The following is a 202,228-nucleotide window of genomic DNA, read 5'->3' as shown; positions in this document are numbered from 1 at the left end:
CGTTTTTTACTGATAATTTCTTTTTAATTAAAAACCTTTTAGTTATTTCTCTATTTTAATGACACTTTCTAATATTTTTTTTTTAAAATAAATAAATATACAAAAATACTCATATATTGGTAAAAAAAAAACTCGTTTCATAGTGACGTATTTTAGAGCAATATTAGGTTTCGCAGACATTTTTTTCACACAGAATAATGTTAACTTTCTGGTGTTTCTCCTGCCCGCCTAAACATTAAGTGATGCAATCCACTCATTTTCGGGGTGTGACGCGTGGCGGCGCGTGCAGTCACGTGGCGTTAGCGGGTTTGTGGCGTTTTTTCAGCGTTTTTTATTGAGGTAATTTTGGGATTAGCTTGCTTTGAATAGAAATGTTGTGGGCTTGTTAGGGCAATGATGGATGTGATCGTCGATGACTATATTTAAATAGAATCAACGAATTAATCAGAACTTTTTACAATTAATTTAATAGACTTTAATTACCACCGTGTTTAAGACATGCTATATATCTAAATCATTTGGTCATTAAACACTTGCTTTAAACTGAATGTTAAAAAATATAGTATAAAGAAACCTTATTTTTTAATCTGTTTAAAATTTCAACCACGTCACAAGTCGCCATACCTCCTCAAAAAACACAATAATATTTATTCGTACTCACGTTCCATTCGATTTTCAAAACAGGCCGCGTAAAATCAAATTACCTCTATTTTCATTGGCCAGTGCTTCGCTTCGCGCGCTTTCCGAGTGTTTTGATTTGACGGTGCGACAATGGCGCCAGTTGCCGAAGTGTTTTAGCAAACCGACGCTACCAAGAAAACAATAGACTGCAAGTCATTGTGAACTGTAGGCGAACCACTTAAGGTTGCTATTCGAATGGTGTGGCGATGTAATAGCGTTGAGAGCGGGTGCAATTTGGAGTGTAAAAATAATACCGCCAAATGTGATGCATTTGTTGAAATAATATGAAATCGTGTTATGTTTTTGTTGTAAGGATTTTTTTGTTTTACTATTGAGGTTTGTTACAAGTATATGATCTAATCGATTACTTGAAAACTACATAGCTTTACTTACATAGACTTGTGTATAGACCGCGGTACGTAAGTACTTGTAATTTTTCTAAATACCATTCATCCAAAAAGAAAATAAAAAAACCTTTATTTTTTATTTTACGCCGGATATTCTGTCGGTAGCGAATATACACATAATATTCATTTTATAAACATTAGATGCATTAAAACCTATTCTAAATTATCTTATAGTCTTCAAACTATCAAATTCTATGAAATATCATCATGATATTACACTAATCTCTGCTAACGACTTCTCTCGCACATGGCACCAAATATGACACAGGAATTATGCAAAGCCACCAGATAGGCCACTCGCCACGATCCCCAATAACTGTCATATTAGATTTATACTTGTTATAGTTTAACTATTAACCCTTTTGTAATACGACACAAGTCGGATAATAACCGCACCCGATTATATTGTCGTTAAAAGGAATTATTTAAGAATTTTATTTGATTTTTTGTATTTACTTTTTGATATTAAAATTCCAATTAAAAAAATGTCTCTTGTGATTTTGTTGGAATATGTACTGTCAAAATAATTTTATGTAATGTTAGATTCGGAGGTTCTTAATTCGTCCGTTTTTATTAATGTTTGTTATCTCAGAAATTCATAATAAATGGACCAATTTTGTTGATTCTTGATCCAATGCCATTTGGTCCCATAAAAAAATCATCAATGTTATCTCAGTAGTTTTCTATTAGTATTCGTTGTTTCTGATATTAAAACAATCACCTAACCTCTCTATTAACGTGAAACAGTTGTCATTTGATCAATTTTCATGAAGTTTAGCTCAGTAGTTTACTATCTGATGTCAGTTTGGTTGCATGTTTTTGTTCATATTTATCGGGTTCAATAAAACACAACAAGCTCCTAACCTCTAAGTCTTTACTTCATCAATAAAACACAGCGACCATCCACAATTGATCGTCAATGGAACAAATGAACAATATCGAAGCATGTCAAGACTCGTTCTTACATTACGTAATACGGCAGAACGATGCCCAACCCTAGCCATTCTATTGCATTTGAGTACCAATTTATTATGTGTCATTTTCTTCATTGGATTTTATGTCACGGGGTGGTTTATGGAGAAAATTGTTAGCGAGCTGATTGGTTTCATTTGTGCTAGTATTAAAGGGAAATATGAAGAGTATGACTAAAATATAGTGAAACTTTAAGTAAGTATTCAAGATCTTTTTTTAATTTTTCACATCAAGCCCGTCTCTCCTTCTATTCGAGCTATAGAACTTCCAAATTTAAATCACAGTTTAGTTTATACAGCTTATGTCGTTTGATTCTCTCACAACACTGTTCTAATAGGTGATTTTTACATACATTAGACATTCATTAAAAGACTCTTGGTTGGTGCGTTGAGACGAGAGTCGCAGCTTTGAGTCCTGTCTGAGGTTTAAATTTTTCATACTTTTATTTGTACTGTAACTGTTTTATGTGTAGTATAGTCCAACTAGTTTCGGATCAACCGATAGTCCTAACTCATGAGCTGACCATAGGCCCGCAAGACGCGTCATGTAATCCCAAAAAAAAAGAAGTCATTCTTGATTATTTTTTGTTTTTTGAATATAGTATATTAGGTTCTGTAATTTTTTTTTCGACTTAACCCTCAAACGCGTACGTCACACAAAAGTCACATACTTACCAATTAGATCAGTTATTGTCAACACGAGCCACTTAACTCGAGTGCGCTTGAATCACTCGAAACCCTCTCCGCGTTGTCGCAATTAAATAAATATTTGTATTGTGTGGACCTGCTGTTGAAAAATTGTAACTGATTCGATTAAGTTTTTGGAGAGGATACTCTTAGATACATATGTATATGAAAAATTATCGTTATTGTTTTTTCTTGACTTATGTTGTTGATTCAGGCACCATCTACACATTTATAACATGTCAGTGAATAGATTTTTATGACGTGAAGTCAATATTTTTAGTCTTCTTCTAAAATTAGTCTGTATACGAAAGATAAAAAGAGAACCTTGTTAACAAGACTCCACTGTCAGTCTATTCGTTCGTCTGCCACCTGGCTGTATCTCATGAATTGTGACAGCTAGATGGTAAATAGTCAAAATTTTCTCATTTGTTAGCACAATTGTTCTAGAAAATCGGTTTGAGATAGAACGGATTTGAAAAGAAAATATAATAGAAGAAAGAAGTTTTAACTTCGGTTTTCAGAAGATATATATAAAACGTAAACGTCCAAGCAAGAACCTCATACAATGTATCCAACAAATAGACAATGTAAAAAAAAATTCTGCTTCGTAAATAAAGTTCCGTAAGTCCAAACTCCTGATGGACACGCTTGGATTGAATATGGACGCAGAGTCACAGAACAAAGGCGGGGTGGAGCCGAAACTGCGAACATCAATTGTCACCGAGCAATAAGCGCGGTGACTCTCGCATTCTTGACGGTACGGCTCGACAATAGTTGGAGGACAGGGAAAGCTATGGAGATGACCTTTGTTAAGATTTTTCGGATTGCTTGTGTGAATTTTGGTTTTGAAGTTTGTTTCTTGTAACGAAGAAAGGGATACACAGTCAAGGGATGTTTTGCCATAGGCCTAATGGAAAAAAAATGTAATTCTATTTAGTCTGAAGCCAAATTTTATGTTTGTTAAAACACAAAAAAAGGTCATTTTATTATTATTATATCATGTTCACTTTAGCCATTGGCCATTTCGATAAATATGTGCATCAGCAGTTCTGCCCCTATAACTAAAATTTCTCCAATACTCTCCACAAACGAGATCTCTCTCAAACCGTCAATCTAGGGCTGTCCCCCCAAAAATCCAAAATTCCTTCGCCTGACACGGCGCAATAAAAGTAGTGACAGTGGCATTCCGGCTGATTCCGGCAATCTGCCGCATTCCGGTCCGACTGACCGACATAGTGGAGGACTAGTGATCTGTTTTCTTATGAGCTTCGCTTTTGTTTACGATTTTCTGTGTCGTCCGTATCCGTCAATTCTGCTAGAATATTTTTTGTTCGAGCGTTTTATGTACTTAGCCGGGTTACCTTCCGGATAGGGGCTTTTAGTATGTAGACACACTACATTGGAACGATAACTGTTGGTTTTTCAGCTTAAAAATAGTTTGAATTATTTTGTACCTGAAAAACCAACATTGAATCGCAAGTCGAGCCGTAAGTTTCACTCAGTCAATTGAATCTATAGTTTGACGTTTCTTATCCATTCTATAAAAGATAATTTGTAGAGCTCATTATAGAGCTAAAAAATTGTCTTAAACTTAATTAATTGATCTCTTTTTATCAATTTGTTAAAACCTAAAATTTCTGTCCCAAAAATTAACCATGACGAAAACCTCATATTGTTTCAGAAACGAACAAAACTGAGCAAAACATTCTATATTTTCCCAAGTGTACCAGCCGAGGGGTGGAATTAACGAATTTGTCAACTGTCAGCGTAGACCTTATGAGTTTTTCTAAGGGGTCATGCCCATGATGATTTTCACCGTGGCATGTCAATTATGTTCGCTTAACTTATTTTATTAGAGGTGATTAAAACAGACCATTTGTCTTTTGAGCATTTCAGAAAATTGGGTTGGGTGTTAAGGGTTATATTGTGGAGGTATTTTGAGATTTTAATGAGAGAGACAAGTGAAAAACGTTTAGGTAGGCCTTTGCCCAACAGTGGGACATTCCAGGCTAGAAATAATAATAATTTACTAACACTTAACAGACTCTACAAATTATCTGCTTTTATGAACGAGGGATTTAAAATTGACGTAACTGTAATTCTAACTTAAAATGCAGACAAAGTCTACCTCTAAAACGTAAAAGACAACTAACCAATAATATTCAAAGAACATTTTAAAAATATTACATAAATATAAAAAAACAATCCACGTTTCAAACGTAAAAACTTGGTTATGTAAGCAAACAGCCCGCGGTAGCCACTACAATAAATCTTTCGTCTAAGTGGCATTTACACAACACATATATCCCGAGTAAGAGGCAAATCGTAAACGTCTGGTACGTGAAGAGCTTAGACTCGTTATGTGACCCAACTTGCGTTTGTTTAAAATAAACTCTAATGGAGGGTACTTTGAAATTGTTGAGACAATGTATGCGAACCGTTTGGGGGCTAAGTTTGCTTCTCAGATTGATATTGAGTAGTTTATTGTTGGGTGGGACTGAATTTTTCGACATCCCATAGGTACATATTTTATTTGGGCATTTTACAAGGAAAGTTTATTCTGTTAATTATAACTTTCCTGTAAAAAAGTTTGCTTACAAAAATGAGGAACTGCATACATGGGAATTTTATTTTGTATATATTCCTTTTCCGAGGCAAAAGTCCCCTTTTAAAAGGTAAGGTACCCAGAAAGCATGGATCAAGCTTTGCTTTTTCACGGGGTAGCGATTGGAGACTGTAATATTTGTAGTCCGGGTTTCGTCGCAACTTTCCTTAGTGATTTACAAAACGAGGAAAATAAGTATCAAATTTAATTTGTATTTTAATAAGATTTTCTAAAGCTTTTCTAATAGAATGGTGACACATTGTAATGGCGAAAACAATTGTAGTGTGGTGCCTTGTTTAGAATGATGACTTGCATTTAATACATAGATTAGAACATAATATTAACTGGATTAAAACACATTGCAAGATTATACAGCCAGAGTAACATGGCTGCAAATACATAAGTAAGATAAATAGTGTTCAGTTCCACATGTAAGTCAACGAAAAAACCATACTTGTTTCGTTATCAATAGATTTTGGGCCCCACAAGTTTATCTATAGCAATAAAAACAATGTGACACACACATCTCTAAGAAGTGAGGCACCCAATAACATTAATGCTACTAAACACTAAATGTATATGCATCAATACTTAGTGGACATGAATATGTTTTTTAAGCATTCCCAACATTTGTTTACCTTACTAAATGTTTCAGAATATTAATAATGACAAAGCAAAAAGTCACTAAGTTCTTATTCACCCAATTTTGGGATTTTTAACCGACAACACACACTGAGCAGACTAGGTGCCCTGACAAAAAGCATCTCTTAGGGGAAGCAGTTAGAAGCCAACGTTAGATAGCTCATTAACCATCATGTTACCATCTGTGTCAACAAAGCAGTAACCGGGATCCTATTTTGATCTTCACCCTTATTAATTAGGAAACATTAATAGAAAGTTTAGAGAATGGAGCTAGCTTCAAAACCCTAAATTTCCACAAATCAGCATTGACTCTAAAGATGGGAGAGGAATTAGGTATGGATAACAAAGGATTTCTGAGAGGCTTACTCAGATTGAGATTTGCCTGTATTACAGAAAGCCAGGACCCATATTTTGTATTGAACCAGCTAACTCATCTGCTAGCTGCCTCAAAACACAATATTATAAACATATTGCTTATCGGTTAAGAAAGTATAGATGGTTATTAAATAGAACTTGCAACAACTGGTTACAAGCAACATGATGACAAAATAGGCAAAACATAATTATATGGCACAGGAATAACTCTGTTGACAATAGACACAAACATACATATATTATGTTAATGAAACATACAATACACCTGTATCTGAAGACACAGAATTATTTAGTTATTTATTTGAACCAAGACACAAAAATCTTCTAACTCCTAGCTTGGATAGCTGCTCAATGGGTACTAGCCGCCCTCTCATACATTAAACTAAATAACATAGCCCATGCCACACCCTGACAATTAATAAGATGAGAATTGTGATAACCAACCTTAATCTCAGTAAAAAAGGAAAGGAACCATAATGTACTTTTTACTTTTAAGATCATAAATTATGGCTAACTTCTAAGATTTAAAGATCCTTGTAGCCTTAACCAATACCTGAAATAAGTTAACTTTACCATATTAAAAGTTTTACCCTTGGCCTTCAAAACAGTTAATCAGGTATCAAATTTATACCTGCTGACAGCTGTATCCCACACTCCAGCAGTACATCTGCAAGAGCAGCAGGAATGCTCTTGAGTTTAATCAGGGAAAAAGGTGGTTTGGTTGTAGGTTCTACTACCTTTGCAAGGCCTTATAGCTCATGTCTTAGGAACCGACAACTGCAGTGACAAAAATTTTAATTTAATTTTAATCTAATTGAGTGACTTACAAACTGCAACTGACAGTAAATGGAATATCTCATTATCATCTTGTTATTTCTTATTAATAGCTTATAAATAAGAAATATTTGCAGTACCTTAAATACTCTTATTATTACTGCGCCAAAAAAGAGAAAAAATTAGTAACTAATTATCTAATTTTATGGCAAAATTAAAACAATATGAAGAAAATCTGTATTACTAAAAAAATCATAATTACATTGTAAATAATTAAAAATAATTATCAAATTGTTTGACACAATTAACACAATGTGTAGAAAATTTGTTACTAAAAATTTATTGTTACATTGTTAATAATGAATAATTAATTATCAAACTGTACACAATATCACTATGTATTGGAAATGTGTCTTACTCAAAATCCATAGTTACATTGTTAAAAGCTAATGGTTAAGTATCAAATTGCACAAGGTGCAGGAAATTTGTATGACTTAAAAAAGTCATAGTTACATTGATGTCAAAAAGAGCACAAATTGGTAATTAATAGTCAATCATGAAATTGGTGGACACAGTCTCCACAATATGTGGAACAATTGATAAAGATATATTTATTTGCATAAACATGTGTAACATAACATAAAATTTGTTCATTGTTCCACTTAAAAACTCATATTACATTAATCTCAGTAATAGAACAAAGCTAAAGAAGTATTTATTTGCCTAAAACATGTATTAAACATTTTTTGATGTGGTGAAAATATAAGGACAATATATGCATCAACATGTTCTGCCCTTTTGGCTTACAAATTTGGCATTTAGAAAAAATTGTTAATTACTACAGACTAATTTTATAAAAAATGAAAATTAATAGTTGATCAATAATCAATGTGTATGACAGAATATATGTATTAAACATTTTTTGATGTGGTGAAAATATAAGGACAATATATGCATCAACATGTTCTGCCCTTTTGGCTTACAAATTTGGCATTTAGAAAAATTTGTTAATTACTACAGACTAATTTTATAAAAAATTAAAATTAATAGTTGATAAATAATCAATGTGTATGACAGAATATATGGATAAAAACAAATATAGATACTAATATTAGGATAATATGCCACTATAAATATATATCTTAATAATTATAAAGCCTTAACCGTTATTCATCATATCCAGGCTTATAAGATGTACCCATTATGCCTCAATCTCTGAACAACTACTCTGTTAATCAATTATATTTCAGATCAACATGAAATAAAATTGAGGATTGGATTAACTTACCTAAGTGACATCCAATCGTAATTTTATGAAGGTTGATCTGAAATATAATCACCCACCCCAACCCCAGCATCAATAGCTGAACCCTGGCATAATGGGACCCACAAAATCATGGTTAGCTCTAAATCAGTGACGTTTAGTTGTGAGTTGCCATAGACTAAAAAACTTTTTTTTTTATTCTCTGAAAAAATTCGCGATGCCACACAGTAGCGAATGGGAATACTACTCTGTTAATCAATTATATTTCAGATCAACCTTCATAAAATTACGATTGGATGTCACTTAGGTAAGTTAATCCAATCCTCAATTATATTTGCGCACTGAACTCTGAAGCCGAACGCCATCTCTCAAGCCGCATGAACATCGCACGAACCGTGTTGTGGTATTGACATATCAAAGCTTGGCTACAGCGCCATCTACAATTTCGGAGCGTAAATTGAGATTACCAACAGAGAGGTACCAGAAAGACAGATGGCGCTGAGCCCAGCATCTGCGAAGCTATTTATTTCGCTGTCGTCAACTAGATGGCGCTAGTAGGATAAAATCAAACTATATTAAAGTTTGTAACAAGTTTTCTCGTTATATTTGGTGATTTTCTTTCAGTATGATGTCGTTAATGGCCTTAAAAATAATAACTTTCATATTTTTAAATTAGTATGAAGCACAGCTTTTGTATGTTTTTAGGCTTGTTTAGAAGGATAATACACTTCATGGATGAGAGTGATAGCAAACATGCGAAGATCAGGGGAGAAAAAAGAGGATTGATTGTCACGGAGGATTCCGTAAGAAGGGCTAAAGAACCTCAAATTTGCAAAAGATTAAGTCACCAAACAAGCTCATGACCGTTGCTTATCCTTCATATTAAATTAATTAATTTGTTGTTATAGGGGCAATCAAAATACATCATCTGTGAAAATTTCGACTGTCTAGCTAGACAGCAGAGAATCAGTAAGGTTCTTAAAGATGATAGAGTACTTAGTTAAGAAGAAGCATGCGGAAGGCAGCAGTAGGATCTATGATCGACACGACGACGTATCACCGACCTCCTTAAATAAACGCGACCAGTAATATTACATGTGATTGTCATACTTACATTTTATATAAACAAGTGAGCAGCGACGATATATGTAACTAACTTGTTACCGCGACAACGTATGCGGCAAGTCCATATAAATATAGTTATTATAACAACTACTTTATTCATTATTAATTATCCAAGTATCTCTAGTATTAGTATCTGCGGTATTTTTCAGGACCACAGCGAAGTATGGGGTACATAATGGAGTACGTCCTGCCATCTCGTTTGAGACCTTTATGCGATAGGTAAAAGAATCAAGACTCACTGTGTAACAGCCGATTAGCAGAAAAGAGGCTTTACTATCTATTTTTTATTTTAAACGCTCCTCTCGCACAAGATCGTTGCTTTTGGTACCTAATGAGTTAAATTTATAACGATTAGCTTTAAAAGATTACAAACTGCTATTACTCCATCGGCAACTCTTTCTGCTAGGTACTATTTACAATAGCAATGGTAGATTTTAAAAACAATTTAAAGACAACTTTTACTATATTTGGTGTTGCCCTCATGATCATTAGTGCCTATTCCCCCAACATGGATTGTGAAATTAAGAGAGACAGTATTATAAAATGAGTCCGTAATTTGACTCCAACTCAGCATGTTTTGTCATTCGTTTAAGCTAAGCAAAGTTTTCTAGATTAGTATCTGCCTGTCTCGAAGTAGAATGGTACAGATACCTACATAATTATTTGATCGAAAAATAAACTTAAAACTAAAAATAATTAACGAATGACAAAGATCAACATAAGACATGACGGGAACAACAATAAGAGAACTATCCATTACCGAAACTATCGATTATTCTAATGAAGAGTTTCGAATGATTTCGGATAAGGCCGTTAATTAAATAGAACACTTCATAACAAGTTCTATTCGGATGTAATGTCATTCAAAATGCTCGTCCTTTGAATTTAAAATTTCAGTTCTACAATTCTTTTAAAATAACAGTAACCGAAACCGATCAATATTTTTGTATCCGTTACCGAATCCGAAGTCTCTGGTATAGAAATTAGTGCCGTGCTCTTTTGATTGGAATTCAATCAGAAAAACAAAACACTATTTATGGCCCAACCCGAGTTCATTATCCAAACGTCAAGTCAGCTGTAGACTAGACCAGCTAAGTATAATATATCTTTCATCCCCTTTGATTCGGTAGGTTCTCAAAACGACTACTTCTAAAGTGCCTTCTAAGGACCCAGATGCACAAAGTGTGAAAAGAATTAGTACCTAGTATACGTATAAGTACCGGGTAGTTCGGACTTTCCGTACGTAAAACCAAAACAGGAATAGCAAAGGAAAACGCCGTCAACAATAAATAAACGCCAATAAATTATTTAATCACGAAGCAACAAAATATTTAACATAAAAGTAATATTTTTAACAGGGACAATAAATCTAGGCGTGGCTTCGATTCCAGCATTATTCGCGACAAAATACATTTTCACCAACTACATTGTTCGGAATCATAATGGAATATAGTCTGAATTGTTTTTTACGCGTTGTAATAACCGCGGCAATGATGTTTTTGTTTGGAATATCCACTTTTGTGTAGGCATAATGGGTGTATTCATTCAGACGGGAGCAACTGAAAAGTGTCTCTTTTATCAGTCGCACAATAGGCGGGAATCAAAGAAATTACGAATTCCACGGACCGATGTTCTACGGTGTAAAATAAAGACGGGATTGTAGCTGTATTGTTGGTGTATTATATTTTCATTGTTGAATAGATCGGTAGATACAGTTTCTGATTTATGTAATTTATATAATAGATATGCATCTCGAGGGTTTTACGTGACTGGTATGAATTGATCCCGATTGGAAGTGATTTTCAGTAATAGGTCTATTCATACCTAGACAGAAAAATTACAACCGAGTCATATATGAAACTTATTGAGATGCTAATAAGAGAATTAACATCTGACCAGTCCTTTACACTTCTCTTCTATAAAAAAAGGTTCTTCTTATATTAATGTCTTTTTAAGCACCGCTCTATCTACTTTTTAGGAAAACAATCTCATCTAAACTGATTAAATGTTAAACCATAAAATTCTCAGCAACAAAAGCAGGAAACCATGATTTGTCTACAATAGATCCTAAACGTCTTATCCTATCAAACTTTTCCTGGTAATAATATAATACTCTAAGGTCCAAACACTCCTTGCAAGTGTATATGCCGTCTTATAGACCTTCCATAGTCACCCAAGCCCACAATGTACATAAATCCACTTTATGTAGAGACAAACTTTTCACAGGGATGCTATGCATGCAACGCATAAAGAAGCTCTCGACAAAATAAAAATAAGTAGAAATACTTCAAAAATGCTATCACACGATGCGCACTGTGAGAAAATTAGTTGCTTATTGTTGTTGTGATGAGATATTTAGTTAAAATCGAAGAAGTGAAAGTTTATCTGTGGCATATTTGCGTCGTATAGGACGCTTCGGTAGGCCCCTGTTGTGCGCCACTTCGCTTTCACAACTGCAACCATCTTAGTTAAGGGATGGAGCCTGGCCTTTAACATTTTGCACGAAGCCTTTTCTCCCCACAAGCGTTAACGAAGCGAAGCTAACCTTCTGTTAAGTTGGCCTTTGAGTGATAGGGTCTTAAGTACTAACAATCCGTTACAACCTTTAACTACAGCGTGGCGTAACCACGTGGTCAAAACTTCAGCGTGGTCAAATTAGTATCTCCATGCTTTAAATCAATAGATCATTTGATTATGGGCAATATTGCACAAGTGCATGTAATCTGAATGTTTGCGAAACAAGGATTTAAAATCCTTATTACGGGAGTCGTTTTTTATGAAGAAATCGATAACATGCCTTTATAAATACACAAATAAACGCCTGATTGTAAAGTTAGCATCGTTAAGCACGTAAAATCATAATGTATTGGAGAACGAAAAAAAGGAGAGACGAAACCTAATTGCATTAAAATTTATAAAATAATAAGTAATAAATACGTCAGAATGTTAACCATTTATCAACGGTAAAATCTCACGTTTTCCAAATTCGCAAACAAAAAAATCTAATTGAATTCCATTGCAGGTACTTTTAGGTAATTTTAGAGCTTAAATGAGTAGTTACTAAGTTAACATAAACTACTTAATACATGTACCTAAGTACGTAAACTAACTAGGAACTCAAATAACTTCTATTCAATACTTAAATCTTCCACCTAAGAACAACTCGCTAAATTTCTCCTACTTCCCTGTCCTATATTGAATTAAACATACTAAACCAAAATCAAGTAAGCAAAATATCTGAATAGAGTGAAATTGTAAGCGGCGTGCTCTCTGATTGCCAGTCATACACCGTTCCAAGGTATTGACATTCATGAGCATGCTTATTTTATAACGCACTCATCAGCGATATATTGGACACAAAAATACTGAATCAATGTCCAATCAGAGTCGTCGGGAATTTTAATTAGAGACACGTGTTTAAGTTATTTATCTGTTGAAGTTGTTATAATTATGAGATTGTGATATTTGGCACGCAAATAAGCAATTTAATGTTATTTTTTTGTATAAATTTAAACTTGAACATCAGCGAAATTAAATGAAATAATATTAAAAAGTTAAAGACCCATTACGTGCTTTACAATGATTGAAAAACACAAGTAAAACTCGCAAACATAAATAAATTAATATAATTTAAATATCAGTATAAAAAACAACAAATTATCTAACGCCACAACATCACAACGGCAAGAAAAAAAAACAAAACTATATATTATATATCGGTATGATCCTTTTCGGTTCGTCGTCAGGCGTTGGGTTTTTCCAGAAAAACAGAAGAAATAATGTAATTTGAACTAGTAAGATGACTATGAAGGATATTGCTTTGACACAGCATTTTAAATCGACTCCTTTTCTCTCTCTTGGTGTCAGAACACTAGTTGCGGCACTACTAGGCGGCTTTCTCAACGTAAATGGCATGGTCAAAAAATACAGAGATTTTCCCACCAATATAATCAAGTTTCGTTAGTTCCTTCTTGGTAAAACATTCTTTACAAAGCTCAATTGACGAATTCTCTATACAAAATATCGATACTGTACAAATTATATATTACAATTTTAATTTACAATTTATTGTATTGATTTTAATACGTTTTAAAAATGACAGTTACTTTTTAATTAAAAGCACAGATACGATAAATGTGGCGGAATAATAGTGACCATAGATCATAAAAAGAATAAAACCTATTTATTGAAAATAATCGCTTTAAAACTAGTTGTTCATTTGACGTTTCTCGTATAATTATTAATGTATAAAAACCAGATGTACTTACAAGATAACTATTTATAAAAAAAATAAACTCGTAACTTTAGTCTTTGACATTCAAGTACTAGCCAAGTTTATTTCTTTCCAAGCCAGACTATTGTTCGAAATTTCTTTTCAAGGTAAGTAAGACTTCACTTTGAAATAGAACAAAACCGAGTTTCTTCGCAAGTGAAGATGTTTAAAAGTTTCCTATTGCTTTTTTACGTGAAAGTACCTGTTTGTATAAAGAGTCTCTTGTATATTTGAATAGGAATCAGAAAATAGGTATCGCTCAATGAGTAACGTTAAACAGTGGTCCATTGAAACGGCTGAAGCCTTTACAAAATCACCCTCGTTTCGAGTCGCTTTTGGCAGCCTCTATTTATGTTTTCCACATTTTCCATATAGAATTTCGTGCCTGTGATGTCGACCGAATCTTCCATTGAAATCTCACACTCGGGAGTTGGCAATTCAGCAGTAAATTAACACCATTCAGTCGAGGTCTGGAAGATGCTGAAAGGTCTGTTTGTGACTTTTATTATTATATGTATAGGACGGGTTCAAAGTTTTTATACGATTTACTTTAGTTTATTGAATGAGCTTTTTAGGTCTCCACATTTTAAGACCTTAGAGTTTATTTATGAGCTGATAATAAAGAATAAGTGTAATGAAAAAAATGGTAATTTGCACGAATAGCTGAGGTTGATTCCGAACATACTGGGTGCACGCTGCGTGTTGCGGGTTCGACACGTGTGTGAGATGCACGAATACTTGTTCTGAGTGTGGCAGTCTTTGTACATGTGACTTAAATGTTTGTGAAACCCTCGACATAAGGATCAAATTCGGAGTCGTTTTAGGATAGAGCTTTATTTAGTAACGTTGTTAAACATATAGACTTGAACAATATGCACAATTGTGTCACGTACATAAGTCATCATTGTGCTTGACTTATAAAATACAATACCTTTGATCAGTACAACATTTCATCGACCATTACTTAATAAATATAGTTTCGTATTTATGTAAATTCAAATTAAACCGCTTTGGCACACATTATTGAACGACTCCCTTTAAACAAGTTTCGAAAGAATTTCCCATTCAACTGATTTTCCTATTTGGTGGGACACAAAAAGCGGGTAGCTGGTAACACAATTGGGCCAGCTTTTGTTCGACGCCGCTCCGGCGAGCATTCTTTCAGCAACGCCTGGAACAACTGTTTCTAGTACGATAGCCTCACAATGCGAACTATTGTCGCCACCGTAATTGTTCCTTGCCTCATCTACTCGAGGGTTAGCTAATAGCACCGTAATTTAACACGTAATTACGAAATTACTCAAAACACGGATCGTAATGACAAACGAAATTGAATGTTCGAAGCGAATACATTCAAGTTAAATATAAAACGTTTCATAAAGCCATTCATCGAGCTAGCTAAGGAGTGAATCTTTATGAATGCGACCAAATTGTATGAGAGTAGTCCTCTTTCAAAAGTTCCCATGAATAGTGTTAATTCGCTATAGCGAGTTTGCTCGGAGCTCGTCAATGGACTATTTGGAGACTTGAGAAGCGCGCCGCCTCACAAAGTCGCAATATTGTGTATGGAAAACGCGGAAAATATGAATGGTGTTTCGAGGCGACACACGAGTGTAGGCGATTTTCTAAAGAACTCACAATGTTAGAGAATATTTCAACGGTGTCTATTCATACACGCCAGTGTTCTTAACGTTCGCCCACCAAATCGGAAATGGATTTACAGAAAGTATTATGTTTTATGGTATGCGGGGACGTGTCATGGTAGTCTTAATGGCGTAAGCAGAGAAAGTAATGAAAAGATTGATACCTAAGTAAAAGTGGCTGTCTTCTCAAAATGAAAACAAATGGTTTAAGGAGAAAAACAATATAGAATCTTGCCTATCGAAAAAAAAAAAAACTTAAAGAAGAGGAAAGAGAAACTTAAAGAAGTGGAAGTAATCTTCCACTTGAACCTACAAATCCAGTTCTTTGTCATGAAATAGTATTATCAGCAACGCTAAAACCAGTCTGAAAAGCACCTTTATAAAGTTACAAAATGAAAATTCTTAATTTAAGACAAAAAGCTCATTAAGTATACACAGAGTTACACCTCAACCCTTGTAAGGTTGGCCCTTAGTTTTTCAGCGCCGTTTCGTGAGGCGAAAAGGAAAAAACGGATCGTGCCTGAACAAAGCGACTTGCACAATGGGCCCGCGAACAATGCTAACTAGAGGAGCTGAGCTTGTAGCGTTTGTAGATAAACACGAATATCGATATGATCAATAACCATGCTATTGATAAACACGACTGAATCTGTCTGATAAGATTACGGAAATGTCAGATTGTGTGTTAATTAGGTAATTACAATTACCATGGGATTGGTATTTGTATTCATGCTATTGCCTAAAGCATGTACGAGTATACATATATGTACATCTAATATTGGGAAGTATTGGTATATGAAGCACTTGATCCTGAATTTTCGATGTGTATTATAAATTTGACTGCGTTAATAATTTTGAATAGTTTTTTGTACTAAGCTGTCATTGACTATTGAAGTGGATGATGATTTTAATAATTTGGTTTTTACTCAATATCCAATCATCTCTAAATTAGTTGCACAAGGGTGGTTGTTTTTGTGTGCCTGCCACAAAACCTGTGTGCCTGCAGATCTGAGTTTTACAGCTTGGTTTGCACTCTTAATATTCACAATTCAGGAAGTATTGTAAGAAATAACAATGTTTTCGGAAAACAAAATAATATTTGTTCATTGCTACTCGCTCGCAACTCTTGCAGTTCTCATGAATGGGAGCACCAAGTCAATGAACGAAACAACACACCCTGTCACAAAGCGTGCTACCACCTACCACACTTTCTGTCGTATTAAAATTCAAACGACACTTAGAACATTGCACATCCGCAAGCTCAGCACTAACGACGAAGTCCACAACAATGTGCCCTCTGAAGAGGCCCGAACAATCGAATGAAGACAATAAGCAGCGATACTCCGAGACAAAAAGAGGCGAAATAAAGGCTCACTTGTTTCCTGGCCGCATTGTGAGGAACGGGAGAGGGCAGAGACAAAAGCGTAATGTGCCACGGGCCCAAACAATGGGGACCGAGCCATTATTGTTACTGTAGCGCCGCTTTACGCTATGCGAGGTGGCACCGAACTTGACATGCCTGGCCTTGTCGGGCTGACTTGCATACGTCAAGTGTATACTCTCGCGATATTAATAAGCTGCCGCGAACGAGATGCGTGACGACCTTACTGATTAGCGAAGGAGTTCGATATGATCCATTAGCGTAGCGAGTTATCTACTCATTTGTGCTATATTAAAAAAAAGGAAACCAAAATACCACCCATTAAAGTGTTCGTTGATACAGACACATTTTGTTTCTAGCAAAAATGTTTTCGCAATAAGAAAATAACAGAAACAACATATTTTTGAAGCAAAACCCATATTTCTTTTAAGTATTTTTTTTCTTTTATCCAAGACCTTCGATATCAACCAATTTGTAGGTTACGTAACTTCAATAAGTTGTAACCTTAACTGCGAATCAATTCAGACAATACTCGCTAATTCAGTCGGGGTCCTTGAGTCCGCCGTGCGGTAGAGTGTATCATTTCGTTATCGGGGTCAAAAAGACCGGCCGCTGTTTGATCTCTCGCCTTTATGATTTCTGCAAAGCCGGTGGCGAATCGCTCGGTGGCCCGCTCAATATGAGTAGATAAATCTTTTAAGTAGGCTTTTTCATAACTAAGGTATTGATGGTTTTTTTTCTGATATTATATTATATTATATTTAACAGGTCTAATGGGAACGCGATGGGACGCAATGTTTCAAGTTACAATTAAGTACGTAATTTCCTAAAATAAAAAAAATACTAGTTAGTAATAAATGTTATTCTTAAACTTAAATAAAAGTGCTGAGGTGAATCAAATGCTTTGGTCCTACATAATCAATTTCAAGTAAAATTAAAGGAAGAATTTAACAAATCAACGAAAGCTCTCCTTAAACGAAAAGTATGGAACCCCAGTCTCTATTGAATAACAAAAATTACTATAAAATATTTTGTTCAGTGTATGGTCGTCGTTGCAATATGTAATACGCTTGGGCGGCGTTGAATGCCGCAGCCGCAGGGGCGAATCTCTGGGACGCACGAGACGTATCAAAATTCAATCTCTCACTAGATACGGTGCAATATTAAAATTGAATTTTACTGGTCATGTTCCCAACTTGGGTTTGAATATGTGCATGAGTTGCTGCCGAGTTTCGTTCTACGGTGAATGGAATTGAATTAATAGATAGTATGGGCTGTTGTTGTCTTGGAATTCAATATCTTAAGAGTAAATTGAGTATTGCATAATAAAAGTTGAAAATTGAAATTTTTGAAATATTTTTTTTGTTCTTAAGTTATGGTTTTGGATTGACCGACAAGAATTTAATGTTCACTAAAAATATTACATTAAGTGGAATGACTCAATAGCGTTAAGACTTTGAAATGTATAATTACGAAACGTAATAAGTAGAAAAACTAAAATTATCGATAACCGAAATTTTATCCACGCGCTCTATACAAAAATTAAACACACTCAGCGCAGCCCTATCAGAGCACAATTAATAAAATTTCGCTATGGACAGAAGGGGTCTTTTGTCCACTTTATTCATATGCTAACTCCAGCCGACTCCTATTTTATCTGAGTACTTCATTGTACTTCAAAAACAATAGAAATTGCGACGCGACGCGACAATCGTTGTGACATATCTGTAGATTGTGGACCATGGTAAAAGTTTTGTATTTTGGTTCTAGAATTATAATACACTTTGCCTTAGATTAGGAATGGAGTTGTAGCATTGTAACAGGTTTTGTCTGCGAATATAAAGGGAACTCATTTCTATGTTGCTTTTCAAGAAAGTTTTACAACCACCTAACAAGTCCAATTAAATAAAAATAGCCGGACTAGTTTCGGACCCAACCGGAGTCCTTAATCATGAGCAACTACCTATCTTCCGCGTCGAAACTAGTCAGGCTACCCCGATAAATACGCGTTAGTAAACCGTTACATCATTTAATACTGATTTAAGATTGTTTTTTTAATGGGTTACCAAAGGTTTATGTATGAACCGTAAAAAATGGAGATGTATAAATAATAAGGCTCCGAATTACACGCTTTTCGCGAATCAGTAGAAACGATCGGACGACAGTAAAACGAATATAGAGATAAATTGTAATTTATAACACAAGACTAACTGTAGTCAACACATTCCCCTTTCCTTAACCCATCTACAACGATTATCATGAAAATCAACTACAATTATCCATCCGTCCTTTATCTCGTTCGGGCACTATAAGGTCATCCTGCTGAATCACTATCGGTCAAACAATGGATAGTGGTCCGAAACTCAGGTTCTATTGTAATGAATTAATTAATAAAATCAGTGGGACGGGCGGGGGTGGCCATTGTCCAGTAAGGATGGATCTGATCTCATTAACCAGTCATTGTGGTGGTCGAACAATGGTGGTCAGCTCGCCTGGTGTGGAGTCATCGCCACGCTTTGTAATGACGTTATTGTTTAACCTATAGGGTTCAAGTTTTTGAAGCGGACCCCTTCGATGGACACTATTGATCACTCGATATGGATAAGTTATATTCGCACATGCATTGACACGAATCGTATAGTCTAAATGTATTGGACTGATACGTCTGAGTAGCATGCCATAAAGATAAGAAATGACATTAATATTATTGTTATTTCTACGATGCCCGCATTAAGGAGTTTAATACCTGCGGGGGTTTGAGAAACATTCAAGTGACAAGCACGAAGGCACCCAGACTCAGAGCAATCACAAAAACGCTTGTCCTACGCGGGGATCTAACCCATCCCGTAGTGACTTCAACCTCTCGGCTACCCGAGCAGTCAATGTCTGAAGTGCTACGCTCATACGAAACTCTTCCGTGAACCAGACCCTGACACTAGATTGAAGAATCCTGTGTTTCCTTTGTTCAATTTTCCATAAAATTATGGCGCTTCGTTCCTAATACAAGGTCTGTGTTAAAACCAGTCGATTTTCCTCAGTTGGTAAGGTAAACCCCTCACGTAATGTGTCTGCAGAATTTCTACTCTCATATTTTTTTCATATTACCATGAGTGAAAATAGGGCTATAATTGCTTTAGATTGTTGTTTTCATAAACAAAAAGCCTAAATTTTATTTTCCATGCAAATGCCACTTTCTTTTACAAAGTTATTTGGGTTTTCGAAGTCATCAAAATTCTCGTAAAAACTGCAAAATATAAAGAAATAAATAAATAAGAATAAAAAAAAACCTTAACCGTACATCGATGCTTTGCATTATTCAAATACCACTTGCAAAACTTTCGTAGCAATGCGTAGGCGCTTGCTACAGTTTGCTACGAGCGGTCGTATTTTCTTTCACATTGATGAAAGGAAAATGTAAACAAGAAGCATATAGTTTATTACGAACTTATTGTAGATTGTTTTAACTAGACTAGAGTTTCCTCGTATTTTTCATTCAGAATGAAAATGTGACTTTTACAATGTTTAAAATTACTTTTTCCTGATTTATTTATGTATGGGAAACTGTTTCACGATTTTTAACTATCTTCAACGAATAAAACTAAATGTAAACTTTTTACTTGCGTAGAAACCTTAATCAATTCTGCAACAATAAAGACTCAACCCTTCCTTGCATGATCGAATCACTTAGTTCTACCAAGCAAATGCATCGAATTTGTATACCAAAGTAAACACGTCTTCAATTAAAAGAGGGGACAACTCAAGGTCAATAAACCTTAACAAAACTATCCGACCCCCGCAAACGCTGAAAAGGAAAGAAAATTCTTACACAAAAGTCTCCACGTCGGACAATAGATGGCGCTTGATCTAGATAACGATATGTTAACATTGTCACAATGGCAGCGGTAATGGCGCGATTGTACTGCTTGGCACAATGCTTTTAGATGTCACCTCCAACAATGGACTCGTTCGATATCTACTGGTGTTGTGCCCGCTCACTCAAACGGCCAAATCGAATGAAAATCGTTTTCGTTAAGTTTGAACTGGTTATGAGAAGGTTGCATTACATGACAGCTCGCAGAACGAGTGGTCGTGACCTGCTTGGTGGCTTTGAGGTTATTGAACTTACTTCTCAATATCTTATCCTAAATACCTATGGTTTTAGCACTCACACACACCTAACAGCGGTCTCAATAGTCCAACCTTTGGAGACCACACGTGCATACACACAACGGTTGTCAAAATGGTCAACAGTGCATAAATGTATGGAAATACCATTTTCCTTCGAAAACTTATGTGACGTGATCTGTTCACTTAACCTTGAATGCACAAATAACTGATTTGCATTAAACTTATCAACAAAGTACTTTTATTAAGTTTAATCATAAGAACTCAAAAGGGATTTATATAAAATTCTTGATCTAAAATTATTTTTTCTAATACTTTACAGCGGACCAATGTTGTTACGTTTTTAACAATATATCCCTAAATAACTTAAAAATAAATATATATTTAACCAGGATCGTAAAGTATCATCACCAAATGTATAAATATGAGTCTTGCCACAAAATCATCACAGTCGGATAATATCAAGAGCTCTCGACGATCTCAAACAATCACCGAAGCGTGAACGCGGTTCATTAAAAATAAAAATTGGAATCAAATAAATCAATAACTGAACCATAATAACAGATATCCATAAAATTGGAGTGTTTGTTTGCTATCTTAAAATTACAAAATTCAATTTTTTTCATCCCTCATGTGTGATGTTGTACTAAGTATAATAATTAGCAATTGATGTATTTTATTGCAAATAATATATATTTTTTTAAAGAAGCAGGCAAACTAAATCTCTATAAACTTTATGGCTCTCTCAGGGTCTAAGGATGTAATAGGAGGAATGAGAAAAGGCTAGGAAGAGACCGAGTTAAAAGATGCTAGCACTTACCAAATGGATGGAGAAGGATAGCCAGAGACAGACAGAGAGATAAATCCAATGTCAGATGGTTGCGACGTTATTGTCAGTTGTTAAAAAAAGAAAGAAGAATAAGGTTTTAATGTATGAGGGTCAGTGAAAAAAGGTTTTTTTATTCCATTCTAAAAACTATATAACTCTAGTATGCAATGATTGTTGACCTTTAGTCTACTAAATGCTTTCAACATAGTTTTAACCCAAAACCCTTTCAGCCGTTGATGCATGAATGCACAACAAATAAGCACACATCCTCATAAACTTTCAAATGTAAATGTAGTGCGATCGGATTTTACTTTGCATACATTGACACCCTCAGTGTATCCACAAATGAGTCATCATCCATTTGTTAGAAGTTGAATAATAAGCGATTGATAAAATCGACCGACTGCCTGTGACAATTCGCACTCGAATCCGACGTCACAACAATGGTTTAGCATCACCAAACTTTCTTGATCCCCCTCCCCCTTTCGCCTTTAACATTATAGGGAATTAAAGGGGTGTGGAAGGGTGTTTTGAGAGGTCTGTGTACGCTGGCCGCGGTTCATAAGCCACCCACCAACTATTCAGCGTGATGTTATTCAACCCATGATGGATCACAATTTCAGACAACATTGTATGAAAACAAATGAAGTGGTACAATAGAATGGACGTGATTTGTTCTAGTTTGTTGTTTTTTAACTGTGTTATCGGCCGAAAATTGTGTTTTAACAAGCTGTTAACATCATTTTAGATTGATGGCCGACAGTGTTTAAAAACACATTCAATATTTTTAGAGACAATCCAGTTTTTTGGAGAACTTACTATGAGAGCGACTTCGCTCCCGTGTTAAAGTTACTTTAGGCATTCTTTTTTAGACTCTAACGAAGATAACAAATCTTAAATAAATATTTTTCCATATGATTCAAGACAAGACATATTAAATGTTAAGTGAAGCTTAAAGTGTGTGAAGTGACAATTAAAGAAATCGCAGATTTTTGCGGATAAGCCGGTGTTGATTTTATTCCACACAAACCCTATGACAAACACACAAATGATTGAGGATTCAGGACTTTTGTATGATTAACAGTAAAAGCTAACTAAGCAATAAGGCAATAAGTTGAAACGCCATAAGAAAAAATGTTTGTCAAAATAATTGATAACTAGCGAAATCACTAATTTCTGGGACGTATTAAAAATATCTCAAAATATTTTTTTTTCAGCAAGCAACCTCCTGGTAACACGAACTTATTGTCAAAGTACATCACCAGTCAAGTGTTACCAACCTCTACATATACAAACAACATATAGGAAGTGTAGATTAATGGATACCGGAAACAAATATAGGTTGTGTTGGGTTGTCTGTCGATTGCCCGTGAAGGATGATACGTTCCGGAGATATAGATTATCGTTGACCCAACCGAATTGATATCCGACATTAGTAATGAATGAGAATTAACCGGCTATAAAAATTTGATCTTTCAAATTTGTCCTTTTTTATAACCTGGTATAAACCAGGTTTGTAAAATCGAGTATTTATGAGAATAATATAAATTTTAATTTCATAGTTGACGCATGCGCTTTTGTATTTGAGCTTTTGTTTTTGTATTGCAAATGTATCTTTATACATTTGCAATTGTCGAAACAAGAGAGTACTTTGCAAAAAAAACAAATTCTGTAATTAAAACTTATATCCGTTAAAAAGAGAACTTCATTTATGTGTGGGCTTAAATGAAGGTAAACAATCTTGGTCCGTCTTTTTGTCTGCAAACTACGATTAAAAATAAAAAGTAACTAAAACCATCGTAAACGAACATTAAAGATGATCCAATTTAATATACCAGTTAATAGTCATTAACGTCTTGAATATGTGTTTGTACAAAAGTTAGACCAAGAAAGTTTTTTTTTTTTAAATACCTTGAAAAACGGAACATACCTAGATAACACGACAGCAAAAAAAAAAATCAAAACATCACATAACCGAACAAAAAGCCTCAACATAAATTAACTCATGAATTACAGGAGACAAGATAATATGTTACCCGCCACAATATCCTCGGTTGCTATATTTCAATTATTCGTGTACTACAAGTGGGTACATTGTCATGTTGATAATAGGAAAATCTGTCAACACGGGAACAATACAGGAAGTTACATGGATCAGGAATTAGCAGACATTGTCCCTAGCACAATGGAGCGCGGACGACGTAGACGGCGCAACATAATTAGATAACATTACTACATAATTCATACTAGCTTTTGAGGACGGCTTCGCTTGATAGTTAGGTCTGGTAGAATAAGTGCTTGGGAAATAATTACTTGATGCAGGTACCTAATTTTTTTGATAACTTATTTATGTATTTTATTGAATTAATGAGAATGGGTGGCCTATGTATTTCAGAGCTGGAGAAATAAAGATTTTAAAGTTTGGCTGGAAAAGACCACCACATTACCTCATTTGCATTTTGTTTGTTCAATTCAAACATGCAATTTTGGTATCGAAACTTTTAGATAATTGTTCTGCGCCAGTGCTACTGTGAATTTGACATGAAATGTTGATTTTTTTTCTAATAAAAAATGAGTTCTATTTTGTAAGACACAAACCGTTTATCGTAAAATAATATTAGAGCAACTTTTGATTGCGAATCTTTAAGTAAGAAATAGGGATTTTGTTAAAATTCAGTACTTAGCATTAAAAATAATACAATGTAACAAAGAGAAAAATGTAATGTTATATTTTATTCCCCTCGGAATATATATGAACGCAAATTGAGTGTTTGCTGTGCACTTCATTTTGAAAGCTTCCTGTCGCGCTCGGTGCAATCCTCTGTTATTTGAAGATATGTGTCATACACCGTCTGTAACTCGATAATATTGTGAGGGTGACAATCTCAATTATACCAAGGATGTATATTCCTTTTATAGTTACCACCCTGTTAATGTATTTCAAGTGTATTTGTACTTCTGTGCTTAGCAACGCGCCTAACGTAGGTACATCAAAAGCTTGCTTTGTCTTATATTTTCTCATGAATATGTCTATATAGAAAGCATTAAATCGTTAATCATTGATCTAAATAGAAGAAAATATGTAGTATTTTTTTTTTATCTCCTGGACCATAATTCATTATCCTCATCATCACCAGCCCATATTTGTCCGCGGCTGGACATGAGCCTCTCCAATTGCTTGCCGCCGAGAGCTTTGCTAGCAAAATCTTCGGCTGCTCATATAATTAATTAGGTAGAAACATCTTCATACGTCTTCATTACCCACGGTAAAATGAATAACTGAGTCCAAATTAACTTGAAGATATAATTATAACCAAACTTATTTCCACAGACTTTATAGTCGTAGTACGTCAAGTCATGTAGCGTTATGAAATTAGTAAACAAGTCTATTGAGATCTTAACAATACTGTAACCGGCTGGCTTGACGTGAATATAAATTGTATAATCGGCGGCTTACCGACCGTGCTTTTGTCGTAGCCTGCGACGCGGTGACGTCACAAGACGTGGCGTACGCTAATTCTATTCACGGCTAATGGAGAAGTGATCAAGAACGTGACGTCATTGTTGTATGGGTTTATTTATGACATTACAATAGACGTTATGTATGTACAATAGAATGTGTGACGAGACACGATTAGGCATTGTCTGTTCATAATATTCGGTGATGTATTTTGTAGTTGACATATGTGTAGGTGTTTTCTTAATCTATGGCAAATTTTTGCTTTCTTGGATAGGGCTCTCGGATACAGATTTTTTTTATTAGCGCTGCCGATCCAAACCGCACGGACTCAAAACTACGCAACTGAAAAGAGTAATGAAATATTAAAACAGAATCGGCTGAGTACATACTGGGTTCGCGACGCTAAAGAGGTTTGGTGCAAATAGGCTCAACAAATCATTTTTTTAAAAGAAAATGGTCACCTATTAAGTTTCTGCTGTACCATGTTGACTGCTTCTGCAACTTTAATTATGATTTCTGTTATTTGCTATTTTAAAAGTACATCAAAACATAACTTGAATTAGCTTTATTACTATGAAGATAAAGCCTAGCGACAGAGAGAAGGACATAGAGCAGAATCTTAGTAATGGAAATCAATCAATTTCGCTTATCCTATTATCCTATCTTTAAAAACGACACTTGGCTGAGTGGCCTCTTGCATACGGCTATAAACGCAACGAGGAACTCAGTCTCCACTACTTAAAAGAAAATAAATACCACATCTATTTAAATATTTTGGAACTTCGTACAATGTTTGATCTTCAGCCTCGACAATGGTGCAGCCCTGTCGCTGTCAGCACTCATCCGCGATCACTTTAACTATTATTCACTAATGTGCGGGCGCCATTCATATATAAAAGGGCTCTATGTTTGAAGGCTACAACTTTGTGCTGGCTCTACTGATATACAATGCTGATAACACTGGGAATAGTGAACGTTTGAGAATTTTGTTATTCGAACTTTGATTAGTGAGGTTGTTAGTAACGCGTTACTGCGAATGATGCTTACGTATGTATATGAAACACTGGCCGTCGATAACGGGCCTTTAGTAGTTACTTATGGGTCTAGCAGTGCGGCAATTAAACTTTGAACAACTTTGTTTTTTTTATTTAATAATGCAACTGTTTACTCACGCGTATTTATCGAGAGTGCCTGACTTATTTCGGACTCACCCGGAGTCCTTAATCATGAGGTGACGCGACCCGATAAATACGCGTAAGTAAACCGTTGCATCATTTAATAATGAATCAGTCTCACGATAGTTACTATAAAAATTTTGATTTTGTTGAACCCCAATTTTGAATAACTATTTCAAATAGAAAGATTGTATTGTGCATTAAATTGTACTTAAAATTACCAATGAGCTATAGTTTACTTAAGCAATCACATCACTCCAGCTTACGCAGTTACGCCATCAAATGCCAACATAATAAGCGACAACAAATATATACAGCTTTGTGTAGATAACTTATCCGTTCGCAGACGATATGAATAGAGCGTGGAGCCGTATGCGTCGGCGGCGACAATCGCAATAGAATATAGGTAGAGTCCGCACAAAGTTCTTTTGTCACGATTATCGTGGAAAATCCGATCGGGGGAAGTGTGGCGGTTGCTTTCAACATCGGCAAACTGCATTATGAGCTATCTGAGCCATTGTTGAGCGGCGCAACTCTATAATCTAGTGTTCTGGGTGGGACGGCGAGCGGCGTAACTTTGTGGTGTCCGAGCCTGCTCGATTGAGAATCGATTCCACGATTATCGTGCTTTAAGTTCCCTATGGTTTATGAAGTTTCGTTTTAGGACTAGCCTAGTAACTGCAGTAAATCTGATTATGAACTTTAAGGTAATGTGATTCCTTTGAAAGATTTTGTCTTCAAAACGTGTAGCTCAATGAAACACTTTAATGGACATTAAATACTGGGCCTCTTTCAGCTACATATTAAAGTATACGGACCTTTTCAGACTTTATTACAGACGTTACCACATTGTTGGACAGCATGTAAAGAAAATCTACTTTCCAAAAAGCCATAAGCGATAATGGGCAAGAGTTCGCAACTTCATTCACCAGATTATAGCCGATCCATTGAAAATATCCATAAAAGTCGAACATTACCCGAAACAATGGAGGGGTGGGCTGGGTATTAGGTGCTTGCGCTATTGAACAACTTTTGTCCCATTGTGTTGTCCACTAGAGGAGGCCGGGGTGGGCCGAACAAAGACACCGCGCAGACATAGACCGAAATTCATCAGCAACACGATTGTTTGCTACATAAAGGACGCCATTGTCGACAAATATGATATCGTAACACAATGTGGATGTAATAATTAGAGCACTAAGACGACGCTTTTAACGCGTTGTCCTCCAAACACATAGGTATTACCCCTTTTGATATTGTTTTTATATATTTATAAGAGAGAATTCTTTTTCCAGTAGTGAACCAGTTTATTTTATTACGGTTCTTTGTACCTACTACATGATTAGGAATGTATTCATAATTAACATTTTTTTTTTTTACTAAAACTCTACCATCTGTTCCTAGCACAGCAGAGAACACAAAGACACCAAAGTACTGTTTACATATAATAAGAACGCAAAAGTTAAGAAACACGGAATATAGTGAGCACAAACAATGCATCTGTCATGTTGCATCAACACCACATTTGCCTACAGACGTAGCCCCGCCCCCAGCGGTACGCATCAATTTATACTGCCAATGATATAGCTGCGAACTGGATTGGCTCACTGAAATACTTGTACACTCGCCGATAAGTTTCAATAGAAAACTGTTGTCTTACGTCGGCTCAGAGACGACTCGTTCGATCATATTTACTGTATTAATAACACTGTGCTATATTAATAAATTCACTCATGCTATTAAATATGACATCAATGAAAAAAAAACGTGTAAAATAATACGGATGTTTTTTATTTCAAATCAAATCATTTATTGGAACAAAAACCAGTGTTTAAAGAATATTTGTAATTTAAAAAAAATATACTGCCATAAACTTCGTCCTGATGATATAACATAAAATTAGAAGAACGAAAGAAATGCACAAAGCATCATCGCACTCAATTTAAATTGAACCAAAAAGTAGAGTCAAACTAGCATTCCAATTACACCAACCCAGATGGCTTTTCCAGTGGAATACCTCCCCGGGCGTGTGCCAAAGTGATTCCCCGCGACAATAGACAGCCACCACTTTCCCTTTTTTCATATTTGAACTCACTTAAACCTCGCGATTTGCGGTCTGCTACTTTTGTTTGTCTGTTTACTTTCGGATTTCCTTGCGTTTTTGTACATGCTAAGTGTTGTGGTTGTATCATATTACTGTCGTAAATGTGGTTTGTGGTAGGAAGGACTTTTTGGTTGTGCCCTGGGAATGTTTATTTGTTTTTGGTCGTTTTTTTATCACTTTTTTAGATATTCATGCGTAGAGTTATACTTTTCAGAGTTTATACGCAACATGACCTTGTCAAATACCTAAGTTTACAACCAAAGTTGAAGAATCTTAAGAAATTTGTGAGAAATCGGCCTAAAAAGCGTATTTAGCTTGGCAGATAACATCCGAGCTTCGGCATAATCCGTCAAGAGCGGGCCCCTGCCTAATCTACATCGCTTGCCATTCACAACTATTGTGTGACGGGCCGGCCATTGTTTAGTGCAATCGATAAAAATGACACTTTGGCCCTTTTCCAACTGTGGACACTGATGTTTAATAACTGCAGCTAAGCTATTTTCTTTGTGGAAAGTATCGGTTTCTTATGTGGGCATAATTAACGCCAATCCTGTTGGAAGCTTAGAGTTTAAAGCGCTCTGAGCTCTTGTAGATAGGTACTAACAAAAATAATTGGTTTCGTTACTGTTCAATAAATATTTATTTACCTTAATGTTTAAAGTCGATACAATCGAATAGTTCAGTTTCACTCATTGCCTTTTTAGACTAATCGTAAGGCTTACTTTTTCACTAAAATAGCCTTACCAACAGTTAGTAGCACACAATGGCCGTCACATTAAATAGAAAATGATTTTCCATTGAGCTACTTTATCAATTTCCTATATCGAAATACGAACAAAAGTATAATATAAAGCAATGTGGTCCGTCACTGTGGCACCCCACATGGCGTGAATAGCTATTATTGAATCGCATTAAGTTAATACAACCATGAATAATAGGAACGCTTTATTACAATTGTTGTCTCCTGATTTAACCGCGGTTTTCATTCAGAGGGTCGAATTAGGGGTAAAAAGTGATAGACTTTTTTATTTACTTATACAACACGACATCGGACAATTTAGAGTTACGAATAATTCATGATGTTAGTTTGGTTATATTGTTAGCTGTAGTGTTGTCGGGCTTTTTCAATGTCACCTGGATGGGAAAGGAGGTTTTCCAATTATTTTTTTGAGCGACTATAATCATTTTTACTGTATTTCGAGGTAGTCGTGTATCAATCAGTTTGACTAGGTTAGAAAATGACAAAATTTTATTTCCTGAAAACAGTAAGGTGTAAGTAAGGTCTTATATTATAACATGCTAATGTAGTGTGTTGTAGTTCAACTTTACAAGTTTTAAGTAAATAAGTTAACAAGTTTTACTACTAATAATAATTTGAAGCATCGTATTTTTCAACATTTCTCAAAAAAGAAAATCTTTCTTGTCTGTTCCTACTCTTACACTTGTTTAGAAGCTAATCAGGTTATTTGCTATTCAATATTCGTAAATAGAGATAGATGAGCATTTATTATGTTATTCAATACAATATAATATCAAGATTATCCAATGGCGTCCTTATGTTGTAAATAATTTCAAAGGCTCTAGTGGCTTCAGACCTTCAATTATAAATTATGTTCAAAGCAGTTGAATAGCGAGTAATTTTGTTACTTTCAGGGAAATTTTGCGTTTGGTCCAAGTGAGAAACGATTGGTTTAGTATATGCAGCCTGTGAGGCTCATCATAGTTCGCTTATAAGCCAATAGCTTAAAAGAGCTACCAGTATTGATCGATGGATATATAATTTTAGGAAAGTGAAAATCACTCTATACTTAATTGGTATCGGCAAAAAGGTTGTGGAATGCTGTCTAATTTCGTGGCCCTTTGGCTCTATGTACCAATTTATATGCTCGAAGTTGCTGGTTCTATCGCAACGCCGGTATATACCTCCCTAATTTTTATAAGATACTTTTAGCAAACATTGAAGGAAAACTGAATTTCAAATATCGGAACCTTGATCGCCAACCTCCAGAGAGTTAGCGTCGTGATCAATGCTCTACCTTAGTTATATGCGAAGGGTTAGAAGAGACCAGTGCTTCTGGACCACTTAATAATGATAATACCAGCTTAATTACGTCCCACTGTTAGGCACACGCCTCTTCCCGTCCTTGTGGGCCATTTTTAGGTTATATTAAAAAATCGCTCTTGCTGAAAAATTGTACCAAAGTACACATTTAAGGATGGCTCATTGTGACCAATACAGAAAGTGAAGGCGACCCCGCTTTTAGTCGCCTTCGAGGAAATCTTACTTATGACTTCACCTGAAAAGCTTTCACATTTTCATAGTGTTGTTAGCTGTGCTCTAATATAAACTTTATATACAGTTACAGAATTTATTGAATATCGTTACGATTTATCTAAGTAGGTATAATGAAAATTGTAGAGAAATCTTGTGACAAAAACAGTATTTGTAAAAAATATTAATGATTATGCAATGAAGATATGAAAATACACATCGCTTTTATGTTAGCTTTATCATATGCGACATAAATAAAATCCCTGATAAATATCTGATGTAAATGTTAATCGCAGAGGCTTAGGACTCCTTACATCTTTTACAGGAAAATAACTTTAACTCGAACCGCGTGTAGCGCTAAGCGTGTGTTGCTAAGCAGTGGTGTTTTATACTAATACAGCTTTTATGTGTGTTATGGTCAAAAAATTTAACGCTTCAATAAAAAACAATCACACGCCGTTGACACGCACACATAGCCCCGCGCAGAACTGAGTTTATCCTCACCTTACTAACAAATTTTTATATTTATAATTTACAATTATATCTTTTTTATTAACAAGTACTTACAACCGTCTTCAAATAAAAACTGATGAGCTAAACTTGTTTTTTTTATGGTCTCAAATCTATATCTATACTAATATATAAAGCTGAAGAGTTTGTTTGTTTGTTTGAACGCGCTAATCTCAGGAACTACTGGTCCAAATTGAAAAATTATTTTTGTGTTGAATAGACCGTTCATCAAGGAACGCTTTAGGCTATAAACCATCACGCTGCGCCTAATAGGAGCGAAGATACAATGGAAAATGTGAAAAAAACAGGGCAGGTATAAATCATACCTTATATCTTCTACCCACGGGGACGAAGTCCCGGGCAACAGCTAGTGACAGATATTTCACAAGAAATAAAAAATAACCTATTAATGGCCGATTCCAATAACGTATCCTCAGTAACCGATATCTTGTTATGAACGATAAATAGTAGACTTCTATCTATCCTTATTTTGCGTTCCACAAGTGACGATAACGTCTATCGAGACATCGACATCTGTAGATAAGCTCAACTATCCAGCCCTCCCAAACGTTTTGTTACTACAAAAGCTACAAAAAAAAGCAACGTCGAAACAAATATTATTTCATATAACTTTTCTATAAAACAATACAAATTGATCGAATTTAAGCATTGGATATATCTTTATGCTAAAATAATTTTTTCTTCATAGTTATGTTTCATTGTCATTATTTTATCAAACAAATATTTGGCGCATAAAACGGAAGTACGAAACGTAGTCAAGTGTCAATTTAACTATTCAAGTTTAAAGTTTCAAATTTTCAACCGTCAACGCTACCGCTCCTATTGTTGTGATATCAAGTTTTTTTTACATTATAATGAGCACTGTAAGTATTACCAGACATTATTATATACGTGCCTATACAAGTGACGGAGGCTTTTTAGTAAATTACCCACGAAATTATCTTGCAAACTAAATAAACCTCGGAACAATTTTTTTTTGTCTTTCTTTACATATAATTAGGATCAACACTGTATTTAATATTTGTTTGGTTTTCAGACAAAAGGTGTACCTTTAGCTAAAGATGAGGTGGCCTAGCTAATTGACCTTATTGAAGCTAATAAGGTGATTACAAGCAAGGCTACAAACGCTGCCAATAATCAGCTTAAAGAAGCTGCCTGGACTAAAATTACAGGAGCATTCAATGCATCTGTATCAAGTTACCCGCGAAGAACAGAGCAACTTAAATTGAAATGGGAGAATTTAAAAAAACTGCTCGTAAAAGATCTACCAAAATTAGGATGAACCAAATTAAGGTAGTCATTTCGTCCTTACTCTTGTGTATTTTTATATACATAGATGACATCTAGGTATATAAAAATGAATCAACACATTGTGTTAATAATATAATGTATCTACACTTGCAGACAGGTGGTGGCAAGCCAGAATACATTCCACCAGATGATGCACTGGACAGAGTGGCATCCATTTTAGGTGCAACATGTGAGGGTTACACTGTATCATTTGGAGGAGATGCTGAGGTGACGGTAGATTCCGAGGTGACGGTAGATTCCGAGGTTTTGAATGATGGTGGTGTCGAAAATGAGATTGAATCATCAGGGAATATCCAACAGCTGGTTGTGACAAGTCCGAAACCAAAGAAATTCTTTTTTAAATCTCCCAGTGGCAACAATATTAGTATGTATCTACTGTCAGCAATTGTTCGCAATTGTATATGATAAAACACAAACATATTTAACTGCTAAGTACTCATAGATTAATATATCGACAAAATATAGTTATTAATAATTATTTAAAATAAGTGTTTGCATGCTATGTATAGGTCAGATGTTTGTTACTAATATTTTATATAAGACCTTAAATACCCAACTATTTGATGCAATATTGCATTTGGGTAATTCACATTTATATGGATGTGTAATCTAAACAGTTTTTAGTACATTTGGGATGGTCTGGAAAAACTAATTTACATTATTGCAATAAAACCAATTTTTTAAGTAATAATTATATTTATTTTCAGATAAAGAAAAACGTAGGCTACTGGATGATGACATAAGGACTCGAGCTGCACGAAATCAAGCTATTGCTGATTATTATATTACTAAAAAGAAGAAATTAGAATTAGAAATAGAACACATGGAATTAACAAATAAAAAGTTAAAATTAGACTTAGAGCAAAATAAAGAAGTATTAAAATAAAGTTTTGTTTTTCTTTATTGAATGAACTTACAATTACACTTCAATTCACAGTTATTCACTCAAATCAAATCTGGAACAAATAAAATATACCTAACATTAATCATGTATGTGTCATCATGCATGCAGTTATTGAAATGAAAGACATGGGATCACAAATAACTTACTCTCCAAAGTAATTGTTTATCATGTCTTGTCGCTCATCAATATTATTGTCACTAAGTTCATGTAACACCATATTAACAAAGGATATATTTCTGAAAAAATAAATTACTAACAGCAGTTTTGTTTAAGCGAAATCTATACGTGAATTCGCTACTGTTTAATTCGTTCATATGGTTTACGCGGGTCTTGTTATTTTTATGGGATTCTTCTTCAAAATCACTGTCCCAATCAGATAATTCCATTAACATGGATAAATCACTTTCACTAGACTCGGACATACTAGAAACACTGCACTTCTACGAATGTATTTGAAAGATAGTTTACGATATATTTGCATATCCCTGCAATTCGACGGATTGACAAATTTGGTTATCTCTTGTATTGACATCACTGACAGATAGCTATCAAAAGGATATTGGGACGCATAATGTTGCAATTTCATAGAAATATCTATCTGCGTTAAGAGATAGACCCTCCCAACGATAGATAGCGTATGGCGGTTAGTTGTCATACCCATCAGTATTATATTGGAACATCAAAACCGATGATAGATAGAATTTTCTATCTTTAGTAGGCCAAAACTGGTGATAGATAAGTTATTGGAATCGGCCGTAAATCAGTTCATCCAAAGAGTTGAGGTAACAAAAAACTAAAAAGACGAATTGAGAACCACCTCTTTTTTGAAGTCAGATGAAAACTAGGTAAAAGTAAAAACTTAAAAGCACTAAAGAGCCCCCAACGTCCCCAGAATAATTATATGAGAAGCAAAGCATGGCCTCCGTGATTTCTATGGATGTTTATGTGAATAGTAAGATTTGTAAAGCTTGTAGGAGTAGGTTACCCATTTTTCTACCCCCTTTGTGTGCCGCCCTCATTCTCTGGCGCTTTGCGGAGATGTATTCCGATGTAAAGTGTCGCTGTACGGAACTTCTGTATCTAATGCCGCTGTGATTATCCTTTACACGTAGTGCGAAGGCTTGGAGCGTTTTGTGTTGCCGACTTGATGTGAATGACTGTGATTTTCAATTGTTTCACAGCTATCCCGTAAGGTAGAGTCGATGGTAGAAAATTGACGGCAACAAGTTCAATACTTATAAAATATCTCGAGTTTTCTTAATAGAATTTAGGTATGAATATTGTATTAGCGAATAGGCAACAGCTATTATTGATATGATTCAATGTGTGTCTGTAACAACTAACAGTAAAACAATCTGTATAAAAGTAATAAAACTCGGTCACGATTTATTGAATTCATGAAGCTCCGTGGGTGTCTTACCATAAAAACTTCTCAATACATAAAAACATCTACTGAATAACAAAAGTTTTAACACATGCAGCTGATTAATAATACAACCGACTGACACTAAGATTGCATGTGTTATAGATGAATAACAGAAGCTGCAAAGCGTCATCAGAGTTGGTACTTCAGTAGTTGGATCGAGTTTAATTATATTGCCTAGCACTGTAAATCTTTTATATACCCGCACTATGAAATTTAATCCTTGAGTTGCGGGGCTTGACTTTCACAAACATTCAAATCACATGCAAAAAACACCCAAACTCAGGACAAGCATTCGTCGATCACACAAACGCTTGTCCTACGCGGGATTCGAGCCCGCGATATGTCGCGCACCCATTTCAAAGTAATATTGTTGTAATTGTGGAAGAGAGATGGCGCTCTACATCTTGTAGTGCGCTATCTCGTTTTATACCTGCAACGGCCGTCTATACTGAATTAATGATGCGATTTAATATATTACTATGAGATCAATGCTTCTGTGTAATGTAGATCTACATTCAATACAGAGACATAAATGACCAACATTTATTCTAAAACAGGATCTAATGAAGAATACTATTGCGCTGCTTTTTAGGTTTCTGTGACCAAGGGGTAAAAAGAAACCCTTACTTAAGGCTACATTGTCTGTCCATCCGTCCGTTCCGTAACCGTGGTAGATTTTAGATTAAGGTAACATTAATCTCAATAGTTCACACATCATATATTTCTGTTGTCGTTATTAACAGGTTGGTAATTATTTGATTCATAAACTTGTTGGGTGACCAATGTTTTCTGCATATTGGTTCTCTCAAACCTCTTTGTACGGAATCTTCAGTTGCCGTGTGGCAAATCCAATTCTTTAGTGGTTTTTACAGTTTACCTGATATTAATCTGTGATTTACATTTATTTTACTTCAAGGATAAGGTATTTCGCAAGACACATTGGAACTCTACTTATATCGGACTGCAACCAAACATGAATAGATACAAGTCAGTTCACTATGAGCATATTAATAAAATCAGCTTTAAATTAGCTTTTACACAATGCAGCTTATTAATCAAAAATTCAAATGAAAAATAGAAAACATTTTTAAATCTTAAAAACAAGTTAATATGTCTCATAAGAAAATAGAGTAAATATAAATAAATCTAGCTGCAAACACCATTAAGAAACGAACAATCGGCGGCTGATGAATTTCGGTTTATGTTCCACGCCGTAGAGTCTTTGTGGCTCTACTTTCAGCAACACAATAGGGACAAAAGTTATTCAACGACAATGCGAGCACCAAATACCGATCGCCCAACCCCCTACACCCTCTGCTACCCTGGTACCTAACCATTGTTTACTTTAATACTCTACTTTGTATATTATCGATAGACACTGTAATTGCGAATTGTATCTTATCAAAAAGTGTGAATTAAATCTATGATTAAGGATCGCATGACTCTACAATTCAACTCTGCACTAATTATGATATCGCAAGATCCTTTCTCTGTCAGTCTATGAGGCTTTCACAGAATAAGTGCATTAAATGATTTAGATTAATTGGGCATACTTCAAACTCCATGAAGTGACTTTTCTTGATACTTGACATCCACGTGTATGAACATAGTACGCAGGGCATAGACAACAGCATGCACAAAATGAAGGATATAAATTTTGAAATTACTTACAAAACAATTGTTATTTTTGAATTGTTACGATGAATTTACATCGTTCATTCGTTGTGTGAATGGGTCATGAAAATGAGTTGCGCATATTCTTTTTAAAAAATGACGTAATCATAGCCTCAAAATAATCTCTACCGCAAAAAGAGAATTATAAATTCGCGTTACAAATTTGCAAAAAATCTAACAATGTCACACAGTTACTTCACAATCGACACACTGTTTGCAATCGACATTGGCTTTCTCTGTCATTAACGCAGCCATCGTTTGCAAGATGACATCATGCTTAACAATATTTCGACAGTTACTATTCACGTCGCCAGCATTGTTACAAAAAGCCTGAGCGTTCCTACAAAAGCTGTAAAGAATGAATGGGAGTGGGCGGGGGGGGGGGAGTCAATTCAATAGGAGAAAGGAGGGATGTGTAGTTATGTAAGTATGTTTTGTGGTGCGTGCCGGGATCCGACTTAAGGAAACTGATTTTTAAATTTCGACTGACAATATTGTATTGCAAGATTTTTGACAGCTGTGGCAATCTCATAGGAGCTTGTATCTCACATACTTGTATATGAAGTGGTCACTTGTAATAGGGATGATGACTGGGTCTAAAAAGAAAAAATCTCATTAGTTCCTCAGTTAGATAATTGAAAAGTATGAGACACGTATTTTTTCCCTTTTCAGAAAAACTAGAATTGACAAAGATTAACTGCTTTAAAATTTAGGAGACGGGGCTTGTGACGTAACGATAGAGTAAAATTTATACACAATCGTGTCGTCACGCGTACGTTTCATTCACTGCATTTGGTCAATTTATGTTTGCGGGACAAATTAAAAGATACGTATCCTTTATTATACAAAAAAACTACAAGACGGACACTGCAAAAAAAAATTGTCTTCATCCCTATTGTCTTTAATTTATGATGCTATTTCATAAACAGAACTCTACTACTCTATATTAGGTATTTAAGAAAGGTAGACAAAAAAACGACTAATTTATTTCAGTGGTGTATTAATTTGGTGATCTTTCTTGTTGTTTTGGTTAGGACAGTTTTTTAGGTTTACGCGAATGTTAGACATTGAAATGAAACTACTTTTACGGATTTTATCGCGGTTTAATTTTAGATTTTAGTTCCCGACGTTTCGAAACGTTTGCAGGTATCATGGTCTGCCCGTGACCATGATCGTGAGTTTCATTTCAATAGGACAGTTTTATTTTAAAATTGACTGTAATAGTGATAAGTTTACTTTAATATAGTTTTGAAATGTAAATATTAGTTAGCCCTAAGGTTTAATTGCCCAGCCTGGACAAATAAGTAACAAGTAATTTGAAGAGTTCGGCCTAGGTTCGGGTTCACATACACACGGAACATAAAATCGGTTAACAAACTATCCTATGTATGTGTTAATCCTGGTTTTAAAGTATCGGATGCAAATTTTTGTAATATAAGTAGGATTTCAAAGAAATTTCAATTACTTTTTTTTTTTGCTTTTAACGTTAGTTTAATATGTTACAACAGATCGCTCCCCCTTCTTATGGTAAGTAGAACGTATCAATAGAATGTGATCTCTGAATGAAACAAGAAACAAAAATACCTTCAAAAAAACTTGCATTTGTATCGTTACCTTTTTAATACGTTAATCTTTTTTAACGTTTAAATACGCGTGACTAAACCGTTGCATCATTTAAATAAGAATAATTCTAACGAAAGTTACTAAAACAAATCTTTTAAGATGTTACTATCAACTATTAAGAACGGCTATGTAATTAATTCTTTTCTAGCTTTGAACAATTTTATTTTCACACCGAGATTAATTGGTAACTCTGAAGCAAAAATCCAGTCAATACGTACCCCCTTTCGACAGACATTCGTCAATATGTGACGGTCTAATGCCGGGACCACGTAAACAAGAAATTACATTAATTATCGCGGTACATCAAAAAATTAACGCAATAATAGGGATGATGACTGGGTATAAAAAGAAATCTCATTAGTCCCTCAGTTAGATAGTTGAAAAGTATGAGACATGTATTTTTTCCTTTTTCAGAAAAACTAGAATTGACAAAGATTAACTGCTTTAAAGTTTAGGAGAGCGGGTTGTGACGTAACAATATGGTAAAATTTATAATCTATCGTGCCGTCACGCGTAAGTTTCATTCACTGTAATTTTTGTTTGCGGGACAAATTAAAAAATACTTATCCATTATTATACAAAAAACTACAAGACGGACACTGCAAAATAAAATTGTCATCATCGATATTATTGCGCTAATGGGCATTGACATTAGCCACTAGTGTGGCCCCAGCATTAAAAATAGTTCGAATTATATTTAAGACATTCATAAAATTAAACTTGGATAGCCACCGTACTAGGTTTTCCGTCCTAAGAAAAGTAGACGTGAAGAGGTTTAGTTCAGGGTAAAAATGTGTGTTGCAATAAGTGTATATTTTATATCTATTACCACTTCACCCTTAAACAGCTGTCTAATATTTTATAACATTTATTGAGACGGCTAGATTAAAAAAAAAAGAAATAGTTTCTAAGTATATGTCCAAAGTACAAATCTTATATTATAATTATCATGTGCTATGGCGAAACACGTGATACACTCCGGTCTTTTTTATTCCGTTGCAGGATTACCGCAACACAGATTTATGAGATAGTGGATATCTGTAAGTGTTCCTAGAGAAACCGTTCTATTATATGTCATTCATAAGACATTATTAAGGCTTTAACTGTTAAAAATTACTTGAATGACACTTCTTATGGACATAAATGTCATTATCCTTGAACATTGAATAACCCTCTCGTGAGTCTTTCAGATATGCTTAACGAGAAAGCAATGCACACATAGCAGCATCAATGGACCAGCCTAAAAAGCCTGCACTGTACATGTTGACATCCACCTACATGTTTCTATTACATTTTCAAATAAGCATGACTAATGATTTCTTAACAAGCAGGTTCTTTTAGTAGCCCCTCAGTGAACGCTAAACAAAAGTCGTAGACTCACTGGCGGTTTCACGAACAACTTTAGTGTGACCCCACAAAGCTGTGGAACGTCATTTAAATGCACACGTTTCATTGGCTCTGAATGCTTCAGGGAAGTAGAAAAAGAACGGGCCAATTACGACGCTTTTGTGACGCATACTCTTTGGGTCTCGAGTGTAACTTTATGTGTGGGGATTTGTGGGTTTTTTATTCGGTTTCGGCGTCTGTCGAGTTTCACCCATAACGGAACCTTTTATGGGTGAAAATTTGGAGGAATGTTTGCCGTTTTGATTTGATTTTAACCGCCAACTGTACGAACTGAACATAGCTATATTTCTAAGCGGAAGAATTATATTATTGTGTAAAAAGAAATAGGATTATAACAACGACATTCTTTTTTTTATTTCCTCACTTATAATATATTCACTATTTTTAAAAACTATTTATCAAATACTAAACGGGGACCAGCGTTTCCTAGGATTATATCAAAAACTGTTGTAGTTTGAATAAAAAAGACCAAAGAACTACATCTACACTAAGAAGCCAAGATAGGAATCCGCTAATGGCCGGCAGCTACCACTCGCCCAAGGCAGTAACCCCACCGCAAAAGCTTCTGTCGACCACCTAGTTTCCTTCCTTTGCCTTAATAAAGTCCAATATAAAAAATGTATAAGTTTTACATTCTTAAAGTAGAAAAATAATGCATTAATTTATGAAGTAACAGATAGTGTTTATAGAGTAAATTGTTTAAATAATTATTTGTTTTAATTTTGACGCAGAGGTACAATATGGCTTAAAATATATGGTAAATTGTTCTTACTTTATGTCCCGCTGTCCCAATATGTTTTCAAGTTATGAACATAGCAATGGCATCTTTACTGCAAAGTCATATCCAGATTAATCGGCAACATATTTGCCGATGCACCGCGGTGTCCCGTCTAGATCAGAGCGCACATAATCTGTGTTCCGATCAAAATGCATTTATGGTGTTGGTCGTTCGTTAGCCGGCCGTCAATACGGCTCTCAGTCCACCGGCTATAAATTTAGTATTGAGCGGACACAACAACAAAGCGGGTTTTGTCTTGCAAATGAAAACGCGCACATTTCGCGGTATTGTGCGCGGCTGTTTCGGTGCCCGCCATTATTAACGGCGAACATGAAAGACAAAAGGTTCGTCTGCAGCACTGAGGCTGGCCTAGATAGCGGATTATTGTACTAACACAATAGGAGCGTTAATTCCGCGACTCGTACCATTATTTTGTTGTTTGCAACTTTATCGCGTTTATCGATGTGCCGCGCGATTGGTTTTTGATGGTTCATTTGGTGTGCTATTATTGTGATGTAATATTAAAGCGGAGTTATTTTTGCATGATAAATAGGTGCTGACGGAGAATTGGGTTGGAATCTGTTTGCGGAATATCTGCTTAGTTACCTGCGGATCAATCTGATGCAAACGTTGTGGCATTACTGTCTCTCCTCCTTGTCTGGTTCTTCCGGTAAAGGCTAAGCTGTCTGTATCATTATCACATGCACTATATTATCAAATTCTAAATATGCTTACGGTCAAAAAGGCCCGTGTGACATATCTTCCCTATTTTTCAGCAAACTATTTTTTCTCTGCCTTTATATTAAAGTACAGTATGTTACCATACCGTTAATACCTTGCCTTGTTTTTTAATAATCAGTTAGAAGTAACCAACAAAACTGTTCCAATATGAATCTATCTGCATCCTGTTTTTCTTCTGATAAGTGTCCTTTCAGGAGAAAACTATCTACTAAAAGAAAATTATTCTAATATACTGTAACCGCTAGTTGGATTCTCATAGCTAGGCAACATGAAAATCAAATAAGCATCCAATAAACCTTAAAACTAACACTTACCGAAGAAATAAACAGCGAATCAGTTATTCCAATAAATTCCCATACAGCACAACACATCCACATCCACAAAAATTCACACAAAAATATTTTGGCTCACAATATTTCACAATCACTTCATAAAAAGTAAAAGAAAAATCAAAATGAAGGGTGGCGGGAAAATAAGTTGGCGGAAAAGTTCGTGAGGGGCGATGACGGGTGTTGCGTCGATACGAGCGCTTGTGTTGGACGCCGGGCACAGACTGAGCGCCGGCCGGCGAGATTGCTTGGGTGCCGGCCTGTGGTTTTGCCGCGCATGGCCGTCGCGCATCCATCGTGGTCAACATTTACCCTTTCGCATACCCTTGCATAATGCACTTATAATGAAATTATAATACGATGAGAGCTATTTTCGATTGCGAATGTAAGTTAAGGCAGATTTTCTCACGAAAACCCTAAATAGTTTTTGAAAATCATACATAAATGTAATTATCAAAAAGTAATGAGGTTTTTTCTAAATTACATGTTAAATAAGTTTATCAATTCCAATATGACTTTGGACAAAAATGAATAGATAAAATCATATGTCTCTAACATCAAGAATCTGTACTCTTACTGGACAAAAACCGACCGAACACAAGCAATTGTTTTCTTATAAGAATCGTTCTTTACAAAAACACGAATAGTAACTCTGTAACACAATAGTGCGTACGACAAATAAGATATGTTCCATCAAAGGAAGAAGCCAGAGATAGCAGGAGCAGATACAATGTGGAAACGTTGGGTAATATGTCCGACTACAATGGCGCGAACGCGAGACACAAAGCCGCGCCGCGTATTGTGTGGACGTGCACAATACACCTTGCATACACACATATAACCACTAATCATACATCCCGTACGCTAATTGCCAAATCATTATCCACCTTATTACAAACCAAAAAGGCTTCGCAACTTAAATCCTGCCCGCACTTATAAAGTTGCCGCCGTGTATTGCGTGTCAAAATAACTGATATTAATGGAAACAGTAGTTTTCTGTTTGAATTGATCTTTCATTTTGTGCACATGGCCTTGTTGATTGTTAAAAAGATAATTTGAGCGTGTTTTTGTTAGATTTCTGTGCTGCTACCGGATTTGTTGACCACTTAGCCCGTGCCGCATTTATGCCATTCCATTATTAGAAAACAAAATTCATAAAAGAAAATACCATGGATTACTAAAATTAAATTAACAAAGAACACAAAAACGAATAAATATTTTTTTGTCTTGATGATAGCTAATAGCGAATAAAACAACAAGATCAGTGTCGTAGGCATTCGCGTAGCATTTCGTAGCGTGCGGTTTGAACGTCTACAACCGACAATCTTCTAAATAGACAGAACTTGTTACATTCATATGTAATTATTTAGTTTTTACTATCACGCCTTTACTTATTTTATTACATTTAGTAGATTTATACGCCTGCTTATTATAAATACGCAGATATAAATACCGACGAGATATTAACGCCAACAGTTATGTTCTAAGTCCTATATAGACTTTCATTGTTTGTGAAAGTGTTTTGTCATTACTGTCAATCATTAAATATCATAGTAAGATATGCATCAATAATAAAGAATCCTAAGAAAACTAACTGCTAACATCCACCCACCCTTTCAAAACATGGCGTGGGTGGCATACAAAGTAAATTGAATATTGCATTGATTTTTGACTTCAATTTCACATAAAATGTAAGTAAATCCAAATCGAAACAAAATTACACATTAAAAGTCTATTTTCACAACAATAGACCGCAAGAATTGTAAGTATTCACGTGTAAAATTTAAAAGTAGATAGGTACAAAAAATAAATAAGTGTGGAGGAATAAAATAAGTTTCGCGGTGGACCATTGTGCGGAGGGCGGGCCGCCTCCTAGTCCAAACAGTATTTCCATTGTGTCTGCCATTACCTAGCCCTCTTTTCGTCTTTTGTATTCGCCTCTCCTATTGAAGTGAGACCTTCCCAATGACGCTTTATGGCCGCTTTGAAGTATGCAAGATATGGCCGGTACTCGTATTTCTACATGATTCTAAAATATTAGGCGGCCACATTGTTATGTTATCCTTATTTAAGTCGTACCTTGAATAGAGATTATACTTCCATTTTTGTTGTTTTGAGATTTATCATTATTAGTTATTTAGGGCTAATAAATGTTTGAGGTAATTTAAATCGATGTATAAAAACGTCGTTTATAAGATTCCGTATCCTAAGGTACGAACCCTAATTCTACGGCGTCTGTCACCAGGCTGTATCTCATGAGTCGTAATATTGAGATCGTTTGAATTCTCAGATGATATGTTTCTAAATTGATGATGATTCAATTTTCTCCAATTATCCTTGTTTCAGTCTTTTTATACGGACCCCTAGCGTCACGAATCCGACTCGCAGTTAACCGGTATTTTTTTTCATTGAAAAAAAAATATGATTTGACATAAACAGTAGATATTTGCTAAAATAATGATCTGCAAATACTAAGTTTGAATTTCCCTAATTATGAAGACCTCTTTTTAATACCTACGCAACAACTACCCTTTGCCCTACTGCTATGATTTCGCATTTAATACTCAGCCACCCTTAGATACTAATATTATAAAGAGAGTATGTTTGTTACTATTTCAACCTCAAACGGCTACCGCCTACGGCGACTAATGTTAGTGTAATTTGGCATGGAATTAGCTAAAAACTTATATTATATTATGATTAATACACATTTATTTTTGCAACATATCACCGCGGAGCGCAGCTAGGTACTCATTTGCGCGGAACATCAGTTAATGAAGACATAATTTGGTAAGTTCCTAATATACCTACATAAATGATTTCGTTGATGATTAAATTAAATTTTGTTTCAACTTACTTTTATGTCTGGCTTTGAAGGCTATTATAGTCATTTACCGCTAATGCATCAACAATAAATCTAATTCTTCGTTTATGTAAAAAATATATTGTTATTCCTTAGTGTCCCTAAAACTCGAGAACGGCTGAACCGATTTGGCTAATCGTCTTCTGCAAATTGGCTCCTGAAATCAATACTGTGCTCTACCTCATATTTGTGCACTTTGTAAATATTAGTTACAACCGTAGGTAAATCAGATCAATCAAATCAGCCAACTGTAAGAAGCCAAAAAAAAAGACTTTTATTTGCTGATAAAAACGAAAATAGTCTTTATCGTATACTATAATAAGTAACTAACCCTTATTTTCTGGTTGTCCTTTTGAAAATGAATACCTGTAGCCAGTACCACTACTAGCATTTTAACGAAATATCACAACCCCTAATGACGAAAAACATCCCGCCGTTTTGGCTCTAGGACCGTGGACATGAGCAAGAAACTTACAAACATAGACTTGAAAATATTACCCTCTCTCTGAGGCAATCAGGTAATACAGGAGAAGCATTCTCTTCTAAGGATGGGATTTTATACAGATTATTATTAAAATTGCAGTAATTTTGTTATTCAATCGTCATTTCGTGTAAGGGATGGTCAGGTAGCAGTACGTACTTTTATTGGATGTTAAATAAGGAACATCTAAACATTTAATAAATATTAAATCTGTTTTTAAGTTTATTTAATTTATATTTTATATTGCACGGATAGTAGGGTCGTTGAGGTCACAACGCTAAACCCACTATGCGCGATGTGTTGATTCACGAATTGTTGTCCTAAGTTTTTGTGTATTTATAGATTTGACCTAAATGTTTATGAAACCCCCCGCGAAACAAGTATTAAAATCCGTGATGAATAACAAATCAAGCCAAACTGGCCGACATTGCCGACCCAACACTGAGGAGCATGACACCACAATGCATTAAAAAAATTGTGAGCTGAATCTAACAAAACGTATTGCGTGCAAATACACATAACACAAATACTAGGTCAGTGAAGCAAATATCCTTACATAACTCTTTAATTAACAGAGTATTTCACATGTCTAAAAAGGCACAAACCTAAAAATCTTAAACAAATGAAAAAAAATCAAATGCTTTGAAATTGACTTTTGACGGCTGGCTGACGGATGAAGTCAAATGCTTTTATCAGGGGATGTTTAATTATTAATGAAATACTCTAAACTGTGTTTATTTTAATTTTATCTGCTTGATTGTTCGTTTACATCATGAAATTTTTTTAAATATATGGATACGCAGTTAAACAGGTATAGGTATAACTGAAGTGGGGCTTAACGAACGGTTGTATTTTTTGCAATCCATGACGGCGTTTGTTTGTCCGAAAATTAATTGATTCCATACTAAATATGTAATTACTGATTTTTTATTGTTTGTTGTAGAATTGCATGATGGATCCAACTCTTGACGCGTCCTTAGTGACGCAATCAATAAACTATCATGGCCAGCAACTACAAAAGACGTGGGAATTGGAAAGAGGAGAAGAAGATTTATCTAAAATAGGCGTATTGAATTCCCTAGACTTCGCTGTATACCAATCTAGGCATAAGCAGCTGACGTTTCAGGATCGCGGCAAGCGTCTGAAGCTTCACCAGTTTATAGCAAAGGAGGCTGGTGCATTGTTTGACACCTATGTAGCGGAAGAGAAACCATCGCCGTCCAGTCTCGTTACTGAACAGGTTGTGCCTGAAGACAGTAAGTCTTGCAACTTTTTTCTAATATTGAGTCGCTGTTGCTGCGAGCGATTTAAATAATAACAACAAATGTTCTTTAATTCATAGTTCTATGATAACTAAGGTGTGTTTCCATATAAAATTTTGTTCCAGATCTATTTGCATTGATGCCACCATTTGAAACATTCTTAAATGTTGACAAAACGGCAAGGTTAAGACATTTCTTTGATGTAAGTATATAATGACCTGAATGTACATAAGTTTTTTTATTTATTTATTTAGTTCACCAACTTAAAACGTTAAAAAGTTAGTAAGAGTATATGCTTTATTATGACAAAAGACACTATTGGTTTTGGTTGGCTACTAAATTCCATCCACATCAACCCAATCCTTCCTCTAATACATCTTGTTATCTAAAATACCCGTCACTACCTTTATGTTAACAATTTCAATGTCTTGTGAGACAAGTATACAAATGTCTGTCATCCTCCATAGTGCATATGTTTTTTCAAAGAAGTTTGATTATTTCTACAACTTTTTCTAGAATCTGGAAACGGGTCAATTGATCATAGGAGCAGTTATCAATAAATCTGCATCTGGTATGATGCTGAAGGTTCTATGCACAGTAGGACCTACTTCGCGATATGTAGCTGATCTCAATGTGAAGGTACACTAAATATAATGTGATGAATACTTAATAAAAACTTGCAGAACTGAGGTATATACAAAAGCTAGTATGTAATGAAATTCAAGTGTTTAAGTTATCATCTCCCGTTAAATTTCTATACAAGGCAAAGCTACACCACAAAGCTAGTCCACAAATGCTTGATCTGAGTTTGGGTATCTTTGTGCATGTGACTTAAATGCTTGTGAACCCCCTGCGATACAAGGATTGTTGCCAACAATGGATAATATTTTCAGGCATTTTTACCAGTTGCAAATATCATACCAGCTGTTGACAAGAAAACTGGCTTAAGAAACTACCTCGTGAATGACACTGTATGCTGTGAAGTGTTAAAAGTTATCCCTGATACTGACAAAATGGTGTTCGGCATGAAGGGAGTTATGCAGAAACCAGATGACCCTCCACCTAATCCACCTCTCGGACTACTCAGCAGTGATGAATTTCCTCTCCTCTACAAGTATGTGCAAATAAAATAATTGTCAGCAACAATGTTACCATATTTATTCAAAGTTTACTGTTTGATAACCTCCAATCAGTGAACCAATGAATAAGCCACGAAAGTAGGAATAATTAAACAAAGAAATTGTACTTTATGATTTGATAGACCCTATGCAGAGATGACAGCTCAAACTGCAGCAAAAAAACAACAATTCCTATTATTTGATGTCATCTAGCTATAAATTACTTGGCATAATAATTTGTGTATAGAATAATATTTTTTTTTTTTCAAATATTCTACTGAAGACTCCAAAACTACATCATATACTCCATATTTATTTATTTATCAGATCATATTTATTTCATGTGACAATATATCACTTCTTTATACAGAATCACACTGTTCAGCGCCTTATATAATTTTTAATAAGAATGGTATTCTACAAAGTTAGATATGTGACCAAACATTTGGATTGTCAAGGATGTTTCTGTAATGTATAAATGTACGACGAGAATCCCGCACATTATCTTGAGTTGAGGATATTATCAAATGTACAAAATTATTTACACATCTTTTGTTTTTTTACACAAAATGGAAAAGGTTAGTACAAACTTTATACTCGGGTCACTTCAATCTTAAAATGCATAGCATATTATTTTGTGTTTAAGCTAATGTTTAACATTCCAGCATTATCTGAGACGTATTGATTGGACTTTTATAATGAGCATTTATTGGATGTTGGAGTTATTTATTATTCTAATAAAATGGACTTGCTCCCGGCGATTATCAATTTAGCTGATGTGCAGCTCTCCGAGATGACTCAATAGTTCACAAGATAGCGCGGCCGTTCGCATCGTTGTATCAGACGTAGCGTCCACAACCGGTGGGCATACGCTGCTCCCTCTATTATTTTAGGGTGTTCTTTTCTAGGTATAGCGAGGATTTTCAAGAGCCGTGTGTCACACCTGCCTTAAGTTGTGACTGTAGCAAATGTCCCGGTAATATTAATGTCACATTGTCGAGGCAGCATCACCTAATCTATGATGTTATATTTATGTGTGAAAGAGATAAAATTCAAGTAACATAACATTTTTTGAACAGCTTCATTGGCACAGGTGAGGATAAATGTATGTGTGACACTAAGCAAACCCTAGGAATAAAATGATTGAAACCACTCATGCAATAACTTATTTTACAACGAAGAAATGTAATTTCAATCTGTGTATCCAATACAACCTCAATGGAATCTGTTAATAACTATGTAACTTTTCGCAGAAAAACGGTGGATATGAAAGGAGAGAATTATGAAGCCATTTTGGAGAAGAGTCCAGGCTTCAATAACCCCAACTGCATTCAATATCTTTCCGAACAACTCGGCATCGCCAACATACACTGCACCAATTTTTCAACTTTAAGGTGTGATTTATAAGTTCGATGACCAATTACATGTCTATTTAGGAAATCGAAAACTAACTGGTAAATATATTGGTTGCAGAGGAGGATTTCCGCCTTCAGAATACGCGGACGAACTCCGTCAAGCACAAGCCAGCAAGTGGGCTTTCCGCTCTGTTGCTGAGGGAATTGAACACTTCAAAGCAGGAAGACATTCAGAAGCGTTCCAGTGCCTAAATAAAGCTCTGAGCATTGACCCCAGGAACCTTGAAGGGCTAGTAGCGAGAGGAGCTCTCTATGCTAATAGCGGGACATTTAAAAAAGCTATAGAAGATTTTGAAACATCATTGAAAATCAATCCCAATCATGCCAATGCCAGAAAGTACCTCGGAGAGACTTTGGTCGCGTTAGGTCGCAGTTATGAAGATGAAAATAAAATTACCGAAGCACAAAAAGCATATGAAGATTGTCTGGCAGTAATTCCATTCCATGAAGAAGCGCAAAACTCTCTCGACTTTTTGAAGAGTAAGACATTGACTGTCAAACCTTTAATTGAACCAGCTGAATTGCTGCTACCCGGATTGACGGGAGCGAAGTCTTATGAGATGAAAGAAACCTTGAAACAGTTGTTGAATCTTACTGAAAAGAAGGACAAGAAGAAAAAGAAGAAGCGCGGCAAGGGTAAGAAGAAACGGTCCAGCAGCTCCTCATCGTCATCTAGTGACTTTTCAACATCCAGCTCATCATCTGAATCTTCATCCTCATCGACTGACTCCAGTGGTAATTAGTAACTTATCCATATTGATACAACAAAATTTTAAAATGTGACAAAAGTTTATGAGCTTTGGAATATAATGTTCATTGATTTTGTTACGTTCGTTACGTTGTAATCAAAATTCAGACAATGTTTTTATTGCCACAGGTTCCGAAGGCCCGAACCGCAAAAAGAAGAGACGTTCACGTTCGAGTAACAAGCGGCAACGATCATTGTCTCCGCTCAGCAAGCGAATGGAGATGATGGCGGCACCTGAAGCCGGCACAAGGACACACAACTCGCAATTCAATCACCCTTACGGATACCAAGCCCCGCCACCGCCAGTAGAACATATCAACCCTGAACCGCAGCGATCGCAAGCAGATATCGATTACGAAATGAAGGTACGTATTTTTCTGCTTCAACAAAAGTACAAAAATTTCAGTCCTAAAACAAATATAAAATTCGTCAGGTACGGAAATTCCTAGAGATGACCAAAGAAGATTCTGATTACGAAGAGAAAGTGCGCAATTATCTGGAGGAAACTGCGCAGTACAAACGCAATCGTAAGATGCAGGAGTTGGGCCAGCAGCCACAGCCGGGCGCTGATAGGGATAAGAAGAAAAAGAAGAAGAAAGACAAGTCAGTACCTTCTAAATTTTACTCGCAATTTTGTGTCATTTATTTACATGGACTTCACACAGTTTGTAATGGCAAAGTCATGTATCAGGTAAGAAACGTTCGTTTTATATTTTAGAAAAAAGAAAAAAGACTCGAAAAAGAAGCGTAAGGAACTGGAAAAAGAAGAGAAGAGGAAAGCTAAACTCGCGCGCTCCGCCGCGAACGAGTATAATTTACGCGACTTGGATGCCATCGGAGAAAAGAAACTTAGAGAAGCCATCAGGTATGTGTACTTATAATAGGTATATTTGACTATTTGACGAGAATTTTGAAAATGTCATCTGTATTATGAGAATGACATGATATAAATAACTTTGCAAATTAATCTAAATTTTGTCTTTTATCTACCGTACGGTGGTGAAAGCACGCACACCCCGTTACACACATACATGCCATCAATATAATCAATTCTGATATATTACACCATCCAAGTCATATGTGAAGAATTTTCATTTAACATAAAATGTTTTTATTGTAGGAGAGAGTTAAAAAGCAAAAAGAGAGATCACAGTACTGACGGTGAATATGAAAAAAAACAGGATAAGAGGTAACAATTTATGAATTTTAGCCCTATTGTAAAAGTTAAATGAAAATAGTCTTGGTGTTTCACTTTTTATATTGAAAAATATTTAAAAACTGACTTCTAAAAACTGAACTCTGTGTTGTGCCGAGCATGCATGTATAATAATGTGTGGGTGTTCATCAGGATGCTAGACGATATGCACGGGCTCGAGGAGCTGGAGTCCAAGCTGAGCGCGTACCACGTAATGGTCGAGAAGGAGGTCCTGCACAAGCGCGACGGGCGCGGCTCGCTCAGCCCCGGCGACCAGGCGCCGCCGCCGCCGCTCGAGAAGCCCAAGTGGAAGATGTCCATGAGCGCCGTCAAGGATGCGTTAGTGCCCGCCCTCGCCCGTAGCCCGTAGCCGCCGTTACCGCCAATACCGCCAATACCGCCATTACCGCTGACACCATCACTTTACTTTGTCTCTCGATGCCTAACTTTTCTTCGTATTTTATGTCCTGTAGGATATATCAAATTAGCCAATAATTTCTCGTCTCCACTATTCCTAATTTATTATTTTATTGTGTGCAGAGAAAATACGTTTCGAAAATTGAGCTCTTATAAATTAAACCCTAATTGCATTCAGAAATCACCATCACTATAAATTTAGGAATGTACACTGCGCAAGGCTGGGGATGATCAGAATAATATGTTGACATTTAACCAATTACAGAGTTAAGAAAAAGGAGACATCTGTGCCAAAAGGTTACAAAGAACATTATGCATTTGAAGACAGTTCCGATGAATCGCATAGCAATTCAAAAGTAAGTATAAGTTGAAACTTAAATTTATTCAAGCATTCGCCCGCGGCTTTGCGCTTTTCGATATTGATTTTGAAAGTATCATTAACTATAACGATATATTTTATGTTTAGCCATCACCATCCAACGGTGACAAGAATGTATCAGTGCGTCGTGCGATGGCCATGAAGGAGCCGCCGCCGCTGCCGAGCGCGCCGCCGCCCAACAAGCGCGAGCCCGACCCGCCCGGGACCGAGCCCTCGCACCCCGTGAGTCCGCGACAGGTTACCTGCTACCCACCTTTCTGAGACTGCAATCGGTCCTCAGAAACGCCTTGACTTGGATGAAAATAATATATTGCGGTAATCGTGTTGAACGTATACCCAACAGATTACTTTTACCGAACTAATGCTCTGTTCATAATCTAATGTGTCAGGTTCGTAAAGGAAACATAGTTTTGGACAAGTTTGGCTCGTTCCGCTTGGCGCAGGAAGGCGAGACACCGGTGTCGGTGGGCGACGGGCGGCCTGAGCAGTTCGTGACCCGCATCAAGCCCCCTTCACCTTCGGGACGACGACCTCGCTCGCCGCCTTCTCCGAGAAGGCGATCTTCCAACTCTTCTGAAGATGATAGAAGAGCCAAACGCTCCAGGAGCAGGTGAAGTAAATTTGCTAATGGAGCCCAAACTTTCTACATAGTTTGGATCTATATTAATTAAGCAATTTTGTAAATGCGTAAAACCAGGTCCCGACCACGCAAGTACCGATCTCGATCCCGCTCCCGCTCTCGCTCGGCGTCCAGCGCCAGCGGCTCGGTAGCCTCCCGTCGCCGACGCTCGGGCTCGCCTCGCTCCCGCTCCCGCTCTGACGCCAGTCGCTCCTACTACTCGCGCAGCAGGTCCCGTTCGCGCTCGGGCTCCAGGTACAGTACCAGCTCAAGACAATTCCACTTCCTAAAGGTGGTCCTCTTAAACCTACTTACCACCTGGCGTCTGCTGCAGGTTCCGTCGCTTCGTCCGGCGCGGCAACTGGCGCGGGCGCGGCGGCTTCGAGCGCGGCACGTACTACCGGCCGCGCTTCCACACGTACAGCGGCGGGAGAGGCCGCGGCCGCGGCGGGGGCGACTTCCGCCGCGACGACGGGCGCCGCTTCCAGCAGGAGTGGCGCGACAACCGCTCTCGCGGCGGCCGCCCCTTCAGGCCTCGCCGCGGTGGCGGTGGCCGTGGACGACCCTTCCGGTTAGAGCGCACTCAGAAATATTACGCAGACGTCATCATCAGACAGACGCATAAGCTCGATACACGCACTACATACAAATGCTTTTGTTTTCAGGGGAGGTTACCGCGAATTCAAAGATCGCAGAGGCGGTCGGTTCTCCAGATCGCGAAGCCCTGAAAGACCACGACGATCCAGATCACACAGTCCTGATAAACGTGAAAAAGACAGGGATAGGTTCGTACATTAAGGGCTTATAATATATGAATCGATAAAAAAATATTTCTCGAACGTAAAAAACATGATTGGTTCGTGTTAGACTATGAAATAAGGATTAAATTAGGTTTATATTTATTTTTTAACTTTTTTTATCACTTTTGTTCATTTTTTTGTTATTTTAATTTTACCCATTTTTTAAAGTCAGGTTTTAGTTACCGTTTTTTTTATTTGTAGCTACTCTCGTTACTCTGAACGTGATGGTCATCGTAGTGAGGGAGAATTTGAAGAAAGATTTGTGGATAGAAAAGAGTATGACGGGAAGTGGGCAGACGGAAATGAGCCTGAGAGAAATTCCCATGCTGAGGGAAAACCCGTTGAAGATGTTCCCACAGAGTAGTTACGTTTTTTAATTAACTACCTACTTAGTTAATAAAAAAAACAGACTCTGTTTACGTTCTTTGGGTGCATACAATGTAGTCATAATTATATAAGTCAATAATTCTGTCTGTACATAGTCTTAAACATTGATCGATGTTAGGAAATTCGTAATATTTCGTCATGTTTTAATTTTACAGACGTAGTAATGATATGAATAAATGAATTAACCATATTTGTTCTACACTAAAAGTATATTTTGAGAAATAAATGTATTTTGTAAATATATGTGTGAAGTACACTTGTTTGTTTCATTATTTTTTTTCACCCCTACCCTTAGAAGGCGAAGTCTTTACTACGCATGTCTGTCTGTTGCTCCGTAAACCAATTCTAGTGCGAGTTTTTGCCATATGAAAATACAAGTTACTAACAAAAATATGTGAGTCGGATGTCGTGAGAAGAACTTATAAGTGTTCTCAAATTATTATTAATTTTTTATACAATTAGCTTATAGTAAATTACATCAGTCTAACTACTCCAAAGAGAACCTCGATTTTAACGGGCTGGTGAAGAAATGCAAAATATATACGACTAACAAGGCTTCTGGCATAGCCGCGCAGGAAATAGCAAAATATACTATAGAAAAAGCGCAACGCACCAATGAGACAACAGCCGAATGTACCGCAAAATTTATCTTCCATCCTCTTCTTACCTATTTATAAAAATGAATTGCTGTTAGTTAGTCGCGGTAAAACTCGAGAACCGCTGAACCGATTTGGCTTATTTTATTCTTGAAATATTCGTAACAGTCCAGGGAAGGTTTAAACCGCGAGAAAATATGGAAAAATTGCGGTAAAGAAAATATACTTCGCGGGTGAAACCACGGGAAACAGCTAATAAATAATAAATTTCACTCACAAAAAATGTTGTTTACAACATTGCATAGAACATTTAACATTTAAGTCGATCCATTAGTGTTTCTTTGAAGATATTGGAATCAGTGTAAGGAAGACTAAGGATAATCATGAAGTATAGCCAAGAGGGGTATTAGAACACACTGATTCAGGGTGGTACTAGACTAGAAAGAGCTGCTAACAGTCTGTCAGCGAATTCAGGCTTGACATTACTCCACTTAATAGATTACTTAAAAACAAGAGAAGATCAGAAACCTCCATGGCACAAGCACTTTCTCTTTCTGCCCTTCAGCTGTCCGTGCTGTCAAGCAGTAACGCAGTGAACCACGATCTTCTCAGCCGCTCATTGTGTGTCACTGCAATAACGACTTTTAGGTCTTTATAATTTAACTGGATCGCCATTTTTGGGTAGTGTAACAACGGATGATTCAAAAAGTTTCAATTATTAAAGTCCTTGACCACCCAACTTTGAAGGACCATGATTCAGAATGGTGTTATGTATACCACAATATACCCATCCCTTTTAGTCTAAACTCCAGCTTTTGGAACATATTTGCGATAATAGCATTTTATTTCTAATATAAAAACATATCGTGTTGTTGCACTGCTATTCATCCTTTCATTACCTACTTACCTACCTCGGAACGCATCTCAGACGCCAACCAAAGGATTCGTTACTTGCCGTTTAAGCCAAGCCAGACGTCCTACCCACACTCTTGAACTTACATAGGCTTGGTATAAGCGTGTAGATAGGCAATTACAGCATTTTAGATCAAGCTCTAAAGATTTGATTGGCCTACTGGTCTAGTGGTTAGTGGCCCAGACCGCTTTATCTTAGGTCGTGGGCCGATTCCCATCCAGGACAATTGTTATGTGATGAGGACGATCATTTCTTCTGGGTGTCATTTATTTATATTTAGTGTAATTATAAATAATTATGTTTATAATTTGTCCTGAACTTATAATATGTAGCTTATATTATGTCTTATGTATGTATAATATAAAGCTTAAATTATGTAAACGTAACTCGGTCAGTGGGTCATCTTAGGGGCGGAGTGTAGGAGTTGGAGTATATGCTTAGGGGCACTATGAGCGGCAAAGAAAACAAAAAAAAAAAAAATGTTAAAAAAAAATTTTTTGGACTTAGAAAATTTCGAGATTTTTTTTTCATTTCTTTTTTTTTGCATTTTCATTTTCGCCATGGCTTTAGGAACCAATTAACCTCTGAGAACCATGGGTCTACGATGCACCGTTTTCGAGATATGAGCCTTCGAATTTTTTAATGTTTTCATAAAATGGGCTATAACTCGAAAAAGGTAGCTCGGATGAAAAACTTTTCGGGAAAGAAACTGTTGCTAGGATCGTCAAGCATGCGTTGATACCAAAAAACTAGCAAAAAAACGGGGGAAAAAAAACCACCTAAAAATTTTCTAAGTGGTCGACAATCTTCAGTTTGCGTATCGTTGGGGGCGCTGGACATAGAAAATTTTCGATCAAAAAAAAAAATTACGTAAATCCCTCGATTTCTTTGCAGTATACGATTAATCATGTCCATAGAAACCAATTAACCTCAGAGAACCATGGGTCTACGATGCACCGTTTTCGAGATATGGGCCTTCGAATTTTTTATATGTTTTCATAAAATGATCTATAACTCGAAAAAGGTAGCTCGGATGAAAAACTTCTCTGAGGTTAATTGGTTTCTATGGACATGATTAATCGTATACTGCAAAGAAATCGAGGGATTTACGTAATTTTTTTTTTTGATCGAAAATTTTCTATGTCCAGCGCCCCCAACGATACGCAAACTGAAGATTGTCGACCACTTAGAAAATTTTTAGGTGGTTTTTTTTCCCCCGTTTTTTTGCTAGTTTTTTGGTATCAACGCATGCTTGACGATCCTAGCAACAGTTTCTTTCCCGAAAAGTTTTTCATCCGAGCTACCTTTTTCGAGTTATAGCCCATTTTATGAAAACATTAAAAAATTCGAAGGCTCATATCTCGAAAACGGTGCATCGTAGACCCATGGTTCTCAGAGGTTAATTGGTTCCTAAAGCCATGGCGAAAATGAAAATGCAAAGAAAAACTCAATTTTGCGAAAAAAAAAAACAATTGAAAATTTTCTAAGTCCTCGCTCCATAGTGCCCCTAAGGCTACACTCCAACCCGTAACTCAGTTTAGTTTGAGACTAGATTTCACTGTATAAAAGATAGGGTTTTTTATTAGCTTCTTGTAGTGTGCTTAGCACTGTATTTTAAAACAATTGTAACCTTTCAGATTTTATCTATACTAATATATAAAGCTGAAGAGTTTGTTTGTTTGAACGCGCAAATCTCAGGAACTGGTCCAAATTGAAAAATTATTTTTGTGTTGAATAGGCCATTTATCGATAAACCATCACGCTGCGACTAATAGGAGCGAAGATACAATGGAAAATGTGAAAAAAAAACAGGGCAGGTATAAATCATAACTTATATCTTCTACCCACGAAGACAAAGTCGCGGGCAACAGCTAGTAATGGATATTAGTGAATCCATACTGCATGTTATAGCTATCTGTAGAGTGTAGACTAAACGAGAATTAAAAAAAATGCTTGCATTTGTGACGCATTTTTTTGTTATCTAATGCGGCTATTAACACATAATTTTTGTACTTTATAAGTCACTCGTTTTTGTACCAATAATTCATATCCAATATTTTTTTTAATATTTATATAATTTATAGTAATAATTTTATAACATTTAGTTAAACAGTAGTGAAATTTAGCTATTGCTTAGAAGTGTATAAGTTATTATTGAGTGATTTTAGAACTCTAGGAGCTGTAATAGCAAGAAATAATATTATTTCTTGCCTGTCGAAAATATAAGGGATGATATAATATGAAAATTAAATTTAAACTAGCAACATTTGTCGCCATTTTGAAGTGAAAGAAATAGTTCTTGTTTCTCGAGTTATCATGTGGTGGTAAATGATTATATGTGAATTAATCTACTTTTCTTGTTGAAGTGTTTTGTAACTAATCATTAAAGTGTAGAAGGTAAGTTTGATAGTTACCTACATTGATCTTCAACACAAATAACTCTGTGTTGTAAGTCGCCAATATGGCGTTGTCTTTTCGAACTACAATTTGAAAATTGATCTTCCTATATTTCACTTTATTTCAACTGTGGGTAAATTTTTGGCAGTCCTTAACTGGTGAACATGGACCCTAACCTGGACGCGTCCTTAGTGACGCAGTCCATTAACTATCATGGGCAACAACTGCAGAAAACGTGGGAAGCGGAAAGAGGAGAAGACGATTTATCCAAAATTAATGTCGGTGTCTTGGACTTTGCTGTTTATCAGTCAAGGCACAAGCATCTGACGTTTCAAGACCGCGGGAAGCGTTTGAAGCTGCACCAATTTATTGCTAAGGAGGCTAATGCTTTGTTTGATACTTCGATTATGGAAGAGGCCCCGTCGTCGTCTAGCCTTGGAGCTGACGCGCCGACTCCCGAAGACAGTAAGTTAATTTTTTTAACCTTATTTTGTACTAAAACTATTCTTAGTCCTTGTGTATTACTTTTCATTTCCTAGCAACACAATTCACCAACTCATTCTTATATGTGTGTAGAACATAATACTCACATCTGAGCAAACAAGAGCAACAAACTTCTATCAATACTTTATTCCTGTTAAAGTCGAGAATATGCAATAATCCAGCTAAAAGTAATGGGATTCCATTTGACAATTCAGTAAAAGAAAAGTTTTTCTCTAACAAGAATTGTTGTTAAAGAGATCTGCCTACGACTACATTCTCCCTTTCCTTGTTGTCAGGATCAGAAGCTTATGATTGCATTTTTTGTTTTACATAATGCCTTAAATTTTTAGCATGTTTACCCATATGTATTCTGGCCATCTGAAATCTAAAGGTTCAACTGTTTTGGATCAATATAGAAAGAAACAGGGAAGATAGTTATAAAGTATTTGCGAGGCACAGGGGCAGTCTCAGCCAAGCATGTTTATATAACTATTCATATTCATATATTTATTATTATTTTATTATTGATCTATATATCTGAAGAAATATTTTCTGGGACTAAACAATTTTTGCTTAAGTACTTCATCAGGCATAACTGGTTTTTGAAAGTTCACACACACAGAATCAGGAGAATAGCTAATATAGTGTATGCCAATGGCCCTTTAAACAAAGATTATACTAAAATAAGGATGATTTTCAATCTTTCCAGATTTATATGCTTTAATGCCACCTTTTGAAACATTCTTGAATGTGGACAAGTCAGCAAGGCTGCGGCATTTCTTTGATGTGAGTACTCAACTATAGTATTATGTGTAAAATAACATGGAAAAGTAAAATAATAAAATAAATGTAAATTTTAGAATGTGAAGACTGGAGAACTTATCATAGGAGCAGTAATCAACAGGACGGCATCTGGTATGATGCTGAAGGTTCTTTGCACAGCAGGACCCACATCTAGATATGTAGCTGACATTAATGTAAAGGTATTTACTCTACACTATTCTATGTTATCTTAATTCTCTTAGGTAATTAGGCATATTTATTGTAAAACACTGTTGTACCATCCACAGGCATTTTTACCTGTGACTAATATCATACCAGCTGTTGACAAGAAAAATGTGTCAAGAAACTACCTCATGAATGACACTGTTTGCTGTGAAGTGATTGAAGTTATCCCTGACACTGACAAAATGGTGTGCGGCATGAAGGGAGTCACACGAAGCCCGGATGATCCTCCGCCAAAGCCGCCGCTTGGGCTACTCAGCACTGATGACTTCCCTCTAGTATACAAGTATGTACATCTTAAATCTAACACATCTCAGTAATCACATTGTTCCTACACTATTTTACAGGTTTTACTGTTTGGTTATACACAAGCATAGTATTGTTTTCATGTATTATTTGTATTAATGTCCTATATTGAGTGAGACTAAAAAATCAGCGGTATTTTTATTGTTATGAAAGAAGTTTCCTTGAAGACTTAATATGAAAGTAGAAGATTCAAATGGATTGAAGAGAACAAAACTCTTTTATGAGATTCTGAAGTACACAGAGAAAAACAAACATACAAATGACAATGAAAATCAAGAACATGACCTTATTACTCTATGAATGACTTCCATATTATAGAAGAAAATATGAGAATACCTCTGCTTTTTAGATTCTCCTTTTGATTAATTTGTGGTTGGTTTTTACACAGCTATAAAAAGAAAGTACACTCTTGGTAGGTATGTGTTACAACAGAGGAAGTGGCGGATATATATTTCACTGGTTTATGATCACTTTTCAGTACAGAATCACACTGTTCACCAAATTGTGAAAATGATTGCATGGTATTGTTCAAAGTTTGATTTGGTGTGAACAAACATTTGGATTTATCAAGGAGGTTTTTGTAATGTATAAATGTACGACGAGACTCCCGCACATAATCTTGAGTTGAGGATATTATCAAAATGTTCAAATTATTTACACATCTTTTGTTTTTTACATAAAATGGAAAAGGTCAGTACAAACATTATATTAGGGTCACTTCAAACTTGAAATGTATGACAGGCAACATGTTATTCTGTATTAAAGCTAATGTTTAACATTCCAGCATTATCTGAGACGTATTGATTGGACTTTTATAATGAGCATTTATTGGATGTTGGAGTTATTTATTATTCTAATAAAATGGACTTGCTCCCGGCGATTATCAATTTAGCTGATGTGCAGCTCTCCGAGATGACTCAATAGTTCACAAGATAGCGCGGCCGTTCGCATCGTTGTATCAGACGTAGCGTCCACAACCGGTGGGCATACGCAGCTCCCTCTATTATTTTAGGGTGTTCTTTTCTAGGTATAGCGAGGATTTTCAAGAGCCGTGTGTCACACCTGCCTTAAGTTGTGACTGTAGCAAATGTCCCGGTAATATTAATGTCACATTGTCGAGGCAGCATCACCTAATCTATGATGTTATATTTATGTGTGAAAGAGATAAAATTCAAGTAACATAACATTTTTTGAACAGCTCCATGGGAACAGGTGAGGATAAACGTATGTGTGACACTAAGCAAACACTAGGAATTAAATGCTTGAGACTATTCAATAAATACCTTCTTTGAAGATGTTATCTCATCTCAGTGAAAATACTTCATCCATTAAAAAGGACAAATTAATTAGTTTTATAACTTTTCATATGATTTATTCCTGTATATTTTATCCAGGAAAACAGTGGATATGAAGGGAGAGAGTTTTGAAGCCATATTGGAGAAGAGTCCAGGCTTCAATAACCCCAACTGCGTTCAATATCTCTCTGAACTGCTCGGCATCAGCAACATGCACTGCACCAATTTCTCATCACTAAGGTCAGTTATTCAGAGTCTAGTGCAGCAACATATATTCTGTGCGTAAAATTATTTTCAGGAACGTATTTTATTACTTAGTTGCATTCATTTTATAATGTATCTATTGTTTGTAGGGGTGGGTTTCCGTCTACAGAATATGCGGATGAACTTCGTCAAGCACAAGCCAGCAAGTGGGCTTTCCGCTCTGTTGCTGAGGGAATTGAACACTTTAAAGCAGGAAGACATTCAGAAGCGTTCCAGTGCCTAAATAAAGCTCTGAGCATTGACCCCAGAAATGTTGAAGGTCTAGTAGCCAGAGGAGCCTTGTATGCCAATAGTGGCACATTTAAAAAAGCAATAGAAGATTTCGAAACTTCTTTGAAACTGAATCCCAATCATGCTAATGCAAGAAAATACCTCGGAGAGACTTTGGTCGCGTTAGGTCGCAGTTACGAAGATGAAAATAAAATTACTGAAGCACAGAAAGCATATGAGGATTGTCTTGCTATAATCCCGTTTCATGAAGAAGCGCAAAATTCTCTTGACTTTTTAAAGAGTAAAACATCAACTGCAAAACCTTTGATTGAACCAGCTGAGTTGTTACTACCCGGATTGACGGGAGCGAAGTCTTATGAGATGAAAGAAACCTTGAAACAGTTGTTGAATCTGACTGAAAAGAAGGACAAGAAGAAAAAGAAGAAGCGCGGCAAGGGTAAGAAGAAGCGGTCCAGCAGCTCCTCATCGTCATCTAGTGATTCGTCGAGTTCCAGCTCATCTTCAGAATCTTCATCATCGTCTTCTGATACTAGTGGTAATTAGGAAAGCTCAATCTTAATTTTTATATAACTCATAAAATAAATCGTAAATCATAATATGTACAGCTCCGATATTGTTTCGGAAAATTAGGTACATAGTCGTTTTTCGCATACACTTGAAAGAAATTCATAAGGAGCCAGAATAATTTAAAAGTTAAACCAATTTTGCTTGCCATTGTCTGATACCAGATTCAGAGGGTCCAAATCGCAAAAAGAAACGTCGTTCTCAACCAAACAATAAGCGGCAACGGTCACTGTCTCCACTCAGCAAGCGTATGGAGATGATGGGTGCGCCTGAAGCCGGCACGAGGACACACAACTCGCAATTCAATCACCCTTACGGGTACCAACCACCACCGCCGCCTGTGGAAGACGTCAACCCAGAACCACAGCGTTCACAGGCAGATATAGAATATGAACTTAAGGTAAATGTAAAATAGTTAACAGTAATTACTCCTAGAACTTCATAATTAATGCTGTTTACGTTGTTATACGCATATACGCACATTGTTATAAACGTAACTTTTACTAGTTCTTAAAATTTGCCTTTTTCTCAGGTACGAAAATTCTTAGAGATGACCAAAGAAGATTCTGACTATGAAGACAAAGTTCGTAATTTCTTGGAAGAAACTGCGCAGTACAAACGCAATCGTAAGATGCAGGAGTTGGGCCAGCAGCCACAGCCGGGTGCTGATAGGGATAAGAAGAAAAAGAAGAAGAAAGACAAGTCAGTACCTTTCACTGATCTGTTCATATTGGGGTGAGCAAAGACACACTGACTGTAGTGGTCTGGAACATAGCAGAGCGTGAAGCTTGTGTTGTAGCTTACTTTGTACAGGCCAATGAGTATTTTTCTGCTGTGGTATTATTATTTTATTCTGCTATTCAGATTTCGAGATTCAGATAAAATATGGATATGGGGTTGTTAATGAATAACAATTTTAATTTAGCCGCTAACTCTTTATTTCTTGTAACTAACTTCATTCTGAAAAAACCCTTTATTTACAATTTTTTTTAAACATTTAAAACTGTCTGCAATTCCATATTTGAATTTCTAAACATACATGTCAATATAACTTTATGAAAAAACCATAAATCTGCATGTTTTTTTAAATGTGAGTTGAGTAAGACTTTATGTTTACCAAACTAGGAGAGTAAAAACAAGCTCATAAGGTTGAATGACGACTACTGCTTAGCCATAAACATTATTGCTACCTGCACTTGCATGAACATATTATGTGTATATAATTTTTGCATGTTGATGTTTATGAATTTAACTATCAGGGGTGAGATACACCTTCATTATATTATAATATTCAAGAAGTCTGAATTTAATACGATAACTATGTGCAACCTAATAAATTCATGTTTGATCTCTTGTCATTGCCATATACTTCTTTATGCGAACAAATGTTCTTTTTTCTTTGAATAAACACCTTATGTTCAATATTTTACTAGGAAAAAGAAGAAGGAATCCAAACGGAAGCGCAAGGAACAAGAGCGTGAAGAAAAGCGGAAAGCAAAGCTCGCTCGCGCCGCGGCCAGCAACGAGTACAACATGCGCGACATTGAGAGCATCGGAGACAAGAAACTTAGAGATGCGATCAGGTTTGTGGGTGTATAATATAGACAAGTTAACAAATCCATCAATTGAAACTTGCCAAATGTTTTCGTGTATAAGTAGGATTTGGCACTGATTGTGACTCCAACTAAACTTAAGGATGCCAAGTAATAGACATAAATAGCCAATATCTCACTCGTATAATTATTGAAATTACAGGAAAGAGTTGAAAGGGAAAAAGAGAGATCTCAGTTCCGACGGCGAGTACGATAGAAAACATGATAAGAGGTAAAAAATACAGTAAATCATTTTCTCAAGTTCATCTACAAATCGTGCACTAATCACAATTCGGTAATCTAATTCCGACGCTAATTGTATAAGTCAAGTGATCATCCCAGGTTGCTTTACATAATTATAGTAAGCAATTTAACACCATTATATTATTAAAATAAGTACCTATTGGCTTTATCCTGGGTCCCTTAGTTACTGCATGCTTCACTGAACAATATTGCTTTATTTGTGAACACCTAAAGTACACCCTTAGATTGTTGAGCGCACTAAAAGTAATAGTTGTTAAAAAAAAATTAAAGCTTAACAGTAATTAGGTACCTGCATTAGATCCACATTAAAAGTAATCATTTTTGTTTTTGTTTAAATGGATTGTTGTATTAGCTATAAATAATGTGTTTGTAGTGAGCTGCCTAGTGATTAGTTGAAATATAATTAGTTGCGATGTGTTATGCCGAGCATGCATGTATAATAATGTGTGGGTGTTCATCAGGATGCTAGACGATATGCACGGGCTCGAGGAGCTGGAGTCCAAGCTGAGCGCGTACCACGTAATGGTCGAGAAGGAGGTCCTGCACAAGCGCGACGGGCGCGGCTCGCTCAGCCCCGGCGACCAGGCGCCGCCGCCGCCGCTCGAGAAGCCCAAGTGGAAGATGTCCATGAGCGCCGTCAAGGATGCGTTAGTGCCCGCCCTCGCCCGTAGCCCGTAGCCGCCGTTACCGCCAATACCGCCATTACCGCCGACACCATCACTTTATTCTCTACTTTGTGATTTACCTCTATCAACTGTTCGTCTGACCTCTCCACACCAAATTAAGAGTTACAATTGGTGCCACACCTTATCTTTTTCTAGCTATAATGTTTCTTTTAAGTAGAAAGTAGTCTCCAATCCATGTCCCAATTTCCCTTTCAACCTTTTTATTTGACTCGTACAATTAGCGCGGAATAAATAAAGTTTACCGTGAATTTTATGGCAAGATGTTATAGAGACCCTGCGTGACATTACCATATAGAGACCTGAATATTATCTTATGCAAAAAAGAATGGTTAACCACGTGTTTTTAATCATGCATATTTTATCATCACAGAGTAAAGAAAAAGGAAACCCCAGTTCCAAAAGGTTACAAAGAACATTATGCTTTCGAGGACAGCTCTGATGACTCACAAGAAAACGCAAAAGTAAGAATAGTTTCAATACCAACATTAAAGTGCCTATTAGAAAAAAAAAAGTAATTAATGTATTAAAAAGAAATGAATACCCACGTTTTTAAGTGTCACTCCATTCAAATTTTATCGAAATCGGTCCTGCCGCTTCTATAGTTGTAAATTGCATTGTCATCGGCTTTGAAACTACCCTGAAAATTTCAGCCTGCTAGCTTATCGAGAAGTGTCTCAAAATTGAGTTGAAAAAATCCAACTGGAACAACAAACAAACAAGAAAGTGAGTGTATGAAACGTGGTAAAATCTATCAAAATCTTTTGCAAAAAGGTTAAGTGCAATCAGGAGTTTCAATGCAATTACTACATTTCTCTAATTCACTCCTTTTTATAATATAGCCATCACCATCAAGCGGTGATAAAAATGTATCAGTGCGTCGTGCGATGGCCATGAAGGAGCCGCCGCCGCTGCCGAGCGCGCCGCCGCCCAACAAGCGCGAGCCCGACCCGCCCGGGACCGAGCCCTCGCACCCCGTGAGTCCGCGACAGGTTACCTGCTACCGACAGTACCTGTAGTCTACCTATCCCAACTCTAAAAATCGTCTAGGCTTGCTATAATTATGTTATAATGAAAAGTGTTAAACTATGATACAGAGATGAACAAACTAGTCAAGTACTAAATTAACGCTCGTTATGTAATTTCGTCGTATCAGGTTCGTAAAGGGAACATAGTTTTGGACAAGTTTGGCTCGTTCCGCTTGGCGCAGGAAGGCGAGACACCGGTGTCGGTGGGCGACGGGCGGCCAGAGCAGTTCGTGACCCGCATCAAGCCCCCTTCACCTTCGGGACGACGACCTCGCTCGCCGCCTTCTCCGAGAAGGCGTTCTTCCAACTCCTCTGATGACGATAGAAGATCTAAACGCTCGAGGAGCAGGTTAGTTGTTATGACTACATACAATTTTAACTTGATTTATTTCCACAACTTTTTGTACATATTACATATTTCAATCTTTCTTTCTTCAGGTCCCGACCACGCAAGTACCGTTCGCGATCCCGCTCCCGCTCTCGCTCGGCGTCCAGCGCCAGCGGCTCGGTAGCCTCCCGTCGCCGCCGCTCGGGCTCGCCTCGCTCCCGCTCCCGCTCTGACGCCAGTCGCTCCTACTACTCGCGCAGCAGGTCCCGTTCGCGCTCGGGCTCCAGGTACAGTACCAGCTCAAGACAATTCCGCTTCCTAAAGGTGGTCCTCTTAAACCTACTTACCACCTGGCGTCTGCTGCAGGTTCCGTCGCTTCGTCCGGCGCGGCAACTGGCGCGGGCGCGGCGGCTTCGAGCGCGGCACGTACTACCGGCCGCGCTTCCACACGTACAGCGGCGGGAGAGGCCGCGGCCGCGGCGGGGGCGACTTCCGCCGCGACGACGGGCGCCGCTTCCAGCAGGAGTGGCGCGACAACCGCTCTCGCGGCGGCCGCCCCTTCAGGCCTCGCCGCGGTGGCGGTGGCCGCGGACGACCCTTCCGGTTAGTGCGCACTCCAAACCACAGAACAGCAATGGACAACACAGACATACACAATGACTTGACACTCGTACTAAATACATGTTTTGTTTTTAGGGGAGGCTACCGCGACTTTCGGGATCGCAGAGGCGGTCGGTTCTCCAGATCGAGAAGCCCAGAAAGGCCACGTCGATCCAGATCCTACAGTCCCGAACGACGTGACAAAGACAGGGATAGGTTGGTATTATTTTATTTAATGTTCTACTGTGCATTCAATGACAATAGTCAAATAATTGATACTTAGAAAGTGATATTGATAAACTGATTTGTTTTTTTACAGCTACTCCCGCTACTCTGAGCGAGACAGTCATCGCAGTGAAGGAGAGTATGAAGAAGAAAGATATGTTGATAGAAAGGAATATGATGGAAAATGGGCGGATGGAAATGAACCTGAGAGAAATTCTCATGCTGAAGAGAAACCTGCCGAACAAGCACCCAAAGAATAACAAACCACCAACATTGTCTTCTGCCACAGAGTTCTAGGTTAATAGATAGCTTTTGTTTAGGTGCTACACACCATTGTACTCTTTAACTATGAATTCTTGAGCTATTGAAAAAAAAAGGTTTGATATAATATGTTATTTGATATATTATAAACACATCAAATTTCATGGTCAATTTAAAATTACAAAAGTATTCATATTATAGGTAGCTGTAAATATGTGTGTAAAGTACAATAAGAATGATCTTTTATGATTGTAAATGAAGAATAGTATTTACATAGATTAGATTCCAATTCCGCATTTAATACTTCCGGGAACTTGGTTAGTGACACTATTACCTTACTATTCTATGGTTATCATATTTTATTTACCATTTATCAGTACTTGGTAAACAAATCATTCCAGACTTAGCACAGTGTTTGTCAATGTCAGTCGCTGTTTAGTATTAGTTCCATTTTTGTGATTGGTAAAAATTATTATCTCAATAAACTGATAATATGTTAATATATTGGTTTTATTACATTTGTCTTTCACATACCCTATCTATGCATGGTCGTTTCGGTCGTCATTCGCTGAAGTACTATTTGGTCCAAAAATGCAACTTAAAGCAGAGGAACGAAAATAACGTCAACTGTTATCATCTAACTCTACAAGCAGAGGATGAATACAAAGCAGCCGGAAATTGTATAATTAAATAATGATAACACATTTTGTATGTTAACACACAGGATGTCAGTTATTGAGCCTACAGTGAGTGGCATGTTATGTTCTTACTTTTATTTTTCTTAGATGTTACAACAATATCGTTAGTCAGTAAAATCCTATGACATGGGAAGTTTCACATAGGAGTCAAAAAAATCACCTGCTCAAGGATAGCCACCCAGAGCATTTGTGTATACGCAATAACTTCTAAGTCCCGTTCATCGCTGAAAATCAGCGCTGTGACTCTGTCTCTCTCAGGGTTGCAGCATTAAGCTGAGCGACGGCCGTATTGCGTGTTTGCGACGCATATTCTTACCTTAATGTCTCAATTTTGTACAATTCGTCCTTATGTATTGATGGGTCACAAGCACGTAATAAAAGTTATTTTCTTTCTTTCTTTCTTTCATTCGTCATTGACCTAGTTTCACTTGTGCCACTTGGCTATTTTCGCAGGCAATTTTAATTTTCCAACATTGACGCACAGTTGTTTGATTTATTTTAATAATATTACATAAGAATTGCATCAAATATTAACACTTCAAAACTACATTGGACTACAACTTATGCATTAGGTAATACAAACTAAAATTATACATCACTAGCTTTTTGCCCGCGTCGATGTCGGTTATATCGCGTTTCCAAAAGTCCGGGATAAAAATTATTCAAGGTCAACTCTATCTCTGTACCGATTTTCATTAAAATCAGTTCAGTGGTTTTGACGTGAAAGCGTAACAAACAGACACAGTTATGTACTTTCGCATTTATAATATTAGTAGGGATTTATTACAATGCTTCAGAAACGATATTTTCATCCCTATCAAAATCGGATAACTGGCGTAGTTGGTTTGGCGTGGTGACCTCTACCACTCGGGTATCTGCTAATTTTGAAGTTTTCGCCTGCGTAGCATCGCTTGCAATAACAGACCAGGCTTCTCATTACATTACATCACTCGACCAAGCGCCTTGCGAGCTCTTTATTCAAAACTCTTCCATTCGGTATCTATGTATTGAATTTGTTATGCTGCAGCTGTAATTATTAACATTGAAGCCTGTTATCAGCAAGTCTAATTACCCATTCATCATTTACTAAGTTATCTATGCAAGGACTCAAACAGAATTATGCAAGTATTTATTATCCTCTAATGATTTCATTTTGATCAAAAATAAATTCATACTTTTATTTGGAGCTGTTACTTAAAGTTGTATCAAACTGAAATAAAAAAAATGCTACTAAAAATCTATTTGCTGCACAAACTAAATTCTAGGCAGTCAAACATGCTAAAGTCTATAGAGTCTCTCTAAGATAATGTGTATCATAAATAAAACAAGTTAAAAAATAAAATCATGCTTTATTCAATTTTAAAATAAAAATTATAAATGTTTCTTCTTTTTCTTATTTTTGATCTGAGTGCTCTTATCAACATTCCAATAATACAACAATTGACACACAATGGCGCCGTTTGCAGCAGTTGACACACAATATGTCACAATAATGATGAAGTCTCCAGTTTCTATGATAGATGTAAATATTCTAGCTATGCTGCCACCAAATAGCAACAAGCATGTGATGGCTGATAGCTGTCCCGTACTGCCATTTTTGTAGTTAGTGAACACTTGAATTGACTGAAACAAAAAAAAGTTTTAATCAGATTAAACAACACAAAAGAATAAAGCATAATTTACTCATCAATTATAATGACTTAAATATTTAGATTTGAGTAGGTATTGCTGGAACTTTAATGCAAATCCTTAAAAAATAATGACCTTTTTCCAAATACATGAATATTAAATACTAACATACAAATACTGCCATATTTGTAAAAAAAAATGGAAATGAATTACCTTTGCAAAGACAATTATAGGGACATTAACAGCTTGCATTGTCCACAAGACATCAGTAGGAGTAAATCCACTAATGAGCACAGATACAATGGCTGCATAGACAGATAGGAACACAGCAGCTCTACCAGTTGTGCCTGCATAATGCAACACAAGGGCAGCTATCGCAGCAGTCTGTATGGCCAGGAATGTACCCTCACCCCATGCACTGAAACAAGAATTTGAATACTAAACTATCAACAAAATTCTTATACAACAAATATGTAATTTGAGACATAGTAGAATCACAAAAAAAGTTGACAAGAATAAACATGAGGAAAATGTGTTCACAAAATGTTCATCTTTCTTTCATAATTATAATATAATTATGTAAATACACCAACCTAAATGGAAATCCCATAACATAACTGTAGGCAAAGTTAGCAGTGATAGCAAAGAGTTCCAAGTACACTCCATAAACGTTTATGCCCTCGGCACTTTTGCTACTCAAAATCTTCAGTATTTGAGGAACTTTCACTAGAATTGACCCAGCAATAATGCCGATCCCCAAACCCTTACTTAATGTCGAAGTCAAACAAGGACCTGAAATCAAACAGCAGGTTTAAAGTTATACATAATTTACAACTCACTGGTCATAAGTATTCATTTAGAAAGCAAATTACCATCAAGAAAGTTAAATTTCACGAAATACTCATCGTAACATTTTTCTGATAACACTGATAACAATAAACCTCTCAAAAATTCGGCCATTATTCTTATATTATAATAATAACAATGAATAAATAACAAATTTTGTGTTCAATACATTTGATACTATGATTACTAGTATTGATCTAAGTATTTTAAACGACAACAACCGGCGAGAACCGAGGAGTATACTAATTGATCAGGCAGTAATGCACTGGACTAATACGTATACTCTTTGACTACGCTTCGTACAAACTTCACTTAAATGTCTTAAATTGATATAGCTACTACATTTAACTAATACATCAAGACATTTTGCGCCAACAAAGCAGCCTCCTAACTTCCAAAGTCCAAGCAAGCAAACTCAATTTCTTGACATAATTTGACAAACACGTCAAGTATCATCATAGCTAGTGCTGCCATTCTAAAATAAAATTATGGTTATTATTATAGTACAGGTAGATTTTTTATTACTTGTTTATATTTATTTTTTCTATACCTTGTACTTGCTGTTTCAGCATTGTGGTTGTCTCAGTAAAATTATTCACACACAAATATTCGTCTGTGAAAATATTTTTCTTCTTTTCATACCTAGGTATGCTAAATCATTTTTATAATAAATTCCTCAATGGACCAAAAATAATTTTAGACTGCAATACGGAGAAACAAATCTCTCATCTCAATTTCTGTTGAGTTCATCATTATTTCTAAGGGCCACTGATGAAAATACAATACTAGTTCCTCCTTTTTGTATTATTGCCACGCAATAAGGAAATTAAATTATTTTATTTTCGTCTAAATAAATTGTCTTTATGGACGATAGGACGGTATTGAGGTTATAATGAAAAAAAAAATAGATCAAAGGTGTAGGGGTTTATTTAATTAAATCAATTATGAAATACTAACACTAATAAGTAAGAATTATGTATGGAATTTATTAAAAAAAATCGCACACTGCATTACATTTGATCATGTTAAGCAATTAACAATATTGAACCAGATGTCTATTTTGAAGTAATATTTAAACAAAAGGAGACCACATGAATATTGTTATAATAATAGTGTTACATCTGATGTATATTCGTTGAATCACTTATTTTTACTGACGGCAATCAGTGTCCTATTGTATTATTTTCGTGCAAATTACAAAGTTCCTTACGCTTATCAAAACAACTTCCTCCATCAGCAAGTAATAAAATAAGTGCAACAGTTTCAATTAAATAATTATTCTTGGTCAATAATAAAAATGCCGTGGCCATATTGCATAATCGGATATGTACAGGTAAACTAATTGTTACGGTGCCGAAACAGACAAAAAAAACAAACTGCCGGAAGCATAGGTAACAGTCGTTTTTGACATTCTCAAGCAGGTAACGTTATAAGTTTTAATTTTTACGAATATGTCTGTGGATAAATATTTAATGAAAACAGTTCCGTACCAATTATTTTTTCTAGTCTTATATGACAGGGCAAATAAAAGAAATAACCATACTACGTTACTGTGTTCAAAAATAAATGTGTATGCCTAGGTCTTATTTCTAATGAATAACTAAACGAATCCTAAAATGTAATAATTAATTACCTTAACTTTACAAACGTATTTACATTTATAAAAGCCTATCCTTATAATTTTGTTGTGTAAATAATATTTTTGTAACTAATTTGTAATCTTACAGTGTTTAAAAGCAAGTGTGAAAGCTATACTATTTTTTTCTATAATATTAATGATTAGATCTGAATATAAAAGAAATGAGCATTTTAGCCATAAATCTATTTCTGATAATATAACAATAACACTTGAGCAGAAACTCTTTATTACTGTATATACATACAATAAGGCTCCTCTGTGAAATTTATCTAAACATTTTTCGGCAGCACTTCAATAGGAATTTCGCTATCAAATATTTGTCTACAACTCGAAAATGAAATTTATACAGTAGGAATCTCTATAAAGAACAAACCATCGGTATAAATAAACTATTAAAGTGGACGATTTTCGAGACAGTTCTAAAAAATGAATACCTAAATATACATAATCCCGTATTTAGTTTACAAAAATAGTGTGTGAAAATGATTAATTCATTTATTCCAAATAATTATTCTATGTGGTCTGGCATCAATAAAATCACTTATTGTATAAATCACGAAACTTCACGCTAGATATTTCGTAATTTTTATCAAGAATAAAGAAAACTTATTACAACTGTACTTAACAACCCTACCGTTCCTTTAAAGTCCAACCTTACGTAAATGAGAATGAATTGTTTTACACATTTGTATTGAATTTCATGGAAGTGTCTGGTGATCACACCTGTGAAGTAATTTGATTCCATAGGATAACAGTAATCCTCAAACACCACAAAGATGTCACTCTTCACTTTAACCATAACTCATGAAAGAGGGTTCAAAGAAAATGACAGTTTTGGTCTTGAATTGTTTTTGCCCAATATTTTTCTCTGTTCTTCTTTTAATCTTTTTTCTTGTTCTTTCTTAAGTTTCTGTCTCTCTTCATCCATTTTTCTTTGTTCTTCAATCATTGCAAGCCGCTCCTCAGCCTGGAGATAAGAAAAATGTCAATGAACATTTCATCATGGCATACTTTTCTGTCAATAGACATTTTACTGTTTGTGCTACTTTAGGTTTTAGATATTAAGTAGTCCACTTACCAGCTTTCGCTGAGCCTCTTCAATCTTTTTATTATTTTCTGCCATGATTTCTTCCAGCTCTTTCCTTTTACGAGCTTCTTCCTCCTGTATAACAGAAATTACATGTTAATACATATAATTACTTACAAAAGTATACACTATCCAATAAATTGTTTTCATAAACATTGCCTTTTATAAAAATGGCAGTTTGTGAAGACCCTCCAGAATTGAGCTGTTCATGTAATACAAGGAGTTAAACGCATACTCAACAATACACTTGAAAATGTTTGATCTCCTAGATTAATATTAATAAGTAGAAAAATAAACATGAAATATATTTATGTGTAATGATGTAGCTTCATATAAATGTGTATTTCCTTCATTTCAAACAGTAATGTGGTTATACAAAAAATAGATTCAAAAAATACCTTCAGCGCGCACGTCTGGATCCTCAAGCAGCGTCTCCATAAAATTCTTAGGGCTTCTTGCTCTTGATCAGTCTTCCGACCTGACTTATAGACTACGTGACTGCCAGGGACAGTCAAGCGAACAATTTTAAAATGCTAGCCAGGTGCCTTCATGGCAGACTTATAATAGAGCAGGTACTAGTACTCTGCCTTGTTGTTGCGTATGAAGTATAATATGTGGTTATAAAAATGGACATGTACAAAATTAATAATTACAGAGACAGCCAGCCTCGGCGAGTGACAAGTTATAAGAAATCAAGAAACTAATTCTTGTATGCACTCGAACTACACCTGACTGGACCTTTAACAGATATGATCGAAATAATACTTTTATTAGTTCCTCTAGTTGATATGATGCTGGTATTAAATATTGCATTTACACTGTGTTTAGCTGCGAGAACAACGTACATTGCTGTCGCAGGTCACGGTTTGTCATGTGTATATGCAACTTTGGTGTGGTGTTGCCAGTACACATGACTGGTATGTGATAAACTCAGTTACCTGTCTAGCAAGCTCCTCCCGCCGCTGCTGTTCTCTTTGGCGCTCAAGTTCCTCCATCATTTCCTTCTCCATCTTCCGCTTGGCCTCTTCAACACGCTTAGCAACTTCTTGTTCAATTTCTTCTTTTCTTTTTTCCAATTCCTCTTCAACTCTTTTCTTCACTAGCAATTCTATTCTTTTTGCTGCTTCTTCTTCAACCACCTTAGTTGAAGAAATGTATGTTAAGGAATTGTACAGATAATATAATATATACATCCTTATGTTATGTTATGCCTTAAGCTTATGTTTAAAACAAATATGACAACTGAGGTAAACAAGCCATTATAAGGTAAATAGAGGACTAAAACAAGGTGTCATGGAAATATTGGTTGCTATGGGTTAATGCAAACTATTCATAAATTATTTTATGGTGACATCACATGCTCTGACAGATATTAGGTCACAGCAATAGACATATCCTATGACTATGTCAACAAATTGTGCACTTCAATGAAATAACAAAATGTTAATTACATGCATAATGTTACATTTTAAACATCATTTAGCATGTATCAAATTGCACATTTTTGTCTACTATGGTTAAAATATGCTGTGTTTCTTATATTAATTGCAATGCTTGCGACAACTTAAATTATCTTAAACTTTAAATGTTGAGTACCTTTAAAGTTTAAGATAATTTAAGTTTGACGCTTGACAAACCTTCTGTTCAGCTTCCCTCACGCGTCTCTGTCTTTCCATTTCTGCTAATCTATCTACTTCGTCCATCTTGCTGCGAACCTTAGATTTCTTGCCGTGACTTCTTCTACTTCCATCATACGACGCTTCGCTGCTGCTTGATGATGATACCGAATGCGATCTTTTTCTGAAACACACATTATAAACATGATGACAACTGTTTAAGCATTAAATGAACCATCAATTGATCTTGAATTAACAACTTACCTAGATTTGGAGCTTCGTTCTCTAGATTTTTCAGTATGTTTCGAACTTCTGCTTCTTGATGAAGACCGATCCTTGGATCGACTCTTCTTTCTTGAATGTTTGCTACTTTTATGGTGACGCCTAGGCGACTTGCTCCGTGATCTTGAACGACCCATTTTATTTTATTTATATAAGTTTATAAATTTTAGAACACCAATTAAATAAATGATCGGTATTTTTCGGTAGCCTAGCATTTACGCTCACACACACATTGCAGCATTGCTATGTTTGACAAGTGACGCCATTTTTTTTGCACAGCTATAAAAGAAGTCTAGTAAATTTAGTAAATTATAATCGGATACACATCAAAAACTTAATATTGTATTCGTGTCCATAGTCTATGGAGTAATTCAAGATTTTTATCCTACGTTTAAGAAATATGAGATTTTTACTTCACCACATCACGTGAGAGGCGAGTCAAGAACTGGCAATTTTATTTATATTGGGTAGGTAGGCAAGTGACATAGATTTCCGGAAAACATTAAAAACTGGCCCACATGGCATCCTAAGGTAGTGTAGAACACGTAGTATTTTATAGCTCTGCATCTACTCTGGATTCTTCATGTCTGTTTTCCCATAGCGACGATGTGATGGATCCCTGGTAGATGCTACATTAAATTTTAGTTATCAGGTTTCCAACAAGACCATCGCATGTTCGATCTGTCTCCCCGTGAACGCTTTAAAAAGACCGGATGTTTTTCCATATTCCATCAACCCGTGACTGAAGAGAATCACAGGATTCAATCCAAATAAAGAAGCTATCAATATTGTATTACCCAGAGGCACTTTTTTTGGGGTTAAATAATCGTGAGTGGATTATCCCATTCCGTTTTTATCACATTCAGAAATCTGTACCTGCTTTCTTTTATTCTGCTGTGCAAGGATGCAGACATTTTATACTTTAACTCTTCAAAACCAACGAACTACGAGCATCCCTGACGCACTCCAAAAACTCGGAAACAACTATAACGCCCATAAATTATAGTACTGGATAGTTTAAGGCCCTTTGGGTGAAGTTAAACAACAGAGACCCCGTTTAGAGTGAAGTGCAAGAACTTGGAAATTTACTGGTCAACATTTTTGCCCGGACTGACAACGCTGATTCCTCTCCAATCTATATCGTCCCTTAGGTTACCCAGTGTCCTAGGTATTTAAATTACTGCATCCGTTGAGGTCATCTTAGCAGTGCTGACTTGCATAAGCGGTGACCGTCTGTCTATTCATCATAAATGGCATTGTATTTCAGTGGGTAGGAAGGTATTTAAAATAATAACATTGACTCGTGGATATCCTTAAGATTTTATTAGGTTGGCAGATTGGATACATTATAAGGCTGATTGAATTGTTATGGTCATACTATACTATCTTAGTAAATAATTAAAAACTTTTATGAACAAAATTATAAGTCTTACTTATTGCACAATAAGTACGAGCTAGTACATACATTCTATTTAGAACTTTTGTATATTTTACATCATGATGTGTATAAATATATGTTTTTTTGTAAAATAATGTATTAAACTTAAATGTAAGTATACCATTTGAAAGTGATTGATGTTATTTAGCATAACCTCAGTTTAGACTGATAATATTTGTTCGCGAATCTTTATAGAGGATGTTGGACTCTTGCAAAGAACTGGTATTCGGTACAGTGTAATTTTATTTAGTAGGGTCCAAGACTCAGTGGAAAAGAAGTCCTTCAATTATTGACTTGATAACTTATACGCTGCACTCAAAGATCATTAGCATAAGAATCTGATCTTGCGGTTGTGGACAATTCCTTGTTGGAAAATTAAGGATCTTTCTTCGATCACATAATTTTCTCCCTCTTTAAGTGACTGTAACAGCTGATGTGTTCGTGAGCACCTCAGATAACCTCTGTCCGAACGAATAAACTAAGCTGTCTTCTTAATAGGAATAATTATCCTTATCGAAAGACAGATCTTGGATCTTGATGCCTTTGAAGATAAGTCGTCTGAGTGTCTACCGTTAACTCTGAAAGGAGTTGCAGTTGTGGAAGCGAAACTGCACCACACGGCGTAGAGCGTCACCACACTTCCACAAACTTAGGAGCTAGTACTAGGACCCTTAGCATCATCAACGGTACATACTCGAGTAAACATAACGCTTTCGCTTTCAGCTAAAGGATTACGTTTATGCTAGTCTGTTTCCTCTTATAGTTTTCTTCTCCTTTTAAATGTGCATTTTGATGAATAGCTCGTATGCGAGACGCAGTTGATTGTTCTTTTATTTAAAAAAATGTTTTTAGTCTTTAAAAAAAACAGTTTTCTTTTTTGTTACGTATTTCCATGATCCAAACAATCTGAATTGTATTTTTTTGAAATAAAACCGGTCTTAGCGAAATCCATTGAAATATTCTTTTTCTTTTCTATTTATAAAATTTATTAGCTTTGACGTAGCCGCTATCATGTCTTCTGACATTGATGAGGATCCTGCGTTCTCTATACTTTCTTGCTTACTAAGTAGTTTTAACGGTTCAACTTGCTTAAGGCTTTTAAAAATACTTTTTGGAGACTTATCAACATCCACATCACTTGCTTTGCCCACTGGACCATCGTCCAGGTGGCTGAAATTAAATGAGCGCTGGTTATATACAACGTCATTAGACTCGGCTTTGCCTAACGAACTCTGCAATAAAGGTTTAAAATCCGAAATACTTTTTGCACTTAAGGCAGGCTTTAATTTTGCGATTAATGATTTAGGGGATAAAGAAGCTTTAAGTTTTGCCTTTACAACACTGTGTTCGGAGGTAACTCTTTCCATTAGTTCATCCAACTGCCCGGTGATAACTGATGCAGCTACATGTAGTTCGTATTCTGACCGTGAACCTCTGATTAGAGTATTTGTTTCTTGTTCTTTTTTAACAAACACTGCCTCACTGTCGTCGTCTGGCTCCTTCATTATTATGTCAGTATCAAAAGATTGTTGTTTAATCTTTTCTAATATTGCTTGAATGTTTTTTTCCTTTTCGATATCCACGTCATCATCGTATGATTCTTTTATTTCAATGTTGCCTTTGTAAAAGTATTCACTCGGCAACGATATGCCTCGTACAAACAAATCCAATGCTCCTCCATACCTTGGTGTGGTCATTGGTTGCCGATAAATACATTCGAATTTTCCTGTTGGCGACTTCGAATTGTTGGCGCGATCAATAACAACTGCAAGGAATTCAATAATTTTATATCCAACAAAAAAAAAAAACAAATTAAACCTGCAGTTTTGGAGTCTGCAATTAAAAAAAATCATACCTTTTATAATGTCATGTAAAACTGCGGGACAAATCTTGGCGGTCACAGGTGTAGTGTGGTTGAGATCCGGAGATGCATTAATTTCAATTAGCCACGGTTTGTATTCCTTGTCGAGAATAAAATCGCAACCATAGAGTTCAAAACGATTCTTGCAAACCGATAAAGAGTCTTGGCAACTCAACATGATGCCGATAATTGTTTTCTTCATTCCGGGATAAATGATTTTGTCCCAAACTTTTCCCTTGTCAATTCTGTTCAAGTAATCTTTGTACTTATCAGAGTCCCACATGTTGGCGGTTGGAAGCTCCTCGTGTCTTCCAGCGCAGTTTGTGTACTTCCTTTGAACCGCGTTGTTAGTAAGATGTATAGATTCGTGGTAATTTTTCAAGTTATACTTTTGTGAACTGAACTTTAGGTAACAGTCTTTATACATCCATATAACTAAAGGATATGTACTTGTTACTAAACAATATTGTCTAATATCGAACTTTGTTTCGTGAATCAACAACGGCTCTTCTGTAATTGAAATAATTATAATATTAGATTCTATATTAAACTACTCGATGCTTAATATCACAGACACGAAAGTAGCTATTTTATCTAGCTAACGAACATTGCGCACACAAGATCCTATGAATTATTCTTACTTACCAATGTACTTCTGAATGACATATTTAGCGTTAGCCTTACTTAAAAGATTAGTAATAATTGCCAATCTAGAAGCCATTCTGATGCCTCTACCTCTTGAATTATGCGCTGGTTTAATAATCCATATGTTGTGACAACCTTCACAACTCAACTGGGGTCGGTATCTATGTATTTCCTTAAGTAAAAATTTAGCATAACTCAGATAAAGTGGCAACTTATTTTCAGTATCTACTTGAAAAACGTCGTCTCTAGCAATTACGCGATAGTACTTTTTCAAAAACGCGTTCCATTGCCCACTACTGACGTTAGTTACACTTCTATCGATATCCTTATGCTGCTTTCTAAACAGATATTCTTTACATCTATTTAATGCAAAGAGGACGACATTCAATGAAATCTTTCCTGTTTCGACAAACACTGGTCTATCGTTAGCGACCATTGACAGAATCCACTTCAAAAGGCTAGTGCAAGCAGTTATTTTGAAGTCGTTGACAAACCCCTCAATTTCACCACTGTCGTAGGTGTTATATGTGCGAGGACCGATAACCTCGGCCACGTCTTCAATATAGAACCAGTAATTTCTTTTCATCGATGAACATAGTCCTTGTTTCGATGTCCATTGAACATCAGATTTAAGTTTGTTCACAATTATTGAATTTTCTCTGTTCATATCAATGGTGGTGTCCCGAAGTTCCTCTCGTGTTCGCCAAATAAAATTAGGAGGGTATTTCTCAACAAGATTTGATAGTAGTAATCGTTCTAATTCACCGTGTACTTCGGGTTTACTGGTGTATACACCGTTTCTTATTTTGGCTAAGTTCATTCTGTTGGGTGGTATTTTTTCGACCCATCCGCGTTCCAGTAAAGCTAATCGGACGGCATTGCAGGCGCCGTAAACAGAGAATATTTTGCCTTCTCGAATAGCTTGTGTTGCTAAAGTTTTTAATGTTACGTAACGATTTGATCTAGCTTGACAACTGCAAATAACATAACTTTTTTCTTTCGGCGAGAGGCCATCGCTGCCGTGGCGGTACGGGTGTGAATTAGGCATGGTCTTAGTGGTTTTGATGATTTCTGTTACTTTGATTGAATTGTTATGGAGATCAAATCTAGACTCACATTTTATTTTCTTTAAATTGCTTTTCTTATGTTTCTGTGAATAAAGCATGCTTTAGAATTTGTACTCCTAACTGCAATTTACTTATATTAGGGTTTACTAAGGAAGTTATTTACTTTACGTAGTGTTTTTTTGAAGACACTAGAGAATGTACCACTTATGGCTTCATATTTCTTTGTTTTTTTATTATTGGAGGATTTGGTTGCTAAAACTTTCTGTAGAGAAAACAAATAGGTAATATTAAACCCTGTTCTAAGAAAACTCCTCAAAAATCATTATGTAAATACGCAAGTAACTGATAAAATACTTCAATTTACCTTTTTTTTCTTGAGAGTTTTCTTTTTTCTGGCTGGCATTTTTATAGGGGTTCATGTTTATTCTCGGGTTAAACTGTATGTTTTCTAAAGGTACTATGGAAAAATTAATAAAAATAATGAAAACAAAAAGAATGGTAGGCTAAGACAATGTAGATACATTGTTATTGTTCTAATCCAACAGTGTTTTACTAATAATTATAAAAGAAGTTGGAAAAAGTTTATCTCAAACTGGTCCCTTATTTTTGTTTAGATGAGATCTCTTCACATTAGTAGACATATCATTTATACAATCAATGATTGGTGTCGGTACAATTATAATATGATAAAAAAAAGCAAAAGACTTTTGTGAAAAGATCTCTAATTAATTGATAAAGAAAGTGAAACCTGTAGCCATGGTGAAACAAAGTTGTCAACTGGACTCAAGTATGAACGCTGCTCACAACATACCAAATGCAAGAAATAAAACAATTAGGTACCTCATCACATATTGAAATCATGTTTTTGTACTTTTATCATCTCCTTTTTTAAACAAATAATTTAAGCTAGCTATTACATTTTATAAAGACAAATTACCAACAATTTTGATTGAACACTGACGTTGACGGCTTTAACATCAGTTTTCTGACGTTTGTTTACACATACGTTGTAACCGAACAGTAGTGTTTCAAGACGTGGGACTGCATGGTGGGACAAGACAGAAATAAGGATCCATATAGGTTAGAGCATCTGAAATTAAAGAATTCATACATGTTTCTTTTCCAATAATATATTTTATAATATAGAATTTGAAGGCATTAACAGTCAAATGCGAAAAATAGTGTAATTTCAACAATTACAAATGTGGAAATTCGACATAACATTTGAAGTCTCATAGTTTTTACATCTTAAACTATCCATTATAATTTTAAACATGAACAATTTTAAATAAGTTTCCTACTAATTGAACACAGTTACTTTCTTTTCAAGAAAGAATTTGAAGATTCGTCATTTAAAGGCGTAACAACGACCCTATAAGGGGCATAAATCGATGTGCAACTTTTCGAAAACGATATAGATTTATTTTTGCCTCTGTTATCACCCTGTAATTTGCAAATACTCGTCCCTATGGCGCTAAGTTTCTTTATAGGATCAGAGTCGTCCAGGCTCTTTCGACGTTGGTTCTCTACTGTTTTCCGACACGAACTTACTAAACTGGAGTTTGTCTGTCGGATTGGTAAAGCAGGTTCGGGTCTGCTCACTACTTTATTCTGAACAGATATAGTTGAGCGGAGAATGCTAGCGGTTTCTCGCTCCCATTCGATGGGGTCAATATAACAACGTTTATTACCGACCGACCTGTCGACCTTGGTCTTCTCGGCTTTGCTCGCAGACTCGGTCCGGTATTTACTATTCTGACTAGCGAGTTGACCGTCATCTGGTCGACAGCATGAGTGAGGGACGATTCGTCGCTTACAATCGATATTTCTTTCTCGCCTTCCTCGATGAGTCCTAGAAGAAATTCCGGATGTTTTACGTTTTTTGGGTCCGCTTTTTAACGATAAGCTTGATTTTACCACTGTGATGGCTTGGCGTACCGTAAGTGAATCTTTGGGACCCAATACAATGCCATCCTTGTTGGTTGGTAGAGCATCGTACGGGTTTAGCCAGGTGAGGAAATCTGTTATTATTGGGCCGCTGTATTCTGCTGGCACCGGCTGATCGTGGTCAATAATAGCGTCGCCCGAGGGGACGCGGGGTGGTATAGGTGTTACATTTTTAATTTCGTGTTTACGCTCCTTGAATTTCTTTACAACTCGCTTGCCGTTTATACACAAAGATAACCCTAGATACGCAGGTGCTTTAGGGATTACTTGTCTGTAGGCCAGTTCGAAAGTTCCCGTATCAGCATCGGGTGAGTATCGCCGATCGAGAACCACTGAGGAACAATAAAGTATATTAGAATATTTAGAATAATGATATATTTCAATGTAATAGTTATAAAGTTTTTAAATACCTTTAATAACATCCTCTAGACATTGAGGGCATAGTCGCGCTGTCACCGATGTTGTGGGCGCTAGGTCAGGACTGGAGTTGATTTCAATAAGCCACGGGGTAAAATCGTCAGTTAGCATGAAATCAGCTCCGTAGAGTTCAAAGCTGTTCTGCCTTTTATCCATAGTTTCTTGGCACGCTAACATGGCGCCTATTAAAGATTGTTTAATCCCAGGATAGATTTTCGTGTCCCACAATTCATATTTTCCTATCTGTCTTCAAATATCCAATAAAGACCTAGGTAAGTTAGTAAGTATATTGATAAAATGAAACTACACAAATAACTTGATTCTTACCTGAGATACGCCTTAAACGTGTGACAGTCCCACATATTTTCATCTGGCAGAGCTTTGTCACGCTCACCAGTATTTTTATATTTCGTTTGGACTGCATTATTCGTCAGGTGGACAGATTCATGATAGTTCGATAAACTAAATATCTGTGAACTAAATCTGAGGTAGCTATCTCTGTAACATAGAAGCAAAAACTGAAATAATTCTGCTTATTTGTAGTCAAACAAAATTTAACAGTCCTTACTTGTAAATCCAGATCGTTAACGGTTGACAGTTAGTTATTAAAAACCATTGACGTATGTCGAACTTTGTATTGTAAATTACTAGTGGATTTTCTGGAATCAAAAACTTTGCGTTATACAATTGTATTCACACAATAGACGAGGTATGGAGTGTTGCTTTACCGATATATTTCTGCACGACGTATCTAGTTTTCTGAGCAGGTATGTTGATAAGGCCTATTATGTCCTTTATGTTATTCATGAGCTGAATGCCTCGACCGCGGCACTTGTTTCCAGGCTTTACGATCCATATGTTTAAAACACCGTCGATATCTACTTGAGGCCAGTATTTCGCCATAATCGCTAAGATTTTAGAAGCTTTTCTTTCCAATTGCCTGTAAAATATGAATAAATGCTAACAAGAATTTAAAGTCGTTTACGCAATGTAACTATTACGGAATCAATTGGAATCACAGTACGCGTCATTGTTGACATTCAATTGCACACTAGTCTAAAGATAATAAATATTGATGAATTGTTTTCAACGATGCAATCGACAAACAGTGATCTAATTACAGCGATGTTGACATAAAAATGTTTACACACAAATAGCGACAAACGCAATGATTACGAAATAGCTGCGTACCGTAGGTTTGATGTTTTGTCTTCGAAGAATTTCGCTTTTTCGTGAACCAATAGATAATGATGTGTGAGGAACTGATCCCATTCGTGTTCCCAAATGTGAGGCTGGTCTTCAGTATCATCGATGTCCTTATGACTGAGGAACACAATGTATTCGCTCAGTCTGCTTAGAGCAAATTCTATAGCACTGAACGGAACTTTACCGTGAGCCGAAATGAGACTTATCTCGGTGTGAGTTTGTAACATATTTGAAAGCCATTTAAGTACGCTGATGCAGGCGGTTATTCTGAAATCGTCGATAAATTCCTCGAGGCTATCCGAGTTGTGGATGTTGTAACAACGTGGGAATTTGGTTAATGCCACCCCGGGTTCCGTGTACCAATGCATTTGCGTCAAGGAGGTTGTTAAACCTTCTTTTGTTGTGAAAACCGATCTGCAAAATCTGCAGACACGGGATTTTTGTTAACGCTGTTGAAAAACTTTTAAAAGCTATTTTAAGAAAGTTGAGAGTCTACCTGCTGATCATAACGTCCTTGTTACTCAGCAACCAGTCGTACTTATCTCTCTTAGTTGTCCAGAGGAAATCGACGGAATGGTGTTCCATGAATTTAAATAAAATCATTCTTTCTACTTTGGAGAGTTCTCTGCCATTCATTTTCTTTGGATCCACGTTTGTAGGAGGGTGGCGAACCTTGAAATATTAATTTAAAATTATTTCGAATTCAATATCAATGAGTTATTATAACTCTATCGTTAATATTTACGAAGAAAATATATATTCCCAAAAGATTTACATTTAACGTGTAAGTTCATAAATACGGAGAGTTGAACGCAGAGACTACATGAGGTAAATGGATAAATAAGGTTATACCTTATGGGACTCGTATTTTTCAATCCAACCTCTTTCGAGAAGTGCCCGGCGGACCGCGGGGAATCCTCCGCCCTTTATCATAAACACTTTGTGGTCCCTCATTGCACTGTCCGCAATTTTCTTCAGCTCATTCCATCTGTCGTTGCTTACCCAACTTTTGTATTGCTTCAATTGTTCAGAAGAACTCGATGTCTCTGCAAATTTAGAAAGAGATGACTATAGAATGCTCTGCACTGATAGGAGAGTTTCTCGGAGTAGGATCTGTTGACTGACCTGGTCCATGTTCAGACCTGGAGAACGACACAGCACTCGATGGACGGAGCTCCTTCTTAGCTGTGCTGTCTCTGTGTAATTTCGAGTCTGACGCGCTCTCCTCAAGCTCCATCGTTACAGCCATGAGCCTTGTTTGCGACTCTCTTGAATCCTGCAACAGATTACTTTGTCACATGTTACCAACATTTTAAGCAACTACTTTTACTTCATGTGAACGTGTGCACGGTTCAAGAGTCAAACTTGGACTGCCCGACTAAAAATAACCCGGTAGTGCAATAACCTACTTTATTTTAACCCACATTGGGGGTCCTTGACTATCAGTAGCATCCGTGCACATCCCCGCCTGGCACCTGTACGAATGACGTCATAAAGTAGCTACCTCCTGGGGAAATCGTGCATAATGTAGTTACACGGAAATTAATAAACCCAAATTACTCTTACCTTCTATCAACCAGGTCGGTTCTCAGAAAACTAGGTTAAAAAAACGCAAAAGTCAAACTAGAAAAGCTGATGTTATTTGCAATCTATAAAACTGTAAATTTATAATTTTAACATTTCAATTTCGTTAGATATTTGTCATGATCTAATAATAAAATAAAACCCTCTCTTTGTTCATGGCGTACAGGGTACAACCAAAGAGTAAAAAATACATCACGTCTAAACGTCATACGTAAAAAGTTTTGCGAATAAAGGAGTATTTAATAAAGTAATTCAATGACATTTTTGGTTCATGAATAAGGAAAAAATAACATTCTTTTAAATAGTACATCAACACACAAATACGTTCAACGATCAACAGATATATCGTTATACTAAGCTTTGAAGATGTAGAAATTATCAAAAAAAAAACAATATGCTCAAATATCTATGCCATCATACTGTGTGGTCCGTAGATTATTACAGAAACGAGTAACATGCTAATGATGCCAATAAAGACATAATTAAAATTCATAGCCTGATCAACATCGACATAATTATATTGTTGTTAAGTGCAAATTAACTGTTCAGTATTACAGTTTAGAAGCAATAAAAAATTATTAGTTCCGTCTGAGGTTTGTTTTAACTGAAATTCAGATCATTAACAGCAATATTTATTAATTTTGTTATCCCTGACAATTTAACATTTATCGCCAGCTCTGAATTTGAATAATTAGTCCATTACCAAGAAAGTGCAGCTTCTCATTGGGTAGGAACAAGAATTGATTGTAATAACCATTCTTTTTGTTTATTTACGTTCCTGATTTGTAGCCAATGATTTGATTACCATATTCCACATCTTTCATACAACACCATCTAATCTCACACTCTGCAAAGGTTGTATTAAGGGTACTAGACAACTGATAAACATACTAATATAATAATAATCCTACACATAAATTATTGATGTAAGTACACCCGAAGACAGAACAGAAGATCGTGCTCATCGAACAAACATTTTTACTGGGTGGGTTACGAACCTATGACCTCCGGTATAGTCATAGCCACTGATTACTAGTCCAACAAAACAGTCTAAGTTAACCACCCAACCCAACCAGTAACCTTTATTTTTTGTTTTTCGAGATACGTATATTAGGTATATTAATTCTTGAACAACAATGTTTTCTCCTAGAGGTTCCTAGTTATCAAGCCTTTTTAGCCTTGAGTACTTATCGTATCCACAGTATATTATCTATAGACTTATATATATAGACTTCACCAACTTCAAAACTTGCAACGATATCTAGTATTATTTATTTTCTGGTATCATGGATTTGATGCTAGCTATTCCTAACTTAACCGACAAATATTCTAATAAGATTCTATCTTCAAATTCATCCCAATATCTGAAAGAACTAAGATTATTGAAAAGTTCTTTAAAAGCCAACTTACAGGTTAAATATATTTAGAGAACCTTCGAATATACACATGACATGTATGTATATAATCAAATTTTAAAACTTCTAAGAGGTTTCAAATGTTCCAACTATACTCAAAAACCTACACTAGATGGCACTACTTAACACAGTGACAGTCATTGAAAGATTGAAATATTTTTATGCAGAATTATAATTTGTTCAAGTAGTAACAAATCAATTGATTCCAAATTATTTTAATAATACTTGATATTATATGCAGCACATAATTTGCAAATATTATTTGGTAAATATTATTTGTTTCTAGTTTGTATGTTGTTGTTTTGACAACTTCGTTGTTAAAATCTACGTCTGTTGCCAACTTCACTTCATACTTCGTTATGTTGTCGAACATGCAGTGACGGTACACAACGGTATCGATTCTGAAGTTTGGTACCACTGACTATGACATGAAAGCAAGATGGCGAGTTCATCTCCGTTTGATGGTTCTCTGTGATAATTCACTTATTAGATGTCATTTTTCGAACTTATTTCGTAATGGTCTGGCAAATCAAACATTAGTGAAAAATTCTTTAAGTAGTGTTAAAGTGTAGTAAGTACTATAAAGTGTTCGTATTTTAGTTAGATGTGCATCTAACCCACCTGAGGAATGTTGGTTTTTTCAGTGATTTGTGATTCGGTCAGGTGTTTTCGTTTTAGTCAAAATTAAAATTTTGTTCTTGCGCAGTGAGTGAAGTTACATAGTTCAGATGTATTTGTGCCGTGGGGATGCTAGATGTCGGGACTGTTTCCAATGTTGGGAAACAAAAGCGTGAACTATTTGTTTTGATAGACCGTGATAAAATAAATTGAGAAGGTCGGACGGAGAAAGAGCTCCGGCCGGAGTTATGGCCTTCAGTGAGGTGAGTGTCGTTTTAAATTGTATTTCTGTGGCTTCTTAAACCCCTTTGTTATTCGTTACCTAACTAAAGAAAACATAAGAAAAAAATATAAGTATCGTAAAAAGTTAACAAAGTGTTGTGACTTGCATCTCGATTAAACTATTTATGTGGCAGATTTACCTTGACACGCGATTAATTTATTCAGTTCCGCTACGTACATACTTAGATATTTATAAAAATATTTGGCAGCGATAAGACTGTATAAAACCCTTATCTATATCTGAGAATTATTTATTACTTTAGATTAGACAGCAATTGATAGTACCATACCATAATCCTCTGTGATGCATATTTCTTACCGAAATTATAGTAGTAACTTGTCTCCGAAACTTATTATCACTTTTGGATTGTGACTCATTGAATATTGCACTCAAGAAACTAGTTTTATTCAATAGGTACTTGTGACATCACAAATAATGCACAGTTTATCAAGTTTTCAAAAATACTTATGCTGATGGCAATTTCATATTGAATTTATGTTATTATGTATCACAAATAAAATGATGTTCGTTTTGTTGTTAAGATATTCAATTAATAATATTACCTCAGAGCATAACACAATTTAGCGATATGAAAGATAAATAGGGTAATTTTGACAATTTAGCGAACCTTTTTACTATGCGTTCCCTTCTATTGTTCTGTAGACCATATGTACATGTATGATTTTTTTTTCAATACTAATGAAAGCAAAAATATTATGTACTAAAGATTTTAAGTTTTACTATAATTCATGTACTGTTAACAATGTTTTCCAACTAGATTGTGTTTACATGCAGCAATGACAAATGTGGCATCCTATATATAAAAGCTAAAGAAAAAAGTATATAATATTGGCTACTAAACTAGTATGAGATGTAGTAAGAATGTTAATTATGTTATTCCAAGAAATGTCCGCTGCAAGAACATATATTGCAACAAGCCACAGGAAATACTTATGTTTGCAAATGTACTAACAGTAGTTTGTAACCTGACAAAGCTTATAATATAACTTATATTATTAATTTTATAGATTGTATATGATATCATTAAACATTTTGATTTTTTGAAGGTCTACTAAACTATGTATTACACACCATGTACCGCCAAAAGTATAATATATAATGTTTTGATTCCACTAATTTTATGACCATGCTTTCGTTTATTGAAAGAATATGTGGAAAAATAGTAAGCCATTTAATATGTAGAAAGACTTTACACTCAAAACAAACTTGCATTCAGTTATTTAGTAATATTAATTTATAATTAAATAACTGTGGTAAAGATGACTTCCTGTTAATTGTGATAATATTTAATTATACCTATTACTACTTTGGACATGAGCAATCTTCAAACTATTGAAATTAACTAATAGGATACAAAATGACTTATTATTTTTTAAGTGAAGCACTTGAAGTTTAATGAGTATCTTTAACTAAAACATTATGTAATTGCATTTGTTTTTTTAATTATAGATTAATGTAACTAGTTTATAATATAGTTTTGAGCACAGCTTACATTCTAGTATATTAAAGCAAAACTAGACTGTAATTTACAAGCGGAAAATATTAATAAGACCCAGTTTCAAGACATTGTTTTATGAGAATTAATTGCACATTCGTTCCTGGTGCATTAGAGGTACTTCCATTGTGCCAAAAATTATACATTCACAACTTACACAATAGTTTACATCTTTAATTTGAGAACTCCAAAATGTCAGCGTGGAGCGTTTCGGTCGCGGCTTTCGTGACGCAACAACCGTTACCAATTCACACGGCGGATTTGTTATTCCTCCGGGGCTTCAAGTTAGTGAAGTTATTTGGCTTTAGATGAAACATCCTCAGTCGGTTTGCTTGTAGGCGTTTCATAATTGTGGCGTTTAGCGGCACTTTCCCACGGTTCGATTGTTATTCTCTAATCGATGTGAGCCGCGTCGTGCGTAGCCGTCGAGGTGACTGATATCGCTGCGTGAGACTTCACTGTTACGTTTTCGGAAATGGACCCAGAAGTTGACCTCCTAACTCTTTCTAATGGCATTGTTAAGGTTGCCAATCTAGGCCAAAAAACCGAGAACGCCTAAGGCCAAAACAAACTGTTCTGGTTCGAGATACCATTCCTTTTTTTTTAGTACCAAGTAATAACAGCTAGCTAACCTGCCAGTAGTGAAATGATTCGACTTGTGTTTTCCTACACCTACTTGCATAGAGAAGTTGTAGGATGTCAGGCATGTGGGAGTATTACATACGTAATTGGTTATTTACGTGAATACACAATACATGTACTCTTCATAATATCTAATAACTATTGTCATACTTGTGTATCTTGCTGACTCAACTAACCTTAGATTAATTAAGATTCTATCTCAAAATCAAACCAACTGTTACTAAAATACGTTTGAAATTGGTAAAGGCTAAGTACTTACTTGGTTTATTACCTACGTTGTTCAAGACAAACATTCTTACATGTTGTTTCAAATTAATGGGAATGTAATATAAGTAAATTGCTTATTTAATGTAGAGTGTACTTACCTACAGTGACTGCTCAAGTCACGTACACGCACACATAAAACCTAAGTACTCAATATTAACTCATTATCTAAATACCTACTTGCTGGCGGTATAGCATGAAACGGGTGCATATCAAGTTAGTTTCCTATGAACTTTAACACGTAAGCGCTTATTGTGTGTTACGAAGAAAATAAACCGGTCTATTTAGGTAAGTAGGTACTAGGTAAATGTTGTAGTGTTTGCCTAGTGTAGCCAGCGTTATCTATATGGGCCGTGGTTTCCTCCACGGGCCACCGATTGCACCCGTATGTGAACACGATCTTTCCTATTATTTTAAAGTTCGTTATCGCCTGCCTTCCTTCCTTGTATAGCAGGTTTCAATATCAACGTTATACTATAATTAAACGAACCAATAGAACACAATAAAATAAAATCTATCCTGGATTTGTTTTTTGTTTATAATGCTATTTTTTTTACAAAAAACCCATCCTAGATTGTTGGTCTAATAGGCATGTTCACTAATTTTAGAAATAGCTTTTAATTTATAAATAGAGCTTAAATAAACACGAAAAAAATATTTTTGAGAAAAAAATATCACTAACTTCAATAAAAAAACAATTAAAAAAATATTTTTCAAAAATTGCCGCCGAAACGCTCCCAAATAGTCACGTGATAAATATCTACGTCACCGGCCGATAAACAAAGCTCGCGTTCTATGAGAGTCCACTGTTTTTTACTGAAATATTGTTGATACAAACTGTAATAATGACCTCGTTTTACAAAACATGTGCAGTGCCAATGTGCAAGAGTACGTCAATAACAACACCACAGAAACTTTTCATATACGTTCCAAAAAATGCACTAATAAGAAGAAAGTGGTTATCACTTGCTAGAAGACACCCAGCATCATTGTCAGCGACAAGCACCAGTTATTTTTGTGAAGATCACTTTGATGTAAGTTCTAGCAAACTCAAAATGTAAAAACTAATATTAATATTGTGTTACATACAAATCATTTTTTTTAGGTTAGTTACATGGCTACAAATGTTTACAAGTTGTATTTTGTTTACTTGGCTTATCTAAATAACCTATTGATTAATGTATATCTAATTCCAGCTTCCGAAAGACATGGAAAACTATGTAGAATACACTACAATGGGTGTAGTATCCCGCATAAGAATGAGACCCGGTTGTTTACCTACAAAGTTTGCTTGCCAACCAAATAGAGCCAACATTTCTACTGATGTCTGTCGCCCAGTCGCTGCAAAAAGGCAAAGACTCTCATTGATAAGGGAATGTGAAGAAGAGATAAGAGCAGCACAACCTGCTAAAGCTCAACCAATAGAAAATTTAAATATTGAAGTTCTAAATCAAGATGAAGGTTGGTACTAATTCATTATCCCTAATAGTATCAATATAAAAGTTAAGTTCATCAATTTTTATCAAATACATATGAATGTTCTTTAAAACTTATTATGTATCTCAATGTTTTAGTTCTTCTATTTACCTGTTTTTTTATTATCAACAAAAGGTTTTTTATTATGTACCTATGTAAAAATAAAGCAAGTTGACTATAAAGGGAATTTTCTTTTTCAGATCCAGTCCAAGAACAACTACAAAATACAACAAAATTTGATAAAGCAGTCCAGATATGCATAAGAGCCAAATATCGAAGTAAAACTACTCAAACTGAGACAAAATCAAGTACGAAGAAAACCTCTCCTATAAAGGTTTTTAGCACATCTGTGTCTACTTCTCCATTTAAAATTAAACAGTTAAGGCCATTTATAAAACCACACCAGTTTTGCTCAAAAGCAACAGTAACATGCAACTCAAGTAATGATGATAAATCTGATAGTGATGTGTCATCTGTATACACACCACCTGTAGCACCTATGACAAAATCTTCTTCGGACACAAGTATTTTAAATGAACCAGATTTTAAAAAAGAACATTACCGAAAATCTATGTTAGAATATACTGTAGAGAGAATAAAAAAAAGAACACTGTTCTATATTGGTGTACCAAAAGATTGTTATGATTTAATTAAAATTATGCATGAGCATACTGGTATTCCTGAATACCAAATATTGTTGTGTTTAAAAAAAATTCGTTTGGACACAAAGTTTTCTGAACTTTCTGATGAGTTTGGAATAAGTAAAACATATGTATCAAAAATAGTATCTGAAAATATACCTAAAATTGCAGAAATCATGAGGCCTTTTATTGTTAAATTAGACAAGACTTCTATCAAAAGATGCTTGCCAATAGCCTTTAGAAAAAACTATTATAATGTAACATGCATTATAGATTGCCTAGAAATTGAAATACAAAAGCCTGGTAAAGCCGTGAATCAATCTCTAACTTGGTCTGAATATAAAAAAGCCAACACCATAAAATACCTTGTTTCTAGTACACCTAATGGGCTAGTGAATTATATTTCACAAGGGTATGGAGGTAGAATAAGTGATGTATGTCTGGTAGAAACTTGTGATTTCCTTAAATGTTTACCTAGTGGGTCACATGTAATGGCAGACAGAGGCTTTAAGCATATAGAACCACTATTATTTGCGATTGGTTGTAAGCTAACAAGGCCACCTAGTGTAGTGTCTGGTAATAAATTATCTAAGGAGGAAGTGAAAGAAACAAAAAAAATTGCAAGTCTAAGGATCCACATAGAGAGAGTCATTAGACGCATAAGGGAGTTTTCTTTTCTGAAGTCCCATGCTTGTGTAAACAATAATCTTTTAGGAAAACTTGACGATATTATAGTTATAGCATGTGGCCTCATAAATTTGCAAAACTCATTAATTAATAAGTAACTAGATACTAAGGTATTGAACAATGTAAACTGGAAATAAAAGACTAAAATACCAATCATTTAGTATTTTTATTTACTTGCATTTTTACATAAGTGCCTACTACGTTTCTGTTGTTTTATATAGTAACGGGTAGATATTTGTCTTCCAAAATAATAATAAAGACTGCAATAAAGTCTCAACATACTCTTCATTATAATTTACTGATATTATATCAACTTTGTTATTACTTTGAAAGTTTATATCTGCGATGCAAAAGAAACACTTTTTGTATCCACAAACATACATTTGGATTTGCATCTGGTCATAACACTTCGATGAGGGTTTCCCATTCTGAATATAATTTTTTATAGTGTTCTCATTGAAAGGACATTTTATTTCTATCAGAAATTGCTCACCGATACCATCAGGAGAACCAGCAATCATAGGAAATTTTTGGCTAATAAAAAGCCCACATCTTCGTATCTTTTTTTTTAATATTTTTTCAACAGTTTCTCGTACTTTATTTTCTAAAATCCTGCCACGCTTAATAGCTGGAGTCTCAGGAATGGTACCACCCATTATCAAAGATATTAATGCACCATCCCTTGTCTTGCATTTCTTAACTTCATAGGCTTTTGAAGCAGTTATTCTTCCAAACCTTAACTCATGCCATAAGCTGCTGCTGGACTGGTCTCTTGTAACTTCTTCAATTTTTTCTAATAATGCTGGAGTAAATAAACCCAATACTTTCTTAATAAAGTCCTCACCACATTCTTCCTTATATTTCTGCACTAAATGGTACAAAGACAGACCTTCCATCTCATTAGTGGTATTTTGTACATATTTTAACAGCTCGCAGTTGCTATTGCCTTTAGCTGTTAGTTGTTCCACAAATTTTTCAACAACATGGGGATCCGATGAGGTTGAGGCATGGCCTTTTGCTAATTCGGCTGCTGTTATATACTTTAAAGTTGTTCCCACTTTGGATAACGTACATTTTTTCCAGTAGCATGCTACCTCTGTACACGACGGTTCTTCGCTTCTTCTATGAAGCCACATCAAAAATGCCACTCCATGTTTACAACCACCTGCTGACGCAGCACAGTCGTGGCATTGTGTACTCTTAACTATACTGTTTTTTTCATCCACAACGACAGTCACTGTGTAGGGTTTGGCACGAACTTTGTGCTCTGGGCACACACGACACTTCACAGTACAAATATTAGATTCTCTCTTTAGTTGTACGTATCCCACGGCATCATCGCCATAAGATTCTCTTGATGATCTGGAATAGAGGAAATAAGAGCATAAGTTAAACTATTATAACTTTGTTTACAACATAGACAAGGTACATAACCTTACTTTTAAATATTTCTTTGTTAAATATGATAATTCGTTCCATATGTTATAAATGTTATAAGTTTGGATAAGGTGTATTTTGAATGATAAATAATGTAAATTAGCATACAATTTAATACTTACAAAGATATTTTCACGTTTCTGAGCTCCGCTGCACAAAAGTCTTTGTTTGTAGCAAAAAAATTTGCTACCATCAAAGAATCTATCTTCGGTAAATTACCGCTATTTGCTTTGATGAAACCACTCTCCATTATACTAACAAAATATGAGGTTTTTATAGTCGTACTATTGAAATAAAGATATAAACAGTTTGCCGGTCGTACTTTAAGTATTGATTATGACAGAAATGTCAGCTTGTTTTTCGGCCAGTGACGTCACCGCGCTCTGATTGGTGTTCGCAGTCGTCTGATCACCGATAAAAATTAAAGCATTTTAAATTATTTTTATATAATTATAGAATAATAATTAAGTTCTTATAATTTTATTTTAGGTTTTATATGCTGTATTTAATAAGTGAAAAAAGAATTAGATGGATTTGTAACCTGAGTGAACATGCCTATTAGAATATGTTTGAATACAACCTACTGAGTAAGACTACTTCTACTACTGACTAACAAAATAAACTAGTCCAATTATCTTGACTACTGCATCGACTTGATCTATTCAATGGTCTTGTAAATCATACTTTATTCTATATACATTATGAAGCCAAAAAAACATAGCTGCTAAATATTTTTGTTTTCTTTATTTTCTTCGGCGTAACTTGAATATTTTGGTACAATTAATTGTTGTTTGTTCGTTTTGGCTAAGCGTACCTCAAGACGCGGCTAGGTTGGTTGTTGCCAAACTTAAATACGTTTTGTGAATGTTGCCAGACTGCCGCCTTGTGGATGTTTGTATTGCGGAGTCACCAAGTTTAATTAAATTCCGAGTATTTAACTCTTAAATATTTGGGAATTTGCTCACTAGGCATTGTCTTCTGATGTTAATTATGGCTTGTTTCCATGTTTATCAATATAACAGAGATCTATGAATGCTGAAATTCAAAACAATAATCTTCTTTCTGATAGTTCCTTTTGCGGACTAAGATAGCAGGGTAATCCCTCGTGGCTTTCTTGTGGCACAACTGATCTATCACATTTTATATTAAAACGGTGTTGCAATCGATGTAACTGTCATCATGATGTTAAATCGAGTCGACGAATCTTAGGCAGTCGTGCGGGTAGGTCGACGACCCGTGCACCACCAACAATGAAATTTGTAGAGCTCTCCAACACAACCCAAGTCCTTCGAATTTCAACAAGTATTTGTATTGAACCTATACAAATACTCATGTAAAAAAAACAAAGAACATTTCATTTGTAGCACAACATACACTGCTATCTTAAATGCTCTGACAAGAGACAAGAGACAACATTAGCCATTAGTGTTACAGATGAGTTGGATAATTTCCAAAGCACAGTAAAATTTACAGTCTCGCATGGTAAACACCTGCTTTGGGCACATTCCCTTCTTTGTTTATCTATCTGGATGTCACATTTGCTTGTAAAGATGGTACGGCAGAGAAATAATATATAATAAATCTGACTGGCATACGAAAAATAACGTCTAAAATTTTTCTCGTTACACAAAACACGTTACGTTGTTATTCTACTAAATTAATAACGTTAGTTAAAACGATTGCAAAAACACGAACTTATTATTAAAGTCCCAACGACTAATAATATCAACTCGACATACATAGTACGTTTTAATTACAAAATGTAACGTTTTACTACTCGACGTGTACGTATAACGTAATTCAACTTTGACCGGTTCGTGTTCCACTTGAACCATGGGGCTCGAAAGGTGAAAGGAGCGTAATCGTACCACGAAGTACCGCATATTGCAGCTCGTCGCCTTCGCTAGGTATATGACGGCTTGTATGGCCTAGACACGCCTTATCTGCCTTCCGACTGACGTCGTAATTCATTTAAAAAGGAAGTTTCAGTAAAAAAATACATGTACACTATGCTTGCAACGCCACAAGACTTTGAATGTTGTCGTAATTAGAGTATTTTGTGCACGAATTCGAAAATAAATTGTTAACAAAAACGCTTGAAAATAAATAACTAAGAAAGTAATGCAGTTGTGTGGAACGAACGCCGCTTTTGATCTGATACATTCACTTCTGCCGTGTGGTTGCTATATTCGTAGCCGTATTGTGACGACACTTGAAATGCTGACCTGAATGTGTTTAAACATTGTATTTTTAAATGTTGCACTTTATTTTGATACGCGCTCCGAACCAGTCGAGATGTTTTAATAAAATAAACACGCGTGAAGGAATGTGGGGCGAAATTGGAAAGCATCATGCTATAACCAGCGTCAAGCCGTTTGTTATATTTAACGAAGCAATATAAAATGTTAAATTTATTAATTATATTCTTTAAATATTTAGTATTAGCGCACACACCTGAATTTATATAATGCTTATTCATTATTATACAAATATTAGCTTCGGTTGGTAAATTTCCTATTTTATCATAGAATACTCTAAACAACACTTAAGACTAAGTTAGACTTAAGTTATTTTAAAACTAGTAGGTATATAACCTTTATATTTTGTAGAAGAATGGCTACAAAAAACTGGCTTAAACAAACCAGGTGAACGTAACATCCTTCTTACATAATAATTACACACCTATAAACGGCACCTGCAAGACCTGCATAACTTTACAAAACTGACACTCGAGCTTTTATGAAATGTTAATTATTGTGTGCCCTAGCCGAGGGACGTGTCTAAGGAACGACAGTCACCGAGGCATAATATCGACTCGAACCTTAAATATTCATACGAGGCAGCCGACGCCAGCCCATCAATATTAATAACTCGCCAGGCCGGTGATAGAAAAGCGCTTCACCAATAAATTGTTAAGAAACTACCCACCTATTACTTACTAAATATTGTTTATCTACCTTCGCAAATATTCTTCTTTTTTATTTTTTTTAAAACGACACTTACAGTGCTATCAACCTAGATATCTAAAATGATATATGTAGGTCTTACTTACTTAACAGAGATGGTGTGTTTATATTTTATCAACAGTAGCTGATATTATAAGTTCTTTCACCTTGAAAACTGTGTACTTGTATGCTGATAACTTACGAGGACCCGTAAGTACGTAGATTTAAATTGACCGGTTTACATACTAACGTGTAATGTAACTAACCGCAGTTAATGAACTTAGCCATCGTACGTCAAGAACATCCCAACTCATTTATCTTCTCATGATTGCACTTTTTACATACCCTGTTTTACTTATTAGACAGACTTCGGTACAGGTTTTCTATTTTGATTAGAATACACTTGAGGCTATCAAACTGTAACATATACCGTAAGTTTTTGCTGTTCAATAATACTTAATGTATTCTCGAAGCAAAGTTTAACTGTTACATACCAATCGCCTGCAATATACGGTACGTTGGAATTTGGTCTATTTGATTTTGGTTTTTTGCGTTTACGCGGCAGAACAGGCTGTAATCACCTATTATTGGATTACAGATATAATCTTGTTAGTTTGAACAAATAGCTTCATTGTAGGAATATAAATCTAATTTAGTCTGGCAGTACTCGTGCCATGACAAATATTCCTCGTCATTATCGCACCGAATTTGATTGATTAATGTTTCCGAGTCCCAGTAATAACAAAGGGCTTCAGAATTATATTACATCACGTCTTTAATAAATAGTGACGTTTTTGTATCGATATTGCAATAACTTACTTTGATTAACTACATATTAAGTTCAAACAATGTTTTTAAGTGCGTACGGTGTTATGTGACCTGGCCACTCATCAAGATAACTTCGTTCGATGATAAATCACTTCGGGCGACCGATCGATATTCATTTATTTACATAGAAATGATATGACTCTGTATACTCTCGTAGATTCAATTTCACACCTCAGCTGCATATCCTTGCATCAGGATTCTAGCATGTTAATTAAACTGAAATTTCGGTAGGGTTTAACGTAATCATGCATGATTCTGTTCTTAATTTGTGTGATTGAATTCGAAACTAAATTGCTACCAAGTAGCACGAAGATGTTTCGAGGTCGAATCCGTTATAAGTACGTAAAGTCAGGTTTTGACTGGGCCACGCCGGTTTACGGTGCACGTTATGTAAATACTCAACGGTTTCATATGCCACCAGATTAGTCAATTACTATTGGTATTTTAGAGTAACTAATCACTAATTTCATTAAGTATGTGTTTACATATTATGGAGGAATATATTAGCAGCATACTGTAATCACACATTATTGTTGAAATATTTGTATAAACAATTTAAGTTGTGAATATTTCGTTGAAAAAACAACCACAATAGTAGTTGGATGCAAAAATAACTTATATGAGTATTAAAAAGGCAATTAAATATTCAAATATGACACTAATTGCAAAATTATAGACAATGAAAACGTCCGGTTGTTTCTTAAGTAGTAATTGATTTCCAGACATCGTAAGAGAGCCTGCATTAATTGGATTCGCGTGTACATCCGACCTTGGCCTTAGATTCATTAGTTTGGTGTCCTACACGCGATGCCGTTGTTATTATTGTTGTGAGGAACAGCGTTTATGTGTGCAAATAGGACATGATATTTATGTAATTCAATTAGATCAGATTGTTAGCAACTGCTAAAATTGCTGTGTTTTATAATTCGAGCCTAAGCGGGGAATAGGTTTACGTAATATTTATAGATTTCAAGTGAAATCATAATCTACGTGTCTGCTTTTCGAAACACGTAGGTCTAGTCTAGTTAGAAAGTTTAAAATATATTATAATATTATCTCGCTACATTTATAAGCATACTCACTTTATTCATACGATTATTAACCAGATGTGCTTAATCATGTTTTAACTTTTAAGATGAGATATGGAAGTGTTACGTAGAAATCAAAGCGATTTTTATGCCGTCGGAATTGAATGAATTGCTCGGTAACTTTGGTCGAGATTAATTGACAAGATTGTTTGTACTGTTCGTTAAAAATTGGTAGCGATTTATTAATCCGACATGTCGGCTGTTTTGAATGTTATCCATCTGGATACATTTTGTGTAACGTCGAAGAAACAGCTCAGAAGTTGTAGTAAACATTTTCCGCTAACCTAGCTATTTTCTAGATCAAGGTGTGAGCTATTTTCGGACAAACTAGACTGGTATATTTTCGGTTTACAAAACGAAACATTTCTAACTACGTTAGCTATTTAATTTAGTTGCAAACATTTTGTTAGTAGTGTATTTCAAAGGATTTATTTATCTAAAAGCTACTTGACTTGCCGAGTTTAACTTCTACATCATGGTTACAAACATTAAGAAACTATTTATAAGTAGATTCGAAATATTTTAGATGCCACGCTCTGGGCTCATTAACATAGAAGTCACATTAAGGATACTTGTATTTATTCCGTTATGCTAGTGCTAAAAGCGCTACATAGCAACAATCTCGAGATTACATCTTTCAGTTTCTTGAATGGAACTAGTTATTACGCCTGTTAGACCCATCTTTATGATCACTTTTTTAGTAACTAGAGTCTTAGCAAAAAGTAATAGAAACATAAATAAGAGGAGCGTAACACCTTTGTGTATAATCATTGTTAAAATGCTTTATCGCTAGCAACAAATGTTAGCTAATCCGAACTTACGTTGGAAATGTCAAGTGACATTGAGTGAAATATTATGTTGACGCAATCTATAGAGTGCTAGTACTAATGGTAATTTTCTCGACTGTGCTAACTATTTCGTCACAGCGTCCCGCGTAGGTGTGTATCTCTAGTGTATTACGCATTACGTATTCACAATACGCCTGTAAATTCATGCTAATTACGTTCTTAGCGAGACGTAGGGACAGTGTTGTTTCGGCCTTGTAATATTATGTTACACGTTTCTATGTATTAATAATAATAATAATCTTACATTTGAATTAATCAATTTACCTACTATGATTTGAATACTTGCCTTTTATTCAGATATTGTTATTTATCTGAATAAAAGGCAAGTATATATCATAGAAATATCTGTCTAAACATAAAAAGTCAAAGTGAAACTTTATGAACGCAACGTGTTACCATATTTAGTAATCATTAACTCCGATTGAGTTCATTCTAATCGACGATTTAATGTTGCGTGACCGTTCGTTCTAGTCGTAGGACGTAGGCACTTTCCAAAATTACGTCCATTCAGTCGACCAAGTATTCTGTTATTTAAATGGCGACAGTTAATAAAATGCTATGAATAGAAGAGATTAATGACTTAACCTTAAACAAACGCGTAAGTAGTAGTTGGCTAACAATAAGTTATTATTGTTGGTAAATATGAATGTTCTTAATAATATTCTATTGATAATACACGAATCAAACAATACATCTAAAATTGTGAAAAGGTTGAACTATTAACGACAGAAGTAAAGGTTCGTGCCGTGGTTTACGCTTTAACTTTCAATAGTCAAATAAATAATATTCTTACAATTTGATTCGGGTCACAGTCGCCTAAAATAAACTAATTACTTTTTAATATGTTATTTAATTCCATTAAATAAATTTTCTATTAATGTACATACCTGTTTTTTATCACGATAAAGTCATTAGGAATCGATTGGTCATCCATTAGTAATCTTGTTTTAATCGTAATAGGAGGCATAGTAGCCCGCTTAATTGGTGAGAATTTAAACCGAGTGACGTTTATTAAAGCTATCTATAATTGAAGAGATATACTGTAAAAGGTCTCTTTTGCATAATCTCGTTCGGTCGACGTTTCAGCACAGACGTTTATATTTAAACATAAAGTGAGGAACTATTTTATTCAAAATTGAGAGTTGTACATAGATACTGATATTTTTATCGAGGATATTTATAACAGTAATAAGGCCTATGTAATGTATTTAATATGGCTCAGCAGACATTAACATTTTTTTTGGTGAATGAATAAATATGGCATTTTTGTAGACAGTTGTTAAGTTTCAAAACAAATGAACTGTAAAATATGGCTCTGTGTTGTATGTTAGGGTAAAATATACAAGTACCTACTTATGTAGACAATGATTTGTTTTTAAAATCTCATGCATAAAATATGAGCAAATAATGACCAAAAATTACTTATAACATAAAGATTTTATTAAGTTATGAGTAAGTACGGAATTACCCATTCGACAACAAAAAAACGAATTATTAGTTGACTTAAAAAAATATTTATTTAAGCAAGATGTGAAATATACCGTGTACGTTATGTTGTCAAGCAGATATTTCATGGCTTACAGGCAAGCATAAGTAAATGGCCTTATTAACTATTGAGTACTTTTTATGTAATTCACTTATTAAGTAATTTTTTACCTTTCTTAATTTGTTGATCTTCACTCATTCAATGACAGTTCTCTCGCTTTTTTAAATATTTACAATTCAAGCAAATCACTATCAGCACCTAAATCTCGACGCTTAAAGTGAAATGAGAGCACTGCCTTACTTCCTGTAATGTTACATTTAGGCTGACCTCAAGTAAATTAACGTGAGAAGAGTTTCATTAACTTGGTAACGGACTTTATTTTTCATGTTAATATTTTTAATAAGGCCTAAATCCTCATGCCGATACTTAAAAAGTCAGCTAATGGACTTTGAACTCACCGACAACCCAAAAATATAAAAAATTACGTCAGTTCTGTAAAACCCTCGGTAATTCTATCGTTATACGTATGATAGTTAAATAGGTCCCGTCTAAAAAATAGAACAACCAGTCTAGCTCGGGTTAACCCTATTTGGTTCTGCGACTGTTAACAATGGAGCTATCATGTTCCCTGTTCAGTGTTCATCCTGCTACGGGTCACATGTTAATTGTAAATACTTAAGCCTTTGTCTATTTCATGCTTTGAATACATTGTAAAGATGTGACTAGAAAACTCTACCATCAAACAACATTTTTTAAAGCTAGTAGGCTTGTTTTATTCCACCTCCAAAGAGCTGATAATAGACCAGAATACGAGTAAACACAACTAAAACTATTGTTTAATATAATACGTTTTTCATCCATGACCTCTATACCACAGTATCGAATTTGAAACTGTTAGTATAATTAGAATGTCACACAATACTCTTGTTCTCATATAAATAATATGTCGTTCTGTTAACCACAAACTTTTCTAACGGCACTGCAAGTAGAGTTACAACCCAGCTAGACAACACAATAAACACTGCGTATAATTGTTATACTTGTACTCACATAAAGCGCACAGCACACAAACAGACGCATCGAACAAGCGTCGGGTTTCATTGCAAACGCATAATATTTTACTATGAAAACGTGATGTTTTCGCACTACTACTCGAGAGGAAACGGTCCACTTTACTCGCAATATACCAGTTACACGGTAGCTAATTCCCTGACATTCGAGTAAGTCATTCCCTCAGTTCAAAACACTGTTTTCCAATGCGCAAAATCACTTAGGTAAAGGCGTCTTTAATTTGCATCAGAATAAAGTGTGGACATGCGATAAATCATACAAATATTTGATCAGATACTAGGTATACTTGTAAAAGTTTCAGTCTGTAAAACGCACGCTGCATAAAGGAAATTACTTACCACAACTTTAAAAGGAGTCAAGTCTCCCTTGCTAGCTTGCCGACTTCAAAACTTTTAGTTCATATATGTGTTTTATTTAAAACGTAAGTTAGCAGTGCCTTGAAAGTAATCCGTTGGTAACGCTCTAAAATAGTTTTTAGCGTAACTTCTTTTAGTTTGTTGAGAAGTATGCTTACATACAACGTCGCCGGTGGCGCGGCACGTCGTTATCTACCGACGATTTTCTTTTCCCACTCAGTACCATGTGGAAATAGCTCTTTTCGGACGATTGCCGTCGTTGCATTCGCTCCACACACGGCTGTACATTGAATAATCGAGTGCTCTTGAGCTAGACGACGTCGAATCACTAGAACTTTATTGGAATGTATTTTTCAACTGTATAACAATTTTATTACCGTTTCATGTGTTTCTATCTGTCGGGATGAAATATAGATAACCTTTTATTTCACATTTCCTTAGATTCGGCTTTTATTGCTATTCGAGAATGATTTAATATTTTGATGACAAGTATAAGATGAATGTTCGGTTCGCAACTCGTAAGACCATTACAAAACAGTTAGATATATTCCATGTTGATTATTCGTTACGCAAAAAAAAATATCACGTCACTTAATTACTCAAAGTTATTATCGTTAATGAATCACTAGCAATTATATTCAGTGCTCGTTGGACTATAAAAAACTAATAAACAGTATGCCTAACACTGTTTCATCATTAATGTACCGGTAGGGAACATAAAGCGGAACGTCGCACATCGTTCACACTCCACACACGACATTGAACTCTACTACAAAACGAACTCTGTTTGTTTAGGACACAAAAGTCCCATTCCACCTGAAATGGAACTTTTGTGTTGACGACACTACAATATGAGCGCTTTTTAAATAGACAAATATTTCTTTACGCGTTTTATGAAATCGCATATATTTTTACTGAGAATTTCAGGGGAATGAGGAAATTTTGCAAACTCTTTTTAATTGACGAGAGAATAACCTTTTTAGCAATGCCCTTATTATACTAAATTTCTTTTAAAACTACGTCGTCTTCCTTTCAATAGGGATGATGACAATTTTTGTTGCAGTGTCCCTCTTGTATTATAATAATGGATACGTATTTTTTAATTTGTCCCGCACACATAAATTGACCAAACTACAGTGAATGAAACTTACGCGTGACGTCACGATTGAGTGAAAATTTTACCATATCGTTACGTCACAAACCCCCTCTCCTAAACTTTAAAGCAGTTAATCTTTGTCAATTCTAGTTTTTTTGAAAAAGGAAAAAATACGTGTCTCATACTTTTCAATTATCTAACTGAGGGACTAATGAGATTTTTTCTTTTTATACCCAGTCATCATCCCTATTGTACTTCTCTTATTCATGAAGGTGTCTTCATAGAGTAAATGTGAAAAAATATTTCTATAGAAGGGCTGTCCAACATTATGTTAATTTGAATATTAGAAAACACAAAACCTTATATTTAAAACTGTTTTATAATGGGGTGATGTGCGAATTTCATCGACGTTTCTTTCTGCTTGATCCAGTCATATTGACGGTGAATTTCAAGATTGATTGCCGGCACTGAATAAATAATGTCATTTTACAATCTCGATCTCCAAGGTGGAGCAGTACCGGTACAGTGCTTGCACCGGTCGGATATTGCGCTCTTATGTCGTCGTCGGTTCGCTTAATGCGTTTCCGATGTGACGCAAATGGGATGTTTTGTACCTCCGCAACAGCGCTCGCGTCACTACCGCTACTGTGGTGCAGGTGTGAACCATCCGCTAACTGGGACAGTTAGTTGACTTTCAAGATTGCAACCAACGTTACGAATGACATCTAGAAATAATGTCTAGCACACATCAAGTTATAACTTTAAAATGATTAATGATATAAATTATAAAACGTTATGTTCCCTAAATTATCTCTCCGCAGCTTCGGTTTATGCATTGCACCAGCCGTTTATCGTCGTATACCCTGAACTGCGTCTGTAAACTCTGCATCAAATGCGTTTAGAAGATTTATGTTCCCGAAGTTTCCAAACTCCAGTTAGTTGGATAGTATATCGACTAGACTACCGATCACGTACCTATGTTTAGACTAGCATCCATGGTATTAATCAGGGAGGTTTCCATCGCTAGTAAAACTTGTCGGATAAAGTCTGCTCTAACAAATAAATGTGTATTTTTGGTTTCACTAGCGATTTATTTTACTAGAACTGTGAATTGTTATTTTTACAAAGTCTCTTATCGAGATATCTTTACAGTACATAGACTAAGGAATGTGATGGTATCACGATAACAGCTCTTATCGTTTACCTTGCTTGGCCTAAGAGACCAACTGATATGGAGAATTAAGACGATTTAATTCAAACAACTCTCGTACACAAATGCTTAGTGAAGCATGCTACGTTCATCTTTTATCTTATTTGGATTGTTCGTGTTAAGCTGTACTGAAACTGTAGAATAGTTTCGTTTTATTAAACTCTTTTTTTACTTTGGCAGCCTTCGTGTTGGCTTACTTTTTGTTCTGAAAGTAATCATTGTCTCCAGATAGGTTGTGTTCATTCTTTATGATACATGTCGGTCTTCGTCGTTGATTTTAGTCACGCGTAGGCATCGCCGCCTGTCGGTTGGATGCCTTTGTTATTTTTTTTAAACAAATACCTTACGCGGTTCCCCATTTATAATTAACGTTATAGCTACAAAAAGTGACCGTGTACGTGAAACACTCATTCAATAGTTACCGGTGAAGCAATTAATCCAAAACCTGTCCTGGTCTCAAGGTGGCATACATTTATTTACACATAGATTGAATATTAAATTTAACTTAATTATTCCTCTTTTGTTATGTAATTATTATACATTTGGTCTTTTTGGCATACATTTGACATTTCTCCTATGCTACGTGTTTAACTTTGCCAATTTGATATTCAACCTTGTCGAATTCCTGTGTGCATCCCACACGATTTCGCACACCTGTAATGATAGTCCTAAATTAGTTGCTGTCTATATCCAATCCAATAGAATTGCACATTTTCAAAAGTTCCGTGTTTGATGTAGAACTTAAATGACATATTGTAAAAAAAATCATTGTTATGAAAAGCATTACAGGTCACACAAAAGATTGTAACGGACCGTAAACCAAATAATGTATGTGGGACGCATTGCCTAATGTCAAACTGTTATGGTGATGTGTAGCGCTGCCGTATACGCATGGAATTCCTTCCACTTCGGCTAGGATAGTATTCCATGCACGGGCGAGCGGGCGGTGACTCCTCGCGACAGTCCACCCGATGCCATGCTCGGCAGTCCTCACACAGAATACTAATGTACTTCTATTGTGAGTCCAAATTCAGACACTCGTTGTTGCGGCCCAACGAAAGTTTTGTAATGTCTTTGTCTTGCTGACTTTCGCGCTCGCTAACTGGAACTGGTTTGAAGCACCTATAGCAATGCGAGCAATTTGCAGCTTAACGTGTTTTGGCATTTGTTGATAGAGATAAGAAAAGATGTGATGAATTTTACTTTTTCACAGATTTTCGTTTATGAAAAATTCGTCATATTATTATGCGTTACTGCAGCAGTACGCTCAGTAAACATGTAATGCAACTTAAATACAGTGGTGGTCTTGGTATCTAGCATTCCGCCCGTATCTCTATAATTTGTAGATCGCTGGCGACGAGCAAATGATATGGCAATAGCATTGAATAGCTGTGAATACTTGTCTTATGCACTGCTGGGTATACGAAGCCCGCGCGAGTTTCGCTGCGCTGCGCTGTCGGAGCTGCCGCTGCTGCACGCTTCGCTGGCGCCGCTCACCGCCCGCACTCTTGCTTCACCCCCCGGTCCCTTGCGAAAAAATCATAATGCAATCGCCAGGACGGCCGGTGTGGAACGCTCGGCAACCAGTCGCAACACGCAACCAGTCTACATTCAAATGCGTTGAAACTCACACGCCATCCATCACGATGGATTTGTAGTGTCGGGAAATAGATTTCTCTAGCAGCCGGTGGTGCGGAAACTATCAGTGTTGCGGGTGACCATAGTGACATTTGAATCAAAGTTGCCATTGAATGTTGTTATTCAGTGATGTGAACTTGTACTTTTGACTGTCCTTATTTTGTTAAATTCACTGTTCCACTTGTATGCACAAGTTGTAACTGTGCTGATCATTATTCGATAATCGTCCTCGGCACATTTACATTAACAGCATAACCTTTATCGTGCCCTACAACTACCGTTTCCATTGTAGATCTCGCTTTGCCAGCCTACTTCATAAATTACACCCAAACTTACCATTATTGCCTGTGACACACATAATAATAATATCTGCTTCGTAGGCATTCAAAACAAATAATTTTAGATGGACCATTAGAGACCTTATTTCGTCAAAACAATTGTCCATCAAACAAATTAATTCTCTACGCGTCTTAGTTGCGTCCGGTGACGGTTGCTTTCGAGGCGTTCATGTTTTCAAACTGTCTTTCAATCGCGAACAGTGGCCTGGATCACTCGCTACCAACTGGTAGCAGATAGGAAATGTGTGCGTTATCAAATATTTAAAATCATAAAGTGACACGATTGGCTAATTATAATTATCGTCGTTTTAAGAGATAAGACAGGTGGAGAGACTCATGAAATGTCGTTTGATGTCAGTGCTTTACCAATATCAATGGAATGAGGTGATATACCTATGGATTGTGCAGTGTTTGTGCGTGCCTATAACGTGATTAGTGTATTGTAATATGTGGGGGGCCGCGGTATCAAATCCACCGCATTATCACTACGTGCAAGGACCTCCAGGTCCTATTGCACAAGTTGGACCGAATGGCCCCATATTGTCCGGGCCTACAACTCGGCACTTAAGACCGCAGTCTTCTTATTCGTTACCACACGGGAGTAATGGTCCCGGGCGCTGGGGCTGGTCGGGCAGCAATGTTTCCTCTTTTGACCGGCGTCAGATGAAAGTGCCGCCACAGCCAGCGCGCCCGGCACCCGTCCGGCCTTCTCAAAGCCGATATACTGGAAATAATGTAAGTGGAATAAGGGAAGCCAAACGCCGCCATGTAATTTAATTCGTTTAATAGGAACTTTCATGTCCTGGTGTAATGTGCGTGAGTTGATAGCCTGTTTCATATAGCTGTACTTTATTTCCTCGTCTCTTGCAATGCGTGTCGGATGTCGACTGCGCACGCGTCATTCGACACGAAGTTACATTTCTCTAGTAAGCACGTTAAAGCTTCTGTAGTACGATTAATGGTTGATATTCTGGATTTAATAAAACGATATTGGGTAGTAACAAGCATAAGATATCTATAATAAACGATAAGTCATGGATTATTGTTATGCAAATGCCATTTATGCATGTGCTTACTAGCTGGGTGACGTAAAGTAAATTTCCTTGTCCCCCAGTTTTAGCCACTTTCTCACGTCTCCGTCCCCAGAAACGTCGACTGTTTACTTATTTACGTAACTCTTACGAAGGTCCAGTAAAAAACTTGTCTTCGGCGAACGCATGCCGTTAAACCTTTTTATAGTGTGCCGGTGTAAGACGATTTCCTATATAGGGTAGTATCTAATGAATAGCAAATGTAGTCGTAAGTGAGGTTGTTCTGTTTACGGTACTAGCACACTTCAGGTTACTACCTCAAATGAAATGTAACGGAGTCCTAGTACCAAACTGTATCTGAAATGAATTTTGAAAGTCCACCATCTGTATAGCTTAACCAATTATTTGAATAAATAGAAATCAATTCACATAAAAAGTCCAAAAGAATCAAACACTGATTATGATGATTCAGTTCAATTGATATCAAATGTAGATTATGTAGATGTATTAAGGCAGCTTAACAACGACTTGTAGTTTTTTTACTCCCAACAAGGTCACAGTTGCGTTATTAAAAACGACTAATGTCGTGAATTGCGACAGTTATCATTGTAATGAAAGTTTAATTACGTGACCATGGTAAAGCATTCGCTATAGTTACGACAACCATATTGTTTGCACGAAGAACTGGTCCTTAACCTTTGGCTCGTTTGTTATTCATTCATATTATACCGTACTTAAATACTACAAAAGGATGTTAATTTTTTGTAGTTCCTTGCCATTGTCCGGTTGCACATTATTAATTAAGGAAATCGAATACAAAAACTGATTGCACGTATTTTGATTAATTACATCAGTAATATAATGCTACACTAATAGATAATGTACTACATAATACAATTACTTAAAGCCACATATCCTACGTTTTTGTTGATTCCTTTTTGTTTGTTTTTTCCTGTTTTCTATTACGTATGACTAATAAGAAAATAACACTTCGTCACTTCAAAGTTCTTATGATAACCATGTGTTCATAATCCTTTCAATCTTCGGGGAACAAAGCCTTACTTTTCTAAAAGCTTTTTGCACTACACTCGTTTCGTGTAACAACGTAAGAGGTTCGTAGTTAAGTGGATAGCTCAATCAGTGTAGTAAACTCACTTGTGATGGTCAGGTATTTATGGGTAACAATTTATCATTCTACCATTCTTTTCATCTAAAGTACAACCTGTGATTTCATCTGCAACTCTTATTAGCCATATTCAGGAACACTTATCTAAGCGACGTTCTTGTCTCTACATTTTACTTGATAATGAAAAGGATGGCTTGATATCTGAAGGCGACAGTGCTTAAAGGCTCTTGGCGTTCCTACAGAATAACACTAATTCAGTAAAAGGAACTAAATGATAGTTGTTTTTAACAATGAACAAAATGCTTATCTTAATATGCGAGATAAGGTTGATGACCTTCTATCAGATTATATGTAAATGAATTAATCCTCATTAGTCAAGGTACATTCCAAATGTATCACAATATAAATAGATTTTCACACAATATTGATAAGTTATGTAAAAATACGTGAAACATGTAATAAATTAGATACAATATTATAATATCAATGGTAGCTATTATATTAGTCTAACATATTTGCAGCTGCGTATTGGACTGAACAATAAGTGTCTTAATTTGTTGTTTTTGATGTTCATTTTAGTCTGTTCTATCTACTAAGAAATTGCTTCTTTTTATTCTCGAAAATATTTATTTGAACAACATATTAATAGCAAACTAGTAAGTTTTAGATGTTAAATTATGTAATAAATTGCGTGCCTAACTTATTCAAAACACTAATGTTTGCTATTTTTGTTCTATTCATATTAAGTAGACCAGGTACTAAGTTAATCTAATCCAAGTGGGAACGGCCTTCACGTCAAATATCAGAATTAGAATGTAAATTACAAAACATGTCCTCTCTAAACTAAAACAAACGCATCCAAGTAAATACATGTATTTTGTACCAACAGTCGCCCGTAGGACTGCCCGCATGGATGTCGGCTATAGCTGTAAAGCGCACTTTTGTTCCTTAAGTCGTATAATCAGAATGTTTCCAAGCTGTTACCTATTTCTTTGCAAAATATCATCAAAATCCGTTCAGCAGTTTATGAGTGAGAAACTAACAAACATCCGCCCATGCAGACAAACTTTCGCATAGCATAAGTAGAATTATTCATGAGTAAGATTTAATAAAATTAGTAATTTTTTTAAGTTTTTGTATGGATTATAATTCTAATCAATCATCCGTACCGAGCTGTGAACATGCTTGTTTTAGTGAGATTATCTCGGCAAAAATTAACAACTTTATCGCATGCGCCTTATCTATCAACGGCGGCCATGGATAAAAAGTAGTGCTGTAAAAACATATTAAATTATATTTTACATAAAGTTTCGTTAAATTAAATAACATTTTAGTTGATCGTATTAAATCCAAATATTCGACAAACAGGCATTACATACACTACAACTTATACTATCATACAAATTATTAACAATCTTTATTGCATTTTTACCTTTTACTAATAACCAACAGGCCTAAGGTAAAATTACGTCATTAATTTAACACTTTTCAGTAAAAACTAAAAAAAAATATAAAATCGTATCGCACCAAAATATACATCACGTCCATTTCTAATACTGTAAATTATATAATTCGTAAATCTAATCTTAAGTTTTGTTTTAAATTGATCACAATATAATTACGTTTTATCTTATCAAGTCACATAAATATGGAATAGATGACATTAAACCTATTTATAACAGGAAGTGATATCGGGTACTAGTGTTTATTACCATAATGTCGATCACTTACTGTTATACAGTAGTGATATTAAGAATTTATAATGGAAAGCGATATGCTGTACATGAATAAACTTGGTAAAAATTGTTGTTTAAGCTCGTTAACTTTTAAATAGTACAAATTCTTGTTTTTTTTTAAATCGCTCTTTTTACATTTTTGTTTAATTCCAACAATGGATTGACCTTGCTTGATGTCGCCATATCTGTAACATATTTAAAAATAAATGCCAAATGGTTAACCTCCTAAATTGTCAACAGGCGAATCAACTCGTCTTGCTTGTACCTCAAATATTGTAATTTTCTAACTTTTTGTCAGTATAATTTGATTACGTAGGTAATGCATTCGCTCGTAAATTTGGTTTATAAAATACGACAAGCCTTTTTGCGACCAAAGATGAGCCTTTCACTTTATAATCCCCTTTTTCGGAGACCCTTATGGGTGGCATTTTAACAGGGAATAATGATGTTACGTTCGCTACCCTGTTGTTTGGGTACCTGCTTTTAAGTACGGGTTTACGTACCTTCCTGACTTCTACGACGGCTTTTTTGCCCTTACCTTGCTATAAAAATATAAACCTGCAATATGCTGCGTGTTGTATAACAGTTTTGTAACAATGCGTATTCGCGTCTTAAATTTTTAATACTCTATCAGCCAACAGTTTCGGGAACTGTGTCTGTGTGCCTAGATATGTGCATGTAAATTTGTTTGATTTGCTATTTACAGTTCTCGAAAACCCCCGGCTTTACTCAAACTGTTCAGATTTATGTGGCCACTTATCTGTCTATCCGTTCAGTTTTATTGGAAGCAGGCGCGAATAAATTGAACGTCTCTTGCCGAAGCCGACTCCACTGTTTATTTCTAAAAATGTTTTATTTACTGCTGTGGTACAAGATTAAAAATAAGATATATAAGTCTCAATATGCTCTTTCGAGTGTCTGCAGGTCTTTCTCATTAGAAGTCTGGTCACGTCCCTCTCCGACTGTGGCTCGTGCCGTCTCAACTTGTATAAAACGATCCACGTGTGCTACTTATTGTAACATGAAAACTATGATGCTTTCAGCGTGATTTAGCAAGGATTTCATTTCCATTCACAAGCTGCCATTTATTCAAAATTTAAATATATTTTTCCGAAACTGATAAAATTTCGTCATACATGATCTAAAATAAGAATCTAATTTATAATATCGAAAAATTAATGTAGTGATAAGATTATTTAAATTAGTTTCACGTTGTTTAGCGCATGTAGCGTTGTTGTTCCTCGCGTGTAACATACAAAGGAATGTGAGAGTTTCTCTCCATGAATTAGCTCTTCGATCGATAGTATCAATGAACACTATATTTTAATAACTTTATTGATTCGTTTTGTGATAACTTGCAACGTGACAGCATAATATTTGCTCCTTGCATACTGATCGTCTTAGTCAGGAGTAGAAGGCGGATTTAGCTTTAGATTATCATTTACTTTTGTTTACATTTATCTTTCCTTATTTTGTAAAGATCTCTAAAGTTGATAACATCTTATCGCGATCTAACGGCATACTCATATTTTTTTAAATGTTGATAAGTAACCTGTTCTATAAGGCGACCGTTTTCCTTTGTTTCCAAATAAACTATTATAGACTGTCTGCATACGATAGTAAATATGTAAAAAAAAAATGTTTTTATATGTGTACGTTATGTAGCGGTATTTTAATTTGGCTTGCATCTTGCTCTGAGCCTTGACTCATCACACAATGTCAACTAAATACCAAAAGGTTCACCTTTGAAAGCTTTATCCGATGAAGGCTGAACTAAACATATATTTATACGATGTAATGTTGGAAATAAAACGTTAAAACAATATTATCTTCTGTCTAGACGTAAAGGGAACGAGGGTTTAGTTGAAAGTTGGCGAGCTGTGCACTGATTAGAGGTTTGTGCGCCTGACCAAGCGTGCGGACACTCATCAGTAAAATATTATATTGTAGCCGCTAAAACACATAGTATAATAGCCACGATAGTCTTATTGCGCATTTTTCATACGTGTTCATACATTTACGTCTTTGAAAATACAGTAGGTACCTATATTTATTCAAATGCATATTAATAAGTACTAATTAAGTATGCAAAGTAATTTCAAGTGACGTACACTTTTACATGACATTTGTGATTATATTGTTATCTAAAACATGTTATTATATTATCTGCAATAAACCGATCGATAACGAATTCCATACTTATTAGTTACATTATTGCGTCAACTTTTAAAATACTTTAACACACACACATTATCGTCTTAAGACAAATACTTAGTTCTATCTGTAAAGACATCGTATTTATAGAAATACTAATGTGAAATCGAATTCCGAAAATAGCATAGAATTAGAGCTCGTAAAATACAATTATATTCTCAACTCGTATGTATGAATGTTGTATGTCACGCTATGAATGAATCAATCATTGCTTTTGAATATTTTGCATAAATGTATACGTACAAGGTATCTAAAACAACACTCAGGGGGAATATGCCATACTTTCACATTAGCGATTTATTCATCGAATTCCCGTTTTTTTTTTAACGTTGAGTAGATACTACCAATATCAATGTGCAATATTTCTACAGCGTTGTCTTTATCAATTAAGTATACAAAGCTGTGTAATATTTCATTAACAAATCAGTTCTAACGTCATTATTTTGTTTGTTCCACAGAAGGTCGACCCCGAGCTGATCTTCACGAAACAGGAGAAGATCGGCAAGGGCTCCTTCGGTGAAGTGTTCAAAGGTGTCGATAACAGGACCCAACAAGTGGTCGCTATTAAAATAATCGACTTGGAAGAAGCTGAAGATGAAATCGAAGACATCCAACAGGAGATCATGGTGCTGTCACAATGTGACAGCCCCTACGTCACCAAATATTATGGATCATACTTAAAGGTAAGCAAAAACTTATTTGTAACATGTACGAATGGTACAACGTAAATACCCTTTTTCCTGTTTTTGGGGACATATTAAATGACAAATGACAGCAGTAAAAACCTATTGTAAGCCGCCAGATAAACTGTCTCCCCGACATTTAACATTCATATCGTTTATACTGGTCGATATCTTTTAACGTATTCATATTGGTCAGAGAGAAATACCTTGCGGAATGTATAACGTTTTATCTTGTCAGTCTGGGGGCACGAGGCATCATTAATTGTCTGCGAAGCTTTGCCTTCGTATGATTATCTAGCGTTAAAGACAAGGGCCATGTATAATGGTCTCCATTACGCAGTTTATCTCTTAAATGTTATCACTGTGATTTTGTGAGCTGTGTGGGCTACAGCTTTACTTCAGTCGCAGTTTCCATTCGGTGTGGAATTGCGTGACATTATCTGTTGTGTACAACAGCGTGACGCACCGTATTACTTCGCAGTTTCGCAGTATTGTTGCCTGGCTCGCCGCTTACCTAGATGGCATATCAGAAAGCGCTGCGGCTGCAATGTCATGAAATACCGGGATAGTTATTACAGAACGTTCTGCGGAGTAGCTGTTGTCTCTTTGTAATTGTACACCCTTGGTATTACATCCAGGTCTAGGTAATAGGAGTTGTGACTGTCGTGACTGTGCGAAATAAGATTTTGTCTTGTAATAGACAACCAATTTAGCCGCAAATGCATTATTGAAATCGACTCGAGTACGATTTTGTTTATTAGATTGCTGTGATTGCACAATATTCGCTGTTGAATGTCACGAATTGTAACAAAGTTACTACAAAACGTTCACCCGATCGCGTAATTCGCTCGCGTGCGGTATCGCATTCGCGGTGTGCTGTACGATGTCCGTCACGAAGAGTTTGGGGTCAGAACACGACACTTACACGGAACCGGTCGGTTATATTTAGGTCCACAATTCCATTTTATATTGGTGCCACTTAATACATTTGTTGGAAATGTTCTCTTGTAATCATATTCCAACGTGAATAATACAAACTTAATATTTATTCGCTCCGGAAAGTTTAAAATTTCAAGTTATACAATGATTAAGTAAAATGTCCTTTTATTCAGTCGTTTTTTTAAAATAATATGGATAAATTTTAATAAATGTACTTAGTATCTTAACCCAATGTAATAGTTGGCTCATAAGAAAATAATTACCATAGCCCTTATCTGACTCACGGTGACTAACAGATGTAGGCGTTGCTGTAAACAAATTTGGAAACAATACCTCACTGATTAAGTCACAGAAACAGAAGATTTCAAAAACATTTAAATCCTAAACTAACGAAAACGACGCATGCAATACCGTGAAAGTTAGCCTCCATTGAAATAGGCATGAAAATTTGGCACTGTTTGTACATTTCACTGTGCTAAAAATAAAACGTGACAGTTTCGGGGCAATTTGGTTTCCGTTATGCCTCCAACTGTACGGCCGTAAACAACAGACGAATCGATATGGACATTGGAAGCATCCCATGGTTTCACGAATCCGTATAAAGCGCGAGTAGAATGGGAAGCATCCTGCAGTCCCGCCGGCCCAAACAATAATGTCTGCCCCATAATGATCAATATTAGCATTTTTATTATTCTACACTAGATTCAATTTTATTTATGTGTCTGAGAGATTAGTGAAATAGCTTTTAAAGGTGCAGGAAAACCGAGGCTGGCTTAGTTACTGAGTCCGACAGCTTAGAATGAATTAATGAATGCGAGTTTAATCTGATTGCAAATGTTAGGTGCTTTAGTACCATTACCCATCAACGAGAAAATAGAACGACTTATTTTGAAAGTTATTCAAAATAGCTCAATTTCTGACATTTTATTTCGCGTTATTCCAATCCGTTTTAAGTAGCAAAGCATAGGTATATACGGAAACGAATACAAAACATATATCTATACGCAAGGCCCATACCTATGATAGGTAAATCTTGTCGATGTGTTGCGTTTCCCGCTTAGCGCATCACTTCAACTCCGCGTTGGTATTGCAATCTTGACACACTTTCGAATGTTGTTGTTATGCGTGCCTTGCAAAATACGATGCAATGTATGCGGCTTGGTATGTACATTAATCTACAACATATAAAGCTTATCTTAGATCTCCGTCTACAATTAATAATTGTGACATACTCAAATATTACGCTCTTATTTCGCTTTTATTTGGAATTGTGGAAATATAGACGCCAACGTTGCAAAATCTGTTTGAGTTATGTATTTGTATAAACAAACATGCGTCTGGCGTATGAAAGGTGATGGTACTCGCTTGAGTTATGAAAGGTTGGGGCGCTCAATTACCAAATGAACTTGACGTTACGTGACAAGCTCGTTTGTAGGGTACGCTCCACTTTCATCTCACAAAATTATCATTTCAATTCACACCTTAATGTAAATCGACGTGTTATCAAAATGTTAAGAATTAATTTGGGCTTAATTATTTAATGCTGAAGTTTCTTCTATGTTTCTTCATTTCTGTAGTTATCTCGCTCTGCACCTGCGTTTTACATCTTGTCGTATTGTTGGGATTCTTTGCGAAATATAACATTTTGTGATTTGTTCTGCAGAGAAAGTGTGGTAATATTGCTATTTCATAATCGCAATGGTTTTCAACATTATTGCTTGAGTAAGCCAGGTTATATCAGTCATATTCTTATCTTCTTTAATATACCCCGTTAAGAAGTTTAGTCGAAAATATTTAAACTATTTTATTAACATAGATAATGTCTTTAAGGCGAAGTTGTTAGAGAAGGCTTTCCTAGAAGACTCTGCATTTACGTCACTACGATGAATGAATTTCAATGTGACGTGAATAAGCTGTGCTCGTCTATAGAAGGTTTAGTGGGTAAAATTGTGAATGCGGATGTCGAGCGAGGCGACCGTTCGGAGGTGAAGGACGATAGTGACTCATCGCAAGCGGCCTCGAGGAAAAATGTCGAGAATTCCTCACATTTTAGTTATAAACCTTATTAAGGTTTTTACCCAAGGCCCGAGGGAGCGTTTTCATTCATTCGTATCGTACTAGCCCCCGTGATTAAGTCATGCTGGTCAAAATCTTAATTACAGAAATAGTTGATATTAGTATTTTTCTCTACTTATTAAAAAACAACATTAATTCACAGTCACGGTCTTGTTTTGAGTAATGTAAATAGTTGAAAGTTTACGTAACCAGTCCATTGATTACACGGCCAATTATGACTAATTGTTTGAGATTTATTTTAGTATCATGGAATCACTTTTATATTTAGAGGTGTAAACGATGTGTTCGGATTTATCTCAGACAATCCAACCTGTATATCAATTAAAACAACGTAACCAAGGCGGTATTATGTTTGCCATCCTAAAAGAGAACAATCTTCAAATGGGCATGCCCATAAATTCCACATTCGAGCTTAAGCTGGTCTATACCTTTACGTTCGTAATCTTTTATTTTTAGGATTTAAGAAGAAACGTTTTTTCAGTGTCATGCGATGACTATAAAGTGCACAAGGTTGAAAGCCGTAAACGCATTAGGTCTGCCTTGACCTTTCTCTACATCAGGTATGTCAAGGCCCTGCTACCCCTGGAAGCTTTTCTCAATTATTAGGTTTATTCAGGGCTGACAAAAGTACCTTTTTGTGTTAGATTTCTGCAATTTAATATGTACTTTTAATGTCTTTTGACTTGACTTTTCTGCGTAATTTTAAAGGTCGAAAAGGTCAAAACGGACAAATATGGAAAGGCCCATCTAACAAAATAATAATATTCGACCGGCGAACAAGCGTACGTGTTTGTATTTTGTAAATAAATAGAATTCAGGCTCTCAACCATGTAACAAAACTTAAAGGATGATGCAGTTCAATAGCTTATGAAGAGGTCATCGACATCTGAACGACGCGAAAGTCATATCGTTGAGTAGAATCAAAGGATTTTAAGAGACTTGATACAGGTCTGGTTCTTATTTCGTATCGTCCTTCTGTTTCACTGCAATGCGGGCCGGGCGCGGCGAGGTCGGCGCAGGGGAGTTAGAGGAGGGGTACGCTTTTGAACTTGGAAGGTCAAGTTCTGAAACTTTGCAATTTGCTATATTTAGCGAATGATTTTCGTACTCTATTACGTGGTAACTAAGGTTGAGATTTGATTAATTACTTTCTATAAGCGAGAGTGATTTGGTTATTAATTTATTTTTGCATTTGCATTTTGATTTAGTGATTTCAACTGAATTTAATTCTCTTATACAAATGCCGCCGTGGCGTCAGTTGGTGATCTTCTACGTTAACTTTTGTAACTGTAAAATACTTTAGTCTAAAGAAATTCTATTGTACAAAGTTTGACAACTCGTATCATATTGGAATCGTCGTGATGAATTATCAACGTCTCTTCAGAAGTTCGTTTAACCCACTTGTCACAAAATAATTCAACCTTTCAATTGTTGCCAGGTTCGTTTAATCATTTCATGTGTGCATTATTTCGGCATTTCCTCCCCTCGCTGCTTTTACCTACCGTGTGGTATCATTATTCCCAGTCTAATTATGTTAACATTTCCTTCGCTTAGTTATTCGCAAATTGTCTGCGACACTCCTCTGTCGCAGCATTTTACAAAATTACATTTTGATTCTCCTACACTCCCTCGACGAAAATGTTCAATGACTAATGATTGATTTAATTTAGTACGAAGCTATTATAAATTAGATTTTATTTGCAGTCTGTCTCGAGAAACCGCTTTTTTTATTTGATTTTATCTTAGACTATATTAGAACTGAGATATCTCGTTTTAAATTGAAATGTATCTGAAAAAATATCATTCTTCAACATTATCGTATCAGTTAGCTATCAACTTATTGGTCTCTCCTCTCTTCTAAGATGTTTTTGTTTATATCTTTCGCGTCAAAAATGCAGGTGTATCCAATACAATTAGATGAATAATTTAATCATCAATCCAAATTGCTCTTACCAATATTTTAATTACTGTTACTGAAACCAGATTTAATTCCGATGGCCAAAGCCAAAATTTCATTGAATGAACTGTTAACTTTACCGTAATTTACTTAATTTGATGCCCGATCCTACCGGTTTCTTTTCATTTCTTCTGCTCTCATTTTTATTTGTTTCCGAACATGTTTATTTCAGAAATACATAACGTGTTAATAGGTTTTGCTATCGTATCTGGTACGGATGTAAAATATTCCGAACTCAAAAGATGGAAGCCGTTTTTTTAATATAAAAAAACACTCTAAGTAAACATTACGATATGTGCTACAATGTTGTGTTTCATACCTACCTGTGAATTACATTATAGCCATAAATGTTTGTTTTGAATATTATCGTCTATTGACCCAATACGCACATTATCCAACATTTTGATTCTCTAATATATTTTTGTTTTCCGTACGTATCCTAATTTTATAGGATGAAGTTTATACTGTTACAAAGATAAGTAGTACCTACGTTTTGTTGCTGTTGTTTAGCATAGTTTTGTATCAGCTACTATAAGGTCATATTGGTTCCAGTATTGTTCTATCTCAATCGATAATAAAAGCGCATGAAGTCACAAATCTGGCATGAACTTAGTGCTATGAATGCTAACGACCTGAAGCCCTGTTAGGTTCGTTAACTCTTCTTGTAAACCGAGCTCACTGCGTACACAATCAACTCAATGAATGAAATACAACAGAACTTTATTTTGACAAACTTCATCTTTTAATTAAAAGTCTACAATAAACTTCAACTGCCTATTTCGCTGAGAAAATTATTAGTTATTTGTGTAACACTGTTTTGTTAGAACAATTATAGAAACTTTGTAAAAGCTAAAGTTCGAACTTTGTTTATTTGTCAACCTGCTCCAATTAACGAATAACATGTATAATATCTATTATGAACCATATTTATATTTTCACTAAGATGTTTAATTGTTGAACACACTTTTTTATCAGCATATTTAGACAACATGACAACATGTTTTAGTACACACGCAATCAACTTCACACTTCCTTTTGTTCAATAAAACCAATAGTATGAGCTTACGTAGTTTTGTAGTACGATTTTAGATAACATGAAAACTAAGTAACTTTCCGTATAGCCCAAGTACGGCAGTTGTAATATTTATTACTTTATTAAACTAACATAAATTATGTTCCGCAATATCCTTCCGAAAAGCGACGTAAGTGCGGAGCAAAATACTCGTAAATTGACAGCGGTATATGTTGGCAGGATAGGTAATAGAGGGGAGCATGTGACGACATCTGAACCGATAAACAAGATAACTATGTTAGGAACGTGGACGTTACATGGACATGGCAACACTGTCGGCGAACTGCAAGCTGCTCGGTGAAAAACTCGTAACATAAAGTGAATACGACGACCCGATTGGCGCGGTAGCTAGGCGCTAGCTTAATGCACTTATCGACTCGCCAGCCATATATTTATATGGTGGATGAAACATTTTATTTTTCGCCACTTATATTATATAGACTTTAATTAGAAATTAGAATATTTTGGGAGACATATTCTGCCCGTTCGTAAGGCTGTTGTTTTTACAATCTTTAATAGTTGTGTCATAATGTTTGTGAATACATTTCTAATGCTACCATATCTATACTAAAGAATCGCAATTTGAATATGTCACACGGACTAGTAGCTAACCCGTAGCATCAACCGGTTTAAAGTCGTTTCGTCCTGGCTTGACGCTTAATCTTATTACGTGGCGTAGCGTTGAGGCTTCCTTAATAACTTAAACACCTCAGCAGTACTCTGTTATTCTGGTCTGATGAATCAACATCTTTAATCGAATAATAGTAAAACCAAACAAAGGCGAAGCGAAATTACAACAAAGAAACATAGTACAGGGTAGTAGTCTTGCAGGAATGTCCTTCTGACGCAATCGGTATAAATTAACTTTAATTGTATTATTTATTTATAATAAAATTATATTTTTGCCAACGCCGCAAGTTCAGCAGTCCATGACGGTTAAAATGGAAGATTTAAATATTATATACTCTCAGTTATAATAAACATGTTATTTTTAGCCAGTGTAGCTGGCGTTTTTCTTGTTATTTTTCTTCTATTTCTGGTGAATCTTATGGATTACACGATCTTAACAGTGCATTACATTTCGATTACAACTAACGGAAACCATCTTAATTCTGTTTCCTCTGTAGCGGCGAGAAAATAAAAATAAGTGACGGTTGACATGACGCGTGCGATACAAACGCTTTTTCCATGATGTCCGAGCTTATTTAATACAATTACAATATATTACACCATATAATTTTATTTTGCGAGTTAAAACAGTTTGCTTTGATGGATTAGTAAGCTTACTTTATCATTTGGGTGGTGCGCGTATTTTTTATAACATAAATAAACTTAATTACGTAAAGCATCATAAATTTCCTGCTCAAGCGAGTTATCATACTTGAGTTTAATCAAATATGTTGTGGCGTGGGCATTGGGCATGTAACGAGAAGGGCTAAAAAGGTAAGAATGTTTTTAGGCCTGAATAAAGATGGTTGAATAGAAAAGAAAAAGGTCTCCGAAAAGCGGAAAAGTGTTGTACAACTGAGTCGATTTCCACATAAAATGCTTGGAGGGTAGCCGATCGATGAATCAAGATATTGTCGTTCTGTTCATAACGGTTAAAGTCACATTTCTGTCGGAACACAATCTTGTAGAATTTTAGTCGCTCTCGCTCCGGGAGTTTCAATTAATCTTACGTTAGAATTACATTTCGTTGTATTTAACCCATTCGTAGGAACTATTTCTTTACACAGTTTTATCTGCAGTTTTAATTTACTATAAATACAGACCTGATTAGAAACAATTACTTTTATATTATTACGTATAGCGTATTAGCTTAAACTTTACTAACGATCGAAATTCAAGGTACCTAATTACACCGTAATGATGACGTTTATTGTCGGTTGAATGAAGACCTGTTTCATAACACACCGCTACGGGTTGGGTTCATTATCCTTTGTCGACCTTGCAGCTGCTATAAATTCAGTTAAATTGACCGCAGGAGGCGGGCATGCGTCACCGAGGCCGATGCGCTCAGATTAGCAACGAAAGCATGATGTAATAAATATATCAACCTATCTCAGTAATGAATTCTAACCATCTAGGCATCAAAGGAGAGAACCGGATCGATGTGCACGCAAAGGCCATTCTGCGATGTAACTCCACCTGTAACGGATAGGTGCTAGTTTTTTTTTTGTTTATTCTTACCAAGTCTATTTATACAGTCGCATACCTCGTCCTCCTCCTCGTATAACATATTCAAATACGTACGTGATACATCAACGAATTCACCGCGGTCGCTTTGACCGCCTGTTCGCATGTAACATATTCCGCGTCAGATGTCTGAAACACAATAGTTTCTCCCAACATATCCTATTTCTCACTGCGCCGGGGTTGCTGATTGAAAGGCGACGGGTGTCCGTCCCGAAAGGCAAGAGATAAATTCCAGATTACCCAGACACAGCTGACTGTCCGCTCGGAAAATTGAAATTTGCGCCTTCGACCTGCTGGTTTATTTGCCTTGTCGCTTACAATGTTCTATAGGCGTATATGGTACGTTTGACATGACCAATGTTGTGCTGAAAGTTTGAATTGCCCTGGTCTTTTTAGTTGTTGCGTTTTTATTTTATTATCATTGAATATCATTTTTCTCCTACTGTATCTATAAGATAAAGGTAATAATAAACACTTGGTTGATTTGAAACATCGATATGGTTTTGAAAAACGACCTACTTATATGAAGGTTACAGCGTAGTTATACTAGTGCCTTCAACGCTTTCAATATGAAAATTGATCGCTGAGCGTGTTCCTAACCTATCTAGGTCGTAGTAAACGTCGTTAATGCGGGACGGGAGGCAATTAGGGCAAGCCAATAAAACATCGCCATCAACGTACACCGGTCGTTCCTCCTCGTCTGCTGCATCAGCGTCGTTCTGACTAAATGCATTTTCGCTATAATAAATTCAATAACGGAGGCAGCCCCCGAAGTTACATTAAATTACGAATGGTTAATGAACGAGCCGAAGAATTGTTATTTTTTTTATAGATAGGATGTTTTTTTCAAAAAAAAACATCCTTTTTCTTTTGTTAATTAAATAGACTTGAAAATAAATTTTGAACTTTTGGAATTTTGGACGGATTTGACTAAAGAGACACAAGGTCCAGCGGAAGATGGCAACCTTCAAGCGATGTCCCGGCAAACAGAGAGATGTTGCCGTCACCGATGTCAGAGTTAAGTGCCGCCGCACTCGACGTATCCGCACAAAGGCCGCTCTCTCCGCTTTGTTCCGCCTCTTTGTTTGACTTGACGAAGGCACAGAAAAAACCTCCAACATTGCCGTAGACGACGGCTCCTCGGAGCTTGCGAACTAAATGTACAGCTTTATTGGATCTTACCGGCGCGGCTCCAGTTTAACCATGATTATCATGCTTCTGTACAGACGAAAAAGGCTAAGCCGAAATATTAGCGTAATCTTTTTGAACCAGAGGCTACAGGTTTCTCGGAAGAGACTCTTAAGCCTATTCGTGTAAATATCTGATAAAATTTTACCTCAAATTACATTAAAAGATCCATCCTCTCAATATGTTATGAGGCGTCAACTTGCGGAAATAATCCATTGTGGTTCTGTCCCCTGACTGCGCATGGGGGTCCGCAGCTATTTTCGTTATGAGATCTGTTGATGAAGTGTTCATTTTATGAGGGGTTCTCAAATTACCCTACTTTACGAATGAGGTTCTAGGTCATTTTAATATTGTAAATCGGTCATATCGGTTTTGTAATTTTCGATATTAACAGTTTGAAGTACTGTTTTGCAGGCGATAAATTGGAGCCTCGCGGTGGATGGACCGGCTCTGCGGTTACACGTCTAGTAGCAACAAAACCACAAGGGGCATGCATGCATACAATAACAGCTTAGGTTGTATCCAGAAGCATCTCTATTACTCCAACGCAGAGCAAAAGATTTACAAACGAAAAAAAAACATTGTTTTAAAAACAGTTTGTTGGTAATACTGATGATACTACTGCGTAATATTTGTTGCCTTCCTACAGTTTCGTATCAAAACACCTGCTAGTATTAGAATGGTGTTTTTGTCACAAGTACCTGATATTGTGAACATTTCTCAACTGTCGCGTTAAGTGTTCTTGCCAGCTGGCGGTACGGTTATGATATCTAATCGTATGTTATCATCAGCTCTCTTGGTTTTCTTACTTATCAAAACAATCTATCATGAAAAAAAAAGTTTATGGAAACTTCATCTGTTGACTTATTTAAAAATTCATTAATATTGCTAGCAAAGTCATACTTACTACAGAAAAATACCTGTTTCAGCCAGAATATTCTGAAAAAAAAATACCACTTTGTCGCCACAAATACACATCTATACTAATATATAAAGCTGAAGAGTTTGTTTGTTTGAACGCGCTAATCTCAGGAACCACTGGTCCAAATTGAAAAATTCTTTTGGTGTTGAATAGACCATTCATCGAGGAAGGCTTTAGGCTATAAACCATCACGCTGCGACTAATAGGAGCTAAGATACAATGGAAAATGTGAAACAAACCGGGCAGGTATACCTAAATCATAACTTATATCTTTTACCCACGGGACGAAGTCGCGGGCAACAGCTAGTTTTAGATAAGCTCAAATTTTATCTAGTCTTATAACATTTTCTTTTAATACGTTAGTCGTCTTTGGGAAGACCAATCGAATCCCTATTGTAGTCACGATAACAATAACAGATTACAGAGATTTCATAAACCATATATACGTAGGTATCGCCGTATTTTTTACTGACACGACACGCACATGCCATGCTTTATTAGGTATTATACGATCACAGTTGGAGCAAATTGGTAGGCCCCGATAGGTCTACGAATTTATTTTGTCCAAAAAAATCTGAATTTTGTCCATTTTATTGTAAATCGGTTAGCGAGAGTCCAGTGTCACCATCGTTGGTGTCAACGACCGAACGACTGTACGGTTGACCGGTCTCGTCGCGATCTGATTGTCGCGCCAATAAACGATTTGCATGTGTTGGTGTTGCGGCCGTGTTGCGTTTGCGCACCCATGCCCCAGCTAATTGGTGATATCAAGTTGGCCAAGCTTTGTTGGTGGCCATATAGCGATGTGTCAATTTCAAAACAGGTTTTTTATATTTTTTATGCCACTACTAACCGAATTTTCTTATTTTGCCATGATTGAAATCTAAAATTGCTTATGTTTACCAAGAGACTCTCGCTAATTTATTTGTTAACAGGGTTATCATTTATCTCCGTATTGCTTTCAATATTCATAATAGACTGGCAACTGGAATTCAATTTCCTGTTTCCGAAAATCCATCCGTCTCTACAAAACAAACTGTTATGAACAGCTACAGTGCAAACGTTTCCAGCCATATAACGTTTTGTTAAACGTAGTGCCAGTTTAGTGTCGGTGTTGATTTACTGTTGCCGATGGTTTAATTTGGTGCGCACTAAAAGCTTTTGTGCGTAATGGATATCGGTGATAGATATTGAATAGTTGGCGAATGCATTCTTGACGTTTTTATCCCAGGTTTGACAAACATAACAAGAATATTCACAACCTACTCATTTGATTTTCAGTAACTTATTTTCAACTTACACACTGCTTGTGTACAAGTCTATAATAAAGTCTTGTCATCTGAATAAGTTATATTACCGATTATCCTGATCAGGTTATACTACATCATTGTTTATAAAGGATCACAATTTATTTCTCAATAACTTGTAATACAACTAGGTACTAGGACACTTTTTTGTGCGCAATTTTACCCACGGTAAAATTTTTCGGTACCCACGAAGTTCACTAGACATCTCAATCATGTGACATTATACTACGCGACTTCTAGCTACATGACACATGTGTACGATTTGGAGAGGTGTTACAAACTGAGGATCATTTGTGTGCTCAGAGACGCCGTACATTATGTAAATCGTTTTCGATACATTTCGATATTCCGTTATGTTGCCCGCATAAAGGGGAACCAGACGGCAAATTTAGCTAAAAAATTCTACAAGCAATCGTTATTATTGCAAGTCCAGTCGTGGTCAGGTTTCCGATTACGTGCGCAAACGCTATTTAATTGAATCCCTGCTGCGTCCGACTACTTTTTGCGGCGACTGAGTTAATTGTTAGGCCTTTGGATTTTTGGTCAATTGCACACACAGGACATCGGGCGTGAGCGAGAATTTTAACAAACAGGACGCGGCTTTCATAATAATTGTCTCCGACGAACGGTATCCACATCCACTTGTAAACTCACATGGATGTTTGTGTGTAAATTGTGCTATGTTGTATACAAACAGTTGCATTATCGCCATCATGAATAAATGAGATTGTTTACCACCAAAATGTCTCTGAAACTAGTATTTGGATGTAAGCATTATGTTAACAACCAAAAATTCCGTAACCAATGTATGGATTAAATACTTCATACCAAATGTGCCCCTCAGTAGAATCGAAATTCCTGTAACTAATCCCAATAAATATTAGAATATTAGATTAAGGGGTGATTAAGATGAGGTATTGGCCCGTAAACTGACATTTATGAGTCTTGGCCTTAAACTGTATGACGTTAAGAAAACGTAATTACTCTTGGCACGCGGATTGTAAATTAAAGATTATTTTATGACTTCACCTGAAGCTGCTATTGTATAAATAATTATTATGTCATTATGTCCGTCAGTTTTTATGTATGACGCCAGCGATAAGAGTCGAAGATGCCAAAGTTTTATTAATCTGCTGTTGCTGTTACATAAGTTTTTCTTAGATGCATACAAATTTAATGGACTATTTTGATATCTGAAAGCCGTTTTCAACATATTTTATAACTGGCGATTCCTAAAACACGTTTCACGCTCTACAAGTCTTAAACATACTAACACAAGCTATAAATAAAGACGTACTTATTTCATCACATGTCAAAAGGCCAATTGACGCAAGGATAACAAAAGTAGTTATAATCGATGCGTGACAGTAATCGATCCTCTATCATTAAGTAGTGCGGTATCTGTTACGCCCGCATCGATTGGCATCAATGTGCATCGAGTGTTCGTATTGTTGCGACACGATTATCGAATAGCCTAAATACGACGCGGGCGGCCGTATGTCTGTAATCTGTATGACTCACTATTCAATCAGACGTCGGCAAGTACTAATAATATTACAATTATTAAGGACGGTTAAAAATTAAACCCGAGTTCATAGATCACAGAGTTGTTGTGTTGAAATAGTGTCCCAAAGGACACTGTTGTACATCTTCTTGTTTTACCAAATACAAAGTAATATTAGACGTTGTCGGTATTATTATTTTTTTGTTCCATTATTGTATCGATTCACCTCAACGAACCGGCATGGAGGCATGACGACATAAGAAAGGTCCGACTATAAAATGTTCTGATTTCTTCACAGTTTAAACAGTTTAGTTCCTTATCGAATGTTACAGCTGCTCTAATTATAGTTAGTAAATGGGCAGTAAACAGGTTCTTAACTGAGTTACTACCCACTGTGTCATTAAGATACTTACGTAACTCTCGACAGTCTGTATGCCTAGGTTTTTTTTGCATCCCTGCAAGTAGTTTATATATTTAATTTAGGGTTTTCTATTCTTTCGTCCGCAAATAAGCTGTGAATTCGTTTAAGTTTTTGCATATTACATCTTCGCCTCAGATCTATATAGCTCCTTTATTGCATTGTGCAAAGTACTACAAATTGCAATTACTATATTCGTGTTGCCACCGATCGCGGTAGAAGGCCTTGGGTCATGGATAAGGCTAGACACGCACTGTAATTAATCACTCGCAATTCGTTTCTGGTGTGGAAAATGCATTTTGAACATGCCACTTTGGATATTAAGATTAATCCTTAATTTGCTAAAAAGATTTAGCAGTGCATGAATGGTGGCAGTTAAATTCCCAGCCAATTTCGACATCTTCAAACCCATGAATTGAATTGAATTATGTATAGAAAGCCAATTTTCCTAATGTAACTTAAAAGAAGGGATTTCTAAGGATTACTCAGATGTCGACTCAGCTATTTTCTAGTTTTCCGGATATAAAAGGTCCTATTTCCATTTAGATTATCATCTTATATCCATTTAATACATATAGCAAGATTCGTACCGTTTTGTGACCGGTTGAGCTAGATAAGATGCATAATATATAACGTTCTTAAATACACAATGCGTCACGATCCTATACAGTGCTGTGGGTGTGTCGCTGTAAGTAGGCAACTCTCTGGTACCAAGGTTAGCTTTACGCAAGAACTAGTCATATCACGCGTAGGTCATTTAAAATACGACTTTTCCTTTCTAGGGGCTAAGTTGTACTATTCTTGTATTTATGAAGAAGGCTGCTCTTTTTAAAACATAATTTCGAAGTTTTATTATGTGTTTTTATTTATAAAAAAAGAAGTTCCTAGATCCTCGTTGCCACACGTTAGATTAAAACTATAATAAACTTAACGTGCATCATCGTACATGCTTACGTAAACCTTGTAGCCAGTAATTGCAACAATATTTCCCTCAATCTTATTCAAATGAAACGGCTCTTTTGTTGAACGGCATAAATAATTAATGTTGCATAATAATCGCGTCCTTATAACGCAATCGTTAAAGATAACCTCATGGATGGTGGCACCACCCTGAGATACGTTGTCCTTAGAGTCTATTGTGTAGCTTTAAAACAATGCCACCTTTCTATTCCCTAACCGAACGCTTCGCATACCTGATTGAGTTATTCCGCAGATCGATACGAATGACGCATACTTCATAACCAATATCCACATAAATTAAGTCACTTTTATACGTCCCGTTTATTTTAGCCCTTATCGCTATCTACGTAACCACTTACCAAAATCTACGATAGCGTTGCGGCATCGCTGTCGATACTGTTTTAATTCGAATGGAAACTTGCTGGCAACATGCTGTTAGTGCAACTGACATTTCGATGCTGCCCAATCACTAGCGGTTACCATTTAAACAATGGGCCTGTTGTAACATCAATAATTCTGCACGAATTGTTTGCTTCAACCAACGAACATAACAATATCAATACTATCGTAGAACAACCCAAATAAACCTAGTGTATTAAACAAAAAGAACCCTTAATATATTTATAGCCACTCTTCACTTAAAACTGCCAGAAAAAACATCAAATGTCCGTGTCCACGTTTTTATGAAACGGACAAAAATCATTGAGCTCTTTCCGTACCTTGTGAAGTATAACAAAAACATGTTCAATGAAAATCGATAAATATCCGGAACAGTCGCCAGGCGGTGTAAGATATTAAATCATCGCCACATTTAATCGTGTCAACAGCAGCAGGTCCATGGTGTATACAGCGTTTAACCTTTTCCGTAGAGTCATAGTCGGCGTGCACATCTATAATTAGAGGGACGTATTTATTTATGAAGGGATACGAGCGGCGCAGCTCCTGGCACGGCGACCTCGCGACCTACATCGTCCATGTGATCAAGTCATTTAGAAAAACCCGCCATTTCGCCAAACAACCTCGAATTAAAGAAATACCTCTATTAAATTATTATCGAATTGGTTAGCTGGTTTTGGACCATGTGAATGTTTTGTATAGTTTCAATCGCGAGGCAAAACTTGTTATCAACGAAAAACTCTAAACAAATTTTATTTAAATTTTTAATACGTGCCTGTTTTCTTCTATTTTTGTTGTTCAAGACCTCTCTTTAAATTAACGAACATCGTCATCATCATCATCATCATCAGCCTATCGCAGTCCACTGCTGGACATAGACCTTCTTAAATGTTCTTTCATTGTCTTCAAATCGTTTTTATCCAAAAATAACCCTGCCTAAATCATTTATAATATTAATACAATCTGTTACTACATTATGCCGACCTCAAACCTCTAAGTTGTCCTATTTTCTAAATACTCTCATATTTCTCTAGGCATAATGAACGACATTAAATGCACGACTTTTAATGGCTGAGACCTCATTCGCCGACCTGTTTAATAAGTAACGAGACTGTTTGTTTATTTGCTGCATTTATATTTTGGCCGTTGCGGCCGTAATTATGTTATGAAACAAGTGATATTTTAAATATTAAGTGGTTTTAACTCGGAACATTAAAAACGAATTCCATTATGACGAAACGAATTCTGTTGCCAGGCCTTAAAAGAAAGTATATTGGTTAAGTTAATTGTGTTAATAAAAAAGGCCAGTCTCTAGAAGCCATCGTAATCTAAAAAGATATATTGCTGTGTCAACGTCTAGTATAGTATAATTCATGAGTCAGTACGACTACAGAGTTAAATGTTGTTTATAGGGTCAGTAGTCATTCAGAGAATAGCGCAGTAGATGAAAAGTTTAAGTTTAAGTTTTTTATTATCACACAAGTAGGTATTCTAACCTTAATGGTTTTGTTCGAACTGCTAGATTCTGAAACAGGTCTTAACCAAATTTAATAAAAAAAATAAAACATATCGAAATCTTTAGTTCCTCCAAACACTACCCTGATTTATGCACATAATTATTCAACACATTTTACTGTGATAAATTAATACCCAAATCCTCTCTAAAGTTGCCCTGAAATTCACTAACATGACGTGATGTTAATAATTCATTTAGTTCCTGCATTTCAGACAACTAGCTATATAATAGTTTAACTGTGGCAACAAATGGCAGATGCTATTAATCACGGCACCAATTATGATAGTCCATTAACGGATACTTAAATCTGCTGTTATTTAAAACCACTTTGATGTCAAGTACTCGCATTGTTTTTGCCATCGTACGACAAATGAGCATTTTGCGATGGTACTTTAATTATACAAGATTTTTTATTACTATTGTTGTTTTACTGGCTAAGGGTGGTGACACAACAATTAATCATAATCACGCGTCCTATCGTCGTAAGACGGTCTCATAAAAACGTGCGTATTGAATGTCTTTATTGATCTCCTAACCCCAATACATTCTCTTCTGACATTGACGAATTACTCGAAAAACTATCGAACCGTGTGCCCCCAGTCTTAATAAGTTGTCGGGTCATTATACAAATCAGTTCACTTGGTTCTGTGCCAATGTTGTCTGAAATTAATTATGTAAACGTTGTTCGTGAAACGGAACTTCATTCTGATTTAGTAGATTTCTGCAAGAACTCATGGCTTGCTCAATTCGTAACTGCGTTGTTTTGGCTAAGATAGAGATCGAGTAGTTTATAGTCAGATTGAGCATTTGAGACCATATTAAAAGACGCAATAACTTAAGCCCTTGCCAATCTTAAGGCTTTTAAGGAAAAGTATATTTATACTGTAGTTCTAGTGTTGAATAGTAAACATATTATAAGGTCTAGCTTTCCAGTGACACGGAGCCAAGGCTACGTTTCTCCGGATTCGGTCGTTACATGCTTTGTGTTGGGTTTTGCTCGCCGGCGCGTGCCAGGCCGACGGCAATCTAGGCAAATCCTATCTATTGTGCGCGGTGACAATAGTTCCGGTGCTAATTCAAGGACGGCTCGCCATTGTCCCGCGGATGACGATGCGCGCTGCGCCACTCCCGCTCTATCCACCATTCTATACCCACAAACGTTTATCGATTTGTATTGTTACGCTATAATAAATATTTGATACAAACATATCTGTATTGTAAATGGAAGTCAAATAGGTGACGTCACAGAATTTTATTGTTTTATTTATTGTGTCTATATTCGTCCGTACATTACGCGGATTTGTTTTCGACAGTGCCGATTGTGATAAAGCGATGACCGCGTTGTTTTATAAAGTGTTCAGTAAACTGTTTTTTTAATCTATCTGTTAGTTTAACATGTCAGCATAAGAAGATTTGAACATATGTTATTAGCTTTAATTGATCGATAACTTAAAAATAAGTAATCGTTTTATAGCAAAAAGGTTATATAGCAGTACTCAAGTTTTCACTGTCGAGAGTCCTGTCTCGGTTTCGTCGCGAGCGCATCTTTCATATCTCACTTTTTTGCCGACCTCCCGTTCATACGACAGGTCGTTACGGATTTCACCACATCTTTGGAAACCAGACTTGATTTATGGCCGTGATAATAATTTCCGTGTTGAGGTAGGGCTCGTCTCGCCCGCATTATATTGTAATGGGTCGCTCTTTGCCGCGGTGGCATTTGCGGACTTGGGCACAGTCGCAGGTCACGTCATACCCTACAAAGTTAGAGTTACGTGATCGCATTGTACGCCCAAACGTAATAACGACGATTACTCTATCAATTACTCATTTGTAATGCACGCTAAGGGAATTGTGAACATCACAAGAACGAAGATTGATTGTTGTATAACAAGTCTACTCGTCTAGATGATTCGTAAGATGTGTTCATTTAATACAATTAGCGGCTCTCTTTAATATAACCTGCTGGAATAGCAGGAATAATAGAACGAGTCGTGGGTTCGGTCCCCACGAATGATAAGCGTTTGTGTGATCCACATGCGCTACTTCCGAGGCTGAGTTTCTATGTTCAAGAGACTTGAATGTTTGTAAAACCACCCGTAAGGACTAAATCCCTTAGGCCCGCGTCAAAATACGAAAAAGATTTAATTTAAAATACCCGTTTTAGTCATCATATTCAACTTTACCTTTTGGAATCGGTGATAGATCTAGTTAGCGGAGAAATACTACTAATAAAATAGCATTAATAGTTTATCCCATCAAGAACTACATTTTGTATTGCGAGAGGAGCCAATCTAGTTTGCGATTCCAGTTCCTAGCATATAAAATGCCTCATTATTCCGTCTCGGATGAATTCGGGAATAAGTTTTATTAGGCGGACGGCGATTCGAGTCGCCTAGTGTCGTTAACTTAAAGTCTTGGCAATAATTGGTCCGCTCTCCTTACCCTCCCACAACTGTGATTGGCTCGATTACTGTTTAGCGCGTTCGACGCTTTCAGACATTGTACATTGTATTAAACTGTCTAGACGTTGTCTTCAGTACCCACTACAGAAACCTGAGAGGATGCGCGTCCCTACTTGTTATGACTCATTTAAATATACGCTTACACAGTGCACTTTTTTAATCTTTTTCGTCTACCCCGTCTTTTCCCAGTTCATAGTCTGCTTCCAAGCTCAACAATTGATTGGGTTTAATATTCAATAAGTAACATACAAATCTGATAGCGGAACTTTGTGTTACAACAATAGTTAACTAGTATGTATTCAGTCCTTATTTCGACATCACTAAAATACGATCGAGATCGACAACAGAATACCTTAAATGTTCCAAGTACAAGACTCGTTTCGGTAACGAGGTCTGTTAACACCTTTAGGCCAATTCAAACTTAGTAAGGCAATAGTGACGTAAGGCAGCTGTTTCGTGTATAAAAGACATTTCGCTTCCCCTATAACGGTTGCCCCGCAACGCCATTGTAATAGGAAAAGTTTTGGGGATCTTGAAAACGCTTGGCGCCGGCAACACGACTCACTGCCAAGATATTGTTTTTCTAATCATAATGCTATGCGTAACAATGTCATCGTATTTCTTATAGCTCACTTATTTCTTTCAACTTTAGTTTAATTACGTTGACTTTTTCCCTTGTTGGCTGTATTTATGGTTATTTCAGTTTACAGTTTTTGATGAGATCATTCACTAATCAAAATATGTGTTTGTTACAGGTAAGCGGCAAAGTAATTTACGTACTAAACGATGGCGTATTGTAAACATGTTCAAGGTTTGTTCAAAGTGCTATTTTTCGTGATCACTTGAATAAATTTTAAATATTTACTTTATAACGTTTAATGATATCATGGCGTGATAATTTTTTGATGTGGACATTAACTACGTAACGGCTTTGCTTTTATTCTGATAACCAACTAAAAAGTGATAATATCATGTCGTTAGTTGCAAATGATTACTACCTTCTCGTAAAGTTCTCTTTCATTTCAGTCCCGTATAATATATTCTAGCAGTTTAATGCACAAGAAGGATAAACGAGTAATTAATTTTCGCATTTTACTACAGATATTAAATATTTATCAGCGGCTTAGTAATAGCCTGAGATAGTAAACTCTTCATAAATATAGTCTAAGAATAATAGCAGTAAACCTATCCATGACTACACTCCAGTACGGAACGGTATTGTAGCTTTTTGCAAGTCTTGCTAAATCAAACGATAAAATACTCAACTGCACAAGATCCCAATGAAAATGCAATTACATTTCGAATTGGAAAAGAGTTAATACATAAAAGCTTTTCAGACTGCAGGGAAATGCTGTAAAAACAACAATTAAGCTTATTTCTATTATCTCGCTAACTTCATTAATTCTAGATGTCCTTTGAGCGCTGTTTGAAAAAACATCGTTAAGATAAATGTTCAGCAAATGGAGGCACCGCGGGAAATTTGCTGAGCGTTCAATTTAAATAGTCTGCTTTTTACAGATGGGTACAGGAGCTCTCTAGTCTCCCGTGTTTACTCGGTTAGTAGCCGACGCGTTTATTCGCTTGGTTGCTTCGACTGAAGTGCAGCGACCACTCTTAAAATTGTTTACGTCTCCCTGCTTCGTTACTCTCTGGTTGGCGGCTGTTCCGCTGAGAGACGTCTTACTTTGTATTTTCTTTTATCCCCTTTCCGACTCATCGAGCCAAATTACTCTTACATAAATTCTTATCTCAACGAAATTTTACTATGCTTCGGATAAAGGTTGATACTTTCCCAAATTGATATTATTAACGATCCAGTGCATCGCTGCAAGCATTAGCAACATTGTAAAATATGATTGAATATCGTTAAACCGGCCCTTAGTCGGCCGCGAGCGGTTTTGTGTCCATTACGCAAATCGTGACGCGACAGCTCGAAGTTATAGCGAAGGCTGTTTTATGTGAGCTATCAAACTTGTTTAGATGCCAAGCTGTAATACGGCACGATAATGTTTACTATTTTGTTACAACATTGTCTTATAGAGCATAAACTAAGTGCCTGCGAACAGTCCTGTGCGCAATATTAACTCTCCATTTTTCATAGACCCGGCAATCTATGTGCTGCCATATAACAAATTTTGGTCTTGGACTTATCCCCGTATCACTTACAAGTATCAAAAATAGTAGCCGACTCTCAGACCTACTAAGTATAAAATCAAATTTCATGAATAAAAAAATGACAAGCCGTTTCAAAGCAGTAACTACCATTGTGACACGACAATTTCATATTTAACAAGATTAGGTAAAGTAAGGTAAAAAAAAGGAACAAAAACTCTCCTGTTTTCATCAATCACAAGAGTTCGCATGTTGTGATAACTCACCCAGAGCACGTAAAGTAGGTAATATCGTCCCGTGTCCGACAACAATTACGTTTCACTCCAAACTAACAGACGGTAATCTCTCGAGATTTTATATTATCTTGTTTTCCTTCCCTCCTCGTTTTAATATTTTGTCACAATATTTTCCTTGTAAAATCTTGACGACATTGTCGGCTGATGTTGCGGTTATCTGTGGGATTTGAATAAGACCTGCTGATATTTCTCAAGCCAAGATTTAATTTTCATGCTGCCTCCGAGGTTCCAATACGGATATCGCATCAATAAGTTATTAGGTTGCATGTATTGACGCACGTACGATGTTCACTTGTAGTGCAAGGCTGAAGTCGCAATAACATTATAGTCAGGGGATTCCGTCTTTTTTACTGCATTAACCGTCTTAGTGGCGGTACTACGGATGATAGAGTGCCAATCTTGTTAAACTTGTACTGTAATCCAGTTTACACTTGCTCTATCGGAAGACTTGTCATACAAGTAATGTGACCATGAAGTTGTGTTGATATATTTGGTACACATTCGCATTCCTATTACTATTCTATACGAGTATAAACAGCAAAATTTTATTCACGTTCAACGATTAAAATGTCTTGGTTTAACATCCTATCGGGATGTTTACCCACAAACATCCTGTAAACAAACTTTTGCTACTTTTATAACGTTCTTTATAGCAAAGTAAACTGCGGGATGTTATTTTAATGTCGCAACCAGCCGCCAATGTACGTGATCAACCGAATCTGACACAACATGGCGACAATAGTATTTTATTATTGAGTCATGTGTTATTTTTAATTGTTTAGCTAGCGTTTTAATTAGGAAGTAATAAACAATAAAGTAAACGTGACGAATGCTTTAAAAAAGGTGGTACCATTGTTCCACGAAAGCAATGCGGCAGTCGATTGTCACAAGTAACAACATAACATGCATAGAGCGTTACTAAGGTCCGTTATATTGCGAACACACGCGATATTCGCGCGAACTCACAACGGGATTTATGTGAGCACCGCACTTTTATGGCTAAAAAACAAATCTTTATATTAATACTTATTTAATAAGTACTTGAAGGATGTTATTCAATTATAATATTAAAGTATGTGTATGTTTACGTGTACTTACCTACATCCTATTAACCTTTTGACTTTGAGAAAGAGGTCGCACTGTTGTTTACAACACGTGTATGGTAATTTTTTACTAGAAACTATTATTCGACAGGGATCATTGACATATTAATTATTACTATTGTTTTATTTGCCGGTTACTTTTCTAGTATTGCATACGATTTATCAGCATTATTTTAAAGAATAAACTTAACTTTTATTTGGTTGTTTTTAAAGCTATTTCAAGTTGTTTTATATTGACAGGTCGTTCGAAAATTAATGAAATATTGTATACCAAAATATACACCTTATTTCATTTGATTTTATTATGATGAAATTTGACTAATATAATAAGTTTCCTTGAACATTTTCGTACGCCTGAACGTAACATATTATACGGCATGGGGCCCTAAAGAAATGGTAGTTGCTCTCGTTAGCTTACTATCGAGTTTATGAGACTTACGCGATACTGATTTATGAACGATTTATCATAGCGCTAAACCTATCGATTACGCTATATGTATTTCCAGTAATTTATTTACGTTTTAATACTAGAACTTAGATGCAACTTGTCATATACCATGAAGCATCGTCGTTGATGTGAAGAAAGTATTGTTTCAAGAGGTCCCAATGCTCACAACGAATACCAGGATAACCGATAGAAGTATAAGTATTGCTGCAATAATAGAAATGTCCAATATCGGGATTGTGTTGGGAATTTGGGAACGAGAAACTTTCTAAGCGCTCTCGTCTGCAATTCAATTGATATTAGTTTGATTAAAACTAGAATTGGGATATTAATAAACTCTATTTGTAACTATTTCGTTTAGATTTTGCTATAGATTTTATTTAGGTGGATATAGTGTAAATCGAATTAGCTTATTCCCCAAACCTACTATTAATAACTGAGCAACGATACGATAATCTCAGGGTAACGTAAAAACTGCTTACAGCACAACAATAAAGACGGCTCTGTCATTACAAAACAAAGCAAATAAAATTACAGACCATTGCAGTAACATTAGAAAGTAAGTTTCGTCATATAAGTAGCTATTCATCGGAATAATGGGTAGTAAAACGTCCACCGCTGCTCTTGAGAGCAATAATGAACTGGTAATGCGGCTACACATAATATGCTTGTTGACGTGTGGGAGTTATACCATTGTGTCTATTGTGATGTGTGCGTACCGACTGATGAACCGGAGATACCGTAGGGCGAGGAAAGCGCTCGCCAAACTGATGGGAACTCGGAAACAAGGCCTAAGAATGAAAAAAGATACAGCTGATAAGATTAGCCGTTTTAATTAAATTCGTTATGAACTGCGCGTACTTGCTAGTCGCTTTGATAATCTAGAGAAATGTTCACTTAAAATAACAGAACTTAATTATGTTACACTATGTAAAAGTACTTGACTTTATTGTGTAGTCAGCCAAGTTTAGACAATAGTATTAACGGATGAGATTATAGAGTTCCAGTTCTTTTGAGAGTCTGTATACATTTCTACACAAAGGTATTCGTCTCTACATTTAAATACCAGTGCTTATGACACTGACATCAATTATAAAACGATATTAGAGCCCCAGCGCTATTAAATCAGCTGTTGTAATTGAATGGGACTTCGTAATAGTAAAAGTATGTTGTCGGGCCAGCCGCACTGTTTGGCCAAGGACTAAAGCGCTTTGTTCTCCCACAGCGATACAGTACCATTGTCGATTTAACTATTATTTATCTACTGCCGATAAACACTATCTTGTATTTAATTTAAATAGATGACTCAAGTTATTTATTAACACACTCAAACTTAAGAGGCTTTGTTTCTATTAAGATATAATAAAATTTGTATATTAGTTACTACAGCTATCTTAACATTCCTTTACAAATGTAGTTATAATCATCAGGAAATAAAATAGCATTTTGATAACAGCATATTTGTTCCGAGCTTGAATGAAAACTGATGGCTTGATATCCACGTTGAGATTTGTACAAACAAACACGTTTTTGTCGACGTAATACTCGACTAGCTAATTGTTTAACTAACTTAGCTCTCAGTTACTACGATAAAAGTTTAATTAAGGTGTGAGCGAACAAGCCATATGATGTTAGCCTCACACTTCGCTGGGCAGACTCTGCTAAACAGACGAATAAAACTTCTCTGTTGCTGAAAGCTTTCACGTAAAGTTTTAACACGATGATAGATCGTGCCATTATGTACCTACTTGCAAGGCCAGAAAGACGGATATCTTTCTGAATAATTGTATTATTTTACGTGACATGCTCTTCGATTTAAAGTTATGTGATAAATATATGTTTTTGCAACTAAAAAGTTTAAGTTATAGTATCTAAACTGATTTATTGTCAAAAAACACCAAAATAAATGTTATTAATCTAATAAATTGTAAGTGAATGTATTTTGGTGTAGTCAAATAGCTAAAAACGTTTGTTCGCTCTATGTTACATTGGAAACGTGTGTACTTAGTTGCACGTGCTCTCAGATATGAGACTCCATTGTGCCCTATGTGACTCAGCTCCGGTCCCACCAATGGCGCACTCGACCTCAAAACTAGATTACCTACACCGTTGTTTTAGGGAGTCGGACGCCCATTGTCTTGCCGCAAGCCCGCAAACCGTATCTAACTTAAAATAAGTAACATTCGCATCAACAAACATCCGAGTTTCATAAGGAAATCATTTCCATTTGATCTAACCACAGCTAAATTCAATTGTTTGAGGAAATGTTCAATTCGCCACAGTTTACTATAGTCGTGCGTTGTGGCGTGTGACAATACGTTTTTGTGGTCGTCGCCATTACGAAAAATATTTTTCCCTTCTTATTAGCAAAGTTTGTAATTAATTTGTTTTTTGTTTTCGAACAAACTATTAAAAGCTTAAAAATCTGCGATGGTTGTTAATTATAATTATTTAGTTTTCACATTTCATTACAAACAAGCATTGTTTTCAACGGTAGGTAGCCGCGTTTAATGAGATTACTGCATTTCCAAGTCGATATCCAAAACCGTACACGTAGGGAGCGTGCCTACTGTCCCGTTACAACGCGATTACCATTACGCTGTTGCTGGAGGGAAATGTCTTTTGGGGTTTATCAAACGTCTTATATCAACTTTGGACCGTAAGCTTCCCTTATCCAAAACCTTTTACGTAAACATTCAAAAGCAAACTCCCTTGCGTTCGATTTCCCAGTAACACCAACATTACATTGAATTAATATTATCTGTTTTTCCATGTGATCTGAGAACAAATAAAAAATATGTGTGCAATGGGAATAAGAACGCAGAATCCTTTAAGAATCGCTTATGCGCAAGCGTCTCTAAGGGTTTAACCACAAGGATGACTCGATAAATTCTGTGGTGTTATTACCGGGGCTATAAAGTAAGAGTTATAGTCTGGGGTGAAACGCCTCGCCGATAAAAAATTTGATTCTTCATGTAATTTTTGCCTCAATTTAATGGGTTGTTTTATACATTATGATTCCGACATAAATTTGATTTAAGTTATGTTTAGAATACTGACAATGTTGATGCATTTACCTATAACAGTCAGTATTTTGTTTGTTTATTTGTAATCATGTCGTATATGTAGAAGAATCATAAATAGGCGACATTACATTGCTTGTATAATATGAACAGCAATTCCAAAGCCTTGATGCCGATCGTAATTATGACAATCGATAGAGCAATATCGATTAGAGCATTGATCGTGCATCTGAAACGCGTGGGTTGCGACACAATACAACAGCAGTCAGTGACATGCCACGCATTATGTTTTGCGCTCACTCATCACACAGTTAGTCGATATTGTGTCATGTATTATTATTATAATTATACGCTTTCGCTGTTGCGACTACGACACATCACAATTAGGTAGCGGTTGCAAAAAGTACTAAGGGTGGGTACCTACTGTTACTTTCTTTGATTTTAAATATAATCGGTCTTAAAGCGTTTTCGTACTTGAACGAAAAACACCAGCTTCAACCTAAAAGGAAACCGCATGATAAAACTATACCCAATTCGATTATCTAAAAGGCCCTAATCCCATTTTACTGCTGGCATTCTTCTGAATCCCCTTCCTTTAATGATAATTTTATTAAGGTAGCTTTCTTGACAATTCAAGAGCTCTCTACAGCTCCATAATTGCTTTACTTCGAATTTCAAAAATGTTTCTAACATTTAAATGTTACTAATTTTATACCAATTTTTGTGTCTTGGATCGTTTATCCTATCCGTTTTATTGCCGGACCTTGAAGAATCCTCACGGGGAAGTTTTACGAGGTGGTGGTACTGACGGTTTTATGACCGGTAGGACGATATTGAATAAGGGCTCTTCAAATGTTACAGTCAACGTTTTCGTAAGCTGACGCTATATTCACCTTCTTGGTTTGTTTTATGTGTACATTGCTTTATAAAGCTTATCCATAAATCGATACTGAACAAGGAAATGCTGTACTGCCGACCACAAGAAATCTGTTCTCTCTTATCAAATCTCTCGACACGATTTCGATGTGCGTGGACGTTGGATGAATAATTTATTTTGTTATTATCTCTTTGTTCTTTTATTTCCTTGTTTCAACGAGACGAAAGAGGCAGTCTCGATACCCTCGGCGTTGCTGGCGGCAATACGGCCGTCGCTGCGCAAAATGTTTGCTAGTAACAGCCGCCTATCGTTGCAATGACCCTTATCTCTTGGCAACGAGAGACCATCCTACAAAACGCGGTAGAAGCTTTTAATAATTTTATTATTCTGGACTAATGCTATGAAGAACATTTTATTAACCCGCTTGGGAACGAACGTAGGTCTTCTTGTACAATTCTAAGTATTATCTCGCAAAGTTTACTGAAGAAGAAGGTCCTCTGGGATAATTCCGCGTAATATAGGGATTACTTGGTCCTCGGTCTCGCTGCAGCTTATGACAAATGGGAAAATGTCGTCGGAGCTTAACTTTTCCTGTAATACGAGTAAAGTTTAAGGTCCCCATCAACAACTTTCTTAAGTATAAATAATGTGACGGAGTCGTATGTATGTATACTTGGGAATAATACGAAATTTTATAAATAAGAAATGAGCTGTGGTATGTTAGGAAGGTACGAAACAAAATAGTAAATAATCTAGACTTGTTGAGCTCAAAGTCAATAGCTTATTTAATAAGTAAAAACAAACAACTAAATTATTCTTACGGACAATAATATAAAAAAAATATATATTATCTAAAATCTTATATCCCTACGGTAATAAAATCCGACAGCATGTTACTGTCCCAAGCAATACGGGAATTCTTTATCACTTTTCTGATAAGGGGAGGAGTGGAAATGTGATTTCCACTAATACCGGCTTTTAGGAGCCTTCCCTGCGGACTGCGTTAGGGATTTGTCCTAGGGGCGATATCTCCCATTCTCTCTGATCCCTCTACTATCTCTACTCTAGCGCTTTCATACTCTAGCGCTCTTTTCGAAATGAAATTGATTCTGCAGCGAGTCTCGTGTAAATTGAAGTGCACTGAATTAATTCCAACGTTGATTGAAAAGTTCTCACAGTGAACGCGAATTTGAAATTGTGAAGTATTCAACATTTACATAAAATATAATTTCAACTTTTGATTGAAACACGTGGCGTGCACTTATTTCGATTATTGGCTAGATAATATAATAATAATAATAATAAAAAATGTTTATTTTTCTCATTATCACATAATGTTACAGTACTTATTTTGTGTACTAAAATAGAGACTGGTGTCTGTGATAGGTAAGACCTGTGTTACAGATCACCAGGCTACCCTCCGAGGAGACAATGTCGTTTATTCCTACGTCTTATTAATAAAATTATTAAACAAAATGTGAAATAGCCTAATTTATAACTTATTATGAGATCAACAATTTAAACATAAAACTTAAAATTAAACTCTATATAAAGTAATAGTAGAATTATAATAAAATTAAAGTATAAAAGATGTATATAGAGTTTGAACAAAACGGAGGTAAAGTTTAATTTGATATGATTTTAGTGTATTTCACGATATTCCTACATTGAATGTTTTAAACCAGACGGTTTACTCCTAATAAATCGCAAACTCCTTTGTTGACCAGCAGGCGCCAGTTATCAGTTACAACAATCTTACTCTAATAGAAAAACTAAAGAACATTTCAACAAGTTTCTCTTGGAAAACTTAAATTGGCCGCATAGCCATTGTTTACAGGCAACTAGCGGCATCCAATAGTCCGGGAAATTATTAAGGCGGGCGGATGTTGGGCGGCGCCCGCCCTCGACGCGTTGTCATGGTAACGCTGGAGCCTTGAATTAGTTAAACGAATGATGAACTCCACCCTTGCTCGTTCACGATTGTTGGCGTGCCAGCATGCACTCGCGTTATTCCTGAATACAGTTTAATGTCGTACTTGTAACTTAATGAATGTCCGAGCATTATTATGGCTGCGTTATAGGCTGTGAATGGAACGCTTAGACATAAAAAATTTACTGCTTGACACTGGACTTTCATTTTACTCTTGTTCAAGATTCAAATAATTGAATTTCACAGGCATTTGTCGGTACATGTATTATTTTTATTAATTTTAATTATACTCATACTTGTAAGTTGCACAATGGTTTTAAATATTTAAGTAGCTGAAGAAAACTTATTCATCCGCTCGGTATACACGTGTACCTAATTAAGGAACGAGTTATTATGTATACTAATTAGAAATGCATAGTCTAACAAGGAGTGTCAAGCAGACCCATATAATCAATTTCTTCACAATGTGTTAAGTAGGCATAGAAAGCTGCAGTGTGATATTAAGCGTAATGTTAGAATCCGTTTTAGTATCGCTTTAGTGGGAGCTTTTGTTTTATGCGTTAATCGCGTGCTTCGATACACCTCCCCATTTGGTTTTTAGTTCCATAGTCAATTGTTATCGTCACTCCGTATTTATAAATTCTTTGAAACAGATTTCAGATTTATGAAATGCAGAGATAATGAAAGATAGTGATTGATTCAATGTAATAAACCTAGTTGTATTTGAACTTCCTTTAATTGGAACCTTTGTTGTGTATATAAATCAGAAGGGGGATGCCTATAGAAACCTCCCTAGGGTTATCTGTTCGGTTTCTTGTTTTAATTTTGTGGATGTCGCGACGGCGAGGTCTACGACCGACGCCATCGGGTTGCTATAGCAACGAATACCTCTATGAGGCTACATGCAACGAGCCTTTGGTTACTGCTTTGAAAAAGCTTATTATGAGTACGACCTTTTGAGTTTTTATTTCTAGCAAAAAAAACCTTCATGCTGAGAATAGCTACGGCATAACATTGCACGCGTACTCTTCCATTCGAAATCCCGCCTTACTCTTTTAGTAGCTAGCTTTATGGTTTCAATTTAAACTTCGGTACCAAATATTTAGATAGGCTTATAAAAATAATAAATCATAGTTGGTAGAATCTACACTTGTTATTGTTGGCTGTTTGGCACAGTAAGCTTCTCCCGTTTTACATAATATTATTCTCTGAGCTGTATTCACTCCGCCGGATCTATGGCTGAGGCACAAATAACTCGGAATGGAATTATTTATCTTTCCATTTCCAATGTAACTCGTGTTCATCTTGTATTATATTGGGCGAGTGGTGTCTGCATTATCGCATGCTGCCTATCTGCTATGGACTTCCAAAGTAAAGCAAATTTTGTTAGGGCTGTCTAATATAATAACTTTAAAAATGTACACATATATGAAAAGGGTCCTCTCCGAGCCCATTCGACCCTCTTCGAAACTTTAAAAATATCTCATAATACATTTCCAAGTGTTGTGTAAATATTCTCTCTAATATCCTTGAGATACCTACCTGCTCTGGAAAGTTCTTTGTTTTCCCTTCTTTGCCTCTTTTGTTTGATGTTTACTCAAAATTGTGCCTTTTATGTGTGTTCAGTCTGTTATTTTGTCTTATGCAGCTTAAGAAATAAATCCACTGAAAAATATGATACATTATTTAGTGAAAATGTAACACGGAATCGCCAAAAAAGGTTTTTAACGTATGTAAGAAAAAAAAAACCTTTCTTCAAAGAAAATTGAGCAAAAGTGATCCAACATTTTCTTTGTAATGTCATAAAGATGTAAAGCCGAAATAAATCATAATGGGCTTGATTCAATTTTCCCAAATCCCACATCATTTTAGGCGAGCGTTTTCCATTTCTTCCGCGGCTTTGAGCCTGTCAGAACGATCTATATTATTTATCATCTTGAAACAGTCTGTATATTTGTGTTTGTGAGTATATTTGCATAGCTAGGTGTGCGTGTATAATAAGTATAACCCTGACACGTGTATGTGGGCACGTTAGCTGATGAAGCGTGAATGGGTCGCGCCGGATCCGTGCTCCGGTGCGCCCATTGTCGTCTTCCGCGTTGCATTACTGCATGCGATGGTACCGTGGTACAGTCGGCTCGAACGTGTATCTACGACTCTACCTACTATGTACGTATGTCGTGCATGTGTATTATCCGTACATTAATTACTCTGAACAGTGAAGGCGAACGTCATGTCTGACCGAACAGGAACTGGATTTAACGACGTTAATCTGATTGGTAATAACGTTCGGTTTACAGCTGCGAATTGAATAGTGCTGTGCTATAACGTGCTTATAGATTGATCTGAATACAATTTACAGAACTAAAAAGTAACTAGGCGCACTTTTTGCAAGATTGAAATTTATTTAAGTGTATTTTTTTACGACCTCGTAAAATCCTTTTACCCTACTGGGTTTATACAGACACTTACGAACTTAAATTTCTTAAGCAACGTCGGGTTGTGTTACTGTTTGCCTCGGGTTATACACACAATTTTCCTTGTTTGTCTGGCTTATCTAGTACTATCTGAAAAAATAATACTCGCACTCCCCGGTTCCGGATAACACTTTAAAAGAATTCCGATTAAGCATTATATTGGAACAGCGAAACATGTCGCCAAAATCTAACTGCCATTTTAGCTGTGTTTTAGTTAAGTTCAGTTATCTCATGGAATTTAAGTCAAAAGTTAAGTTCCATGATAAAAGGAAACATATTTTCTGAACCCAAAATGTCACAAAATTTAAATGTAATTATTATAATTTGTACACATCAAAAGCTTGATATATACTACCTTTGTTATATGTATATCCTGACTAAGCAGGTTTACTCCACCTACCCATTGACTTCGTAATTTGTTTTTGTCTCGCTGTTTTCACTTAGGTGAAAATTTCCAAAAGTTGATTAATTTAGGGAACTCGTTACGTTTCGGCCTTTGTAAAGAAAATTGAACATACAAATGAGCTGATAACACAAAATTCTCTTTCATATTAAATCAAGCTTTTACATTATGTATGTGCTATTAAATCGTGTTTGGCGGAATCGCATCATGATATCAGAATAATTTGATCCAAAGAGGATATACAATGTTATTGTATTATTATTTTAAATATTATTTACTCGTGTTTATGCTTAGCTCTATTTGTAGTCAATGTTGCACATACTACACTAACACTATTTAGAAGCTTATATATCACTTGTTGCCTTTAAAAAAGACATAACATACTTAGATTTTAGACTTCGAACAATCAATAAATGTCAAGAACTCGATTAAGTACTTACTTTTATAACATTTTGTGTTCTTACTTCCATCGATTTAAACTTTGATAATAAATTATATTTTATCCATTTATAATGTGATGTGTTCAAGTTTGTACTTCCGTCTCATTATTCAATGAATAATTGCTACGAGGTGAGATTTGTAAGTGAGATTTCTTAGAACTTGTTGTGCAGGTACCAACTTGGAAAAAATTAATAAAGAGTTGTAACGCTTCGGTGACATATCTTATGTTTGTTATGTAATACTGCATGTCATGGTCCGCTGCCTGCCATCAAGAACCTTTATACACCGCGTACAAGATAATCTTCAGTAGGTAGGTACGCAAGAAATTCAATATCAATAAGATTCATTCGAACGTGGATAGCCGTAAATATATAGTACAACTTGTTATTTTTCCACGACTAATTATTTCTAATGACGAGCGGTTATATAAAATTAAAAATAAATTCACCGAATATGTAAATTTTCGATATTCCGTTAATGGTGCGTTAAGCATAACAAGGAAAAACAGATTAAGCGATCAATATGCACATAAAATATTTATTCGGCTTTATAGCTTCTGTTTGTTTGAAATATTTTCGTTTTCGTATTTTCAAAGGTTTTGAAGTAAAGGCACGTGTCGTTACGATGTCACAAGGTTCTTCGCCCAACATTGACTTACCAATAAATCTCGGCAGTAAACAAGACTCGATGGTCATCATCACGCTAGATTTATATTTTCTGCAGCTCTGGAACTCCTAAATATATGATAAACGATAAAGGAATGCCTATTGCAATAGAAATTATATTAAAGTAAACAGGAACAAATGAACACGAACACGTAGTATTGTAACTGCCGTATTAACACATTTACCGTGCCTATATGCTTAATATGCTAATACATTTTCCGAGCTGAATAATGCATATTAATGAGGATATAACTGTTTGCCTAAAGGCACGGAATGAATCTGTCAGAAAGAGGGATAGATTATGTTGTGGATGGGACACTGAAATATCGTAATTTGTAGTTGTTGGGGTATTTTTCTATAATAATATCCCGTCATTTACATTTTCTCTTCCAGTACCTGCTTAGCTAAGTTATTTAAATATATTGATTTATCGCTTCACAAAAACCAAGATGTAATTTGAGCAAAAGCATTTTCAATAATATACATAATCGGTAATGGAAGAGATCTTCAAAACATTACCTAAAATGTTTTAAAATATGTATTAACCATATAATGACTGGCGGTTTTTCTATTTTCCAGGGAACAAAATTATGGATTATAATGGAATACCTCGGCGGGGGGTCAGCGCTGGACCTGATGAAGGCCGGCAGCTTCGAGGAGATGCACATAGCGGTGATCCTCCGCGAGGTGTTGCGCGGCCTCGACTACCTCCACTCCGAGAGGAAGCTGCACAGGGACATCAAGGCCGCCAACGTGCTGCTCAGCGAGATGGGCGACGTCAAACTGGCTGACTTTGGTAAGTTCACATAGATGTACTTAAGACTACGTTAGTATTATAAAGATATCAAGTTTTGCTAACAAGCTAAAATAGGTCATATTATAAAAAAAAAATGATGTTCCGAAGGTTTTTACTTTATAGAATTGGCACAGAAACTGACAACGGATCATAAGCGTAGATATAGCATAAAAATAGTAAACAATACAGAAATCTTAAATCCATACCTGTTCTCAATGTTTACATAGTATGATGCTTCAACACATTATTATCCTTTGTAAAACATAAGTCAGCAACTACATTCACATTTCAGAATTAATTTCGTAATTGAGATTCGGGTTCTGCGAGTTTCCCAACATTTTTAAAGGTTAGGCGATAAGAAATAGCACTGCTTGCTTTTTCCTTTAACCTTTGACAGCATTCTGCTAAACGATAAGTCATCGTGCCGGGGAATGGAATATTCACAAAGGATTCCCAAGAATACCGATGATAAAATTCAAACTTTTGCTCACTTTATGATTAAATTTTACCGGCTGCCTAGATCTTGTCTTGAAATTTCTATCAGATGTCTCTGTTATATTTGGGACGAAAGCATAAATAGACACTGAAATGAACATGCTATAAATAATATCTCACTACAAAGCATTATCCCCGAGATATTTACACTAATATTGATTAGTGTACATCTTAACCGATCTTGTAGTATTTAACGTACATATACATAAATAACCATTTTCTTTACCGTCGTTCTTATACATCACTGTCAAAGTTTTTATCGTATTACCGTGATTTAAACGCAATGCAATTCTGATACGAGCTTCGGATATAATCGTAACGGATGGACGGCTGCTCCTGAGCTCATAAAACAAGTGAAGCATGCAGCGAACACGGAAATAATTCACAGCGAACGTTATCTTAGAAAATATATCGATAATATTGAAGAATATAGACCAATTGTGTGCACAGGCGTGTACCTATTGCGACATCAATTGTTGTAAATTGAATTTGAATTGAATTAGTATTCTGTTTGTTTCGGTGACCGTTTTGTGTCACACATCTAGATCAGTACGGTATTTAAGACGTACGCTAGTACTCTTGGACGCGCTATATATTTCGTCGCATCACATATGGTTAGTAACAAAGGACAGTCATAAATATTCTGGTCTCCATCTAATTCCTCAGTTACGCTTTACGACGCCACAAACATTAAAGAGATGACAGATCGTCTCAGCTCTTGATTGTCTTCCGCAGTTAATTGTAGAAGAGTTATGGACCCTTAGCCAGTGTGCCAAGACACAAAAGATGTACCGGCTGGAAGATTGAGGACCTGTTTATATTCATTACCGATCATAATTTATGGTATTTCGCATACATACATACAAACACGCTATGTATGTGTATTGATGCTGATATAGGTGTGTTTAACCCAATATAATAAAGCATAATCTATCCTATTATCCTCTGAATATGAAACCCATCTAAATTTAATTGGAATAATTTAACATTTTGAGCTCTAATATAACTTATCCCTCTCAACTTTATTTAATTAACAGCAACGATTATAGAAGATAATAAGAAAATTTCGGCCAACGTAAGGGACTATTTATCAAGACTTTTATCTCTTAATAAGTTTTTGGAGTGCCACCCCGGGTGTTATTAGAGTAAGCTAAAATAAGTTACAAACTTTTCGACAGCCTACAGATCATATCTTTAGAAATTAAATCGAGATTATGTCACGGATAATGACAGACTCGTTACGTTACAGATATAACTTAGTTAATCTTTTTTCTAAAGTATTTTCTGAGTTATACTTACTCATGAATATATAAAGACACTGTAGGTGTTGCCACGTCTTTCGTTTCTCATATAAAATAACTAGACAGACTAAAGTAAATTCGTATAGTAGACATCCTTACTTCTAGACGCATATAAACTTGCAAAGACGTCGAAACTACAATCAGAGAAGCTTGCAATATACGTTAAACGCGCATTATGGCCTACGAATTTTGGCTAAGGGCCAATGTTTGAACCGTTTTCGAGGCAACTGTGAGCCGTGCCAAAGTAAAGTGAACGCCCTGTGCATCGGACAAGCGGCGCGAAGACTTTCAAGCTCTTCAAACATTCATGTTTACTGAATCCAGCTTTGTTTACTTTATAAACACTTGTGTTGGTTTACCAACAAAAACGGGGACCGCCACTAATCTGGTACACTGAAGAGACAATCAATACTGGCCGAAATTCAAGTTCTAAATTCAATTGTATTGTAATTTAGTACGCAATTGTATAGAAACTGTTTTCTTTTAACCTTTAAAAAAGTCGTATATATTTCATGATACCAGTTTTTTGATGTCCAATTAACTTATCCTTGCTAAATAATGAAACTCAGTATATAAAATAAGACAAGTCTTACTCGCGATGTTCTAAATAATAAAAAAGAACGTTCTATTTCATTTTGTTGAGATAACAAAGAAAGGTAGAGACTGTATTACATTCGAGCGCTACATTTTGTTGTTTTTACTGTTAGGGAAAACATAAAATGTGACTCACAAAAAAGCCCGCATGACTCTACAGCCTTTTTGATAAATTGTGTACAAACAAATTTGTTTTTATAACAAAGTAGTTTCATAGTCATGCCTACTAATGGCTTATGAACTATTATAACGCGTATACTCAAGGTGCTCCCGAAGATGCGCGACTAGCAAACGATGGTACCACTGCATACAATTATAGTTGCGTCAAAATACAGTTATGTATTGTGCATACGCTAAATAAGATGTTATCATATTTTAGATTCATATTTGGTGAAATACGACCTCAGTAATATAATAATTACCTCATTCATGTGGTTTTCCTTGACATGGACATGACGAACGATTGATAATGCCGCTGAATACGAAGGTTTTACATTTATCAATTTTAATGTAGATATATGACATTTAACCGAGATGAGTCAATAATCACCCGCCGTTTTACGACCTGCAGTGCCTACGTGTGCCTGCATAAGGTTACGACAAAACTTAATATATTTAATGCTCTCGGTTATAACTCACAAAGAAGATATTTATATTCAGTTAAATTATTAAAAATACCGCTTTTGTTATTTTGCCATAACGCTGACTCGATTCGACGCCGATTCGATACGATACATGTCATTTAGCAACGCTTTATTGCAGGAACATTCTCCAATCAATATAGCAATCAATTTATGTATGCGCTTAAACATGCCTATAATAGTTCCAATACACAAAATAATAAATCATTCTGTTATTTCATTGTTTATCTTGTTTACGAAATCACTGCCAGATATATTTATAGTCCGACACGAAATGACTCATAACATCTAGTTACTTATTCTAAAACTTAGCATCTCCCTATCAGAATAATGAAAGAGCTGAATTCAGAATGTTGTTATGTCTGGCGAAATACACAAACAAAAGTGTGTGTTTGACCTTCACATTTAAATAAATTTGTATTAAACAAACGTATTTTTCTTTTTTAGGTGTCGCGGGACAGTTAACTAATACAACAAGCAAACGGAACACATTTGTCGGCACGCCGTTCTGGATGGCGCCTGAAGTCATCAAGCAGTCGTGCTACGACAGCAAGGCGGACATCTGGTCGCTCGGCATCACCGCCATCGAGCTGGCCAAGGGCGAGCCCCCCAACTCCGAGCTGCACCCTATGCGGGTGCTCTTCCTCATCCCCAAGAACAACCCCCCGCAGCTGACAGGCAGCTACTCGAAACCCTTCAAAGAGTTCGTCGAGGCGTGCCTCAATAAGGACCCAGAAAATGTAAGCTACATACGGATTAATTTCCCCTAACGGCTTCACTGTAGTGTTTTTGTTGGAACCCTCCCCAGTGTTTCGGATTATGGTCGAAATCCTTTAATCTTGTAAGATATGGTTGTGTAGTAATTGTTACTAAACATATTGTTTTAGAGGTTTACTTGAAATTCATTCCCTTAAAAGGAAAGGCACATATTTCTTGCAGGAATTTCCTAAGGCAAATAAATGTTTTCAAACAATGTTTCCTTTGTTTTTCAGAGGCCAACAGCAAAGGAGTTACTAAAGTTTCAGTTTATACGGAAAGCTAAGAAGAATTCGTATCTAATGGATCTTATAGATAGGTATAAGAAGTGGAAGGCGCAGCGGAGCGAAGAGAGTGAAACCGAGTCGGAGAATTCAGATTCGTGAGTAACAATTATCAATAACACGATATCTTAGCAATCCCGAGGATTAACGATTGTGGTATTCCGTAACTATTTCACTTCAGAGTACGTGTACGTCTTAGAAATACTCCACAGTCAAAGTCTCCTTTATTCGACAGTCATTTTGACACTTATTCAAATGAAATTAAGGATGCGACCACCGAGCTCCTGTTGACAAACAATCAATATATATTATTATCCTAGTAATATGAGATACCTGTTATATTACAGAGAGGAGTGTCGGAGCGGCGACAGCGAGGCGGACGAGCCGTGGATCATGACGGTGCGCGGCGGGGCGCTGCAGCCGCCCGCCGACAACAAGCGCAGCGCCAGGAACAACCATCACGACGATAACGGTACACAATATATATACATTCATACGACTCCTCTTTGTATTATACTCGCTGGAAGGAATTGAGTCTCTGCGTCATGAGGGTTTCATTAAAATTCAATTCTTTTATGCTGTATCCAATTCAAAAGCTGTTAGGGATGTAGGTACCTGTATTAATAGAAATTCTCGTATATTTTCAGTGGTCCCGCGTGAACGCTCTCGCGACCGCGAGCGCGAGCGTGAGCGAGACCGCGAGTCGGTGGTGGTGGGCGTGGGCAAGCACAACGGCGCGCGCTCGGCGTCCCCGCCCCCCGCCGCCGCGCCGCCGCCCGCTACGCACGCCAACAACAACAACGCCGCAGACAAGCTGCCCGTGAGTACTCAAACACATTACTTCTTACTGGAAGATAACGCGTTATGGCACCATTTTGTCTAGACTTTTTCTTTGACTTACGCAAACGGCACATTGGACAAGCTCCTACTGTCTTACTCTAACGGCAACGCTAGCCGTATTGCTACCAGGAGACAAGGTATTGGTAGTCATGAGGGTGGTACCACAAGAGCAAGAACTCTTATTAGTTATTGTAAGCCCACGAAGCACACATTTATTACAAATGCAGTGTTTTGACCGTCCTTATGTATCGGCATTTAATGATTATATTATCAATTTTAATAATCGTAAAGAGTCTTTCTCTTAGATTTTAATGCGACTAATTAATTTTTATAACAAATTATGATATCTGAGTACTATCAAACTATCATAATAAAGCTACCGCACTTTTATTATCATTGTAAAGAATATTGATTTCGTATTTTCAATCCTTTTCAAACATAAACATAACTGTATTAACTATTCACAGACCCGGCAGACGTCGAACGTGGCGGTAGTGTCGGAGCCGCGCGTTGCCAAGGAGCGAGAGAGGGACGAGCGCAAGCCCGAGCACTCGCCCGCCAGCAGGGACAGTCCCGGATATAACAAAAACGTTAGTCATGCACAACATATTAAGCAAAGATATCGTCATCAACTGCTGGCCTCCCAGAGCCACCCGACGCACTGTGGGCCCACTTAGAGCCTACGAGCAGAAAACAGAGGCGAACAACGAGTACCTAGACCCTCTGCTTCGTCCTCCCCAAGTTTCGCCGACCCATGGTTTTCCGCCTTTCCTATCCAGGGGATGCTATAACCCAAACTATAACTCCAGCTATTTGAAGGTTGATCAATTTGTCGCTTTGCGAGTAGTCATAGCTTTGCCTAGCACACCCTATTCTGAACATTAAAACAATGTTAAACAAATTATAATGAACATTTAGATAATAAATCTAAAACTGTTAATATTTGTTTCCAGGCTTCGCCTTTGGACCACAGAGGAACGAACAGTGAGGAGAACAAAGTCAGGAGGCACCCATACCTACAGCAACTTATATACCCACTACTCAATGAGGTAAGTGTATTGTTTTTAATATTATAAGATTATGATTTTATAATTTTTATGCTGCATACTTTAAATATAATAAAAGCGTGTTAATATGTTTTAAGGTAAAATTTATTCTCAAAAGAGTGTCACATCTTTGTGTGCACGTAGATTCGTAAGTCCCATCATTGAAGTTCTTAAGTGCTGGGTTTGGATGTTATAGATAGCAGTGAAATGCATGTTGTAGTGTTTGTTCTGTGAGTAACGTGGTGTCCCCGCAGCTGTCGCGCGCGCACGGGGCCGGCAGCGCGCCCGCCATCGAGGAGCTGCGCCGCGCCTTCGAGCACGCGGAGAGGGCCGCGCCGCATCTCACCCGCGCCTTCGTGCAGCAGGTACCCGCTACTGACCACTACTGACAGAGCTCATCACACGCTGCTTGATATCTAGACTGTACTGTGCTCATGCTTGAATTCCAATAAAGGAAAATCTCGTGATCCAGCTTGAGTTTGCGCATTTTGGTTCTCTCTGTGTAAAAAAGTTGGTTTGCGAACGTCCTAATACCACACAAAATAAAGTCACCTTTGTGCGAACGAACAATTCATACCGACCGAAACATTTGCTTAAAATATTAAAAATTACTTAATATATAAAAATATGAATATGTCAAAAAAATACATTCATTTCTGTAAAATATTTAATCAGCTAATCAATTTTTAGAGAACAACTTACTTTTTATTTTCTTCTCTAAAATAGTTTCTGTTAACCACAAGTATTAAGGATATAGGTCTGCTTCAAAACACACTATACTTCGCAACGATTATCAACGATCGTCTAATTATAATATCATATGTTACAGGTGGTCCAGAGGGTGGCGACCCAGTCCCACCAGCCGCCCACACCGTCGCACACGCCGCCCTCACAGCAGTGGATGAGGTAGGCAGGGTAATGTACAACTTTTGATACCCAATATTGCACTGCCATACAATCGCCATGGTTACTGCACACCGGTGTTGGGTATAAAGTTATGAGAGTTAGCGCCTGTTTCACAATCACTAATGATACGCTATCTGGCAGATACATTTAAAACATATATTTATTTGTATAAAACAAATCTGTCAAGTACTTTAACGCGAACTTATGTGGTGATTATGAAACAGGCCCTTAGTGTTAAGAATACGTGTATCCTTGAGCGACGCATAGTAAAGTCAACCTCATGTGTCATGGTTTCCGTCACTTTAAACCAAATATTTGTACATTATACTTAATTTTAATTCATTTTACTGGACTTGATGTTAATATTTTACGGCTGAGAGTATTATATAAAAGATTATAACTTTCGTACCACAAGTATGACTGAATCGGTATCTGAGGAAATGCAATGTTTGTTTAAAGTTACCTTTCATGTAATGTGATCAACATAATATTATTTTAATAATAAGCATAGACATTTAGTTGTTAAATATGCATGATATAAAGAGAAAAAAAGACTGATAATTTAACAATTTAATAAAAATGTTATCTGGTGGAGGTTTAACGACATTTTCATTACGCTATCATTAAAACTTTTAATAACCCATAAAGTAAATTCCAAGTTTAACATTTTAATTACTAATGGTAATGGTGTTTTAATGGGAGTATCAATTTTGTTGTTATTGGTTATATTTACAAGAAATTGGATTGTGACAGTGTTGATTCTGTTCAGTTATAAAACGTGTTTTCCAAAGTTACTGCTTCTAATGACATTAAATTGATTATTTCCGTTTTTATTTAAAACAAACTTTTCTAAATTTCAATTCATTTGTATAACATTGTGTCAATAATGTACTTTTGTGTTTTGCAGGGACCTATAGTAACCGTAGCGCGATGCGGCCGCGAGCGGAACAGACGCCGCCCCTGCGGAATGAGACTGCACACATCTAACATACAGCCGGGCTGGGCTTGTACCTCCGGCGCCGGGAGACAGCAGCCGCGCGGGAATGTACCGCCAACTACACACGGACAGACCCACGCCTGCCGTACAAACTCAGCCCACAAAACACCTTTTCACACCAATTGCCATTTTATGAGAAGTTATAGTGACACCAAAACCACGTCTCTTTAAATTAAAACACGTGTATTTATAGAAACGATTCTATTCTATATTGTGTATGTTTAGTCATGTTAAATTCTCATTTCTTTCGCGCGTTACCTGTTTTAGCGAAAATGTTTCGACGGACCACAGTTCTGATTATAAAGCTTGGTTCTATATGATTCTCTTCATGTTCCCATCACGCTTTAAGCGCTATTGTTTTATGTACGATCCAAGCAATAAAATACTTTTGTATTGTGTTTTATTGTAAAATCAGATAAATGTCACACTGATTATAAATGCTTTCAAATATTTTGAACAGAAATCTGTCGAAAATTTTCTTATCAACATCATATTATTGACAAGGCACGTTATCTACTTGCCTATTTTTGTTCCGCTAACAAATAAATTATGTTATTGTAACGAGGGTCGACGTAGCCGCAACCGAGTCACAAAGTTGCAATGCCATAGTGTAATAAATAAAAAAATATAACGTAATAAATACTTAAGATGGTTATATCTTATAATATTTTATGTTACGTGCATTATTTGTGTAAATATCAATTTAGTTGTCGCGATGACTGTGTTGTGCTAACTCTGTTCACATACGTCAGTGGCCGCACGGTCGCCTGACCGCATGTTTAAGTTTTCACTGTGAGTTGTTTTAGTATAATTTCTCGCGGCTGTTTGTTGAGTGCTTGGGTTTGTTTTACGACGGTATTGGATCTTTTTAACTTAAATATTCGTGGAGAGCTCATTTGCTACACTTCGCCAATATTTTGCCATAATTATTTTTTTTCTAAAATTATTTTTTACTAACACGATCGTTTTGTATAGAGAAGTCTGATTAGTATTGTGATCAGTCGTCTAAATTCTAACATATTTATATGCTTTAGAAATCGATGTTTGAAACTTTATCATAGAAAGTGTTAAGTGTCATTCCAAACAAAAGACAATATTGTCAGCATTTATAGATTATTTGTTTGAAATAATTTGAGTTGATTTTTTTGTGAAGTCGCTACATCTGTGAACTGTGTCCGTTTATGAAAATTGTTATAAATTTCCGTAGTTTAGTTATTTGAAGTTTAGTTTTAGTTGTGTATTCGGCTACTTATTACCGTTTGAATTTAAATTAGTGACTAATACAAGTTCTAAAAGAATAATTAATAGTCCGATCACTGTTTCATAGTTTCGTTCGTATTTAGGTGAGGATAAACTTAGGAGGATTCGAAGAAGGATTTAAAGTATTTTGTTAATATAAATGATGCTGACACCAATGACCATGCGGTGTCGATATAAATAAAAAAAAACATGCTTAATATGCGACAATATTTAGCAATTGGGAGTATATAGAGTATATTATAATGAAAACTACAAACATTATTATTGCTGTGTAAAAATGTAAACCTAATATAAATGTAAATTATGTAGTATAATATAAAGCTGTTTTATGAAGTGTTCTTATAAGCATATGGAGAGTAGTTATTATCTTTCCAAGTTAGCTATGAGCGCAGTGGAGAGGGCGGCCCGCCCTGTTCATAAGTGTAGAGTAGCGCCGCGGGCCGAGTATTGTAAGTGGCGGCGGGCGGCGCTCTCCCGCTGTGACGGATTTTGCCTTGAATTTTTGTTTTGCCATGTGAAAATATCATGGGAAATGTTACTTTGATTTCGATGGAGGATCAAAAATTATTTTTCCACTTGATCGTATAAATAAAGCGTGTAGTGTTAGAGGTGGGCGATAATTGTTGATTATTGATTAAAATTAGGTGTTTGTGGCATTGGATAGTAGTTGACGCGTTGGCATTGTTGTGAGCCGAGCTCGCGCGGCGGAAGCCCCCGCCGCCGGCCGCAGCCGCGCGGGCCCCGCTCCGTAGTGGAGTGTAGTTATTGTTATCTTCGGATGTTGCAGAAATGTTTCGGGATCGCGTCGTTTGGTTCATGGGTATTTGTGATCATATTTGCATAGTTATTAAAGAAGTAAAAAAAATCTATATTATTATATTATAAAAGTCTGTATTGAAACCGACAGTAGTTGTCTGTGTAGTAGTGTTAGTGCGGCCGGCCCGCGAGGATGTGGCTCGTCCTGCTCCACAGTAAGACGTATTGGTGCCGCTGCGGCGCGATATAAATACTCGGTCATATTTGTTGCTAATTACAGATATATAAGAGATGCGAAGTCCGCAGCTGTAGGCCTGCACATGTGTTCCGGGCGCGGGTCGCGCGCACTAACACGTCATAATGGAATAAATTCACGGCCCTCCACTCGTGCACCAAGTTAACAGCTAACGGCGCGTACCATTAGTGTAATGGTCAATTAATGTTACAGCGTCATCATTCTAACACGTTTATGTAGGAAACAAATTTGACTCTGAAATAAAAGAAGTTATTTAATTTTGGAAATGCTTGTTTTATTTATACTTTCAAATTTTTACACCTTCCAGCAATTAACTGACACACATACAAAAACAGCTAGTACAGTAGCTCGCAAGCCTTGCGCGGATACTTTTTCCATTTTTAATATGTTATATAGGTATTCGCAGCCAAATACCTAACCCAGAAAAGGAGGACGGTGTCACTTGCCCAAATGTAACATATGCACCCTTTGTTTGATTTTAGAAATATATTGCCTGTGACTTTTCTAAATATACTACATGCCGTAAAATAGTTAATTAGTGCAGTATACACTTCAGGTGGGTGGTTAGTTTAGACAACTAACAATAAATTCAGAATATTGGCAGACAAACAAGTTTGTTAGCGGTTTTGTGTCAATCTGCCACTGTATCCATATATGGCTCTGCTAATGAAAACAGCGTGTCAGTGTCGACGCTGCCGATTCCAGGAAACGAATTATAATTTAATAGCATTCTTGGGATTGCATTTGGATCACGCAACGAATGCATTTTATTTTGCTTTTTTATGGTTTTGCAATGCTTAACGTAGAACAATTTTAGTGTGGGTATAATAATCATTTATTTTAAATTGTATGTCATTATTGTCACACGACATTTCAGTTCAAACCCCCGGGTAGAGCCAAAAATAATTAATTGGTTATGCCCACCCAAATTTAATAATTTGCATGTCACACAAAATAAATATAACGCTCATCTCAAAATACTATTCGAACGTCACTAATGCAGTAGTCGAGCAGATCTTTTTATCTTCAGGGTATAATTTATTTATCTACCACCATACACACTGCTAAACCCTTAACTTATCAAGTGTATTTTTTTATATTGGATAAGAAAATGAAACAAACAAGATAGTTTTTGATATTTTACTGACTAGCTTAACAAGTGATACAAATGTACAAAAATACAAAATGCGCTTATAATCATGGTAATGTAGACATCAGCGAGATTTCACGCAAATACAATAACACTTAACATAATGAGATTACTAATATCTAGGTACGGCATGTGATGTTAATAATTTAGTTCTACAAGCTATACGTATGTAAGTATGGAAGATTATAGTTATTTACAAATGCTTATCTAATATTCGTTACAATTTACTTAGTACATTGGAATATATTTACATAATATGTCTAACGGAAGTACAATGCACTTGATAGCGGTGACAATTGTCCACATTATTGAGACTGGGACTCATGTCGAGGCCAAATGAGATTCGAAAGCTACGTGAGATTCAATATTAGTTCCTTTAATTTAATTGAAATTAAGTAAGCGATATTATTTCTAAATGTTAGATCGTTTCGGGAGATGTAAGTTTAATAACGCATATAAAAAATGCAAAAATGTTTCATCTACCTACTAATGTTCATTGATTCAGAATTATTAAAAATAATGTATAATGTTAAAAATCCATGACAACGTTAATAATTTTTTCATTAATTATTTCCAATAACATTAACGAAATATTGCTTTTAATAACTTTGGTTGATCGTGCCGAATGATACATTTTCTAATTAATAATTTAAAACAATATTTTTCTAAATAAATCAATCTTTGTAGGAACTTATTTACAACTTACCTACTTAGAAAATTATATTATTACGGGTGACATGTAATAATAGACATGTAGTCATAATTATAATGAATAATACAATAATAGCCATGACGACTGAGTGACTACACGAATACGGCCACTAGGCAAACTTTATTTTAAATCTGGTTAAGACCCGTTAGTCATCAAAGTGGTCCAACCGATCGCAGAATATATCTACCCACAAGCTATTGTAACACACCTACATAAAAATCACTAAAGCATCAACTTTCGCGTTGCTTTCTCTACAAATCATTCATTAGGTCAACTAATGTCTTAAGAGTACAAAGCTGTCTTGTTACTTCGCTTCAGTAAGTTATATGCGTTACTCAGTCAAGCCGACATCACAATAGAATGCATAACGTTATTCTTATACAGACTTTTCAAAGAGTTGTCTTCTGAAATCAGTCATTTCGAAGGACAGGAAAATGTTACTCTGCTTCACATTTGTCAATGTTAGCGCGTAACTTGTCCGATGGTGAATCACATTGTTTACTCATTCGAATTAACCTTGCTTGCGCACCTAATACACAATACTAAAAGATTTAACTCGTATCATGAATACGTTGTTTTATTATGCGTCAACCGAGCGTTCAATACAGCTTGTGTTTACTGTTAGATTACAAATCAAACAGCGCCACGCGGTGACTCATCACGACGTCTCTTATTTAATCATCTTAAATATCACAGAGGTATTAATTACATAATTCGTAATGTCGGTGCACAGATCACCACGCTGCATACTCTGCGCTTGACATTGAACAGTCACATATATAAACAAACATCAAATAACCCGCGTAAGCATTAAGTGAAGATGTTTCTCTTCCCTGTGACGTCAGACGTTCAGTGTCTGGCAGTGAGGAGAAAACGTCGAGTGATACCCACTAATGGACGAAGCGGCAGATCATATGCAAAACGTATGCAACGATATTTTAATCCCGCTCCTGTCGGGACGTGTTGGCAACGCGGCGGTGTGTGAACCGACCTTAACACTTACAACTACGGTATAAAATGTATTCTAGTTACAGTATGCGACACGAACACCGGACGAATGTAATTTCTTCATCGCGCTGGTGTTGATCACAGGCAGTGTGGAATGGAATATTGGACAGCGAGGGGCCCGATTACAAACGAATTACTTGCTTATAGAAATGTAACCATTTGCAGTCACGACAAAGAAGAATACTTTCATAGGTAGGTACATTGCAAAAAGTTACTTTCACAAATGTGTAATGTAGAGACGTTTGCAAAGACCCCTCGAGTCCGCTTGACCCTGATCTTCTTTCGATGATTCAGCCAGCAGGTAACACCTATGGGGAAAAAAAGCATGTTAATATATGAGAGAGAAGCGCGTTCCACAGTGACTCACGAGTTATGTGACGCGCGAAGTGACTCAATCTTGTTAGCCACAAATAATGGACTATTTGTTGGTAGGTATGTGCCTTCATATCTATAGGGTTGTGGTAAAAGGTGCTACAAGAAATTCTATATTCTTCTACGGTTCAAAATAAACGTTAAGCATTTACTATAGTTGGCTTTCGTTGAGTTTTAGTCGAGTATACACGAGTTGCTTTACATATTTTCTTGTCGCATACCAGACTTGTATGAACTTATTTTTGTCGTCAGTCAGTGGTTATTTATTCTTTATTGGCATGTGAGTGTCGTGAGAATCACATGTTTGACGTGTACGAGTACTCGCGGACGCACGCTACAGTTTCCTTTGTGACGTACGAGGTAAAAGAACAACATACCAAGAAGTTTCTCAAGCAACAACCATGGTATTGTTTTTGAATGTTAGATATAGCTACTGATTTTCGCATTCACATAATTCATTGGTACTATTACAAAAAAAGTTAGAAAACAATCAAGGACGTCTTATGCAAGTTTTATACACAATTACGATGTATGACAAATGGTATTTTCTTATGTGCAATTCTATGTGGTAAACCATGAATAATAGTTGGCAAGCTGTACAATTTAATATCCCATGTAATGTGTTGTTCATTGATTTCTGTATAAGAAGGTGTGGCAAGGAAATATTGCTCGTAAATAATAAGGAAATGATGTTCTTTTTGTCGTGTTTTATATAGGCACAATAATATTCATTCTAGTATAATCCAGTTTAACATTAACTGGCCGTTCATTAAGACCAGAAGCGCTATAATAAAACCGGTAGTATTGCCTCCGAGCCGACTTACGCACGTATAAAAATGAGTTCATAAAAGGAGCGCTGTTCAGCTTATTACTTTGTCAGTGATATAGTTGGTGGATACAAACATGTCCCTTATTAGACAAGGCATCCTGCGTACGGGTCTTGACCTTTTATCGGGCTCATGTATCAAGTGGTCAGTGAGCACTGGACGCATAAAATGAACGGCATTCATATCGAAGGTGGGATTCGGTCGTGGCGACTCTACATGCGACTTGAGATACCGGTCGCAAAGCGTGCTCTGCTTACATACAAGCATAGTTATTTTGAAAGTGTCTACCGCAAACTTGATTTTTCGCAATGATTCCATTCATTCAAGATATAAATAAGTTGCAATTATTTTAATAGTTTCGATAGGCTGCGTTTGCCTCTATTGTAGCGTTGCAAGTATTCTTTAACGTGAATCATGAGATTGAATAAAACACTGGCTCCGTTTAATCGTGTTAAAGAAACGTCCCCTTAACCCGTACTAAACCGGGGAACGTCTTGATTTCGTCATACGTTCTATATCGGTATGACCGTATGATCATTTTAGCGCGTGCACGACGGTAGCAACTTAACTGCCAACTTGTTTAAAATAAGCTCTACTCATTAGCTGCCATATAATGTGTACGGAATAACTTTACAAAGCTAGTGTTGCTTGAAGTAGCGAACACATTGTATTTTATTTCTGTGATTTCTATATTGACACTTATTCCTTCTCCCTAGGAGAAGAGCTCTAACAAATACATCTTTCTCTGTACTAGGACCTAAAAATTGATTTTAAAATTTGAGTGTTTAAATGTATCCGTTCATTCGGTGTATTTTTTTTGTGGGTCGACTACCAATGAAGTTATTTCCGATCAATTGAGTACAACAAGGTCTGATTAACTAAGAGATTAGCAGCTTGTTAAGATGATTTAAATGCAAATGTAGAGACGACAAGTTGAATTTATATTATTATGATTAGTTATAACTGACGTGGTCGTAATTGGAAGTAAATCTGTTTGCACCAATTCAGAATAATGTTTAAAACTTACTACTTCGATATGGTGTTTATACTGTTTGTGTTGTGTATTAAGTAGGTACAGCATTGATTATGTCAATTTCTGTTTAATTACCTTTAAGGGAAATAGGTATACAACTGAACTATAGAGATCGAATTCCAGAAATTCGATTAAAATTGTTGGTTTCAAAACTGTATCATACATATCCATGATAACATTGAATGATGTGTCATTTATAAAGTTTTTTTATTAAATCCGGCGGACGTACTTAAAGACTTGAATACGGATACTATTTTTTTCCTTTTCTTTAACAAAATGTTCTAGGTTCTAAAGGATACTTATTGCACTATTTCACAATACAAAACGTGTCATGTAAAACTATATTGCTTGGTTTGCGCAAATGTTTATCATGTGTGGTGATCAAACCTTTCTAACGCAAGTCACTCGGCTACTGCTCTAATTGAGCTGTCAAAATCTTAACGCAACAAGATATGCAGGGACTGTCGACTGCACTTATTGTTACAAATGTAATCTTTAATGTCTTGTGATAGATGCGAGGAGAAAACGACACTTTATTTTTATATATTTATTTCTTATATTCGTTTAAGATAAAAATAAACATTTTAAATGAATATACCTTTGAGTTCTTTGTCTATAAAATTATTGCATTAGTCAAAATTTCAAATTTGTAGAGCGTCCATAAATTCAATTTAATTATTTATTGCACATTACTAGTTGATCAATTATTAAGTAAGTTCTTAGCTCATTGTGGACCTTGTTGGGCACATCACAAGTACTATACAAGGAAATACATAATCTCCAAAAAGTCTACGAGAGCGTAGACTACTATCTACGATCTTCTACGTAAAACTCTCCCAAGCCGTAATGAAGTCAGTTTTCCGTTTCACTAGCCACAAATCAATTTACGTACAGTACATAAAACTGCTAGTACAAGATATTAAAGTGTTTAACAAACAAACATAAAGGTATTAGCATTATTGAATTTATTAATCACGACGTGTTTATTGCTTTCGAGTAACATTAGTTGTGGCGTGTGTGCGAACGAGCTTTGATGAATGATTCACTAAGAAACATCGTGCAAAACATAAGTATCTTGTTTTATAGATAATGCTATAGGTAGATAACACACGGATGTGGTATGTTTCGCCCTTATTTGTGAGAATTAGAATTTATTTATTCAATCTAGTGGCTTTAAAATAAAGGCAAAGGAGAACTGTTCTCTTTCATTTTAATTGTCCATTCCATTTCTTTTAACTATTCAAGATTTTGATAATTCAGTTTCTTTAATTTTAGTTTGGCCTCTGATTGAGCCTTTTCGTGACTCCATTCAATGCTATGCGTTCGTTATTAATGATTTCGAGGTTATAAAATCACTGTTTGCTTGCGAATATTTAAATTCATCGAAAAGTCTGCTTCATACTTGATATGCAAGGCCGGTTTTGTCTAAAGAAGTTTTCCGTAGAAAAAATCCATTTCTATCACAATTTTTCTCCTTTCATTTCCTTGAACGCCCACTGATACACATAGGATTCTGGTTATGCAAATAAGTAGCATTAAATGAGAAGTAAGTTATCTCAGAGTTACGTGGGTGGCACTTACTATACTTGTGCAACTGCGGTACTAACTGTATTGCTAAATTAATAACGAGGATCGACATCAATTTCTTAGAAGCCCGTTATAATTTTAACGCTAAATTAAATTTCCTGGACTGGTTGTGGTTGCTGCATTTTTTGGTTTCATATTTCTCAATAATTTTATCCTTTAGTAAATTAATGTGTGATTGTATGGTTCCTTAAAATTCAAACCACATACTTTAATACCTACTATACAAAATCGTTCTTGTTATTCCAATCCTTATTTAGACGTTATGTTTACAACAAATAAGATTTTTATTTAAATACCATAAACTCTTGGTTATTCTATATGTTATTGTTATTGAAAAAATATCTACATGTTTCGATACAAAAGTAAAACTAACTGTAACCTCGATAGCATTAAAAGTAGGTATAATTAAAAACTAGGTCTCCTGTAATTAGGTTAAATTGTATTTAAAACTGCTTTCAGTAAGTGCACTTAAGCAAGACAAAAATAAATGTGTAAATACTCCTGTAGATTCGCTTGCGAAGCTTAGCTTGAAGGCCACTGCGTAATTTGTAAGGCCAAGTAGAAAAAGTATTAACTAACAATTTTGAAGCTCTAAGTGAATATTTTGGAAAGAATGTGAATGTGACCACAAAAAATTCCATATATATCTGAATATCTGATTTTCGTAGATGCAAATAAGATGGTAAATAGAATGTCTTGTTAACTTGAGTTGTGGAGCTCGTGACCATTCGAGACACTTCAAAATTAGCACGCCGTTCGTAATAAGGTGCACAAACATCACATACATGTAGAAAACTACATATTAAAGCATTTTGATTTAAAAATAAAGTGTGAAATAATACTAGCAGAAAGTCAGAAACCATTGACCTGGCGTATGATGTCATATTCCAATTAGTGACGTCAATTCTTAGGAGATAATTGCTTGACAATTTAAAAAGATTAAAGCAATATATTATTATTTAACATACAAGGATATTGGGCAAAAACTATGTACGTAGGACAACCTTAAGGATAATGGAATAATTATAACAATAAATAAGCGTATTGTTTGCGTTGAAGTACGTAGAATTAATTGTTTTCCAGTTGTTAAGGTTTATAATATAGGAACATATACTCCTGCCAAGTTCATTCAGTTTGCAAAAAAGAGCCAATTGAGTTTTCAGGGGTAGTCTAGTAGAGCTTTTTACTCTAAGAACGATGTCCTTATGTAGTCTTGTAAACTCGTCTAAATTAAAAATAAATAAACGCAGTATTTTAATACAGATCTTTAAATTATTATTGTTGTTATAGCTAACATAATATGAATGGATTCCTTGTGACTGATTGAATAATTAACATCACAGGGAGATTTAATTTATTACCATAATTAGCTGTCAAATGAAAAATACAACGTAAGCCTTTTTATATGCTTTAATTACTTTATTTCATTTCAATATTACCAAAGGAGTGAAATAAATAATTTTGATAGGTTGTCAAACAAGCGATTTATATAAAAACAAACTGGAACTAGTTATTTAAATAGGTAGATAGAGTATTGGCTAACGTAAGTGGAATCAATAAATCTTGAAAGTAGTAGCGGTATTTATTTGTTCCGGTTAGACACCGGCAATTTCGTGGAAACGCTGACTAATTTATCTCAAGAAGTCAATGTGAAGGATATTCTCATGACTCACTAATAACCAAATCATTGAGTTTCATTTCGTTACAATTGAAAAGATTTCCCGACACAACATTTAGATGTTATGGAAATGATGTCATTTTTTTTCAGTATCCGTCTTGTCTTTTAATGTTTAATCATGTACACGAATTTTTTTATTTTGTCCCGAAAATATAAATTGATCAAATTACAGTGAATAGAACTTACCCTTGACGTCATCATTGTGTGTAATTTTACGAAATCGGTACGTCAGAAGTCCCTCTCGTTAACTTTAAAACTGTTTATCTTTGTAAATTGTTCGAGAAAAAAACATGTGTCTAATATTTTTGATTATCAAATTTCTGCTTTTTTTACCCAGTCATCATCCCTGTTATGTATAAAGACTGTGGGTCTATTTAATTGCTCGTAAGATCGATTGTGTTTAAACACCTTTGACTTGTTAAAGCTCATACATATAAATGCCAAGCTATAAAACGAGACTATTTCTCCATAATACAGAATGGAAGTAAAAGCGTGTAGTTAGTAAACTGTCACTCTAATGTATGCGTCTGTTTGTGAAGTAATGGCCGTTTAAAGCATGGCAATGCTTTAGAATAATGAGGGGATTCGAACTTTGTACCTGTCAGCCGCGATTTGTTACGCGTGATACGTTTTTAGAACTCTATTTGGACTAATGGAACTAGCTAAACCAGTTTTTAAAGTCTGCATATAGTAAAGCTACCATTTTTGACTCGAGTTACGTAGATAGAAAATGTAGAGCGATCTAAAACATGCTTGATGTTACCAACCAATTCGTCTGAGTATAAGGAAAGGTAAAAAAATATTTAATTTCCGAAAGAGGGAATATAGATGCTTTAGACACAACAATGACCAGGTGTCAATAGTGTGGTGTGATATAGCTTAGATATTAAAACACGACTTTATCCAAATACGGTCAATAGACATGGTACATTTCGATCATTGCAAGAGAAGGAAACAAATATTGGTTTGACCCACAGGTCGCGTCGAGTGTCTCAGTCTACAACCACAGGAAAATATATGAAGTGGGACACAAAAACTATGCGCAACATTTTTTATTTGTATAATATTTGACTATACTGTGTATAACTGTACTCGACTTAGAATAATTGAAGTGAACTAGCACGGCGTAAGCGTGTCAAGGCGCGAAATCAAAAATATGATAGCGCGATCGATACGGTCATTAGATCAATGAGATTTAGTACATTTATCGTCTATGTAAGGATAATGTTATTACTCAGTTGAGTACTTAGTATTTATCTAAGTGGGCTTGCATTAAGTGTGTACTTAAAGAGGGTTCGATGAACATAATATGTAAATTGTTCACTAGAAGACTATGCAAACAATTTGTATGTAAGTCGCTAAGAGCTTCTTTTTGGTGTTATTTATCTTTTAAGCTCATTAAATAAGTACTATTTTGAATAGAAATGCAGCATTAGCTTATTAAATTTGAACAGTGAATTGTGAAAAGAGGAAGATAAAAAGATGAGCCTTACCACGAAACTTAACACCGTTCATTAAAAGGGCTATGAACTGACAACACTTCTATTTACGTAAAGTTTTATGTGTTATCTGCGGAAGTGTTTATTAGCGAAATAGTGAGTAAATTAGAGGAACATTACGATGAGCCCACGTCGCGGTCGCGTCCATTTGACTGTGACCTCGACATCTCATTCGCGGGTATTAGCATCGTACGCTACGTTACGTTGCTCTTGAAGGTAGAGACGAAAGGGAAGCGAGGAAAAAGAACTATATATGTTAGTGTAAAGCCCCGAGTTAATCTTAGGTTTTACCGGTAAATCTTAGGATTAGTAAGGATTCACGACACGAGTCGATAAACGAAAATATTTAAGGGAAGGAATTTATAGGGCTTTCAGTATTAGAACTCACTTTATAAATGGTTTTGCAAGTAATCTTTAGCATCAATTTATAATATAAACAATTCACACTTCAATCAGTTAATAATTGTTAGATTTTACAAGAAATCCAAGGATTTACCGGAGCTCAGGCTTTTACAGTAATACATACAGAGAAACATAATCTCCTCCTTCTTCGAACTCGGTTGTTGTTAACATTCTTCATGTAATGCGAATTTTCCATATTTTGACACAATATGAAAAGACAACATTCTGAAGAGTACGAATAATCTATACTTCTATACTAATATATAAAGCTGAAGAGTTTGTTTGTTTGTTTGAACGCGCTAATCTCAGGAACTACTGGTCCAAATTGAAAAATTATTTTTGTGTTGAATAGACCATTCATCGAGGAAGGCTTTAGGCTATAAACCATCACGCTGCGACTAATAGGAGCTAAGATACAATGGAAAATGTGAAAAAAACCGGGCAGGTACACCTAAATCATAACTTATATCTTCTACCCACGGGGACGAAGTCGCGGGGAACAGCTAGTAATGTATAAAAAGATTAGTACAGTAATGTTTCCATTTCACAGATTTTAGGTAGGTGCTACATGACAGGTTTTGGTACACAAACATTTTGTTTTCAAATCAATTGAGGTTATTCATTACCTGTTATTTAAATTCCTATATTTAATATTTCTCCAAACTTATGAGCAATCCCTATTGTTTTTGGAAAAACACGTTCAAATTTAAATATCAATTGTGGTTTTTGTTTCGAAAATTAATAGGTAAATTATTAAGGTAAAAACGTATATTTTTGAATATTCTTTGATTGATACCTACAAAAACAATATTAACTTTTGATAAATCTCTAGCTGTCGAGTGGATGTATTAAAATATATTGTTACAAAATACGAAATTATTAACAATTAGGTACGTTACTTCCTGTTTGAATGAAGTTTTTATCTAAATAACTTGAATTGTATTTAAATAAGAGGGACCATGCATTGTGGACAATAATTTTTCTAGTAGGCATACCCAATCTTTGTAGTTTACGAAACATTGAATCATTGAGTTTTCAAAACCAGTGTAGACTTCAACTTACTATCCTAGTATCACATCATAGCTTAATTAAGTTGATGAGAAGAAGCGACTCTATATTTGAAACATGATACCTACAATCTTCTAATAAATTCAATGAGAATATACAACCTTACAACTGACTTAATTGCTTGAATATTGCTGTATCTATGTGTTAAAGTTCATAAGTGTACATTCTCCTCACTTCGTTTTAAACTTTTTGCTGGCATCGTAATGTCAAGCACTTAATAGATTAAATTGTACAGACGTCTACAGGTTGGCAAATAGCATGTTTTTTGTTGTGCTTTTGAAACACGCTGGACATGAAATGGCGTTGAACTTTAGCGGTTACTGGTTGCTTTGATTTCATACGTTGTAGTAATAGAGAGGCAACAGACTAGGATTATTATAATTATCAATATGTTGTTGTTGTGGAAATTAAGTCTAGCGTGAAAGTATACCAACTCATTTTTGCCATGAATATTTCATTGCATTGAAAACTTCTCTTATCCATACAGTCATTGTTACAGCCTATTGCTTTTCAAGACAGATTTAAACATACGCCTCTAGACCGAAGGTTTTTATTCATTCCTTTAATTTAATACCATAATCCTTTATATGATGACGTCATAAAGAACTTGTGGTTAATTTTTCCTTGAACAGACAAATTCATAGTTACAAATATGTTTTTTCCGTTATGTTATCACTGACGTTTGGATTGTTCACGGTAATAATGACGCAATTATGACATATAGGTTACCTCTTGCGATATATTAGTGGTTAATTCTGATTTATTTAATTAAATTAAGCTTTGTTATTATGTTATCTGAATGGTACTTAGTGGTTGTTATTGTATTTTGTTTATCCTTAAAGGTTTTGCTTTCGTTTTTATTTATAATTAAATATTTTTTTTCGGGATATCGTCACATATTTTTTTCTCATTAAAGCATTGTTATCATTGTTTACCTTAATTACATAAAGTAATAGGCCAGTATCGGTACAGGGTACTAAAACACTAAGTTACTAAATGGTGCCTTTAAAATTAAAATCCATTCACTAGATTCTGACATAATCTTCCACATATAAACTTGAACATTTCCGTATCCGAATACACCCAAAGCGTACATGTGAAGTGTAAACAAAGTGCTTGTGACATTTCGCTGCGTTTCCTTTATGCATTAAAGTTGACATTATATGCATATTGCCCATAATGTTCATATATACGAGTGTTGCCACGGTCGCAGGGGTGCCAACTTGACGCGCCGTGGCGTGAGGGTCAAAGATTTAAGTTGTCTGCGTTCACTGAACTCCAAGTGAGGTCACATAACACTTACGACTTTACCTTTCACATTAATGTAACAAATATTTTTTTGACTTATGACTGCGCTGAGTGAAGTCGTGTTGCGTTTGTTTTATGTGCACTTAAAAATGTTTTTGACTGCTGTTTTTATTTCACATTCATTTTTTGTAATATACTTGGAAAATGTTGCTCAGGGTTTTTAAAAATTCTGACTAAGTTGACATTCCAATGCTATGCTTCTATCCAAAAACACAGGGAATTAATGTAAATAGATGCCACAAATTAGTAGAGAAGCATTTTGATAATTTAAATTAAATATTTACGCTGTCCTAATTCACTATCTTTACTGCGTCCAGTCGTACAAAGGACGTGTTCAAAGAATACGAGCTATACATAAAGTAGAGTGATATGAATATAATTTACTGCACATTATAAATCTATTAACGCTACCGTGGTACCGTGGCCTCGCCTTACTGATAAGCTCTTAATGTCACTGCCTTATACCGCGAATGCATTAAAACCAATCTTAGTACGGAGTACTCATCATTACCTGTACTATGATGTTACAGGACTGTTCCCGTTGTGGAAAAGAGACAGCGTAATGCACTGCGTATAGCAGCATCACCCCTCAACATCGGCTACGAGCTCATAAGAATCGTGCAATGCCAAACAAAAATCAATCTTATGTACATAACCATAAAGACGTCACGAATACTTGATACCGACTGCACCTATTAGGTAAGGAGTGAGTTGCTTCTGGGTATTCGTGATATCATTTCTTAGTCGTAAATGTCAACTGATGAACATGGATCATTGCTGTATATCGACTATAATGTAGTTGTATTGGCGTGTGATAATGTTCTCGACATTTAGTCTACTAAGACGAGGGAAATTTGAGAATACTGATTCTAAAGCATGGTGAAAATATTAGGGATGGAGAAATAAAATTTTACCATCGTTCATCATTAATAAGATCCATTTATTTGCTAATGTAATCACGAAGCTTATCTAGTCAGTAATCAAATAAAACATAGATAATATATGGTTCAGTATAGTACTAATTTTAAGAGGTTTACATAGATTCTTTGCCAAGAACAATATGTTTCCCTATATTTCAGCCAAGACAAACGTAAGTTACTTTTCTATTGTTTTCTGCCTGTTATTAAGAAAACAATCACATTAATAATCATAAACTCTACAAGCCGTATTCAATACTTATTAAACATTGTTATTTACCGTCATTAATAGTATTAAGCAATAATCTTATCTCTTCCATACACCACGAAATATTTTTCATATTTACCATAGCTTAAGGTTCCGCTTGGATATAATTCCATAATTACACAGATTGGATCGCTCATACGAGATAACAGATATTTGTCGGAGATAATGTGAGTATAAAACTCGTTTAAAGGCCTGCAGGCGAAAGAATAAAGATAGCTGTAAATTTTTTATAGCCCTTTTGCTCAATAATATCTTTAATTCGATTTGACAACTAGATAACCAATGGGGCATTAAATTATCGAAGCTTGCACGTGTCACCTAAATTTCACAATGAATGCCAATCGATGGACGGTTTATTTCTTTTTATATTAATCATAGTTTCGTGGAAATCCCAATGGAATTGTTGGGAGGCTGTGAGTCAGCATTCCTTTAAATTTCCGCGAATATACTAGTACTAAGAGGTTCACGAAACCTAACACCACCTTCTTCAATAAGGTTATTATTAAACCCTCGCAAGGAGTACAAGAGAAGGACAGAAACAATAAAAGATGTAGAGTGCCATCTCTCTTCTACGACTGCGGTAGTCTTCTTTGGCGGTTGTAGGCCACATATCTGTATTAAATTTCAAAAATAGTATTTCGGGCTTCAGTTTTTCGAGACTGATTTCTTATGTAATTCAGTTTTGGCCAGCATTATAATTATGCCTTCCTTTTTATCATTGTATATGCTATAGCAATGACAAGTGAAGTAAGGCGAATTTGCTAATAACCTTCAAATGTATCTTGAAAGAGTTTTTGCTACTGTTATGGCAAAAAATCTGTGTGTCCACGACTGCATCATGTCTGGGTTAACGATTGTTGACTCATCGTTTTTTTAAATTAATGATAATAACTGACGTTCGCGACTGATACAAAAAAAAATACTCATTCTAATAAAGAATTTAGAACAAAACCTCTTTTTAAAATTATTTAGTAAGCTTTCGGTTAGTTGTTTATCATACGATTTTCATTAATCAATTAGTTAGAGTGACACGGTTTATACAATGAAATCCAATTAGGTACATCATATTGCCGTAGGCGTACAAACTGGATAAAGGAGAAGTGTACTTAAATCCACCACCTACCTCAAATTACCAGTACAATATGCCGTAATGCAAGTGGTAACAGTTAACAGTATTTCGCTAGTTTACTTGTGTGTTACAATAAAGTGAACGGTTTCTGCAGCAGTTAAAACACCAAGGTTGTTAAAGAGAGTAAATAATAACGGCCTGTGATTACAGGTTGTAAAGATTCAATAGAGAGATATCGGAAGGCTATTGACATTTCGATAGCTTGAGAAAATATCAAACAGTTATGATTAGTTATAAACTATCTGTGTACCAAGTTTTGTCTAAATCCGTTGAGTGGTTTTTTCGTGAAGGAACACACACAGGATAAAATTGCAGTACATTTTGGATACGATTAAAAGCACTTGACTGATCCGAATAGTTGCTTCCACTTCTATTCCCAAGTATACGATTTTTTTCCCTCTTGTATTTTCTTAGTTCCGAACACAATTTTCTGCCACCGAGATTGAGAATAATATCATTCAAAGTATGTATGAGTAAGAGGGTACAGTTTTACAACATAAATTTATGAATGAATCGTAGTATCAAAAATTTAGTTATGTTGACACTTATCTCTGTTCCGAACTAAACTCATTGAGTTTTCGATTTAAATTGAGCACATTTAAAATCATACTACGGGGTATTTCCAAAGCGACAAATGAACTTTCCTCATTCATTCATATTAATGCGCGTGAAATGATCTTAACTTCGTGACTAATGTAAATTAAGAACGTTTAAATTATGCTTTGAATGACAAGTGGCTCTGTTGCATAACTTATACTATTTAAAAACTGGATTTATAGATTCTTGCAACATTTTTGACATTAAAATGATTTTTATGTCACAGGGAGAAAATCATTCGTAAGGATCCCAGTTCGTCTTGACTCCTCGTCAGCCTATGATTAAGGACTTCGGTTATGTCCGAAACTAGTCCGAAAATCCTGATAGATACCCATTAGTAAACCATTGCATCATTTAAGGAAAACTCGTTCAATTGAATTTCTGAATCGATTTTGAAGGCACATACCAACTCAACATTTTTAAACTGTCTTTAGGACGACTTTAATTCCATTGTTTCATGAAAGGCTGTACACCTCATTAAAAAACAAAAGATAAAAGTTGAACAGTTGCCATTAAAACAAGATAGCTTGCAACACGTACTCATAGGCGTCTTTCTTGCACACAGGCAACAGTGCTTTAAGATCTCATTGTACGGCTACTGATCACAAAGATTTGTTACAGTTTTACTGATCATCCTTCAAGAAATGCGAGAGTATATATTCTAAGAGAAGATGTGTAACTCACCATAAACTACCACTTGCCGTAGGTGGGGTTCTTGAAGGAGGAGGTAGGCGGTTTGTAGAGCGGGTTCTCTCCGCGGCAGTCTTCGGCGTCAATGTTCTGGTACTGTGGGTCGTTGAGCGGGACTGGAGGGATCGCGTTCATGTGTTTCCATAACATCACGCCTCCGATTGCCGCTACGGCTGCTAAGATGCCCAGGACTCCCAGGATAATGCTCACTGGAGACAATTTTGATGGTTAGGTGGTAAGGATGTAGCTCATGTATTAGTGTTAAATATGTGTTGTAAACTTCGAACTAAATCGGCTTAGATGTCTGAAATTGTTTTATTATATATTTAAGAGTTCATCGTCCTATCCGTACTTGCGTAGGTACCTACTTTAAACTCGTGTTTTATTAATTATGCATAAAATATACTAAATAAATATGCAAATACGGCGCAGTAAGGTGTATATTCAGTGAAAAAATAAGGTAAATGTGTATTATAATTCAACTGTTATTACAACAATAAATACAATGAATACATATACATCAAAATTTTTCAAAAACAAATGACTAACATGGCTAAAGTAAATCTGTACATGCCTAATACAGTTAATACATCCATATAAAGTAATTTAAATCAATGTCATTGTTTTGGTAGTCTTTTCGTTTCGTAAACAATGTGCCGTGGGCGGAGTCAAGAAGCGGGGAACTTAAACAAATAATTTGCTAAATGTCACGTACGTTCGCTCAGTGCAATTAAAATGAAGAGGTAAATTTCTTATCTTGTATGTTTTATGACGCTATTGGTGGCAATTGTGAACGGGAAATACCTAGCGAAGGCATGAACATGTAGAACTACTGGTGTATGATTAAGAAGTTACATCAATACTACAGAAAACCATTCAAGGAAAATGAAAAATTCAAGTAATATTTAAAGCCCTAGTTTGTTTTTGTCAATCTTCAGCCCCAGATTATAGAGAACGGATAACCGTTTAGGATTGCCCGAAAGGGTTTACGAGGCACAAAGAGCATTGGAAGGAGCGTGGATGGGTTTTACTCAGTGAAGGTCTCCCTCACGTTCAACCCAAAGCAGAAGGCATCTTATGATTTCCCATCCGGGAAAAAGTATGGGGTTTGGAGAAGAATTCCTATGGTTTTAGGTCTAGAAAAGAGTCCACCCTACTCCAGAGCGAAGGAAGTCGATGAGAATTTTCATAGAGATACAAAAAAAGGTAGCTAGTATTATAACAATCACTATCGTTAAAAGAAAAAAAAAGTTCAAAGTCCAACGTCAGTCTGTTTATTTCTTAACATTTTCCATACAAATTGACTATTGTTTATTGTTATTTTAACGAGGGGTGGGAGAGTGGGTGGTCTAATAACAAAGGGGACAAGTTCGTAATACGTCACTTGTCTCGTATCAGCTGTTATAACGACCGTCTGTCGTCTTGCTATCGTATTGTCATTGTTTATCAAACAGTGGCGTGTAAATATTATGTCATTTATAGGACACACAATAGGTGGAAAGGTGTTCGGACGTAGACAAGTGTTTAGAATTTTGATGTGTAGTGTGTTTGACGATATATTGTTTTATCGAGATGACTTAAAAATTGGGGAGAATTGTCTTCAAGTCTTCATTATCTCTTATTGTGTTTTTGTTAAGAGTTCGTTAAAATACTATTATCCGTTGCGAAATTTGAGTTAAAATCCCATTGAAATTATGGAATTTCGTTAACATTATTGCAACACTCGTAAATGTAGAGATGTACGGCCCAGAATAATTTAGGCAACTATGTTATACACACGGTTTTTGGATCTGGTATTTGACATGAATAGGTGCATTTGTAAAATGAGTTTAATATTCCAAGAAATGCTTGTTAAACTTGTATTTTATTTTATTAATCTAGGATGTATTAATAACACCTTTGTTCAGTAGCTTGTGATTTTTCACAGGAATACAGGTAAGAGTTTAATCACGCAGTATTGTAATAATATCGCAATTTAAATATTTATGATTTCCTACCGCTTTATGAATTGTACTGCAATAATGGACATTTTCCCAGTTCTCAGTAGGACAGTTTGACGGCACAATATTAATAACACATTATACAATTGGCCGTAATTATTGTTTTCTTAAGCGATAGTATTGCTAACGCTTTAGATAAACATAAATTATGTTCTTAGAAATGATACGCCACAGCTGGTGTTAGTGTTTGTTTTGTCATGTCAAAAGACGGGAATTATTGAGTACATCTGTGTAAATTAAAAAAAAAGCAGCTCTTAATACGATTCTGAACTCTATCGTCTTTAAGTTATAGTTCATTTTGGACTGTTACGTCAAAAATGTGTAAAAGTAGAAATTAAAAATGACTTTAGCATTCACAAGAGTCGATTACTGTTCAATGTCACAGATAAGAAATGAGTGATATATGTATACTTCCAAGAGACAATTGATAACTTTCATCATAAAGAAAAAAAAAGCTATGGTCATAAATAATTCCATATTTAAATTTTAAAAGTCCTTACCTTTAGGTGTTGCAACAATCGGTGCGGAGTTAATGTCGTTACAGGTTCTCTCGATCATGAGGTAGATCGTTTTATCTTCAGCCTTTCTAGCATAGTAGTCAATATGGCAATCATTGACAGTTTCATTGCAGGCTACCCAAACATTCCTATTTAAATGATCTTTAGTTTCTCTAACGGATTCATTGAAGTTTTGCACGATCATGTTGTGGACACAGCTCTCACAGTCCCCGGCGGTACTGTTTAGGAGGCAGTCTTCGCACTGACTGCTGATCATGCAGATGTCTGCGCAGTATTCCTCTTGGTCGAAGTACTGAGAGCCTACGCGGTCGGTGTAGCAGATGCAGGTCTCGCAAGGGCCGCAGTAGCCGTTGCCGGAACATTCCGCCTGTGAATGAGTATAAGTTACTGGTGTATGTTCCTAAGATTTTTTTGTTATTTTGTGATTGTTTAACCAACATTAATTTTAACATTAAAGAGAGAAATGCATTGATTTGTAAAGCCATTTGGGATCATTCAGTTTGCATCAGAGACAAATTTTTCATCGTCTCGTTCGATAGCGATTGCGTTTTGATTTCATACAGTCAACTGGCTTCTGGTATCAGTAGTGATCAAAATTCCGACAAAACATTTTTAAACTCGATAAATTGATAGTAGTCCTGGTCAATTCTATTATCTAGCTTAACAACTTCCTGCAATACTTACATAACTGAAATCAGGGTTCGTACACTGGACATCACCGCGTCCTTTCGGGCAGATTGGGGTGTTACAGAATTCGCCAGTCCTGTTGGAGAGAAAAAAAATATAACCTATTTTGTTCAAAGAGAAAATACATACATATGTCGGTCTGTTGTTATGCACCATACAAAACAAAAACGGCTACTTTACATACCAATAACTCAAGATGACTTAGAATAAAATATCCATCTTTTTAAGCTATACACATTGCTCTATACATCTTATTATGTACAATAAGTTTAGTTCGCGTGACAGTAAGCCTTCTTTGACGGTATACTGGTTTGGAGATATCGATCAGAAGCTAATGGCATAGTTGTGGACATCCTGTGGCGTCGCCGGGATCGTGGTCGCACTAGAATGTGCTGATAATACCCGTTATGTTACATACCTATTACTCATAGGTACATCGATAAATATTTTTGCACGGTTTGCATACTAATCGCTTGTTGATCAAGATTGTGTGAACTAATGAACGGTTGTTATGAGGATACAACGGGTTTTAATAAAAAATTTTGAAGGAGTTTTTTTTTTAAGTAAATTTTGTTCACTTATGAATGAACTAATCCAGCACTAATACAGGCAACAAGTCTTGTTGTTTTATTAAAAATGTCTTATAACATCAGTACGTGCATGGCCCTAACGTTGATTGCTTTTGTAATACGATCGTTCTTCGTCGACAATCACAGCAATTACTCTCCATTATCTTATAACCTTTCTCGAAATAACATAATCTAAATCTAATAACAGCACGCAATAACAATATTTAGACTTGCAGCTGCAGTCTTACAAAACGTATTGCATCAGGGCATGGAACATTTTTAATAACCCCGACATTAAGAGGAAAGCGGGCTCTTGTGCCACAATTAACCCAACATCGAGAACAAAGATGTTTTTGTTGTACAGAACCTAAATATTTACTAGCGATAAGAGCTTGCGAAATTCAACCTTATTCAATTGAGTTATGAAATGTTATAGCTTGTGTGATTAACATGTTATGCCTCATTGTGTCGACATTTCGTTGAATTACCTATACGCGTTGAATTTGATATGTAATGTAAACTAAGTTTTGATCGTCATTGGTCTTCGCAGACAGTGTTTTGTAAATCGATTAAGACTATATAGCAGGTGATACTATGGATGTATCTTTATGAGTACACAAGTTTTTTATTTTCATCTTAATGGTTTTTGTTAATTTTAAGTCCTTTGCTATGGGGAAAATAATTTGCCAGACATGTCAGTCAGTTATGTCGTATTTAAACAAAAAAAAATCTTTCGAAAACTCAGCTAATCAGCAAACTGATTTTCTTTATGTTCCAAGTGTCATACTAGCACCGGACCTTTTATTTACTACGTAGAGACAAGTAAATGGTATTAATGTGTGTTTGTTGGCAGCTACTACACATTGCAAAGCTAAATCAGTTTATTATGTTTACAAATTAGGTATTTGCAAGTCCCTAGGGTTTGTGGCACGGCGGTGAAGGTTTCACTTATGTTCTTTTCTTTACCTCACATAAGATAGTGTAAAAGCATGAGTATTAAGACGAAAATCCAAAAATTTGGGATCAAGTACGTAGGAACTTTATATCCCTTTACATACTAACTTGACACGTCGTGACGCTTAATTTATTATTTTATTTGACACATTTTCAACGGGAAAACCACAAGTTCAAATATCATAAGTGATTATTCCCACTTAGCTTAGTTAAAATTGTACCTATCTTGAACAAAAAACAAAATTTAATGAAAACTGGCTCGTGTGATACCTTATGATACAAATAAACAGTCATTGGATTGGAAAAATATATTGTATTGAATGTTACATACCATTCTGGGTGGCACTTGCATGCACCACAAGACAGGTCGCCATGGCCGTTACAAGTTGCCGAATTGGTATCCACCTTCAGACTGCACTCGCACGCGCATGGGACAAAGTACTTCACCGTCACATTAGCTAAATGGCCGACGCTAATAGTGACGAAGACGAATTCAGCGGTGGAACCCGTGGCTGAACAGAAGTCCTGCAGCGGAGTGGCTTCGATCGTCGTCCTACATTTGTTGTCTCTGCATTTCGTATCGTATGTTCGTATATGGAACTTTGAGGTCTGCGTTGTGTTGGAGATTCCCATTTTAATCTGTTTATAAAAAATAAAAATAAAGTTAGAAAAAGATCGTCGGTGTCATTTATTTTTATATCAAGTAACTAGAAAGTTATGATAACGTTCATTATGTTTCGGAATCAGAATGAAAGTTTGATGTCGATATTAATTCGCTAAATGACGAAATTAGGTTAGGTTCTTGTAAATTAAACAAGTATAAAATGCCTAAAAGCTTATATAGATTAAACACATAACATTTATCTTCAAATACTAGTGGTAGATGGTTGTAACAATCACAGTATACAATTACATAAAGCATCGAAAATGTTATCATAACATGTCCAAAATTGTATAAGAATCTTCAACTTGTCTTAGCCATCGTCAACCAAATTAACCGACTACGCTCCTATTGTGCGTGTAATTATAATTATAGCATCATTATAAAACATTCTACCGTGATTATTATAATTGTCGTAATTATTCCAGAGTCATATACACTGGGCATGCTTGAAATGTTGATGCTCATTTATTTTAAGTTGTTGTGACATGTTAGATACAGTTATGATGGTGTGTTTCACGGCTGTCATGTGTTTTCTAGTAGGTTATGATGTAAAGTTAGGTCGTCCCATAAATCAAAACTTAAGAAACACTACGATTCTAAGAATGAACAGGTCAGTGCAAAAACAAAATGAGATCTATATTTCATATTTTAAACTTTGAAATACCTCTAAATAAAACGTAGGTATCAGTTTTAGAAAACGCGTTTAATATCTCCTTTAGGCAAAGGACTCTACATTATTTTGAAATCAAAGTCATTATTGTTTCATTGAACACCTGCGAAAAATATTTGTCGGTTCACCTGCAAATAATATTGTGTCCTCACGTACTAATTAGGCACATGCTTGCGTGGACATCTGTGCATGCGATGACAAAGTGTAAAATCTATACACTAATAACCATGTCATATTCGTAAGCAAGTAATTATTTGGGTTAATTGTTTAACGTATAAAAGGTTATAAAAGTCCTTCTAGTTTTTAGTCATAATTTAAATCTGATAAATTATATTTTTCAAATTGCGAAAACTAGGGAAGTTTGAACGTAGAAACGGGAGAAATTTTGGGGAGCATCAGGATCTCACAGACTTGAAAAAACCATTTGTGATACATTTTAGCTCTAATGTAATTGCTGTTCTTAAATCTAAATAAAAAAGGGGTTGTTACATTACATACATATTACAAGACGAGTATTACAAAATCTTATTGGTAACCTTGTAGTAGGCGTCGACAGTTAGGTTGAGTAACTGAACCTTTAACAGCGTGAGTCCTGTCATAATTTACGGAGTAAGAACAACTAATTTAGGATGCTACACTGTTTAATTTATTAATGTAATCAAACAAGTGTTGTGTCCTGTAATTACATCAGTGACAGTTTCTAGCAATCCGTTCTATTTTTGTAGAGTCCTAAATATATTGATGTACTACAAATTTGTACTTGAAGCAAATTATTACACGTGCTTAGCAAAAACACAGTAACTTTTTGAGAGTGAAAGAAACTTAAGGAGTTGGACTTAACTAGTATTCTAGCACATTTTAATAAAGTATTAATGGTAAAGTTATTCTACCGTCAAAAACAGAAACCGTGGAGAAGCTAGGCCGGTGAGCAACATTCATGAGGTTGCCTATCAAAACCTTTCAAAGTTAAACTCAAGCTGTGAAAGAGATGTAGTTCTACTACGTGTATCGAGATCTCGTCCCTAACTGCAAAACCCCTACTTAAGCCTGATCTCTCATTATCAAAACTTACCGGTAGTTCGTCTGTAGCGACGTACTCGATGTCCATTCTATCTGGCTTCAAGACGTAGAGCGAGCGCTCTGCGTAGACCGGCGAGACCTTTTTACCAGCTTTCGACATTGGTTCCATATCAAGCAGCATCTCTTGGTCATTTGGACACCATCCGTCTTCCAAGGTGGTCACGCAGTGCGTTGACTGTAAATAAAATAGGTATAAGTTATTCAATTGTAATTATAGGTATTGAAAGTGCAGATTAAATACGAACTATTAAGGAAAATTTGTATCTTTGAATCAGCATGTGACCACGGGGTCAATTCCAATTTTATTGTAATGTGAATCAAAATGTTGGTAAAGAAATCAAATACATCAAAAATTCATTTCGTTTGAAGCAATTGTGGAAACAGGATCCTTAAAGTGAACAAATCGATTTTGTTCGTTAAGGTTCGCTTTTAATTGAAAGTGCGAACATTTTGCCGTTTCGTGTCCCGTTTTCTACAATGTATAATGTAAAAGGCAGGTGTGTTTGTAACTAAGGAGTAAACTTAAGGGGTAGTCTCTTTTAATAAATAAATAAATAAATCTTGCTAACTACCAGTCGTAAGTACATAGTATACGGGTATGTTAATAGTATGTATAAGATAGTGTGTGGCTCTGTAAGTTGTAAATATAATTCAGTAAGCCTCCGGTATTAATTACCACGTCTTATAATATAATTTATCCTTTGTTTATGTCATTTTAACACCATATACGTCTTGTATAACTAATGAGTTGCTTTAAACCAAACAACATAAATCTAATATTGCTGCAGCCAATTATAACCATATATTATGGACAAAGGAATGTCCAAGTACTAGGTATATATTCTTATATGGTATGTAGCTGGTTCCTGTATGTAATTATACAAATTGCGGAGTAAATGATGCGGTCCAGATTAAAACGAGAAGGAATAAACAAGCATTACTAGATGTGACAAGGGCGTGAAATTAGTTCGAAGTAGAGCGTACTTAACCGCGTTTTATCCTTGAATATTCACGCTGTTTAGTTACGGGGATTTTTGTTGTTTGTTTTCAGTAAATCATTGAGCAATGAGCAGTCATATTTGTTTTGTCGTTGTTAATATAGTACATCGTGTTTACTACGCGTGAAATTACTTTCAGGGTTGGTTTCAATTATTATTTATATACTCTTGGCCGGGTCTTTTGATATCAGTTAATAGAAGAACACTAAAACCTCAATCAGTTGGGTGGTGTCTCAAGCTGCGTCTGCCAGCATCGATCAATTTAGCCCGTGCAAACAAGAACAAATAGACAAAATAAGAACATCTTAAACCTTAGGTACAAGACAGAATTCGGGAGTAGAGAGATGAAAATATAATAAACTAGTAAGAGTGTCTTGTCACTTAACAAATTTAATTCCTTGTATGTTGTCGTGTAAAACGGGTCAGAAGCTATAGTTGGCATGCATCCAATGATGTTACTCCTTAATGACTTTAGCTGGCTGCCCGAATATAAACGAGACGCGCTGTTTAATAATGAAGCTCTTATGATATTATAATAATATGAACTGTCAACAGAAATGCCGGTTAGCGATCGCTGTGTTAGATATTCAGAAGGATAGATAGAAGTGATGAACTGATATTCAGATACAAATCCAAAAGTCGTAGTTTCCGTAGTTATGCGCAAGAAATAAACAGACTGGTAAATAAATTAAACAAACAATGCAGAAAATTTCACCCTCATGATTACATAAATGCAAGTTTAGTTTAATGATATGTTGAAGTAAAATGTTCATCTGATGTTACTTAACACCTTAAATTGATAGACTCCGTCAACTGCCACTACCAATTAAATTGCGTTTTGGTTTGTTGATTTCGTTTATTATATCAACGTTCTAAATAAATATGTAAATGCAAATCATTGTTCTAACTGCTATAAAAACCTATAAGACGACTAATTAGATCTAATCATATTTCAATATCGTTCGCGTGGCACATCCAGTTGCCATGCCTCAATGTCGTGTCCTGGCGCCGGCGACTCGACCAGTAATGACCAAGTTGGCTCACTTAACATAATCTTCACGCTGCCTTCATTACGTATTGAAATAGCGAAGGTTATGAAGGACGCATGAATAATTCGATGGAAAAGTAACAATTACTCAAGTATTTATTGTAAACAAACATTGCCTGGTTTGGTACACGATAACTTATTATATTTATAATGGTGGTAACGTGTTATGTAGCTTGTTGTAAATAATTTATAAATTGAATAGTATAGACGAAAACTAAACAGCCAATTTTAATGAGCACTTGATATTTAACAAAATTTATACATCTATAAGCCTGCTCGTGAAGTTAAATATTGCAAGTTATGGAAACTATAAAGTTTGAAGTACAATCAAACATCTCTCTTTACAGTTGTTATATTATAACCATAACGGTTGTAATAAGACCTCTGCAAATGTTTCACTAAAACAATGATTTGTTTTTGTGAAAAATGAGAAGTGAATTCTGTCTGTAAAAACAGTCTTACCACAATGCACTATAGACGTATGCGTCATACCATCCCGTACCGAAGGCGTGGGAGGCTCTCGACGTATCAACGTTGACTTGATAGTACTCATGCATCTTCACCTTAAGATGCAAAGCTCTTCACTTGTTTTGTTTAACACATTCGACAGATGAGAGTGTTTTCATTTACATATTGAATTTATTTAAAAATTAAGTCTACCTTGAAGAAATTATAAGGATAGATTTTACGAGGAGCTTTATAGTTCAGAAAGAATTTTAAATTTATTTTTGGTGTTTTAACTACAAATATGTATGAAGGTGATTCCCCATAAGCCCAGTTTCTGAATCTATTCATCGCCATTTATGACAGCAATCGAATCGAAAGCTTAAAATACACATTTAAATGAAATTGAGTAGGTACTCCCAGTATGTTAAGAGATTAGTTCAGTTATCTCATTTAATATTATATTTAAAAACTAAACCTGTTAGCTTACGAAAACGAAGACATAAATAATAATCAGGAATAAATCAGTGTGCAAAGCCTTAAGGCTAATTATAAATTAATATAGAACAAATTTATGAGTACCCCCGACGATAGTACATGTTTATCCATTCCAGATAATTATAATGCAAGAAACGATGGGTGTGGGGTTCTGCGCCCACGCAAAAAACACACCTTCGGAATGTGGTTTTACAACAGGATAGTGAACATTATCTACTTATCTATACTAATATATAAAGCTGAAGAGTTTGTTTGTTTGTTTGTTTGTTTGTTTGAACGCGCTAATCTCGGGAACCACTGGTTCGATTTGAAAAATTCTTTTTGTGTTGAATAGACCATTTATCGAGGAAGGCTATAGGCTATATAACATCACGTTGCGACTAATAGGAGCGAAGATACAATGGAAAATGGGGAAAATTCTAACCACGTGGACGAAGTCGCGGGCAACAGCTAGTTATAATATAAAATCTTCCAGTTATATTGCTTATAGGTGTTTTGAAATACATAATAACAATTGTCTTATAGCTGTTTAGAGGAAATTACAAAATTTTAAAGGTTAGAAGTGCTTTTAGTTTTTATTGTTATGGTTTATATTCAAAAGGTTAATGAATGGATATAAAATTGTTTATTTTGTAAAGGTTTAATATAAAACTTTATATAATTTGAAAGCATTTAGTTCTGAAAGAAGTGTTTTATCTACGACTCTACATTAATTCAACTTTGCGGTGAATATTTGCTTTTTAATTTATTTAGTAAAGGTTGATTTTAAATGAAATCCAAATGATATTTAACTTAATCTAACCTTTATCGCTGAGCTTAATCCTACTGCTACCTTTAACAGAAGTCTATAAATATAATGACACGTTGCAAAGAGATCTTAAATATAGGACACTGGCCCTATTACTATAACCGTGAAGGAAAACTTTTGTAGTTCTGGAAATGAGAGGCATTGTGCAATGTAGAGCACCGTCTTGCTTCAAAAACCGAGACAGTTTTGTTTTAAGATCTCATAGTACAGGCACTGAAAGACCTTTGCTTGATAATCTTTGCTACGCTTGGTCACGTTTACGTTTATTATATTTATAGTAAGCATGTTACCCTTTCCAAGAAAGTACCAGTGGGTGTCTCGAAATGATAAAGATCTTATCACCATCAGATCAAGCTTTAAATCGTTACAATAACTTTAGTCGCACGTCCACTTCAGTAAGTAATTTTTGTGAGGATGGTGAAATTCAAACTCGCGACTCTGCCTCTATGTCACCTCAAGTCCGAAACTAGTCGGTCTATACCGACACATACTCATTAAGTACGTAAAATGTACGGAACGATGTATGGAAGTCGGCCTTAAGTTGTGATTTCGGTATTTCGCGATTGCTATCATAATTGGCAACTATACAAATGTTTCTAAGCTACGCCCTCTGTTCTTACCGATACTTTACAGCACCACAGATCGTGTGACAGAGATTGCGATACATAACACTATGAAATTACGGAGGCAAGTCAAACTAGGGTAGTACCTTAATAACGTGATCGATAAACTAACTTTTTTCGAATTATTTTCTCGATTTCTTCATCGTTAGTGAAGAATGGCAGTATAATTATGACGTGTCGTAATGTATTATTATAATTGGTTAATAAATTAATGGTAATAGTTTTAAAGGCCGTGATAAAATTCTTGACTTTGCCTTATCACTGATGTTTGCGTTCGCCTCATTCGCCTACGAGACCACTGTTATTACGGAAATAGACTATCAGTTAAACACGTTCATTTATTACATCAATTGTAGAACTGATTTGTGCTTTTGCGTAAGAATAGTTCGTAAACATAAATCTCGTAAGAACCTCCTAAGTTACATAATTTGTGGGATACCTAATAATATAACTTGAGTAATAAGTATAATATTAGCAAGTTTTGCTTACAAAATCATTAGTGGATTAAAACGTCTCAAATTAGTTATCGTTACCATTAACTGATAATACATATTCAAATAGTGACCTTTCGACACAAGTTCTGAACCCGTTAATCTTTAATTAACTTTTTATTGTTTTCAAATTAAGATCTACAAAAAATATCGGTTATTCGGCTATTTGGTACATCTCTATTGAGCAGTGTGGGCGGCAGGCGATATGACTGCCTATAGAAAGGTTGTCTGCCTGTTGCGACACAGCCAGTTCTAACCAGTTATATGTTAATAAAAATAATAAACCTATATGCGTGGAATCTGATTATCTTGTAGTGTTTTGACTTCTTATTAATAGAGTAGAACATTGACCGCGACTATGAACAAGACGCGTTTTTCTCTCCCCGTATTTTGCATTAGGTAGATCGCACCTTCAAGTTTAATTATAATATTTATATTCAGTCTCTCTTCCCTACCGTATTCACAATGATTGTATAAAGTCATTCAAATAATTGTCTCCCTCTTGTTTAACGAATAATATTTTCGCTCGCCGAATTAAATATACTAATAAAGATCATCGTATTGATAAGTTATAAACAATAGTCCCGATACCCCTCTTTATTAGAAAACAAAAGTTATTGAATTCTCGTCGAAATGAGATCACCCTCATGGGCCGCATGTTGTTTTCTTGGTAACCAAACACCATTTGAGTCATTTGTGGGGTAAAGTTTCTATTATTTTCTAAGAATTATATTTTAATCTGGCGCGAGCCTTAGTATTTTCCGCGTTCTCCTAATTTATCAACCGCAATTTGTGTTTAAATTAAATAAACGTCTTTTATTTAACTCTGAGTTCATTGTTTTCAAGTAAACGAGTAATCTTTCCGTTATGTGTAGGTATTGAACCGTTTATTCAAAATCACGTACATACATTGTAATAGCAAGAGTCGCAGCTGTCCTAAATATTAAATTAACATTTTGCTGATTTAAGAATATTGGCTTGACATATTGTCACGTAGTGTAGCTAAAATTAAAACAACACGGCGACACACTTTTGTAATACAAAAAAAGTTTACATTCCTACGTATTCAGTTACTGGGGTCATCGCACTTTGTGTAGAATACAAGGGAATTGCAAAAAGGAATTCTAGTAAACATGTTTGTAGAAAAATCGATGAGTTGGCTTAAACCCAATATTTGTGCATCACACTAGTTTGACGCATCCCGGGGTTAATAACATTTTAGTGTGAGTGGAAAAATGCTTGGCAACATTTCAGACTATGTGAACCTATTGAAATTTAAGAGAGAAAATAATAAAGGTAGACTGCTTTTTAAAACTCTTTAAACAAATTCAAAAGAAATTATTTGGTACTTTCAAGTAGCTGCTGTGATAAATATATTGTTAACAGAAGCAGAGACAAAACCATGTAACCTTGTATGAAATTATTTACGAGGGTGAAAATAAAACAAAAACTTTAAAGAGTAAACCACTGTCGCCTCGCAAGCATTCAAAAGAGACTAAAAATACTAAAAATGTATTAAAGTATCATCAAGATAACTCGAGCCAAGGAACTTTTATTAAACAGAGAATGGCGAGCGGGACGCTGTCGGTCGGTGCCAAAACAAAAGTGCAGTGTCGCCATTCCACAGAAAGAGTTCAGTTTCCGTATCTAAGCAATAAAAGATATGAATTGACTTTTTGAAAAGAGTTTTAAAAAGAATGGAGTGTGAAATTTATTAAAGTTTCGCTTCGATTTTTCTTTATAGTTATTACTATGAAACCGACTAACTAGATGTATGAATGAGGCTGACTTAATTTTATTTATTTATTTATTTATTTTATTATATTAGGAAAACTTACAGCTAATAACAAAGATTGAACAAGCTTATAGCAAAACTAAAGCCAATTAAAAGTTTCCACTAATAGTAGAGAGAAAACAAAAAAAATAAAATAATACAGACAGTATGTCTGATATGAGTATTTTCTTTAGATATTTCGTAGACACATCGTTGAATATCTCTGTTTCATTATTTTTTTATCAGATTTTTATTCGTTTTCATTGTGCTCATATCCATCTTCTTTATTTTATGGTTCCTAGTTTCTGAAAGCAAGTTCAAAAGGTAATCACGGTAGTCGCTAAGTAATCGATTACCATTTACAATAGTTATAGCAACGTGACGTAACAACGACCTATTATGTACTTCCTCGACAATCATCTTGCGTGATAGTTTAATAAATTGCTTTCGTAATTAATTAGATTCGATTCACCGTATGGTACTGAGGTACTGAGGTCAATGAGAATTTATGTAGGTAAATGCAATTATAGATTTGAGAAAAGCGTAACTTTTATAGAAGATGTTTATCGTATGAATGTCAGGCTCACAAGCTTAAGAAAGCATGTTTTTCTTAAAGGTCTTTCTAGTATGTAGTCAAGTAAGCCAATTATCGCATGAAACCCGCTGAGATTTCACTACCTTATACATTACCCGTCTATCCCTGGGAGCGACGCGGGACTACTATTACATAACATTAATCGAACTGGCAGATGTAGATAGTCTTGCTTAATACATTAATCAAACAACCTAACATCCGTAGTTTTAAGGGCGATGATTCAGTCCTGAACGCGAACTATGAAGAATAAACTTCGTTAACATTTCATTATAACTCGGCTCTGATGAGGGATTCAGCTTGTAATAAACTACAGTTGCCATACACTCAATTATACCTAGACAGCTGTTGCACTTGATTGCGTTATCTTATTAACTCGCCGAACCACTCAACATGAAATAACATGCCCTTTGTAATACACAATTTTTAAAGGTAACTTACGCAAGGCGTTACAAAGAACTGAGATGTTTACGCGCTCAATGTTAACACATGTTAATAGGTAAGTGGAGCGCTGTTAATTGTATTGATTGATGTGTTGGGATCTCACACTTTTCACGCTACCAAATTTGGTGGGGCATTTTTTTTTAATTACTGTAATTAGTAATGTCAAGTATGATTCGTATCGCGATTGATTTGCTGTCGTACAGCTGTGTCAACGTAGGAGGTATTTAATAATAGCCGGTTAAATATAAATGAAAACTGAGTACATAATAGGTGTTGTTTGGGACGTGTTGTAGTGCTATGTCGTAAGAAAACCAATCTGATGGGAACCAGTTATATTTGATCGTAGGCGATGAAATTGCTAACTCTATACAGCTTTGGCTTATTTTGAACTAACCGTAGGCCTTATTACTGTTTATCCGTAACAGCATCTAGACAATTCATTAAGGGAGTGAACTATTTAGGATAGTGCTTGTGTCATAAGACAAGTTAATAAATGTTATTTATTCCTTTATTTATGTTCCGTCTTTTTACATAGTTATATTGCGTACTGTAATAATTGTAACCTAGAGCTGTAAGATCGATATTTGAAGTTTTACTAACCTTAAACCTTTTTTGGTTGTTTTTCTTAGCTGCCGATCATTACAAAAACGTCAGCCTTCTCAAACCAAAGAGCCGTGTTAATTTAATGACTGTTGGCAAGTGCAAGAATTTTAGTTGAGTAAAAATGTTTCGCCATTAGTTAGTGCATTTTATGTCACGGTCAACTGCACAAAAAGGAGTTTAGATTGATGCAGTTTTAAATTGATTAATCTATCTATTGTTAGCGTAACTGATAACATTTTGCGTTAAATTAATATTTCTTGTTTTATTTAGCGGTTTAGTTCGCAGAGCGTAACTTTCAAAGACCTTGTAGGCAAGCAGTGTGGACGAATAAATAAGACTCATAAGTATAAGCCTATTATGTGTATAATGTGTAGTAAAAGTCCGAAGCCAACAAATGTGGTGTCAGCTTACAAATAGCTTAGTTTTCCAGGTGATTGACCAGATTTGGCTTCCTGTCTCACATTATTTATGTCTGACGATAGCGAGGACCACCGTAAAGATCAAGACAAATAACATTCATTAAGTGAGTGACTGGTTTGTAAAACTCAGGTCTGGAAATCTGTAAACATGTTGATATTAAAGTTTAAATGAATCATTGGATGAAACTGGGACGTGTGCCCTTTTAATATGGTGTCAATAAATTAAGAAATAGATAATGAAATGTCAGTTAACTTGTAAACAAACGGGCCAAGTAAATCGTTACGATATGTCTTACGGGCAATTAATACACGGGAGCCGCGACTGGAAAGAGTCGGTTTGACCTTTTTACACGATCTGTGTCACTTGTGGGCCATATGTGAGGTGAGTGACTCCAAATGTCAGGTGGTTAAGCCCATTCAGATTACCAACATTACCCAACGATATGTAACCCCATCAATCAATCATACAGAGGTTATGATTATCATCAATTTACAGTATCACCAACAAAAGGGTAACTCCGATCCAACGGCATGTCGAAATGACTTAAAGTTCATGCAAATAATTGTAGAACATACATATTTTGCGAAGTGGCAAAAAGTAATTGAGGATTGCGTATGTGTGCACAAGTTATTACTTAAGTAAAGCAATGATTGATGACAGTAGCGAGCGTTTCATCAAGTACGACTTAACGATCCCCGTGATTGCATTGACGTGCATGAAAATTGTGTAACATATTAATGTATAAAACACGCTCATATATAGGTCAACGGGTTGTATTTATAATTTCTCAGAATGGTGTGATTGCGCGGATGTTTGTTGGTTGTGTTTGCTCCCGATTTGTATTAAACAGTTAGCTGAAAGATTAGTCGTTGCGAATAACATTGTATTACTATTCAATAACTGAAGTTTACAAAACATAAAAATACGCAGAATTTTCAGGTCTATGCACTTCATATCCGCTGATTCTGTTGGGTCATTCTTATAATAGTTTCTATGTATTTCATAAGTTACTAAAATATGCTATGTTATGTCATTGATTTATATTTAAAAGTAAATAAGTGTGCGTTGCTCACGAAGTAAAAAATAGAAAACACAATTATCACATAGAGTGCTTATTATTTGCACAAACTCTGAACTCGACGCTAAAGTGGTGGGCTGCTAAAGTACTATAAATAAATCTGCACTTTAGCGTATAATATTGTGTTAAGGATCTCGGCGTTTACAATTTACGATTTGTCGCAATAAACTGTGACGAGGGAGGCAGTCCTTTTTATTCGTAGTCTGGCGTACGTGATTGACCGCAGGCAAGCAATCCCGGAGCTAGTTAATGCGCATACCTTGGCCGTGCTTATACTCCGCAAATTATCTTAATTATAATAGCAATAACAGCAAAAAGTCATCATTCTTTTAGCGTCCACCATCATAATATGCGTAGGTCGTAAACGTTAAATATGTAGACCATTAGATCGCATTAATGTGTTTTTAAATAATTAACTTAATAATAGGAAATAGCCATCAACATCATCTAAATTTTTAAATTGTACAGCAGATTTTTTAAGACAAATTTTTAACTCTCTTAAAATGCAGAGATTTCAAAATTAAGATCAAAAACTTCCTTGAAAACTGCAATTTGCTTTTGTTTTCTAGTTAAATTGCGTTTTTAACCAATTAAATTATTATCTGTTTTGCTACATATTGGTATTGTTCTAAAACGCTATAAACGGTAGTAATTTGTTCTTATCTTGATAAAGTGAAACGCCATGGCGTCTGCAACGAAGCTGCATCCCATATAATTATGTTCCGTTACTAATATTATCTCGAGTTATATATGGCCGCTGGTATACCCATACTTCACTGACAAAATGGTATGAATGGCAAGGAGCCAAACGGTTTAAGCATTTATGGCGAAAATAACAATGATTGAACGTGGAAACGTGAATCACTGCGGTAATGCACCGAATGTTTTCTTTAGTGACTGTAGTGACCGTACGTACTACGCCATTCTTGTGTATTGTGTATGTTACTATGCATCATCATCATCATAGGCTTTTCCCAACTATTTTGAGATTGACTTCCAGTCTAACCGGATGCAGCTAAGTACCAGTGTTTTACAAGGAGCGTCTCACAACAAGGACCTCCTCAACACAGTTACCTGGGCAACACGATACCCCGTAGTCACACTGATTGTCAGATTTTCTAGCTTCTGACTACCCGTAATGACTGTCAAACACGGAGGAACTCCTCATGACAAAGGTGGTCAGTGGTCGCCCATCCTCGGACCGACCGTATCAAGTGTAGCTTAATCCGTGTTCGATTAGCTTGTTAAGTTGTAGTTTAGCCACGGGCTCCTCATTTACTCTCCTCATATATTACTTATGTATGGCTATTTATAAAAGAAGAGTCTATAGAAGTTGTAAGCAATGTTAAATATTAGTTAATTACCTATACAAATATAGTGCTTTATTAGCAAGATGTTATCGAAGATACCTAACTAGTTTTGAACCTGACCAAAGTCTTTAATAAAACGGTTTAATATTAAGTACTCGTGTAAACTAACATGTGTGTATTATAAATCTATCATTGAATTGCTAGTTAGAAATAGCAATGAATGACCATTTACGGTCATTAAATTATCCATGGACATTTTTATATTGATAAAGGATGTGAAAGAACACGAAAGTGATATTGTTCGGACTCTTTCTAAAATTACTATTTCTAACATTTCTTTGTCTTTATTACTACTAATAACAATGTACTTTTTGAAATAGTGTATTGTTATCATAGTTAAGGTCTAGCTGAGGCCTTATCTAATGTGAGGCTAATCATGACATTAGCGTCATTTTGATAAGAGTTGACCACAGCAAAGATAAATGCAGTTTGACCACGAGTTCCGCTCATGCGTTTTGCTTTCTTTACTTTCAACAGAATTATATGTCTAGTGCCTTTTCGAATTTTCTCCCGATTTCTACAATTTGCGAATTTTTGAAACTTAGTATAACTAAAAATGGATACTAACCCAAACCGTATGTCAAATTAATGTCACCATTGTAGCGCCACGCCCTATGATCAATTAAATAGGATCCTTCAAGATCTCTGTTTGTTTTCTAAATTTCAAAAAGTTGGTGTAATGGTTTAGCAAAGAAGGTTACATATTCAATGCTTTAGCATTTTCAATATTAGTATGGACTTAAGGACATAACATTGATGTGCTGTTACATTCCTCAGTAAAGTACAGCATAAGTTTTAATGGTTTAAGGCTAGACTAGCAGTTAGTGCTTCGTGACGTCATCACGTCTCCGTCTGAGAGGCGGCGTCTTTGCTGTACCAAGTTTATTGCTCTGCAAATGACAGTTCGAGATCTTGTAACTTTTCAAAGATTGCATTCCTCTAATATTGTTTTTTAGCCAATACATAGTTTTTAGGATCGGCATTTACAAACTATTTCTTGAATCGCTGACTTTTGATAGTACTTAATTTTGTAGCGTACAATATTATATTTCCTTATAACAAGAATAGCGATATTTAATGATGATTCTACATTAATGTTATTAGCTGTTAGTTTTTATACATCAAGTAGTTTGTTTAACTGAGGAGCGGATATTGGAAAATGGGGTTACGCAGGAAATTTGTGTATCGATCGCCATTCACTGCCACTTCACTAGATTGTGAATAGTCAGCGTAATGAAGATTTAATACACACGTACTTTATATATTTGCCTTTGTAGTTATGGACTTGTAATTTATATATTAGTAATCGATAACATGTTTTGTAATCATTCGAAATTTATCGCTACACATTTTACTATCCATAAGCGATGTTAATTAGACTACCCAAAATTAGGACTTAATTAGAAACTAACTAGCGAGATGATTAAATACACTAAAATGGCACCATTCCTATTACCTATTTAAACATTTTTCTAACAGAATCATTGAAATTCAGAACAGGGCGGAACAGTCACGGTCAATACAATTAATTTCCAATTAGTGTGTTGACAAAATGCTTTAGAAAATAGGAATAATATCAAATTTAATCCAATTGCCATTCATTCATCGGCTATTGTAAATAGAAGAATCGGGACCCGGGTCTGAAATTTGAAGTTCGTAAAGCGTCATATTTCGACGGTGAGTAAGCATTCAATGACAGAATTTTAGTAACAACTTTTGTAAATAAAGAATGCTACTTTGGAGTGGAACTTATCAAGCTATGTTTATTATGAAGTGGTTGTTGCATCTGTCACTAGTGTTAACTATTAGTATATTAGTTTAGCAACAAAAACTACAGGAACACATGTCAATTATATTGTTCATGTTGTTCATTCACACTTAGTTATATTACGATAAGCTTATCAAGAAGTTTTTTGTACCGTTGTCACTTAAACGTGGTAGAAGTGTTTAGAAATAGAATTCTCATAAGATAAGTAGCTGTTAAATATTTCAGTGTAAAACCTACCCTATGAACTTAGTAATAAAGTTACTATCGATAAATTACCTTATCGGAATCTTATCCGTCGTTTCGAAGAACAACTGGATAAAGGAATCGATGAAAAAAGATCATTTAAGAACAAAACCGTCATTGTTCATGAGTTATTTATTTAGATGAACTTTTATGAACTTGTCTTGTAAATTCAAATTCTGAATGAGCAATTAGCTTAATTAGTGTAGGAACAAATTAGTTAACCGGTCAGGGTGCATTCATTTGTGGGTTTAAAGGTCGAATCTTTGTTAAAAGTATGGTGAAATTCACATACTGTGGACTCATCTAAAGCCGTTACAATGAATCAGAAAAGAACATTCGATGAAAGAGTGCAGGAAAATATTGGAATGTTCTTTTTACCGTTACGTTTATTTGTCCTTAATGTGTGTGAAATTGTTTAAATCCTATCCTTGAGGCTTTTAATAGTACCTATAATCTTTGTATAGATGTTACAGCGGCAACTACTTTATCCTGATAAAGATTAATTGTGGTTCCGTTTTACCTTTCATCTATACTTAGTGTATCGCATACCATTACGAATTTTTCCTCCTTTTACTGTTATATCCTCACAAGTCCTGAGAGCATAATATTGCTTCCATATTTTGCACAGCTTCGGGATGTTACCGAGTATCCGACCCTCCTTCCGATTCAGATTTAGTCCCTCACGATAAAGGATGTGTTCTATTTGTGGTTAAGACCAGATTTCTAACAAGAATCTTAATTGTTTGTTCAGATTTGTATGTAGTTTTTTTTTTAAATTAGAGAAATATGAAAAGAACATATAAGGATTAGCAGGCTTTGGCAAAATTAAAAAATATATGATTTTTACTACCTTGTAGTTTATCGCTTTTATGATTATTTTTAAGTTCACAATATCTTATGAGAATCATATTTAAACGGATTATTTTAGCTATTAGATTATCAAGGAATCCTTTTTATTCATCGTCTTGCAACTAAATCCATGACTCACAAATTTTGGCATTAAAAAACCAAAATATATATCTTATAAGGGGAATATACATCGCTAAGCCCAACCTGTATTAGTCATAGCTTTATACTTCGGTCTGAAGTTCCCTCTTCGCAAGTTTGCTGAACAAACACAGTGATCGATGGAGCACCATGTAAAGGATATAACGATAGATGCACCGCACCTCAATGTAATAACTTTTCCATTATATTTGTAAGGGTGTAGCTAAAACTATTTGAATGACGACAGTAATTTAATTAATCGTAAATCTGGACAGGTTAATGGTTGGTAAAAGGTTTTCAATAAATGAGTAATTTACATACCAAATGGAGTGGTATCTGTTAAGTACAGCTTAGATTTCCGTGCGTATGGAACTAAATTTTCTTAAACCTTTTTAACTTTTTACTGCCTACAAAGGGACTTCATAACAATAATTATTAATACAAAACGAAGGCCATATTGTTCTACGAAAATGGATTAAGAAGGGTCAGCTTCTTCTTCTAGTGATTTGTGACTAAGAAAATAGATATGCATGTTTGTATAGAGGTACCATATGAAGCACAATAATATACTCTATTTCAAAATAAATAAAGCTTTATTTGAAATAGTATTTTATGTAGATATATACCGAAGGAGAAATACCGCATGGTTTTGCATACAAATGCACCATTGATTAGTATTTATGCGGGCATGAATGAAACGTTTAGGTAAATAAAATGTGTGAACATGAGTCAGATAGAATTGCTCATATTTTAATAGTTTAATAGGGTTTTTACGTTTTAAGTATAATTATTTTGAAATAAAGAAAACCTTTAAACCTAAACTAACTCTCTTTTTTCTAATATGATGTGGAGACATGTTCCGCTGTGTAATTTATTTTAATTTTATTTTTGCAAGCTGATCTTTTCATTTCCGGCTTGTATTTAGGGAAACAATTATGCCAAATAACTATTTAACAGCACAAAGTGACTGACAGCATGAGCCTTCCACGTTTCAGTATTCGTAATTAAAGTATGCCCGTATTTTGGTTACATGTGGGTATAGAAAAAGTTTTACAGTTAGGTTAATTATTTATTAATTCATTTTCATATATTTTCAGAAGCTCGCGACCGTCTCAGAGGACTTCAGCACTTTTGGAAGTATCTCAACGATCGCTAGTTTTGGAAAGCGTGACCACTTCACAAAACCACATGAGCAATAATGAGCATCTTGTATGATTCGTATGAAATGATTAAAAATAGATGTTCATCGGCAAGTTAATTCGTTCATTGATTCAATTGTTTCCTTCCGCTCGGCCTGACTTCTGACATCTTGTGTTTTTTTCTGTGATGAATTTATTACCCTCCTCAATCTTGCGATGTTAGCCATTTAAAATGTTTTACGGCCTCTTTGTCAACGTACTTTTTTGTGTTGTTTTTTTTTTAGTTGTGTCATGATTATCATTGAGGTACATTGCATTTTTTAAACGACATTATTAATAAAATAAATTGAATCGTAGATAGGAACGTGTGAAAGTAATCTACTAATTAGATATGAGAAGAATTTAAGGGCTTTAAACTGACGTAAAGCTGTTCATAAAATTGTATTTACCATGAATTTAGTTAGGTATCAGCGGGTAATCCCGGCACTGTTTAAACTTTCATCAATCAAGAAATTTCTAATTAATATTCCTATCGGATCCATTTGAAAACCACATAGCATAAATAACCATATTTGTCAGCCATTTTAATTTCGATTTTGACATAAACTGAACAGAAGATAGATTGAATGACTAATTTATGACGATCTTAACGAGTTTAGTAATTAAAGTACTATTATTAAATTGTAGTTGATGCATTCTAGGAAAAATGTGTTGACTTATACATTTGTTAAAATTATACCGTCAATAATATTTACTGAAAGTAAGACTAAAATAAGGTACACCCTCTTAAACATTTTACCGAAAAGCGTTTACAAAAATCAATTTGTTGATAGGGCTAGAAAAACAAGTGCGATATTTTAAATAAAAGCCAGATACCGGTTTCCCTCCAATTTGTATTCAAGAAATAAAATATGACACTTACCCCTATTTCGTTGCACCAGTTGCCTCCACATCTGATACATTCGTTGCAATTTAACTCCGAATTATCCTTCGAACATACGTTCCCGAAAACTTGCTGAACCGAAACGAGCACTAACACAGAAAACCACACACTAGCCATAGTTCTCATATTAATTTAGAAAAACTTAAATAAAACACTATTTATTTCTGAATAAGTTAAAATATGGCGCCTATTTTTTTTCTTTTTGCGAAGTTAAAGACGCGCGCTGTGTTCGAAATCCGAAATGCGCGCGCTCAAGCGTACGATTGGGCACAGACTGTCTGTAGAGCGCGGAGGCACAGAACTGGCAGCATACAGCTTGCGAGTTACGTGTTAACCCGCGAGAGATGAATCATAATCGCAGCTCGCGACTATTAACATTTTTTTTAAGAATGTTCAAATTGTTTGATACTCTCTAAAAGCTATATTTTAATTAGAGAGCAATAGCAGGAAACATGGCAATAATAAATAAAAATTATATTTTTTAAATAAAAAAATATCTTTAAAACTTGCTAAAGGAGCATCAAATGTGTTTCAATAAAAAACTTCCCAATACCAAGTATAAATAATTTTGATGATATTAATGTATTTATTTTCGTTCATATATTGCAAAAGGAGAGTCAAATGTTCTACGACAGTGGGGTTGAGGTGCAGACCCTCGTTGATTCAAAGAATCTTGCGACTTGTGAGCATACTTGGATGCGTAGAAACGAATAATGACAACGCGGGCACTGTGCGGCCGCTTGAACGTTGTATCGAATTGGGATCACATACAGGCTAGCTTGGTCCTGATATGCGTGAATCGTCTGCGTGACGTATAACACAATAGCCCCCCCGAAAGCATATTGTGCTCCTCAGGTGGGGTGGTTTCAGTGTATACCCACCCCAGGTGTACTTTCCTGCGTAGAAACGGACTCCCCTATGGATGCTCAAACAGACATACATGAACAATTCAACACGAAAACTTTGATAACGCGATTCAGGACTTTAGCTCACATAAGCTAAACTTATTATCGGATATGATTTATATAGATTACATATTTCCGCAGTATAAATGTATAATCATAAACCAACAATTATTCTATAAAACAAGCACTTTTATGCAAACCTTATGCGACAAAAATACATTATTTTAGCAGGAGTGACAAGAATGGCAAGAACGCTATAAGTTTTGAGCGACACTAACGCCATCCCGTATCGATCACGGATACTATTTTATTGTTGTTTTTTTGTCGATTTGGGACAACGGTTAGGGATCGATGCCGATAGCTGTTTTGATATGTATGGCCAGTAACTTGTTCAATCTAGTTCGACTTATTCCCGTAAAATACACGGTGATTTTTTAGTCGTCTTATAAAAGAAGCCCAGTTCATGTATCCGACGTAAAATATCCCTGGGCGCGATTTTTTTTTTTATCATCAACTAATATAATAAGTACGAAGAAAAATTAAACAAGAGAAATCTGAAATATACTCTTAAAAATGATAAAAACGCCGCCGCCTGCGCCCCTCACCATTATTACAAGGCTCGGACCGCGCTCGCAACAGAGCTGTGTTTCTAAAACACTACGAATTGCATCATAATATTGAATAAAAATTGCATTTTAAAGTTATTCAAATATCATGAACATCTATTTTTTTATCATGAACGTGTTCTAGTCATTGGATACATGAACTGGACTGCTTTTGTAAGACGACTAAAAAATCACGGTGTATACTATAGGATATTGGTGTTTATCATGAATAATTTTCATTCTTGAAAGATATTTTTTTTGTTCCGACTCACAATCAACTTTAGTATATTTTTGTTCTAATTTTATATCTTACTTTTTATTACTCTGGCTAGCTTGTTTAAATTAGCTGAGCAATTATATTATGGTTGTGGAAGTATGACAGCGCAATACACGGCGTAAAGCGTCATCTGCTGAGCCCTAGATGTCAAACAAGATTTTAGAACTGAAAAGGTTTTTTCATTTCCCTATTAAAATGAAGGATAAGTATTCACCCCGCGATGTCAACTATCTATCCGTGAAAGTAAAATTAAAGTCAGTTCAGCATTTGCAGAGATTAGCCGGTTTAAACAGACAAAAAACTTCATTCACGTTATTGTTTAAGAATATTTAGGTGGACCATATTTTAAATGTACCATCTTTAACAATGTTTTACCAAGACTAGGAAGGGATTAAGTTGGTGCCAATACATACTTAAAAAGTAAAATAGTTCAATACATTTATGACCTTCTTGTTTAGACAAACAATAGGATTATGAAGTACCTAATCTCAGAATTTTCTTTTTAAGTTTTGAAAATGTAGGGATTATGGTAACCTTAAGTGATTCCAGGTAGAAAACTAGGTAGTGTTTATTGTTTTAGCGAATGCCGCTAACATAAAAGAGATGCGACAATAGCTTTGAAAACACCACGTTTTTACCCAACGGATAAACGGAAAACTTAAATTGTGCTGTCCGTCTGGTACCAGGCTATGTCTCATGAACAATAGCAAGGCCGTTGAAAATTAAAAAGCGAGACAACAATACAAATAGTATTAAATAGGTTCAGAATCAAATAACGACAATTCGTCAGTCTTATTAGCACTTGACCGGATTTTACCCAGTTATTGCTGTTTGTGTATTGATGTTATCCTAAGATCAGATTATAGAATCTAACTAAGTCTCATTTATCATAGCATCTTAAATTACAAGTAAGTCGAAAGACATATACATATGAATGTATTAGTACTCCACGAAAAACTCGATGGAAGTCAAATTCAATGGTATCGTAAATTTAATTTACCTAATCTAATCCATTACCTATTATCACAATATCATTTTTTTTTTGGAGAGGATTTAGGAGTAATAGGGCTCTACTATTTTTTATAAACATTTCAACGCAACAGAAGACTAAATAGTGCCAATCGAAATCGACAAAAGAAAACAATAGACGAACTCTATAATCGATACGGGATGGCGTTACTGTTGCCGAAAATCTCTAGTTACTATTGCTGTTCTTGTCACTCCTAAGTAATTAAATAGCAGAAGTTAGCAGAGTCCTGCATCACACATTAAAGTTTTCTCAGTGCGTTGATTTAGAACACAGTGACGTGGTCCTGAGAATGGGGAGTCCGTTTCTACACAGTAGAGTACATCAGGGCGGGTGTACACTGACACCGCCCACCTCGAGATGCACAATACGCTTTAGGGGGGGGCTATTGTGTACAATCTTACCTGATCTTCACATACCAGTAGGTATCTTTCACCTGTATGTGACTCAATCATGACTACTCGTGCAACGCTCACGGGGCCGACTCGCCCGCGTTGCATGTTCTCCACGCATCGCGTAGGGTAAACTTTCCTAAATCGTACTTTTTCCTAAAACGTACCCCATCGAGTTCTCGTTTCGTGAAACTGCAGTGGCGACGCAAGTGCTAGAAAATGAAACTACTAGTTGGCATTGTTCCGTGATCCGAGCAACGACTCCATGCTGCCGCTCCTTTTAAAATTATTCAAAAAGTAAGTAATTCTGCTGTTTTCAAGTAATATTTTTGGTTCATTCATAAGGTTTTCAATTTTCTTCACGCTGGGTTATGTAACTTCGAAGCATCTTTTTGATTCTATACATAATTGCGTTTTAAATTACTGTACATTTATGTTTAAGCCTGACAGCCATTTTGTTACGCGCCAAATTTGAAATCCTTAGTTAACTTGTGCCTATTCGTACTCATCACTTTGTTCTATTTCGTACCGGTACAAATTAGGAATAATTGTTTCTTTTTTTTGTTTAAGATCGACATGGCTAAGCGACGATACAAAACTTGGTCAAGTGACGATATGGAAAAAGCCCTCAGTGCTTATAAAGATGGAAGTTTAAATTTAATGAAACTTGTCGTGTATTTAATATTCCAAAACCGACATTTCGGCGTCATTTAAAAGGATTGAATATGCACGAAGGAATTGGACGTCCGAATATTTAACAAAAGCAATGGAAGACGAACTAGTTAACCATATATTGGAATTAGAATCCAGATTTTTTGGCGTTACCATACGTGATTTACGCCACTTAGCATACCAATTAGCGGAAAAATATGGTTTGCCTCACAAATTTAATCCGGAAACTAAACTAGCTGGGTGGAAATGGTACTATAAATTTTTAAAAACCCATCCTCAAATATCTTTAAGGACTCCAGAACCGACATGCATGGCTCGCTGCAAAGGCTTTAACAAAAAAACCGTTTATGGAGTTTTTTGATAAATACGAAGCTCTTCTTGATGAAGGAAAATTTACGGCCCAGCAAATTTACAACGTGGACGAGACTGGCTTGAGTACAGTGCATAAGCCTCAAAAGTTCTAGCTCTTAAGGGTAAACATCAAGTTGGTGCCGTTACTATGTGATCGGGGCTTGAACACAACATGTATCTGCTGTATGAACGCTGCCGGAGAATTCATTCCACCTATGCTAATATTCAAACGTAAAAGAATGACGGACGATCTTAAAAGAGGAGGACCACCAAATACAGTATACACTTGCTCTGAGAGTGGCTGGATAACTTCTGAGTTATTCGTCGATTGGTTAAAGCATTTCATAAAGTCTGTAAAGCTGCAAATATCCAAAGAAAAACAGGTTCTTCTCATTTTAGATGGGCATTCCACGCATACTAAAAACTTGGATGCCATTAACCTTGCACGAGACTATGGTATTGTAATGCTGTCCTTGCCACCCACACCACACATAAACTTCAACCATTAGACCGGTCATTTTTAAGCCACTGAAGCAAAATTTCAATGCTGCTTGTTCATCATGGATGAGAAATCACCCAGACTCCGTAATTAAGCAGGCAAACATATCAGAAATTTTAGGGATTTCTTATCCTCGAGCTGTCTGTATGGAGACAGCCATACACGGATTTGAATCTTGTGGGTTATGGCCTTGCAATCGATTGAAGATCAGAGATGACGAATATGTTATACTGGAAGATAATTATGAAGAGCTACTAGATGTAGGGCCATCAGTTAGCTCCCATTCGACTGTGGCAGCGAATCTGTAATTGAAGTACAGAATCAGCCAGCGGCATTACCATCTGATATTACACCAACGAAGACCCCTGCAGCATTTACCTCAGATAGAGAGAGATTTCAAAGTTAGGTTCTCCGTCAGCGTCATCTATTAGAAGTTTTAACTAATACCCTGCAAATCACGAACTTGAAGAAATATTATCGTAGACATGCAACCCAACAACAGTGAGAGTCCGAAATCAAACGCAATTCGAGCAACCATACAAAGCCTTTCTCCATTGATTAGTCTACATAAGCCAAAAAGGGTAGTAAAAAATAAAACAACATCTCAAGTACTTACAGAAAGTCCTTATAAAAAAGAATTAGAAAATAAGTTAATAGATTCAAAAAATAAAAACCTAACGAGTCAAAAAAGAAGGCTGTATGTAAAAATTTAAGTGGACAAGAAGTCGTCAAGAGGAAGAAATCCGAAGAAAGAAAGGTTACGAAGAAAGCAAAAAAAGAAAAGGAGAACGAAGAACAAAGCTGGTATTGTTTCTTCTGTAAAGAGAATAAAAAAAGAAGACATGATACAGTGCACAGAGTGTGAAACCTGGATTCACGAACTTTGTGCCGGAGTTGACAAAAATGCACGTAATTTTATTTGTGATGATTGCAAAGAATTAGAAACAACAATAAGATATGCTATGCATACTTAAAATGTTAAATTTATATTAGTATTATACCACAGATCTCGACAAACTAATCAGATTAGTTAAGCAATATAGTTACTATTACTTATGTATGTCAATTACTGTGATTATGAGACTGATATTAATCATAGGATCTTAAGTTTGTTATAGAGATATACGGGTACGATTAAGGAATATACAGGTACGTTTTAGGAAGATTTAAGCCTAAATCGTACCTTTTCCACTTTTTTTTATTTAATTTTTTCTAAGAAGTTATCTAAGTTTGAGTTCCATTTGTTATTTTTGTTGATTACTTAATAAGTAAAGATTCTTGAAACACCAATTGAATGTTCATTTCTTATTTATATTTCCAAATAAGTAGCATATTCTCTTAGGGGGTACGAATAA

General features: G+C 35.6%; 11 protein-coding genes across 24 annotated transcripts; 5 read left to right on the top strand and 6 right to left on the bottom strand.

Annotated features, from left to right (window-relative positions):
• The first annotated feature begins 31,712 nt into the window (after positions 1–31,712).
• LOC113501383 lies at positions 31,713–33,701 on the top strand. The gene is made up of 3 exons (XM_026882515.1): positions 31,713–32,617; positions 32,729–32,999; positions 33,343–33,701. Exons 1-3 carry the CDS (start codon positions 32,555–32,557, stop codon positions 33,519–33,521), a joined length of 513 nt encoding a protein of 170 aa, XP_026738316.1. The 5' UTR covers positions 31,713–32,554; the 3' UTR covers positions 33,522–33,701.
• Positions 33,702–45,507: 11,806 nt separating this feature from the next.
• Positions 45,508–53,396, top strand: LOC113501475 (tetratricopeptide repeat protein 14 homolog). 2 transcript variants are annotated; one of them, XM_026882636.1, is made up of 19 exons: positions 45,508–45,672; positions 45,805–46,117; positions 46,249–46,325; positions 46,640–46,762; positions 47,017–47,237; positions 48,495–48,635; positions 48,715–49,391; positions 49,534–49,769; positions 49,838–50,007; positions 50,123–50,269; positions 50,525–50,593; positions 50,753–50,938; positions 51,282–51,372; positions 51,483–51,617; positions 51,839–52,005; positions 52,093–52,269; positions 52,349–52,585; positions 52,680–52,799; positions 53,016–53,396. In XM_026882636.1, exons 2-19 carry the CDS (start codon positions 45,811–45,813, stop codon positions 53,176–53,178), a joined length of 3,444 nt encoding a protein of 1,147 aa, XP_026738437.1. In that variant the 5' UTR covers positions 45,508–45,672; positions 45,805–45,810; the 3' UTR covers positions 53,179–53,396. The 2 variants fall into 2 exon arrangements, with proteins under 2 accessions (XP_026738437.1, XP_026738436.1); XM_026882635.1 differs by having other exon boundaries at positions 51,785–52,005; positions 53,016–53,395.
• Positions 53,397–56,965: 3,569 nt separating this feature from the next.
• Positions 56,966–66,736, top strand: LOC113501474 (tetratricopeptide repeat protein 14 homolog). Of its 2 annotated transcripts, none has more exons than XM_026882634.1 (19): positions 56,966–57,107; positions 57,256–57,572; positions 58,300–58,376; positions 58,451–58,573; positions 58,661–58,881; positions 60,296–60,436; positions 60,550–61,226; positions 61,420–61,655; positions 61,788–61,957; positions 62,689–62,838; positions 63,011–63,079; positions 63,573–63,758; positions 64,168–64,258; positions 64,637–64,771; positions 64,951–65,171; positions 65,261–65,437; positions 65,517–65,753; positions 65,847–65,966; positions 66,070–66,736. In XM_026882634.1, exons 2-19 carry the CDS (start codon positions 57,272–57,274, stop codon positions 66,233–66,235), a joined length of 3,498 nt encoding a protein of 1,165 aa, XP_026738435.1. In that variant the 5' UTR covers positions 56,966–57,107; positions 57,256–57,271; the 3' UTR covers positions 66,236–66,736. The 2 variants fall into 2 exon arrangements, with proteins under 2 accessions (XP_026738435.1, XP_026738434.1); XM_026882633.1 differs by having other exon boundaries at positions 61,788–61,990.
• Positions 66,737–68,266: 1,530 nt separating this feature from the next.
• On the bottom strand, positions 68,267–69,840 carry LOC113501581 (mannose-P-dolichol utilization defect 1 protein homolog). Its single transcript, XM_026882801.1, has 4 exons — positions 69,436–69,840; positions 69,157–69,355; positions 68,777–68,981; positions 68,267–68,557 (listed from the first exon to the last, which is right to left on the bottom strand). The coding sequence occupies exons 1-4, from the start codon at positions 69,521–69,523 to the stop codon at positions 68,306–68,308; spliced, it is 744 nt and encodes a 247-aa protein (XP_026738602.1). The 5' UTR covers positions 69,524–69,840; the 3' UTR covers positions 68,267–68,305.
• Positions 69,841–70,318: 478 nt separating this feature from the next.
• On the bottom strand, positions 70,319–74,307 carry LOC113501580 (UPF0430 protein CG31712-like). The gene is made up of 5 exons (XM_026882800.1): positions 74,016–74,307; positions 73,773–73,935; positions 73,074–73,274; positions 72,127–72,210; positions 70,319–72,015 (listed from the first exon to the last, which is right to left on the bottom strand). The coding sequence occupies exons 1-5, from the start codon at positions 74,168–74,170 to the stop codon at positions 71,851–71,853; spliced, it is 768 nt and encodes a 255-aa protein (XP_026738601.1). The 5' UTR covers positions 74,171–74,307; the 3' UTR covers positions 70,319–71,850.
• A 1,027-nt stretch (positions 74,308–75,334) lies between these two features.
• Positions 75,335–80,051, bottom strand: LOC113501574 (tubulin glycylase 3A-like). 6 transcript variants are annotated; one of them, XM_026882785.1, is made up of 6 exons: positions 79,986–80,051; positions 79,409–79,501; positions 79,208–79,306; positions 77,978–79,127; positions 77,327–77,842; positions 75,335–77,236 (listed from the first exon to the last, which is right to left on the bottom strand). In XM_026882785.1, the coding sequence occupies exons 2-6, from the start codon at positions 79,445–79,447 to the stop codon at positions 76,410–76,412; spliced, it is 2,631 nt and encodes an 876-aa protein (XP_026738586.1). In that variant the 5' UTR covers positions 79,448–79,501; positions 79,986–80,051; the 3' UTR covers positions 75,335–76,409. The 6 variants fall into 6 exon arrangements, with proteins under 6 accessions (XP_026738586.1, XP_026738584.1, XP_026738583.1 ...); XM_026882783.1 differs by having other exon boundaries at positions 79,982–80,046; XM_026882782.1 differs by lacking the exon at positions 79,986–80,051 and adding an exon at positions 79,885–79,951.
• LOC113501575 (tubulin glycylase 3A-like) lies at positions 80,022–84,408 on the bottom strand. Of its 5 annotated transcripts, none has more exons than XM_026882790.1 (11): positions 84,181–84,391; positions 83,740–83,890; positions 83,467–83,660; positions 83,111–83,286; positions 82,600–83,037; positions 82,137–82,348; positions 81,977–82,067; positions 81,736–81,906; positions 81,402–81,655; positions 80,744–81,323; positions 80,022–80,134 (listed from the first exon to the last, which is right to left on the bottom strand). In XM_026882790.1, exons 2-11 carry the CDS (start codon positions 83,861–83,863, stop codon positions 80,041–80,043), a joined length of 2,334 nt encoding a protein of 777 aa, XP_026738591.1. In that variant the 5' UTR covers positions 83,864–83,890; positions 84,181–84,391; the 3' UTR covers positions 80,022–80,040. The 5 variants fall into 5 exon arrangements, with proteins under 5 accessions (XP_026738591.1, XP_026738592.1, XP_026738593.1 ...); XM_026882791.1 differs by having other exon boundaries at positions 80,023–80,134; positions 80,736–81,323; positions 84,181–84,390; XM_026882792.1 differs by having other exon boundaries at positions 80,063–80,134; positions 80,740–81,323; positions 84,181–84,390.
• A 1,589-nt stretch (positions 84,409–85,997) lies between these two features.
• Positions 85,998–156,753, top strand: LOC113501576 (serine/threonine-protein kinase 26). Of its 3 annotated transcripts, none has more exons than XM_026882796.1 (12): positions 85,998–86,494; positions 112,647–112,871; positions 146,139–146,355; positions 149,834–150,126; positions 150,379–150,524; positions 150,774–150,898; positions 151,074–151,246; positions 151,734–151,856; positions 152,220–152,315; positions 152,567–152,677; positions 153,142–153,218; positions 154,126–156,753. In XM_026882796.1, exons 1-12 carry the CDS (start codon positions 86,480–86,482, stop codon positions 154,133–154,135), a joined length of 1,611 nt encoding a protein of 536 aa, XP_026738597.1. In that variant the 5' UTR covers positions 85,998–86,479; the 3' UTR covers positions 154,136–156,753. The 3 variants fall into 3 exon arrangements, with proteins under 3 accessions (XP_026738597.1, XP_026738595.1, XP_026738596.1); XM_026882794.1 differs by lacking the exon at positions 85,998–86,494 and adding an exon at positions 105,346–106,816; XM_026882795.1 differs by lacking the exon at positions 85,998–86,494 and adding an exon at positions 105,347–106,816 and having other exon boundaries at positions 153,142–153,227.
• Positions 86,501–91,896, top strand: LOC113501577. Its single transcript, XM_026882797.1, has 3 exons — positions 86,501–89,970; positions 90,133–90,397; positions 90,613–91,896. The coding sequence occupies exons 1-3, from the start codon at positions 89,782–89,784 to the stop codon at positions 91,836–91,838; spliced, it is 1,680 nt and encodes a 559-aa protein (XP_026738598.1). The 5' UTR covers positions 86,501–89,781; the 3' UTR covers positions 91,839–91,896.
• On the bottom strand, positions 91,888–93,595 carry LOC113501579. The gene is made up of 2 exons (XM_026882799.1): positions 93,300–93,595; positions 91,888–93,102 (listed from the first exon to the last, which is right to left on the bottom strand). Exons 1-2 carry the CDS (start codon positions 93,425–93,427, stop codon positions 91,938–91,940), a joined length of 1,293 nt encoding a protein of 430 aa, XP_026738600.1. The 5' UTR covers positions 93,428–93,595; the 3' UTR covers positions 91,888–91,937.
• An 858-nt stretch (positions 156,754–157,611) lies between the features above and the next one.
• Positions 157,612–196,451, bottom strand: LOC113501578 (integrin beta pat-3-like). Its single transcript, XM_026882798.1, has 7 exons — positions 196,125–196,451; positions 179,867–180,049; positions 177,792–178,099; positions 175,935–176,013; positions 175,233–175,617; positions 172,727–172,941; positions 157,612–159,665 (listed from the first exon to the last, which is right to left on the bottom strand). Exons 1-6 carry the CDS (start codon positions 196,269–196,271, stop codon positions 172,733–172,735), a joined length of 1,311 nt encoding a protein of 436 aa, XP_026738599.1. The 5' UTR covers positions 196,272–196,451; the 3' UTR covers positions 157,612–159,665; positions 172,727–172,732.
• Between the last annotated feature and the right edge of the window lie 5,777 nt (positions 196,452–202,228).

The sequence above is a fragment of the Trichoplusia ni genome, chromosome 15 (assembly GCF_003590095.1).
Source record: "Trichoplusia ni isolate ovarian cell line Hi5 chromosome 15, tn1, whole genome shotgun sequence".
Taxonomy (NCBI): Eukaryota; Metazoa; Arthropoda; class Insecta; order Lepidoptera; family Noctuidae; genus Trichoplusia; species Trichoplusia ni.
This window is presented reverse-complemented; position numbering and strand designations above follow the sequence as displayed.

Excerpts from the sequence above, each read along its gene's own strand:
- LOC113501383 (XM_026882515.1), top strand. The coding sequence starts at position 32,555 with ATGGGAGAATTTAAAAAAACTGCTCGTAAAAGATCTACCAAAATTAGG. Across the intron at positions 32,618-32,728 it reads TTAGGATGAACCAAATTAAG|ACAGGTGGTGGCAAGCCAGA; the intron begins GTAGTCATTTCG and ends CTACACTTGCAG. Across the intron at positions 33,000-33,342 it reads TCCCAGTGGCAACAATATTA|ATAAAGAAAAACGTAGGCTA; the intron begins GTATGTATCTAC and ends ATTTATTTTCAG.
- LOC113501475 (XM_026882635.1), top strand. The coding sequence starts at position 45,811 with ATGATGGATCCAACTCTTGACGCGTCCTTAGTGACGCAATCAATAAAC. Across the intron at positions 46,763-47,016 it reads TAGCTGATCTCAATGTGAAG|GCATTTTTACCAGTTGCAAA; the intron begins GTACACTAAATA and ends TAATATTTTCAG. Across the intron at positions 47,238-48,494 it reads GAATTTCCTCTCCTCTACAA|AAAAACGGTGGATATGAAAG; the intron begins GTATGTGCAAAT and ends AACTTTTCGCAG.
- LOC113501474 (XM_026882633.1), top strand. The coding sequence starts at position 57,272 with ATGGACCCTAACCTGGACGCGTCCTTAGTGACGCAGTCCATTAACTAT. Across the intron at positions 61,656-61,787 it reads ATATAGAATATGAACTTAAG|GTACGAAAATTCTTAGAGAT; the intron begins GTAAATGTAAAA and ends CCTTTTTCTCAG. Across the intron at positions 65,172-65,260 it reads TCTAAACGCTCGAGGAGCAG|GTCCCGACCACGCAAGTACC; the intron begins GTTAGTTGTTAT and ends TTCTTTCTTCAG.
- LOC113501581 (XM_026882801.1), bottom strand. The coding sequence starts at position 69,523 with ATGGCCGAATTTTTGAGAGGTTTATTGTTATCAGTGTTATCAGAAAAA. Across the intron at positions 69,356-69,435 it reads GAAATTTAACTTTCTTGATG|GTCCTTGTTTGACTTCGACA; the intron begins GTAATTTGCTTT and ends GTTTGATTTCAG. Across the intron at positions 68,558-68,776 it reads CTATAATTGTCTTTGCAAAG|TCAATTCAAGTGTTCACTAA; the intron begins GTAATTCATTTC and ends TTTTTGTTTCAG.
- LOC113501580 (XM_026882800.1), bottom strand. The coding sequence starts at position 74,170 with ATGGGTCGTTCAAGATCACGGAGCAAGTCGCCTAGGCGTCACCATAAA. Across the intron at positions 73,936-74,015 it reads GAACGAAGCTCCAAATCTAG|AAAAAGATCGCATTCGGTAT; the intron begins GTAAGTTGTTAA and ends TGTGTGTTTCAG. Across the intron at positions 72,016-72,126 it reads AAGAGGCTCAGCGAAAGCTG|GCTGAGGAGCGGCTTGCAAT; the intron begins GTAAGTGGACTA and ends TCTTATCTCCAG.
- LOC113501574 (XM_026882785.1), bottom strand. The coding sequence starts at position 79,447 with ATGCCAGCCAGAAAAAAGAAAACTCTCAAGAAAAAAAAG. Across the intron at positions 79,128-79,207 it reads TCAAAAAAACACTACGTAAA|AAACATAAGAAAAGCAATTT; the intron begins GTAAATAACTTC and ends CTTTATTCACAG. Across the intron at positions 77,843-77,977 it reads TGTCATTCAGAAGTACATTG|AAGAGCCGTTGTTGATTCAC; the intron begins GTAAGTAAGAAT and ends TTTCAATTACAG.
- LOC113501575 (XM_026882789.1), bottom strand. The coding sequence starts at position 83,863 with ATGGCTGTAACGATGGAGCTTGAGGAGAGCGCGTCAGACTCGAAATTA. Across the intron at positions 83,661-83,739 it reads CAGGTCTGAACATGGACCAG|AGACATCGAGTTCTTCTGAA; the intron begins GTCAGTCAACAG and ends CTAAATTTGCAG. Across the intron at positions 83,038-83,110 it reads AAGGACGTTATGATCAGCAG|ATTTTGCAGATCGGTTTTCA; the intron begins GTAGACTCTCAA and ends CCGTGTCTGCAG.
- LOC113501577 (XM_026882797.1), top strand. The coding sequence starts at position 89,782 with ATGACCTCGTTTTACAAAACATGTGCAGTGCCAATGTGCAAGAGTACG. Across the intron at positions 89,971-90,132 it reads TTTGTGAAGATCACTTTGAT|CTTCCGAAAGACATGGAAAA; the intron begins GTAAGTTCTAGC and ends ATCTAATTCCAG. Across the intron at positions 90,398-90,612 it reads AGTTCTAAATCAAGATGAAG|ATCCAGTCCAAGAACAACTA; the intron begins GTTGGTACTAAT and ends TTTCTTTTTCAG.
- LOC113501579 (XM_026882799.1), bottom strand. The coding sequence starts at position 93,427 with ATGGAGAGTGGTTTCATCAAAGCAAATAGCGGTAATTTACCGAAGATA. Across the intron at positions 93,103-93,299 it reads AGAAACGTGAAAATATCTTT|ATCATCAAGAGAATCTTATG; the intron begins GTAAGTATTAAA and ends CCTCTATTCCAG.
- LOC113501576 (XM_026882794.1), top strand. The coding sequence starts at position 106,529 with ATGTGGGGGGCCGCGGTATCAAATCCACCGCATTATCACTACGTGCAA. Across the intron at positions 151,247-151,733 it reads ACGCCGCAGACAAGCTGCCC|ACCCGGCAGACGTCGAACGT; the intron begins GTGAGTACTCAA and ends AACTATTCACAG. Across the intron at positions 152,678-153,141 it reads CCCGCGCCTTCGTGCAGCAG|GTGGTCCAGAGGGTGGCGAC; the intron begins GTACCCGCTACT and ends CATATGTTACAG.
- LOC113501578 (XM_026882798.1), bottom strand. The coding sequence starts at position 196,271 with ATGAGAACTATGGCTAGTGTGTGGTTTTCTGTGTTAGTGCTCGTTTCG. Across the intron at positions 178,100-179,866 it reads TCGCTACAGACGAACTACCG|ATTAAAATGGGAATCTCCAA; the intron begins GTAAGTTTTGAT and ends TTTTATAAACAG. Across the intron at positions 176,014-177,791 it reads TGCAAGTGCCACCCAGAATG|GACTGGCGAATTCTGTAACA; the intron begins GTATGTAACATT and ends TCTCTCCAACAG.